This window comes from Phacochoerus africanus, chromosome 16 (genome assembly GCF_016906955.1).
Source record: "Phacochoerus africanus isolate WHEZ1 chromosome 16, ROS_Pafr_v1, whole genome shotgun sequence".
Taxonomy (NCBI): domain Eukaryota; kingdom Metazoa; phylum Chordata; class Mammalia; order Artiodactyla; family Suidae; genus Phacochoerus; species Phacochoerus africanus.
Genome location: NC_062559.1, coordinates 8,134,948 through 8,386,882, shown reverse-complemented (window position 1 = coordinate 8,386,882; position 251,935 = coordinate 8,134,948). Strand labels below are relative to the sequence as shown.

General features: G+C 43.7%; 6 protein-coding genes, 1 long non-coding RNA gene and 1 pseudogene across 15 annotated transcripts; 5 read left to right on the top strand and 3 right to left on the bottom strand.

The window, feature by feature from the left end:
* Window positions 1-8,898: 8,898 nt before the first annotated feature.
* AGK (acylglycerol kinase) lies at window positions 8,899-111,452 on the top strand. The gene is made up of 16 exons (XM_047763154.1): window positions 8,899-9,143; window positions 16,128-16,245; window positions 46,105-46,144; window positions 50,193-50,272; window positions 54,489-54,564; window positions 61,590-61,682; window positions 63,365-63,397; window positions 65,127-65,221; window positions 69,319-69,388; window positions 86,569-86,648; window positions 90,892-90,949; window positions 95,135-95,282; window positions 95,721-95,818; window positions 105,531-105,601; window positions 107,895-107,979; window positions 110,178-111,452. The coding sequence occupies exons 2-16, from the start codon at window positions 16,145-16,147 to the stop codon at window positions 110,313-110,315; spliced, it is 1,266 nt and encodes a 421-aa protein (XP_047619110.1). The 5' UTR covers window positions 8,899-9,143; window positions 16,128-16,144; the 3' UTR covers window positions 110,316-111,452.
* Window positions 111,453-113,641: 2,189 nt separating this feature from the next.
* On the bottom strand, window positions 113,642-170,668 carry DENND11 (DENN domain containing 11). The gene is made up of 9 exons (XM_047763180.1): window positions 170,364-170,668; window positions 145,581-145,680; window positions 143,563-143,721; window positions 128,980-129,133; window positions 123,095-123,233; window positions 121,970-122,101; window positions 121,686-121,836; window positions 121,178-121,246; window positions 113,642-119,260 (listed from the first exon to the last, which is right to left on the bottom strand). Exons 1-9 carry the CDS (start codon window positions 170,632-170,634, stop codon window positions 119,065-119,067), a joined length of 1,371 nt encoding a protein of 456 aa, XP_047619136.1. The 5' UTR covers window positions 170,635-170,668; the 3' UTR covers window positions 113,642-119,064.
* A 4,893-nt stretch (window positions 170,669-175,561) lies between these two features.
* LOC125117260 (uncharacterized) lies at window positions 175,562-208,617 on the bottom strand. Of its 4 annotated transcripts, none has more exons than XR_007132558.1 (4): window positions 208,435-208,617; window positions 202,029-202,343; window positions 183,196-183,355; window positions 175,562-177,517 (listed from the first exon to the last, which is right to left on the bottom strand). It is a non-coding gene; the product is annotated as an uncharacterized LOC125117260 (long non-coding RNA). The 4 variants fall into 4 exon arrangements; XR_007132560.1 differs by having other exon boundaries at window positions 202,029-202,111; XR_007132559.1 differs by lacking the exon at window positions 202,029-202,343 and adding an exon at window positions 198,479-198,624.
* Window positions 180,227-205,420, top strand: WEE2 (WEE2 oocyte meiosis inhibiting kinase). Its single transcript, XM_047763017.1, has 11 exons — window positions 180,227-180,694; window positions 186,462-186,655; window positions 188,693-188,744; window positions 191,154-191,326; window positions 193,037-193,158; window positions 197,746-197,892; window positions 198,541-198,648; window positions 198,760-198,845; window positions 199,852-200,022; window positions 202,037-202,179; window positions 204,435-205,420. The coding sequence occupies exons 1-11, from the start codon at window positions 180,350-180,352 to the stop codon at window positions 204,589-204,591; spliced, it is 1,698 nt and encodes a 565-aa protein (XP_047618973.1). The 5' UTR covers window positions 180,227-180,349; the 3' UTR covers window positions 204,592-205,420.
* SSBP1 (single stranded DNA binding protein 1) lies at window positions 208,601-225,322 on the top strand. Of its 6 annotated transcripts, none has more exons than XM_047763015.1 (8): window positions 208,635-208,848; window positions 209,330-209,393; window positions 211,269-211,329; window positions 212,005-212,145; window positions 212,322-212,409; window positions 214,873-214,961; window positions 217,916-217,989; window positions 225,120-225,322. In XM_047763015.1, the coding sequence occupies exons 2-7, from the start codon at window positions 209,370-209,372 to the stop codon at window positions 217,957-217,959; spliced, it is 447 nt and encodes a 148-aa protein (XP_047618971.1). In that variant the 5' UTR covers window positions 208,635-208,848; window positions 209,330-209,369; the 3' UTR covers window positions 217,960-217,989; window positions 225,120-225,322. The 6 variants fall into 6 exon arrangements, with proteins under 6 accessions (XP_047618967.1, XP_047618966.1, XP_047618965.1 ...); XM_047763012.1 differs by having other exon boundaries at window positions 225,012-225,322; XM_047763011.1 differs by lacking the exon at window positions 225,120-225,322 and having other exon boundaries at window positions 208,601-208,905; window positions 217,916-218,063.
* On the bottom strand, window positions 214,236-214,511 carry LOC125117258 (small ubiquitin-related modifier 2-like; annotated as a pseudogene).
* Window positions 225,323-234,244: 8,922 nt separating the features above from the next.
* On the top strand, window positions 234,245-235,255 carry TAS2R3 (taste 2 receptor member 3). Its single transcript, XM_047763033.1, has one exon. The coding sequence runs from the start codon at window positions 234,305-234,307 to the stop codon at window positions 235,253-235,255; it is 951 nt and encodes a 316-aa protein (XP_047618989.1). The 5' UTR covers window positions 234,245-234,304.
* A 5,713-nt stretch (window positions 235,256-240,968) lies between these two features.
* On the top strand, window positions 240,969-241,859 carry TAS2R4 (taste 2 receptor member 4). The gene has a single exon (XM_047763841.1). It carries the CDS (start codon window positions 240,969-240,971, stop codon window positions 241,857-241,859), a length of 891 nt encoding a protein of 296 aa, XP_047619797.1.
* The last annotated feature ends 10,076 nt before the right edge of the window (window positions 241,860-251,935 follow it).

Sequence of the window (251,935 nt, the reverse complement as noted above, 5' to 3'; positions counted from 1 at the left end):
TCTTACCATGTAACCCAGCAAAGTGCTTACCCAAAGAAGTAGAAAACTTATGTCCCCCACAAAAATCTACACGTGGATGTGCATAGCAGCTTTATTCGTAATTGCCACAGCTTGGAAGCAGCCAAATGACCTTTAATAGGTGAAAGGATAGGTAAACTGGGGGACATCCAGGCAATAGAATATTAGTCAGTGCTAAAAAGAAATGAGCTCTCGAGCCATAAAAAGACAAGGAGGAGGCGTTTACATTGTGGCACAGCAGAAACGAATCTGACTAGTGACGGTGAGGTCACAGGTTCGATCCCTGGCCTCGATCAGTGGGTTAAGGATCCAGCAATGCCCTGAGCTGTGGTTTATGTCACAGACATGGCTTGGATCCCATGTTGCTGTGGCCATGGTGTAGGCCAGCAGCTGTAGCTCTGATTTGACCCTTACCCTGGCATAGCCTGGGAACCTCCATATGCTGCAGGTGCAGCCTTCAGAAAAGCACACACACACACACAGATATGGAGGAAACTTTACTGCATATTACAAAGTGGAAGAAACCAGTCTGAAAAGGCTACATAATATATGATTTGAATTATGTGATACCCTGGGAAAGGCAAAATTATGGAGACAGTAAAAAGATCAGTGGTTGCTGGGGTGAGAGACGGGAGTAAGATAAATAGGAAAAGCACAGAGGACATGTAGCACAGGCATGGAAACTACTCCGTACAATATTATAATATTATAATGATGGGTGTACGTCATGATACTTTTGTCTAAGCCCATAGAATGTGTAAACCCTAAGGTAAATTATGGACTTCGGGTGATTATGATGTGTCCATGTAGACTGATCTTTGGTTTGAAAAAAAGAAAAAAGGACCATTCAGGTGAGTGATGTAATGGGGTAGGCTATGGAAGTGTATGGGAAATCCCGATAGTTTTTCTCAAGTTTGTTATAAACCTAAAAGTGCTCTAAAAAATAAAATCTTTAAAAGAAAACCTAGGAATTCTCACTCTAGTGTAATGGGATCAGCAGTGCCTCAGCAACGCCAGAACGCAGGTTCAACCCCCTGCATGGCACAGTGGGTTAAAGGATCCAGCATTGCTGCAGCTGTGCTGTAGGTCACAACTGCAGCTCAGACTTGATCCCTGGTCTGGGAACTCCATATCCTGGGGGCGGGGAGCCAAAAAAGGAAAAATAAATAAAACCTACTTAAAATTGATTATAGATAGAATTTACCTCTTCTTGGTCCAGATTACTTAGCAATTGGGTTATTCTGGGAGGCTGGATTTTGCAAAACAGTATCAGAAACTTTGCTCAGTGCCATTAATGTGAATCCAGTCTTTGTCCCTTTTTACTCCTATATTAAACAGGCAATTGGAACGTGCCAGCTGGGGCCCAGATGCCCTCAGGAGGAGGAGGTGGTAAAGGATGACAAGGAGGCATATGAACAAAAGAAGTCGCGTTCAGAAGGCGGGGCCCACATAGATCGTGGGTGAGAACGGGCGTTGCAGAGGGAGGGTTCTTGTACAATCCCCTGTTAAAGCGTGAAGATATGCTCTCTCGCAGGAACCTGCTGCTTTCTTGAAAGGCCTCATTTACATGTTGCCAATCTGTTAGTAGTGGATGCGATGGATATTAAAGGTCACAGCCAGGAAGAGATTTTAAGCCCAAATACCACAAGAACTCATTTCACATATATTTTTTTTTTCTTAGTGGAAACAAAGTAGTTTAAAGAAGAGTCTGTGTGCATAACATAAGTAAATAAACCAAAATGAATGTTAAAAGAACTTGCACATAATTTCCCACGATAGAAGTTCTGATGGAGGAACATCTATTCCCACAAGCAGCCTTTGTCTGAGATGCATCCTGTAAGGGTACTCATGGTGATACCGAGTGTTACAGTGATTTTTCTGAACCTTCTGACTCTATGTGAATGTTAAATACTCCTTAAGTTCCTGGTGATCCATGAGTGATCGTGGCACTCCTGACTTCCCCTTCCCTACTTCTAAACCGAGGTTGTTTCCCTTCAACATTTTTTCCCCTGCTTTTTAGGGCTACACCTGCGGCATATGGAAGTTCCCAGGCTAGGGATTCAATCAGAGCTACAGCTGCAGGCCTACAGCATAGCCACAGCCACAGCCACCTGGGATCCGAGCCGCATCCACAACCTACACCACAGCTGACAGCAATGCAGATACCTGACCTACTGAGCAAGGCCAGGCATCGAACCTGCATCCTCATCGCTGCTAGTCAGATTTGTTTCCACTGTGCCACAACAGGAATTCCCCCCCTCAACATTCTTAATAACAGATTTTTGAGCCAAGAGGAAGTCACCTCAGGATTGATTCTGAACCCATAGGAAGCTGTGGGGCTTTGGGGTGGTCTGTCATCCTGTTGGGAAAATACTACAGATGTTGAGATGTTGGTAAGACTTTTCTAATTCTAGGGGTCATTAGATACCCACTATCACATTCCTCCAATGCCCTCAAGGGAACACGATTTCATTTGATAGGCAACCACTTTCAACCTGTAGCATATTTCAATATGTAGCAAGTACCACGTGTGGCAGCATGTTAAATGTGAGGGAGACATAAATCCCTATCTTTGACAGGGCAGAAGGTTCTCCAAAGATCCAAGGCAAGAGTTGGAGACCAAGGGAAATTCCAGATGGTTATTTTCTGTCCTTTGGGAACCTCAGTCTCAACAGTTAACAATGGTGAACAGAGAACATGGGAAAGGCAAAGCAAGAGCCATGCCCTTGTCTCTGGCTGTGCATGTCTTGATCTCGCTTTGGCCTTATCTAAGGATGCCTATACCATTGAACCTCAGGGATGGTGCTGGAGGGGCTGCTCCAGGCATCTAAGGGCCATGGTGTTAGACTTGAGTCTCCTCTGAAATTCGAGATGCTTATTATGGACCAACAGAGGAAGCTTTCCAGGACTCTCCCTGACTAAGAGAGAAGACCAGACTTGACCAACAGAAGGTCTTGGGGCTGCCTCAACCAGAGTTTCAGAGTCTGCTGGGCTGTGGGAAACCATTCCAGGCTGGCTAGCAGTTGAGCCTGATTATTTGGGGATCTGATTACATCCTAGTAAAGTAGGATTTGGAAGAGAGTAGAGTTGGTCTCCAAAGACTCCAATCTATATACCTACCTGCAGGAGTGCTTCCTGAGATTCCTTCACTGTCACTAATGTCCCCATTCCTCCTCTAAAAATATAGGATTAATGGCTGAATTGGGTGACGCAGACTCAAAGGATTACCATTGTTGGAGAAAGGGGTAGATCAACAAGGGTGTAGCCATTAAGAAAGGCTGCAGGGGAGTTCCCGTCATGGCTCAGTGGTTGATGAATCTGACTAGGGACCATGAGGTTTTGGGTTCGATCCCTGCCCTTGCTCAGTGGGTTGAGGAGCCGTTGTTGCTGTGAGCTATGGTATAGGTCGCAGACGTGGCTTGGATCTGGTGTTGCTGTGGCTGTGGTGTAGGCTAGCAGCTGCAACTCCAATTGGACCCCTAGCCTGGGAACCTCCATATGCTGCAGGTGCAGCTCTAGAAAAGACAAAAAAAAAAAAAAAAAGGCTGCAGAAAGAATGTGACCTGGATGGGCAGAGAAGGAGTGGGGTTACTATAAATTTGCACTGGGGATGGGTGAGTGTTTGCATAAATGGCCTTATACAAACAAAATGGCAGAAAAATAATTCAGTTTTAATATTGATTCACTGAAAGTACTGAAATACCAACATGTCCCAGGTTGGATTCTCCAGGAAACAAATCATAAGATAGTGTGTATTTGTTTCCTATTGCTGCTGTAACAAATTACCACCAGCGTAGCAGCTTAAACAACACACATTTATTGACCTACAGTTCTAAATATCTGGAGCCTAAAGTGGGTCTGTAGGATTGTGTGATTTCTGGCTCTAAAGGAGAATTGATTTTCTTAGTTTTTCCAGATTCTAGAGGCTGCCTGCATTCCTTGGCTTGTGGCCCTTTCTTCCACCTTCAAAGCCAGCTTTGCAACATCTTTGCTCCCTCCGATCTCCAGTCACCTCCTCATAAAGACCCTTGGGATTACACTGGACCCATTGGGACAAAGCAGGATACTCTTTCTATCTCAGATTCTTAACTTGGACACACATCAAAGCATTTATATGTTCTGGGGATGGTTGTGGATCTCCTTGTGTGCGTGGGGGGGGTCATTATTCTGTCTAGTACACAGTGTTCAGTGTTCAGAACCAACAATGGCAAAAAGGGAGAGAAGGAAGAAGAATGGAGAGAGGGAGAAGCTGAGCTGTGATGCAGCCTGAGAGTGTCAGCTGACCCCAGGAGGAGCTCTGGGGCTAGAATAACCAGTCAGAGGTATCTTATTTGGGACCGAAGTGACCAAGCTTTTGTTCTTTCTCCTAGATCAAGTCATTAGATCTGGGCCACCCCCAGAAGGGCATGACACCAGTTAAGCTGACTCACTGTACACAGGCTGTTCTGCAGGGGCTGACAGCTGAAGATTGTCTATATACCGTGCTCCCAGCAGCTGGGACAGCAGGTCTTTCCTTGAAGGTCCATCCACGTGGTGCATCAACATGGCCACCACTCACCCCTGGTCTTGATGCCTGAAAAGAGCCTTTGGGAGATGTTTTAGCTTCATGTGTGGCCTTACAAGCTGCGTGTTTAAGATGTGGCTGCCACTATACTCCCCCAGGGGATGGGGGTGGGGTGGGTGGGGTTTAACTTCTGTAAAGCATGAATAATCCCTAACTTTTTAATTTATAACTGATAGAATGTGTTCCAAAATGACAGAATTGCAGTTTCCTCGGTCCCTGCGCTGCTGTAAGTGTTTTACAAATTTATTGAAGCAACAGTACATTTTCAGAGCGAGAGAGTACACGGGCACATGCTTGCAGGTGTGCCAGTAAAAAGAGGGCCCACATCACTTAACAGTTTTTGGTTTTTTGTTTTGTTTTGTTTTGTTTTGTTTTGGGTCATTTTAGGGCCTCACCTGTGGCATATGTAGGTTCCCAGGCTAGGGGTCTAATTGGAGCTTTTTCTGCCGGCCTATACCACAGCCACAGCAACGTCAGATCCAAGCCGTCTCTGCAACCTACACCACAGCTCATGGCAACACAGGATCCTTAACCCACTGAGCAAGGCCAGGGATCGAACCTGCAACCTCGTGGTTCCTACTCGGATTTATTTCCACTGCGACATGACAGGAACTCCTACAGTTGTTTTATATCCCCATTCTGCGGACCTAAGTAGGTACCTATTTCTCCAGTCCCAGACTTCTATGCCCTGCATGAGGGCTAAGTACTATTTGATTTCTGTATGGGGTATATTTGACATTCTGGTTTGTTTGGGGGCAGGATACCTTATTTGCATGGAGGACAGGTTATATAGAGTTGGGTTGAAGAATGGACTACATTCCTTCCCTAGCAGGGAGTGAGCAGCCCAGGTTGCTCAAGGTGGGGGAAAAGGCATTACCACGAGACATGGCTAGAGGCTTTTAGGTTTAATCTCCTCGAAGGGGACTTGAAGCCTATCACATAACTCTGTCCCTCTAGAAAGGCTACAAAGGGGCAATCATTGGATTAACCAAAGTAGCCAAAAAGGGGCAGTTGCCAAAGCACAAATATTCATAGTATAAATTCCATGACTTGAAACATAAATAGGATGCCTCAATAATGCTTTAGAATTTCAGTTAACCGGTACAACCACTATGGAGAACAGTATGGAGGTACCTTAGAAATCTATACATAGAACTAGCATAGGAGTTCCCGTCATGGCGCAGTGGTTAACGAATCCGACTAGGAACGATGAGATTGCGGGTTCGGTCCCTGCCCTTGCTCAGTGGGTTAACGATCCGGCGTTGCCGTGAGCTGTGGTGTAGGTTGCAGATGCGGCTCGGATCCCATGTAGCTGTGGCTCTGATGTAGGCCGGTGGCTACAGTTCCGATTCGACCCCTAGCCTGGGAACCTCCATATGCCGCGGGAGTGGCCCAAGAAATAGCAAAAAGACAAAAAAAAAAAAAAAAGAACTAGCATATAAACCAGCAATCCCACTCTTGGGCATATAGCCAAACAAAACTTTCCTTGAAAAAGACACATGCACCCACATGTTCATTGCAGCACTATTCAAAATAGCCAAGACATGGAAACAACCCAAATGTCCATCAACAGATAATTGGATTAGGAAGATGTGGTTTATATACACAATGGAATACTACTCAACCATAAAAAGAACAAAATAATGCCATTTGCAGCAACATGGATGGAACTAGAGACTCTCATACCAAGTGAAGTAAGTCAGAAGGAGAAAAACAAATACCATGTGATATCACTTATATCTGGAATCTAATATAACGCACAAATGAACCTTTGCACAGAAAAGAAAATCATGGACTTGGAGAATGGACTTATAGTTGCCAAGGGGGGCGGGGAGAGGGGGATGGATGGGGAGCTTGCGGTTGTTAGATGCAGACGATTGCCTTTAGACTGGATTAGCAATGAGATCCTGCTCTGTAGCACTGGGAACTATGTCTGGTCACTTGTAATGGAGCATGATAACGTGAGAGAAAAAGAACGTTTACATGTATGTATAACTGGGTCACCATGCTGTATAGTAGAGAAAATATATATATTGGGGAAGTAAAAAAAATAAAAATAAAATGTCAGTAAATACATGTGTTATATGATGGGTACAGTTAATTCCTCAGAGATATGAATTTACAAATCACTGCCATTTTTTTTTTTTTTTGGCTGCTCTGGCAGGTGGAAGTTCACGGGGCCAGAGACCAAATCCGAGCCATAGAGGTGACCCAAGCTGCTGCAGTGACAATGCCGGATCTTAACCCGCTGCACCACAAGAGAACTCCCGAATCACTCCCATTTTTGATGCAGATATTTTCCCATTTGCAGGTGAACTGTCTGAGCCTTTGACCTACTGTTTCTGTTTATACAAACCTGCAATTTAAGGAGAGAACACAAAGATCTCTCTCAGAGACATATTGCACCCCGCACCACTGCTACACTCCTCTCCTTTACAAACGTAATTCTAAGGCTTTATTTTGCCAAAAATAAAAAATCTCTTGTTTTCTCTGGTCTGATACTCCAGATAGAAACCTGGGAGATGTTTCTAGATTCCTCTGCTGGGAGCACAACAGCCTGACACCAGCATCCCCATCCACTGCCACACTGGTCAGAATCAATTAAAACTTTCATATAAAAGAAACAAAGACCATTAACAAATATTCCCTGATGGCTTTGGGAATACTCCTCAGTCAGGCCTGGGTTAGCTGGCTGTGAGTCACAGGCCCCTCCATGTCCCCTTGTCCCCTTGTCCCTGGAGGGGCTGCCTCCTCCAGGGATGCTCTTTTCTCCCTGGTGGCAGAGGCCTGCCATCCTTCTTCATGGGCATTCTAGGCAAGGCCTTGTGATGCCTTACCTTTTTCACAGTGTGTAGCTCCAACTCCAATAAAAGCAGATGTTTCTTTTCCTACAGCTCAACTCCATTCAGATGATAACCCTCTGGTGAGACCCTCCCATCCTCTCCCCTGGGCTTCGGGCAGAGTCACTTGCTGTGACCTCGGTTTTGAACAGGGGAGCTGAGACTTCACCCAAACCCTAGTTCTTCGCCATTAGCCTCTGTGAGTTAAGGTCCCTATCTCTTTTATGAAGAATCTGTGTTCAGTGACCCCTGGGTGTCATTTTCTGATTGGAAAATGCATTTATGCTGAGCTTTTCTCACTTTGGGGAATCACTGTTTTGCGGAAGCCCTAAGGCTTAGCCTGCCCTTTGGACCACGCAGGATCAAGTCTCAGATTTTTCTAGCCCGCAGGCCAACAGTTCAGCAACTCATTTTCAAATACAAATGTTTTAGCTAGTTGGAAAAGGAGAGTTGGAAATAACTGTCTCTCATACCGAAAATATCTCAATATTTTATAAATAGAAGAGTTTTTTTTTTTTTTTTATGATTATGCAGTCCTCTAATTTACAGGTGGAAGGGCTAGGAAGTGCACCTTGGCCCAGTGAGGATTAGAATCTGGTCCAGTACAGTTTACTGCACCATAATCTCATTGCTGATTCTCATTTCTCTCAAAACATTCATCTAGGGAGCGGTAGGAAAGATACATGTCCATGCTTAGTAATGGGGAAACGAGATGGCAAGCTCCATGAGGGCAGAGACTGGTGGGGTGCTGTACATGAGAGCATCCTCTATGCCAAGCGCATGTGCCATACTTGGCAAATGTGGGTTGATCCAATGATAGTTGGAAGAAGGAAAGAAAGAAACCTTGATTGACTGGGGTGGTCCCCACACCCCATATCGAGGGTGGGGAGACCTTTGGAAGGAGGACAGAGAATTAGAACTGCCCTCTGGTGGTCAGCAGGGGCCCTGGCTTCTCAGCAGCCCTCTTCCTCTCCAGAATCTATTCATCACTCCGTGGCCAGGGGTATTTAAAATGCAAAGCAGATCACGTCATTCCCTTGACTGAATCCCGTCAAAGCCTTCCCATCCCGTTTCATACACTGTCGGAACTCATCGCCATGGCCCGTCGTGCCCTTTTCTCGGGCTTCAACTCCTTAGTTCTCGCTGCTTCACCCTCACTGACAGCCGCCGTGGTAAATAAACTTCCTCAGGCTTTACAGCTTTTGCACTGGCGGTTTCTCCCCTCAGGCTCTCTGTATCTTTGCTTGATCTGCTCCTTCGCGTCTCCTATTAATCGCCCCTTTATCAGAGGAGCCTAACATAGGCTGCTTAGCTTAAAATAATAGTTCTCCCCCACCCCACTCTCTATCACCTGTTTTCGTTTTCATCGTGGTAGATGTTACCTAAAATTGCCCTGTTCATTTAGTTATGTTCCGATTTAGTGGCTGGTCCTAAAAAAGCGTTCGCCTTGGTAGGCTTTCCCTAAAATATTGTTGAGCGACGCAGGGATGAAGAAGGATGATGGGAGAAATAACTGAGCGATGGAAAACTGAAGGCAGCCCCCAGGCGGCCGCCCTTGCAGACCGCACCCTCCCTGCACGCTAAGAACCACGCCGGAACCCGTGGGCGGCAGCAGCGGTTTCCCTTCAAGAGCCGGGACTCTTGAGCGAGCACACAGGAAAGGCCGGGCTGCGAGCGGGACCCGCCGTGGTGAGTGCCGCGCTCCCGCGGCGGGGAACCGGGTACGGGGCGCGGAGGGCTGGCCAGGACGGACGCGGAGGGCCCCGGGGCGTGGGGCGGGGGCGCCGGGACCCGGCCTCGCGGGCGGCGCTCGCGACCCAGGTGCGGGCGGAGGGCGAAGGCCGGGCGGAGCGGCGGCTCCCTGCGGATGGCGGGTTCCCGACGCCACGGCGGGAAGCAGCTGTCCTGGGTTCTGGTCTTTGGGTTCTGGCCGCTAACCTGTGTGACACCTCACTCGCTTTTAGGGGGAGGGCGGGAGGCGATTCAGCTAACTCATTGGCAGAATAGGGCGAATCGTTTCAGATCGATTGATGGATTGGTTCATTCATTCCAAGTGCTTTACTAGGTTCTGTTTGCTAGAGATGCGTAGACAAAACCTGCCCATTCAGGGGGTTCAGAGTCTAGTGAGAAAAGCCCCACCTTACGGCGAGGAGACGCGAGTACAGCCAGAATTTGGAAAAAAAAAAATGCATTTCGTACGAGAGATGTTAACTTGAACATAGAAAATTTAAATTTTTATTGAGATTAGAGAATAACAATTCTGTTGGGTTCTTAGAGGGCATGTCCAGTAGTAGCTAATGCATAGTGTGATGACAGTTTATATATGGAAAAATTTAAAAAGAGCATCCAGCCTCCTTACAAATGTGAACTTTACAGCCAAATGCGTTGACCGGAGCAGGTGGTATATCGTCATTTTTACTAACAAGGAAGGTGATTCACAGCTCCATCAGATGTGATCTGTACCGCCAAATAAGTGAATCAGAGCAGGTATATCCTCATTTTACTAATGAGAAAATAGAGACAGGTTAAATGACTTACCCAGGCTCTCACTGCCGTTAAGTGAAAGAACTAGCACTAGAATCTAGGCCTCACATCCCTGGGACCAATGCTTTGTCCACTATGCTAGGGGGCCTGCATGTTTCCACGTGAGTTTTATAATACACAGAGGTGCTCATTTGTGACAAAAAGAGAGTCCCCGTGGGTCGTGGACTGTTACTGACATTTAGATTGTTCTCTAACTTCTGCCCTTGCCTTGGGTATTTTATCTGTTCTCCAACTTGACCTTCACATTGCTGACTCTCACATCACTGTCATTTTTATTTTTTGGTTTTGGTGGGTTTTAGTTTGTTTAATGTCTGGTGGCTCAAAACAGTATTTTAATTTCCTTTCCATCTAGGTCTTTGTCCTGGGATTTGGCTATTGAGAGGTGGAGGGACGCATTTTTCTTGCATGATGGGCCTGGAACAAGTGTAGGAAAATAAATGGCTGTGGGCCTGTGGGGTGTTAGGAAGATAATTTGGCTTTGCCAGCTGGGATTTAATTTCCCCACGAACAAACAGGATATCAGGCAAAAAGAAGGAGAGCAAAGGTCAGAAGAACATGGAGAAGATGGTGATGGATGCCAGGGTCCCCTGAGCATTGATTTCAGCAGAGGCATGTGATGGTCCATGATCTCTGGACCATGTATATAGCAGATTTGGTGTGGAGGTCATTTTAAATGTATGATGCTACCATCACACCAGGTTTATGTGTTGTCACTGGTTGACCTGAGTGGTGCTGCCTTGCCAGTGTGAGATGGGGCCCATCCAGGGATGGCATTGTGCCCCAGAAAGGGAGATGACAGTTAAGTCCTTGAGCTTAAGGTATTTCAAAGAGTGATTCTCTATCAAGTGGATGAGGTAGAAGGAGCCCACCTGGATTTCTGTTTGTTCATTCGTTTCAACAGAGATTAGGGGAGCAGGTGTTGTTTATTTTCTGTGCGAGGTGAAAGAACTCTTAAAGTGGGGGTGTTTGTCCAAAGGGTCTGACAGGATGGGTGGGTGCAGGTCAGTGCCTGTGGCCAGAAATCCAAAGAATCTGTAGTAGCTCAGACTCAGGCCTTTTTCAGAAATAGGCCAGGAGAGGAGTTCAGCTCTGATCATCGCAAAGCTAGCTGGCACCTAGTAGTCAGCAGAGAAGTTTCCTTGACTGCATTGAGTTGCAGGAGCCAGCATGCCGGGCAGCCCCAGGGCCTCAGCCCCACAGCCAGCCCAAATCTATATGCAGACAATTTCTCCCAGCTTTAAACTGTTAAGTCCAGGCATCCATTGATCATTTCCACATGGCTGCTCCACCTCACGCAACGCCTTTCTTCACGAACCTACACTCCAAACCTAATGACTGAAATCATGATTCAATAAGTTGCCCGACTACAAACCTGTCTTGGTTCTTCTTTCCCCTCCTGCAATCAATTGATCACCAAGGGCTGCCGAAGTCTGTTTTCTAAAGGTCTCCCAAGTCATCCTCTCTCTCTCCTTTGCGCCTTCCTTTGTTTATGTGCCTGGAGATTCTGGTAATCATTTCCAATCAGCTCTCTGTAGCTTTAAGCTCAGCTTCTTCCAGCCCAGTTTGCATTCTGCTGCTACAAAGTTGATCTTTCTACAGTTCACATGGGATCCTATCATGCACTTGCTTAAATCCCTTCAAAGTTTTTCATCATCTTCAGCATGGATCAGGTCCCTCCTGATCTTTTCCAAACCTCCACTGCCTTTCCCATCCTTTATCTCCAAACCACAGTTTGTCACAGAGTGGTGCTGGCCTCCATTAGAGGCATGGGAATGCTCGATAACAGGGAAGATGACAGCCCAACTGGAACAAGTCAGACTCTCAGGGGCTAAGGCCCAAGAATCTGCATTTAAACAATTTCTTTGCATTTTAACAAGTTTTACAGTAGCGTTTGAGAGGCCTTGTTCTAGATGCTCTTCTGAATTTACGCTGGTCTGTATCTGTCTCTGATGCGTTTGCCTGGACATGCCTGCCTTTGATGCCTTTGTACACATCTTTAGCTTCTCATGTGCTGCCTCCCCCTCATTCTTCAGGGCCTGTGTAAATGTCGTGCCTTCTGGAAGGATTTCCCGTGTCACCACCGTCGACATTAGGTCATTCTTTTGGCTTCTCACAGAGCCGTGACTTAGCCCTCAGCATTCTTCCCACTGTATTACACTCATAAATTGTGTAATTGTATTGTACTTGTGGCTTTAATAGTTGGGAGCACTTGAGAATGGAAAGTTGTGCTTCTCTGCCTCACACCCAGCCCCGAGCCTAGCGTGCAGGTGTTTATTAGAGACCTGCTGAATGAACGAGTGCTTTAGGGCCACATGGAGAGGCATCTAATGAGCGCACGTGCCTTTTCGGTTCCTCGAGGCACCATCTTGGACTGTGGCTCCGTGGCACTGGCTTCGTTGTTGCTGTTTGATAAAAGTGTTTCTGGCCCCAAGAGGTGTTTTAACCAATGGTGGTGTTAAAGAAAAAAAAATTATGTAGTGATGCTTGTCAAAGAATGGTAGGGCAGACCTCATTCAAGGGTGGGAGGGATGTCTTCTCGGTGGATGTGGAGAGCACTGCAGCAGTGGTCTTGGAATAGAGGAAGGAAATTGGACTCAACTCTGATTCCAGCAAGGACAGGTGGGGGTTTATAGCCAAGGAGCAGGGTGAGTGTCAGTGGATGGAAAATTACTAAAAGGAAACCTCAGGGAGCAGGGGGATTCTTGTTAGGCTGACTCAGTAGAATTCTTGCTGAAGGCAGACCCAGGTGATAAGCTATCCAGGGTGGTCAGATACCAAGGATGGGGGTTTTCACTCAACCAGCTTCGTAGGATTCTTGCTCAAACTGGATTCTGCAAGAAAGAGAAGCCCAAGATAGAGCCTAGCCCAGCAGAGCTCAGAGGAGCTTGATTAAAGTTAGGTCAAGAAGAAAGTCTTTCTGGTTAAAGGGACTAATAAAAGAACTGGAATATTCAGCAAAAGCAGCCTTTTCTTTTTCTTGGTCTGTGTACCTCATGCACACATAGGCATAAAAGTTTTCTGTTTAAATATTTGTCTGTTTAGAAAATATATTTATTAATAGCAAATTGAGATCATACATTGCAATTTAAAACATGAAATAAATGTCACCTGCTATCCTACAACCAAGAGGAAACTAAGTTTTTGTGTCTTTTTTTTTTTTTTTGCTTTTTAGGGCTGCACCTGTGGCATATGAAAGTTTCCATGCTAGGGGTCTAATCGGAGTTGTAGCTGCTGGCCAACACCACAGCTCATGGCAATGCCCGATCCTTAACCCACTGAGCAAAGCCAGGGATTGAACCTGACTGGTTGGGATCATTACCGCAGAGCCAGGATGGACCTCCCTTGTATGTTTATTTCTATTGCTAATTTTTCATTATATTCATGTTTGAACATAATTGTTAAATTCCAATTACAGAAGGCTTTTTAATCCTGATAATTTTATTTAGCTTTTTTTTTTTTTTTTAGTTTTTTTTCCATGTCAGCAAGAATTCTTAGTGAAAAAATATTTAATGTAGTTGGGGAAATTTTTTTTCCTTGACTCTCTTAGGGTCCCTGGCTGGGCCTGGAAATTAAACTGACAAAGACCACTTAATAGGAGGGAAGCATGAAAAAAGAAGTTTTACGGAGTTCCCGTTGTGGCTTAGAAATAACAAACTGGTATCCAAGAGCACGCAGATTGGATCCCTGCCCTTGCTCAGTGGGATAAGGCGCTGGCATTGCTGCAAGCTGTGATGTAGGTCATAGACACGGCTTGGATCTGGCAGTGCTGTGGCTGTGGTGTAGACTGGCAGCTGCAGCTCTGATTCGACCCCTGGTCTGGGAACTTCCATATGCTGTGGGTGCAGTCCTAAAAAGACTGAATAACTAAATGAATTAATTAAATAAAAATGTTTTACATGACATGGGAGCCTTCATAAAGAAATGAAGATCCAAGGAAACAGACCCAAACATTTTGTGCTGGGTCTGATGGCGCGTGGACAGCCATGGGAGACTGACAGGGTAAAGAGGCGGGAACGGTAGTCAGTCAGTGTGTTGCCGGAGTTCGCCGCTCTCTTTCTGCCGGTACCGAATTTAAACGCAGAGACAGAGTTTTGGGTAAAGGAGGAAAAAAATAGCCTTACTGCTTTGCCAGGCAAAGGAGGATCACAGCAGGCTAATGCCTTAAAGACTGTGCCTTCCCTTAGAATTTCTAGGAGTTTTATAGTAAAAAGGAGAAAAACAGGTGTTCAGCTAGGAATCAGGATTGGGACAAACACGCATTCTTCTTTCTTTGGAGGGAATCTTAGTCGTCAAAGCTGGAGTCAGGAGATGTTCATGCTGGTGGTCTTCTGGGTTATTGCCTCGAGTAACAGTACTTGCGAAAAGGGCATATTGATCAGAGATTAGAACAAACTAGGAAAGTTCCTGAAAAACATCATCTGGTAATAATCTTAAACCCACAGGCAATTACGCTCAGGGTGCTCAGTCTTTAGCTTATGGGTGCAATTAAGTCAGGGAGAAAGACAAGAAAAGACTCTAAACTGTTCAGTTTTAAAGTATTCATTTCTAGGAGTTCCCATCCTGGTGAAGTGGAAACTAATCTGACTAGGAACCACGAAGTTGTAGGTTTGATCCCTGGCCTCGCTCAGTGGGTTAAGGATCTGGCGTTGCCGTGAGCTGTGGTGTAGGTGACAGATGCAGCTCAGATCTAGCATTGCTGTGGCTGTGATGTAGGCCAGCAGCTACTGCTCTGATTAGACCCCTGGCCTGGGACTTTACACATGCTGTGGGTGCGGCCCTAAAAAGCCAAAAATAAATAAATAAATGAAGTATTCATTTCTAAAAGAAGCGCAAGGAATATAACTTTTCTCTTAGGTGTATAGGATGCCTATATTATTATGTGTGTTGCTTGAGAGGGAACCAAGATCCTGCCCCAAGGCTATACTGTTGTTGCTTGACTGTTCTCCCTTCCCTGAGCAGCAACTGTCTGAACCTGTCCCTAGGAACTCAGGTCATGGTGCCAGAATGAAGCCCATTTCCTAAGAACAAGAAATGGGGGACACAGAAAGGCTCATGCCCAGGAGCCCCACAGGGCCATCCCTGGAGGCTCGGGTCGGTGTGAGGATTCTTCTTGGCATCTCTTGGGCTTTGGAGACACATCAACCCTTCCCTTTGGTTTCAGGGCAGGCGCCTCTCACTGGAGGGTTTTATGATCTGACGCAGGGAAGTCGGGCAAGATGGGAAAATGGTCACAGGCACCTTCCTGCTTCTGCCATGTGCCCCAAACTCCCACCACTTAAAATATCTACTCTGCCAGGGTGCCTCCTTGTGGGGTAGCATGTCCTGAGCCCCATCACATTCAGCACGTGGCCATCAGGTGCTCCATCTTAGTTTAAACACAGGGATACGAGAATGACCAGAGTAAAATCCTCACCCTCGTGGAGTTTACATGCCCGTGGAATAAATTAAACCAATTAGCACAGAAAGATCATCAAATGATGAGTGCCGTGAAGAAAAGAAACAGAATGAGTATATATGGCCACTTTGTCTTTGAGTAAAATGCTGCCCTTTACCTCCCTTTCAGGAGTGTGTGATGTCCGTCTCATTCTGTCATCCGTGAATGTGACCATTTAAACATTTTGGTAATTTTACAGGTGAATAGTGATAGTGCTTTGTAATTTGCATGTCTTTGATTACTCAGGAAGTTGCGCATTTTGACAGAGCTGTGTGCATTTCCTCTTGGTTGAGTTTTCTGTGAATGTTCTCTTCTATTGCGGACCCAGTGTTTTCTTCGATGTTGAATAACCCCTGTAACTTGATTGCTAATTGGATGGTCTGCCCTTTATACAACGGATGAGCAGGGATTCTTAAGTAGTAGTGTGGTGACTGTAAGAAGCAAGAAAAGACAGGACGCCTAGAATCCTCTTCCTCCCCACTGCCTTCCTTCTAATAAACGAGGAAAAAGTGATGAGAGAAGAAAAAGTGTCGTTCAGGTGGAAAAAAGTGAAGAAAGAAAGAAAAGGGAGGTTGGCGGGTGAGAAGAGGAAGATGGTGTGACCAGCAGGAAGGGGGCGAGGAAGGAAAGCGTGCGGAGAGGATGGAAAACCGGAAGACGGGGTCACAGTGCGTGTTCGTGAGGCCCGTGGATGTGATACTTGTCTTTTCTGCCTCTCCTTACCCAGAAACGCCCTGAGAGAAGATGACTGTGTTCTTTAAAACACTTCGGAATCACTGGAAGAAAACGACAGCTGGGGTCTGCCTGCTGACGTGGGGAGGCCATTGGCTCTACGGGAAACACTGGTAACAGGCTGGCAGCCCCTATCCCCACCCCCTTCACATCCGCGACAAAGGAGCCCAGAAGGGCCCCAGGTCAAAATCTCCTTCAGCTGGGCTTGGCTCTGTGAAAGTGGGTGGTATAAACACAAAGTACATGTTCAAACGTCAAAGACAAAGGCTTCTTGTTGTAACTGGTTCTGAAAGACTGGAGCTGTTAACCCAGCAACGTCCATGGGCAGAGACGACCGCAGTGGGTTCCCAATGCGAGAAACGGAGGCTCATCTAGAGAGAGACCAGTGACTCCTAAGTTAATAGCAGGGGTTGTTGCAGTTCACATTGTGGTTCAGCGGGTTAAGAACTCGGCTAGCAAAAAAAAAAAAAAAAAAGAGTTCCCGTCGTGGCGCAGTGGTTAACGAATCCAACTAGGAACCATGAGGTTGCGGATTCGGTCCCTGCCCTTGCTCAGTGGGTTAACGATCCGGCGTTGCCGTGAGCTGTGGTGTAGGTTGCAGACGCGGCTCGGATCCCGCGTTGCTGTGGCTCTGGCATAGGCCGGTGGCTACAGCTCTGATTGGACCCCTAGCCTGGGAACCTCCATATGCCGCGAGAGCAGCCCACGAAATAGCAAAAAGACCAAAAAAAAAGAAAAAGAACTCAACTAGTATCCATGAGGATGTGGGTTTGATCCCTGGCCTCTCTCAGTGGGTTAAGGATCTGGCATTGCCATGAGCTGCAGTGTAGGTGCGGCTTGGATCTGGTGTGGTTGTGGCTGTGGCCGGCAGCTGCAGCTCCAATTCATTCCCCTAGCCAGAGAACTTCCATATGCCGCGGGTGCAACCCTTAAAAGCCAAAAAAAAAAAAAAAAAAGTAGAGGGATTGGAACTCACAGGTCTCCCTGGGATTTCAATCCTTCCCTTTCTCAAGGCTCTGGATCTTTAATAGTGCCCATTGCTGGACTCTGAATCTGCTGCCTCCAACCCTTGTGACTTTCCTCATCCCCCACCCCCCAGACCTCCCCTGCTCTGCCTAGGGTAATTTAAATGAGACACAGGCATTCAACCCTTTGGTTTGAATAAGGAGTTCCAGGGAGTCATGGGTTTTATTAGCCTTCAGATCTCGGGGGAGAAGAAAGCGCCAGGGCTCATCTCTGGTTTAACATGGTAATAGGATTTATTTATTTATTTGCTTTTTATTTTGTTTTATTTTATTTTATTTTTTGCTGCAACCTACACCACAGCTCACAGCAACGCCGGATCCTTAACCCACTGAATGAGGCCAGGGATCGAACCCGAGTCCTTATGGATACTAGTTGTGTTCGTTACTGCTGAGCCACAACGGGAACTCCAGGTAATAGGATTTAAATAAACAGCTTTTGTATAAAAAATAGATGATCAAATGGCAGTCTTTGGGGGATTGAGAGCTATATCTCTCTTTTTTTTGGCCGCCCCAGGACGTAAGGAGTTCTTGGGCTAGGGAGCAGATCCAGGCCATAGTTGTGACCTGTGCAGTACCTGTGGCAACGATCCTTTTAACCCACAGTGCTGGGCCGGAGATTGAACCTGCATCCGGTTGCTGTAGAGATGCTACCCTTTGTGTTGTGCACAGCGGGAACTCCAAGGGCTACATCTTTAAAAAATTTTTTTTAAAGTTTTATTGAAGTATAGCTGATTTACAAGGTTATGAAAATTTCTGTACAACAAAACGATTCAATTTTACATATGCACATATCCATCCTCTCTCAGGTTCTTCTCCCACATAGACTATCACAGAACATAGGGTAGAGTTCTCTATGCTATACCCCAGGTCCCTGCTGGCCAGTCATTCCGCAGTGTGCATATGACAATCCCAAACGCCCAGTCCCTGCCCCCCAACCCCCACCCCCACCTGTCCACTTTGGTAACCATAAAATTTTTCAGTCTGCCAGTCTGTTTCTGTACTGCAAATTCATTTGTATCCTTTTTTGTAGATTCCACATGTAAGTGATATCATATGCTGTTTGTCTTTCGCTCTCTGACCGACTTCACTTAGTATGATAGTTTCTTGCTGCAAATGGCATTATTTCATTCTTTTTATGTCTGAGTAATATTCCATTTGTGTGTGTGTATAAATCTTTATATATCTATCTATCTCACATCTTTATCCATTCCTCTGTCAAGGGACACTCTGATTGCTTACATGTTTTGGTCGTTGTAAATAGCGCTGCAGTTAACATTGGGGTGCATGTATCTTTTCCAATTATGGTTTTCTCCAGATAGATGCCTAGGAGTGGGATTGCTGGATTGTATGGTAATTCTATTTTTAGTTTTCTGAGGTACCACCGTACTATTTTCCATAGTGATTGCACCAATTTACATTGCCACCAACAGTGTAAGAGGGTTCTCCTCCAAGGGCTGCATCTTAAGTATGTAAGATATTTCAACTTTGTCTGAAATCCAGGTGTCCTAAATGACTGCTTGGTAAAGGGAAAACAACAGGCTTTCTGATGGAAGTCTCTGCATTGGAAAGGAGATTCACAGACACTTTTGTCAATGTTCTCAATTCAGCACCGTCAGATCATTTATGATGAGCATGTTGTCTGTTTTTGTTTGTTTTTTTGGCCAGAAATGGAACATTCCTCTCCTTTCTAAGTATTTTCAAGGCTAAGCCCTTGAATCCATTAGCTAGCATGTAAAGAACAAAACTAAGAATCTTAAGATTTTAATGTATAAAAAAGAGAAGGGCAGAGGAAACGTTTTAACAAATTGCATACGGAGCATATAAGGTGTGGCTTTTCCTCCCTTTTCTAACTACATTTTAGCACCTGAAGAGAGGCTCCTTATACCTCCTGCCAAGGTCAGAACTAGGATTTCCCTTGCAAGTGCACCCATCCAGGCAACAGCTAGTTCAGTGCAGGAGAACCTCCCACCCACTGAGAATTACTGCTCTCTCCACTGTTGGGTGAAAATTTGAGGAAATAACTGTGTCTCCTATTCAGGATGTCTTTAAGGTATCCTAATAATTCCTTGCCAGTGTAGTCTTAAGACTTTAAAAAAGGCCCATTAAGTCTCCAGCCTGTCAGAGGAGGCCTCATTCTCAGTTTGGATCTGAAACAGCTTGAACTAGAAGTAGAGCAGGAGCCTGGAGGCATCATTTTGCTCTGTCTCTGCCCTTAACATTCAAGGCTACGGCTCCAAATGCCACCACCTGCCCCCCCCCCCGCCCCGCCCCCTCCCCGCCCTGCCTCATTTCCTTTCTTAAGCATCTCTCGTGCATGCTGTGGTGCTATTTAACTGCCTCCCACACCTTTTTAAAAATTGTGATTAAAAAAAAACACTGATAGAAATTTGACCACCTTACCAATTTTTTATTGTACACTCAGTTGTGTCAGTATATTCATATTGTTGTACACAGGTCTCTAGAACTCTTTCATTTTGCAAAACCAAAACGCTGTACCCTTTGAACTCACCTCCCCATTTCCTCCTCCTTCCAGCCGCTGGCAACCACCATTCTGCTTTCTGTTTCTGCACTTTTGTCTGCTTTAGGTACGTCATATGAGTGGAGTCACACAGTAGTTGTCTTTTGTGACTGACTTATTTCACTTAGCATAATGTCTTTAGGATTCATTGATGTTGTAGCAGATGGCACGAATTCCTTTTTTAAGGCTAAATAATAGTCTGTTGTATACATATACCACATTTAAAAAAATCCATTCATCTGTTTTTTGGCTTTTTGTTTTTTAATGGCCACACCTGTGGCATATGGAAGTTCCCAGTCCAGGGATCAAATCTGAGACACTGCTGCAACCTATGTGCCACAGCTGCAGAAATGGTGGATCCTTAACTCACTGTGCCAGGCCAGGGATGGAATCCATGCCTCCACTGTGACCTGAGCCCCTGAGGTCAGATACTTAACCCACCATACCATGGCAGGAACTATTCTTTATCCATTTATCTGTTGATGGTCATTTGGGTTGCTTTCACCTCTTGGCTGTTAGGAATAATGCCACTACATTGAACTTGGATGTATAGATATGGCTTTGACATCCTGTTTTCAATTCTTCTGTGTATAAACCCAGAAGTGGGATTTCTGGGTCATGTGATATTTAGCTTTTTTAGGAACCTCTGTGGAGCTGTTTTCTAGAGTGGCTGCACCATTTTATAGTCCTACCAACTATACCATGGTTCCAGTTTCTCCACATCCTTATCAATGCTTGTTATTTTCTGTCTTTTGTTTTGTTTTTGATACTGGCCATCCTAATGGGTATGACATGGCATTTTGTGGTTTTGATTTGCACTTCTCTAATAATTAGTGATGTTGAGCATTTTTACATATGTTTTTGGCCATTTGTTTATCTTCTTTGGAGAAATGTATCTTCAAGTCCTTTGCCCATTAAAAAAAATCAAGTTATTTGGTTTTTTGTTCTTGAATTGTAGGAGTTCTTTAACCCTTTATGAAATACATGATTTGCAAATGTTATCTTCTAGTCCACAGATTGCCTTTTCACTCTGTTGATTGTGTCCTTTGCGCAGAAGTTTTTAAGCTTGATATGATTCCATTTGTCTATTTTTGCTTTTGGTGTCATATCTAAGAAATTGTTGCCAGATTCAGTGTCATAAAGCTTTCCCCCTATGTTGTCTTCTAAGAGTTTCATAGTTTGAGGTCTTAGGTTTAGGTCTTTAATCCATTAAGAGTTCTTTCTCCAATGTGTTGTCTCGGTGCCCTTGTCAAACATCATTTGATCATATATGTGAGAATTTATTTGGGGGCTTTCCATTCCATTCCATTGATCTGTATTTCTGTCTTTTATGCCAGGACCATACTGTTTTAATTACTGTAGCTTTGTACTATATTTGAAATTAATGTTAGGCCTCTCTCTTCTTCCTTTTTAGGATTCTTTTGGCTATTCAGGGTCCCTTGAGATTCCATATGAATTTTAGCATGGCTTTTTCCTGTTTCCTTAAAAAAAAAATCCCAAGAATTTTATTAGGGATTACATTGAATCTATAGCTCACTTTGGGTAATATGGACATTTTAACAATATTAAGTCTTCTGATGCATGAACATGGAATGTCTTTCCATTTATCTGTGTCTAATTTCTTTCAGCAATGTTTTATCGTTTTTAGTGTGTAAGTCTTTCACTTCCTTTAAGTTTATCTTTAAATATTTTATTCTTTCTGATGCTATTGTAAATGAGATTTTTTTAACTTCCTTTTTGACTTGTTCATTGTTACTGTATAAAAACACAACTGATTTTTGTGTTCTGATTTTGTATTCTACAACTTTACTGAATTTATTTTTTTGTCTGTGCAGTCTTTAGCATTTTCTACATGTAAGATCATGTCATCTCCAAACATAATTTTATGCTGTCATTTCCAATTTGGGTGTTTTATTTATTTTTCTTATCTAATTGCTCTGGCTAAGATTTCTAGTACTACATTCAGTAGAAGTGGCAAGAGTTGGCGTCCTTGCCTTGTTCCTTATACTGGAGGGAGTTTTCAGTCTTTCACTACTGCATATGATATCAGCTGTGAGCTTTTCATATACGGTTTTTATTATGTTGAAGTAGTTTCCTTTTATTGTCTTTTTTTAAAAAAAAATCTATATATCCTCAAATTTTAACATGTAACACTCCTCATGTTATTTTTTAGTCTAATCCAGTTTTTCCCCTGAGAAAATCTTACCCTGTAGCTCTCTTGAATAGAAGTTGCCCTTTCCTTCAAATGGGTTGTGAGGTGGGGTTGGCATTTTCCTAGCCCCTCGCTACCTATTCCAAACCATTACTCTTTCATCTTATAAAAATCTCTTCTCCTTTGAGGCTCATAATATCTAGCTATATTGAAAACTGTAAACCTCCCAGCTTTCTGGGATCTCATCTACATTAGACTTAGACTTTGGTGCCTGTCCTTTTTTCCTTTAAGTCTTGTCATCTTCCTCAGTGTCCTGATTGTTCATGTGAATGACCCATGTAACCCCATCTTGTCTTTCCTTTCCCTGCCTTCATCTATTCCTGGGACTTTGATAATTTGCCTTCTTTCAACTGCACCCACGCTCATTGATTGAATGTTAAACCTTATCATCCCACTTGTCCCTGTTCCACTTTTGAAATATGGAATGCCAGAGTCTGAGTCTCTCATTTCAGCCTTCTATTATTCCCATTTTCTTCCTTTCCTCCTGTTTTTCAGTGTTATCAAGACTTCTTGTCTCTTGGGTTCTCCATTTTCTTCCCAATCCATTACTCTTCCCTGACTTCTTCTCTTTCTTCCTCTCCTATATGCCTTGACCCAGCACATCACACAACTCCTCAACATTGTTTTTCTTTTTTCTTTCTTTTTTTTTTTTCTTTTATAGCCACTGTCATGGCATATGGAAATTCCCAGGCTAGGGGTCGAATTGGAGCTACAGCTGCCAGCCTACACCGCAGCCACAGCAATGCAGGATCTGAGCTGTGTCTACAACCTACACCACAGCTCGTGGCCACGCTGGATCCTTAACCCACTGAGTGGGGCTAGGGATTGAACCCACATCCTCATGGATACTAGTCAGAATCGTTTCCACTGCACCGCAAAGGGAACTCCAACACTGTTTTTCATATCCTCCCTGGCACTTTCACTCTCGGATTTGCTTCTCCTTTGCTGAGTTAAACTTTTTGAATAGGTCTTTTTTTCAGCTTCCCTACATCCTACCCATGCTGCATCCTGTCTGGTCCTCATTAGAATTAGTCTTACCAGGTTTATTCCCCATCCTTTTGGACTTCTCAGCTTTAGGCACAGTTGACTCTCCTTGAAACATTTTTTTTTCCCCTTGGCTTCTGACTGCCAAATTCCTATTTCCCCTCCTAATCCTCTGGCTATTCCTTCTTACCTTTCACTTGTCCTTCCTACTGAGGTGTTAGAGAAGCAGTTCTCTAGGCCTTTGCCCTAGACGTTCACCTAATATCCTTTCTGTGTATGATCTCATCTATACGCAGTGGCTTCGTTGTCAGCCATGGGTAGACAACCCCCAGGTTCATATTTCCATAAAGACCTCTTCTGAGCTCCAGACCTGTAAATACATTCACCTGCTTACTTGTCTTGGATGCGTCACAGCTGCCTCAAACTCAGCAAACTAAAAATAAAATCAAAAGCTTTCCCGTCAGAGTTCACGTGTGGCACAGCAGGTTAAGGATCCAGTGTTGCCATGGCAGCAGCTTGAGTCACCGCTGTGGCATAGGTTCAGTCCCTGGCTCGGGAACTTCCACAGGTGCGGCCAAAAAATAAAAAAAGAAAGCGTTCCTCTCCTGTCAAAGCTGTTCCTTCTCAATAATTTGTACCATCCACCAACCATCTAATTTTCCAAACTAAAAATTCGAACATCCTCCTCCATTCGTCCTTATTTCCCACATTCAGGTTGTACATTAAGCAGTTTGGCTTCTTTTAAAATCGCTGATTTTGTTCGATTTCTTTTGTCCTTCCTCCCTGTTGCTACCTTCGTCCTTAGTACCATCATCTCTGGCCTCGATTCTTACTAAATGCCTCCTGCCTGTTCTCCTTGCCTGTTTCTAATCTCTTTTGCACAGTACTGCCAGAGCAGTCTTATTAAAAATGCAGATTGATAGTGCTTTTAGACTCAAGTCCAAAACTCTTACCAGCTCTCCGTGACTTGGCCCCATCTGTATACGTCTCTAGCCCTGCCACACACCACACTTCAGGTCTTCTGAAGTGACACGTCCTTTCCGTTTCAGAATTCCCTGGAGGGCCTTCACACATGCTCCCTCCTGGAACACTTTTCCCTTCTCTTCTCCAGCCAACTACCATTTCTCTGGGTTCCAAATGTGACTTCTTCCCTGTCTCCACCAGTTCGGGTTAGGCCGACTTCCTACATGTTCTCCATAGTACTGTGGAATTCTACTGTAGTTTTTTGTTCACTTTGTTTCTTCTGTTATAAGCAGAGGCCCTGATTGTCTTTCTCAATATTGTCTCAATATTGTCCTAAAAAGTGCTTGAGGAAGTTGCCGTTGTGGTCTAGTGGAAATGAACCCAACTAGTATCCATGAAGATGCGGGTTCGACCCCTGGCCTCGCTCCGTGGGTTAGGGATCCGGCATTGCCTCGAGCTGTGGTGTAGTTCACAGATGTGGCTCAGATCCCGTGGACTGTGGCTTGGTGTAGGCCAGCAGCCGTAGCTCTGATTTGACCTCTAGCCTGGGAACCTCCATATGCTGCGGGTGCGACCCTAATAAGCAAAAAAAAAAAAAAAAAAGGACTTGACGTATTTTTTATTTATGGAACAAGGAATAAGTAAGAGAATGAAGGGCTGTGAGCTCAGAGGGCAAAATCTCAGCCCCGTTGACTGACCACTTCCAAATTCTCAAACCCAGGCTGTTGACTCCGCCTGAAGAAAATGATACACTAAAGCCATAGTCAGGTTACTGTTTCACTGGGAAATATTCATAATTTCTTCAGTTTCCTGCTTCACCTTCTCCCTCCTCATGCTTAGACAACCTTCATTCCTGCTTCCTACTTGAAAGAGGAAATAACCAGGCAGCTACCCGCCGCACGCACGTTGCTATTCTCTTTGTCTAACTGGACGAAATTGCCGTCCTCTTGCCCACAGCCAGCCCTCCATCCCGGATCCGCATCTCCGTCTTCCCCCTTTCGTTGGTTATCCTTTTCCTCACTGGTATCTTGAATCTCATCCTTCCAGCTTCTCTCCCCCTCTTTGGCAAACTCTCCCTGGCTTAGACACATGGCCTCAGCTCCGTATTCTCCTTTAGTCATTCTCCTCCATTTACACGGTTCGTGAAAGCGTCCCTCACACTTGCAGCCTCTACCTTCACTTGAGAATAAGCTCCGTGAAATGTGGTTTGTGTCCCATCACTCGAGTGACCCTGTTCTCGACAAGGTCATTCGCAGCCTCTTATTTGTTACATGGGGTGGATACTTCCCAGTCCATATCGGCCGCCTTTGATTCTCTTTGACCCTATCCTCCTCAGTAAACTTTAGGGTGTCTTTTTGCTCTGCTTGTCCCTTCAATATTTGTGTCGCCTAGGTTCTGCCCTCACTCCATAGACTTATTAGGTGATCATAACCACGCGAGTTTTCAGGTATGATATTTAGATTTTGGTGTCATAGTATGTTTTTAGCCCTTGTCTTGCTTCTCTTAAAATCCTAGGCGAATAGTGTCCCTGGGGTTGTACAGTGCAGTCAGCCCGCAGCATATTCTTTCTAAAAGAGGACTCTGATGATGTCACCTTCTGCTGACAGCCTGTCCATGGCCCTCCAGTGCCTAGAGAAAAAAGACCCAATTCCTTAGCATGGCATCAAAGGCCCTTTATGATACTGCCCTGTCTTCCTCTCCAGGCCTTTTCTGATTCCTTTTCTTTCTTTTTTTTTTTTTAATTTTTTTTGTCTCTCTAGAGCTGCACCTGCAGCATATGGGGGCTCCCAGGCTAGGGGTCCAACTGGAGCTGTAGCCACCAGCCTACATACACCACAGCCACAGCAATATGGGATCCGAGCCGCATCTGTGACCTACCCCACAGCTCACGGCAACACCGGACCTTAACCCACTAAGCAGGGCCAGGGATTGAACCCGCGTCCTCATGGATGCAAGTCGGGTTCTTTAGCCACTGAGCCACAATGGGAACTCCTCCTGATTCCTTTTCATTCTCCCTCCAGAACCCCTCCACTCAGCCTCTGTGTTCCCAAAGTCTTTAGAAAAAGACTCTGTTTCCCTTTGTACCTCTCTCCTCCTTTTGTTGTTTCCCCTTCCTGGAATACTGTTGATCTCCTTCACCTGGCCAGCAGCTCAAAGAATGTGTCACAAAACTATGTTGAGCATTATGAGACTAAGTGGAAAGAAAAACGTGTTCAATAATTACTCTGTACCTGGTGCTGGGCTAGTCAGTTCCACGTACATGTGTGGTTTCATTTAATCCCCAGACAGACCCGTGAGAGAGGTAATATTATTTCCATATACAGAGAAGGAAATTGAGGCTCAGAGAAAGTGGTTACTTGTCTCAAGTCAAATATCCGCTTGTTGGTAACATTGGGATTTGGACCAGGTTGACCATGTTGTAAATCCCAGGTGCTTGCTTTGCTGCCGACCGACCACTTTGAAGAGCAGTGCTCACGTTGGTACATAAATTCTGCTGCATTTATTAAGTGACATTACCTTTTAAATGCCCTTCATGTAGCTTTATTGGAATTGTCCTATTACGTTCTCATTTCACTTTTACCTGCTCAGATGGAATAAAGCCCCGGTATTAAATAGGCAGAACACGTTTATTAGCATTTAGTAGAGCGGAGTGGTGGACACTGAACACACTGCCCAGGGGCCTGGCCCTCATGTCAGAACCTCCTGGGCGGCCTTGGTTGTTCCTCCGTGTTCTCAGTGGTCCTCTGTGCACCTTTGTTCAAATTCTGGCCTGACTCCCCTTCTCTTCTCCCTTTTACTTGCTGTTCTGTTCTTTCCCTTTGCTCTGCCTTTTGCTTTTTCTCCTTTTTTTTTTTTTTAAGCTTCCCTGCCTGTTTGTAAAATATGGATGAATCCATTTATTTTGTCTACATTCTATGAATGTTTTCAAATGTACAGCAAACTCAAAAGACTTTTACAATAAATACCTGCCTACCTACTTCGTGGAGTCTAGATTTTACTATATTTGCTTTATCACATATCTATCCATCTGGCCATCCTTCTCTCAGTCTTGCTTTTGATGCATTTCCAAGGAATTTGTGGACATGAGTCGATGTACTTCCACCCAGATACTTGCAGATGCATATCAGTAATTAGAACTCAATATTTGCTGAGGGTGTTTTTTCCTTTCCTATGAAATTAACATACTGTGAAATATACACATCGTCAGTGTGCTTTCACTGAGCTTTGTCGGATGCATACGCCTGCACAACCCAGACTCTTGGTGAGATCCTGTGAGTGCTGCCATCCCTCCAGATGTTTCCCTCACAATCAATCCCTGTCCCCCACACCCTGAGGCAACCATTGTTCTCATTTTTTACCCCACCAGAGAGAGTCACTTTTTTTCACTTCCAGAAATTTATGTAAATAGAATCATATACTATACACTGTACTCGTTTTTGTAAAGCTTCTTTCTCTTAGTAGAACGGTTTGAGATTCACCCCTATTGTTGTATTTATCTGTAGTTCATTCCTTTTTATTGCTGAGTAGTATTTTAGAAGATAAGCATAAAATAATTATTTTATACTTACAGAATTTTAAGTTCCTTGTTCTTGATTTCTGCGACTAGTGAACATAGTATTTTACGTTTCTCATTTTTTAAAAAAGCACGTTGTGTTATATGTGTTTGACTTTCTCTTTCCTTTGAAAAGCAAATCGTGTCTCCTGATCTAGGATTCACATGCCAGTAATAATAATAATTCACATGCCAGTAATTCACATGCTGTATTTCAGTGTTGACGTTAAGACTTTATTAACGACCATGCTTTCATCCAGTAAATATTAATTTGCTTTGAAGGAAAAATAGATGAGCTTTTTGGCAACAGACTTGGAAAAAATTGCATATGTTTCTTTATTTTTATCTGTCCCATTTTGAGTTGCTATCTTTAACTTATCTTTTGACACAGGTCTTCTTTATTTGCAGGCATTATTTCACTGCGACTGTATTTATAAATTTCCTTCTCCTTTGGGAATTCTTCTCCTTTTTTCCCTCCCTTCCCCTCAGTGTCAAGGGAACAAACCTGTGATATTTTTCTCTGCATAATTTCCCCCCAGCAGGTTGCAGTGGTTGACAAGAGCAGCAGGGGTTGCTCTCAGTGCTTGGTAAGAGCAATTGAAGAGGAGGAAATGACCCTCTTTGCAGCAAGTAAAGAGAAGTTAAGTATTGCTCATTCCTCTTCAACTGCTCTTCCCAAGCTTTCTGGGTTCCCTGGGGGGGGTCTTGTTCCAGGTCGTTCAGTTCATCATGTAGGCACTTACCTGCAATGGTCTCTCTCTCTGTCTCTCTCATTCTGAGCCCTTTCAGCGGCAAAGAGCCTGCCGATAGAAAGCAGCGTAAGAAAGGAGGCAGACAGAACGGACCCTTCTGACAGTGTGACCTTGGGCTCTCCAAGGCTCAGTCAGGTTCATCTGTAAAGTGGGGATAGTATCGGTAGCTCACTGGATCATTGAAGGATGGAGTTCACCAGAAAGCTCTCAGCATCACACTTGGTTGATACCAGGGTTTAATACATGCTAGTAATCATGAATAAATTTGATAAAATAGGTACTCAGTTACTTTGGGAGTTCAAATGAATTACTGCTGGTAACTGGGCAGTGAGAGACAAGGATCTGCCAGATGGTGTAAGGAGATCTCAGCCTTTTGTTTATTGCACCTCCCATGTGTAACAAGACAGCTTGGAAAAGAGGAATTTTAAGAGTGACAGAACAGAACCGCAAAAGAGGCAGGGCATAGGTAGTTAAAAGCAGCAAGCCATGTCTGAATGCTTGTCCGTCTGATCTGAGCTCAGGCTGTTCCTTTCGCCACTGAGGACTTTGTCCTTTCTCCTCCTGGCTCTGAGCTTTGTCCCTGTGATTTTGGCTGGGGAGCCTTGCCACAGCTTCTCAGCTCACCCTCCTGGCTCATCAGTTGACAACAGCTCTGCTCTTGCTTAGTTCTGGCTCCTGGTTTTCCGCTTAGTCCTTTGGCTCAGTGCTTCTGGCAGCAATTCTGCCACCCACCTTGGACTGTGACCCAGGACTGCCTCCTGTTCATTTCTGTGGAGCATCTAGCCTCTCAGCTAGAATTCCTGGTATCCTCTCAGAGAGTTTTGCATCTTGCAAACACCATACATCCCTCAATGCGAAACGTGCAAAGTGAATGTGTAGCCATGGTACTGGGCCATGTGTCCCTAGGTTTTTATTAAAACTGGAGTTTTAGGAGTTCCCTCATGGCTCGGAGGGTTAGGGATCCACTGCTGTGGCTCTGGTCATTGCTGTGGCGTGGGTTCGACCCTTGGCCCAGGAACTTCCATGTGCCTTGCATGTGGCCAAAAAAAAAAAAAAAGACTGGAGTTTTTCTCATCTGAACTTAGAACATTCATCTTAATTATTATACATTAATCTTGATTACTATACTGTAAGCATTGATGGGAGCCCACCTTTCGAGTTCTGTGGTCAAAACAATTGCTTAGAAGTAAACACGAATGGTTACGAGTTGGCCCGAGGGGTGTGTTCAGTGTCATTCAGTTTTATTGAGAATTTAGTTGTACTAAGGATGCTAATCACTAACAATCAGTGCTCGGCCTGTGTCAGATAGAAGTTAAGCACTCTACATTTATTAACTCATCTGGCTGACAACGTTATGAGATGCTTGTTAGTCTCATAGTAGTGTGAGATTAACAGCCCCATGCAGATAAAGAAGCTGAGGGACAGCAAGACTTAAGTAATTTGCCCAGGGTCACACAGCTGGTCAGGGTCAGGGCCACGATTCAACACTGGGTGCCCATGGGAAGCTCTTGGAGCAGCTCCTGTGTCTTAGGTCCCAGGAGAGAGATGAGGAACTATAAACAGAGGTCGTCTTATGCCTTGAAGCCATCAGAGTGTAAGATGGATGACAGACTGTCGGCACTTGGGTCCGGGTTCGAGCCTTGCCTTTGCCACTTGCTGCCCCGGGACTTGGGGCAGGTTCTTCAAGCTAAACTTTACTTTTCCTCATCTGCACCCCATCTCACACCATTACTGGGACTCTTACAGTGAGATCATCGCTGTTCGTGGCACACGTTAAAAAGAGCTGCTCTTTCCATTATGGATGCGTAAGGGACTCCATGCTGTGTCCCATTTGCCTGGCAAAGTAACGCTACAAAAGAAAGAATTACCTCAACATTTTTTTAATCATGGAAATTTTGAATGTAAATTCGAATAGTGTAATGAAACCGCATGTTTCATCACCCAGCTTCAACAAAAACCAGCATTTGAAATAATCTCATTTATCTTTATTTTTTTTTCTTTTTGGAATGTCTTCAAGCAAACCCCAGATGCATAAATACTTCAGTACCTTATCTTTAATAATTAAGGAATTTTTAAAAACCACAATGCTATTAACATGAACCTAACAAAATTGAAAGTCTTTCGTGTCATCTAACACTCAGTCTGTGTTTACATTTTGCTTACTGACCCCAAATTCTGTTTTGTTTTTTGGGTTTTTTTGTTTGTCTTTTTTAGGGCTGCACCCGTGGCATCTGGAAGTTCCCAAGCTAGGGGTCTAATCCTAGCTACAGCTACTGGCCTACACCACAGCTGCAGCAACTTGGGATCCGAGCCACATCTATAATCTACACCACAACTCATGGCAATGCCGGATCCTTAACCCACTGAGCAAGGCCAGGGATTGAACCCACAACCTCAGGGTTTCTAGTCGGATTTGTTTCCGCTACATCATGACGGGAACACCCCCAAATTCTGTTTTATAGTTTTGTTCAAATCAGTATCACATTGCATGTGATGTCTGTCTCTTAAGCTCAGTAAACTCTAACCCCATCCTCCTTTTATAGTTATTTATTTTAGAAACTCGGCATGTCTGCATTTGCCCTGTAGAATTTTTCATTACTCCAGATTTGGCGGTTAACTTGTATGGTTCATTGCTGTGCAGAGCTGTGTCAGAGCCTAGGGCCAAAAGAAAAATCAGTAATACTGCATCTGTTTTTATTTAAAACTCTGATCTTGTGTTCACCGTGGGTCTTTTGCTTTCATTTTGATTTTTTAAAATACAGTATTAGAATGTCTATTTCAGGTCTTTCCTTGTGTTTTGTGGTGCTCCCTTAAGCTTTGCACCTGAGGCAAGTGGTTCCTCATTCCCTTCTTCCTGGTCCCTGAGCCCTGAATCCTTGAGCTTGTTTCTCTGTCTCCTCTGTGTCTTGTAAACTGGCGATTCGATTTGGCTTCTAGAGCTTTGCTATTCAAAGCGTGAGCTTACTGCAAATGCTGGATCCCAGGCCCCAACCCAGACCAGCTGAGCCAGAATCTGCGTTTGAACCAGCTCCTTGGGGGATTTGTGTATACGTGAAAGTTTGAGGGGCCCTGCTCTGGAGGTATAATTCCGATCGGTTTTGTGCTGGGGACAAGAATACTCCATAGGCATGTTGGATTTCTCACTGCATCACGTCAGGAAATACGTGATGTCCCGTTGTCCTGCTTTGGGGGATATTAAGGTGGGTCAGTGTGTCTCATTGGGCTGTCACCTGGATTTTCTCAGAATCGGGCCTGGCAGGAAGAAAGTTCTGCATCAGAGACAGTGCGCAATTCCTCTTTTGCTTCCTCGTCATAACAAAGATGTCCTCTGAGGTGGGCCTTGAAGAGCAGATGGGACCGTGCCCTGGTGACATTCATGACGTGAACACAGGCAGCAGGTGGCGGTGCGCGGTGTGTTTTTGGAGACTGGCCAAGAATTTGACTTCACTGTGGAGTCGAAGCCTTTTTTTGAAAAGTCAAGGCGGGATGGGGGTTGGGGAGGCTTTGACTCTCCATGGGTGTCATATTTGGCGAGCAGTGAAGACTCTGAAGATACCGGAGGAGAGGTGGGTTTTGTGAACACAGTGGCGTTTAGGAAGTTCAATCTGGCTCCCTGTGCAAGAGATGATGGAGAGAGGAAGGCGTGAAGGCTGGGAGGGTGTTTCAGTCATTTATGTAGAAGGTAGGAAAGGCCAGAGCCAGAGTGGCGGCTTTAGGAGGGGGAAATAAAAGATTCGATGTGAAGCTGTGATAACGTGGCGCAGTGCCTGAGCCTGGGCGCTCTGGGCAGAGAGGCTTCTGCCTGGTTTGGGTTTTGCTATTACCTGGCTGTGTCGAGTTACCTGACTACCTTATCTTCTGAGCCTCCGTTTCCTTATTGGTGTAATGGTGACAGTGAAGTCTGTTTGGCAGGTTAGTTGTAGGGATTCAGTGAGATGGTGCATGGCAAGTGTCTGGTGCTGCGCCTGGCTTAGAGTTACCTTTCCATAAATGCTAGTTGTAGTTATTCCTAGGTGATCAGATGGGTGGTTGAAGGAGAGGAAGGTGGGAGAAGTCAAGTCTAGGACACTTGGTGAAACTGAAAGAGGCAAGTGGCCCGGGAGAACTGGCCTAAGGAGGAAGTATCGTGTTCCCTTTTAGAGGTGTTGAGTGTGAGACGCTGGCGGGAAGGTCCAAGGGGAAATGCATTTGATTCTTGGGGGATGTTATGCAGCAGCCACATTTGACGAGACCTCGCTGTTTCTCTGGAGACATATTATGGTTCCAGTCATGCTTTGTGCTTTATTTCTCAGTGTTTCTGGGGTTTCTGACAAAGCAGCTGCTTGCTTGGATATCTGTTCACATTAGCCTCTGATTTTGCAGCCTGTGGCCCAGAGCCTGTCTGGTTCAGCAGCAGTGGAAGGTAGCAAGGCTCTTCCCCTCATGGCTTTTCCTCGTTCCAGATTTTGCTGTAATTTGAGGAAAGCAGTTTGGCTATTTAGCCATTTCAAGGCTCCTCTCTCTCCCTTCCTGTTTCTTCCTTTGAGCACAAGCTGATGCTGAAATTTGGGGTATTAATAGTGCTATTTAAAGAAGTTCATTTTTGGGCAATTAAATAACATGCCTGTCCGCCCCAACTTAATGGGGAATAGCGGAACCATTTATTTTTTAAGTGCAGTGAAATTTATTTTCCCTTTACTTTTAACTCCTTGTCGTATTCTTTAGAAAACAGATTTCTTCTTAAAAAAAAAACAAACTGTATTGTTTATTTTGCTTCTTTTCTGTGTGCTGGTGGGAGGTGGAGTGCGATCAGGGGATCTGAGATGGAAGGGCAAAGGTATATTTAAGTTATATTTTGTTCTGTTGATTGTACAAAACTTTTAAGGATATGTAGGGTTTTAGCTGCTCGAGGCACTCCAGTGAGAATAATCCTCGCTGATGCTAAAGTTAACCCCTCGCTAGGTAGTCCCTGACATCTCAAATATTGCATATCTTGAAACGGCGCAAATGCTGACAGTAGTAGCACTAATTTATGTGTTTATAGGTCAGACGTTGGAGAGTTTGTGTTAAGCTCAGCAGGTTAAGAACTCGACATAGTATCCGTGAAGATGTGGGTTCACTCAGTGGGTTAAGGATCCGATGTTGCTGCAAGCTGCGGCATAGGCTGTGGATGTGGCTCAGCTCCGGTGGTGCTGTGGCGTAGGCCAACAGCTCTGATTCGATCCCTAGCCTGGAAAATTCCATATGCCACAGGTGTGGCCCTTTTAGGAAAAAAATAAATAAATAAGAGGAGCTCCCATTGTGGCTAGGAACCCTAGGAACCCTGCTAGTATCCATGAGGACATGGGTTCCATCCCTGGCCTTGCTCGCTGGGTTCAGAATCTGGCATTGCTGTGAGCTATGGGTAGGTCGCAGACGTTCTCAGAGCTTGGGTTGCTGTGGCCGTAGCACAGGCTGGCGGCTACAGCTCCGATTAGACTCCTAGCCTGGAACTTCCATTTGCCGTGGGTGTGGGCCCCCCCCCCCAAAAAAAAAATATTTACTCCACTCTGCCCTGAATCCTGGAGCCCAAAATAAATCACCGCTTTCTGCATGTGATTCACACAGAACACACTGGGCCGGAGGAAGAAAGAAAAGGACTCTCTCTTTCCTTTGCTTGCTTTCTTCTTGAATACCTGTCATCATCTCTATGTGATCTGTTTTCTGCCTTTTCTTTTTCTGCATGAGTAGGTGCAAGCACCTTGTATATAATTAACGCTCAAATATACTTGTTTGTAATTGTATGTATACATGTATAGTGGTTGATAGAACACAAAGAACTAGTATTTTGGTTGCCTAGTAACACTGATGTTACACAGCGTGTGAAGAAAAGTATGTGACATAGAATGGTTAAATGGTAATGCTGGGTAAAGATGAGTGGCTGGAAAAAGGAGCAGAACGTCAGAGAAGTAAATGAACCATAAGAGAATGTCGGAATACTTGGGAGAATTCGGCAGGGGTATAGAAACCACTGAAAAAGTGGCTAGTGGTAGCCATGCAAAAGCAATGCCCTTTAGTGGCAGCCAAGGTCTGCCCTTGAACATAACCTCACAGCCAGCACTTGAACTTCACAGCCAGCCGGAGTGGGTCCGCGGCCCTCAGCTCCTGGGCATGTTCGGATGGTGGAGTAGGAACCGAAATTGGTATTTTACGGACAGCCAAGGCTCGAAGGAGAGGGTGAAAAGGGAATGATTTCATGTTCTAAGAGGAGGAAAGGAAAAGGCTGTAGTCTTCTTCCACTTGCATTTTTCTTGGTCGATAGAACGAGAGAATAATCTGCAGAACCCGTTTCCATCCCTCTGGTCGATGAAAAGTTTTCCAGAACAGATACCCACCCTCATGATTTGTTGATGATGAGAGGAGCCGGGAATGCTGTTTTTCAGTAAGTCCTTTCTTATCCTGAATTGGAGAGGGAAAAGTTTTATGGAGAAAGCCCCGAAGAATTAGACGGTACTTGAAGAATTTTAAGTGGTGGCTTGTTCCACTTAAGGTCACCTAAGTATAGACTAAAATAGCTGGGAATGGATCAGTTTGGAGGAAGGGGGTTTTGGGATTTCTGTATTTCAGAGAAAGAATAAGCATTCAACTAGGGCTTCGTGCAGCCATCAGGCATTATAGTAGCTGGCGTTACAGTTAGACATTATATAGTGGGCCTTTCCCATTGAGGGCAGAGATGGGGTCTTTGGCTAATAAGTGCTCTTGAATGAATGAGTAAAGAGTAGGGTTAGATTTCGTTGCGCTTTTGCTGGAACCTACTCGCAGGAGATAAAGTAATGAATGTAGTGATAAATCTTGAGGTGGCACAGTGGAGGAGTATGTCCCTGTGTTTGATTAAACAGGGGGCAGAGCATTGCTGACCCCTTCTGTGTCTTGTGGGGATGCCTGTAGAGAACAGAGTAGAAGCAGAGTCTCGAGAGAAACAAGGCCATGTGGAGAATGAGAAGGCTTAAAGTTCTAGTGCTAAGTCTTTAGGTGACTTCTGTCTAAGAGTGGACAAGTCCCCAGGCTGGACATTTCTCAGACTAGACCAAACGGTTATTTTCTAGGAGCTCCAAGGGGATGGCCCTATTAGGAGTCCCTGCTTAAGTGAATGTACCAGAATCATCTGGGCTTTAGAACTATGTATGCTGTGTGTGTGTGTGTGTGTGTGTGAGAAAGAGAGAGACAGAGACAGAGACAGACTCTGGCCCAGTGAGAATCACGGCTGTAGTGACCTTTGTTATTAGTGGGATGTCATGTCATTTGATTGATGGGGATCAGGCTATGTTGAGGGAGGTTGAAAAACACTGGACTAGATCAACATGAAAAATGTAAATTGTCAAGAAATGGAACTTGGGGTTGAATGCCTTTAATAAAGGCATTTTATTTATTTATTAAAATACCTTTAAAGCTATAGGGCATTAACATTTTGACAAAGAAATAAGTATAGTAAAAACGGGAGTCATAGACCTGAAAAATCGGTGTACATGTTCAGGAAGCCAGGGTTAAATAGTGGGTAAATTACTATCTCTGGGATAAATCACATGTCATGTTTTAAATGAGGTGAAACATATTTTGGCAAAAGCCCCCTGGGAGGACTGATTTGATTGAGACAAGATACTGCACCCCCTTTTGCGGTGGCTCATTCCTCAGAGAAGCTGCTTTCTCTAGATTTTTAATTTCAGTGCTAGCTTACTCATGCTTGCTAACTACAGACTTGACTGACTCCCCCCACCCCCAACCCCTTCTTTTCTGTTTTGGCAAATAGAGTCTTGGGAAAATGCTTTGGGCTTGCTTTATATTATTATTAAAAATGTTGATGGTGTCTTTTTTTTTTTGTCTTTTTGCTATTTCTTTGGGCCGCTCCCGCGGCATATGGAGGTTCCCAGGCTAGGGGTTGAATCGGAGCTGTAGCCACCGGCCTACGCCAGAGCCACAGCAACGCGGGATCCGAGCCGCGTCTGCAACCTACACCACAGCTCACGGCAACGCCGGATCGTTAACCCACTGAGCAAGGGCAGGGACCGAACCCGCAACCTCATGGTTCCTAGTCAGATTCGTTAACCACTGCGCCACGACGGGAACTCCCTGGTGTCTTATATTTAAGTCTTTAAGCCCTTTTGAGTTTATTTTCGTGCATGGTGTGAGGGTGTGTTCTAGTTTCATTGATTTACATGCAGCTGTCCAGGTTTTCCAGCAATGCTTGCTGAAAAGACTGTCTTTTTCCCATTTTATGTTCTTGCCTCCTTTGTCAAAGATTAATTGACCATAGGTGTCTGGGCTTATTTCTGGGTTCTCTATTCTGTTCCATTGGTCTGTCTGTTTTGGTATCAGTACTACGCTGTCTTGATGACTGTGACTTTGTAATATTGCCTGAAGTCTGGGAGAGTTATGACTCATGCTTGGTTTTTGTTCTTCAGCATTGCTTTGGCATTTCTGGGAAAAGAAAATCATGGACTTGGAGAATAGACTTGTGGTTGCCAAGGGGGAGGGAGTGGGGTGGTTGGGGAGCTTGGGATTAATAGATACAAACTGTTGCCTTTGGAATGGATTAACCATGAGATCCTGCTGTGTAGCACTGGGAACTATGTCTAGTCACTTATGATGGAGCATGATAATGTGTGAAAATAGAATGTGTAGATGTATGTGTAACTGGGTCACCATGCTGTACAGTAGAAAAAATTGTATTGGGGAAATAACTTAAAAAAGTAATAATTAAAAAAAATGTTGAAGCACTGGGAGTTCCCATTGTGGTGCAGTGGAAACGAATCTGACTAGGAACCATGAGGTTGTGGGTTTGATCCCTGGCCTCGCTCAGTGGGTTAAGGATCTGGCGTTGCCGTGAGCTGTGGTGTAGGTCACAGACGTGGCTCGATCCCACATTGCTGTGGCTCTGGTGTAGGCCAGCGGCAACAGCTCCGATTAGACCCCTAGCTTGGGAACCTCCATATGCCATGGGTGTGGCCCTCAAAAGACAAAAAAAGACAAAATAAATAAATAAATAAAAATGTGTTAAAAAAAAATGTTGGGAGTTCCCATTGTGATGCAGCAAAAACAAATCTGACTAGTATCCATGAGGTTGCAAGTTTGATCCCTGGCCTTCCTCAGTGGGTCAGGACTTTGGCATTGGCATGAGCTGTGGTATAGGTTGCAGACGTGGCTTGGATCTGGCGTTGCTGTGGCTGTGGTGTAGGCCAGCAGCTGTAGTTCCAATTTGATCCCTAGCCTGGGAACCTCCATATGCTGTGGGTGGGGCCCTAAAAAGCAAAAAAAAAAAAAAAAAAGTTAATCTTTGCGTTGTTAAATATACTACCAAGTAAAGAAATCTATCCAGAAGGATATTCCACTCCTGGGTATATATCTAAAAAAAACCCCAAAACACTCATTTGAAAATAAACATGTGCCCCAGTGTTCATAGCAGCATTTTTTACAACTGCCAAGGTACGGAAGTAACCTAAGTGTCAGTCACCAGATGACTGGATAAAGAAGATGGTTGCTTATGTACATCACACACACACACACACACACACACACACACACACACACGCACGCACGCACAGTGGAATACTGCTCAGCCACAACAAAGAAGGAAATTTTGCCATTTGTAGCAACATGCATGGACTTGGAGGGCGTTATGCTAAGTGAAAGTCAGAGGAGGACAAATAATGTATGCTGTCGCTCATATGTGGAATCTAAAACATATAACAAAGCAATGAATAAAACAACAAAAAAAAAGCAGACTCACCAGTACAGAGAGCAAACCAGTGGAGGGAGGCAAGGGAGGAGGGGCAATTTAGGAGTAGGGGAAAAAAGGGTTATTATGGGATTATAGGAAATCATGTGTGTGAAGCTTTTGAAAATGAAAAGCACTGTAGGATTTAAAGAATCTTTCAATCAATTGAAAAAAAAAACCTTCAAAAAAAAATCACTACTGGTTTCACTGTTCTCTGGGTGTTTCTAACCAACATGCCACCTGCTTTCTTCTACTGAAATGAACCTTCTTTCAGGCCCCAAGGAACAAACATTCTTGTTTAAAGGACTGTTGTGCTTCCTGCTTGGCCATGTGCCTTTCTCTTGGTCAGAGACAGTCAGCCTTTTCCCATGTATGAGAGAGGCTCACTGAAGTCGTCTCCAGCTTGGGTGGGGAATTGGGGGTGGGCTGGGGGGGGTGGAAAGGGATCTGTAGCTTGAGAAAGCCCTCCCCTTGTGCATGCAAGACAATTTCGTCTGTAAGGTTCGTTTTCATCTCCAGTCCATCCCTGCTGACAACCAGTGGGTGCCACCATAGCAATGTGATGATTAATTACTCTAGGAAGCTTCGATAAGTTGGGGCGGTTTTTATAAATATCTAAACTTGAAATCAGCACTGTATAAAGCAAAAACTGTTTGCATGCACGGAGGGAAAAGCTAGTCGTAAAAATTGCTGTACAATTTGCCTCTAGACTATAGTGGGAAAGGTCTTTTTTGGGAAACAGGATGGATCAATGTGATTTTTCTCTCCGTGTAGAGTTGTGATTGAAATAACAACTTATCTTATTTTGCAGTCCCAAAGTAATAAATAAAACATTTATGGCTCAGAGTAAATTGAGAGCACCCCATTTCCTGTGGTAGCAGGCGTGTTCATATTCTTTTAAAGCCTCAGGCAGAGTGACATCAGCAGGTTTTTTTTTTTTTTCCATTTTCTAATCCAGAAGCTTCTAATTTCTTTCTGTCAAAGAGCCTGCATTTTAGTACTGAGCAGATCTTCAGGGACCCTTTTTGATATGACTACATTTTGTAGCACCTCTTATAAATTGTGTTAAACTTCAGTTCTCTCCAGAGACAGCACACTCTAGTGGAAAGAGCATGGGCTTGGAATTTATATACAGTACTGCCCCCCTCACGCCCCTCCACCCCCTGCCATAACAGGCTCTCTGGGACACTTGCAGATTCTTGACCCATTAGCAGTCTGGAATTTCTCTGACACTAAACTCAGCTGCTGAAGCAGTTGTGCTTCTTGGTGTACCTCACTTAGCCTTTTTAAAGGGTACTAGCTCCCCTCCCTTCTCCCCAGCACCACCCCCCACACACACACCCACCCATCCTTGAGTCTTTTTTTTTTTTTTTTTTAGGGCTACACCCAAGGCATATGGACGTTTCCAGGCCGGGGGGCGAATCAGAGCTACCGTTGCCAGCCTGTGCCACAGCCACAGCAACACTGACCCGAGCCACATCTGCAACCTACACTGCAGCTCATGGTAACATCAGATCCCCCACCCACTGAGAGAGGCCAGGGATCGAACAGGCGTCCTCATGGGTACTTGTCGGGTTTGTTACAGCTGAGCCACAGTGGGGACTCGCAGGGTCTTCTTGCTCTAGTAAAGCTCCTGACTGTTGAAGTTGTCCCCGCCTCCTGCTCTGCACACCGTGAGTCTTCCTCTTGCCCTTTGCCGGTCATGACACTGAAGAACCATCCCAGCTGATGTCTTGGTTCATGAATACCAGACATTCCCACAAAGAATGACCTTCAGTTTATCCTGCAGGACGCAAAGTCCCCCTGTCTGAGCGCAGTGAGTCAATCTCTCCTGTTCAAACATTTGCCACTTATTTATTCAACAGTTATTACTTGAGTATCTTTTATCCACAAGCGTCTGAGTTAGGGAAGAGAAAACGGTGAATTATCCATGACTTCCAAACAGTTACAATCAGGGAAGAAAGATCAGACAGTCAGCTTTGTGGGGGGTGGTGTCTGGCCTTCTGCTTTTTTTAAAGGGAGATGGGACAAAGCGACCACATCCTTGGAGGGAGAAGGGGTTTGTCGTGTCCTTTAGGGACAGTAGAACATGGCCGTTTGTCAAGGGTAGAGGCAGCGCGGGCGTGATGGGAGACGAGGAGGGCGCTCAGCCTTCCTCCTCCCTCCTCCACGTCTCTCCTGTGGCTTTCAGATAAGGCGCGGTCTGTCTTCCCCTGCGGTCCTTTGGCCCTCTCTGTCGAGGGTCTGGAGTGCTCAGGGTATCTCTTCCTGCTGCGTTTGCCTTCACAGAAGTCACACAGATGGTGGTACCCCTCTCGGTCCTCCTGTTACCATGTCCGTCTTTAGTCACGATCTCCCTCTGCCTGGAGGAAGTTCCCTGGTGGCTCAGTGGGTTAAGGATCCCGTGTTGTCACTCCAGAGTTGCAGGTTTGACCCTTGGCTGAGGAACTTGCACATGCTGTTGGTGTGGCCAAAAGATAAAAGAAAACCTCACTGCCTGGCATTCCAGCTGTGCATTTCCAACTATTTCCGGGATCCTTCCCCTGGGCTCTCACCACTGTTTCAAGATCGACCATTGACAACTCAGCTCAGCTTCCTCCCTGCTCAGCCTGCCCATCCTCCTGCTTCCATCTCTGTGAATGTCATACCTTTGCTGAAGGGTCAGGGCAGAGATGTGGGCACCGTCTCCGATACTTCCCTTCCCTTTAATTCCCACAAGCCAGCCCTTAAGGTGACATCCTGAATATCTCCTGGACCTGTCTCCTCCATCCCCACCGCCTCGGTCTTGGTTCTGGTCCTCATCATTGCTGACCCGCGTTCCTGAGTTCAGTCTTACCTGGGATCCTGGCCTTCTTCACACTGCAGCCAGAATGGTCCTTCTATAGTGGAAATCTGGTCACATCCGTTCTCCTCTGAAAATCCTTTAATGGCTTCTTACACTCCTTAGGATAAAAATCCAAATTCCTTAAAAAGGTCGGAAGGCTCTTGGTGGGCTGGCCTGTGCCTCCTCCTCCCTGGCACCTGCCTGCAGCTGTCCTGGACTGTTTTCAGCTCCCCACCTTGGTCGTAACCTAGCACCTGCAGGCTTTCCTCCTGCTCATTCCTTTGCCTGCGTTCTCCTCCCCCTTTTTGCCTGACTACCTTTCTTTCTCTCTCTCCTAGATCTCAGCTTAAGAGTCACTTCCTGTAAAAAGTCCTCTCTAACTCCCTCAAGATGAGCTGAGATACCCCTGCTCCTCCCCAGCACCTGCCTGCAGCTGTCCTGGACTGCAGGGCAAAACTAGGTCTGCCCTTTTGAGGGAGTACCTGAAAGTCAAATCACCGGATGATGGATTGGCTTTCTTCCCTTCTATGCTGCGTGTGGACGGGGGAATGATGGGGGTGTTGGGCTTATTCATCAGTATATCCCAGACGCCCAGCACAGTGCCTGGTGTCTTATTTATTAAGAAACATATCTTTTATGATGTCATTGATATTTACTAAGACCTATTCTTTTTTTTACATGATTTTAATTTTTTCCATTATAGCTGGCTTACAGTGTTCTGTCACTTTTCTACTGTACAGCAAGGTGACCCAGTCACACATACATGTATACATCCTTTTCCTCACATTATCCTCCGTCATGCTCCATCATCAGTGAGTACAGATAATTCCCAGTGCTATACAGCAGCATCTCATTGCTTATCCACTCCAAAGGCAATAGTTTGCATCTGTAAACCCCAGATTCCCAGTCCATCCCGCTCCCTTCCCCTCCCCACTAAGACCTATTCTTGGCCCTTGGATCCTAAACTTCTTCAGGTCTGGACCAACTCTTATTCATGGTACTGTACCAGGCACTTTGTGTTAAATAAATTTGTCTCACCATTTCCTTCTGTGGACTTCATTATACCTGAACTTATAAAAAACATTATATGAATGTAAATTTTAAAAGTTATATTGATGAGACTAGGAAATAATATGACAAATTGAATAAATGTGCTCTAAACTATGCAGCCGAAGGAGTATTACCTATTCAGTATTGTGTGAAATTAAGAAGAAAAAGCATCAAAGCATTTACTGTCAGGGTAGGTTGGCATGGATTTGAAACCCAGCTCCAGTGACACTGTGCTCTTGGGCAAGTCAGTTTCTTTTTCTGAGCCTCAACTTCCACATCTGTAAAATGAGACTATAACATCTGCCTTGCAAGGTTGTTATGAAGACTAAAGTTTTATGAAAACAACTGCTGTAGTATCTGGCACATGGTAGTTGCTCTATGAATTTTAAGTTATTTTCTTTTTTATTCCAGCAATGCTGCCATTACAGAAAACGCTTCTGAATATTTCTTTTCTGAAATAGTTTTCAGAGCTTGCTATAGCCCATTAGAATATGTCAATGGGAGAAATATTTTTTTTCTGTGAGGATATGTTTGATTTTCAGAAGGTTTTTGGTTCAGAGAGCGTGATCAAAGTGGTTAATACCATTTTTGATATTTAGAAGAAACTAAGTGCGATTATAATGAGGATTTCTTTTGTAGTTTCTAAAGTGGTACACGGTCTGGCTTTCTCACAGGTAACACTGACAACGCACATATTCTATGTGGCACGTTAAAAATCCGGGGAATTAACTATCAAAAAACTTTTGATTTTTGCATAGCACACTGATAAGTCAAGCGGTGTTATTAGTAAGCTTGAGAGAGCTGAGATCTTTTAACATACCTCATCACAAGTTAACCATCAAAATTTTACTTCTAGCAAAAAAAGAATCCAGGCAAAAATGACCCAAGGTGGGAGTTCCTGTCATGCCACAGCGGAAACGCATCTGGCTAGGAACCATGAGGTTGTGGGTTTGATCCCTCTCCTCACTCAATGGGTTAAGGATCTGGCATTGCTGTGAGCTGTGCAGTAGGTCACAGACGTGGCTCTGATCCCGAGTTGCTGTGGCTCTGGCGTAGGCGGGCAGCAACAGCTCTGATTAGTCCCCTAGCCTGCGAACCTAGGGGTGTGGCCGTAAAAATACAAAAAGCAAAAAAAAAAAAAAAGACCCAATGCGCCAACCACAGTCTTTTGCACATCTGGAGTCTTCTCTTTTCAGCTAGGTCCACAGTCCGCAGACATCGGCGTGGCTGAAATGCAGTAAGGAACCTGGTGTCCCCTAATGAGCTAGAGGGGCCTGTCCCTGGTAGAAGGGTTGACTGGGGAAATGGATAAGGACGTGGAGATAGGCACTCAGCTTTTATAGCTTATGTCTGTACAGGATAATCCATAAGATGTCTTCATAGGATAAGAGATCAGAGGTACAGGTCATGCCGTCTGCTAGGAAAAAAACCACGGAGGCCAGTGGTTGGAGGAACACAGTCCCATGAATTGACAGTGGTGCCCCCTGGGCATTGTAGAAACTGGATGAGCCCAGACTGGGAATCCGGTGGCAATGCTCAGGTGACTCCCAGGAACCTAGTTTTATTTTGGGACCCAGGGGTTAATGAAGGCTCAGCATTTTACCTGTTACTGCATAGAAGGTCATGAGTGTGGGGGGTCTAGTCAACTATAAAGGGTTATGGACATGTGAATTATTTTACCCTCTTTTCCTAGTTTGTACCCTGAATTTACTTCATCTTGTGTGCTCATGCGTGTGTGTGTGTGTGTTGTTAGAGTAATTCACGGAGAGCAGTTGTTGGAGAGGCCTGAGCAGAGACTTTGTGACTTAGGTCAGGGAGGGAAGGGGAGCTGGTAGGACTCCCTTTGGTCACAGGGAGTACCTAGCAGTGGCTCTTAAGCAAGGAGACTGAGCCTGGCAGTAAAGGCACCTTGTGGGATCATCCCCCTAAAACCTTTGTTCTAGAACAGCAGGCACTTTGGAGGCACCAGTGGGTGTCATTATCATTTGAATGGAACATTGCTGCTCTTCTTAGGTTCCTAACTAACACAGATACACTTAGATGACACAGATACCCTTAGATGACACTTTCTTATGGAAGCTGACTGCTCCATGAAATCTGGGGGTTGTCCTCCAGCCTGGCGATGGAGGGGAAATCCATAGTCTCTGACTGTAACTGTGGCAAAAAGCAAAAGGTTGTTTAATTTTATTTATTTATTTTTTATTTTATGGTCACACCTGTGACATAGGGAAGTTCCTGGGCCAGGGATCGAATCTGAGCCACAGCTTCAATCAGCGCCATAGCTGTGGCAACGCCAGATACTTTAACCCACTTAGTGGGGCCAGGGATAGAACCCTCGCCTTCACAGTGACCCAAGCTGCTGCAGTTGGATTCTTAACCCACTGCGCCACAGCAGAAACTCCAAAAATTGTTTAATATTTTTAGTTCAAACTTAAATATCAAAATTAGATTTGAATTACTGTAAAAATGCGAACTTCAAGGTCACTGATGTTAAAAGTCTAGACAGAAAATTTAAGTGAAATGACCCTTTCCTTCTTTTAGTTCTTTCCTGCAAATTGTTTGTTGGTCATGTTTTCTGGGTATTAGTTTTCTTAACTGTTGTTAACCAGGTTGAAGTTACTACGTGAGCAGAGCCAGCAACACGCATTAGAATTGACTTTTGGCCTTCCCATTGTGGCTTAGCGGAAACGAATCTGACTAGTAACCATGAGGATGCAGGTTCGATCCCCGGCCTTGCTCAGTGGGTTAAGGATCCAGCATTGCTGTGAGCTGTGGTGTAGGTCGCAGACACGGCTTGGATCTGGCATTTGCTGTGGCTGTGGTGTAGGCTAGTGGCCCCAGCTCTGATTCAACCCCTAGCCTGGGAACCTCCATATGCCGTGGGTGCAGCCCTAAAAAAAGACCAAAAAAAAAAAAAAAAAGGAACTGACTTTTACAAGGAGAAGATTTTGGAACCCAGTAGGCAGTGAGCCATTTAAATTGCTCTTAAGGGATAAGTGACACGAACACATTTTAGAAAGCTTTATGCTAAATAGATGAACATATTCCGATAGAACATTTTCATTTTTGCAAGCCAAAATTTTGCTTCATGCCAAAATTTTCCATTTATGATATAATTGAGTATCTGGCTGTGATATATAAAAAAATAACACATTTAGATAAAACACTAGCTGAAGCAACTACACATCATATTTATTTCTGGCAAATGACCTGAGTAATTTCTACTGGGTAAGAAAAATGCAGGCTATGTACATTAGTTTTCTACTGCTGCCTTAGCAAATTGCCACAGACTTAATGGTTTAACACAACACAAGTGTATTACCCTAGAGTTCTTTGGGTTGGAGGTCCAACTCAGGTTCACTGGGCTAAAGTCAAGGTGTTGGCAAGGACAGTGCTCCTAGAGGCTCTAGGGAGAACCCCTGTCCTTGGCTTAACAGTTTCTAGGGGGTACTCACCTTCCTGGACTTACGGCCTCCTTCCATCTCCAAAGCCAGCAAGGTTGCATCTTTCTGACTATCCTTCCATGGTCATATTTGCTGCTGGAGTTTCTCTCCAATTTTTTTTTTGTCTTTTGTCTTTTTAGGGCCACACTCACGGCATATGGAGGTTCACAGGTTAGGGGTCAAATCAGAGCTGTAGCTGCCACCCTACACAAGAGCCACAGCAACATCAGATCCGAGCCATGTCTGTGATCCACACCACAGCTCCCGACAATGCTAGACCCTTAACCACTGAGCGAGGCCAGGGATTGAACTGGCAACCTCATGGTTCCTAGTTGGACTCATTTCCACTGTGCCTTGACAGGAACTCCTCTCTGCAATTTTTTTTTTCTTTTTTTCTTTTTTTTTTTTTTTTTGGTCTGTACTTGTGGGATGCAGAAATTACAAGGCCAGGGATGGAACCTGCACTATAGCAGTGACAATGCTGGATCCTTAACCCACTGAGCCACCAGAGAACACCACTCTTCTCTGCTTTGAAGGACCCTTGTGATTCGATTGGGCCTACCTGCCTAATTCAGGATTCTCTCTCCATCTCTACATCCTAAACTTAATCACATCTGGAAAATCCCCTTTGCCACCATATAAGGTAACATCCTCAGGCCCTAGGGATTAGGATGCGGACACTTGACATCTGAGAGGGAAGGGGGTATTATTCTGCTCTCATAATGTGGAAACACAGGATTTTATTCAGAGAAAGTATCTTTCAACTGTGCCCATGATTTGTTACAGGCCTTTAAGGAACTTTCACTTGGGTGTTTTATAGGGAAAAGTTATACGTATTTTTAAAAATGACAGTTATTTGTTTGGATTTTAATCTGCTTATTCAAGCTAATGCTCCTTCTCTTTTGTTTACCTTGATAGTGATAACCTGCTAAGGAGAGCAGCCTGTCAAGAAGCTCAGGTAATGCCATTTAACATGAAACAATTAAAAACCCGTCTTATCTCCACCGTGCAGAAAACTCAGCCTGTTCCAGGGGGCTCATGCGGCACCGTGCATCAGTGCAGTTTGTCTGTTTGCTCCCCCATTATCATGGGCTGGGTCAGGCTGCGAGCCAACTCTGAGCAGGACTTGAGGAAGTTGACCATCTGGTGAAGAGCAGTTCTAATACCCACCCCCTCAGACTGGTTTACGTCTGGCCTGGTCCTGAGAACACAGAGCTGGGCCAGCTGAGCCCTGGGAATTTGTTCACCTCTGCCGTAGCCCTAATCTGAAAAACCCCGAGATATCAGTTCCGAACAGGTGTTGGCTCTCAAGTCCAATCTCCTTAAAACTGTTGGTTCGTATTTTTAAAGCCTGTCTCTTTCACGCAACGGATTCGTACCCTCTGCATTGTTATCCCAGTCCCGTGACTTTGCACTTAAATGTTCATCTGTCTGGTCGGTTTGGTTCCAGATGAATTGTAAATCCTTTCAAGTTTACGACCACAATTTTGTTCTTCCCTCCCCTCCACATGTGTACATTATACCTTGCAGATGAATTTGCATGCCTGAGTTGCCTTTTGGTTGTATGTCATTTAAGCTCATGATGTCGTAAGTACCAAAAAAACCCCCATGAAGTAAAAACTGACAAAGGCAGGATGTATCTAGGAGAGGTGAGGAGCCAACCCCATGTTTGCTTCTGAAATGTTTTCATGCCTGACGATGACAGTAGATAGTATGAATAAATTCCCCTCTTTGGTGATTCTCAGTATTCGATCCGTGTTTTAAGAAATGGATTCCTTTTTTTTTTTTTAAATCTCGTATGGCTCTAAGTTTTTTTGGAAGTCAATTGAAATACGCTTTAATATTAAATTGGAGGTAATCCATTAGCAACTGGAAAATCCCGTCCCTCTTGCTCTTGAAGGGAGAGTGGTCATGGGGTTCTCCCTTTCTTTCTTTCATTGTTTTTTTTTTTTTTTAGGCGCTACAGCTGCTGGCCTACGCCACAGCAATGCAGGATCTGAGTTGCGTCTGCAACCTACACCACAGCTCATGGCAATGCCAGATCCTTAACCCACTGAGTGAGGCCAGGGATAGAACTCAAAACCTCATGGTTACTGGTTAGGGACCCGGCGTTGCCATGAGCTGTGGTGTAGGTCGCAGACGTGGCTCGGATCCCACGTTGCTGTGGCTCTGGCATAGGCCCGTGGCTACGGCACCAATTAGACCCCTAGCCTGGGAACCTCCCTATGCGATGAGAGCGGCCCTAAAAAAAGCAAAAAGACAAAAAAAAAACCCAACAAAAAAACAACCCTCATGGTTGCTAATCAGATTCCCTTCCGCTGCACCACGACGGGAACTTCTGGGTTCTCCCTTTCTTGTGCAACATAAATGCCTCCACCTCTGAGTTCCATCTCCTGTTACTTTATCAAGGACCCTGCTCCTTTAGTTATTTCCTCCCTTGCATTTATTTACCTCTTCCCACTGTTGTTCTTTTTTGTTGTTTGTTTTTTGGCCTAGGCTTGCAAGGGCCAGATGTGGGATCTCAGTTCCCAGACCAGAGATTGAACCTGGGCCGCAGTGGTGAAAGTGCTGAGTCTTAACCACCGGGGAACTCCCCCTCTTCCCATTGTTCTGATGCTCCACTTCCCCCATTTAGCTCCTTCCTGTCTGGAAAAAGGAAGTGAATTCATCCTTATAGCTTCCTCCCTCTAGTTACTTTTCTTGTGTGTATCCTTCCTCTCTCAGTCTAAATTCTTTTTTATTTTTATCTTTCTTAGGGCCCCACCCACAGCATATGGTGGTTCCCAGGCTAGGGGTAGAATAAGAGATGTAGCTGCTGGACTACACCACAGCCACAGCAATGTGGGATCCGAGCCATGTTTGTGACCTACACCACAGCTCAGGGCAACACCAGGTTCTTAACCCACAGAGAGAGGCCAGGGATCGAACCCGAGTCCTCATGGATACTAGTCAGGTTCATTACCGCTGAGCCATGATGGGAACTCCCCAGTCTAAATTCTTGAACGAATGTAATTTATTTTTTTTAATCTCACATAAATTCACCTCGTTGTCATCTCTTAGAAACGCCTTAACCTATGGAAAAACCTGAGACCTGAGTTGCAAGTGGGTAGGAATTCTAACAACTAAAAATTCAGGACCAGGAGGAATAATCTGGAACCATAGATCTGGAATCTGGCAGGTTAATTAAATCATTTCTGTTCAAATTTCAGAAATAGTATGGATAGAAAAAGAACAAATTACAATATTTAGAGATTTGGCAGCAAAATGTTAAGGTCTCACTCAGTAAGAGTGAAAACAGAGTAGAAATTATAATGTGCCAGAAGCTTTTTGCAAAGAAATAGTATGTCTTCCTGAAGTATGTAGAAATAGAAGTTTATTTTTTTATTTTATTTTGTAATTTATTATGTATTTATTTATTTTTGCTTTTTAGGGCCGCATCCATGGCATATGGAAGTTCCCAGGCTAGGGCTCAAATCAGAGCTACAGCTGCTGGCCTGCGCCACAGCCGCAGCAACACAGGATCCGAGCCACATCTGTGACCTACACCACAGCTCAAGGCAACACCAGATCCCTAACCCACTAAGTGAAGCCAAGGATTGAACCTGCATCCTCATGGATGCTAGTTGGATTCATTTCTGCTCCGCCATGATGGTTCTGAAGTTTGTTTTTTTAAAACAGGAAATAGACAATGGTGAGAAAGGCTCTCCAGTGGGCTGTCAGGAGGTGATTAAGTTGGAGTCAGTTACTTAATAAAAATCTTGGTATACATTTCATTTTGCTGCCATCTTTACTTTGTACTTCCGTGCTTGAATTCTGCCTCCTTGGCCCAGACCTGCTCTCTACCATCTAACCCTCAGAACTTTGCCCTCTTTGGGGCTTTCCTGTCCTATGCTTTTTGAGCATCTTCTCCAATCCAGATGGAGCAGCAGTGACTGCCATTAGTTCCACTCTGACTCTTCACACCTAGTCCTCTGTGCTTCTTAACTCTGCCTCATCCTTCGCCTGCTCTTTAGAGCTGATGCAGCAGAAGTGTGGGTTTGGAGTTAGCTAGCTATGCATTCTAGGCTTGTAATTTAGTAACTCTTTTTGACTTTGACTTAGTCTGCATCTTGGCTTTCTCATCTGTAAAATGGGAATATTTAATACCTCCCTGGGTTCTGAGAACTAAGAATATATGAAAGTGGAAAGTACTAGGTGCCTAGTACATATGAATTACATTTCCTGTACCAGTTGAGGCTATTTAGTTATCATACAAGGTTGCAAAGAAGGATGCAAATTACGTTTGGGTTTTTATGTGTATAAAGATATGAAGATTAATTGGTAACCCAAAGATTCTTCATGGAGAAGCTTTAGTAATACGTTAAAGGAGAAAAAAAGATTATATTCTGAAAACTAAAAGCAAACTTCCCTTTTGACAGACTATGGCCTCATTGGTCATAAGAGACCTAGCTGGAGTTCCCATTGTGGCTCAGTGGTTAACGAATCCGACCAGGAACCATGAGGTTGCGGATTCGATCCCTGGTCTTCCTCAGTGGGTTAAGGACCCGGCGTTGCCATGAACTGTGGTGTAGGTTGCAGATGGGGCTCGTCCTGTGTTGCTGTGGCTGTGGTGTAGGCCGGCGGCTACAGCTCCAATTCAACCCCTAGCCTGGGAACCTCCATATGCCGCGGGAGCGGCCCAAGAAATAGCAAAAAGGCAAAGAGGCAAAAAAAAAAAAAAAAGAGTCTAGCCATATCTTAGAGAGCAAAGCTGCTTACCATTGCTCTGAATGAAGCAGGGTGCTTTATTACAATATGAAACTCAGCTTATTTTCTTTAAATAATGGTGTACTTTTATTATTGCTTATGGTGGTGTTGTCAATATAAAACCATGAAAGAGTGTTTGTTTCTCCAGTGTAAACACCCTGTCTTCTGGAGATAAATTATTTTGCAGTGAAAGAATATATGTGCCCACTGACTGAATGAAGGGATATTTACTGAATTTTTTCATTTTTTTCCCCTTTTAGGTGTTTGGCAATCAACTCATTCCTCCCAATGCACAAGTGAAGAAGGCAACCGTCTTTCTCAACCCCGCTGCTTGCAAAGGGTAGTTCAGCTTGTGATTTGTTACATATTCAGTTTTTCTAAGGGGAAAAGAGTCACAGACCAGCAGGTAGCTGGTTGGATTGCGTGGGGTTGGAAGACCTGGGTTCACTACTCTTGTAGCAATAAGCTTCCGTTGTAATGTAGAAATCACAGTTACTGAGATATCACTGCAAAGCTACCTGATGCTTAGCAAACTTGTCTCAGTGATGTTTAATAATTATTCCAGAATTAACACGCTCAAATCAGTCTTATCTGCTTGGCGGTAGCCCCCTTGGGAGCAACTTCTGCGGCTGCAATGTAATGATGCAGGCTTTGGTGTCACAGGTTGTTCCGAGATGGCCGAGAGCACTATCGCCTTGTGCGGTCAGAAGCCTTGTTTCCACGTAGTGAATGTTGACCTTGGTCTTGGAGGTTGATTGGGAAGACCACTGAGGAAATGGCCCACAGGGGCAGGGGCCTAGAGACAGGATGCCTACTTAGGGCCCTTGCTGTGTCCCAGGGTGGTCTGTAACCTGGTGTGGCTGGCCTGGAGGGGTCTTGTGAGTCAATTGTAAGAATTAAGATGTCAAGACTAGTTGGGAACGTAGTGAATAGTCATGTATTTATCATCATCATCATCATCATCATCATTATTGCTTTTTTGGGCCACAGCTGTGGCATGTGGAAGCTCCCCGGCTAGGGGTCAAATCAGAGCTACAGCTACAGGCCTACACCACAGCAGTGCGGGATCCACTCTGCGTCTGTGACCTGTATCACAGCTCATAGCAACGCTTGATCCTTAACCCACTAAGTGAGGCCAGGGATTGAACCCACATCCTCATGGATACTAATTGGGCTCATTTCCACTGCACCACAATGGGAACTCCAGTAGTCATGCATTCATTCATTTATTGTAACAAATGTACCAGACTGATGCCCGATATTGAAAGCAGAGGAGGCTGTGTGTGTGTGTGTGAGTGTGTGAGGGGAGTAGGGGAGTATGTGAGAACTCTGTTGTCCACTCATTTTACTGGGAAGCTAAAAACTGCTCCAGAAAAATAAAGTCCATTAACTTTTAAAAAGTACTGTAAGTGGAAAAAAATTTTTTATGTTGCTGGTTAGGTGCAACTCTTATTCAGTTGGAAAGGTAAATAAAAAGATTTTTGATGGCTTTTAGAAGAAATCGCTTAAAATTTTAAATTGGAGTTCCTGTCATGGCATAGTGGAAATGAATCCGACTAGGAACCATGAGGTTGCGGGTTCAATCCCTGGCTTCACTCAGTGGGTTAAGGATCTGGTGTTGCCATGAGCTGTGGTGTAGGTTGCAGACGCGGCTCGGATCCCGAATTGCTGTGGCTATGGCGTAAGCCGGCAGCTGTAGTTCCAATTGGACCCCTAGCCTGGGAACCTCCATATGCCTTAAGTGCGATTCGTTTTGTCTTGATTGAGGATCAGAAAGTTAATAAGTGTTTATTATATTGGATTTTAGAAGATCAAAGTCAGATGACAGACAATAAGAACAACAACAAGGATAGTTGGGAGCAGCTTCTGGGGTAAAATTAGTACTGTCTGGAGAGAAACACAGGGGCTTTAAAGTAAGTTCCTCCAGTCATTTCTGGGGAGGTAGTGGGTGGGGCTTCACAGATATGAGGACTGGTCATGACGTTTCAAATTTTCTTTTTTGGCTCCCCTGCGGCCTATGGAGTTCCTGGGCTAGGGATCAGATCCAAGCCACAGTTTCAACCCACCTCTCCGCTGCAAGCAATGCTGGATCTTTAACCCACTGGGCTGGGCTGGGGATTGAACCTGGCTTTTGCAGAGGTTGGGCTGAGGATTGCCTCCTGGCTTTTGCAGAGGTGCTGCCGATCCCATTGTGCCACAGCAGAAACTCTGCCTTATTTCTTTTCACTTCAGCAGTTTAAGATATTTATCTGCAGATTGTCTAACCTGACCCCATACTGTCCCTAACTGAATCTTTTTTGCCCACCTTTGTTGGAGCCACTTCCCACCTCCATAAACATACCAATCGTTAGGCCTATGATCATTCTTGTCTAAAGCCAACTCTAAACAAAAATACCAACAAGGGAATGGGTTCAAACACGACACAATCAAAATACCCAAGATAATTGGCGTCACTGGTGGCCTGTGACAGAAGCCAACAGGAAACTGTGGGTTTCAGAGTTTGAAGGACCAGGCCTATGTACTCCTTTCTGCTCTGTGATACTGTGAGTGGGGCTTAACTTCTTAAATCCTCCCGTTTACTTGTCTGTAAAATGGGAAGAGTGATAGCACAGACCTTATAAAAATTACCATCTACTCCTTTAGGATTAACTGAGATTGTGCCTGTAAAGTGTTTGGCATTCTTTCTATTTCATAGTTAGCACTCAATAAAAGACATAGAAGCTGCCGCTATCTTTATTACTGTCCTGGAGGCTCAGTTTAAACCCTTCTCCACTGGGCTCTCCCATCCTTGTACCCCTCCTTCCACCTGCCTTAATGTCACTGTTCTAGGTCCTGTTCCTATAGAGACCTAGTAAGTTAGTAACGTGCACGTTCTGATAAAACAGCTGGCAATTTAAGCTGTAATCAGTCATTTTGAGTTCCTACTTCTAAGAGAGATTTGCATTTTTTAAAAAAACGAATAAACTATTTTTTAGAGCAGTTTCAGGTCCTGTAAACATGTTTACATGTAAACGTATTTGCATTTCAACAAGAACCTGCCTTTATCTACCAGCGCGAAGAAGGCAAGTTTTTCTTTCTACGGTCACTGGTCACGGTCTCCTTTCACAAGGTGAATCCCTGCGTGCTTCTAGGAAGCAGCCATTCTGAAACTCCCCAGCATCTTTTTTTTTCTTTTTTTCTAAGCTTTCACTGTTGAATTGCACTATTTTTGTCATCTTGGCCCTGCCCTGACACTTTATTTATAATTTATTATGTAGCTATTTCATTATGTAGTGCTGGTTTAAAACTACATCAGAGCTTTAGGAAATAAGAGAACTGCGTTTAGCGTTAATAAATAATACATGAAGGAGTAATTATTTTGTGTGTGTGTGTGAACCTGGAAATTGCTGTAAGTATAGAAAGCCTTTATTTAGCTCTGGCGCTATCTCACCCTTAATTATATAATAAATAATACATTTCTTACTGGTAACACTTGTTTTTCAATCTTTTACATGGAACATTAGAAGGAAAAAAAATGTCATCACTTCCATTTTAGAGATTTTTCTATGCCTGTGGCTTCACATAAAGATGTGAATAAATACCCAACTGTTCAAATCTTTTTTTTTTAAATTGAAGTATAATTGATTTATAATATTGTGTTAGTTGCAGGTATACAGCAAAGTGATTCAGTTATATATTTTTATATAATATATATACCAATATAGACACCATTATAAAGACACCAAAAAAAAAAAAAAAAAGAAAGCTCCTAAGAGAGATGTATCAAGTGCTAGGGCTACGCACAGAGAGGCATGACTTGGAGGTTTGGACAAGCAGCCAGTTATCCCATTGTCAGATTAGGTAATTTCGAACGTTTTCCTTTGGCAGCAGAAATTCTGCCTTCATGGAAAAGAATTTTGCTCTTTCTCTTGGGATTTCACTGCAGGGATAAAACTCAAGAAATGGGGATACCTTTAGTATTTGAAATTGTTAAAAACGATGTATCTCTCCTCCAAAGGTTTTGCCCACTGAGTTAGAATTAAGCAATATTCTGTTTGGTTTGGTCTGTTCTCTCCGGCCCCATGGAAAATGTTAAGAGTAAGTACATTCGCCGTCCACCACTGGAGTATAAACAGGTCCCCTGAAGACTTAGGACATTATACTTAGGCTACAGGTGTTTTTGTCTGGCTTGTGGTGCTTCCCCAGCTCCTCTGTCTGTCTAGCCCACAGTAGACGCTCAGTAAAGGCCTGTTGAATGAATCAGAACTTGTTGCCTGAGTGGAGCCATATCTAGAGCACAGTCTTCTTCTAGAGGAAGTAGATTGTGAACTGTAAGCATCCCCAGTGAACAACAGCTTGTGTACTAGACAAAGTACAAACTCCTGGAGGCCCCACAGTGAAAGAGCCCATGCTTCTACGCAGAGAAACTCAGGACTCATCCTTAGCCTCCTCCGTGCACTAGAACAAATACAGGAAAAACACTATCCTTGTCCTATTTTAGAGAATATGGTTGGGCTTTTTCTTTTTCCTCTCGACAACTTGTGTTAAAATATTTGTATTTTTCCCTCTGTCTACAGCAAAGCCAGGACTCTATTTGAAAAAAATGCTGCCCCGATTTTACACTTATCTGGCATGGATGTGACTGTTGTTAAGGTGAGAGCTGCTCTAGAATGTTGATTTTATCCAAGCTACCCCTCCTTATAATATACTCCTCTTTTTTTTTTTTATTACCCAGTGAATTTATTACATTTATAGTTGCACAATGATCATCACAGTCCAATTTTACAGGATTTCCATCCCACAACCCCAACACATCCCCCTATCCCCCAAACTGTCTTCTTTGGAAACCATAAGTTTTTCAAAGTCTGTGAGTCAGTATCTGTTCTGCAAAGAGGTTCATTCTGTCCTTTTTTCAGATTCCACATTATCAGTGAAAGCATTTGATGTTGGTGTCTCATTGTATGGCTGCCTTCACTTAGCATGATAATTTCTAGGTCCATCCATGTTGCTAAAAATGCTGGTATTTCGTTCCTTTTAATGTCTGAGTAATACTCCATTGTGTATATGTACCACATCTTCTTGATCCACTCCTCTGTTGATGGACATTTAGGTCGTTTCCATGTCTTGGCTATTGCAAATAGTGCTGCAGTGAACATTGGAGTACATGTGTCTTTGCGAGTCGTGGTTTTCTCTGGATAGATGCCCAGGAGTGGGATGGCCAGATCAAATGGTAGTTCTATTTTTAGTTTTCTGAGGAATCTCCATACTGTTTTCCACAGTGGTTGCACCAATTTACAATCCCACCAACAGTGTACAAGGGTTCCTTTTTCCCTACGCCCTTTCCAGTGCTTATTATTTGTAGACTTTTGGATGTTGGCCATTCTGGCTGGTGTAAGGTGGTACCTCATAGTGGTTTTGATTTGCATTTCTCTAATAATGAGTGATGTTGAACATCTTTTCATGTGTGTCTCGGCCATCTGTATGTCATCTTTGGAGAATTGTCTGTTTAGATCTTCTGCCCATTTTTTGATGGGGTTGTTTGTAGCTGCAGAAGGTGTTTGTAAATTTTGGAGATGAATCCCTTGTCAGTTGATTCATTTGCAAAGATTTTCTCCCATTCTGTGGGTTGTCTTTTTGTGTTGTTTAGGGTTTCCTTTGCTGAGCAGAAACTTTGAAGTTTGATTAGGTCCCATTTGTTTATTTTTGTTTTTACTGTCATTACTCTAAGAGGTGGATCTGAGAAGATGTTACTGTCGTTTATGTCAGAGAGTGTTTGCTCTATGTTTTCCTCTAAGAGTTTTATAGTGTCCGGTCTTATATCTAGGTCTTTAATCCATTTTGAGTTTGTTTTTGTGTATATAATATATCCTTCTTGACTTAGCAGAAATCACTTATTACATAAGAAGACAAAAGCAGAGAAATCAATATTGTATTGTCACACTGGTATTTGATAAAATAATTTTGGGGGAAGTTCTCGTGGTGCACTGGAAACAAACCCAACTAGTAACCATGATGTTGCGGGTTCAATCTCTGGCCTCGTTCAGTGGGTGGGGTAGGGATCCCGTATTGCAGTGAGCTGTGGTGTCGGTGGCAGGTGTGGCTGGGATCCAGTGTTGCTGTGGCTGTGGCATAGGCCAGCAACTGTAGCTGATTCAACCCCTAGCCTGGGAACTTCCATATGCTGTGGGTGTGGCCCTAAAAAAGCAATAAATAAATGAATAAATAAAGTAATTTTTCCCCAAGCATTGTCATCTTCTCATTTTAAGAATCGGATTAGATGGCGGCATGAACTTGGTTCCTTTCATCTGAAAGAGACAAGATGGGGAACTATTTTCTCTCAGAAGATCAAAGTTGTTACAGAATTCTTACAGTAAGAATTCTCTTCCTAACTATAAAAAAAACTAAACGTTTGAGTAGTTCATTTAATCCCCTGGCAGTTCCACTGACAGGTAAACATTTTCTTTCTGGCGAGGAGTTACCTCCGGTGAGGAATTTTAAGTGATTAAGCGTTAGAATTTTCAAGATTTGGGTCAGAAGAAAAGGGGGGTAAAAATAAGTAAGAAGAAATTGCGCTATTTGAGAAGATGTCTCAGGTCTACATTTTGTTGACTTTTAAGCAAAGTGTGTGGTGTGTACATGGGCGTGTATATTTGGTGAAAATCACCATTACCATATGTGTAAGTCTACAGTTTACCTATTTTTAATATTACACACTTTCATTAAATCATAGAGATTGAACGGTCATTTAGCCCAGCTTAATCATGCAGTGTCTGAGACATGGTCTTCCAGTTGTCTGCCTCCAGGGATGGGAGAAAGGGAAAGAAAACTAACATTGGTTTCAGATCTATGATGCATATTGCAGATACTACATAGGAGAAATCTTAGAATGGGCACTTAAGATCAATATTTTTTGTTCCTAAAATGTTTGGTTGCACTCACATGGAGAACCATCTGGACCTGGAGCTTTCTCTGATGGGAAATTTTTTTGTACATTAGATTTCTTTAGTGGCTATAGAAGTACTTAAGTTCTATTTCTTGAATTAATTTCAGTGAGGTAAATTTTTTAAAGGAATTTGTGCATTTTTTTCTAAGTTTTCATATTAATAGGTATTGAGTTGTCCTTAATATCATCTTTTTAACTTAAATTTCTGTAACATCTGCAATATCTCATTTTCATGCCCAATAGTCTTTTATTGTTGGTTTGTGCTATATTTTCCCCCCTCTCAGTCTTGTGAGAAGGGCATCAATTTAATTAATCCTTGCCAAGAACCATTTTTTGGCTTATTGATCCTTTCATTTATTTGCTTCATTAATTTCCAGTCTGTCTTTATTGTTTCCTTCATTCTACTTTCCCTGGACTTTTTTTTTTCTTTTTTTTTTTGCTGTTCTTTTCTGACATTTTAACTTGGATGTTTATTTCATTAATTTTTACCCTTCTTTCTGTGTATGCTTTGAAAGCTATAAACTTCATTCTACTGCTTCAGCTGCATTCTAGAAGTTTTGATATATAATATTTTCATTATCAGTCATTTCTAAATATTTTTCAATTTTCATCACAATTTTGTTTGACCTATGAGTTATTTAGGCATGTTTTAAAATTTTCAACTCTGAAGCTTTTCCATGTCTTTATGATGTCTGATTTAATTGTGTTAAGGTCAAAGAACATAGTCTATATAACTCCATTATTTTAAAGTTTATTGAGACTTGTTTTATGGCCTACCATGTGGTTTGTTTTCATAAATGTTTTATGTGTGCCTAAAAGGAATATATATCAGTTATTGGGTACAATGTTCTGCATATGTTCATTAAGTCAAATCTGTTAATTATTTGGCTGAGATCTTATATGTCCTTACTGATTTTTTTTTCTTCTGGTTTAATTATAAATTATTCAGAAAGAGGTGTGGATTTGCCTGTTTCTCTATGCAGTTTTATCCGCTTTTGCTTTTTTGTATTTTGAGGCTATATCAGTAGATGCATTCACATTTCAAATTATTTCATTTTTCTCACATTCTGACCCCTGTCATAGAGTGACTCTCTTTAGCACTCAAAATGCCTTTTACAGTAGTCTATTTTATTTAGTATTAGTAACTATACCAGCTTACTTTGGTTAGTTTTTGCTTGGTGTGTTTTTTACATATCTTTACTTCAGCCTTTTTTTATCCTTATATGTTAATGCACCATTGGTAAAGGCATGATAAAAAGATATTTAAAAGATCCAGTTTTTGAGGGTTTTTTTTTTGTCTTTTGACTAGACCATATCCATTAATATTTATTATAATTGTTGTTACGTTTAGATGTATTTCTATACCAGTTATCTATTGCTCCATAGCAAACTGCCTTGACAGTGGTTTTTCTGCTTAGGATTCTGTTGATCAGCAATCTGTGTTCAAAAGTGTTCTTGTGCAGGTCTCACCTGGGCTTCTCAGTGGCATGTCTTTTCATGGCTTGATAGCTTATTTATTTCCACTTGTCACAGAATAATATTCCACTGAGTGTGTTCAACAGTTTGTTTATCCATTTGCCTATTGAAGGACATCTTGATTATTTGCAGTTTTGTGATTATAAAGCGGCTGTAAACATTTGTGTGCGGGTTTTTGTTTAGATAGGATTTTTCAGTTCATTTGGGTAAATACCTAGGAGTGCAGTAGCTGTTTTATCTGATAAGAGTTTGCTTAGCTTTGTAAGAAACTGCCAAACTGCTCTCCAAAAGTGGCTGGACTGTTTTGTATTCCCACTAACAAAGAAGGACATTTTCTGTTGTTCCGCTTTCTGTCAGCACTTGGTGTTCACGAGGTTTTGGGTTTTAGCCATTCTCGTACCGTGTATATCAGTTTCTCATTGTCTTAATTTGCAGTTCCCCAATAACATATAATGTTGAGCATTTTTTCATTTGTTTTCCATCTATATCGTCTTATGTGAGGTGTCTGTTCAGTTCTTTGCTATTTTCATTGAGTTGTTTCTTGTTTGTTTCCTTAGTGTCAATTTTAGAGTCCTTTGTGTATACAGGTTCTTTATCAGATAAGTTTTTTTGCAAATGTTTTATATTATCTTTTAAAGCTGTCTTTTCAATCTCTTAGTAGTATTTTCACAAAGAAGTTTTTAATTTTAAGAAAGTTCAGCATAGCAGTTTTTTCTTTTGTGCGTCTTGCTTTTGGTGATTTGCCTAATGGAAATTCATTACCAAACCCAGGATCACCTAGATCCCCTGCTGTGTTCCTTTTTAAAAGTTTTATAGTTTTCTTTTTTTTTATTTGACATTTAGGTCTCTGATCCATTTTGAGTTAATTTTTGAAATGTGTAAAGTTCAGTTTTTCTGCATCATTAGGTCACTCTTTATCCTTCCTCTTTGTTGCATTTGGAATTTTCCTCTTGAGATTAGAGCCCCAAATGCATCATCATTCTTAATGTAATCTCTTAAATTATGGTCTGTTAATTTTGATTCTTTCATTCATGTACTTACTGATATTTATTAATTTTTCTTGCAAATATTTATTGAGTGCCTACTACAAGGTAAGCTCTATTCTAGGTATCAGGGATACAGACTGAATAAAACAAATTTCCCTCCAACTGTCCTCAAAGAGCTTCCATTCAGAGTATGAAAGGAAGGGATGCAGAGAAGAATCATGCACAAATAAACATACTTTGTCAGACACTGATGAGTGCCAGGAAGAAAATCCAGGCAGGGAACAGAGACCAAGAGTCATAAGGGTGTTAGTTTAGTTCAGGAGGCCAAGGAAGGCCAGGCTGAGAAGCTGACCTTTGAAAAAGACGTGGAGGAAGCGAGGGATTCATGCACATGAGCAAGGGAAAGAATCCAAGCTGAGCATACTACACATTCAGTGGCTCTGGCAAGAAGTGCCCTTGGGTGTTTGAGGAAGAGTTAGGAGCCCAGTGTGGTTGGAGGAGAAGCAGTCAGAGGGGACAGGGAGAGAGCGTGATGCTGGCGAAGTCAGGAGGGGCAAGATTGTCAGGTTTGTATCATTTACGTATTCAGTCAATTACCTTTCCTCTTCCATTGTGGATAAAGTGTTGTGCAGGAAAAGACTGAGTGGAGAGCCCTATAGAAATGTCACCAGAAATCTACCTACAGTTTGGTGTCAGTCCACTGAGCCTCTCACTTTGAGCACAGACATTCGGCTGGTAATCAGATCACCCAGTTGTATTCTAGCTTATTGTTCCCACCTATCTCCACCTTGTCCCCAAGGATACTATCATGTTGAAGAAGTCTGGATTCCCTGATCTTCTGACATAGTAATCTGTCAACAATGAGGATAGTCTGAAATGCCACATTCTTAGCAAACCCGTGCTGATTCCCAATGATCACCTATTTTGGGGGTGTTTATAAGCCACCCTTTTAATCAGGATAGATGTACATTCTTTTTTTTAAAAATGAAATATGTTCAGATTGATTGAGCTCCATTGCCAGAGGCTAGTCATTTAATCAACTATGCATATGTAATGAAACTAACCTAAAAACCCAAAGGACAGGGTTTGGAGACCTTCAGGGCTGGTGAACATGTGACAGTTTGGGGAGAGGTGATACACAGTACCTTGCCCCATGTATCTCTTCATCTGGCTATTCCTCTGAACCCTTTATAATAAACTGGTAAGTGTGAAAAAAAAAAAAAAGGAAATATATGCAAACATATAACTACAAGGTCATTCATTTCCCTTTTCAGGATAAAAGTAGAACTATTCATCCTAAGATTAGATCATATTAGTGTAGGAACTTATATTTTCCTCTGTGTTAACTGTGACTTTGCGGTCCGTGTGCTTTAGCCAATCTGAAATCCACATCTTTAATTTTTTTCCTATTAGGGTGTCTCATACAGTGTTAGCAGGAGAGAGTGTTTCCTTATTTTAGCATTACTTATATTACATCTGTTAAAACTCAATGTTTGGCTTTAAAGGCGAGGCTTAGATGGTTCATTTAAGTCTATGTGTGCATCTGAGATAAGGTGTTCTCTCTAAAAATAGTGAGGCTTCAGTACTGTTGGTGACTGCTTTGAATCGTACCTGTGTTTCTTTATGTAGAGTCGCAGCGAATCCGTGATAGCCTTTTACTTAGGCAGTATCAATTAAGAACGGTTACCTTACACGTTGCTTTTCATACTGATTTCCCACCGTATTAGGAGGAAGCTCTTATCCCCTCCCCCAGGACACATAGTTTCAATGATGAGGAAATTAAGATCCTGAGAGTTTGAGGCCACTCAGCTGAAGAGTAGAAGAGTTGGGGTTTAATCTGGGTCTCTTGGGCTCTCAAATCTGTGCTCTTTTCATTACATCGGCCTCTTCTTATTTGCATATACGCTTGACTTCCTGCTTTCAGGTGAAAGTCACTGGGTAAATGATGTAATAGAATCTGCACTGGACTGGAAATGCGTCCTCTGACTAGCTAACTGCGTAACTGAGACAAATCACTGGGTTTGAGTTTTACTTTTAAAATAAGGAGCTGGCTAGATGGTTTCTGAGGTCTCTTCCAGCTCTAAAAATATAAAACTCTAAAAACCATGCAAAGTTGCTCTGATAGCTACTTAGTGTTTCATGTATATCAATTATTGTAGAATTTAAGAAAAGATTCAATGTAAAACTTAAAAAAAGTTATCCCATGCTTTTAGCCCTTTGGTTTTGTGGCTCTAGCGTTGATACATTTACCAAAGCCTTCCTTTATATTGCAGACAGACTATGAGGGCCAAGCCAAGAAACTCCTGGAACTGTTGGAAAACACAGATGTGATCATCGTTGCTGGAGGAGATGGGACATTGCAAGAGGTATGGCCCCTTTTCTGTTCGAAACCATTGTGGAGGTGAGGAAAACAGAAAGTAGGTCTTCGAGCGGTAGTATAAAGTGGTTATAATTTAGGGAAATTATTTCTTTGTAAGCCATTCTTCTTAGGATTGTTTCTGTCTGAAATAAGTAGAGCATTACATTTTTTTCATGAATGTTTATTTCATTGCTTTGTATAAGTTCTGTACCCAGCACATAGAAGGGTTTTTATTTTCTCAAATTTAAGTTTGATAACATTGAATAAAACAGGATGCAAAATGGTGCTGGGTACGATAAGATAAGCTTTTGGTATTTTGAAGACTCTTATGAAGTAGCCCCGTTTGTTATGGAATCATAGTTTCAATTACGGGAAGGTTTCTCATAAACTAATATAATGATTGCCTTTTTAAAAAAGGCATCTGTCCGTTCTCACATCATTTCCATTCCCTGTAATGTTATCTCCTAATGGAATCTTTAGAGGCGGGGTCTGCATGTTGCAACGTATGCATTGCCTTTGTTCTATGGTTCCATTTCCCTAAAGCTTACTTCGGTCCAATAAGGACAGTAAGTATATTGCTGTGGAAGAGCTCTTTCCCAGGGCAATAGACTAGAACATTCATTATCTACTGGAAACCCCTGAAGAGCCCAGTGCCGGTGCCCCTCCCTCCCCCGAAACTCAGTCACTGCATCCTGGGTGCCTCGTTTCCCATTGCCTTTCGCCTCTACTTGGTTTCGTCTGTGTTCAGGGATTGGGAGCTAACAGCAGGCAGGGCACCTTCTTGTGTTTGACTTAGCGGTGATGTGAGCCTTAGTAAGCTTCTTTTAAAAATACTCTGCTAATGATCTTGTAATTGTTTTTATGACTTTTTAATGAAGTGTGAAGAATATGGATAACCTGCCAACTAAGAATGAAATGGACCTCATGATAGCCCCATTTCATCCTAAAACTCAGTGAGCCAGGAGAAGGGAGAAGATTGGCAGCAGCCTTGACTTTACAAAACGTTTTTGAGAAAGCTACCAAATTGTGTACCTGGTATAATCTAGTCATAAAAATATACTCTGCTTCAAAAAAAAAAAAAGAACTGGCGGGACATATAACAAAATATAAACAAGCAATTAATTATGGTTATCTTGCATGCTGGGTGTGTGAGAAAGTGTTTCTTCTTCAGCTATTTGTCACAGTTTTTGTAAGATGTATATTAGAGTTTAAAAATAAAATATGTTCAAATTCAAATTAAAGATGTCTTTGTGTAGGGAGAATATAATCCCCCTTGTCTTTATATTCATCAATAGGAAACATTTATTGGGAGCAGGCTCGCCTCTGAGTGTGGCAAAGTGCTGATTTGTCCCTGTATTTTAGCAGACGAGGAGCTTTCGTATAATTGATGTGTACATCACATTTATACCCAACTTAGAGAACTTAAAACATAATTTTGCTTGTACAAATTGGAGGCTCTATAATTATTTCATCTTGGCTTTATAGTACTATCAATCCTAGGTCATGAATAAAATCTAATGTAACTGATCTTATTGGAGAATATTCTGTTTTAAGAGCGTGTACTTCTTTTGACATAGATTCCAGGAAGAAAACAGGAACAAGTTTGTGGTCCATGAAAATTGAATCCAATTCTTTTATGATAAAGGAAATACAAGTTGTTTATAATAATTTTTTTTTAAACATTTGTAGGTTATTACTGGAGTTCTTCGAAGAGCGGATGAGGTGAGCTTTAAAATAAGAGTAATTGCCTTTTGGTTTTTACTTTTCTGTTCTTTTTATCTCTTTTTTTATTTCTTTCTGTTACTCTTTCTGCCCATTTTATATTTTAAGGTGGATGCAAGTTGTACTTCCTCAGATTTTAGAAAATAAAGTACTTCTGCCTGTGTCATAGAGCACTTTTATTAACCCATGGTAGACATTTCTGTTTTGGGAATCCAGAGTTATCCAGTGGCCTTTACCAAGAGTTGTTATTTTTTTATTTTTTAATGTTATTTGTTTTTTTGGGCTGTGCCCTTGGCATGCGGAATTCCTGGGCCAGGTATTGAACCCCTGCCACAGCAGTGACCCAAGCCACAGCAGTGACGACACCCGATCCTTAACTGTGAGGCCACTAGGGAACTCCAAGCTTTGTTTAAAATATAAAATGTCCCTATAGAATCTTTTCTTCAAAGGACTCCTTCATTAATAAATTGGGGTGTATTCCTATATTGGGAGCCATATAGCAATTTAAGGGAATGAATTAGGTTTACAGATATCTACATGGTAAATCTAAAAAATATTCAGTAAGAAAGGTTGCCAAGTATATTATGCATTTCTATAAAGTTTTAAAGTTCGGAAAACAAAGATACTGTTAATGGATGCCTAGTCCACGTAGTAAGAGGATAATAATGTGGATGAAAAGGAATCACAGAAACCTCAGGACAATGGTTTCCCCCAGGAAGGGAGAGAGGGGAATAGGAGAAGGGACTTCAGCAGTATCTGCATCATTTTCTTTCTTTTTTTTTTCTGTCTTTTGTCTTTTTAGGACCCCACTCGCAGCACATGGAGGTTCCCAGCCAAGGGGTCGAATCGGAGCTGCAGCTGCCTGCCTACACCACAGCCGCAGCAATGCGGGAACCGAGCCATGCCTGCCACCTATACCACAGCTCATGGCAATGCCAGATCCTTAACCCACTGAGTGATGCCATGGATCGAACCCGAAACCTCATGGTTCCTAGTCGGGTTATTGAGCCATGACGGGAACTCCTCATTTTATTTCTTAAAATGTCTGAAGTGAATATAGTAAAATGTGAGATTTGTTAAATCTGAGTTTGGGTACATGTGTATCTGTGAGGTTATTTTGTCCACTTTTCTACAATAATTTAAAGTATTTTATAAATAACAAGAAAGGAGGTCTTTTCCAGTCCCTTTGCTAATAGTAGACTGAGCGGAATAGTCTTTAGGAACTGTACGGCATCTGTTTATTTGTGGCATTTCTTTAAATCACCTGCCATGCCATCCTTCTGCTACTTGATCTTGCCTATTCTCTTAGCCTTGTTTATACTTGAGATAGTTTATAAAGCACTTTGACCTGTCCTTAGTCACTCTACAAATGTTAGACATTTTTAGTTGAATTTTATCTGCAACTTTGTCAAATAATGTGGCATTCTGTGTCAACCGTGCATTTATCTAATAGCTAACGCTCATTTTCTTAACCAGATTTATTTCAACCAGTTACTGTTAATGCTCAAGTATTTCTTCCAGATTTGAAGTTATGTGGTTTCTGTGAACTGCCTTGCTCTAGAAACTGCTCACTTAGTGTTCCCTGATTGCTGGTCCAGGGCTATGGGAAGGGAAGGAGGCTAGGGAGGCAGACCCAGGGCCACTTCCTTTCTCGTGGCGGACACATCTGTTCAGCCTGATCTTCTGATCATAACAATAAAACTTTCCTCTTGTTTTTTTTTCCCCCCAGGCAACCTTCAGTAAGATTCCCATTGGATTTATCCCACTGGGCCAGACCAGTACTTTGAGTCAGACACTCTTTGCCGAAAGTGGAAACAAAGTCCAGTAGGTTATCAATGTAGGATGGTGGCATTTATGGGTGAGCGAGCCTGGGAATGGAAAATTCTCGTGTGATGTAATTATGTTTTGAGTTTTGATAACCTGAAACTTCAAATCATGAAGAGATCAGAGTTCAAGCTTTTGGTTTCCCTGTTAGGATGTGGGACTGTGGTTTTTTTTTTTTTAGGCCTGCAAGTGTGGAAGTTCCCAGGCTAGGGGTCGAATTGGAGCTGTAGCTGCCGGCCTACACCACAGCCATAGCAGTTCAGGATCCGAGCCACTTCTGTGGCCTATACCACAGCTCATGGCAAACGCCAGATCCTTAACCCACTGAGCGAAGCCAGGGATTGAACCCACGTCCTCATGGATACCAGTCAGGTTCACTTCCACTGAGCCACAGTGGGAACTTCCTGGTGATCTATTATTAAGTCCTCGTGTCAGGTATGGAGAGGAATACTGATGTTCTTTTGTCACTTATGAAGATAGCATCACCGATCCAAACTGTGCTTTCAGTTGTAAGATTCTCTGGTGAAGACAGATTTACAGTGATTATCTGTTTGCTTTAAGCATGCATGATGACAAATAGCAAGTCTCCTGTGAAGATTGAGCACCAGGAGCCTTAGCTTCCTTACCTTGATAGTATAAGGAGCTACGACAACCAAATATCCTTTGGGGAATGCCTAAAGTGGAAAGCAGTATGGATAAAGTAGACAGAGGAAGTAGTGTAGCCGTGACATTTAAAGTATATTGCTGTGAGTCTAACAGTGTCTTCAGGAGTTGGGAAAATTGTTATTACTGTTCTTTTCTCTCAAAAGCATTATGTAAACAAAGATCTAATCTTTCAAGAAGATAGGAATCTTGGAGTTCCTGCTGTAGCGCAAGGGGATAGGTAGCGTCTCTGGAGCACTGGGATGCAGGTTTGTTGCTGCAGCTACTGCATAGGTTGCAGCTGTGGCTTAGATCTGATCCCTGGCCCCGGGATCTCCATATGGTGGTGGCCAAAAAAAAACAGATAGGAATGTTGAATTTCAGTCCTGGCTTTGACAGTGATTGATGATACAATCTTGGGCAAAGCATTTTCAGGCTGTCACTGTCAGTTGCCTGATCTTTAATGTAAGCTTTGTGACACTTTAGGGGAAGGAAATAAATACTGTTTGCTGAACGAATTAATGGAACTCTTCTCAAGATGTTTCTGGTTATAACCTTCTAGAGTCCATGACAATACTCAAGTGATATTCTTTTTTGGATATTTTTTGCTGTTTGGGATTTTTATTTTAAATTGAGGTGTAATTGACATACAACATGATACTAGTTTCAAGTCTACAACACAAGGATTGATATTTGAGTATATTATGAAACAATCATGACAGTAAGTATAGTTAACATCTGTAACACAGTTACAGATTTTTTCCCTTGTGATGAGAACTCTTAAAACTTTCAGACACGCAATATGGTATTATTAACTTTAGTCACCATACTGTACATTATATCCCTGTGACTTATTTATTTTATAACTTTTGACTGCCTTCACCCATTTTACACACCTTCCACACCCCACCTCTAACAACCACCAATCTGTTTTTTCTATCATCTATGAACTTGATTTTTTTGAGATTCCATAAAAAAGTGAAATCATATGGTATTTGTCTTTTTCTGTCTGACTTTTTCTCACTTAGCAAAATGCCCTCCAGTTCCATCTGTGTTGTCCCAAATGGTAAGAGTTCATTTTTTTCACTGGTGAATAATATTCCATTGTGTTTATATGTGTGTTTGCACATATGTATCACATATATAATCACATTTTATTTATGCATTCATTCATCAGTGGACACTTAGATTCTTTCCATATCTTGGCTATTGTCAATAATGCTGCAACGAACATGGTGCCCATACCTTTCAAATTAGGGCGTTCATTTGCTTTGGATAAATACACAGAAGTGAAATTGCTGTGTCTTATGGCAGCTCTATTTTTAATTCTGTTTTCCTTAGTGGCTGTGCCAGTTTACATTCCCACCAACGGGGCATATTCCCTTTTACCACATCCTTTAGGACATGCATTATTTCTTATCTTTCCAATCATAGGCATTCCAACAGGTATGAGGTGACAGCTCATTGTGATTTCGATTTGCATTTCCCTGGTAGTTATTTGGGCATCTTTTCATGTACCTATTAGCCATCTGTTTGTCTTCTTCAGAAAAATGTCTATTTGATCATCTGGCCATTTGGATTTTTTTTTTTTCCGATTGAGTTGTATGTGCTCTTACATATTTTGGATACAAACGCCTTATCGAATACATGATTTGCAAATATTTTCTCCATTCAGTAGGTTGCCTTTTCATTTTGCTGATGGTTTCCTTTGCTGTACAGAAGCTTTTTGGTATAAGGCAGCCTCTCTTATCTTTGCTTTTGTTGCTTTTGGTGTCAGATTCAAAAAATTATGGCTGAGATGTATGTTAAGAAGTTCATCCTCTGTTTTCATCTAGAAGTTTTGTGGCTTCAGGTGCTATTACATTCAAGTCTTAATCCATTTTGAGTTCATCTTTGTGTATGAAGTTTCGAATTTCTGAGAGGCAATAGTTGTGACTAACAATGAATTACTCAAACATTTTTTCTCATCTGAGACAAATCCTATTGGGTTTGGGTCTTCATTACTTTAGATAGCTAGTCTTTCCCTCACAGCAGTGTAGTTTCTTTGAACTGCTTGCCAACGTTATCAAATATGTCAGTGATGCAGAGATGGGCTACATTCCCTGGAGAGCCCCCAGAGAGGCCAGCATATGCATTGTGTGGCCACCTTCAAGTCTTTGACAGCCTTCCATCTGGGGGGGAGCTGATTTTCCCGGGAGTTAAACTAAATGTTGTTGCTGCTTCTATTTATAATGTAAAGATTTATAAAACTTAATTTATAAGCATGCCCCAGGGATCTTAGGTAATTAAGTCAGTCTGCCCTGGGTTTAGAACTTTGTAGACCTCTTCTTAACACGGCAGATGCCTGAGGCCATTTAGAAGAACAAGGCTTTGCTTTTTTCATTGCTGTCAAGATATGTTGTACCATAATTACTACAGAAGAAAAAGGAATTTTGAATTTGGAATGTTGCAGATAAATGATCCTGCAAGATAGCCATTCTGTGCTTACTGTGTTGCTTTATTTAGAACTTTCAATTGTTGCTGGAGAATGATAAGTTTAAGGTTGCATTTTAGCTGTCTTCAGCCAAGCAATTTTGAAAAAAAAATTAATATAAAAAGGTATTTTCAGCTGGAGGATTTTTTTTTAAGGTCGGTGTCTCAAATGCACTTCTTAATCCTCTTAATGTGCTAGGTACTACTCAGAGCAGGTACAATACTTTAGGATTCTTTCTAATAGTTTCTTTCAAAATTAATATATTCATATCAAATCAATCTAAACTGGTGATCATGCTTCTTACTTTTTCCTAAATTGAATCTCATTTTCTAAACTGCTGCCTACTTCCCAAATAGCATCTGTATTGGAGAGAAAAATGGGATAAAGATATGTTGATAGAGAAATAATGAGAAAGTAAAATAGAGGGAACCCAGAGTGTGGTACTGTGGTACTGTGTATATTTCGGCAATTTATTATATTTTGCTAAAGTAACTCCAACAAATCCTACCCTTTAGTTATTCTTCAGGTTATTAGAGTTAAGAGGAATAATGGTTTTTTTAAGTACTTGATTGTCTTACAGTGAATGGAAGGTGTTATATTTTTATTTATTGAAGTATCATATTTTCCAGTGATGAGTCAGACACAGTGTAGGGACTCAATGAATGTGAAATAAATAAATGATCAGCGCCTTCTATAAACTTCTTTTTGCCTTCTCTGTGAGTCTGAATCAGAGCCTTCCCCCATATTTGCATCAGTAATTCTTTTATATTTCTTTGTTTTGTTTTTTGGCATATTTTGAAGGAAAATGTCTTTTTCCTGACCCACCCAGCTAATAGTACTCTCTTCAGGAGTGTGTGTGTGTGTGTGTGTGTGTGTGTGTGTAGGAGGTGGGGGAGGTGTTGCTGTGTGTGTGTGTGTAGGAGGCGGGGGAGGTGTTGCTTGTTTTTGACAGCATGATCATTTTCTTCTTGTTATCTTATAGACATATTATAGATGCTACACTTGCCATTGTGAAAGGAGAGACAGTTCCACTGGATGTCTTACAGATCAAGGTGAGTTTGAAAAAATTAACAATTTTTATGGTAATTAAAAAATTAACACATATTTTAAAAATGTAGTAGTTCACATGAGATTATAATGAAAACTAGAGTCCCTCTTCTTACCTTTCCTATCTGAAGTGTAACTTCTCAGAGAAAAACAATTTTACCTGTTGATTCTAGTTGTTAATCACTACGTAGTAGCTTATGATGCTACTTTTAAAAATTGTGGTAAAACAACCCTGTAAAACATAAAATTTACCATCATTAACTGTTTTTAGGTATATAATTTAGTAGCGTTAAGTATATGATACTATTGTAGAAGTGTTAGACCTTAATCTCTTGGTCTCTTTGTTAGGTGTAACAAGTCCTCTCTATTGACTCTCAGCATGGTTGTATTAAGATTTTTCGTTCCTCTATTGATTACCTTTGGACCACAAGTAATTTTTCTGTGTCATATGGTTGTTTTGACTATGAAAAGAGCTAATAAATAGAAAGCAATATATTTGAGATGACAGCACCTCGTTTCGTCTTGACCGTTTGTATAGTGGCTACCTCTTTATCTCATGCTATGCCAAAGGCAAAACCTTTCTCACATTCCATCTGTCCTTTGGAGGGCCTTCTCTTTGGAATTTAGGTTACTTGGTTGTCTTGCAATCTCAGCTCTCTGATGAGCTTAAGAAAAATTATGATTTTGTAGATTATCTGGCTTTTTCTCATTTTGAGGGTGGGGATAATGTTCTTCGTTGCTCCCTACGTTCTAGAGAGGAGCAGAACTTCCCATTTTTCTTTTGGGTTGTCTAAAATTTTCTTACTGATTTGTAGATGAACTTAAGAATTATTTTAGAAATGTATTTGCTGTCTCTGCCCACTGGAGGGCCTTAGAAGGAGTGATATCCAACAGCAGTGAGCATACCTTGCACCCAGATTTTGGCCTCTAAATAACATTCCCTAATAGAACTTACCAGGACTGTGTGAAGAGATGGCTTTGAGGGGCAGAGCAAGGAGAAGGCAAAGAGCTACTCAAAAACTGACTAAGGCAACAGAAACAGATATAGGAGCCAGCCTGATGGTGTCCTACTGGCCAATTTTGGGACAGTTTGAACATCAAAAAGAATGATGCTAATGGATGATAATCCATTAAATTAAAATGATGAATCTGTGAAGCTACAGTTATATTACAGAAGAATTGCCCAGCTTGTAAATGTATAAGGTATGACAGAGTTAGAGAGTTACCATTTGGCAGTCGCTAATGAAATGATTAATTCAAGCAGGGATCATTAGTGGATGGTAAACCCATTGGATGGTTGTTTAGAAACAGAAATCCACACAGTCTCAAATTATTGCAGATTAGTTAATAATTACAAAAGGGAAGATATACTTTATCGTAGAGAAATCTAGCACACACCACCTTAACCACGCAGCCAAACAGCATCATCACAGACATCATCTGCCTTCTGAAGTGATACATTGAGAAGGATACAACATTGACTATGTAGTTTCCTACCCCAAACAATCTTTTTTTTTTTTTTTAAATCTTCTATTAAAGTATGGTTGATTTACAATGTTCCTTTAATTTCTCCTCTAGAGCAAAGTGACCCAGCCACACATACACATACATTCTTTTTTTCTTCTCTTCACACTATCTTCCATCATGTTCTAACTCAAGAGACTGGACCCACTTCCCTGTTCTGTATAGTCTATAGTATGACCCCATTACTTATCCCTTCTAAATGTAATAGTTTGCATCTACCGACCCCAAACTCCCCATCCATCCCCTTCTCTCCAGCCTCCCTTCTGACAAACACAAGTCTGTTCTCCATGTCCATGATCTGTTTCTGTTTTGTAAATAGGATCATTTGGGCCATATTTTAGATTCCACATATAAGTGATGTCATATGGTATCTGTCTTCTCTTTCTGACTTTCTTCAGTGAGCATGAGAATCTCTAGTTCCATCCATGTTGCTTCAAATGGCATTATTTTGTCCTTTTTATGGCTGAATAGTATTCCATTGTATGTAGGTGCCACATCTTCTTAATCCATTCATCTGTCAGTGCACATCTGGATCATTTTCATGTCCTGGCTATTGTGAACAGTGCTGCAATGAGCATAGGGGTGCATGCATCTTTTTGAATGAAAGTTTTGTCCGGATGTATACTTAGGAATGGGATTGCTGGATCATATATTACTTCTATATTTAGTTTTCTGAGTTATTTCCATACTGTTTTCCGTGGTAGTTGTACAAATTTACATTCCCACCAGCAGTGAAGGAGGGTTCCCTTTTCTCCACATCCTCTTCAGCATTTGTTCTTTGTTGACTTGTTAACCGTAGCCATTCTAACTGGTGTGAGGTGATACCTCATTGTAGTTTTGATTTGCATTTCTCTAATAATTAGTGATGTTGAGCATTTTTTCATGTGCCTGCTTACCATCTGTATGTCTTCTTTTGGAGAACTGTCTATTTAGGTCTTCTGCCCATTTTTCAATTGGGTTTTTTGTTTTTTTGTTGTTGAGTTGTATGAGTTGTATGTATATTTTGGAGATTAAGCCCTTGTCAGTTGCATTATTTGCAAAGATTTTCTCCCATTCTGTGAGTTGTCATTTAGTTTTTTTTTTTAACAGTTTCCTTTGCTGTGCAAAAGCTTTTGAATTTAATTAGGTCCCATTGGTTTATTTTTGTCTTGTCTTTATTTTGGGAGGTGGATCAAACAAGATGTTGCTATGATTTAGGTTAAAGATCATCTCCCTATGTTTTCCTCTAAGGGTTCTATAGTATCTGGTCTTATATTTATGTCTCTAATCCTTTTTGAATTTATTTTTGTGTATGGTGTTAAGAATGTGTTCATTTCATTCTTTTATATGTAACTGTCCACTTTCCCAGTGCAGCTTATTAAAGAGACTATCTTTCTTCCATTGCGTGTTCTTGCATCCTTTGTCATAGATTAGTTGACCATAGTTGCTTGGATTTATTTCTGGGCCTTCTGTCTCATTCTATTAATCTATATTTCTGTTTTTGTGCCAGTACTATATTGTTTTGATGACTGTAGCTTTGTAGTATAGTATAGTCTGAAGTCACGGAGCCTGATTCCTCCAGTTCTGTTTTTCTTTTCAATATTGCTTTTGCTATTTGGGGTCTTTTGTGTTTCCATACAAATTTTAAAATATTTTGCTCTAGTTCTGTGAAGAATGTCATTGGTAATTTGATAGGGATTGCATTGAACCTGTGATTGCTTTAGGTAGTATAGTCATTTTGACAATATTGATTCTTCCAATCCAAGAGCATGGTATATCTTTCCATCTATTTATGTGATCTTTGATTTCTTTTTTCACAGCATCTTGTAGTTTTCAGATTACAGGTCTTTTGTCTAGGTAGGTTTATTCCTAGGTATTTTATTCTTTTTGATGTGATGGTAAATGGGATTGTTTCCCTGATTTCTCATTCTGATATTTCCTTGTTAGTATATAGAAATGCAGTTGACTTCTGTATATTAATTTTGTATCCTGAAACTTTACCAAGTTCAAGGATGAGCTCTAACAGTTTTCTGGTAGTATCTGTAGGATTTTCTAGGTGTACTATCATGTCATCTGCAAACAGTGATAGTTTTATGTCTTATTTTCCAATTTGGATTCCTTTTATTTTATTTCTTTTTCTGCTGTAATTGCCATGGCTAGGACTTCTAAAACTATGTTGAATAACAGTGGTAAAGTGGACATCCTTTGAGTTCCCATCGTGGCTCAGTGGTTAACGAATCCGACTAGGAACCATGAGGTTGTGGGTTCGATCCCTAGCCTTGCTCAGTGGGTTAAGGATCCAGCATTGCCGTGAGCTATGGTGTAGGTTGCAGATGTGGCTCAGATCTTGCATTGCTGTGGCTCTGGCGTAGGCTGGTGGCTGTAGCTCCGATTAGACCCCTAGCCTGGGAACCTCCATATGCTGCAGGAGTGGCCCTAGAAAAGACAAAAGGACAAAAAAAAAATTGATATCTTTGTCTTGTTCCTCATCTTAGTGGAAATGCTTTGAGTTTTTCACTATTGACAATGATGTTAGCTGTGGGTTTGTCATATATAGCTTTTATTATGTTGAGGTAGTTCCCCTCTATGCCCACTCTCTGGAGAATTTTTATCAGAAGTGGGTGTTAAATTTTGTCAAAAGCTTTTTCTGCATCTATTGAGATGATCATATGGTTTTTATTTTTCAGGGTTTTTTTTTTTTTCTGTATTTTTCTCTTTAGGGCCTCACCTGCGGTACATGGAAATTCCTGGGCTTACGGTCAAATCGGAGCTGCAGCTGCCAGCCTGTACCACAGCCTCAGCAACACAGGATCCGAGCCATATCTGTGACCTACACCACAGCTCACAGTAATGCTGGATCCTTAATCCACTGACCAAGGCCAGGGATCGAACCTGCATCTTCATGGACACTAGTCGTGATCCTAACCCACTGAGCCATGACAGGGACTCCATTTTATTTTTCCATTTGTCTATGTGGTCTATCACACTGATTGGTTTGTGGATATTAAAGAATCCTTGCATCCCTGGGATAAATCACACTTGATCATGGTGTATGATCCTTTTAATATATATTTGGATTTGGTTTGCTCATATTTTGTTGAGCATTTTTGCATCTATGTTCATTACTGATAATGGCCTATAATTTTCTTTTTTTTTTGGTATCAGGGTGGTTTCATTGAATGAGCTTGAGAGTGTTTCTTCCTCTGCAAGTTTTTGGAAGACTTTCAGTAGAGCAAGTGTTAACTCTTCTCTGAATGTTTGCTAGAATTCTCCCGTGAAGACCTCAGGTCCTGGACTCTTGTTTTTTGAAAGTTTTTAAATCACATTTTCAATTTCAGTGCTTGTGATTGCTCTATTCACATTTTCTGTTTCTTCCTGGTTCTGAATTGGTAGGTTGTACCTTTGTAAGAATCTGTCAATTTCTTCTAGGTTGCAGTTGCTCATAGGAGTCTCTCTCTCTCTCTCTTTTTTTTTTTTTTTTTTTTGTCTTTTTGCTATTTCTTTGGGCCGCTCCCGCGGCACATGGAGGTTCCCAGGCAGGTGGTCGAATCGGAGCTGTAGCTGCAGGCCTATGCCGGAGCCACAGCAACTCGGGATCCGAGCCGAGTCTGCAACCTACACCACAGCTCACGGCAACGCTGGATCCCACTGAGCAAGGCCAGGGACCAAACCCGCCACCTCATGGTTCCTAGTCGGATTTGTTAACCACTGCGCCACGACGGGAACTCCAACTCATAGGAGTCTCATGATTCTTTGTATTTCTGTGGTGTCATTTCTAATTTTATTGCTTTGAACCCTCTCCCTTTTTTTCTTGATGAGTCTGGCTAAAGGTTTAACACTTTAGGTGATCTTTTCAAAGAACCAACTTTTGGTTCTATAGATATCAGTTATTAATCTTCTATATTGTTTTGTTGGTCTCTCTGTCATTAATTTCTGCTCTGATCTTTATGATTTCTTTCCTTCTACCAATTTTTGGCTTTGTTCTTCTAGATGTTTTAGGTGTAAGATTAGGTTCTTTGTCTGTTCTTCTCTAGATGTTTTAAGTGTCAGGTTATGTTGTTTCTTTGAGTTTTTTCTTCTTTCCCAAGATAAGATTGTATTGCTCTAACTTCTCTCTCAGAACTGCTTTTGCTGTGTCCCATAGGTTTTGGATTGTTGTATCTTCATTATCATTTGTCTCTAAGTATCTTTTGATTTCCTCTTTGATTTCTTCAATGATCCATTGGTTGTTTAGAACCATTTTGTTTGGCTTCCAGGAGTTTGTGTTTTTTGCTGTTTTGTTTTTTTTTTTCCTTCTTGTGGTTGATTTCTAATCTCATAGCATTGTGGTTCGAGAAAAATGCTTGAAATAATTTCAATTTTTTTAAATTGTCAAGGCTTGATCTCTGGCCCAAGATGTGATCTGTCCTCGAGAGTATTCCATGCGCACTTGAGAAGAATGTATATTCTGCTGCTTTGGGGTAGAATGTTCTATAGATATCAGTTAATTCTATCAGGTCTTGTATGTCATTTAAGGCCTGTGTTTCTTTGTTGATTTTCTGTCTGGATGATCTGTCCGCTGATGTAAGTGGGGTATTAAAGTCCCCCACAATTATTGTGTTGCTGTCAGTTTCTCCTTTTATCACTGTTAGCAGATGCCTTTTGCATTCTGGTGCTCCTGTGTTGGGTGCGTATATAGTCACAGTTGTTATCTCTTCTTCTTGGATTGATCCTTTGATCATTATGTAATGTCCTTCTTTGTCTCTTGTGATCTTCTTTATTTTCAAATCTATTTTTCTAATATGAGTATTGCTACTCCCACCTTTCTGTGATTTCTGTTTGCATGTAATACTTTCTTCCATCCCCTCACTTTAAGTCTGTATGTGTCCTTAGATCTAAAGTGGTCTCTTATAAACAGCATATATGTGGGTCTTATTTTTGTATTCACTCAGCCACTCTGTGTCTTTTAGTTGGAGCATTTAATCCATTTACATTCAATATAATTGTGACTATGTGTGTACTTATTCCCAATTTCTTAATTTTGGGGGGTTATTATATTGGGTCTTTTTTCTTCCCTTCCTCTTTGTTGTCTTCTCTTGTGATTTGCTGACCTTCTTTAGGTATATCTGGATTGCTTTTTCTTTTTTATGTGTGTGTCCATTGTGGTTCCCATTATATTTTGATATAACCATCTACAGATTTTAGAATTGTGTGTAGAATTGTTTCTCCTTGCTGGTTTCTTAATTTCAAGTGTATTTTCAGTGTTCTGCTTTTCTCCTCTCCTCTTCTCATGCTTGCTAGTTTTTGTTGTTGTTGTCATTTGCCTTTTTTGTAGGTCCACACCTGTGACATATGGAAGCTCCCAGGCTAGGGGTTGAATTGGAGCTGCAGCTGCTGGCCTATGCCACAGCCACAGCAACACAGGATCTGAGTCGTATCTGTGACCTACAGCACAGCTTAGGGCAATGCCAGATCTTTAACCCACTGAGTGAGGCCAGGGTTCAAACCCACATCCTCATGGGTACTAGTTGGGTTTGTTACCACTGAGCCATAATGGGAACTCTTATGCTTGCTAGTTTTGATATCATATTTGTCAATAAGTTATTTCCTACTTTTATATTATCTTTGCCTTTACCAGTGAGTTTTTTTTTGTTGTTGTTGTTGTTTTTTGGTTTTTTTTTTTTTGTAATAGTCTTGTTTTTAATTGTGGTTTTTCCTTTTCTGGTTAGAGAAGTTCCTTTAGTAGTTGTAGATCTGGTTTGGGGGTGCTGAATTCTCTTAGTTTTTGCTTGTCTGAAAAGCTTTTGATCTCTCCATCAAATCTGAACAACAGCTTTGCTGGGTAGAATGTTCTTGGTTCTAGGTTACTCCTCTTCATCACCTCAAATACAACTTGCCACTCCCTTCTGGCTTGTAGAGTTTCTGCTGAAAAGTCAGCTGTTATCCTTATAGGATTTCCTTTGTGTGTTATTTGTTATTTCCCTTGTGGCTTTTAATATTTTTCCTTTGTATTTCATTTTTGTCAGTTTAATTGGTATGTGTCTCACTGGGTTCTCTTTGGGTTTATCCTGTATGGGATTCTCAGTGCTTCCTCAACTTGAGTGAGTGTTTTCTCTTCCATATTAGGGAAGTTTTTTGGCTATAATCTCTTACAATATTTTCCGCAGCCCTTTCTTCTTCTGGAACCCCTAAGGTGTGAATGTTGGTATGATTACTGTTGTCCCAGAAATCTCTTAGTCCCTCTTCCATTCTTCTCATTCTTTTTTCTTTATATTTTTTCCTGTGGCAGTGATTTCCACCATTCTGTCTTCCATCTCACTTATTCGTTCTTTTGCCTTCATTATTCTACTATTGTTTCCTTCTAGTGTATTTTTCATTTCAGATATTGTGCTATTCATCTTGCTCTTTAAATCCTCTAGCTCTTTGTTAAACATTTCTTTTAACTTCTTGAGCTGTGTCTTCATTCTTTTTCCAATATTTGGGTTGTCTCTACTATCATCACTCTGAATTCTTTCAGGTAGATTTCCTTCTCCTCATCATTTAGTTGTTTTTGTGTGTTTTTGTCTTGTTGCTTTGTGAGAAAGCTACTTCTTTGTTGTCTCATAATGTCTGCCTTTCTGTTTATTATCTCCTTAACAGCAGGTATGAAGATGCAGCAGCAGGTGCCCAGTCCTGGAGTTCTCAAGGGTGGTAGAGGTTCACATGTACCCAGAGCACGTGTTGGGAGCACTAGTATCACACTACCTCTGTTGGAGCTGGGTGGCTGCTAGGGATGGAGTCTGTGAGGCAATGGTGGCAGTGATTCACAGTTCACAGGATTGCTTTTGTAGCATGCACATGCAGCAGTGGCTCCTGTGACTCCTCCTACTGCCAGGTAGCTCTCAGGACTATTTCCTTTAGTTCCTCATGTTAGCAGCTGCTCCTGCAGTCCCTCCCTTCGCCAGGGAGGCTCTTGGGACTGCTTTCTGTAATCGTAGGGGCAGAAAGTGTTCTGCAGTCACTCCCCTTGTTTGGCCACTCTAGGGCTCTCTCTCTGTGGCCCCAAGGGTGGTTCTGCTCCCTAACTATTGCTAAAAGGCGCTCTCTGTGGCTGCAGGACTTGGACTTCTGGCAGTCCCTCCCCTGCTTGACTTCTGGCAGGAGTGCTCTCTGTAGGTGCTGCAGATCAGAATGTGGACCAGTGGGCCTCTCATGGCTCCTTTGGCATGGAAAAAATGCCACTGGTTCCAGCCCCTGTGGAGTTGCTGGCAGGAGCCGTGGAGCTTGTGCTTTTCTCCGGCTGGGCAGTTGGCGGCTCCCACAGGGAACATACACTGGCAACCCTCTCACGTCTCTTTTTGTGCAGAATGGGTGCCATTGGTGCAGGCCCCTGCACAGCCACTGGCAGGATCCATAGAGCTTGCGTTATTCCTCTGGGCAGTTACTCCACCTGCTCTGAGTTCTCTGTAGCCCTCAAAATGGAGCTGCTCTCCAGCTGCTGCTGGGTGGCTCCCAGAGCTGAAGCAGACGGTGTCCTGCAGCCTGAGAGCATGCAGGGAACCCTAAATGTTAATCTTAATCTAACCGAATCTAATAATGAGAAAACAATCAATGCTAAATCGAGGAACGTTCTAAAAACAACCATTGATTTGGCCTCCTCAAAATGTCATTGTCATGAAATCTAAAAGAAGGTAGAGAATCTGTTCAAGATTAAGGGAAACTGAAGAAATATAATATTAAATCCAGTATGAGATCCTGGATTGGAAAAATGAAATATAGTGACAACCACAACAGATATCAGAGATATTTTAATATGGATGATATATTAGATGTTACATGCCAATCTTAGATTTCTTGAGAGTGACCATGGTGTTGTGGGTATGTCCTGTATGTCTTTGTTCTTAGGAGTAAAAGGTCATGAAGTGCAATTTATTTGCAAATGATTTAACAATGCTACAAACTACACACACACAGATAAAGCTAATATGAGGAAATGTTGGCATGGCGAATCTGGGGGAGAGGTATAAATGACATTCATTGCACATATAAAATGATATTTTGTTTGATAATCATACCAAAAATAGATTTTGAAGGGAAGAAGACCCAATAGCCTTTCCTGATTCTTGATCAGAATGCTCTCTCTTCTATAATGGGAAAAGAGGAGTTCCCTGGTGGCTCACTAGGTTAAGGATCCAGTGTTGTCACTGCTGTGGCTCAGCTTCAATCCCTGGCCCCGGACCTTCTGCATACTGCAGGTATTGCCAAAAAAACCCAAAGAAGACAAAAACAACAAAACAAAACAACAGAGAAAAGATATTCTCAGTTGATAGTGGTTAAGTAGGGATTCCTCCTTCATCTAAATTTCTTTATTTCTCCTTGGAAAAGGCAGTTTCCTAAGGAGGCTGAGCCATAAGGTCATATAATTTTATACACAGTGAAACCTGCGTTTTTTACTCAGATTTGGCCTTAAGATGTGCCAGCCACATTCAGGTTGTCCTCCAAGGCCATGCACATCTTGTATTCATGCAGGTTTCTGAGTATCTGTGAAAGAAGTATCCATGCGGTGTCACGATTCTAAACTTCCATCCTGAAAAGCCACTCTTGTTTATATAGCATTTGCTATGTGCATGTTTATGGTTGGTGAACCCACGCGCTTGCAGCCCATTTCCCTTTTATTTGTTTTTGTTCTTTATGCTGGGAGATCTAGACTCTCTCCCTTGACCTCGCTGGCCAGGATAAAAGTGATTTAAGTTGCAGTCGATTCCTTAGCACATAATAAAGCTAAATCGTTCTCACAAAATGTGCTGAGGGAAATGTTAGGCTAGGAAAGATGCCACAGATCAGCATCCATGAAGATATTGTTTTAAAATGTTATTACCAAAGGAGGGAATCAGGATGGATCTCTTAATACCTGAATGATTTACTGCTTCTTATTTATGCGTGAGAAGTGAGGCATTCTAGAGTATTTAGGACTTAACTGGAAATTCTTGACTGTGCCTGTATTTAAATGTCTCTTGTCTCCTTTATCTTTTTCTTTCAAATACACTGGCTTTGTGAATTGATGAAACCAGTATCAAATTTACCACATTACTCTGTATATTGATAACACAGACCAGGAAGCAGAAAACTTTTAAAATCAATTCCTAGAAAACATAGTACAATAGCTTCTACTGTGGTTCTGAAGCAACCCGCCAGGCTGACTTTGTCTTCTCTTTTTCCTTTGTTTCTGGAAATTGCAATTATGGAAAAGCAATTAAACATATAACTGAAGAGTCTCCAAAGATAAAAGAAATAGTGCTTGGAAGCTATAATAATGCTCTATATTTACATTATCCAATGTGAGTTCACATATTCTTAGACCCTCTTACCCAGTGAGAGAGGCAAGATATGTATTAATATCTTCATTTGACAGATTTTATTAAAAAGTATCATCTGGTCACAGGACTGGTCGTGCTGGAGACAGACATGGACTCCATATTTTCTGTTTTAGGATCCATGGCTTTTTCCTTCACTGCTTTGTTCAGGTGGGATCACTCTTGGCCTGTCCCCTGATTTTTAAAGGGCAGTTTTTCCATAGAGTCGTCTATAATGCCTTGAACTTGACTTTAAAGTAACTGCTGTAAGGATTTGTGAAATTCTTTCTAGTTCTTTCAGCTGGATTCAGACCCTGCCTATGAAGGAGCCAATGCGGAGAATAGGGGAGGTGGTAAGAAGGGCAGAGGGAGAGGGAGAAGTTCACACATCACTCCTGGCTGCTGCACGGCTTTCTTCTGTGAAAGCAAGCCCCCATGCTGCTCGTTCTCTTATGATGGTTCTTAGTGCTGCTTTAGAGCTCCTCCTGCCTTGTTTCTTTCTCTTCAGTTAGAATCCCTAATATTCCTAGATTAGACACCTGTCTATCTGGTTGACAGTTTTCTTTTCACTTTTCCTTATGTTTGATTCGAACCAGCTGACCCAGTTATTTTCCTCTGCAAACCATGAGGTCATTTCTCTGCACAGATTTACTCCTTTCCAGGGGCACCTCTGACGTGGAGCAGCTCATCTCCTTTGCTGCCAAGACCTGGCTGTGTGCCTGTCTTTCTGTGTCTGTGTTTGTCTCCTGGCCTCTCCATCTCTATCACCCAGACCATCACTGGGCTAAGATACAGTGGTGCTTTTTCTGTTGGCTTCTGCTCTTTCTGACCTTGCGTATTTCTCCTGTGCTTGTATGAGCGCCAGCCGGGACCAGTCTCTTCGCTGCTGACCTCGGGCATCTTCTGAAGCCTAAGGGCTTCGTGCCTATCTGCCTTCTAGACTCTTCACACTCTTCCCTCACCTCCTTTCCTACTGTCAAGAGCCATTCCCAGCCCTTGCGAGACCACAGCCCCCAATTCAGTGGAACCTGAAGGTTACACAGCTTCTCAGTTAATCTTAACAGAAGATTCCTAAACTTGGAGTTCCCGTCGTGGCGCAGTGGTTAACGAGTCCGACTAGGAACCATGAGGTTGTGGGGTCGATCCCTGGCCTTGCTCAGTGGGTTAGGGATCCGGCATGCCGTGAGCTGTGGTGTAGGTCGCAGATGCAGCTCAGATCCCGCGTTGCTGTGGCTCTGGCTTAGGCCAGTGGCTACAGCTCTGATTCGACCCCTAGCCTGGGAACCTCCATATACCACTGGTGCAGCCCTACAAAAGACAAAAAGACCGAAAAAAAAAAAAAAAAGAATATTGCTAAAATTCTTCCCACCACATGAAGAAAGAGAAAATTGTCTCAGAGCACCCATCACGAAGTCTCGAGTACTTAGCTCAGCCATTCCTGCCTGTTCTACATGCTTCAGAACAGCATGTCCCCTGGGAATGTTACTTATGCAAAGTGTCTTCCCAGAAGAGGGCTGCACAGTTAACAGCTCAGGAAAACCGTATATAGTATTTCTCCTTTTGGAAATTTATAACGTACGTTAACATGTTAAAGACTCTAAGAAGAACTGCAGTAAACATAGCTTGTTTCAAACTAAATAAGTTTGCTATTTCCCCACTTATTTCAACATGGAATCTTCTATCATCATCATCGTTACTATATGTAACACTTAAGATCTTAAGAAACATCTGGGAACTGTTCCCATAGATACAGCCAATTATTCACATATGTTGTTTCTCACCCTTAGGCCAGAATGCAGCTTCCTGCCTCATTTCTTTTCTTTCTCTCTACTCTTCCCTTCAACCTCCCCAATCGAGGTCCTTTATTCTTTTTTTTTTTTTTTTCTTTTTTGGGAGGACTGGGGAAATCACTATGGTATACACTTACTATTGTAATAGAATGTTCTTCCTCAGGGGACTGGCCTCTCTCTCCTGCATCCCCCCCTCTAATTAGCACACATCTTCCCTAGCCTGATACAGAACAATTCAGCCTTGTTCATTCTCCTTCAGTATAAAATAGTGTTTGGCTCACTGTTGGGAACCTCCTAGGTAGATCTCCAAAAATTTTAATATAAATAAATTGTAATTATTTATAATGAATAAATGAGGAGTTCCCATCGTGGTACAGTGGAAACGAATCTGACTAGGAACCATGAGGTTGCAGGTTCGATCCCTGGCCTCTCTCAGTGGGTCAAGGATCCGGCATTGACATGAGCTGTGGTGTAGGTCACAGACATGGCTCGGATCTGGCATGGCTGTGGTTGTGGTGTAGGCCAGCAGCTGTAGCTCTGATTAGACCCCTAGCCTGGGAACCACTATATACCACAGGTGCAGCCCTAAAAATAAATAAATAAATTTAGGATTTATATGGATATATATTTTGTACACACACACATACACTTTCGGGGAATTAAAATATATAGATTTCATTTTAAAAAAATTCCTCGCATCCCCTACTTCCTGCCTCTGCCAATCACCATTTTTATTTTCTGAATTTTTTTGAGCTTGTTTTTTTTTTGTTTTGTTTTTGTTAGATTCCACATATAAGGGAGAGAATAGTAGTATTTGTCTGTCTCTGACTTATTTCACTTAGTACAATGCCCTCAAGGTCCATTCATGTTGTCCCAAATGGCAAGATTTCATTCTTTTTTATTGCTAAATAATATTCCTCCGTGCGCGTGTATGCAAATGGGTATACACACCACAATATTTTTATCCATTCTTCTGTCCGTGGACACTTAGGTTGTTGCCATATCTTGGCTGTTGTAAATAATCCTGCAGTAAACATGGGGGTGCCTATACCTTTTGAGTTAGTGTTTTTGTTTTCTTTGGCTAAATACCTAGGAGAGGAATTGCTAGGTCATATGGTAGTTCTATTTTAAATTTTTTGAGGAACCTCTATATTGTCTTCTATAGTGACTACACCAACAGTTTGTGAGAGTTCTGTTTTCTCTGCATCCTCACCAACACTTTTTAAAAAATCTTTTTGATAGTAGCCATTCTAGCAGTTGTCAGGTGATATCTCATTGTGATTGTGTTTGCATTTCCCTAATGGTTCGTGATGTTGAGCATCTTTTCACTTACCTATTGGCCATCTGTTTGTCTTCTTTGGAAAAATGTTTATCCTGATCATCTCATTTTTCAAGTGGATTTTTTTTTTCTATTGAGTTGTACGAGTTCTTTATATATTTTGGATATTAAGCCCTTAGCAGATACATGATTTCCAAATACTTTTTCCTATTCTCTAGGTTGTCTTTTCATTTTGTTGATGGTTCCTTTGTTGTACAGAAGCTTTTTAGTGTGAGGTAGCCCCACTTAATTATTTTTGCTCTTGTTGCTTTTGCTTTTGGCGTCAGATTCAAAAATCATCACCAAAGGCCTATGTGAAGAGGCTAACACCCTATGTTTTGTTCTAGGAGCTTTATTGTTTCAGGTCTTATATTCAAGTCATTAATCCATTTTAAGTTAATCTTTGTATATGGTGTAAGACTGGTCCATTTTCATTATTTTGCATGAGACTGTCCAGTTTTCCTAGCATCATTCATTGAAGAAATTTTCCCCACTGTATGTTCTTGGCTCCTTTGTCATAAATTAATTGACCTTATATGTGTGGGTTTATATCTGGGCTCTCTATTCTGTTCCATTGATTTATGTGTCTGTTTTTATGTCAGTACCATATAGTTTTAATTACTATAGCTTTGTAATATAGTTTGAAATTAGGGAGTGTGATGCTTCCAGCTTTGTTCTTCTTTCTCAGGAGTGGGGTTTTTTTTTTTTGTGGTTCCATACAGATTTAAGGATTATTTGCTCTATTTCTTTAAAAATTGCCATTGGAATTTTGGTAGGGATTGTACTGAGTCTGTAGATAGCTTTGGGTAGTATGGACATTTGAATATCATTACTTGTAATAATCCAGAAGCACAGAATATCTTCCTATGTATTTGTTTTGTTTTCACTTTCTTTCATTAGTAAATAAGCAGATTCCTAGTAAGGAGATTGAATCAATAATCAAAAATCTTTCAACAAACAAAAGTCCAGACAGTTTCACTGGTGAATGTTACCAAACGTACACACATACACACACACACACACACACACACACACACACACACACACACATGTATATACAGGTCTTTCACCTCCTTGGTTAAATTTATTCCTAGGTATTATTATTGATGTAATTATAGATGAGATTGTTTTATTTCTCTTTCTGATCATTTGGTGTAATATAAAATGTTACGGATTTTTGTCTGTTGATTTTGTATTCTGCAACATTAATGAATTTATTAGTTTTTTCATGTCATCTGTAAATAGTGATAGTTTTACTTCATTTTTTCTAATTTGTATGCCTTTTTTTCCCCTTTCCTCTCCTAATTCTCCTGGATAAGACATCCAACACTATGTTGAATGAAAGTGCTAAGAGTAGGCATCTTTGTCTTTCTTGTTCATGATCTTAGAGGAAAGGCTTTTAGCTTCTTACTGTTGAGTATGATATTACCTTGTTACATATGGCCTTTATTATGTTGGGGGAGGTTTCCTCTGTATTCATTCTGTTGAATTTTTACCATAAATCAATGTTGAATTTTGTCACATACCTTTTCTGCACCTAGTGAGATGGTCATATGACGTTTTACCTTATTCTTTAAAATTTGTAGTTTGTCTTGAAACTTGTATTATCCCTGACCATCCATCTCCTATGTTCCTCACTCATTGTACAGTTGTACCTGTTCTGTGTAACACTTGATAGATAACTCTATTCTTTGAACCTAGTGCATTGTATTGCTGTTGTCTGTATCTGTATACCCCCCCACCCCACTCCCATTATACCTTGAGCTCTTTGAGAACAGACATTTTTTATCGCTAGTTCCTGATATGTAATATATAACCATTAATGATTCATGAAAAAAAATGAATGGATGAATGATATGGTCAGGATGGCTCAAGCCCTGCTGTGGGCACTCAGGAGACAAATATATCCTTGCTGTGCCAGTTGTGAGTTATCTCACCATTACCTCTTTGCTCTACCATTTTCTCTCTAGTCCCTTTCCCTCTACTTAAGCAGGTGGAAAGAGCAGAAAAGCAAATCTGCTTCAACAGGTACACCCTCAAGGAGTGAGAGGCCCCTGTCTTTTACTTGTAAGCTGGCCCCTAAAGAACACTCGCTTATTTCAGTGCCGTGGCAATAGGAGTGAAAGTGGGATTGAAGTGGGACTGAGGGAAGCACCACTTCTCCTAAGAAGATTCTTTCTCCAGGCCAGCAACTTACAGTGCCACGGATTCTCCTCCAGTTCCTAATCTTTTGCTTCCATGATGCAATGATGGCATGGTGGAAACTGAGCTACTTCTGTGCCCGTTTAGCAAATTCTGTGATACTGTGTGTGTGTGTTTGTGTGTGTGTGTTTGGCAGCTCTCTTTAGAATGTGGGGATACCCTTGGGCTTTCGCTGCAATTCTGAGCCACAGGAAAAGTATCTCTCAGAATCCTGGCGTATGTATTTTCATATATAGTCCATCGTGGAGTATAAACTCTTAGACTGGCTCTATTGTGTGTGTTCCACATATTGCTAAATGCACTGGCTTATTAGAAACTTGCTAATAATGCAGTATTCAGTCATAAAGTATTGGACTAAATCTGAATCACTTTTTTGTTTGTTTGTTTGAAGAGCTACGTCTGCGGTATGTGGAAATTCCCAGGCTAGGGGTCAAATCAGAGCTGCAGCTGCCGGCCTATGCCATAGCCACAGTCACACAGGATCCAAGCCGCATCTATAACCTACACCACAGCTTGTCCCAACACCAGATCCTGAACTCACTAAGTGAGGACTGGGATCAAACCCGCATCCTAAGGATACTAGCAGGGCTCCTAACCTGCTGAACCACAGTGGAAACTCCGAATCACTTTTTACTCCAACTTGTTATGACAATTATCTGGCTGTATTTTCAGATACTCGGGTGAAACGTTCTGGAGTACCTCCCAGGATTCCCATCTTCCTTGACAGCTCTTGGCTTTCCAAAGAGAATGCAGGCTTAAATTATCTTTGCCTTGGACATTCTGGTCCAAGAATCAGTGTAGTGATTATAGTCTGAAGTATGATCATACGTTTTCTTGCCAGCAGACTCATGAGGGCTAATGCATACAAATGTGTTTCATTTTACAGTATGGTTTATTCAGGTACTTTTACTGAGCACTCACAGAGTCAATTTCTTAGATTTTTGAACCTAGCTTTTAGAATTTTGGTTTGATGAAAAGTGGGCCATGGACATTTGCTATTTACTTATGTGTAGAGAGTTCCAAGGTATTATCATCGTTAATTTAATGTATTTAACTTGCAGGGTGAAAAGGAACAGCCTGTGTTTGCACTGACTGGCCTCCGATGGGGATCTTTCCGAGATGCTGGTGTCACAGTTAGCAGGTAAAAAGTCGCTAATGTGTGGTGATTTTGTTTTTCATTTTTTTATTTATTTAATTTGTCTTTTTGCCTTTTCAGGGCTGCACTGCGGCATATGGAAGTTCCCAGGCTCAGGGTCAAATCAGAGCTATAGCTGCCGGCCTACACCACAGCCACAGCAATGCCAGATCCGAGCCTCATCTGCGAACTACCCCACAGCTCACGGCAATGTTGGATCCTTAATCCACTGAGCGAGGCCAGGGATCGAACCTGTGGCCTCATGGATACTAGTCAGATTCGTTTCTACTGAGCCATGGCAGGAACGTCTTGTAGTGATTTTAAAACATCTTATTCTGTCCCTGCCTGAGGTTTTAGCGTATAGTGATCTAGCGATAGATGTGATGGGCCTGGAGACTGAATTATGTATGAATCCTAGAGGGACACCTTCTGTGCAGAAAGCCTGGAGAAGGTCCCACGTGCCTCCGCACCAGCCTGACGTGAACCAAAGCCGAGCAGAGTGCATCTCTCTTTCGAGACATCCCTACTGAGCGCGGGTCAGGCCAGGCCGGCCTGAAGGGTGCTGGATGACCTCTGCTCCCGGGCCTGCATTGCTGGGTACCACGCGAAGGGCCCCGCTGGGGCCAGAGCCTCGTGGGGCTTTGGCAGCCCTGGTCAGAAGACTCCCCAGAGCGAGAGGTGCTGCTTCTGAAGGCCTAGCAGATTGACAGGCCCAGACCGCCTGTTTCAGAGGAAGAAAGGCAAGTTCCTGGCTAGGCCTGGGGAGGTGATTGGAGGGCAGCTGCTGCTTTTCTTGAGAAGGGCCTTATTTTTGGAGAACTCATTGTGTGGGATGCAACTACGGGCTCTGGAGGAGGGTGTGTATCCTGCAGCGTGTAAGGAGGAGAGGCCGGCAGGCGAGGGCTTCCCGAGGTGGGGCCCAGGCAGGTTTGCTTCCTGTCTGGCGGGCGTGGTCTTTTCTTTCCCTTTCCTTGTAAACAGGCTTACAGTCTTCGTCTTGTTTCAGTGAATTACGGTTGATCTCACACCCAGCTTTTATCCAGAAACCCCTCTTTCGCTCTGTAGGCCTTCCTGCCGCATTGTCTGTACAGAAACTTATCTGACTTGCGGCACTTGGTGATTCCTGCTCGTGAAGTGCCTGCCAGTGGACTGCAAAAGGAGAGGGCTACCGAATCACAGCCCACGTTGCATCCTTTTCTGTCTCACAGCTTTTATTTGCAAGTGAGCCGTGATGATCTTGACTCCACACGTCATCTTGTGTCTGCTCTGTCATCTCAGACACCAGCAATTTCCTAGAAGATGCTTCATTTTCCCTCAGAAAGTCTGAAGAGAGCAGAGTGCCTTCTCAGTGTGTCGAGCACGAGCAGAGGGCACCCCGTCCAGGAATCTCACACGCACCCATATCCCGACTGATTTCTGAACCATAATACTTATTTTTAGTTTATTTTGTCTATTTATTTTATTTTTTAATTTTATATATACACAATGGAATGCTACTCAGCCATAAAAAAGAAGGAAGTAATGTCATTTGTAGCAACATGGATGCAACTAGAGACTCTTGTACTGAGTGAAGTAAGTCAGGAAGAGAAAGACAAATACCATATGATGTCACTTATATCTGGAATCTAATATATGGCACAAATGAACCATAACTTTTATTTTTTATTTTTTATTTTTATTTTTTTGTCTTTTTGTTGTTGTTGTTGCTATTTCTTGGGCCGCTCCCGAGGCATATGGAGGTTCCCAGGCTAGGGGTTGAATCGGAGCTGCAGCCACCGGCCTACGCCAGAGCCATGGCAACGTGGGATCTGAGCCGCGTCTGCAACCCACACCACAGCTCACGGCAATGCTGGATCGTCAACCCACTGAGCAAGGGCAGGGACCGAACCCGCAACCTCATGGTTCCTAGTCGGATTCGTTAACCACTGCGCCACGACGGGAACTCCTGAACCATAACTTTTAAAAGTCTGGCTGTGGTTATCTGATACCTGGACTAGGACTGTCCATGGCGTTGCTCTGTGTGTTGTGGAAGAAACAATTGGGAAGCAAGAAACCACTTCTTAGCCGGCCTTAGGAAGACTGCCAGTGCAGTGTCAGAACTTGCCCTTGATGGAGATGAAGGAAACTGCGGGCAGTTTCTCTCTAAGCCGCCTTGGCAGCAATGTGTTTCTGTCCGGCTACCTGGGAAAAGAAGCACAGCATTAAGTGAGCTTTGAAACAATACAGCGAGGGAGTTCTCGTTTGGGCTTAGCGGTTAATGAAATTGACTCGTATCCATGAGGACGGGGGTTTGATCCTTGGCCCTGCTCAGTGGGTTAAGATTCTAGCATTGGGAGTTCCCGTCGTGGTACAGTGGTTCATGAATCCGACTAGGAACCATGAAGTTTGGGTTCGGTCCCTGCCCTTGCTCAGTGGGTTAATGATCCGGCGTTGCCGTGAGCTGTGGTGTAGGTTGCAGACGCGGCTCGGATCCCGCGTTGCTGTGTCTCTGGCCTAGGCCGGCGGCTACAGCTCCGATTGGACCCCTAGCCTGGGAACCTCCATATGCCGTGGGAGCGGCCCAAAGAAATAGCAAAAAGACAAAAAAATAAATAAATAAATAAATAAAGATTCTAGCATTGCCATGAGCTGTGGTGTAGGTCACAGATGCAGCTTAGCTTCTGTGTTGCTGTGGCTGTGGTGCAGGCTGGCAGCTACAGCTCCAGTTTGACCCCTAGCCTGGGAATTTCCATATGCCACAGGCATGGCCCTAAAAAGATGAAAACAAACAAACAATAGAGCAAAAACCAACAACAATCAGCTGATGACAGCTCTCGTTAATAGCACCACAGTACTCAGCTGAGTGGTAGTTAGCGTGGTTCTGCATTGCTCGCTGGCTACCTGAACTCCTTCCTCTGGCATCAGGGCCCAGCTTAATCTGGTACCACCTCTCATTGCTTAGGTGTGTGTGGCTTTGCTTGTAAGCTTTTCCTCTGGCCTCGGGTCTCAGTGTTTTCTGTACATTGGCCACTCCTCCTGCCTGGAGTGATTTCCTTTCCTCTCTCGTGGGTCTAAACCCAACTCCTGTTTCTGGGTTTCATGGCCTTATTTTGTTCCTGTGTCATTCGTTATGTGAGCGCGGTTGCTCCAATGATTTTAGGCCCTTAATGATTTCTTGTTCCTTCTTGACTCTCTTTGCCAATTAATAGTGATCAGTTTAAACCATGTCATATAGATATATAGTATTTGTGGTTTTCTGTTGCTTTGGGGGGGTTTTTACTAAAGCCCTCAAAGGCAAGACTTTTATCTCTTTATATTGCTTCCATTTCCTTCATATATAAGTGCTAAATAAATGCATATTGGAGCGGAAACAAATCTGACTAGGAACCATGAGGTTGCAGGTTCAATCTGCAGGTTTATCTGGCCTCACTCAGTGGGTTGGGGATCTGGCGTTGCTGAGGCTCTGGTGTAGGCCAACGGCTACAGCGCCAATGTGACCCCTAGCCTGGGAACCTCCATATGCTGCGGGTGTGGCCCTAAAAAGCAAAATAAATGAATAAATAAATAAGTGAATAAATGCGTATTGATCCGAATCAAATCGGGAGCAGTTAAGATGGGCTGGTAGGTGACAGAGATCCAGTTTAAGGGAGAAATCTACTTTCGGGCACTTTTCTCATTGCAACTAGACACCTTTTTCTCTTGGGTAGCTTTTCCGTATTTAGCAAAATGAAGTAGACCTTCTCTCCCAGATTTCCCTCTCGCCGAGTTCTGCCTAACATGAGTAATGTGGAATTGTGCTGATGTACAGATTTTAATGGCATGTTTGCGTGCGAGAGAGAACATGATGTACAAGATGCAGTCATTTAGCTCCTGAGTGATGCGTCGGCAGCCCGCGTCGGCATCTCATTGTGGCTTTATCACTCTCTACTCACTCAGAATATACACTCAACTATCTTGTAGGGTGGAAAGTATATATTACAGTGATACCTGTGAATTAGAGATTCAGGGAGACTCTGATTGTATATCCTTTGTAAATCGCCAGACTCTATCTGCTGTAGAACTAATTATGTACCGTTTGACGTGGTGTTCAAATGCTGATGAACAACTTACCGTAACACTTTTTTATCCTAAACCACCGTCTCCAAGCCTCCAGAGCAGACACTCATGGTAGCAGTGCAATTCTAACGTATTATCCATCATGAATGGTATCTAGCACACTGATAACTCTTTTAATATTCTAATTAGATTTTTTTATCTCCTCCTTCCTCAGGTACTGGTATCTCGGGCCTCTAAAAACCAAGGCAGCCCACTTTTTCAGCACTCTTGAGGTAAATGCAGTTTACAGTGTAGAAATTGCCCTCTGTTATTTGCTATTCCTCTGCGCTGCGCGTATTTGGAATTTTGAAAACATTTCTTGCTGCAGATGTGTAGGGTGCGCCACTACTCAACCAGGGCACATTCACTGATCTGCAAGTGCAGGACGCATCCTGTTCTGATGCTTGTCATCTGCCAACTCCTCTTCCCCATTATCAAGCCCAAATTTCGTTTCTTTTGACTATTTCTCTTCCTGTTGCCAATTCATTCACTCTTACCAGACAAACCTTGAACACAATGACTTGTATTGCCTTTATTATTTGCAGGTGTGTCTGTATTAGTATCTGGAAGTGAAGATGTGTATATGAGTGTGTCTAATCGCGTAGGCTTGTGTAAACAATAGCAGGTTTTAAAGCCTGCTTTATGCTTCACACTGCTTTTTCAGCATAGCCCAGTGTGGGTCGCGGTTGCTGTATTGGACAGTGCAGATATAGAGAAAGTTTCATTAATCAGGGAACGTTCTATCAGGCAGTGGTGCAATCGACTGTGCGGTGAAAAATACTGACACGGAGAAAAGCTCAACAGTGTACATTACTGAACATGCTACTAGAAAAGTTATGCTCCTCTGTGTGCCGCACACCAAATATAGCCTTTATGCAAGTCAGAGTGGTATATTTACCACTCGGCTGGCCAGTCTGAAAACTGGCAGTTGAAGTTTGAATGCGGTGAAAGTTTGGTTCTAAAGTTAATATTCAGAGTGTCAAGTGTTTTCCCAGTTATAAAGGTAATAGACACCTATCGCAAAACATTTGGAAAACATAGCTCCCTTTACCTTCTAAATAAATTCCAGTTGGATAACGAATCCGTTCAAGTACGAAGGGTAGCAGTGTGCATGATTATTAAAATGAACTTGGGTGGGAGGCACGGACTTTCTGTATACCTGAGGCACGTTGCGTTAGTGAAATGCAGTAGCATTGCTCGAGGGGGTAATTCCACTGGCAGAGTAGTAAGTTCATTTAGGAAGAAATAGAGTATGTATTTGAGCTGTAGAATCTGGGAGAATTTCAACTGTTTTCATCACTGATTCAGCAGACAGTTATTGCATATCTGTTGTGTGGCAAGCCTTGCTGTATATTTGGAATACAAAGTCACATGAGAGGGGTTTCCTGCCCTTAAGAAGTGGGCATATGCTGTAAGTCAAGTTCAAGTCAATCAGCGGTGTGGCGAGTGCTCTGATAGAAATACGGAAGCAATGAGGTGGAAGCGGAGAGGAAGGGCATTTACCTGGGACGAAGGTCAGGAAAATCAGCTCGGGGAAGGTGACACTTCTGCTAAATTTTGAAACATGTACAGTCCTGGGTAAAGGGCATTCTGGGTGGAGGGACCACCCAGAATGGGCGACGTCACTGTGGTGCAACATGGTCTTTAATTATGGCCCACATGGTAGCATGGCGGGAACGGGAGTGTGCGGTCAGAGCCACTTATGGCCAGTTTCGATGTGGGATCGGACTTTTATCATCAAAGCACAGGGGAGTTATTGAGTCGTAAGCAGGGGAATGACACGAGCAGATTTGCACTCTAGGAAAATTGTTTGGCAACAGTATGGACAAGAGAATGCACACAAACAGGCAAAGGCAACAGACAGAAGATGGTTCATGTCATTCAGGTGAGAAGTGACAGCGCAGACAGGGCGGTTGCAGTGAGTACCGACAACGGGACGGCTTAAAGCGGTACCAGCCTCCAAAGTTAGAAGGAGCGTGTAGGAGATCCAGATTTCTACCTTAAGGGGCTAGAGTTTGGTAATGCTGACAATATGAAAGTAGGATCTAGTTTGGGAGGAAGGGTGAAATTTTGAGTTTGGTACATTTTAACATACTAGTGGCACAGACGAGTGGCGCTACGGTCATGACTTAGGTCTGGACTTCAGCCGAGCTCTGGACTAAAGAAATAGATTTAAATGTCATAAGTGTATGAGTGGCACTGAGCTATGGGCTCGATGAAGGTACTATTGAGAATAGATGCCCAAGAATATCCATCATTTCAAGAGCCAGCAAATGATAACTTGGTATGGCTAAGAGAATCTAGGAGAAAGGGGGTGACGCTGGTGGTATTGGGGGGGGTGGTTTGGGGAATTGTGAAGAAAGATGAAAATAGGGAGGTTTAGAATGGTTAGCGAGTGGCGTAGAAGACCTTAGACCAGTAATTTGTTGTGACCTGGAGATGCCGTGTGGGTTTGTTTTCCCTGTGTCAGCACTCAGCAGGAGCACTGGCTTTCCCCCTCTGATGATATTGAGCCATGATGTAGAGGTGCAGACACCCAGCAACAAGACTGATGCAGAAGTGGGGCTTTTCAGGGCACACATGTAGAAGAATGAAGACACAAAAGGGCCAGAAGCGACAGGAAAGGAGATCGATATAATGTAATCCACTGATAATTTGGTGGCACTGAGGACAAACGGAGTGGCCAGGGCCTGGGATTCTCAATGTGACCGAGAACTTGGTGTAGTAAGGGCCTTCAGGGACCCCCAAATCACACCCCTCTCTTCCTCCTCTGAGTTTGAACCAAGTTACGGAAACAAACGCAGGAGCAAGACAGATGGCAGTCAGCACACCAGCTTTATAAATGTCAGCAGGAGCGAAGGACCCAGCTTAGACACGTGGTCACCATCTGATTTCCTCACACTCCATATTGAATTTATCCACTTCTAACATCTTCTTCAGCCAGAGACTCTAAGTAAGCTCACTGCATGAGGAGGCTGTGGACGTGTGAGTCTACAGGACAGATCTGCTTGCAGGGAGAGAGGGGAAGGGCTTGGGTCTTCCTGGCCTTGGGGAGGAGTAAGAGACGGAGTGAGAGAGGTTGGAATGTTTTGTTTTTTTGTTTTTTTGTTTTTTTTTTTTTCCTTTTCTAGGGCTGCACCCACAGCATATGGAGGTTCCCAGGCTAGGGGTCCAATCAGAGCTGTAGCCACTGGTCTACACCTAGAGCCACAGCAACGTGGGATCCTGAGCTGTGTCTGCAAACTACACCCCAGCTCACGGCAATGCCAGATCCTTAACCCACTGAGCGAGGCCAGGGATCGAACCTGCAACCTCATGGTTCCTAGTCGGATTCGTTAACCACTGTGCCATAACAGGAACTCCTGGAATTTTTATTCTTTTGTAATTCACTACGTGGCAACTTGAGAACTAGGGGATCGTTCACCCTAAGAGCCACTGGGCACAAAAGAATCAAGCAGAAGTCTGTGGGAGGTGATGAGCTAGTAGGCTGTCCACACCTTAGATTTCTGAGACAGAGTAGTTCCAGGTAGCAGTAAGGACCAGGACGTGGCCATGGAAATGGGTGGCTGTCCGGGGCTGAGAGGCTAGGGTGTTGTTTTAATCATCCCTGTCGACACTGATGGGACCCAGGATGGCCCTGGACTCGGGTGCCAGGAAGCCAAGGACAAATCTAGCGTGCGAGGATGTTGATCTCTGCAGCAGGCATGGGAAGCCTTGGGTTGGATTTCCAGGCTGCACTAAGTCCATCTGGGCTCTGAGTGGGCTGTGATTCCAGAAATGAGGACAGTATATGCTGCAGCTGGGTTTCATCAATTTCATGTTGGCTTCACCATGTCTAAACCAAAGCTGAATTTATTACGGAGTGAGTCTACACTCACTCCTACGAAGATCGCTTGGTTGTGGTTCCACTTTGATCTCCCTGCTCTAGGTGAGCGAGAGCAGTAGAGGCTACGGTCACTGGGTTCATGGTCTCAAGATGGGCCTTTAATAGAAAAGAAAATCTGAGGAGTTCCCGTTCCTGTGCAGTGGAAATGAATCCAACTAGTAACCATGAGGTTGTGGGTTCGATCCCTGGCCTCACTCAGTGGGTTAAGAATCCGATGTTGCCATGAGCTGTGGTATAGGTTACAGAGGTGGCTCAGATCTGGCGTGGCGGTGGCTGTGGTGTAGGCCGGCACCTGTAGCTTCAATTCAGTCCCTAGCCTGGGAACCTCCATATGCTGCAGGTGCAGCTCTAAAAAGCAAAAAAAAAATTAAAAAATTAAAACAAGAAAAGAAAATTGAGAATTCCAATTCCAAATCTCATCCAGTGAGGGGAAATTACTGGGTAGCTTTCTAGCAGATATGGATAAAAGTAGAGAGAAGCTCCTTTGGGGTTGTGTTGCAGGATAAAAGTTTTTCTCTCTTCATTTTGAAAGGAGTGGCCTCAGACTCATCAAGCCTCTATCTCGTACACGGGACCTGCAGAGAGACCTCCCAGTGGGGCAGAAGAGACCCCTCCACGGCCCTCTTTGTACAGGAGGATATTACGAAGGCTCGCGTCCTACTGGGCACAGCCACAGGACGGTGAGCTGCGTGGGGACTGAAGACTGGAAAGCCCTGGTCAGTTCAGGACTGCCTAAGGCAGCCCCACATCGGAGTTAGACCCTCCTAGAGCAGGAGAAGCCTTTCCAGGCTCACTGGATTCAGTCTTCAGTGTGCACAGCACAGAGCCCAGTCAGCACCAACAATGTCGTGTGTCACTTGTGACTCACAGGGGCTCCCTCTTTCTGTCACTGACCTTTATGCTATTGTGGCGGCTTCTGTAGGGATATCTCAGGCATAGAGATTTGATTTTGAGCCTGGCTCTCTGTTCTGTGCCTAAGAAGTATGAGATAAAGAAAATGAAGGTGGGGAATCAGCAGACAGGCCTGGGAAGCCAAGCTGAGCAGCTGGCAGCTGGCCGTTGGCGGTAGTGCTGAAATGTTCATAGAAGAAACTGACCTGTATCCAATACATTCGCAGCCCTTTCCCCAGAGGTGAGCTCAGAGGTCTGGAAAGAAGTGCAGCTGTCCACCCTTGAACTGTCCATCACGACCCGGAACAGTCAGCTTGACCTGACAGTAAGTGTGCTTTTAAAATTAAAAAAAAAAAAAAAAATTAGAAAAGCATTTGGTTTCTGGGAAAAGTGACAAAGGCTACTCGCTCTTCTGCTAACGTGGTGTCTTTATTTTTACCCTGTGGGGGCAGAGAGGAAAGGACGGGGAGTAAGAGGATGTGGTGTTTCTTTGAGGATTAATAGCAACGATGTAGAGTGAAGTGGCTTAGAAACTCAGGGGCCCTGGGCTGGACGTTGCGTAATGACAGTCACCAAGCTTTCTGCCTTTGGAGAACTGAGGGCAAAAGGCCTTAAGAAATGCAGTTAGCCTATTCCCGTTTGTCACAGGAATATAAAATTAAAATTACTTCTGTGACTGTATGATACCTGTAGATTTAGGTCTCCAGGAGAAAAAAGGTATGTACACCCAAACATCTATATTTACATATTATTTTGAGTCCAGTCTATTGATAGGCACTGCCTAGTATGGAGGCTCTAGCCACATCCAGCTATTTAAATGTAAATAGAAATAAAATTCAAAACTGATTTCTTCTGCCACATTTCAAGTGTTCAATAGCCATAAGTGGCTAGTAGTTACCATCTTGGAAAGCACAAATATAAAACATTTCCGGGAGTTCCCGTCGTGGCGCAGTGGTTAACGAATCCGACTAGGAACCATGAGGTTGCGGGTTCGGTCCCTGGCCTTGCTCAGTGGGTTAACGATCCGGCATTGCCGTGAGCTGTGGTGTAGGTTGCAGACGCGGCTCAGATCCCGCGTTGCTGTGGCTCTGGCGTAGGCCGGTGGCTACAGCTCCGATTAGACCCCGAGTCTGGGAACCTCCATATGCCGCAGGAGCGGCCCAAGAAATAGCAACAACAACAACAAAAAGACAGAAAAAAAAAAACATTTCCATTAGTGCAGAAAGTTTTACAGGATGGTACTGTATAGACAATATGCTAATTTTTTTTTGAAATACAGTAGAGATTGGCAGACTGATCTGCTACCTGTTTTAGTATACCCTGCAAGCTCAAAATTGATTTTTATTTTTTAAATGGTTGGAAGAAAGTCCAAAGAAGAATTTTATTTTGTGATATGTGAAGAGTGGATGAAATTCAAGTTGCAGCATCCACCGATGACGTTTTATTGGAACATAGCCGTATTCATCCACATGCATGTTGTCTTTGACCACTTTTGTGCCTCAGTGGCAGAGCTCAGTAGTGCAGCAGACACTGAATGGCCCCAAAGCCTAAAACATTTGCCATCTGGCCATTCGCTGTAAGGGTTTACCCTTGGTCTAGAGAAAACCTTAGTAGTTGCTCTTAACAAGAATGCCAATAGAAACGTTATCCCTGCTGGTGTTGCTGTGAGCGGTGGTGTAGGTCGCAGATGAGGCTCGGATCCCCACGTTGCTTTGGCTGTGGCTTTAGGCCGGCAGCTGCAGCTCTGATTTGACCCCTTGCCTGGGAACTTCCATATGCTGCAGGTGTGCCCTGAAAAAAAAGGGTAATAGACTTGTGGTTTAGCATTGCAGCTTCTTTTTATTGTTGCCAAGTTAATTGAGCTTCTTGAAATTATTTTCCTGTTAAGATAACATACTTATACCAGGTGTAATTTGTGTCTACCTTTTACATTGTATTGAGCTCAGGTTCTCTAGGATGACCTGTTCAGTGTCTGTTCGTAAGCAGTGTAGTTAACTCTATATTGGTATTTGAACTCATCAAAGTAAAATTCATTATTTTAAAAAAAATTATCCTTAACCATAGACCAATAAACTACGTTCAGCTTTTATGTAAATTAAAGTAGTATGTTCAGAATTGACCTGGCCAGTCTGAAAATTGGCACCTGCCATTGCATGTATGGCTGCAATAGGAAGAATGAGGGAGAAAATGTAGTGAGACATTTGACTCCAATATTACTATTCAGAGTGTTGGGTTGCTTTCAAATTATAAGCATGATGCATGTCCTTTATATAACAGTTGGATAACACAGCTCTTTTCACCTTCTAAATTAATTCCGGTTGGAATAAAAGGTTCCGTGTAAGAAAATAATGCTGTTACAGCACTAGAGCGAACCTTAAGTGATTATCAGTATAAGCTTGGGGAGGACAAGGCCTTTCAACATCATATTGCTGCATTTGTCTACTTAGAATAAAAAGGAAACTGTAAGCAATTTTTTAATGAAAAATTGGGAAACCTTTTAGGATGTGATAGACCAGGAGTTAAAATCTTCCTTTATAATAAATTCCTAGGATTGTCAATAAGAAACAGGCAAAGGACAAATATAAACAGGCAAAGGGCAAAAAGAGAAATTCACAAAAGACATAAATATGAAAAAAAAAATAGCTTATATTTACTGCCTGCTAAGCGCTGTCCTAAGGATTCTACGTAGTATCAGCTCATGTACTCCTCGTGACTACACTGTCAGGTAGATGTAACTTCTCGCTGCATTTCGTAGGTAAGGAAACAGAAGGAGTGCTCAGTATCAAAGAAGTACAGATGAAAGCAGCGCATAGTGAATTGTCCTAGGTGAAAACAGATGCTGGGGTTCAGGGTTGGTGTGGGTGGGGAAATGAGGGGAAAAGACGTTAGAACATCCTTTCTCCGTGGCATTTTAGCATCTCCATGAGGCATTTGAAATATAAGCATGCCTTTGGCCCTTTTAAGCATATTTCCAGAAATTTATCCTATAGAAATAATCAGATGAATACATAAAGAGTCCCTTACTTCTTACACAATGGAATTCTGAAAATGTGGGTGAAAGGAATGTATTAAGTTTAAAAAAAAAAAAAGATTCCATTAAAAAGAGGAGTTTTAAAAAGAAAGATAAAATTTCTAATTACACATTTCCTTTATACCCAGTGTCTGATGATATGTATTTCCAACGTTTTGTTCATGTTCTTTCACCTTGTTCTTTGCACTGATGATTGAATACCAATGAATGGATTGAGTTCAGTGAGTCTGTGATTGTGGCTCTCGATTAGCCACATTCGCAGTGATGAGAGCTTTTTATCTTTGTGCCCGTTATAAAAGTATATGATCCTGTGCTGCTTATCACTAGCAGCAGCAATTCATTTTCTTTCTTTCCAAGCCTCTTTGTAAAAATAAAAGCAAATGCAATAAAATATTCAAAGACAATGAAGCTGCCGTGTAACAGCTCAAAATGTTCATTTATCATTTTAAAAAAAGGTCCATTCAGAGTCTGAAAGAGGCTTTCAGGGTGTGGAATGTGTGGAAATTAGGATCTCTTGTAGAGCTATGTTCACTGTATTTATAATAGCAAAAAACATGAACCAAACAGATCAAGCAGCTGATTAAATACATTTTGGTTACGTGTATTTAAAATGTGTTCTCTGTATTTGTATGAAAAGCCAGGTTAAAATGATCTGCATCAAATGATTCCACATTTATTTTAAAAAGGAATACTCCCACCCTATAATTAAGTTTTGTGAATGATGGAGGTAAGGCTCCAATTTTAATTCTTTCCATATAGAAAGAGTTGTCCATGCACCATTTATTGACATGCCCAAGAGTTCCTGTCATGGCTCAGTGGAAATAAACCTGACTAGTATCCATGAGGATGTAGGTTCGATCCTTGGCATCACTTAATGGGTTAAGGATCTGGTGTTGCTATGGGCTGTGGTGTAGGTCACTGACGTGGCTTGGATCCCGTGTTGCTGTGGCTGTGGTGTAGGCCAGTGGCAACTACCGTTCCAATTCGATCCCTAGCCTGGGAACTTCCATATGCCATGGGTGCGGCCCTAAAAAACCAAAATTAAAAAAAAAAATAAAGAAATGGCCATCTCCCCATCCCACTGAATTGTAGTAAATCTCTGTCATGCATCAAGTATCTGTATACTAGGTGTTTCTAGTCTATTCTTTTGCTCTATTTTTCCCTGCTTATACAAGTACTATGCTTCTCTTAATTATTACAATTGTATAATATACCCTTCTGTGTTTTTCTTAAAGAATCTGTTGGCTATTTTGGCTCTGTGATTCTGTAAATTCTTTGGAATGTTTTTATTAAGTTACACACAAGAATCTATTAGAATATTAATCAGGATTACATTGAACCTGTAGATCAGTTTGAGGAGAGATGACATTTCTGCTATATTGACTCATATGAACACAGTGTATCTCCTCATTAATTCAGGTTTTTAATGTCTTTCAGTGGAGTTTCATAATTTTCTCTGGAACATTTTGTCCTTTGCTGAGTAGATTCCTGGTTATCTTAATTTTTGATACTATTGTAAATTGCATCTCTTAAAACGTCATTGTTTTTTTATTTTTTTGGTCTTTTGTCTTTTTAGGGCCGCACAGTGGCATATGGAAGTTCCCAGGCTAGGGGTCGAGTTGGAGCTATTGATGCCAGCCTACACCACAACCACAGCAACACGGGATCCGAGCCATGTCTGCGACCTACACCCCAGCTCACGGCAACGCCGGATCCTTAACCCACTGAACTAGGCCAGGGATCAAACCCACAACCTCATGGTTCCTAGTCAGTCAGATTTGTTTCCACTGTGCCAAGATGGGAACTCCAAAATGTCCTTTTTAACTATCTGATTTAGTAGATGGACACATCATTGATTTTTTTATATTGATGCTGCATCAGAAACCTAACTAAATTCTTATTATGTTGTTTATCATAATTCTTATTATCTCGTTGGATCCCTTTGGATTTGTGATATTCAGTCTTATCAACTGCAAATAGTGCAGTTGATATGATTTTTTTTTCCTTTCAAATTCTTAACCTTCTAATCTTTTGTCTTATCACATTGGCTAGGATCTCAGAACAGTGTTGAACGGAAGTCCTGATGGCAGAGTCCCTGGCTTATTCCTGACTTAGAAACACTTCATTCTTGAATTGGATGGGTTTTTTGGTAGATACCTTTTATCAGATGAAGGAAGTTCCCTTCCATTCCTATCCTAGTTCTGCTGAGAGTTTTTATCACGAGTATATATTTAGTGTTGTCAAGGGCCTTTCCAGCAACGATGGAGGTAAGGTTTTTCTCATTCAATCTGTCATTGTAGTAGGTACACTGACCTTTACCCTTGTTCTCTTTACAAAAGTCAAACCCTAGACCTCTCTGTCTGTCTGCTTATCCCCCTCGATGTCTAATAGACATTTCGGTCTTGGCGTGTCCAAAACTGAGCCCCTGATCTTCCCTGCCACCCCTTGAAAGCTGCCTCATCCTCAGTGTTCCTCCACTGTGGCTCATTGTAACTCCGTTCTTTTCATTGTTCAGGGCAAACATCTTGGAGCCTTTTTTTTTTTTTTTAGGGCCACACCCACAGCATATGGAAATTCCCAGGCAAGGGGTTGAATTGGAGCTACAGCCGCCAAGCTTCGCCAGATCTGAGGCACATCTGCAACCTACACCACAGCTCACGGCAACACCAGATCCTTAACCTACTGAGTGAGGCCAGGGATTGAATCCACATCCTAATGGATTCATTTGGATTCATTTCTGCTGAGCCACGACGGGAACTCCTTGGAGCCACTCTTGACGACTCTTTCTCCTCACATGTCATCTCTGAGGAAGCCCTGGTGGCTTCACTTTGTAAATACTGGGAGCACTTGACCATCTCCACTGCTGTCTGATCCCAGCCACCATTGTCTTTTAGCCGGATGTTGTAATAGGCTCCTAAGGGTCTCCCTGCCCTCTTCCCTTTTCATTCTCCTCCAGAGAGACCCTAATAAAACAAAGCCCTATCACGTTTCTCTGCTTAGAACCTTCCTGTGGCTCCTTGATTCACACAGCCTAACAGCCGGCTTCCTTGTAAGGGCTGGACAAGTCCCTACTGCCCTGGCACCCCCTTCTCTGATGTCACCTCCTCCCGTCCCCTTTCCTCACTCTGCTCCAGCCATCCTGGCCTCCGTGCTGTCCTTTCCCATGTCAGGCCTGCTCCCACCCGCAGCCCATAGCCAGGCAGTGCCCTCTGAGTAGACGGCTCTACCTTCCGCCGGTGGTTCTCAAAGTGTGGTCCTTCGAGGAGCAGCAGCAGCAGCAGCAGCAGCAGCACCACCACCACCACCACCACCACTTGGGCACTTGGTAGAAATGAAAATTCTTGGGACTCAGCCCCGATCTATTGAACTGTAAGCTCTGAGAATGGGGCCAGAGGCTGAGCTTTAACAGGCCCTCCCAGCGATCGTTGCTCAAGTTTGCCCTGGAATTCCATATTACTAATTCCCTCACCTTCAGGTGTCTGCCCAGAGGGCACCCTGTCAATGAGGCCCACGTGGACCCCTCTTTAAAAATGCCACCACTGTCACCTGCTGTGCCTTGTGCTAGTTCCTTCATCTCATTTTCATAATCAACTCTAATAATACTACTAAACTCTAGAATTCCCTGTTTGTTAACACACTCTACATCTTACTCTTATTATATAGATACCCCTGAACCTATTTCAGCTTATCTACACTGTATGGTTATGGGTGTGTGTGTGTTTGATCCCTTCCAGTCTCTTCAGTAGAATGTGAGTTCTTTGTAGGCATACATTTTTGGGTTTTGTGGTCCATTGACACAACCCTAGCACGTAGAAAAGTTGAGGGTATGTAGGTGACAGTAAGTCGTTTAATAAAAGCCAAACTTTTTTTTTTTCATTTTTTTTATTACTCAAATGAATTTATCACATCTGTAGTTGTATAACGATCATAACAATCTGATTTCACAGGATTTCCATCCCACAGCCCAAGCACATCCCCCCACCCCCCAAACTGTCTTCTCTGGAGACCGTAAGTTTTTCAATGTCTGTGAGTCAGCATCTGTTCTGCAAAGAAGTTCCATCTGTCCTTTTTTCAGATTCTACATGTGAGTGAAAGCATTTGATGTTGGTGTCTCATTGTATGGCTGACTTTACTCAGCATGATAGTTTCTAGGTCCATCCATGTTGCTAAAAATGCTGGTATTTCATTCTTTCTGATGGCTGAGTAATATTCTGTTGTCTATATGTACCACATCTTCTGGATCCACTCCTCTGTCAATGGACATTTAGGTTGTTTCCATGTCTTGGCTATTGTAAATAGTGCTGCAATGAACATCGGAGTACATGTGTCTCTGCGAGTTGTGGTTTTCTCTGGATAGATGCCCAGGAGTGGGATTGCTGGATCAAATGTTGGTTCTATGTTTAGTTTTCTGGGGAATCTCCATACTGCTTTCCACAGTGGTTGCACCAACTTACAATCCCACCAACAGTGTACTAGGGTTCCTTTTTCTCCACACCCTCTCCAGCACTTATTATTTGTAGACTTTGGATGATGGCCATTCTGGCTGGTGTAAGGTGGTACCTCATAGTGGTTTTGATTTGCATTTCTCTAATAATGAGTTATGCTGAACATCTTTTCATGTGTTTCTTGGCCATCTGTATGTCATCTTTGGAGAATTGTCTGTTTAGATCTTCCGCCCCTTTTTTGATGGGGTTGTTTGTTTTTTTGGTATGGAGCTGCAAAAGTTGTTTATAAATTTTGGAGATGAATCCCTTGTCAGTCGATTCATTTGCAAAGATTTTCTCCCATTCTGTGGGTTGTCTTTTTGTGTTGTTTAGGGTTTCCTTTGCTGTGCAGAAACTTTGAAGTTTGATTAGGTCCCATTTCTTTATTTTTGTTTTTATTGTCAATACTCTGAGAGGTGGATCTGAGAAGATGTTGCTGTTGTTTATGTCAGAGAGTGTTTGGCCTATGTTTTCCTCTAGGAGTTTGATAGTGTCTGGTCTTCTATCTAGGTCTTTAATCCATTTGGAGTTTATTTTTGTGTATGGTGTTAGGGAGTGTTCTAATTTCATTCTTTTCCATGTGGCTGTCCAGTTTTCCCAGCACCACTTATTGAACAAGCTGTCCTTTCTCCATTGTATAGTCTTGCTTCCTTTGTCATAGATTAGTTGGATGTAAGTGCATGGATTTAATTCTGGGCTTTCTATCCTGTTCCACTGATCTATATGTCTGTCTTTGTGCCAGTACCATGCAGTTTTGACGACTGTTGCTTTGTAGTATAGTCTGAAGTCCGGGAGCCTGATTCCTCCAGCTCCATTTTTCTTTTTCAGGATGTCTTTGGCTATTCTGGGTCTTTTGTACTTCCAAACAAACTTTAAAATATTTTGTTCAAGTTCTGTGAAAAATGTCCTTGGTAATTTGATAGGGATTGCATTGAATCTGTAGATTGCCTTGGGTAGTATAGTCATTTTGATAATATTAACTCTTCCAATCCACGAGCATGGTATATCTTTCCATCTATTTGTGTCATCTTTGATTTCTTTCATCAGTGGCTTGTAGTTTTCAGAGTACAGGTCTTTTGTTTCTTTAGGTAGGCTTACTCCTAGGTATTTTATTCTTTTGGATGCGATGGTAAACGGGATTGCTTCCCTAATTTCCTTTTCTGCTTTTTCATTGTTAGTATATAGAAACGCTATTGATTTCTGTGTATTGATTTTGTATCCTGCAACTTTGCCAAATTCGTGGATAAGCTCTAACAGTTTTCTGGTAGAGTCTTTAGGATTCTCTAGGTATAGTATCATGTCATCTGCAAATAGCGATAGTTTTACTTCTTCCTTTCCAATTTGGATTCCTTTTATTTCTTTTACTTTTTAAAAAAAAAAAAATTATTTTTTGTCTTTCTTTTTAGGGCCGCATCTGCGGCATATGGAAGTTTCCAGGTTAGGGGTCTAGTCAGAGCTGTAGCCACTGGCCTACACCACAGCCATAGCAACGTGGGATCTCAGATGCATCTGCGACTAACACCTCAGCTCACGGCAACGCCGGATCCTTAACCCACCTAGTGAGGCCAGGGATCGAACCTGGGTCTTCATGGATACCAGTCAGGTTTGTTAACCACTGAGCCACAACGGGAAGTCCAATACAAGCTGAACTTAGAGCAGAGTTTTGTTTGTAATTCGTAGTTGAGATGTAAAGCTGTGCTTTCGTAGTGCCCTTTCATCTTAGGCAAAAGCCGTCAGCTCTCAGATGCCTGGGGATGATGCTGGGGCTACAGATTTTGAACCTGTCTGGAAAGAAACAAACCTCTATTTGAAGCAGACACAGACGTGTTGGGGTCAATTTGCAGAGAGCCAGCTTTGTCTTGCTGGCCACTGACTGGTAGTAAATGGGGCCGGTGGTGGGTGCAGGGTGGCAAAAGAACCAAGTCTGTTTTTATAGCCACTTCCTTGTAGCTCAGTTCTTCCAGATCATTCCATGGCTGGGACTGGAAAGTTGTAAACGCTGCCCTGGCATAAATGGACTGCAGCTCTCTCCTCCGGTCACCTACCAGGTTTGCATGTGGAGCACTGAAACCAACACAGACACTGGGGGGCTCCACCCCCAGCAGCTGACCCCACAGGCGATACAGGTGTACAGAGAGGATGGAGGCTTGCTGGGATAGAGGGGCTGAAAGTGTGGCCCCTCTAAAGGGAGGGGACTGCAGAGATTATAAAGCTGTGACTATTAGAATGACAGAACTTGACAATTCTCCAAACCTGAGCTTTTACCCAGCTTTCATATACAGTTAAAACAACCAAGCAAACAGGCAGTGGAGTGGAATATTATGGTATATAAATTGTGCCTCAATGAAGGTCTTACTATAAAAACAGAAAAGACTGAAAATACATTCAGGGTTAAGTCAGTGAAAGTCAAGTCCCCTCTATAACACACAGATCCGACTACGAACCACCAAGGCTATAGGAGGGCAGCAGGCTGCTGTAGCCAGAATTTGGAGCACTAACGTCAGTCCTCCTGACCTTTTTAGAGCAAAGAAGACTTTATGAACATCTGCATGGAACCCAACACCATCAGCAAAGGAGACTTCATAACGCTAGGGTAAGTGGACGGGGGTTTGCAGGCAGGGAGGCACAGACTTCACCAATCGGAGTGCCCCTGAGGCTGAAGACAGATCCAGCGGTCTGGCCTGGGACCCAGAGCGTGCCGTGTTCATTTGGGATGACGAGCACAGCGTCCCTCTCCCACGCTGGCCTTCCCCGTTCAGTGTAGCCGGATCAGGGAACGGGAGCAACCCTTGTCTTTGGACTGAAGTGACAGATTCCAGTGCAGCACAGTATAGGGCCCGGGATTGTGGCTTCAGGGTCAGAACTACTGGATGCAAACCTTGCTTTTTGCCATTTACTGGCCTTGTGACTTGGACAAATCCTTTGCGTTCTCTGAATCCTTTGCCCTGTGTACAGAATGGGATGATTGATAGAATCACCTCTATCTCAGGACTGTTTCTGAGCCTCAGCTGAGGGACTGTGGGGCAACAGCCTTTTTCCGTGTGAAGCACTTGACAGCATCCATTAGGATTCATGTCCGCCCACCTCGCCTCTTCCCCAGGCGTGAATGAGAAGCCTGAAAAGTGTTGAGCACCTTGGACACTTTCCAGGCTTTTTTCCCTTTTCCACTACAGAATACCCTTCCAAGTCCTGTCTGATTTGTTCAGCCGTACCTCTGCCAGAGTTTTATTGGTTAAGAATGCTCTCAGCCCTCCATCAGCCCTCAAAGCTTCGGAGGAGGCTGCGTGTTGCCATGCCAACTGGGAATCTGCGCAGCCGTCCCTTTTCTGAGCTTTGTCTCAGAGCGCCCTCTGGCGCCCATCTAAGAATTTGGCACTTCTGCTGCAGCCGCCGGGTCTCCATGGATACCTCATTCTCTGCACCGGCACCCGCGCAGCACAATGTCCTTCAGCAGTTGGCGGTGTTCTCGCCTTCGCGATGCTGAGTGGCTGCTTCTGCAGCCGTTGATTTACTTGCTGTATCTACAGTAACAGGAAGAGGAGAAAAGCCTTTCTTTTCCTAGAAAGGGTCCGCAAGCCACACACTCTTAATTGAGAGTCTGGCCAATGGGACCAGCTATATTTGAATCTCCTCCATAATACGGACATCCCCAAACAGGAAAAACCGATTGTGTTGCTGAAATCCGGTGACGTCATGACGTCCTTCAGCGTTGCTGTCCTCCTCCTCCGCAGCAGCAGCACCGTGATTTCCTTTTGGTCACCACGGGAAGTGAAATCAAGGCATGTCCGTTTCCTCTGGGTAACTGATTAGAACATTGCAAAGCAGCTTTAGAAAACTCGTGAAGTTTCATAGACGAAAGAAGTACTATTGTCAAGAATGGACTAATTTTCTTGGATTAGCTTTTTTATCCCTTTTCCACTGACCACGACTTAGCCGCGAAGGTGATAGATGCATGAGATGGAGCGTGTGTGCATGAACAGTCTGATAGTTTTACTCCAAAGCCATTTAGTCAAGGTAAAGATGCAGACCATATCAATGTGGAGAATCCTTGTATTTTGGCCTCGCCCAGGTGTGAGGAAGTTCCCCAAACAAGGACGGAACCTGTGCTGCAGCAGTGAACATGCTGGATCCTTAACCACCAGGCCACCAGGGAACTCCTCATTCTGGTTTTTAATTTCGGGATTTTCAAATAGCGCAGGAATTAGGTACACATGGAATTATTTAAAAAGACCAATTCTGGAGTTCTCTGGTGACCTAATGGTTGGTTAAGGATTTGGTGTTGTCGCTACTGTGGCTCAGGTTCAGTCCCTGGCCCAGAACTTTGGCATACCATGGGCACAGCCAAAAAATTAAAATTTAAAATTAAAAAGAATGTAAAATAAAAAGAATAGTTCAGAAAAAAAAAATCAGTCTTCATGCGCAGTTCTCTACAAAAATAAAAAAACTTCTCAATCTAGGAGTTCCAGTCATGGCACAGCAGAAACGAATCTGACTAGGAACCATGAGGTTTCGGGTTCCATCCCTGGCCTCGCTCAGTGGGTTAAGGATCCAGCGTTGCTGTGAGCTGTGGTGTAGATCGCAGACACGGCTCAGATCTGGCGTTGCTGTGGCTGTGGTGTAGGCCAGCAGCTGTAGCTCCAATTCGACCCTAGCCTGGGAACCTCTATATGCCGTGGGTGTGGCCCTAAAAAGCAAAAAACAAAACAAAAAACCCTCAATATAGAATATATCATGTTGCTAAGCAAGAATTGTTGTGGAGAAATTTATTTACAGAACCCCGAGGTTCAGGAGATCCTGAATCTCAAGAGGCAGAACTTGCTGTGTTCTTGCAATGGAACGCAGTTGCTGGCACTGGTTTCCAAGCTTGCTTTCTCCTGTACCAACAGAAGCAAGAAGGTGAGGGACCCCAGGCTGCGTGCTGAGGGCACCGAGTGTCTCCCGGCCAGTCGCTGCGCTCTGCTCCTTCCTGAGGTGAGAGGGTCAGCCGTCCCACGGCTTGTGCTGCTTTCCCCGTCTGTCTGCCTTTCTGCTTCTCCCCATCCTTCCTCTCCAGTGACGCACCCTTTGTGAGGTGCCTCGCACGTGCCAAGTGATGGGCCAGGCTCTGGTTTACATTAAAGGAGATTCCCTTAGATTTAGAGCCGGGCTCCTGAAGACCTCAGTGTCGTCCAGCCAAGGGCCTGTGAAGTGACCCTTAGGTCTCCCGAATGTTGATTGTCTGAATGTAAATTCTGCAAGTGGTTACTGCAACAACACCGAGAACGCTCCAGTTAGGCGATGTTAATAGTGGGGTCTAGCTTCACATTTTTCATAAAGGACCTGGAAGCAGTTTTCAGGATGGCATTAAATTCTTCTGTACTGTGAAAGGCCAAACTTAGTAACCTGTAAGTGGAAAAAAAGTTACTACAGGTGGCCTCTGAAGACTTGTACCTTTTCTGCCACGGTATTCAACAAGGATCATGGGTAAAACAGAAGGTGTCCCCACAGTGGGTGGCACCATAGTTTCAACACAGCAAGTGTTGAATTAAATGCACGAATTACAGAGGGTTTCACAGACTTATATTTTAAAAATTGATTTTATTGAAGTGTAATTGATTTAGTGTTTTCATTTCTGCTGTACAGCAGTGATTCAGTTATACATGTATATGTATATATATGTATTATATATATGTATTATATATTCTTTTTCATATTCTTTTCTATTACAGTTTATCATGGGATATTAAATATAATTCCCTATGCTATACAGAAGGACCTTGAGGTTTATTCAATTTATAGTAGTTTGCATCTGCTAATCCCAAACACCCAGTCCATCCCTCCCCCCCCCATCCCTTTCCCTTTCGGCAACAAGTCTGTTTTCTATGTCTGTGAATCTGCTTCTGTTATGTAGATACCATGATTTGTGTTACATTTTAGATTCTACATATAAGTGATATCATATGGTATTTGTCTTTCTTATTTCACTTAGTAGGAAAATCTTTAGTTCCTTCCAGGTTGGTGCAAATGATGTTTCATTCATTTTTATGGCTGAATAGTATTCCATTGTACATTTGTACCACGTCTTCTTAATCCATTTATCTGTTGGTGGACATTAGGGTTGATTCCATGTCTTTCCTATTGTAAACAGCATTGCCATGAACACTGGGGTGCACATATCTTTTTAGATTATAGTTTTGTCCATATATATGTGCCCAGTAGTGTGATTGCTGGATCATATAGTAACCCTTATTTTTAGTTGAGGAAACTCCATGCTGTTTTCCATAGTGGCAACACCAGTTTATATTCCCATCAACAGTGTAGGAGGGTTCCCTTTTCTCCATACCCTCTCCAGTATTTATTATTTGTAGACTTTTTGATGATGGCCATTCTGACTGGTGTGAGGTGGTACCTCATTGTAGTTTTGATTTGCATTTCGCTGATAATTAGCAATGTTGAGCATCTTTTCATGTGCCTGTTGGCCATCTCTATGTCTTCTTTGAAGAACTGTCTATTTAGGTCTTCTACCCACTTTTTGATTGGATTGTTTTTTTGTTATTGAGTTATATGAGCTGTTTGAACATTTTGGAAATTAAGCCCTTGTCAGGTCATTTGCAAATATTTTCTTCCAGTCCATAGGGTGTCTTTTCATTTATGGTTTTCTTTGCTGTGCAAAGCTGTGCATTTGATTATGTCCCATTTGTTTACTTTTGCTCTTATTTCTGTAGCCTTGGGAGGATGACATAGGAAAATATTGGTACAATTTATGTTTACCATCTAATATTAATGTTGTTACACCTTAGGTATAAAGCTAAGCAAGTCCTAAAGAAGGACTATGAAAATAATCAATTGGATAGCATGGCTTTCTTGCTTTTCATTTGAGAAAGATTAGGGCTGAGAAGGACATACGTGTATGTTCTATGGAATTTCTTAGAAGTGTGACAGGACCTATTTAAGTGTCACAAGTCCCAAAATCCTCTGGGAGGAGGTAGAGGCCCGTGAAACCTTTTTCATGAGCAGTGTCATTGGGCTGTTTCCAGAACCAGCATCGTGTCGACACAGGCACTGAAATATTCCTTTAAAAGCCCATTTTGCTGAAGCCCCCGAGTCTGACGCTTTCCACAGTATCCTGCTGGAGTGATGACGGGGTGCCAGCCGACACGGGCAGGTCCTCAACAGTCTCTTCTCCCCAGGGAACAGGGGGCTTTTTCAGCATCGACAGTGAGGAGTACGAAGCGATGCCCGTGGAGGTGAAGCTGCTCCCCAGGAAGCTGCGGTTCTTCTGTGACCCGCGGAGGAGGGCAGAGATGCTGCAGAGCTCGGCCGAGTGAGCGGGTGGGCGACTGCGCTTTAGCCCACCCTGGGACCAAACGGGAGCAGAGCCTCCCACCCCCGTCTCCGCCGCCTTGTCAGAGGATCCCAAGGACCCGTCCGCGGCAAGTACCCCCTGCCCTTCTCTCTCTGTGCGTTGCAGCTTCGCAGCCAGCTTCCCGGTCGCGCGGGCTTTGACTGGTGCCCCCCGTCGGGCGGGCGCCGAGACATCCCCACCCTCCGTGGATGGAAAAGGGCCGGACCTTGTTCTCTCCCCACCGCGGACGGCAGGCTCCTAGGCTGTGTCCTCTCCTGTCTGTGGCCGTCCCGCCTTCCCGCCGCCGCCTTGTCCTGTTTCCAGGCTCCTCCATGGGTGCTGCTGCTCCATGAGCTCCGGTTCTCATTTAGCGGGTTCCAATTCTCTCCTCGGTCTAAGAAACATATGTGGGGTGTCCGTCTTCAGCCGTGGCTGATACTGTAAAATATTAGGGTTCCCCCCCCCCAAAGTCGTGCTTCTGAAGTGTTGGTTTGCATGAGAACCACCTGGGGCACTTGTCGAAGATTTACTTAATTGGGGCTCACCCCAAACCTAGTCACTCAATCTGAGGATGGAGCCCCGGTATCTGCCTTTTTAAAAAGGCAGCCACCCTCCCCGGGTGGTTCTGGTACAGGAAGTCCTGAGGCCGCAAGCGACACACAGTCCTGCCAAGCAGTGGTCCACGCGGTCTTCCGCTCATCTGCTTCCTCAGAGCGCTTTGAAAAACCTTGTAGCCCCTCCCACGCTAACGTCCCCAATTTCTCATGGGAAGTTTGAGTTGCCAAAGTATATACTTTCTGGTGTCATGTAAATATTGATATTTTAAAATAAAACTGTTACATCACTCTTTTAAACATATTCAGTATAATTGAAATACATAGCAATTTGACATTCATCATCCATTTACAAAAAATAAATTGTTTAGTAGTTGGAAATATCCATTTTCCTCATATGCCTATTTCCTACCGCTTTCAGCAAAGTATGCTATCATGTTTTTATGCTGGAAAGTTTTTTCACTCAACCTATTTTCTTGCCAACAAAAGCTATAAATTGAAATGACTTTTTTTAGTTCAAGTGTTAACTCAGTACAGAATAAATGTTATCAATTATTGAAATACAACTGATTATAAATTTTTGATAATTAAGAATTAACATTAGAATGCTCTTTATCCTCATGAGTTCATTTATCCAAAAGCACATGTTACTTACAGCTGAGACAAGGCTCAACATTATAGATGTTTAAAATTCTGTTCTAACAATGCCATGCAGTTCTTTGAATTCTGTTTGAGTCACGTCGAAAAATCACAGTGATGTAGCAACTTCACAGCTGGATTCGATCCCTCCGTTAGTTCACTGAAAGTAGAGAACTAGAAGCCATCTGCCTCCCTAGGGACTTGTCAGCCAGGCATTGTAATTGGTGCCCCGAGGTGGTTCTACTCTAGAGGGAAGCACACCACGGTAAGGGGGGTGAGACGTGAGGCTTTCTCTTTGTGCGGAGGAAGGAAAATTGCACAAAGGGGAAGAGGGGCGGGAGAACGGGCAGGCTCATGCTCAGGCAGGTCGGTTTTAGGACCACACACGTACCCGCACCCACGAACCCTTTGGAGAGTGAGGACCAATGCTTGAAGGGGTACAAGGCAGCTATGAAAAGCCCGTAACATAATGCTTACCTGTTTGCCTCTGTGTTCTTCAGAGTGGAGTTAAAAGCTGTGCTTTTGCAAAACAAATAACAAAACAAAGCAAAAAGGAGGCAGGTCCAGGAGTTCCTGTTGTGGCTCAGTGGTAACGAGCCTGACTAGTATCCATGAGGATGCAGGTTTGATCCCTGGCCTCGCTCCGTGGGTTAAGGATCGGATGTTGCTGTGAGCTGTGGTATAGGTTGCAGACGTGGCTTGGATCCTGCATTGCTGTGGCTGGCAGCTGCAGCTCTGATTCAACCCCTAGTCTGGGAACCTCCACATGCCACAGGTGCAGCCCCAAAAAGCAAAAAAAAAAAAAAAAAAAAAAAAGCAGGCAGATCCAAACATTGCAGTATAAAGCGCCCCCTCTCCATGCAGCCCGTGGCAGAGCTAGGGGATGCTATGGTGTAAGAAGGTACAGTTGCTACCTGAGCCAGAGAATCCAACGTGTATCTGTTTATTTAGTGATTCTACTTCCACAGAAGTAATGGAACAGAGGACTGGGGAGCAAATGTCCCAGATTCCTTTTTTTATTCATGTCTAAATATACACACGCGCTAGTTCAGATGTTTCCTTGCTTCAGACCCTTGCCCCCAGCATGGTTGCTTCATCATCTCCTGCCTTCTCTCCCCTGTCCTTCCACCCAAGGCCCACATAAAGGCCGTTCACCGCAGCTTCGGGGTGCCCTCGTCTGCCAGACCTGGGAAGCTGCGGGTCTGAGGGGAAGCCGAGGAACCCTCCCGCGCCCCGTGTAGCACACACCTTTTATCACATTAATTTCACTCAAAAGCCAAGAGTTTTTCTATTAAAAACAGATGGTTGCTAGTAAGTAGAGTTGAGCATGAAGCCTCTGGCTTAACCACAAGGTTGTCATTGCCACGCGCCGGATGGGGTCTGGCCTCACAGCCCCGGGACGCGGGCACCATGTAGTCCCTTGGAAAGCAGGGACCTGGCTTGGAACACAGAACTAACAATGTCAGAATTTTATCCTGTGCTGCCTTAAGTAACTCCCCATAAGGTTAAAAACAAAACATGGACCTGTGTGTCTCCGTACGTAATGTTTTAAAGTAAACTTGAGGAGTTCCCATTGTGGTGCAGTGGAAACGAGTAAAACTAGTATCAATGAGGACGCGGCTTCAATCCCTGGCCTCGCTCAGTGCATTAAAGGATCCAGTGTTGCCGTGAACCGTGGTGTAGGTCGTCGACGCTGCTTGGATCTGGCATGGCTGTGGCTGTGGTGCAGACCGGCAGCTGCAGCTCCAACTTGCCCCCTAGCCTGGGAACTTCCACATGCTGTGGGTGCAGCCCTAAAAAAGAAAAAAAAAGTCAACTTTCATAGGAAGACGATGTGAGAGAAACAGGCTTTGGTCCTCTGTGGAACCCTTCTGCAAAAGTCACCAGAGTCTGGGCTTTGCTGCACGGTGCAGTGATTCCCGCAGTTTGCATGACCTGGAGAATATCTGGCCAGCCCACCGCCTCCAGGAGGACAGGCACAGCCCCAGGCTTCTTCCATCCTCGTGGAAGTGAGGGCGGCGCTCAGGGTGGGCTCTGCTCACGCCCCAGGCCGGGGCTCCTTCCAAACCACAAACCACATCTCTTGCTTGAAGTGAAGGACCGCAGTACTACGTGGTCATGTTAAAATGTGCATTTTAATTGTAAAAACTGTCTTCTGTAAATATAGTTATAGCAATGTCTCTGCATACAACTCAGTTCAGATATATACAGATATGATATACACAGGTGTTATTTGTACCACAAAACAAAATCAGTTCAAGAAACATTTCCTCTTTAGGATTAACCCCACTTTCTTAGACCCTTTAAAGTGACCACCGTTAGAGAGAATGACACTCAGACGCAGTATATTCACTGTCTTATGAATACTATGAGGTAAAGAATTGAAACAAAAATAGATTCCATTTCTCTTATTGCTATAACTCTTACACTGGGGTATTAATCAAAATAGGGGTTTGACCTCTAAGACAACAGGGACGCTATGCTGATCTAACTTGGAAAAAATGAGAACTTTTCCCAAGGCTTACAATTCTTTTTAAGAAAAAGGTTTATTTCTCTATTTTAAAAAATTTAGCCAACTAGCTCGAGGTCCATAAAGGAAGTTAGTTTCGTTTTTCTCTATTCTTACCTCTCAAATCTCCTGCTCCATTTGTTCAAAAGCACAGAATCTACAGTTTTCCTTACGGGTCTTCGAGGGCTGGGCTGAAACTCCTTTCCTGTCGATGCCTTCAACATTTTCTTCGACTCTTCTCTTTGACTTGGCCAAAGGAAGGCGTTTTCACTCCACTTTTAGTCACACACGTTAGCAGCTAATCTGGTGACCGTGTGCGGAGTTTTCGTTCCGTGGATCGTCTCTGGCTAGTTCCTAGCACCCTACACCCCACATCCCTGCATCCCCAACTGTCCTTAGCTAGCAAAGTCAGTGTACCCTTGGTCTAGAGAGGCATTCGACAGCAAACAGAGGTAATTCATACCTTTCCTGTTATGGCAATTAAATAAAGGTTCCGAGTTGAGATCCCATTACCTCTAAAAGCCCATACTGTGCAGAGCTTCTGGAATAAGTGCTCACCAGATGAAAGCAGGGTTTGACCTCTCCATCATCATTTCTCTAAAGAGTCCTAGGAAATTCTATTTCCTTTCTAAATGGGCCGTTTCGTTCAACTGCCCCTGCATTCCACCTCCAGATGTGAGTTAAAGTGCCGGCTGGAAAACTACCTCTGACTCAACTCCCTCCAGTTAAGAGGCCTGATCTCAGCGTGATCACACTCGCCCCCTTGTGTCACGAGAGTCTTCCTTAAGGTTGGTGGTGACTGGACGTCACCTGCCCCGGGACTGTCAGCCTTCTCTCCTGCAGAGGCTGTCAGGCTGCACAAGACAGTCCTCGTTCACGCCCTGAAACATTTAAACAACACACCTCTCCTGGCATCTCAGTTGCTTCCAAATTACAACACTGCCCGTTTTTTCTAGGATGGCAGTTTTGAAATTTCCTTCCATTTCTGCATTTCCACACTCGATTCATCACAGAATAATATTGATACAAAAATAAACTTCCATCTTTTTTATAAGAAAAAAATGCTAATTTAATTCACAGTTAACCTTTTACCCCCAACCCTCCAGGAGCTCCTGGGAACAGAGGGATACTCATAATAGGAGTGGAATATGAAAAAAATCCATGACATGGGAGTAGGAGGAGCCCTGAGCTCCTCCTCTTCCCCCACCTGAATCATGAAGGGCTTTTCCTGATATGAGAGGGAGCGGCTTACCTGCTCAGGTAAGCCCGCGGGTCTGCAGGATCCCCAACCCGGGGCACCAAGCGGAATAGCAGCGCAGGGGCGAGACCCGAAGACTGGCCCTCTCACACACTCTGAGCACCTGACGGGGGGCCGAAAGCCCGTGTGAGCCACACTGGTCCCCTACCTTCCTTGCCTGTTTGAGAACCGTCATCACACTCAGACAAGTTCACTGTCAAGCTGAACTTGTCTTCTTTTCTTCAGCCACACCCTCCTCCTCCTTTACCTGTCCTGGGGCTGGAGAATGCCCCGCAACCCCTGGGCTCTGCCAGTCCACTCAAAACCAAACCAAGCCAAACCCGTCCCCAGGTCCCCGCCTCTTGGTGGAGGAGGGCTGTACGGCCCTTAAAAAAGGTTCATCCATCACCACCCTTGACAAGGTTCCCCAAAGGCCTCCGTTTAAAGTGAATAATCACATCTTCTTGTGTTGGAAGGGTTTTCAGTGTATCAAGACAAAGAGCAAGTGCATCCTCATAACCACCAGAATGCAAAGCAGGGATTCCGCTCTGGTTTCATTTATCTTTAGCTGCTGGCTACACCACCATAGGTCGTTATAGTGATAAATGAATCTTCATATGTGATATTTAGAATTATCTGGACCCTGTCCTATGTTTAAATTTCCCATCTTGATTTTTCACGTGGGACAAAACAAGGTAAGTTATAGATGCAAATTCCTAAATTATTTCTATCAATATATCAATGAATTCAGCTTCCCTCCCCAGCCAAATGGAAGCAGCAATGCGTGATGGATGACAGATACAGAAGGCAAATGTCTTCTAGCTAATTCACAGCCCTCCCGACTTCCTGCGGGCTGCACAGGGCTCCAGGTGAGACCCTTACACTGGAAGGGCCTAAGGAGTGCTCCATGCTTACCAAAAGCCAAAGCTAATTCTGGTATAAGGCGAGTCCTACCACTTCTGACCCACTCTGAAGCGTCCTCATCCAGAGGACAACTGGGCATTGTCCCCAAGGCTGAACAGTACCGTCTGCCAGGCCTGCAAGAGTGAAAAATCCATTTTACCAGAACTTTGTCCTATTTCGCTAGACATCCACAAACCCCGGGCCTGGATTCTAGGCCCCTCAAGGACTCTGCCACCTAGACTGTCTTCTGACTTGAGTCAGTGTCTCAGGTCACTTGGGGGGGGGGGGGGGAGGAGGCCACCATCTGTCCATGTACCCACGTCCAAGGTCCCCAACCCTGCATCCAAAGGTCACTGTAATAATCCTCCCTGTCACCACAGAGGACAGGAAGGACGTCCACCAACAGCTTCCCATCAAAAGCAGGTGGTTTCTTGGAAATTATTTCCACCGTGACACAAAAGCAGGCCCCGTGTGCTTCCGGGTCCTGCTGTCACTGTGCAGGGAGTCCTGCCCAGTACACCACACATGACTTCCCCGTGCCGAGACCAGGCAGCAAGGGGTGCCGGGTGGTGCTGCTTACGTGAGAGGCTGGGGGTGGCGATGCAGAAGGAAGGCTTAAAAGACGACCTCGGAAGCAACCTTGGCGGGGGCGGACAGACAGTGATGACGGTAACTACAGGGCAACTGGGCACTGCCCAGCCAAAGAGGTGGTGCCGCACCAGACTCCCGGCCCCACCAGGAGGTGGGCAGTGCAGGAAAGGACACATTCCTTGGGTTTTCTCTTCAAAGGATTCCAGGGAGGAAGGGGGCAGGTCTCTGGGGTCGGTGGCACATGACCTCGGACACTCCCTCGGGGCCCCTTCCCCTGCCCTCTGCATGAGCGGTGGGGGGACACGTGGAGAAGCCAGACGCTCTGCTGCCTGGAACAGCACGGAGTTAACAGGAGTGCAACCCTGGGCCCACCACGGAAAGGGAAGCACAGCCACCTCCTGTCTTTACATCAGCACGGGTGAGCTGGGAGGCCTCACAGCACAGAAGGAGACGTGCTGGCTCGCGAAGGCCTCTGGAGCAGAAAGCGCCTCTCCCAGCAAATTCACCAGGTCACAGAAAGAGGGTCCGCCTGGGTCCTCCACGAGACTCTGACCTTGGAGTCACCCCCACGCCTACTTCTGACCCCCTCAGCCTCAACTCAGAAAGCCTTGAACCTTCGGATACCACTAAGAGTAACCATTAGCTAACCCAAGTCAGAAAAGCTACTCCTTTTCCAGGGCAAAAGGAGACATTGCTCTTCAAGGAAAAAGGCAGTAAAGCTTCGGCTTCTCCACACAGATGCCTTCTTTCTTTTGTAAACATACACATTGCTGAAATGATGGCTAAACCCACAGAGGAGGAAAATGCACCGTACAGTTTACACTTCAATGCCCAAACTTACTTATATATTTACATAAAAGGGGCTACCTTGATTGATCAGTGCCAGTTTGCATTTCCACATGTGAATTTCTTTAGTCTTGAATTTCCTATCGAGGAGCTACAGTGAATAAATATATTTCTGAATAAAGCAATAAGCCCTAGAAAGCGAGTCTTGAGATAAGACATGTGATCCATCCATCTGCAAGTTCTTTCTCTCCACTGTGTCCATCAGCCTGGCTCAACTTGGTCCCGGACGTGGATATGCTGTTGGCTATTCCAAAAACAGAGCCAGGAAGGAGGGGTGAAGGGGAAGAAATTACGTGTCACCAACAACCCAGTGTCACATGTCCAAAATCACAGGTGGCCCCAGAGACCTCACCTCTAGACACAGGCGCTGGCTTCTCTGACAGCCGCCGTCTCGCTGAAGCTGGCACCTACCAAACACCGCCAACAAAGAACAGGCAGGGATCAGTGGAGCCGCCCCCGGCCGAAGCATGCCAGAGGGGAGCAGATAAACGCATCACTGACACTTGGGGTGTCGGACCACTCTCCCAGCTGAAGGCACTGTCCCATCTGCTGACAGATCTGTAACATTTCTGGTCCCCACTACCTAGCTCAAGGAATGCCGCTTCCTCTTGAGAGAAGTTCATTGGTGAGGGCTCACAACTGGGAGGGGGCCTTGCTAACATCTGCCCGAAGGCATCTGCCAGCCCCGCCCGAGAGCAGGGGATTCGGAGAACGAGGAAAATGACGTGGAGCGGCCGCCACCACTGTTAACGTCCTCTGAGGGGGTTTCAAGGCTTCCTTCTACACCTGCTTTCTCGGCTGACGGATGAGCAACCTCTCCCTGCCACCTGTCCTTAGAGAGACTCATGCTCGGTGACAGAAACATCCCTTGTCCGTCTTTGAAGTCTCTCTACGTGAACAGAGAAAACACAGGTTTCCTCTCAAAAACAGAAAAAGGGATCTGATCCCAAGACTGGACTCCCAGAACCGGGTAAAAACCTTGACGGACCCTCTGGTCCAGCTTCTGCTTGGGGCGGATGGACGTCCAGGGCTGCAAAGGACAGACAGGCGTCTCGTGCTGGAAACATCAAGGGACAGGAACCAGATGGGCCTTCTCAACAGTCCACCCGAGGGCCTCCGGAGCCCGGCCGCCTCCTGGTGATACTCAGCCTTGGCCACACCTCCTCCAGGCGCCCCCCACCCCCCGACCCTGACCCCAGGAGAGGAGGAGAGAAGCTGCTTTGACCATTCCGAAGACCAAGAACGGTGGCGGCTCTGCAAGGGGTCGATTCCAACGACCTACAAATCGAGGTGCTCATATTCCCTCTAGGGAGGAAGGGGAGAAAGGAGATGCACACATGACCTCTGTTGGAAGGATAAACAATATTCCTTTGCGTCAACTTCATAAAAGGCCGTCTGGGGCCTGGGTGACACAGGACACATGGCCGCCCCACAGGACAGCCGCTCATCCTTCCTATGGGCAACAGGGGTTGTCAATGACCAACATGACGTCGATGCCATAGGCCTCCAGCAGGTCCAGGAGAAAGCTCCGGTCTCCTTGGGGGTCCAGACCCATGACCCGGGCGTGCTCCGCCGTCAGGGTTTTGTCTTGACTGGCGGACACCTCCAACAAAGTCTGAAATATCCGGTTGTTTTGCTCTAGGAAAAACCTGCAATCACAAGACAAGACATGGGAGTGGGTGGGGGCCAGAAGAGACACAAAAGCTCACTAAATAGGCCACATGCGGGAACCAGAACGCCACTGTTGGGTTTGGTGGACTTTTACATGGCCTCACAAGTCAGGCATCTCTTTTAAAAGGAGAAACCAGGACACAAGGTAAAGGGTTGTTCAAGTGCCGCTAAGGTCAGCAAAGAACTCACATTAACCACGGCATGATTAGCAAAATCTCCGAGCAAGTGATGGCCTGACGGCCACACATTTATTTTCCTGTTAAGGAGGAGGTTCCTAGCGGCTTCAACACAGGTTTAAGCAGAGGCCCCCATATACTGTGTTCTTCTCTTTCTGCTTAGTCATAAAGGGAAGAGAAGGATAAACATTAAAAGCAAAACAGACAGACAAACAAAGATGGATAATGCAGTTCTGAGGTCAAGACTTGAAGTGAAAAACTGAAATCTACTTTCAAGCCCCGGGCTGGGTAATTAGAGCCAGCAGCAGCAGGGGAGCCTTCCTAGAGGCTGAGCAGGGCTCCGAAAGGGCTCTCCAGGCCCTGGGCCATCCACACAGCCAAGGAGGTGCTCGGGGGCAGGCCCGAGGTGGTGTGAAGCCAGCCTCAACAGAGGGGGCAGTGGAGGAGAAAGGCAAGCCAGGCTGGAGGAAGCGAGTCACCATGCACGTGTATCTGGGCTCCGCTGAGTAGTGTTTTGGCTTTAACTATGCACAGAGCATGATCTGAATGTCACTAACTTACCATACTCTGTGTGTCTATGAACCGTATTCAGAAAAGGCATCAGCTGTGTTCCACAGAGCAAGGGGCCTGGTGCCCAGAGCCACTCTGGGCACTCGGGAATCTCAGATTCAAGAGCACGTGTCCGACCTCGATGAGACCGCTGGCTCTCTGCTCCGCGCAGAGCTGCTTTGACATCTTGCCAGCATGCATGCACTAGAAAGTCCATTTGCTTAGGCTCCAAGTACTTTACTGAATTCTCAAGGCCAATATCAAAGCCAGAAACAGTTCTCCAGCCCCGCCCAGGACGTGAGGCCGGAAGAACAAACAGGAAACCGGCAGAACTGTTTCCGGTTCAGTTACAGTCCCGTTCTTATCACCGAGCACCACTTCCCACGGCTGCTTATGACAGAAATCAGCCAATGCTGTAGAGGATAAAGGCCGAGGCTCCCACAACAAATTTGGGGGAAAGAAGTTTCCTTAGATTCGGAGTTAGGTTTTCTGATGATCCCGTGCCACGCAGTACAAGGAACTTCTCTGTTCAATGGACTCTGGGGTGAGTAGATGCAAACTACTGCATGTGGAGTGGAGAAGCAATGAGATCCTGCTATACAGCACAGGGAACTGTGTCCAGTCACTTGGGACGGAGCAGGATGGACGATAATGCGAGAAAAAGAATGTGTATATGTAAGTGTGTGTGTGTGTGTATATATATACACACACACACACACACACACACACGACTGCATCACTTTGCTGTGCAGCAGAAATTGACAGAATGTTGTAAATCAACTATAATAGAAAAAAATTAAAATATTTTTAAAAATTAAAAAAAAAAAAAAAAAGAAGCAGCAGTGGATGAGAAGCCCCTGAATCCTGAGGGCCAGTCAGAGCTCCCGTGCAGTGGCTGTCTGGATGTAAATGCCCAACAGAAGGGCATCTGCTGGATCTCCCATTTTTTCTTAATAATCCTCCTGGAATTTAACTCTTCCCTTCCCCCCAAAGGCATTTCAGGGCTCAGGGTGACTCCGTGAGGGGCCTGGCTCGAAGTGCCCTTGGCAGCAATAAAGGACATCCTCGGGCTGTAGCAGCTGACATGGGAGGGATCCAGGCCTAGAGCCATCCTGAGGGATCCCGGGAGTCGGGGCCGGGGGCCCACCGCTGCTGCCCAGGCTGACTTACAGCACGAAGAGGTCCTCTTCGCATGGGTTATAATCCTCTTCCACCTCCTGGGAATAGAGCAGCATCTGCCTGGAGGGAGGGGATGACTGTCAGCCTCTGGCGCGGCAACCAGGACCCCGGCCACAGGTCAGGCATGTGCAGGGGCCACTGCGTCCCAGGAAGGAGTCTGACCCACAACAGCACCCCCGCCACTCCCCCTGGCTTCCGACCCCCATCCAAAGGGGAGGACAGAAGGGGCAGGAAAGGGACAAACAGGGCTTGGAGTCCCAGGCAAGTGACGACCTTTCCTGATTGTCATAAAATAGGAGGTGACGCTACCATTCATTTCACTGACACGCTTTAGAGATTCCAGAGGCCCCTCGAAAGGCGGCACCCCACGCCTGTGTGCTGCCCGCCCGCCTGCCCCCCAACCGCAGGGCCGCCCTTCCTTCCCAGGTCCTAGCAGACACATGCCCAGAGGGACAGGGCAGCAGGATGACCCACACGGGCAGCCCGGCCCCGGCTCTACCTCTGCTCGTTGAGCCGCCGGTACTTCTCGCGGTCGGCGCTGTTGATCTTCAGCAGCGGCTGCAGGTGGTCGTGGTGTGTCTTCACGTTCTGGTTGTCCACGTAGACGTCGTACAGCTCCCGCTTCTCCTCGAAAATCTTCTCGGTGGTGCCTGTGAGAGCTGGGGTTCAGGAGGCGGGACCCCGGAGGGCACCAGCCCCGACAGGTGGGGGGGCTCCTGGCAGGGCTGGCCGAGGTGCTCGGGGCAGGGACGGGCGGCAGGATGCGGGGGGGCCCGTACTCACAGGCCACATAGGACACCTCCACCTCCAGGCTCTCGATGTCAGCCACGTTCACATAGAAGAAGGGCTTGGACTCAGGAACGGTGCCCCCGATGCCAGGCAGAGAGACGTTGGCCAGGCAGCAGCAGCAGTACACTACAGGGACAGCAGAGGTGAGAGATGCCCAGGCCCCTTCAGGCCTCCCTCCCTCCTGGCCTGCTGGCCCCCTTCTCTGAGCTGTCAGCCTCCACCGACACTGTGCAAGGCTGGGCTCTGTGCTCTCCTGGTACCTGCGTAGCCAGGTGGGCCCAGCACTCGGAGGACATGGGGCACGAGCCTTTCAGGTCGCATGGCAGGACCCGGTTTCCTCAAGGTCACCCACCAAGGTGCTCAAATCCAGCAGACACATTGCAATCTTTGTCTCACGAAGACTTGCTTAGGATTTGGCACTGCTGACCTTCCCCCTTCTCAAAGTGGCCTACTCTGACCCTGCATCTGCTGGTCCCCTCCCTTCTTCCAACTGTGCCCCTCGGCCTCCTCTGTCGGCTCCCCTCCTGGGCCCAGGTCTTAAATGCTGGCAGGTCCCTCCTCACTCACGCTCTTCCCCGGTGATGCACAGCCTCTGTGCCACCCCTCAGCCCTGTCCCCCCAGGTCCTGACCCAATTATACCAGGGCCTAGGGGACATCGCCGGAAGACCTCACAGAAGCCCATGCCCACCATGTGCAGGTCAGCTTTGTCACAACACCCCAAGCCCCTGCATCTCCTCGGTCCCCCCCCGGTGGCGCCCCGTCACTGTCATCTTAGACTCTTCTTCCGTTACCTCATCGACATCAGAACACCAGGAACAATCAGAACCAGAACAATCAGAACCCAAGCCCGTCAGACACCAGACTTTGTCAAGCTTCTCTCAAACAGATCCAGAATCCATCTTCTCTACTTTAATCCAGACCCTTCGCTTTCACCAGATTCCCGATTTGTCTCCTGATCCACCTCCTGTGTCACCAGATTCCACCTGCTACATTGCAAATCCAGCCATGTCACTTCTAGGCTTGAAACCTGTGAGCCCCCTGACATGGCTCAGTCTCTTCTGACCTTGGGCAACAGTGGAGAAACTTGGACGGAGTCCCTGACTTTGGCTTCTAGTTACCTCTGTAGCAAACGACGCCCACAGGAGGGGGAGAGAATATCAAAATGCGCTTTCGAAGTAGGGCAAACTTCCAAAGGATGAGGATCTGTTCGCCAAAGAACTTGATAAACTGAGACATGCAGCCAGCTGGGTGTGTGATCTGAAAAAATTAAAGGGGGGTGAAGGGAAAGGGGAGGATAGCTTGTTAGAAACGTCGCCAAAAGCCAAAATATTCAATACAGGTGTGTGCCAATGACTCCCCCCCCCCCAAAAAAAAACCCAAGGTACAACCAAACAGATACAATGGGGGATGGTTACTGCCACATGCAATGACATTTTCTGAGAGTTCCTGTTGTGGCTCAGCAGAAATGAGACTAGTATCCATAAGGATGTGGGTTCAATCCTTGGCCTTGCTCAGTGGGTTAAGGATCTGGCATTGCCATGAGTTGTGATGTGGGTGGCAGATATGGCTCAGATCCAACATTGCTGGGGCTGTGGTGCAGGCTGACAGCTGTAGCTCTGATTTGACCCCTAGCCTGGAAACTTCCATTTGCCATGAGTGCAGCCCTAAAAAGCAGAAAAGGGAGGGGGGCATTTTTCCACTTTGAAAGTCTCATCTTTAAACTAGAAATCTCGAAGTCAACAGCTCCCCTGATACACGGAAGTTTAGGGATCACTAATGACTTTCCCCAGGGAAGGGTTACAGAGGAAGTGAAGCTGGATGTCACTTTTGAGAGTCTGAGGTGACAGACACCTCAATGAATGCTCAGCTCCAAACATGACTGAGGAGGAAAAGGATGCCCCAGTGGTCCCAGGGGAGACCCCAAACACAGGGCGATGCGCTGGCACAATGATCCATTGCACCCCGTCTGCCCCTCCCTCCCCCCACCCACCCAGGGCTGGCCCCTCCCTGGGGCCGCCTCCCAGGAGCCCCCAGCTGAGGCCGATCGGGGGTCAGACGTGGGAGCTCTGACCCAGGAAGACCAGAGGCCAGGCCAGCTCTGCCACTTACTAACAGGGAGGGGGAGGAGCCCGCATTTCCGGATCCCTTTCCTCATCTGTGAAATAAGATCCCCGTGTAACCCAGACGGCGGCGGGAAGGACCATTTGAGAGCAACAGCGTGGAACGCTTAGCCTGTGGGAAAGGCCGCGGGAGCAGCCCCACGACCGTCGCTGACAAGAGCGGAGGCGTCAAGCCTGGTGCCTGCTGAGTCGCTTCACTCTGTGGTCACTTGTGTGAAGGGACCCTGCTCGTCTCCCACCCGGACAGGTGCGGACACCAAGGCGGCGGCCTGGCTGTGAGCCCCGGCAGCCCTCAGGGGGACCCACGGCCAAGCCGCGGGGCGGCCACAGCGCTCTCCGCAGCCCGTGCCCCGGGCGCCCAGGAGCGGCGCCCCCTCCGCCACATCACCCCGCACGGGTGCCGTCCCAGGTCCCCCGCGGAAGGGCTGACCCCGCTGAGGGGTCTCGCCTGCCCTCTGCCTGCTCCCCTGCCACCGCGTCCCCATCTGCGGGAGGAGAGGCTCCCTCCCGTCGTGATCGCTCCTGAAACCCTCGCATCCTCCGGTGTCCTGCCTTCTCTGGACTGTTTGGGCTCAGCCTCCGCTGGGCTCCACCTGCCACCCAGACACGACAGAGGCGAAGCCGCCTGGGTCCTTCTCAGCCCCTGCTCTGCTTATCTTCAGGCTCTGAATGTGTGCTGCTACTGCTTGGAGGCCGGGCAGCATTTTGTCCGAATGTGTCCCGGGCCCCAGAATCCGAGAAAACATGATCAACCCTTAATTCTGATCAGACTTACTCATTTACAGACATGTATGCGTTCTTGCAAGAAATATTTCTCACATGCTCACTATGTGCCAAGCCCTGTGTTAAGCAGTCTAGTTTCAACAATAACTAAAAAGGCCAGGCCCTGCCCTGGCAGAGTTTATGGGGGACCAGGAGAAGCAGGTACACAGGCTCTTAAACCCCAGCCTGATAAGAGGCTCAATGGGGGAAGGACAGAGGGCTGCAGGAGGATGTGCAAAGGCCCAGAGGCAGGAGAACAAACCTCTGCCTGGGATCCCAAAACAGCTCCGGCGCTGGGCCCCTCCTCCAAGCTCCTGTAGTTTTAATACTGTCACTTTTCCCTCCTTGTTACTTCAGCCCGTGGGACAAATGGCAAGCAGCTTCTAAGCCCCTGGTGACCTTCCCCTATTGGTATTTATGGCCTTATGCGATCTCTTATTCCAACTGAGTACCTCACTTTTAACCATCCAAAGATGACAACATTGCAGGATTGGCACTGCCACTTAGGTACAAAGGATTATGACTTCTCTTTTGCTAACAGACTTTTTCACTTGTTGGCTTTTTTTTTTTTTTTTTGTCATTTTAGGGCTGCATCCACAGCACATGGAGGTTCCAGGCTAGGGGTCGAATCGGAGCTGCAGCTGTCAGCCTAGGCCACAGCCACAGCAATGCCAGATCTGAGCCGCATCTGCGACCTACACCACAGCTCACAGCAACGCCAGATCCTTAACCCACTGAGCGAGGCCAGGGATCAGACCTGCATCCTCATGGGTACTAGTTGGATTTATTTCTGCTGAGCCACAACGGGAAGTCTCACTTGTTGGCCCTGGTATCTGCAGCAGTCCATCACGCTGGAGAGACCGCTGAGGGCGGGCAGGCAGCAAGGTGCTTAGTCCAGCAGCTCAGTCTCAAGGTGCTCAGTCCTCCAACAATTATGTGAGCCAGACATGGGTGTTTCCCCGTCAAGCCTTCAGATTAGGTCCCAACCCTGGCTGATACCCTGACTGCAGTCTCAGGAGAGACCATGAGGCAGAGTACCTGCTAAGCTATACCTGGATCCCCCACTCACAGAAGCTATAACAAATAAATACTGTTGCCTTTTTTATTTTATTTTTTTATTTTTTTTTTTTTTTGGCCATGCCTATAAGCATGTGGAAGTTCCTGGGCCAGGGATCAAACCTGTGCCACCACAGTGGCCAGAGCCACTGCAGTGACAAGGCTGCATCTTTAACATACTGTACCACAGAGGAATTTCAAATATGTACTCTTTTAAAACCATTAATTTGGGGGCAATTTGTGATGCAGTGACAGATAACCATTAGCAGGTGGTAGCCACTGTCTGTTATGACCAGTGTTCAGGTTATCTTGTTCCTTTTCTGTGCTTTTGGTTTTTCAGTTCCTGTATTACTATTCCCTGTGTTGAATGAGTTTGAAACATCTGCCATAGTTTGGGTTTTCCTAACAAGATCCTAATTGGTACTTATTCTGGTTCAAATTCCATGGCCTAGTATTTAAGATTCTCTACACTCTGATTCTGATCTATTTTTCCAACCCTTTCTCTCCTAGCAGGCTGACATGAAACTCAATCCCGGTCAAACTACTCTGCTCACATCCCATGAACTTGCCCTGGGCCTCCTCAGGCCCACGTGTCCACAAAGGCAACAGAAAGGGATAAGGGATGAGCCCTGGCCTTGGCACTAGGCCTGTGGTGACATCCTGGCTCTGTCTCCTACTAGCTGTAAGGCCTTTAAGCAAGTCACTGAAACTTTATAAACCTCAGCTGGTTTATTTGTAAAATAAGGAATTTAGGAGTTCCCTGGTGGTACACTGGGTTAAGGATCTGGCATTGTCACTGCAGTGGTGGCCAGGATCACTGCTATGGCACAGGTGTGATCCCTGGTCTGGGAATTTCCATGTATTGCAGATGTGGCCAAAAACCAAAAGCAAAACCAAAAAGAAGTAAGACAGGGAATTAAAAAAAAAAAATCTCTAAAGAAAATGCCTAATGCCAGCAGGATGCCGAACTCACAGAAGGTGCTGACAGAGCGATGGAACACAGTCCCCACCGGTGCTCCTGCCTCCCCTCGGCCCGGAGTGAGCATCCCTCACTCCCTCCCCAGCTGAATGCTCCAGGGACCAACTCCTCTCCCAAGGAACCTTCCCAGAATCCTCTCCTAAACCCACGGCATAATTTCTCCACTGGGGTGCCTGAAGTTTCCACGGAAGTATCTTGGGACCACCTATAGGGGAGGGGACAGGGGAAGGAGGAAGAGCGGGGTGGAGGAGGAAAAGGGGGGGAAAGGAGGAGGGGGACTCATCTTTGCACCCTAACATGAATACTTACTGATATTCATTTACATAAGTATAATGATAAATACATTTATCATTAACAAAACACTCAAAACACTTGGATGAGTGCTTTGTTAATGATAAATATACTCTAGTACAATGTGCTTCAGAAAAAATATACAATGAAGTAATATCAAATATATAGTAACTGGGAGTTCCCATCATGGCACAGTGGAAAGAATCCGACTAGGAACCATGAGGTTGCAGGTTTGATCCCTGGCCTGGATCAGTGGGTTGGGGATCCAGCATTGCCGTGAGCTGCGGTATAGGTCGCAGACACAGCTCAGATCCCGCACTGCTGTGGCTGTGGTGTAGGCCGGCGGCTACAGCTCCTACTGGACCCCCAGCCTGGGAACCTGCACATACCATGGGTGCGGCCCTAATAAGATAAAAAGACAAAAGACTCTCTCTCTATATATATATATGATATATGTATGTATGCATGTGTATGTATGTATGTATGTATATGTATGTACGTATATGTATGTGTATATATATGTATGTGTATATGTATGTATGTATGTATGTGTGTGTATGTATGTATGTATGTATATGTGTGTGTGTGTGTGTTGTGTGTATATATATATATATATATATATATATATATATATCTATATATAGTAACTGGAATTCCAGCTGTGACTCAGCAGTTAACAAACCCCACTAGTATCCATGAGGACGTAGGTTTGATCCCTGGCCCTGCTCAGTGGGTTAAGGGTCTAGAATAGCCATGAGCTGTGGTATAGGTCACAGATGTGGCTCAAATCTGGTGTTGCTGTGGCTGTGGCATCGGCTGGCAGCTGCAGCTCTGATTCGACCCCTAGCCTGGGAACTTCCACATGTTGCAGGTATAACCCTAAAAAGCAAAAGAAAAAAAAATTTTTTTTTGTCTTTTTTTGTTGTTGTTATTGTTGTTGTTGTTGTTGTTGCTATTTCTTGGGCCGCTCCCACGGCATATGGAGGTTCCCAGGCTAGGGGTCCAATCGGAGCTGTAGCCACCGGCCTACGCCAGAGCCACAGCAACGCGGGATCCGAGCCACGTCTGCAACCTACACCACAGCTCATGGCAATGCTGGATCGTTAACCCACTGAGCAAGGTCAGGGACCGAACCCGCAACCTCATGGTTCCTAGTTGGATTCGTTAACCACTGCGCCACGACGGGAACTCTTTTTTTTTTTTTTTTTGTCTAAAAAAATTTTTTTTAAATATATTGTAACTAAGAAACATCTTAACCATTCAAACTCTTCAGCTTTACTTCAAATGTCTGGCTTTTTTATCTGAAGCCTTCACCAAAATGAAATCCACTTTGTCCCCACTAGGAGTCCACCACACCTGGCCTATCGGGACAGCTTTGCACCGTGATTATAGATGGTAACTACAAAGTGTATTGTTTAGGATAACTTGCCTTGGGAGTTCCCTTTGTGGCTCAGTGGGTTAAGGATCCAGCGTTGCCGTGAGCTGTGATGCAGGTCACAGATGTGGCTCAGATCCCGCGCTGCTGTGGCTGTGGTGTAGGCCAGCAGCTGCAGCTCCGATTCCACCCCTAGCCTGCCAACTTCCATATGCTGCAGATGTGGCCCTAAATAGACAACAACAAAGATAACTTGCCTTAAGTTTGAAAAGAACCTAAATGCTTAGGTTACAATCCTGTTGGATCAACAGACTTTGGGGCATGAGCCCAAGACATAATTTCCTTATTCATGAAAACAATGATTCATAGCTGTTGCTCCAGACGCACATCTGGGACTGTGTGAGACCCTGGCGGACCTACCTTCATCTCAGGGTACATGTATCGGTGGATGGAAGGCAGCCAGTAGACGGGGGGCAAGCTGCCCCCTCTCCCGGGGCCAGCGTGGAGCACCCCTTTCTTGTCCTCGTAGAAGGCAGCCAGATGAGAATAATGTCCTGGCATCTCCAGCTGGTGTCTGCAGGGCACACACACAGTGAGAAAGCTCCAGCCACAGCCCTGCCACTCACTACCCAGGCCCCAGGGCAGGGACACTTGGGGCACAGGCCCTGATAAATGAAAGACCCCCTCCTTTTTGAGATGGCGTAAGATGCCTCCTTGGGTGTTGCAGAGACTCCTCAGGAAAACCTCAAATGTAGGGCCTGAAACGCCCCAACAGGGCCGTGGACACATACTTCTCGTGGGAAACAGGAACAGTTAACAGACTATAACTAATATCTATTGTTCTCTAGTGAAGGATGCTTCCCAGAGAGCGGCTGTTGGCGGCGAGAAGCGGTGACTTGGAAGAGCACACATTCCCTGCTTAAAGCTACTCTTTGTTTAGAAAGCATGCCTGCTTTCTTGCTTTGCTCTTACAAAAGAACGAGAAGCAATGTACCCCCTCAGTATCTCAAGTAAGGGAAAACGCTTACATGGGGATGTTGCTGAGGGCTCAATCTCTGCACCAAGGAGCGAAGTATTAAAAGGCTCAGCTCCTCTCTGCCCCCAGCCCCACCCTGCTCGGGTGGCAGAGACTTGGCTGTGGGTAGTCCCGTCAACGGATCCCCAAACCAAGAAAGCAGCACAAAGGCCCTGGACCATTTGGACAATGACGAATCCTGCCTTCAATCCGGACACAGGAGGACTGTGGGTACCACTTGGCACTCTGTTTACCGGGAGTGTAATGGGTTGAATTTAAAATGATGTCATTAGGGTGCGCCCTAAATCCAGGACGACTGAGGTCCTGATAAAAGTGGAAATGTGGACCCACAGACACAGGCTAACACCATGTGAGAGTGAAGGCAGCAGAGATCAGAGATACTTCCACAAGCCAAGAACGGCAAAGATCGCCAGAAGCAAGGAACAGCGTTTCTCTCAGAGCCCTGCTTACACCTTGGTTTTAGACTTCTAGACTCCAGAATTGTGAAGCCATACATTTACCTTGTTCTCAGTCACCTGATTTTTGGTACGTTGTTGCAACAGCCCTAAGAAACTAAAATAAGAAGAAACAAAAGGCACTAAACCCGGAGCTCCCCTTGAGGCCCAGCAGAAATGAATCTGACTAGTATCCATGAGGATATGGGTTTGATCCCTGGCCCCACTCAGTGTATTAAGGATCTGGCATTGCTGTGGCTGTGGTGTAGGCTGGCAGCTGCAGCTCTGATTTGACCCCTGGCCTGGGAACTTCCCAGGTGACCCTAAAGAGCAAAAAAAAAAAAAAAAGGACTAAAACCTTTTTAACCCATTTAAATTTTCTTAGAACCTTACAATTCCCATCATGTTGCAATGAACAAGACTCAAAATACAGCTTTGATGAGCAAGGTGAGACATCCCTAATTACAGATCAAGGATGACTGAAAGGAAATGCCCCCAACCTGTCACTGCCCGCTTCCTTTAATCGCTGACACAACCCACTCAAGTTCAAGGTTTCTACAGGCCAACTGGTATCAGCTGTTCTCCAACCATCTCCACTCAAAGTGAGGTTCAGCTTCCAGGGTCAAGGCTACAGCTGCCACGTTGTCTGAGATCTCAGTCAAGTTACCCAACTTTTCAAAATCTGCTGTTCCTTCTTTCCTTAAAACACAGATACTAGGAACACCGCAACGCTATTTTGGGGTATAAATGGAGTTAAGAGGAAAAAGTGCCCTGCAAAGTTTGAAACTCATTTAAGTCCCTCACAACAGCCTGGGTTCCTTCCTTCCTGGTCCAGCATGAGGAGTCTAGCCAGGCACATGGGGAGGATGAACTGGAGAAGATTCAGGGCAAGCCCTGGAAGAGAACTTCAGACAAAGTTACATTTTTCTTTTTTCTTTTTCGGGCCACACCTTCACCATATGGGAGTTCCTGGGCCAGGGGCAGCTGCAGGCCTATGCCACAACCACGTCAGATCTCAGCTGTATCTGCAAACTACACCACAGCTTGGGGCAATGCAGGATCCTTGACCCACGGAGCAAGGGCAGGGATCAAACCTGAACCCTCATGAACAGTACTAGTCAGGTTCTTAACCTGCTGAGCCACAGGAGAACTCCCCAAATTTATACTTTAAAAAGAAAAAAAAAATCATCAAGTACACCCCAAAATGATTACTAAAATGTATCTCCCTCTGAGTGACAGTTCTCCAATGTAGGGGTTCCAACATATTGTTTCAAGCTTTGCACAAGGAGACAGTCGTGTGATGGAATGATGAATGACTCCAGCTGTGCGATTATAATCATGCCTCCTTTCACTCTTACACATACTCGCATACTAGATGGGAAAACCATGGGGGCTAAGTTGTGTCTGACTCATCTAAGATGGCAGACTTCACTCTTCAGGGATGTGTCAAAGGGATAAAAGGTTGATAACTACCAAATAACACAATCGAGACAATTAAGTTCAAAAGTGTTTTTTGGTTTTTTTTTCTTTTTAAGGCCACACCTGAGACATACGGAAGGTGCCAGGCTAGGCGGAGAAATGGAGCTACAGCTGCCAGCCTACGCGACAGCCACAGCCACGCAGGATCCATGCCACATCTGAGACCTACACCACAGCTCACAACAATGCCGGATCCTCAACCCACTGAGTGAGGCCAGGGATCCAGCATGCATCCTCATGGATACTCGTCAGGTTTGCCACCACTGAGCCACAATGGAAACTCCCCAAAAATGTTTTTATTAGGACCTAATTTCCTTTAAAAGAACAGTAGGAATCATTTTATTCTACTTTTAAAATTTATTTTTAATTTTTAAAGGATCCATTCAAGTAGAGGCTATTACAATCATCAATATATATCCTATATATCCTAATATAGGAGCACCCAGATACCTACAACAAATACTAACAGACATAAAAGGAGAAATTGATGCGAATACAATCATAGTAGGAGACTTTAACACCCCACTCACATCAGTGGACAGATCCTCTAGACAGAAAAATCAATAAGGCACAGAGATCCTAAAGGACACAATAGAAAAATTAGACTTAATTGACATTTTCAGGACACTACAGCCATAAAAATCAAATATACATTCTTTTCAAGTGCACGTGGAACATTCTCAAGGACTGACCACATACCGGGGCACAAAATTAGCCTCAACAAATTTAAGAGTATAGAAATTATTTCGAGTATCTTCTCTGACCACAATGGCATGAAACTAGAAATCAGCCACAGGAAAAGAAATGAGAAAAAAAAAAACTGACTACATAGAGACTAAACAACATGCTACTAAAAAACCAATAGATCAACAAGGAAATCAAAAGGGAAATTAAAAAATAGCTAGAGACAAATGATAATGAAGATACAACCACTCAAAATCTATGGGATGCCACAAAAGCAGTGCTCAGAGGGAGATTCATAACAATACAAGCCTTCCTCAAAAAAGAAGAAAAATCTCAAATTGACTACTTAACTCATCACCTAAATGAATTAGAAAAAGAACAAGCGAAACCTAAAGTCAGCAGAAGGAAGGAAATCCTAAAGATCAAAGAGGAAATCAATAAAATAGCAATTCAAAAAACAACAGGAAAAAAAATCATTAAAACCAAGAGCTGGTTCTTTGAAAGTGTAGACAAAATTGACAAACCTCTGGCCAGACTCACCAAGAAGAGGAGAAAAAACTCAAACAAAATAAGAAATGAAAAAGGAGAAAGAAATCACAATGGAAACTGCAGAAATACAAACAAAACAAAACAAAACAAAACATAAGAGAATCCTATGAACAACTGTATGCCAACGAATTTGACAACCTAGAAGAAATGGACAACTTTCTAGAGACTTAGAGCCTGCCAAAAATGAATCAAGAAGAAAAAGATCAACTGAACAGACCGATCACTAGAAATGAAATGGAATATGTATGTCATAAACACTCCCTACAAATAAAAGTCCAGGACCAGATGGCTTCACAGGTGAAGTCTACCAAACATACAAAGAGGAACTTATACCCATCCTCCTTAAACTTCTCCAAAAGGCTGAAGAAGGAACACTCCCAAAGACATTCTATGATGCCACCATCACCCTAATACCAAAACCAGACAAAGATACTACCAAAAAGAAAACTACAGGCCAATACATCTGATGAATATAGATGTAAAAATCCTCAACAAAATTTTAGCCAGCTGAATCCAACAACATATAAAAGAGATCATACCCCACGACCAAGTGGGATTCATCCCAGGTTCACAAGGATGGTTCAATATTTGCAAATCAATCAACATCATACATCACATTAACTTTTAAAAGTCAAAAACCACATGATTATCTTGATAGATGCAGAAAAAGCATTTGACAAAGTCCAACATCCATTGATGATAAAAACTCTTACCAAAGTGGGTACAGAGGGAACATATCTTAATATAATAAAAGCCATTTTTGACAAACCACAGCAAATATAAAACTCAATGGAGAAAAGCTGAAAGCCTCCCCACTAAAATCTGGAATGAGACACGAATGCCCACTCTCACCACTGTTATTCAACATAGTACTGGAAGTCCTAGCCACAGCAATCAGACAAACAAAAGAAATAAAAGGCATCCAAATAAGAAGAGAAGAGATAAAACTTTCACTGTATGCAGATGACATGATACTATATATAGAAAGCCCTAAGGACTCAAGCCAAACACTACTCGAACTGATCAACAAATTCAGCAAAGTAGCAGGATATAAGATTAATCTTCAGAAATCAGTCTCATTTCTGTATACTAACAATGAAATATTAGAAAAGGAATACAAAAATACAATACCATTTAAAGCTGCACCCCCAAAAAATCAAATACCTGGGAATATACCTGACCGAGGAGGTAAAGGGCTTTTATGCTGAGAACTATAAAACAGTAATCAAGGAAATTAAAGAAGATGTAAAGAAATGGAGAGATATTCCATGCTCCCGGGCTGGAAAAATTAATATTGTAAAAATGGCCATACTACCCAAAGCAATCTACAGAGTCACTGCAATCTGTATCAATTTACCCATGACAGTTTTCACAGAACTAGAACAAACAATCCAAAAATTTATATGGAACCACAAAAGACCCAGAACTGCCAAAGCAATCCTGAGGAACAAAAACCAAACAGGAGGCATAACTCTCCCAGACTTCAGGTAATATTACAGAGCCACAGTCATCAAGACAGTGTGGTACTTGTACCAAAACAGACATACAGACCAATGGAACAGAATAGAGAACCCAGAAATAAGCCCAGACACCTACGGTCAATTAATCTTTGACAAAGGAGGCAAGAATATAAAATAGGGAAAAGACACTCTTTTCAGTAAGTGTTGCTGGGAAAACTGGACAGCCGCATGTAAATCAGTGAAACTACAACACACCCTCACACCAGGCACAAAAATAAACTCAAAATGGCTTAAAGACTTAAATATAAGACAAGACACAATAAAACTTCTAGAAGAGAACAGAGGCAAAACATTCTCTGACATCAACCTTACAAATGTTTCCTCAGGTCACTTTCCCAAGGCAACAGAAATAAAAGCCAAAATAAACCAACGGGACCTAATCAAATTGACAAGTTTTTGCACAGTAAAGGAAACCATTAAAAAAACACAAAAAGACAACTTCACAATGGGAGAAAATAGTTTCAAACGATGCAACTGACAAGGGCTTCATCTCTAAAATATGGAAACAATTTCTACAACTCAAGAGCAAAAAAGCCAACAACCCAATTGAAAAATGGGCAAAGGACCTGAATGGACATTTCTCCAAAGAAGATATACAAGTGGCCAACAAGCACGTGAAAAAATGCCATTTGTAGCAACATGGATGGAACTAGAGACTCTCATCCTAAGTGAAGTCAGAAAGAGAAAGACAAATACCATATGATTTCACTTATATCTGGAATCTAATATATGGCACAAATGAACCTTTCCATAGAAAAGAAAATCATGGACTTGGAGAAAAGACTTGTGGTTGCCAAGGGGGAGGGGGAGGGAGTGGGGTGGACTGGGAATTTGGGGTTCATAGATGCCAACTATTGCCTTTGGAATGGACAAGCAATGGGATCCTGCTGTATAGCACTGGAAACTACGTCTGGTCACTTGTGATGGAGCATGATGATGTGAGAAAAAAGAATGTATACATTTATGTGTGACTGGGTCACCCCGCTGTGCAGTAGAAAACTGACAGAACACTGTAAACCAGCTATAATGGAAAAAAATAAAAATATCACAAAAAATATATTATTAGAGAAAAAAATACTTTATTGATGTATAGTTGATTTCACTTTATTGTATCTTTTTTTTGTCTTTTGTCTTTTTTTGTTGTTGTTGTTGCTATTTCTTGGGCCGCTCCCGCGGCATATGGAGGTTCCCAGGCTAGGGGTCAAATCGGAGCTGTAGCCACCGGCCTATGCCAGAGCCACAGCAACTCGGGATCCGAGCCGCGTCTGCAACCTACACCACAGCTCACGGCAACGCCGGATCGTTAACCCACTGAGCAAGGGCAGGGACCGAACCCGCAACCTCATGGTTCCTAGTCAGATTCGTTAACCACTGCGCCACGACGGGAACTCCCTATTGTATCTTTAATGCTATATTTTGGCTATATTTTCTAGGTTTACCATTTGCTACTCAATTAGTTGTCTTACCTACAATACGCTATATTTGCACTAAGATTCTAAAGAAAAGCTCACTACTAAGTTAGGGGCTCTTACACACAAGAAGCTAGTGTCAGGATCCTGTTCTCTGATGGCCTAAGATACCACTGCCTGATGGACCAGAACGAGGCAATAATATGGAACACAAATATGAATCAGCAGTTCCTGGATAAATGTTAAACACACGTTTCATGAAAGCCTCAAAATTTAAACACCACATAGATTTTGAAATAAACAACATTGATTATCAAACCGTAACACTGAGATAAAGCAAGACGTACTGAAATTAGGCTGAGGGTGTCGGAAGATAAGCTGGGCCTCCAAGATGATTCAGAAGGAGACCTTCCGGGTGATCTTACCTACAAGGATGCACAGGGTAAGAAACGCCACCAAGCATCTATGGAAGCTGCCCAAGAGATATGACACTGTAAAAACGAGAAAGTGACTGGCATGTACGTGATATTGATCTGAAGGAACAGGCCTTGGACCAGATCAAGGATTCCCCTGAAGGACCAGAGACATGGGGGTGCTCCTTAAGCCCAGAGCCCCTCCACCGATACAAACAGTAAGCTATGTGACCATGGAGACACCCAACTCTGCCTTCCCCTACTGCACCCGGCATGAATGCACCCAACGTAAGCACTGGAGACACCTCTGTACTGCAATGACACTTCACTCTCCTGTGAATCAGTCTGTCTCATGGCCTTGCAAGTACCAAAAAATGGGCATTCATACTTAATGCTAATGTAGATCCAGCATGACACCACTTTTCTGAAGGGTCACCTCAAGTTTGTAGCCAACTGTACACTGCATGTCACCTCCAACCCAATGACTCCATATCTAGGAATGAGGCCTAAAGATCTAGACATGGATATGAACAATCATTTGCCCGCAAGGACACTCATATTTACAGCAGTGAAAAATCAGAGACAACCTAAAAGCCCAATACTAGTGAAACAGTTAAAGAAACCATGACATGTACATATATCAAAATGCCGTGAAGCCACTCAAATGTGGAAAACTATCATTCATGGTTTATTGCAAGGTTAACGTACCTTTCAGTTCGAAAACTTAGATAATGAATAACGTCAGTATTCTTTTTTTTTAAATTAATGTGAATGTACACATTTATACATGGAAAAAAGACAGAAGGAAGTAGTTCCTGCTGTGGCGCAGCGGAAATGAATCCGACCAGTATCCATGAGGATGCGGGTTTGATTCCTGGCCTTGGTCAGTGGGTTAAGGATCCAGCATTGCCGTGAGCTGTGGTGTAGGTTGTAGATGTGGCTCAGATCCCGCGTTGCTGTGGCCAGCAGCTGCAGCTCCAATTCAACCCCTAGCCTGAGAACTTCCATATGCTGCAGGTGCGGCCCTAAAAAGCAAAAAAAAAAAAAAAAAAACACAAAAAAACAAAAAACACCAGGAGGATATAAATGCTAACAGCAGATTTGTCTGGTTGGTAGGATCATGTTTTTTTCCTTTGAGCTTCTGCCTATTTTTCAGTTTTCTGCAATAACTCCAAGTTCATTTTATATCCAGTCTTTTTAAACTTTTTAATATGGAAATTTTCAAACATACACAAAGAGTAGGAAGAGAACAACAGACCCCCTTATCCACCACTTAGTGTCAACAACGATCAATATTTTATCAGTATGGTAACATCTGTAACCCGTTCTGCCCAAACATTACTCTTTTTCCTGAAAAGTTTTAAAGTAAATCCTTTATAAAATTTTACTCGTAAATACTTCATTATGCACCTCTAATAAAGTCTATTTAAAAATAATACAACCACAATGCCATTATCTCACCTAACAAAATCAATGATGATGCCTTATCATGACTAATACCCAGTTCACATTCAAATTATACCACATGTCCCCCAAATGTCATTTTTTTACAGTTGGTTGTTTGAGTCATGATCTCAGAAAGGTCAAAAATGTGGTCATGTATTATTAAGTCCCTTTTATTCTACACATTGCCTCTTGTTTTTTCTAATTAATTTTAAAAATGATAAAGCAGTTCTCCAATATCTTCTGATTAATAAGAAATAAGACATGGAGAAGACTCTCTCACTAGAGACACTGAAGCCAAGAGTTGTGCATGAAATCCTAACAAATACGGTTAGGATATTATAAGTAAGCATACACATAAAACATGGATTCAGTGGTTTCAAAAATCAAGTTCAGTTAATTTACCTAAAAGTCTTGGCTGCAGTCAAGTAATTATCCCTGCCCAGACCTGGGCCTGCCTCCCCATGCTTCTTTCTGTTCCTCATAGTCTGTCATGCAAGTCCTTCTCTCGTGTTAGCCCGAGCCCTCTTTAATCACCACGCTGGGTCACCTTTCCAGCTATAGACTCGAAATCTAGAAGCCATAAAAAATTATTGAATTCAAGAAGAAAAACACCTGTCTGACAAAAAGTAATGCTGAAAGACAAGTGACAAAGAGGAAAAATATGTTCTACTTATGTCACAAAGAACAAATCTCCCTGCTTTTTTCTCCTTTTTCAGCCATACCCACGGCATGTAGAAGTTCTCAGCTCAGGGATCAAATCCGAGCCGTAGCTGTGACCTATGCCAAAACTGTGGCAATGCCACATCCTTAACCCACGGCACTGGGCATCGAACCTATGTCTCAGCAGCGACCTGAGCCACTGCACAGACAACATCAGATTCTTAACCCATGGCACTACAAGGGAATTCCTAAGTCTCCCTATTATACAGAGAACTCCTAGAGAAAAGGCCAATGATCAAAAAAATAGCATAGCAAAGGCTAGGAACAGTTCTCAGAAGAGGAAACATAAATGACTCAAACATACCAAAAGATGCTCATCCTCATGCCTAAGAAAAATGCAAATGAAATCCTACTTATCTACTATGTTTTATCTACTGCAATGCTCAAAAATCCAAAAGTTCTTTTTTGGGGTGGCAATGCTGTGAGTAAAGAGCCTTCTCTTACTTCGCTGTTGATTATGCAAAACGGTACCATCTCTACGTAAAGCAATTTGATGGTATCTATTAAAATTACAAATACTTATGCTTTTGAACCACCAATTTCATTTCTTAGGAGATGGGAGAATATGAAACAGAAAGACTTGGGCCCCAGAATGACCCAGTGGAACAAAGCCACTTGGCATGCTGGATTACTTCTCTCCTTCTAGAACTGTCATGCTAGAAAGCTATACTTCTACCTCGTCGGAGTCACTGTATTTTGGGTCTCTTTGTTACAGAAACTTAGCCTGCACTTGAGCTAAAGCAAAAAATTATACCTATATATGAGTTTTCAGAGCATCAAAAATACTGTATTAGCTCAGCAGCTGGCAAGAGAAAGGGGGGAGAAAATAAGTATTGCAGACTAACAAGCTGGTACCCCTCGTTATACTACAGAGAAAATAATAATAATAATAATAAAATCTGCCTGAACTTCAATAACCTGGAAGACAGGCCCTGTGTCATCTGACCCTGCAACTTTTTTTTTTTGTCTTTTTAGGGCCACACCCGAAGCATATGGAGGTTCCCAGGCTAGGGGTCTAATCAGAGCTGTAGCTGCCAGCCTGCCACAGCAATGCGGGATCAGAGCCATGTCTGCGACCTACACCACAGCTCACGGCAATGCTGGATCCTTAACCCACGGAGCAAGGCCAGGGATCAAACCCACAACCTCATAGTTCCTAGTTGGATTCGTTTCCACTGCACCATGATGAGAACTCCTGACCTTGAAACTTTTTTTTTTTTTGTCTTTTTGCTATTTCTTTGGGCTGCTCCCGCGGCATATGGAGGTTCCCAGGCTAGGGGTCGAATCGGAGCTGTAGCCCCTGGCCTACGCCAGAGCCACAGCAACGCGGGATCCGAGCCGAGTCTGCAACCTACACCACAGCTCACGGCAACGTCGGATCGGATCGTTAACCCACTGAGCAAGGGCAGGGACCGAACCCGCAACCTCATGGTTCCTAGTCAGATTCGTTAACCACTGCGCCACGACGGAACTCCTGACCTTGAAACTTTAAAGGAAGCAATAAGAAACAGAGTGTTGATAGCTCCTTGATGTTTTTAATGAGCTACTACAAGAGGAAGATGAAAATAGGCAAGAACTGGCCAGTTTGCCAGCAGCAATGAAAGGAAATACAGTGTAAGGGTGCGTATGAATTGAGCCTCCAATCAATTGCCCCTCCTATGGGGTTAAGAAAAGCTAACTGCTTCTGCACCCTAAAAGCAGTAGGTAAGAATTTCTCTCAAAGCCTCTATGAAACTCTCCAGTTACCTATTCTTGACCAGACATGGAAATCAGCCCATTTATAAAGATGAGATTTAGGGTTCAGCCTCAAGGTAGCCACCATCAAAATGAGGGAAAGATGGAGAGGCCAAGAACAGAGACCAGTAACGAGTCTATAGTCCACTGACTTAAAAACGAAGACCCAGAAGAGATCTCCGGCTGTGAACAGTTTTCCCTAGAAATGACTGTAAGTGCAAAGACCAGACGCCTACTTAGTGTTTGAGGGATCCAGCCTGTGACGTCTCAGCCCTTCAAGAAGTCACTAGAGCCCCCAACCCTCACCAGCAGGAAACATGCCCTAGTAGTGGTGAGCAACTTTGAACAGGTAAGGACATCTTGGAACACAAAAATCACTCTGAGGATATGGAAGAATGATAAGAGAAGCAGCGGAGGCCCTAAGTGACTGTGGGAACATCAGGCTACCCACCCTGACTGCAGGCCTCCTTCTAAACCATTACGTGGAAAAGAAGCTTCTGCCTTATTTGAGCCATTGCGTTTTGGGGCTTCTGTACCACCATTTAGCCCAGGACTCTAATTTAATACCTCCTTCTAATTTTTGGCTTTTGAGCCATGAAAGTGTATTACCTCCTTGGGAAATAAATTTTTCAAAAGGAGTTACTCATTTTTTAAAAGTGTCAAGATCCCAATCAAAATGTTCTTTATGTTAAACACAGTATTTATGCCTTCTGAGACACAAAACTAAGGAAATATTTCAAATTCAGAAAAATATTTTTCACAGCTCCAAAATGTAGAGAGCAGTAAAAAAAAAAAAAAATCAGAAACATGCTAACTGCTCCACCAAAGGGAATAATCAAGTAAACCCATGGTACAGCTGTAGCACTACAGAGCTATTAAAATCATCATCAAAATGAAAAATATGGGGGATGATGGGCAGAAAACATATGCATAGCGGGTGTTCCCAAAGAAAAAGGCAAAATGGGATGGGAAAGTTGAGTATCTCATTGTTAGAAGGAAAAGTCCTTGAAATTAAAAATAAAAGTCTTATCTACAGATCAAAAGGGACAAACTAGGGAAAAAACCAACCAACCAAACAAAAAAAAACACCATTCAGAAATATCACAGATAGGAGTTCCTGTCATGGCATAGCAGAAACGAATCCGACTAGGAACCATGAGGTTGCAGGTTCGATCCCTGGCCTCACTCAGTAGGTTAAGGACCCGGCATTGCTCTGAGCTGTGGTGTAGGTTGCAGACACAGCTCAGATCCCGCATTGCTCTGTCTGTGGTGTAGGCCGGTGGCTACAGCTCCGATTGGACCCCTAGCCTGGGAACCTCCATGTGCTGAGGGAGCGGCCCTAAAAAAAGGACAAAAGACAAAAAAAAATTTTTTTTTTAAATTTTTTTAAAGAAACATTACAGATAAAAGAGTCTATAGGGGGGTCCAAACAAAAGAGACTTCTCTGAAAGAACCGCTATCAGAGGACAGCAGAGCACGAGTTCCCGTCATGGCTCAGCAGTAACGACTAGTATCCATGAGGACGCAGGTTCGATCCATGGCCTCACTCAATGGGTTAAGGATCTGGTGTTGCCGTGGGCCATGGTGTAGTTTGCAGACGCAGCTTGGATCTGACATTGCTGTGGCTGTGGTGTAGGCCAGAGGCTACAGCTGTGACTCGACCCCTAGCCTGGGAACCTCCACATGCTGTGGGTGCGGCCCTTAAAAAAAAAAAAAAAGAGAGAGACAACAACAAAAAAACAACAGAGCAATATTTATAGCATCCTGAGAGGAAGCAAAGATTTAAGACCCCTTAAGCATCTTACAGAAATGACTTAAGATTGAAGACCCCTTAAGGGTCTGATACCCAGCCCCGAGAGAAAAGGTAAAAGACCAATACGATGAAGCATGCGGGATTTCAGAAGGCAGCACCATGAGCCTTTCATTTAAAAAAGTGCTTGACAGCAAAATCTAAGCAACCAAGAAATAAACCAGGAACCCAGGGATGCAGCAAGCCACAGCTAAGGCCTGGATGTGGTTGTAAACAATTAACTGAGACCTCAGAAGAGTGGAAATTATGATCACAGAACTAACTGTAATAAATCCCACAATACATGCAAGTTCAGAAATAAAGCCGGGGAGGCCGTTCTGGGAAGACGTGCAAGACGAGTGAAACACAACCTACAAACACTGACGACACTAACCAGAGATTTGTGCCCTTTCCCACACATGCGTTACTTCTCAGCAAGCATGACACCATGTCGTGCTTGTCATAGTCTTTTTTTCTGAACCTTGGAGGACTATTCAAGAAATAATAGATCTTCCTGTGAAAAAAGATTCACTTAACATCTGACAATGCCTTCAGTTTCACTTACTCTTTTCCTCTAATATACACAAACAAAATTGAACATATTCCAAACCAGCCTAGTTGATAAAATTAAATCTTCATAAAATACGAATCCTATTTTTGTTACAGCTATGTCGATTTTACAATCACTGAATAGTGACAATGGATATCCCCCTGAGTGTTAAGATTTGGGAGTCTTGTGAAAATTCATTTATACTTGCACATACTTTTTTTTTTGTCTTTTTGCATTAAGGGCCGCTCCCTCAGCATATGGACGTTCCCAGGCTAAGGGTCTAATCGGAAGTGAAGCCGCTGGTCTATACCAGGGCCACAGCAACTCGGGATCCGAACCGCGTCTGCGACCTACACCACAGCTCACGGCAACCCCGGATCGTTAACCCACTGAGCAAGGGCAGGGACCGAACCCGCAACCTCATGGTTCCTAGTCGGATTCGTTAACCACTGTGCCACGATGGGAACTCCTTGTTTTGTTTTGTTTTGTTTTCTCTTTTCGTTTTTAAATAATAAGCATTTTTGCCACAAATGAGAAATTTTATATCCTTTCAAAGGTGATGATCAAGAAAGACTGTTGTATTGAAAACTAAAATGATAAAACTTTTTAAAGTACAGGATATAAAAATATGTTTACAACATAGTGCCAAGTATGTAAATATATTTTTTCAAGTACACACATGTGTACCAGAAGGGATGCAAATGTGCTAACATTTTAACAGCGCTTCAGGGATTACGGATGAATTACTCCCTCAAAACCTGAAAGAAAATTAGATTCTTCACATGATGAAAAAACACGAATAGCTTTGCTGCTTCTGTTAAAAATTCCCTTCCTATTATCCCCAATCTTAATAATTGCCCAAGTAACAAATGATTAGGTGTTAAAAAAAAAAAAAAAAAACACGTTCAGAGTCTACTTGTCTGGGGCAATGAAGTTAACGACTGTGGTTTAGGGTAAGCAAAGATCACGTACATGTCAATGACGTAATTCAATAAAATTGATGACAATATTAATATCAACTGAAAGCAAAATCGACCCCACCTTTCATTTGAGGATGAAGCATCATTATGCAGGATGTTGGCTGCAACACAAAGACCACCATCTGAGGTGTGAAATGTGGCCACAGACGTTCTTAGAGAGGCATCTGAGGTTCGGCCCATGACCTCTCCCCCAGGGGCCCCTCACACCACATGGGCCGGCCGAGCCGCCTCCTCCCAGCCCTGGTGTGTGAGCCACCTACCGAACTTGATTCTCCAGGAAGTGCATGTACCGGTAAAGCAGGGTGTAAGATGGGGACAGGATGCCCACTGACTTCATGCGGGCGCCGCGCTCCAGCTCGCTCTCCACGGGCATGTTGGCGAAGCAGGCCAGGCCGAAGAAGGGCCCCTTCCGGAAATAGCTAGAACAGACATGTAGTGAGGCCCAAAGTCAGAGAGAGAAATCTTATTTTTTCCTGAGACACAGTCTCCAGGGCTCAACGTGAGGCTGCTCAGGCTGAAAAAACCTGTTCTAGAATCTCAGGGAACAGCTGGCCCAAGCCACTCAACCTTGCAGGAGAGACAACCAAGCCTTAAAGAGACGATGGAACCTGCCAAGGTCATCCCTCTGGAGCCAGGACTTGATCTCTGCAAAGCCTGCTGCTCATCTGCCCACGACCATGGACACAGCCCTTCTCTCCTGCATGACAACTGACTTGGTGGGGCGACCTCTTTTATTAGCATAAACCGTGTTGATTCCTTGCTCACTTACCAAGTCCCTATTTTTTTTTTTTTTTTCATGGCTACACCTGAGGCATATGGAAGTTCCCAGGCCAAGGACTGAATGAGAGCCACAGCTGCAGCAATGCCAGCTCAACCTATGTCACTGGGCAGGGGACTGAACCTGTGCCTCTGAAGCGACCGGATTCTTAACACACTGCGCCACAGCAGGAACTCCCTCTGATATTTTTAATGGAACACTGGGAGTTCCCGTTGTGGTTCAACAGTAATGAAACCAACTAGTATCCATGAGGATGAGGATTCTACCTGGTCCTGTTCAGTGGGTTAAGGATCTGGTGTTAACGTGAGCTGTGACTGCCACAGATGTGACTCAGATCCGGCATTGCTGTGGCTGTGCTGCAGGCTGGCAGCTACAGCTCCAATTTGGCCCCTAGCCTGGGAACTTCCATATGCTGAGGGTGCAGCCCTTAAAAAAAAAAAAAAAACCCTAAGAACATTTGACCAAAACTCTCACTTTATTTCCTTCCCCTTTCGCACACTCATGTCCGTCATGGTTTCAGCCCAAAGAGAAATGAAAGCTAGTCCATTACCCCTATGTTCTATTTTCTCCTCACAAGAATCTTAATTACACCGGACCACAAACCGGCCCTACTTAGAGCTGGAGTTGCAAGTACTAGCACATCAGTGTCTTAACCCAAATGGAACCCAAACTCTATTCTTTTATTAAAGTCAAACCTCAGGCAAGGTTTAGGAAAGGAGAGAACCCTACGGCAGGAGTTCTTAACATTTTCAGGTCATGAAATCCACTGGGAACCTAATGAAAACTTTAGAAGTTCTTTTTTTTTTTTTTTTTCCTTTTAAGGGCTACAGCTGTGGCATATGGAAGTTCCCAGGCTAAGGGTCTAATTGGAGCTAGCCACTGGTCTGCACCACAGCCAAAGCAACATGGGATCTGAGCCACACCTGCAACCTACACCACAGCTCACGGCAATACCAGACCCCTGACCCACTGACTGAGGCCTGGGATCGAACCCGCAACCTCATGGTTCCTAGTTGGATTCCTAGTTTCCACTGCATGAAGGTAACTCCCAGCTTTGGAACTTCTTGCTAGAAAGAAGCATAAACCGGTACATATATTTTCAGGGCATTTACACACACCTGCTGAAGAGCCCCTGCCGAGAACCCTTATTCTCTGCAGAAAGCATGAGGGGAGAGGAAATGGTACAGATAAGACTTGTATTCAGAAGTACTTACATGAAGAGTTTCCACTGTGGCTCAGTGGTAATGAACCCGACTAATATCCATGAGGACGCGGGTTTGATCCCTGGCCTTACTCAATGGGTTAAGGATCCAGCATTGCCGTGAGCTGTGGTGTAGGTCAAGACGCATCCCGGATCTGACATTGCTGTGGCTGTGGCGCAGGCTGGCAGCTATGGCTCCAATTTGACCCCTTGCCTGGGAACTTCCCATATGCCGTAGGTAAAGCCCCCCTACCCAAAAAAAGGCAAAAATAAATAAATAAATAAATAAAAGTACTTACATGAAATCAGATTGAACTTTATGGGACCCACTGGCCATGGACTTGAACTCAACACCTTCAAGGTCAATATCTTGAGGTAAGCACCATTCTACCATGTTTCCTGCAGGGCATTAAAGAAACAAAATCATTCAAAGGGCTTAGGGCAGGGCTGGGCTTCCCAGTCAATGCACTGCTAACTCGACCCCCAGGATCTTCAAGCGGCTCATCCCATCATCAGCCACGTGCTGGCAGAGCTCCTGAGCCATCCCGAAGGCCAGGGGATGGGCCACGAAGACACCCCAAGCTCTGCCTTCAAATGAATGGAGCTCTCCTTCTGAGTGACCTGCTGGCTTTGGGTCTGCCATTCCATTTGGCCACCCCCAAATCTCCTTTCTTCTAAGTGCATGTTTTCATCTTCCGCCCCACCCAACTTGACCCCTTGAAGATGGATCTTACTTCCATCTTGCTTTTCCACGGCCACTAATGACTTTCATAAACCCCATACTCTTTTTAATTTGCATTTTCATCGATCTCTGGGTGGCATTTGATAATTCCTCAAAAATTTGTCCCCTTTTTCCTTGACTCCCATGAGAGAGTACAGTACTATTTTGGGTCTTTTCCTTCTTCTCTGATCACTGTAGCCCTGCTTTTGTCCCCAGCTCTTTCCCCTCTCCTCCCAAATGAAGCCCTTCTCCAAGGTCCAGACGCCAGTTCTTTGCTTCCAGAATTTAAGGGCTCATACACTCATCATTAATTAGTGAGTTTCTACTGAGCTAGATGTTACAGCTACAAAGTCAAATAAGACAGAGTCCCCGACCTCTCAAACAGGTTACATTTTGGGGAGACACACACACAAAAAAGGATAAACAAAGAAACCAGGGATTACAGTTCTGGGGGGTAAATCCAATGACAGAGGATAATGTGGGATTTTTAGAACACGGCAAGGACAAGCATCCATGAGATTGAGGGAATCAGAGAATTTCACTATAGCAGTTTTCCCTAGAGGATGGAGAGAACACTATAAAAATATGTCCTATTTTTTTCTTGCACATTCAAAACTTTTCCAAATAAAAATACTAAGGCACATGTGAGATTTCACTTTAGAACACACTCATCGACAACTCAAATCGTAATTTCCTAGGCATTAGAAATACTGCCAATAATCCCAGACAATAGTCTTTCAGATAACTGTTTGGGGCATCAGACGATCACACGTCCAGTCTACCTTCACACGATGCAGACTCCGAACATGGCAGCCATTAGAGGGGATCAGCCTATATTTTATACAACAGCAGAAGACACTTACCAGTGGTTCATTTTCAAGAGAGGAATCATGAATCGGAACAACTAATCAATGAGCTAAAAACTTTTGAAATGCATGGGGAGTTCCTCATGTGGCTCAGTGGGTTGAGAACCTGACTAGTATCCATGAGGATGCAGGTTCAATCCCTGGCCCCACTCATTGCCATGAGTTGCAGAGGTGGCTTGGGTCCCACGTTGCTGTGGCTGTGGTGTAGGCTGGCAGCTGCAGCTCTGATTGGACCCCTAGCCTGGGAACTTCCACATGCCTTGGGTGCAGCCCTAAAAAAGCAATAATAATAATAATAACAACAACAATAAGCATGAAAAAAAAAGCTTTAAGATTTCGTAAAACAGAAAGGCTAAGACAGCGCTGTATTTGTCAGAGTTAAAGACAAGAAAAAAACATGCCGCACTCTGAACGGGGGCGGGGGGTGATCGTGGGGATAAAGGCAAGGTTTTGAACACCAAGTTCCCCTACATTCCCGTCTTCCCATTTAACACTCACTGCTACTGTCTGCTTGGTCTAGGGGCTTTCACCCTGTGTTGTGCATCAGGATACACAGGCAACTTAAGGTGTTGGAACCCACCCCAAATCTACAGGATCATGAGCTACGCCGTGTGGGTGCTTTTGCTGATGAGCCTGCTGTGTACACGGTCCTAACCTTTCATGATGGCAACAGCTAAAGCCTAGGAAAGGGACAGACTCAGAAAGAGCTGTGAGGACCCTCAGGTAGATTCTGTCCTCTCACCTGCTTCTTCTAGTATCTGCTGCCTTGTCCCCCTGCCCCCCACCACTCCATATGGGGTTCATCCCACTCTTAACTTAGTTCTGCCCCAGCCTGTCCATGACTACGCAATGACTTGCTAAATCTTTAAGATACCTAAACTTTGTGCTGAAGGATATGTTTTAAAACGTGCACCAGGGAGAAGGATCAAGATGACGGAGGAGTAAGACATGGCACTTACCTTCTCTCAGACACACATAAAAAAAAAAAAAAAAAAACCATCTACATGTATAGCAATTCACACTGAACACCTACGGAATGCCGGCAAGACCTTAAACTTCCCTCGAAGGGCAACAAATCCTCTACACAACTGGGTAGAACAAAAGCAAAAGAGAGAGAGAAAAGGAATCAGGATGGGACTAGCACATCTGAGAGGGAGCTGGTAAAGAGGAAAGGAACCCACACCCTGGGAAGCCACCTAACTGATGGGAGCTAGGCTGAGATGGAGGGACCACCAGGTTGGGGAGAAAAGCTCAGCAGCTGGACTGAGGAGGGCAAATCAGAGAGAGCCACACAGGTCATCTGCACCACTAGCCCAGACACCACAGCCTGAGATGCTTGGGCGGGGACCGGGCACTGAGACTCGGGCTTTGGAGGTCAGTTCCAGGGAGAGGACTGGGGCTCACTGGGTGGAGACAGCCTGAGGGGCTAGGGAGCGGTGTGCTACAGGCAGGGGAACATAATGCCACAGCTGAGAGGGACCCAGAAGGAGGTCTGGGCACCATTGCTGGGGAGGGCAAGAGGAAGAGGGGCAGACGGCCACAGAAATAGAAATCCCTTTCCCTGTGTGGGGACTCTCAGAGGGTGGGGTACCTCTGGCGCAGGCTGCAGGTGGCAAGGAGCCACTTGTGCTGGCTATAGGTGACAGGGCGCCTCTAGTGTGGGCTAAGGGCAGCAGGGGTCTAAGTGCCACACATCACCTCTTGTGTGATCTATAGGTGGCAGCGGCAAACCACAGCAGTCATCTCAGAAAACCAGAGGTGCACCTGGCCTGCCACCACCAGGGGCCTGTGAACAGGCACCACCTGTGGCCCTGGGCACCTCAGAGGTCAGCAAAGAAGAGGGCACTTCAATCGAGCACCACCCATTGTTGCTCTCACTCCCCTGGGAACACACCTGACCTGCTGCTGCCACAGCCAAATGTTCTAGAAGCCGTCTACACCTGCTTGATCACTGTCACTTCCCAGGGCCCTGCAACTAGGAGCAGCCTGTGCCACCTTCCCGTGGGTCCTTGACAGTGGCAAGGGCCCAGCAACCAGGCACTGGTTACCAGCCCTCCCCATTGCCTCCATCTCCCTGGAATCATGGAGATGTTCACGCAGAACATAAACATAAAAAGGAAGCACCCTAAACATTAAAAGGAAGCGCTCACAAAATACACAGGGGCACTCACACATATAAATAGCCCTCCAAGACTACAGTAGTTGTTTCGCCTAAACTCACAGAATAAAAAAATATATATATAAGCAAAATGAAGAAGTTCAGGAACCATTCCCAGGTAAAAGAACAGGAGAATTCACCTGAAGGAGCAAATAATGAAACAGACCTCTGCAGTCTAACAGACACCAAGTCAAAAAGGAGATAGTAAAAATACTGAAGGAATGAAGAGCAAATATGAAGGAATTAAGAGATGGTAAAAATACTGAAGGAATGAAGAGCAAATATGAAGGAATTAAGAGCAGATATAAACATTAATGCAGATTATTTTAGAAAGGAACTAGAAACTATAAGCAGGAGCCAAGAAAAATTAGAAAATTCATTTGCAGAGATGCAAGCTGAGTTAAAGTCACTGAAGAGCAGATGGATAATGCAGAGGAACGGATTAGTGACTTGGAAAATAGAATAATGGAAATCAACCAATTGGAACAGCAGACAGAAAACCAAGTGCAAAAACATGAAAGCAATATAAGAGATCTATGGGATAATATAAAAAAGGGCCAATCTACACATAACAGGGATTCCAGAAGGAGAAGAAAAAGAAAGGGGGTTGAAAATATATTTGAAGAAGTTATGGCTGAAAATTTTCCAAATCTAAAGGAAGCAGATATCGAGATACAGGAAGCAGAGAGGGCCCCAAACAAGTTGAACCCAAACAGGCCCACACCAAGACGTATTATAATAAAAATGGCAAAAGTTAAAGAGGATTCTAAAGGCAGCAAGAGAAAAACAAAGAGTTAATTATAAGTGAACTACCGTAAGGCTATCTGCTGATTTCTCTACAGAAACACTACAGCCTGGAAGAGAGTGGCAAGATACATTCAAAGTTCTAAAAGGGAAAAATGTGCAGCCTAGAAGACTCTATCCAGGAAGAATATCATTTAAAATAGAAGGAGTTCCCACTGTGGCTCAACAGAAAGAATCTGACTAGCATCCATGAGGACGCAGGTTCAACTCCTGGCCTCGCTCAGTGGGTTAAGGATCTGGTGTTACCGTGAGCTGTGGTGTAGGTCGCAGACGCAGCTCGCTTGGATCCCACATTGCTATGGCTGTGGGCTGTGGCACAGGCCAGCGGCTACAGCTCAATTCAACCCCTAGACTGGGAATCTCCATGTGCCATGGGTGCAGCCCTAAAATGACAAAAAATAAATTAAATAAAATAGGAGAATAAAGATTTTCTCCAGCAACCAAAAACTAAAGTACAGCAATACTATACCCATTCTAAAAGAATTGCTGAAAGGGTTCCTCTATAAAAGAAGTAAGAAGGAAAAGGATGGAGGATATCACAACTGGAAAGCAATCACTTAAATAAGCCAGTATACTGATCTAAAAGGGAAAAAAACTATTCTAAAAGCAACATTAAACACAAGGAATGGCAAAAGACAAACAAGAAGATGTTTTAAAAGGACATCAAAATCATAAAATTTGGGGAAGGAAAGTAAGAAAATCTAGACTCTTTTTTTTTTAGAATGTGTTTGAGCCTAGACAACTATCAGGCTAAAGCTAGCAGATACAAGAAGGGGTCAACATACTTAAAAAATAGAGCAACCACGAATCAAAACCAAACATTACATCCACAAAAACTAAAAAGAAGAGGACACAAGCATAAAATAACAGGAAATCATACAACCAAAAAAAGGAAGAAAAGAGATACATAGAATCAACTGGAAAACAAGGTTTAAAATGGCAATAAATACATATCTATCAATAATTACCTTAAATGTCAATGGACTGAATGCTCCAATCAAAAGACAGAGTGGCAGATTAGATAAAAAAAGCAAGAGCCTACAATATGCTGCCTACAAGAGACTCACTTTAGAGCAAAGGACACATATAAATTGAAAGTGAGGGGATGGAAAAAGATATTTCATATGAATGGAAAAAACAGGAAAGCAGGAGTGGCAATACTTGTATCAGACAAACAGACTTTAAAATGAAGGCCATAAAGAAAGACAAAGAAGGACACTATTTAATGATAAAAGGATCCATTTAAGAAGAGGATATTACTATATAATATGTGTATATATATATACATATTATATGCCCCTAATATAAGAGCACCCAGATACTTACAACAAATACTAACAGACATAAAAGGAGAAATTGATGGGAATACAATAATAGTAGGAGACTTTAACACCCCACTCACATCAATGGACAGATCCTCTAGACAGAAAAACCAGTAAGGCAACAGAGATCCAAAAGGACACAATGGAAAAGTTAGAATTCATTGACATTTTCAGGACATTACATCAAAAAAAATCAGAATATACATTCAAGTGCACATGGAATATTCTCAAGGACTGATTATATACTGGGGCACAAAATTAACCTCAACATATTTAAGAGTACATAAATTATTTCGGAGTTCCTGTTGTGGCTCAATGGTTAACAAATCCAGCTAGGAACCATGAGGTTGCAGGTTTGATCCCTGGCCTCGCTCAGTGGATTAAGGATCTGGTGTTGCCGTGAGCTGTGATGTAGGTTGCTCGGATCCCACGTTGCTGTGGCTCTGGTGTAGGCCACTGGCTACATCTCTGATTGGACCCCTACCCTAGCCTGGGAACCTCCACATGCCACAGGAGCGGCCCTAGAAATGGTAAAAAGACAAAAAAAAAAAAAAATTCAACTATCTTCTCTGACCACACAGTGGCATGAAACTAGAAATCAACCACAGGAAAAGAAATGAAGAAAAACTGACTACATGGAGACTAAACAACATGCTACTAAAAAACCAATGGATCAATGAGGAAATCAAAAGGGAAATTAAAAAACAGCTAGAGACAAATGATAATGAAGACACAACCATTCAAAATTTATGGGATGTGGCAAAAGCAGTGCTTAGAAGGCAGTTCATAGCAATATAGGCCTCAAAAAAGAAGAAAAATCTCAAACACCACTTATGAGAATTAGAAACTTAACCCACTGCTTAAAAGAATTAGAACAAACAAAACCTAAAGTCAGCAGAAGGAAGGAAATGATAAAGGTCAGAGAGGAAATCAATAAAATAGAGATTCAAAAAACAATATAAAAAATTAATAAAACCAAGAGCTGGTTCTTTGAAAGTGTAAACAAAATTAACAAACCTCTGGCGAGACTCACCAAGAAAAGAAAAAACTCATATCAACAAAATAAGAAACGAAAAAGGAGAAATCTCAATGGATACTGCAAAAATACAAAAAAACTATAAGAGAATATTATGAACAATTATACGCCAACAAATCTGACAACCTAGCCAACAAATGCGACAACCTAGAAGAAATGGACAACTTTCTGGAGACTTACAACCAGCTAAAGCTGAATCAAGAAGAAATAGATCAACTCAACAGACCAATCACTAGAAATGAAATTGAATATGTAATAAAAACACTTCCTATAAACAAAAGTTCAGGACCAGATGGCTTCTCAGGTGAATTCTGCCAAACATACAAAGTACTTATTCCCATCCTGCTTAAACTTTTCCAAAAGATTGAAGAAGGAACACTCCCAAAGATATTCTACGAAGCCACCATCACCCAAATACCAAAACCAGACAAAGATACTACCAAGAAAGAAAATTATAGGGCAGTATCTTTGATGAATATAGATGCAAGAATTCTTAACAGAATTTTATCCAACAGAATACAACAACATATAAAAAGATCATACACCACAACCAAGTGAGATTCACCCCAAGTTTACAAGGATGGTTCAACATATGCAAATCAATCAACATCATATGCCACATTAACTTTTTTTTTTTAAAAGGTCAGACTCTCCTTTATTCCCAGCTTCTATTTTTATTTCCTGTGCCTTGTTCATGGTTTTTGCTGCTTTTTTGGTTTGTTTTTTTGTCTTTTTAGGGCTGCCCCTGCGGCATGTGGAGGTTCCCAGGCTAGGGGTCATATTGGAGCTGCAGAGGCACAAGGCAGGAATTCTTGACCTACTGAGCGAGGCCAGGGGTCGAACCCGCAACCTTATGGATACTAGTCAGGTTTGTTACCGCTGAGCCACAATGGGAACTCCCACATTAACTTTTAAAAGAAAAGTAAAAAACCACATGATCATCTCGATAGATGCATAAAAAAGCTTTGACAAAATCCAACATCCACTCATGATAAAACTCTTACCAGTGTGGGTACACAGGGAGCATAAACTTAACACAATCGAAGCCATTCATGACAAACCCACAGCCAATGTAATACTCAACAGAGAAAAGCTGAAAGCCTTCCTGCTAAAATCTGAAGACAAGGATGCCCAACTTCACCACTTTTATTCAACATAGCATTGAAGTCCTAGCCATAGCAAGCAGACAAAAGAAATAAAAGGTATCCAAATTGGAAAAGAGGTAAAACTGTCACTCTACGCAGATGACATGACTCTGTATACAGAAAACCCCAAGGACTCCACACAGACTATTTGAACTGATCAATGAATTCAGCAAAGCAGCAGGATATGAGATTAACATTCAGAAATCGGTTGCATTTCTGTATACTAACAATGAAACAGTAGACAGGAATACAAAAACACAACAATTTTTAAAAGGGCACACCCCAAAATTAAATACCTAGGAATAAACCTGACTAACAAGGTGAAAGACTTATATGCTGAGAACTTTAAAGCATTAATCAAGGAAATTAAAGAGGATTCAAAGAAATGGAAAGCTATTCTATGCTCCTGGAATGAAAGAATTTATATCATTAAAATGGCCCTACTACCCAAAGCAATCTATAGATTCAGTGTAATCCCTATCAAATTACCCATGACGTTTTTCACAAACTAGAACAATCCAAAAATTTATATGGAACCATAAAAGACCCAGAACTGCCAAAGCCATCCTGAGGAAAAAGAACCAAGCAGGAGGCCTAATTCTCCCAGACTTCAGACAATACTACAAAGCTATAGTAATCAAGACATGTGGTACTGGTACCAAAATAGACATACAGACCAATGGAACAGAATAGAGAACCCAGACATAAACCCAGACACCTGTGGTCAATTAATCTTTTACAAAGGCGGCAAGAATAAAAAATGAGAAAAAAATCTCTTTGGCAGGTAGTGCTGGGAAAACTGGGCAGCTGCATATAAATCAATAAAACTGGAACACACTCTCACACTATGCACAGAAATAAACTCAAAATGGCTTAAACACTTAGACATGAGATAAGACACCATCAAACTCCTAGAAGAGAACAGAGGCAAAACATTCTCTGACATCAACCATACAAATGTTTTCTTAGGTCACTCTCCCAAGGCAACAGAAATAAAAACAAAAATAAACCAATGGGACCTAATCAAACTGATAAGCTTTTGCACAGCAAAGGAAACCACTTTTAAAAAAGCACAAAAAGACAGCCTATGCAGGGGAGAAAATAGTTTCAAATGATGCAACTGACAAAAGCTTAATCTCTAAAATATACAAACAACTTGTACAATTCAACAGCAAAACAACAACAACAACAAAAAAAACAATGGAAAAATGGGGGAGTTGCCGTCATGGCGCAGTGGTTAATGAATCCGACTAGGAACCATGAGGTTGCGGGTTCGGTCCCTGCCCTTGCTCAGTGGGTTGATGACCCGGCGTTGCCGTGAGCTGTGGTGTAGGTTGCAGACGCGGCTCAGATCCTGCGTTGCTGTGGCTCTGGCGTAAGCTGGCGGCCACAGCTCCAATTAGACCCCTAGCCTGGGAACCTCCATATGCCACAGGAGTGGCCCAAGAAATAGCAAAAAAACAAAAAAGAAAAAAAAAGAAAAAAAAAAAGAAAAATGGGTAGAAGACCTGAATAGGTCGCTTTTCCAAAGAAGATATACACATGGCCAACAGGCACACGAAAAAATGCTCAACATAACTAATTATTAGAGAAATGCAAATAAAAACTACTATGACATACCACCTCACACCTGTCAGAATGGCCATCATTAACAAGTCAACAAATAACAAATGCTGGAGAGGGTGTGGAGAAAAAGGTACCATCCTACACTGTTGGCGGGAATGTAAATTGGTACAACTGCTATGGAAAACAGCATGGAGGTATCCCAGAAAGCTAAATATAGAGCTACCAGATGACCCAAAATCCTATTCCTGGGCATATATCCAGACAAAGCTTTCATTGAAAAAGATACATGCACCCATATGTTCATTGCAGCACTATGCACAATATATGAGGAGACATGGAAACAACCTAAATGTCCATCGACAGATAAATGGATTAAGAAAATGTAGTAGGAAGTTCCCAATGTGGCTCAGTGGTAATGAGCCCAACTAGCATCCATGAGGATGTGGGTTCGATCCCTGGCCTCGCTCAGTGGGTTAAGGATCTGGTATTGTTGTGAGCTGTGTTGCAGGTCACAGGTGTGGCTCGGATCTCGAGTTGTTGTGACTGTGGTGTAGGCTGGCAGCTGCAACTCCAATTCGACCCCTAGACTGGGAACTTCTATATGCTGCAGAGGGCCACCCCCCAAAAAAAGAAAGAAAGAGATATGAGATACATATACAATGGAATATTACTCAGCCATAAAAAAGAACAAAATAATGCCATTTGCAGCAACATGCATGGAACTAGAGACTCTCATACTGAAAGAAGTCAGTCAGAAAGAGAAAGACAAATCTGGAATCTAATATATGGCACAAATGAACCTTTCTATAGAAAAGAAACAAACCCATGGACTTGGAGAACAGACTTGTGATTGCTGAGGTGGGGGGGGGGGGGAGTGGGATCAACTGGGAGTTTGGGGCTAGTATATTCAAACTATTGCATTTGGAGTGGTTAAGCAATGAGATCCTGCTGTGTAGCTCAGGGAACCGTATCTAGTCACTTGTGATGGAACATGATGGAAGACAATGTGAGAAAAATAACGTATGTGTGTGTATAAGACTGGGTCACCTTCCTGTACAGCAGAAATTGACAAAACATTGTAAATCAACTATAAGTCAAAAAATAAAAATCTTACCAAAAAAATTAAAATATCCCAGTGGGGGAGGAAGTGCACCAATGATAACCATGCAGCACGATGTTTTCCCTGTATGAACACACCTGTTTAGCAGAACCCTGGTTAAGAAGCAGGACATTACCATGAAGCCTTTCTTGTGTCCCATCAGAGTCACTAACTCTCTCTCAAGGGTAACTATTATTCTGACTTCTAACACCATAAATCAGCTTTGCTGTTTTTGAAATTTATATTAATGCAATAATAGTTTGTATTCTTTTGTGACTTTTTTTTTGGGGGGGGAGGTGCTGCATCCTTGGCATTCAGAAGTTCCTGGGCCAGGGACTGATCCTGTGCCACAGCTGTGACCTGAGCCACAGGAGTAACAATACCAGATCCTTAACCTGCTGTGCCACCAAGGGAACTCCTGTCTCATTTGCTCAGTATTTTTCCCAAGACTTGTCAACAGGAGTTCCTGCTGTGGCACAGTGGGTTAATGATCCTGTAGGTTTCATTCCCAGCCCAGCACAGTGGGTGACCATTGCTGCAGTTGAAGCTGTGGCTCAGATTTGATCCCTGGCCCAGGAACTTCCAGACGGCACAGGTGCAACCAAAAAAGTAAAAAAAGATTTATCAATGGTGATGCCTGCAGCAATAATTTATTTATTATTTCCATCCTATGCATGCACTGCAGCTTACTTATCTCCTTAGCTGCTGATGCACATTTAGCTTACCTCCTATTTGAAGCTAATACAAACAGCAACTGCTGGAAACAATCATGTACTTGTCATCTGGTGACGACACGTGTGGTGGCTTTGTAATGCATGACCTCGCTGCATTATGTATATGTTTCCAGTTGAGACAGGGAAAGTGAAGCAGTGCCCGTACTACGTTTATGTCCAAAGGTCAGGAGGGAGCATCAGGTAGCTCATGAGCATTGCTGCTTATCTTGAGGCTTATCACACTGGGCTAGGGGTAGAGGGTAGCAGCCAGGCTTACCGATGCTGGACCCACCCTCCCGGGTTCCTCTTCCAGCATCTCTGACTCCCATCCCAATGAATGATACCCAATGAAGGGTATCGGCTTTGTCAGGTCAGGACAGCACATCATTAGAACTGGAGGCGGACTGACCTGGGTTCCTGCCCTCCTTCATGAGTTCCAGATTGATCTTCTTCCCAACTTTCCTCTCTTCTTTGTAATTGCCCACTCGAGAGACTCAAAGCTCCACCATTAGACACAAAAACAATAGCTGTACACAGACTAACCAGCTCCAGCAACTGCACATAAGTCCCTGCAATAAATCCTCCTGGTGGTTCTGTTTCATGGCTCAAAGTTAGATTTTGACTGACATGCACACATTTTTGTGGATGACACATTCCTACAAGTGGAACTGCTGTAAAAATGTTTGTGTCGCTGCAAACTAAGGAAATGTCAGTGATTCCCACAGCACTATCTCCCAAAGCTTAGGTGAACAGGGCTTCTGCAAAGAACAAAATTTTTTTTAAAAAAGGAGTTTGGGCCCATCTTTCTTTGGGTTAAACAAAGACAGGTGCATTCCTTTACCGTAGAACTTCTCAGAGCCTTTAATGTCACTCAGCGTTATGAATCTCTCTGAAATCAACATCATGCTTAATGTTTCCCATGTTATTTGGTCAATAAATCTATTTTTAAGGGGCATTTTTTAAAAAAAGAAATGCTTGAATAAAAGGGCGTGAAGGTTGACCCTCAATACATACATTCTTCCTTGCTGATAGGGAATAGAACCCCCTTTTCTTTTCTTTTTTCTTTTTAGGACCGCACCTGCAGCACATGGAAGATCCCAGGCTAGGGGTCAAATCAGAGCTACAGCTACCGGCCTACACCATGGCCACAGCAACATGGGATCCAAGCTGCCATCTGTGACCTACACCACAGCTCACAGCAACACCGGATCCTTAACCCACTGAGCGGGCCAAGGGATTGAACCCGCGCCCTCATGGATACTAATTGGATTCATTTCCACTACGACACAACAGGAACTCCTAGAACCACCTATTCTTTGCTTGGCATGTGGTCTTCTCAAGGCCGACTATATTTCTCTGAGCTTTCTTGCAAACAGGTATGGCTACACAAGTAAATTCTGGCCAGTGGGATTCAGAAATGAGGTGTGTCTTTCCCAAATGCGCCTCAAAGGGAAGGAACGTGCTGCCCTTTCTTCCATCCTATTGCTTGACACATGAATGTAGTGGCAGGTTGCCTGGCATGGGGATGTGGTGACAGGCCATCTTTGTTTATATTAGCAGTTCTACACTTTTTAAAAAGTAAAGCATAGCTGATTTACAATGTTGTACCAACTTTGGCTGTACAGCAAAGCAACTTCTTTATATTAGCTTCAGTCATGGTCTATCTATCCCAGGAGATGGGTGATGGGATAGAGTTCCCTGTGCTGTACAGCAGGACCTCACTGCTAATCCATTCCAAATGTAATCGTTTGCATCAACTAATCCCAAACTCCCAGTCCATCCCACTCCCTCCTGTCCCCGGCAACCACAAGTCTGCTCTCCATGCCCATGATCTGTTTCTGTTTTATAGCTGGGTTCACTTATGCCATATTTTAGATTCCACACATAAGTGATATCATATGGTATTTTTCTTTCTCTTCCTGACTTTCTTCACTTAGTATGCTAATCTCCAGTTGTACCCATGTTGCTACAGATGGCATTATTTCATTATTTTTTATGGCCACACAATATTCCATTGTAGAAATGCAGCACAGCTTCTTCCTCTGTTCCTTTGTTTATGGACATTTAGGTTGTTTCCGTGTCTTGGCTATCATGGGTGGCAGGCCATCCTGAATCATACAGGTGTGGGCATCAGCCCACATTCCACGGAGGGGATGTTGGAGTGAGAGCCAGCAGGGGTCCAGTGCCCATGGATCTGAGCTAGCATTCCAGTCCTGGGCTGGCTATCTCCTGCCTATTACATGAAAATGAAATAAAACTCCTATCTTGATTAAGTCACTGTTCATTTGGGTCTCTGGTATTCATGGCCAAACATATGTCTTTTTTTTTTTTTTTTGGTCTTTTTGCCATTTCTTGGGCCGCTCCCACGGCATATGGAGGTTCCCAGGCTAGGGGTTGAATCGGAGCTGGAGCTGCCAGCCTACGCCAGAGCCACAGCAACGCGGGATCCCAGCCACGTCTGCAACCTACACCACAGCTCACGGCAACGCCGGATCGTTAACCCACTGAGCAAGGGCAGGGACTGAACCCGCAACCTCATGGTTCCTAGTCGGATTCGTTAACCACTGCGCCACGACGGGAACTCCATATGTCTTACTTAATACAGCTGACCTGAGAATAAAGGCCCCAATTCCTCAGCCTGGTTCTCAAAGTCTTCCTTCTTGTTCTTTTGTGCCTGATCAATCCTCACCGTACAGAAACTGAAGGAATGGAACGAAGTGAGTGACCTCCTGTTCGTCACATCCTTCCCTTCTAGGCAAATGCAAACCCCTCTGGGTTGGGAAGAAAGGTCCATCGGGGTCAGGCTGGCAAACCATGGGATGGAGTGTGGGCTCCGAAATACCACTAGGGGAACAGTTTTTCATCCTCAAGGAAGACCATTTTTGCTGACACACTCCTTGAATCAAAGTAGATAAAGCTACTATGGCCCTCATCCCAGACTAATATAATCATCATCTTAGATGTCTCTGTCCCCAGGAGACTGAACTTCTTAAAGGCAGGAACTCTGCTTATTTCTCTCTTTCTGTTTTTGTTTTTTAGGGCCACACCCGTGGCATATGGAGGTTCCCAGGCGAGGGGTCGAGTTGAAGCTACAGCTGCCGGCCTACACCGCAGACACAGCAACGCCGGATCTGAGCCTCCTCTGCCATCTACACCACAGCTCACGGAGATGCCGGATCGCCGACTCACTGAGTGAGGCCAGGGATCAAACCTGAATTGTCACGGATACTAGTCGGATTCGTTTCTGCTGGGCCACAACAGGAACTCCACCTCTGCTTGTTTATCTTTACATCCCAACATAGCACAGTGTTTAGCACAAGACAGGATGGACATTAAAAAAACAAAAGAGAAACCCAGCTTTCCTGAGGACAGGCATGGTTTTAAAAAGCTAGTGGTAATGATAGTGCGGTTACGTAAAAACGTCCTTTTTCTAAGGAGGTTTATCCTCAAGGACTAAGGAGTGAAATCATGTCTGCACTTTCAAATGGCTGGCAAGAAAAAGTTTACTACCTGTATTTAGTCAGTTCTGATACAATGCTTGCTGAATTTGTGTAAACACAATTGATATATCTGGAAAAATGTATGCATAGGGAATTTCATATCTGCTTATGCAAGAGAGTCAATGCAATCTCAATCAAAATCCCCATAAGCTATTTGTGGATATTGACAAGTTACTTTTTTTTTTTTGGCTATTTTAGGGCTGTGTATGGAGGTTCCCTGGCTAGGGGTTGAATTGGAGCTGTAGCCGTGGGCCTACGCCACAGCAATCAATGCAGGATCTGAACCACGTCTGCAACCTACACCACAGCTCACGGCAATACCGGATCCTTAACCCACTGAGGCCAGGGATTGAACCCGCATCCTCATGGCTCCTTGTTGGGTACGTTAACTGCTGAGCCATGAAGTGAACTCCTGAAAAGTTTACTTCTAAAGTGTACGTGGAAAGGCAAAGACTGAAATTAGCCAACCCAAAACTGAAGAGGACTAAGACTACCTGATTTTAAGACTCACTATAAAGCTACAGGAATCAACACTGGGTTATTGGCAAAAGAACAGACCAATAGATCAATGGAACAGAACAGAGAGCCCAGAAATAGAGCCACACAAATACAGTCAACTCATCTGCCCAAGAAGCCAAGGTAATACAATGGGAAGAGAGAGAGGCTTTCCAACAGGTAGTAGTAGAACAAACGGATGTCCACAGGCCAAAAAAAAAAAAAAAAAATCTAGACACAGAACTTATACTTGTCGCAAAAACTAACTCAATATGAAGAGTATACCTAAATGTAAAATGCAAAAAATTATAAAATTTCTAGAAGATAACAAAGGGGAAAATCTAGGTGACCCTGGATTTAGTAATAAGTTTTCAGATACATCAAAAGCGTGATTCATGAAGAAAAAACTGGTAAGCTGTACTGTATTAAAATTAAAAATTTCTGATCTTTGAAAGATACTCTTAAGATTATAAAAAGACAAGCTAATAACAGGGTGAAAATACCTGCAAAAACACACCTGATAAAGTCTTATAACCAAAATACACAAAGAACTTAAGCTTAAACTCAACACGAAGAAGGCAAACATCCCAATTTTACAAATGAACAAAAGGTCTGAACAGACATCTCACCCAAGATGACAAATGCACATATGAAAACACACCCAACAGCCTATGTGCTTGAGGAACTGCAAATGAAAACGACATCCTGCTGCACACATATTAGAATGGGCAAAACCCAAAACACCGAAAACATCAAATGCTGCTGCTGCTGTGGACCAACAGGAACCTTCATCCATTGCTGGGGGGAGGGCAACATGGTACAGACACTTTGGAAGACAGCTGATGGTTTCTTACAAACTAAACATATTCTTACCATACAATCCTTCCTGATTATCCAAAGGATTGAAAAGTCCACACAAAGCCTGCACATTCATGTTTACAGCAGATTTATTTATAATTGCCAAAAACTGGAAGCAACCAAGATGTCCTTCAAAAAAGTGAATGGATTAAAAAAAAACAAAACAAAACTGTGGGATATCCATATAACAAACACTACTCAGCAATAAAAAGAAAGAAGCCACTAAAGCACAAAACAAAAAACAACAACAACAAGAAAAAGGAGGGAACTTAAATGCATACTGCCAAGTGAAAGAAGCCCATCTGAAAAAGCCGTGCTCTGTATAATTCCAACTATGTGACATTTTGGAAAGGAAAAATTATAGATAGTTAAAAAAAAAATCAGAAAAGCAGGATAAGTGGGGCATAAAGGCTTTTTAGGGCAGTGAAACTACTGTGTATGATATGATTATTGTAGATACATAACATTATGCATTTTTTGGAGTTCCCATTGTGGCTCAGTGGTAATGAACCTGATTAGTGTCCATGAGGACGTGGGTTCAATCCCTGGCCCCACTCAGTGGGTTAAGGATCCGGTGTTGCAGGGAAAGACTTGGCTTAGATCTCGCACTGCTGTGGCACAGGCTGGCAGCTATACCTCTGATTCGACCCCTAGCCTGTGAACTTCCATATACCCCATGGATGTGGCCCTAAAAAGAAAAGAAAAAAGAAAAAAAAATTACGCATTTTTCAAAATCCGCAGAATGAATGAACACCACAAAGAGTGAATCCTAATATAAACTCTGAACTTCAGGTAATAATAATGTGTAAATATCCGTTCATCAGTTGTAACAAATATATCACACTAAGGCGAGACGTCAATAATAGAGGTAATTGGGGGCGGGGAGTATAGAAAAACTGTACTTCCTGCTCAGTTTTCCTGTAATCCTTAAATTGCTAAAACAAATAAATTTATCAATTAAAAAAATCTAAAAGAAGAATTAAGCTGGGGTAGTAATGACATTGTGGTTATACAAGAAAATGGCCTTACTCTTAGGAAATTTTTACTGAAAGGTTTAGAAATGAAATGTCATGATGTCTGTGACTTACTTTGAAATAGTTCAGCCAAAAGAAAAAAAAAAAGGGGGGTAAATCTATACACAGTTCCGCTGGCTGAATTTGTTCCAAAGCAATTCATATATTCAGAATGAAGTTTCCTCAAAAAACGAGAGCTGCCATATGATCTAGCAATCCCACTCCTGGGTGTATTATCTGGACAAAACTGTAAGTCAAAAGATACATGCACCCCTATGTTCACAGCAGCACTGTTCACAAGAGCCAACACATGGGAACAACCTAACTATCCATCAAGTGATGAATGGATTAAGAAGATGTGGTACATATGTACAATGGAATGCTACTCAGCCGTAACAAACAACAAAATAATGCCATTTGCAGCAACATGCATGGAACCAGAGACTCTCATACTAAGTAAGCCAGAAAGAGAAAGACAAAAACCACATGATATCACTTATATGTGGAATCTAAAATATGCCATAGGAGTTTCCTTGCGGTGCAGCAGATTAGGGATCCAACAATGTCAATGCAGCAGCTCAGGTCCCTGCTGTGGCGTGGGGTTTTAGTCCCTGGTGTGGGAAGTTCCATATGCCGAAGTGCAACCACAAAAAAAAAAAAAAAATGCACGAATGAACTTACCTATGAGGAGTTCCTGTTGTGGCTCAGCAGAAACGAATCTGACTAGTATCCATGAGGATGCAGGCTTGATCCCAGGCCTCGCTCAGTAGGTTCAGGATCGGCATTGCCATGAGCTGTGGTGGTAGGTCGCAGATGTGGCTTGGACCTGGTGTTGCTGTGGCTGTGGTGTAGGCCAGCAGTTGCAGCTCCGATTCAACCCCTAGCCTAGGAATTTCCATAGACCATGAGTGTGGCCCTAAAAGACAAAAAAACCCAACCAACTAAACAAAAAAAATACAGCAGGGTACTTTAAAGAAGACCTGCTGTTCGCATAGGAAGGTGGGAGTTGGGAGGGTTGAGCTGTGAGTTATTGTGAAGCAGTGGAAGAGGACTTTGTGGAACTGGATGGAAAGTGTTCTAACACAGGAGCGTGGCTTGGGACTCACAGGGAACCAAGGTAGGAGGCCAGTGTTTGGGTGGCGTGAGTTTTGTGTATTTCTACAGCTGGGTGTAGTTTTCGGGATCTAAGTTGTAAACCTTGAGATCAAAATCAGAAATTCCCTACGATCAGGGTTTGTTGGTTTGTTTTTTAAATTGAGGTCTAGTTGATTTAGTGCTGTGTTCATTTCCGCTGTACAGCAAAGTGATTCAATTATACATATCAATACATTCTCTTTTATATTCTTGTCCATGATAGAGCACCTGCAGCCAGTCACTCAATAAATATTGGTGCAACATAACTTAGCAGCACGGGGCCAGAGCCCAGGCTCCTGCCAAGGACGGGGTTGGCAGCTCAGTTACCCAGAGAAGCTGGAGGGCGGTGCTGAGCCTGGCTATAGACGCTGAGGTGGTCTGAACCTGTGGGCCGGCACCTCCCAGAGCTGATGCTTCCGAAGCTCCTGTGCCAGGTGAGATACACTCTGTCCACTCTACGTACAGGGCTGCCTCTGGTCCCATCTCCGGTGCAATGTGAAATGACCACACCTCCAAGCACACTTGGGTTTCATCAACCACTGTTTCTCTAGGGAGAGTATGCATCAGCTGCCGCTGAGGCTGCCTGTTAGGAAACTGGTCTCAGAATACTGAAAGAGGAGAAAGCAATGATGTTGAACCCAAACAATCTCTTGCTAAGGGGAAATGTGTGACTTTCCTTCCTCCTTCTCTCCTTCCTTGTTGGGCGGTTCCCCAGCAAGAATTTCCTCTTGAGGTCTGGATTTCGCAAGGCCCTAGTACAGCATCTCTGAGCTCAAGAGTGGAGCTTTGCACCAGATCTCCCCTCTCCAGCATGGGCCTTGATTTAGCACTCTTTCCCTCAGCTTCTGCCCATCAGCATGGCCTAATTCTAATCAAGAAGTCAAAGGGGGTCCGATCTCAGGAATACGGGCAAGAATCCGGGGGTACTGTGGTCTCCGCTTCCGGAGGAGGCCACAAAGCCCAGAGATGGAAGAAACTTCAAAAAGGTTGCCTGGTTCAGACTCGAAGACCAGGAAAGCGAACAGCCCTTCTCACTTGAATTTGGTCTTTTTTTCTTTTTTCTTTTTACCGCCGCACCTACAGCATATGGAAGTTCCCAGGCTAGAGGGCAAATTGGAGCTGCACCTGCCAACCTACACCACAGCCCATGGCAATGCCAGATCCTTAACCCACTGAGCAAGGCCAGGGATTGAACCCGTGTCCTCATGGATACTAGTCAGATTCTTAGCCCGCTGAGCCACCATGGGAACTCCCTGGTCTCAGATAGTTTTAAATGGTCCTAAGGCCACTGAGGATGAGAGTATATCCAAAGAAAAGGAAGACAGAGTCAGTGGGAAGAAACCCGAGGTAGGGAGATATTCATCCTGGTGATTTCAAGTCAGCCATATGCCCATCGGTGGCTGAATTCCAATACATTAATTTTACATGGGAAAAAACTTTCCATTTCACAGGCCCGTATCACTTTACACCAGGCAGTGGTGTGGGAAGAAGCACAGGCACAGGCGGCAGGCAGAGCAGGCTTGCCTCTGGGCTCCGTCCCTCTCTGCTCGGGTCCCCTGTTTTTTTGCATCGTTACAGCAAAGACTATTGAAAGGACAACACAGCTCCTGGTCCAGAGTGGGCCCTCGGTAAGTGACAGGTGTTATGAGTCCCACTCCTCCTCTACTCCCCATTGACCTTCCAAGAGAAGACATGGAAGTCACGGCTGGTGACCACCTTCGCCCTGAAAACTGTGGGCAGTGAGTCACCAACGGCCTGTGGAAAAGTTTGCTGGAGTTCCTATTGTGGCTCAGTGGTAACGAACCCGACTTGTGTCCATGAGGATGTGGGTTCGATCCCTGGCTTGCTCAGTGGGTTAAGGATCCAGCATTGCCGTGAGCTGTGGTGTGGATCGGACGCCGATCGGATCCCCTGTGGCTGTGGCTGTGGTGTAGGCTGGCAGCTGTGGCTCCCATTCGATCCCTAGCCTGGGAACATCCATATGCCACACCTGTGACCCTAAAAAGCAAAAAAAAAAAAAAAAAGGCTTGCCAACATGGGAGTTAATGAGACAAACCACAGCTGTATTCCACTGACATCTGATAGAAAAGTAGAGAGGGCGGGCGTGGCGGGTGAATTAGTCCACGAGACTTTCTTGCCTTGGCTGGCAGAACCGGCCCTCTCTTGGCCTCTTTGAGCTGGCCATTGGTAGGACTGCTCTCTACATCTCAAGATGAAGCTCCAACTTTTCCACTCTCATTCTGCTGTGTCACTTTCCTGCCAGTGGCTGGAGCTGTTTGTTATTTGCACAAGTCAGATGACCTGGGCAGCCCTCCAAGCGATGCCTCAGACACCACACCTGGCCCTATCTCGCTGGGCCGCCGTGTCTCCATTGTTCAAAAGAAAAGGCTTGTATTTCGTTGACCACATGGAGAAATGTGTGGAGGTTAAAGTTAGTGGCTTCGAGTGATTTTAAATAGGACACTCATTTGACATGAACACAGGACCATTTAGCTGCACCAAATTAAATGGGGGTTTCGAGGCACTGGCCAGAGGTTGAGGAACAGGTAATGCATTTCTTGCCAGGAAGAACAATGGGAAAAGCCACATGATTTTCCTCAGCAGATTTTCCTGCCCTCAGCCATCTCAACACACACACACACGTCGGAATTTCCCCCCTGGACACCTACGAAATAACTCTGGGGAAAATGGAGCTGTTGAAAGTGAATCTCTTTTAAAGCAACAGTCCAATGAGGCAGAATTGCAGGCATCATACATTGCAGGTCCAAAGCTCTACCGGCCCCAGACCCCTGCACCAGTCCTCTGTCACATAGCAAGACAGCGGTGTCACCTTCAGAGAGGGCAGTGCGGGGGTGGGGAGGGGGCAGGCTGATTTCCAAGGGTGAAAACACCTTTTCCCTTAGGAAGCCGAGAGACGAAAAGAAATTTTACTAGAAACCCAAAGAACAGAATCAAAAGGAAAACTCAGAGCTCTGAATGATGGGTTGAACACAATGAAAAAGCAATATTTCGGCTGCCAACCTCTCCCGCTGGCTCGCACAGTCAGCATCTGGGCCTGGTTTCAATAGCAGCTTTGTCGCCCAGATGGCCAGCACCACCACCATCCCAGGGACTCCCTGCTCCAGATAAAGACTGAGTGTGTCAGTGAGTGAGCGAAAGAGAGAAAAGAGAGTGTGTGTCTCTGTGTGTGTGAGAAAGCCCCACCTCACTTGACCCTGAAGCCACTGGTCCTCACTTCATCTGTAGATCCAACAACCATAATTTTCAAACCGCGAGTCCAATGAAAATAACATTCTTTATGTCCCTACCCTCTGATTATTCCTGCGGTTGCCCAACCCAAAGCTTGTAACCAAAGGTATAGAAGAATTACTCTTATTCCCATACACTAGTCTGAAAATCACTGAGCATGTGTGCCTATTTATAATAGCCAAGACATGGAAGCAACCTCAATGTCCATTGACAGAGAAATAGATCAAGAAGATGTAGTACATGTATACAATGGAATATTACTCAGCCATAAAAAAGGGAAAGAATGGCATTTGCAGTTAATATGGATGGACTTAGAGATTATCATACTAAGTGTAGTCAAAGACAAATCTATATCACATATCATAAGTAGATCTAATAAAAATGATACAAAAGAACTTATTTATAGAACAGAAACTCACAGATTTCAAAATCAAACTTATGGTTTGATAGGTCTATAGGGGAAACCGTGGGGCAGAGGGGCAAATTAAGAGGGTTGGAATAACATATACACACTACTGTATAACACATAATTACAAGGACAGCACAGGGAAATGTACTCAATAGTTTGTAATAACCTTTATGGAAAAGGAATCTGAAAAGGATTTACTGCTCCCTCACATCCCCTCTCACACCCACTTTCAGCACACAGATCACTCACACCCTGACAGATGAACCATAGCTGTGACGTTCGCTCCTCCCCTCGCCCCTCTTGTACAGGTGCACGCATGCACACACTGATTAGATCCATGCCCACGGTCACCTGTACCAGGTGGGAAGATGAATGATGCCCATGGCCTGGGCGGTAAGTGCCTGGTGGGCTTAGGGAGAAGAAGGGAGCACCCAGGAAAGCATGGAGAACACAGCTAGGAGAGACATGGGGAGCAGACAGGCAGTCACAGAAACTCCAGACAAGTCCCTGGAAGAACGTCTGTGATTTTGGTAAAGAAGCCAGTATTCACTTTACTACTTTGGGGATCAGAGGCCAAGGCAGGCAAAAGTCTTGGTGACCCAAGATTAAACAGTAACACACGGCAGACCTGCCCCGGTAGCAGAGTGGGGAGGCTGCAGAACTAAAACCCAGAGATTTAAGTCTGGCCCCACTGAGCATAGGAAGGCCCACTTCTCACCTCTCCAGACCCTGATTTTCTCAACCCTCAAACAAGGGACACGCCTCGAGCTCTCTGAGGCCCTTATTCTAGCGTCAGCCTTTGAGGGAACCCCAGCAGCATGCATGCATTCGTTCCATCTTCTACTTTTAGAAGATGCGCCATATAAATTTTACTTGATATAGGTACTATCAGAATTCTTTTTACAGGAAGTAAAGTGCCATTTGGGATGGGGAAGATGACCAAGGAGAGATAAGTTATGGGCAGCAAACAGCAGCTTTGCAAAAACCAAAAACAAGACCATTAACCAAAGTTGAAAACACTCACCCTGCATGCCCCCCCGCCCCCCCACTCCCTCCTTCCCCCTCCTCTCCACTCCCTGCACAGAGAATGATACAAAGGGTTCAGGCAGTGTAGTATACTGGAAACCAGACTCAGAAGCAAGCAGTTACCAGCTAGTTAATATTTTCAAATTCCTTAATCATCCTTGGTCTGTTTGTTCACATATAAAGTGAGTATACACGACCGTCACAGTAGAATGGAGATGAGAATTAAATGAAACACCATTATAGTAAAATGCCTGCACAGAGTAAGGGTCCAGGTGTCAGATAAATCCCATCTTTCTGCACTAATCTTAATCTGAAAACCATTACAAATACACTTCTCAGGGACACACAAACACTCCATAAACACAAACTCACAAAACCACGCTTGCCAGCTCTGACAAGGCAGGCGGAGGGTCCTGGCTCTGCAGTGCTTTTCGCTTGTGTTAACTCTGTCTGTGGTTAGCGTAGGGTTTTTGCTTCTCCTCTCTAGCCTCTACTGCCAGGGCAATCACTGCGAGATCAGTAGCACGCCCTCTCCATTTCTTCTAATTACCCTTAACCGCTTCCCAGAACGAATTTCGAGCTCATGTCTATTTGCTGCAGGTGAAGGGGTAGGGCATAGGACTGTTAATTAGTTACAGTGTAGTATGTTTTTGTCTAACAATACAGGTTACTTTGGTCAAAAAAAGAACAGTAGTTTTTCTGTCTGGGAGTCCCAACCACATGCTAGTCAACCAGCCTATGTGATGAGCATTAAAAAAAGAAAGAAATAGAAACATATGCTCCATGCAAAAGGAGTTAGCACTATTTCATAAAACTCGTGTCTCACTTCTGAATGTGAGGGAACTGGTTGGGATGTAAAATTAATTTCATACGGTGGGTGACTGTCAAAAAAGTTTGAAAGCCATTGAGAGGAGGCCAAGGAACACAGAGGAGTCAAAAAGGCCTCGTCTCCCCACAGGTGACCCTTTTTCTTCCTGTGTCTTTAAAGCTCTGCCTGGGCACCTCTCTTCTGCCATCCCCAAATTCTCACCCTTGTCCCTCCCAGTCCATCGAATCCTATCAAGTTTTTCAGAATGGCTTCTACCAGGACAGAACTCCAGAAAGATGCTCCACATTCCAGCAGCTCCACGGGTGCTTAGGACAGAAAGACACACCTGGGTTTTCTTGAGCCCTAGAACCAAGACTACAGCGTTTCTCCCTCCCAGACTGAGAGGAGGGCCCTTTCCTGACCACCTGAGGCTTTCTGAGGGAGGAGACATTTGCTCATTTGCTTCGGATCCCCCAAGAAGTCTCTCGCCAGTAAAATAAATGCAGGTTTCCTTACTGGGCGGTTAGGCTAAAGACGATGTGAGCTAACTCTTTAATTCTCCAACCAAACCAGAAAGAGCCTACCTGAGAGACTTCTCTTTTAATGGGTCTCCAGCTTAATCCCTCTGTGCCACTCCTTAATGCTCCACGCGTTAATCCCTCAAAATAACGCTGTCAGAGAGCGTGAACTTGGCCGCTCCTCAAGCTACCCTGCAGGGAGGGGTGGGGAGCGAGGGTGGGAAGCCGAGAACCTGGAAGCTTAGGACGTTCCGTTTCAGAAGGAATTCACCTGGGGGGGCGTTCGCCTAAGAGGCGAAATCTTTGAACAGAGCCAGAAAAGAAAACAAAGCCAGCCTGCCTGTGGCCACCAACAGGATCCTCTATGACTGGAGAAGTGCAAACACGACTGTGGGGACGGGGGCGCGGAGGGGGTGTTTGCTGCGAGGCAGCGGGACTTCAAGGAGTCGAGTCGGGGGCGCAGGAACAAAGCCCCGCGCCCCGACCTCGCGGGGGCACCCCGCTTGCCCCGGGAAGCCCCGCGGGAGGGGAGGGGTGCAGGTGTGAGGGTGCGCGCGCAGCGAGCCCCTCCCCCTCTACCCCCAAGCCCGGTGTGGGGGGCGACCCTCTCCCCGCCCCCCCCCGTCCCGGAGAAGCTCTCACCCGAGCGGGGGTCGAAGGTGACCACGAACACGGCCACCACCTGGTCCTCCTCCACGTCGCCCAGCACTAGGCGCCCGGGCTGCAGCAGCACCTCGGAGGGACCCAGCTCCTCCGGCTCCCGCCTCCTCGGCGGCTCCGCGGCCACCCGGCCGCCCCCGCCGCCGCCGCCCCAGCCCCGGCCTCCAGCCTGCGGGTCCGGGGCCAGCGGCGGGGAGACGGCGGGGCCCTCGGCCCAGCGCAGCAGCGGCGCCGCGTCGCCCCGCTCCACCATGGCGAGGAGGCGAGGAGGAGCCGCGGGCGGCGAGGGGCGGGCGCAGGGGCGGGCTGCGGGAACTCCCCTCGCCGGGCGGCCGGGCGGCCGGGCCTCGCCGCCGCCGCCGCCGCCGCCGCCGCCGGGGCCGCACCTGCCTCGGGCCGCCCCGCCCCTCGCCCGCCCACCCGGCGCCGCTTTCCGATCCCGCGGGAGAAGGCGTCCTCCCCCTCAGGCTTCGCGCACCTGGGTGCCTGGTTTGAGATTTCACCGATGCCTGTGTGTGTCGGGTATAGGAAAAGTGCGGTGACATGGACTCGAGCCCCTTGGACCTGGCTACCTGTGCCTTCTCACCTAGGATTCCGTGGGATGACTGTGCCTCCGTGATTTGTTATACGCCACCTTTATTTTGAAAGTCCCCTGGTCATATGGACCGTGATGGATTTGTGTTACATAACCCTGGCTGTGTGGCCAGAGCTACCGCCGTGTTGGCAGTGAGGCAGAAGAGGGGAGCCTCGGCTGCCTGCCGGCTGCGTTGTTTGCGATTGAGATGTGGCACGATCTCCTGAAGCTGTGGGCTTTGGTATCCGGCCTGGAGTAGATGGGTGTGTACCACCCAGTCGGTGTGCCCTTGAATGATCTGGATAATGCCTGGCCCTGCCCTTCCTGGACTCTCCCTGGAGCTCCCCATCCATTTCAGTGACTATACAGAGAGGTCGTGGACGGTCACCTAGTTGCCCTTGGAGGGGTGGGGGAGAAGTTGAAGTAAATGTAGCCATGATGAAAGCAGTCCCTATTCTTTGGGGTAAAACATAGGTTCTTTATTGTTATCGCATAGATTTTTAGGGTTTTTTGATCTGGAAGTAACAGCCTTGGGAAAAGGGGTTAAATCATATTAGCACTGCATGTCTGGCACATAGATATGATGCTTCATTAACCAACACCCCCAACACTTGGTGTATAAACCCACTGGGTCCTTCTGTGAGCAGAGAAACCCCAGGCCTTCCCCAACCTTGGAGGAACTGGGTGTTGGAATAAGTCTCTCTCCTCTCCTAATTCTTTTTCATTATTTTAATGGCTATTCCTGTTTCTTTTTCCCACCCCCCCGCCATTACTTAACCACCAGATTCGCCCCAAGGGATGAGGTATTTAAAATGCTATTTCTAAATATAAAATAGAGGTTCACAGAAAATTTTTAATCCCTTTCCAAAGCCATCAGCTTTAGTCTGACTTTCCCTTTCCCCCTAAGGGACTTCCTTTTCCTGATCTTTGGTGGGAACCCCCTCCTAATCCCCTAGTTCAATATCCTCAAACTGTATATCAGGAATTAAACTCATAATCTCTATCTCACTAGATTTTCTATATAAACAGAAGATCAAAATGTCCAAACCTAAACCTAGCTTCTTTTCCAATCTTCATTTAAGCATGTGTTCTGGCTCACCAGCCATCACGTCAATCTTCAGACCCTAGAGCCTTGCATAACGGGTGTTCAACACCCACTGCGCCACAGCGGGAACTCCTCTCTTTATTCTTTTTTAAAAAATATTCAGCTGTTTCTCCGAAACTATTTTTCCATGTGAAATTTAAAATCATTTTATCCAGTAGCCCAAAAAATGTGAGATTCTTTTTTTCATTTCAAACTGCATGAGAATAACAGTCGACCTCTAAACAGGTGTGAAACCACTTCTCCAGGGGTTATTTTCAGCTGTAAATACTACAGTACTACACCATGTGTGGCTGGTTGAAAGCACAAATGTAGAACCAGGAGTTCCCGCCCTGGCACAGTGGAAACGAATCTGACTAGGAACCATGAGGTTGCAGGTTTGATCCCTGGCCTCACTCAGTGGGTTAAGGATCCGGTGTTGCCATGAGCTTTGGCGTAGGTCGCAGATGTGGCTCAGATCTGGCGTTGCTGTGGTTCTGGCCTAGGCCAGCAGCAACAGCTCTGATTAGACCCTTAGCCTGGGAACTTCCACATGCCGCGGGTGCGGCCCTGGGAAAAAAAGAAAAAAAAAAAAAAAAAAGGACAAAAAACCCCCACCAAAAACAAATGTAGAACCATGGATAGATACTTCAGCTCTGGAGAACAGACTGAGTTACATGCGGATTTTCGACTTCCTAGAGGATGGTACCCCAACTCCCGCATTGTTCAAGGGTCGTCTATACATATTTACTGGAGAAGGATCAGCGTCTTTATATAACTAAGCCATTTTATTCTGTCAGGAACAGACTTCCATCCACACAAGGAACAGATTACCCTTGCCTCCAGGATCAGTGTGCATAAAAAATTGACCAGGGCAAATACTAGTGGTCCAGACAGGAGTCCAGATTGTTGGACAAGCTGGGGTGTGATGGGGTGAGACTAAGAATGTGAATGGAGAAGAACAAAACATATTCCCACCTCATGTGTCCCATGAACTTGAGCCCTACAGTCAATACTAAGGACCCAAAGCCCAGGGCAGCCAGAGGTATCCTGGGGCATTTGATCTGTTCCAGGCTCCTGACTTTGTCATATTTTATTCGTTAGACCACACAGCTATGATGTCAACCCTCATGTTTCCCTTATCTGCTCTCCACTCATCTGTGCTGCAGACACACAGCAAATCACACACTACAGAGGCTGAACTCAGGTTGAGCCAGAAATGGTATAGGGATTAATAAGATAGGATATATATTCAAAGTTACCAAGTTATTTAAAGCCAACACATCCCTTCCTTTTAGGCCTCTGAAATTTGCAATGGAGTTGAAAATTAAACATGTGAAACCTCATAAAAGGTATCTGTCCTGCAGTCCATCCTGAGGGCACACAGGAGGCATAGTGTGTGCCTTGATTCACAGCACCTACTGTGTGCCAAGCCCTGTTCCAGATAATGGAAAAAGAGCATCAAGCATGACTTAAGTTTCTATCCTCCTGGAATTGAGATTCTACTGGGGGTAAAAAAAAAAAAAAAAAAAAAAAAAGGAGGAGTTCCTGCCATGGCCCAGTGGAAACGAATCCAACTAGGATCCATGAGGACTCAGGTTCGATCCCTGGCATCGCTCAGTGGGCCAAGGATCCAGCGTTACCATGAACTGTGGTGTATGTAGGTCACAGATATGGCTCGGATCTGGTGTTGCTGTGGCTGTGGTGTAGGCCGGCAGCTCTGATTCGACCCCTAGCCTGGGAATTTCCAGATGGCACAGGTGAGGCCCTAAAAAGCACCCCCCCAAAAAACAAGAGATTCTACTGGGGGTGAAATGGGAGAGAAAATTTTTTAAATGAACCATTGAATCTATAAATGTATGACATAGTGCTAACGGCTGTGGAGAAACTTGAAATAGGGTAAGGGACCACAGAATGGGTGTCGGAGAAGACCTCTCTGATAAGTGACCTCTAAGCAGATGCCTAGAGGAAGCGATGGGGTGAGTGAGATGCGTGCAAAAGATTTTGGTGTCTGAAGGAACAGTGAGGAGACTTGGGCAGAACGTGGGGGGAGGGACAGCAGGTGTCAGACAGGTTGTGGGGTGGGTCCTCGGGCCCTCGGGCCTCCGTAGAGGAGCTGGGGCGTCTTCTGAGTGAAATGGGAGGCATGGAGTTTCCAAGTGCGGGATCCTTGGATCCCTTTGGCTGCTGGGTGGAGAATAGACAGCAGCGAGGCCAGGGGGAAGGCAAGGGAAGCCAGACGGAGGAGGCTGACAGAACTGAAGGAAGGGCTTGTAGACTGGATGCACCGAGCAGGGAAAGGGAGCAGTCAAGGGTCACGCCCAGATGGCTGGCTGTCCCATTCTCCGGGAGAGAGACGGAAACACTGCTGGAGGAGCAGGTTTGGTAGGAAAGATCAGGAGTCTGGTTTCAGACCCGGTGAGCCTGAGACGTCTGTTAGGCAACCAGACGGAGAGACTAGGCAGCTGTGAGTCTGAAGTTCAAGAGCGATGTTTGTCATGCAGATACACACTCAAAGGTCACCAGCTCACAGACAGGGTTTAAAGCCACAGGCTGATGACATTCCAAGGAAATGAGTGTCCATAAAGCCTAGTTTGGGGGAACTGAGCTCAGGGACCTCCAGAGTTCAGAGGTTAGGAAATGAAGAAGAGTGAGCAAAGTGATTCAAGCACTTTCTGGATAGATATATGTGTACGTGTGTGTGTGTGTGTGTATTTAGGTATGTATATGTATACATAGTTACCTGACACAAAACTTTAGGTGTTATGTATGTGTGTGTATGTATATATGTGTGTACATATATGTATACACATTTACCTGATACAAAACTTTAGGTGTTACGTATGTGTGTATATGTTTATGTATGTATATGCATGTGTACATATGTTTGCATATGTATGTATATATATTTACTTGGTAACAAAACTTCAGGTGTTATTTTGAACATTTTAATAAGTAGCTATCTGTGGCAAAGAGCAAATAATCAAATAACCCAACTGCATGCAGGACATTAAATGAGCAGCATTTTCCTCCTCCTCCAACCCCCCAACCCCGCACCCTCTTCTGAGAGATGACCATTCTGACAGTTTCTGTCTTTGGAGTTTCCGGTGGTAACCTTCTGTGGAAGAGCTTTAATTCCTAATCACACTCCAAAAAAAATTACTACAAGTTTGCTTTGCCTCATTTGATGAAGGCAAAACTTCAGTGTGGGGGTCTTTATTTATTTCATTTTTTTAAGGGCTTCACCTGTGGCATATGGAAGTTCCCAGGCTAGGGGTCGAATCAGAGCTACAGCTGCCAGCCTATACCACAGCCATAGCAACATGGGATCCTTATACCACTGAGCAAGGCCGGGGATCGAACCTGCATCCTCATGGATACTGAGTATTGGGATGTCAGGTTAGAACTCCGTCCCTAAGAAGAACACTGTCTTGTGAGTGGACAGTAGCATGTCTCTATTATAAGAGCTTCTTTAATGAATATTCTCTAGTTCTAACAAGCGGGAAATTTTGGCAAGAGAAGCAATTCATTAGAATCTGATTTATTGATTACATAGATTTATAGCAGATTTCAAATTAGTAGCTTAATCTAAGGATTTTCCCCAATGGCACCAAAGTATTCATGGGGGAAAGGACATATCATCGGTGACCTGCTCTAAAATATTCCAGCAGCCGCCTCCAACAAAGCTGCAGATATGAATGAAACAAGACTGCAAAACTGCTCCCAATTTTCAAGGCTAGGTTCCTGGTACATCGGGACTCATTACACTATATTTTCTCTTGGTGTCGGAACATTTCCACAAGAAAAAGCAAAACGAGGAGATCCCGCTGTGGTTAAGAATCTGACTACAGCATCTTGACTCACCGCGGAGGTGTGGGTTTGATTCCCTGGCCTACTGTGCAATGGGTTAAACGATCCTGTGTTGCCGAAGTTGTGGCTCAAACTGAATCCCGGGCTCCGGGAACTTCCATATGCTGTGGGTGTGGCCTTAAAAAAATAAATAAAAGAAAAAGCAAAATGACAAGAAGAAAAGTATTCACGATAGACTCGTAGGCTTTCAAATGACCTCCAGCTTTATTCTACCTGGTCCATGATCTTTCCTTGGACTCTTCCGCTGGGACTGCTACTCACTTACAGGTGTGAAAGCACACTGAAATGAGAAACAGGGTAGCCAAAGATCAAGTGCTGTTCGGGATTCTTGTAAATGATTGACGTGATTCTCACTAGATTCACCACTGACAGGTGCGGCTTCTGTGTGCTCTCTCTTGGTGGTGGGACGAGACCAAGAGAAGGTCCCTCTCTCTCCTGGCACCACAGTGTGCTGACAGCTGTCCTCATGGAAAGAAAGCTGCTGGGAGTCAGGAGCACTTGAGACCCCTGCTGGGATGGGTCCACGCCCAGGGCGGCCACACCCATCTGCACCTGCTCCCAGTCCAGGCTGCTGAAGGACCCGTTCGGGAAGCTGACCCATGCACGTCAGCGGTGAACATGTTCTGCTTTTCTCTAAGATGTTGCAAACCTTCCCCCGAGGGGTTGACGCAACGCTTCTGGTTGTGATGCGAGATTGGGCAAGATAAGGGCCAGGAAGCGGGAGGGACCTTAGAGGTAGCACTGCCTGGTCCCCAGTGAGCTGGAGATGTTCCTTCGTATGTCGACGAGGCCCATGGGCCCTTGTCCGAGGACCCTGACTGATGTCCTGGTGCCCGCATGCTCTACACGCACATCCTGGGCACGTGCCAACTTCCCTTCTCCATCACCCTCACGTTCCCTCGCGTTCTCCCCAGTCTTCAGAGCCCAGGCCCAACAGCCTGAGGCCCAGAGAGTTGCCTTCGGCCTCTGCCAGCTTCAAGCCTCCACTTCCCTTCCTGGAGTCTGCCAGCTTCCCAGAAAGCCTGGCAGTAAAAAAGTCCATTTCTTATGGGAAACCGGACCTCCTGAGGGTTCCCAATAGGGTGGTCCCATCAAATATACCATAATCCAACACTGGTATTTTTTTCAGTCTAGAATGACTCGATCGTAATTCAGTCTTCAATAAATACTATGTAGAACTTCACTTTGGTTTGTTCAAGCATTTTTAATGTTTTTTTCCCTCCTGACTGAGGAGACAATCAGACTAGCAGGTCCCTCCTAGGAACAACAGAGTCTCAAACAAATACCTCATTTTCCACAGCCTTAACTTTTACTTCTGCAAAGAAACAGTCTACCTCGGAGGTAAATACAGGTTTCTACCTCTTGCAAACTCAATTTGAATTAGCTGGATTTTCCTGCTCCTGTCCTTCCCACCTGTGTTTCAAGGCCTCAGAACTGCGCTTTGGTCACCATGGAGCTCTGATTCTGGAAGCTTTCTCATCACTCGGCAGTGTCTGCAGAAAGAGAACTTCCCTAAGCACACAGCGTGGGGAACTCAGGTCTGAGATGCAAAGCCGACTTTCCTCCTTGGGCATCTTCCTCCCGGGCACCTGACTTTCCTGTTGCAGAAATCTATGTTGCAATAAAAAAAACATCCAAAATTTTAAAAAGTCAAATACAGAGTATTTGTAAGCAAAACTGAGCAATATGAATTTTATTTCCCCAGCCCATTCAAAAACAATTTGTGGAACACTTACAAGGTGTCCCACACTAAGGGGAAAATTCCCCCCCCCCTTTACCACTATTGCCACAGATTACCTGGGGTCCCCTTTTGACATTTCATCTCAACTCTGAGGTCAAGCTTTTCACCTGGCATGGATGCCTGTGGTATCAACATACGCCAAAGCAAGGATGGTGTCTTTCACAATGTGAAGAGGCCCAGAAAAGAGTAAAGCATGACGCCCAAAAGAGTGGGGCTGGGGACCAAAGGCCAGGCATCCCCTTGGGCCATCGAGGTCAGCAGCTACCCAGTTCTCATCATTCTGTTTTCCAAACGGGGCGTCTCCTTTTTGTACTTGTTACTAGAGATTTCACACTCGGAAGCCTGAACCACGATCATCTGCCGACAACACACGGCAGGCGAATGGTGCAAGTTTCTGATAGAATTACTGCTGATAACATACGACCTAAGTCATCCCGATGGCCCAGCTGCCGCCCTGGGCAAACAGTGTGCGGTCATAAATCACAGGTAACTGATCACAGGCAGGCGGTGTTGGGGAAAAGCAACCTGGTCTGTCTGGGTAACACCCAACACACCAGCCCCCGTCCTCGGCCTGCAGGCCTGTGACACAGTCCGAGTGTTTGGGGTTAGTCCCACGCTGCCTGAGAACAGAGCCAGTTTCCAGTGGGCCTGGAGAGGCGAGAATGCCTAGCCATGGCCCTGGAGAGGGGAAAACTGATCAACTCCAAGACTGAGGTGAAAGAATTAGGTCACACGGCCTGCTGACTTGTAAATAAGAAACACATTCCAAAGCCCAGAGTCTCTCAATAGGAATGCCTTTTTTTCTTTTTCTTTCTGTCTTTTCAGGGCCGCTCCCGTGGCATATGGAGGTTCCCAGGCTAGGGGCGAATCAGAGCTGTAGCAGCCGGCCTACACCACAGCCACAGCAACACCGGATCCTTAACCCACTGAGCGAGGCCAGGGATCAAGCCCGTAACCTCATGGTTCCTAGTCAGATTTGTTTCCCCTGCACCCCGACAGGAACTCCAAAATAGGAATTTCTTTACTGGCCTCCTTTCCCTGTTGACTCTACTTCCCTTGGCCCCCGTGGGATGCCGAACCTCCGACAGAGGTGAGCAGTGAGCTACTGCGTGCTATGCGCAATACTGTAGCCCCTGCTGAGGGACTGGGGCAGTTTAGGAGGGACTGGGAAGGTCAGAGGGAGGACTGGGTGTGCGCGCCAAAGAGCTGGAGCGTAGGAAGGCGTTTAGCTGCGAGAACACGTTCACATATCCCCAGTTAAGAGTTTTCACTGGGAGTCACCACCTCACGCCTTCGGGCTGGAGATGGGAAAGGAGTGAGTGAGGCAGGAGACGGGGCGGAGGGGTTGGGGAAGAGAGAGAAGGTGGAAGACGGGTGACAGGCAGTCTTGACCCGAAGACCATCAAGAGAAGGGACCCAACGTTTGTTTCAGCCAACACTGAGCTCGTCCTCAGCGCCTCTCTCTCTTCGGGTCCACGGCTGTTGTGCAAATAACTCCTCCTGTTCGGTGCCTCCAGCATCTTGTCTCCCCCGAGGACACGGAGAGGCTTGTCTCTATCATTTCCCTTTGCCATGGACTGCCTTTCCTATGGTTTCTCCTACAAAGTATTGGTGACTATTTTTTTTTTTTTGTCTTTTTAGGGCCGCACCCTCGGCACATGGAGATTCCCAGGCTAGGGGTCGAATTGGAACTGTAGCTGCCAGCCTACACCACAGCCACAGCCACGCCAGATCCTTAACTCACTGAGCAAGGCCAGGGATCGAACCTGAGTCCTCGTGGGTGCTAGTCAGGTTCGTTTCCACCTGAGCCATGACAGGAACTCCAACTTTTTTTTTTTTCTTCAGAGTTTTTTACCCTCCCCATGGGTGTTACCTGAGAAAGAAACTGAATAGTGTGTGATAAAGATATCTAAACAGTAAGAAAACATTTTACAAAATAAGCCATTTGGGGGCCAAAGAAATTGCCATTTTCAAGTGATACATATCTGTTTCTATGTGTGGCTGATCTTTCTACTGCTCCCTTTTTAATGTAAAAATGTATCAGATGCCCCAAAAGCTTTAATTCCTAACACCTAGTGGGTGCAGGGCATGGAGGTGCCTGAGTGAGGGCAGGTGTGTTCGGCAAAGATCTCAGGTGTGTCTCTTAGGAAAACGAACTCCAGCCAAGATATGTTAGCGGCTGTTCAAGGAGCATCATGACATCCAGGTGATGCTGGATTCTAATGACCTGCTGTCAGCCATTGGCTGGGTGGGAAGTAGGGGAGAGGCCAGTATTTCTAAAAAAAGAGGAGAGGTGAAAAAGAATGAAAATCATTCCTTTGCAATAAGGAGCCTGTTCCCAACGGGCCGATGTATATTCTTTAAGCCACGCTAAATCAAATAACGCAACGGTCGCACATGGGTTCAGGGAGTCTGCGGGATATCCAGAAGAATTCTAGACATAAATTGGATATAATTGCTCAAGGAGTTTGGAGCTTTCTTTAATCAGAATGGAAATAAGGATAAGCTGAGATCTTACAGGCAGGTGGTACTTAAGTGAGGAAAACCAGAGGTGTGTCTCCACGTTAGTTGGCAGAAGGAAAGCCAGGCTAAAACTGGGGAACTTGTCAGCTTACGTCCTTTGCTCTTCCTTATTTCTGCAGCTCTGTAGGGTCCCCTTCTGCTGGGCCTTCTTGCCTCTGTTGTAAAGCTCTTTGGCTGAGATGGGTGACAATGGTGACAACAAAGAACTGAAGCAGAAATTAAACTTTTCCTATTCTGAAGAAGAGCAGGAGGACGAAGGGCAGAAGGAGGCACAGGAGAGCAAAAAGGTGCAGTACCACACGCCAGAGAGGTGTGGACATCAGGACTCCGAGGCCAAGTTCACACCTCCCAGGACTCCCCTCAATCACGTCTGTGAGCTCAGCACCCCTCAGGTAAAAGACAGAGCGAGTCCGGATCAGGGTTTGAGGACTCCAGTGTCACGCCCCCACACCCGGCCTGAAACACCGGCCCCGCCAGACAAGAGCAAGCCGCCACCACGCTGTGAGAGCCCCTTCACTCCCAGAGTAAGTGCCTGGTGGGGCAAGAGGGAGCCAGGATGCTGAGCCCCCTGATCCTTCAGTTCAGCTGATGGAGATGAGGAGGTAGTCGTTTTTGAGAGGGTGGTAGATGTGCTTCCCAGGCTGTGGGTATCTCCAGCTACACAGTTACTGGGGAAAATGAGGAGCGTAAAGTTACCAGAAAACAGAAGCAAGAGTCTTGCTGGCTCTCGTTTCAAAACCATTGGTGGGAAATTCCTGTTGTGGCTGAGTGGTAACGAGCCCCACCAGGATCCATCAGGATGCGCATTCGATCCCTCGACTCACTCAGTGGGTTGTGGATCCTGTGTTGCTGTGGCTGCGGTATAGGCTGGCAGCTCGCAGCTCTGATTCGACCCCTAGCCTGGGGACTTCCATATGTGGCTGGTGTGGCTCTAAAAGCCAAAAAACAAAAAAAAAAGCCATTGTGGAGGCCACAGATAAATCTTGGGTGGGGAAAAAGTTCCTAATTAAAGACCATTGGACCTGGAAAAAAAAAATACTGAGCCCTACAGCCTGACCTGTGTCCTCTTTCTCTGAGAAAACCAAGGTTTTAGGAGAGAAGCTGGCTTGTAGCTTAGCCAGTGGCAGAGAGAGGACAGCAAGCACGATGTTCGGTACTTAGTCTATTGTTCTTTCCATGCCCTCAACTGGCTCTATTTCTTTGATTATTTACTAATATTTCCTAATATAAGAATGTTCACATTCACTGTCTGAACCTAACTCTCTTTGCTGCTGCTCCCTCCAGAAGGAAGTCCTCCCCCTTTTCGGTCTAGTGAGGTGCCGGCTCTTCTAGGTGAGCAAAGAGGTAATTTGCTGAGGCTGCTTTATGAGCTGAGGATGGCAAATGGGCAAAGCTCCCAAGTAAGCATCTTCCCCCATTCTTGCTTCGACTGGTCTCCTATTAAATTACGTTATTACAGCACAGTGGGGGCAGGGATACCTGAGAGACTGGCGCCATGGTGCATGAGCCTTTAGGCCTGGAATTAGCTTGGCTTCCTGCTGGCTCAGCTTGAGGTATTTAAAACATCATCATAACAGCTGTGCTTCTGATGGCAGCGCAGCCACTGTCAGCAGGTCTCTTTTGTACCTGCTGCGTACCGGTACAGCGCCTACCAGGAAATACTAAGCTTCTTATCTGAATTATAGACACGCTACCTTAATGCCCAACTCACATGCCCATCTGTGGGTGTTTCAAGGGTCCCAATAACCAATCATCCCTTTATTTTTCTGAGGACCCACTGTGGGCTGGGAGCATAAGGCAGTCTCTGGGAGGGGCGATGTGTCTCAGATACTAGGTGATACAGGTGCTTCAAAGGTGGTCAGAGGTCTCTGGTCAGACTACTTCTCAGTGGGTTGATCAGGAAAGAAATGAAGGTAAAGGAGGCATATGAAAGGCAATGAAAGCTGGTTGGGTTTTAATATATGGAAATGAGGGGCAGAGTGGGCTGAGAATGTGGTTCTGGGTGAGGGCATACAGGCAACGAAATATGACACAGCATATATATTTCATCCACTCATTGGAAACGGAACACTGTGATATGCTAGCAGACCTTCTGCTGGCAAACCATTTACTGCCTCCCAAAGTGCCAACACAATAAGTAAAGACAAACAGCAACAGTAAATAAAGGTCAGGCCAGGTATGCAAGAACAGCGGTAGAGCATGATGAGAAGTAATGGGGAATTAAGTGTCAAGCTATCCAGGAAACCTCTGCAAAGAAAGTAACGCTGGAGAGTAGTTTTACAGGATAAGTGGGAGTTTGCTGGGAAAAGAAGGGCACAAGAACTCAGAGCCAAGGGAAAAGCATCTCTCAGGGTATGGAGGGGAAGGGTCACACAACACCTGGAAAACTGTGTTATTCAGAGCAGCAGGGGGTCTGTGTTGAGAGAGCAGGTCCTGGGGCTAGAGAAGGTGGGCAGGGGCAAGACTGTATCCTGTAGGTGTTGAGAGAGCCATTCAATGGTTTTTCCTTTTCCTTTTTCTTTTTTTTTTTTTAGGGCTGCACCCTTGGCATGTGGAAGTTCCGGGCTAGGGGTCCAATCAGAGCTACAGCCAGCTACCGGCCTACACCATAGCCACAGTAACACAGGATCCGAGCCACGTCTGCAACCTACACCACGGTTCGTGGAAACACTAGATCCTTTACCCACTGAGCGAGGCCAGGGATCGAACCCACATCATCATGGATCCTAGTCAGATTTGTTTCCACTGAGCCACAATGGGAAGTCCCCCATTAAATGGTTTTGATCAGGGGCATTTTTCAAAAATCAGGACCTTTACATGAAGGGTAGAATGGAATGGGAGAGACCATGGGGGCAGGGCAGTATTCACAATAGATCTGTTGACAAAAGAGAGGGGCCTGAACTAGAACAGTGGTGGACAGTGATAAGGTGAGAGAGGTTCAGGAACTGTAACTGACTGGATGGAAGGGTTGAAGGAAAAGGAGGGATCTAGGGTGGGGCTTCCTGATTGTTTGAAGAAATAGTACCTTGGATCCAGGTAGCTGCCACTGCGGGAGGCACAGGTTTGTAGAAAGAGATGTGGTATAAATCCTTGGATACATGGTTCAGCGATGCTGGAGAGCGGCATTTGGATATCATCAGTGCTTGAGAAGTGGGTGAAGTTGATGTGTCTCAAGTTCAGGTAGCCTGCGTGCCAGAGTAAGGAGGGAAATGGTCCAGGTTAGGAATCCTTGAAGTTTCAAGATCTGAGGGCAGAGCTTGGGCGGGGAACTGGAAACGCAACTAGGAAGAAACACACTTGATGAAGGACATAGTTTGGATCAGGATCAGAGGAGAGGGGCCAGGGGCATGAGAATTTGTGGTGTTATGCTAACACCCGGGATGCAGAGGAAAGGAGGACTGGCTTAGCTCAGCCTTGCCCATGGGACGGGATGAGAAATCATGCGAAATGACTTCAGGTCACCATAAGGACATCCTAGAAGAATGATCTAGAGATGGAAGAACTTCCTTCGCAGGTAGGAAGGTCCTTGCGGCTGAATGCATTGAACCAATCAATGCTGAATACACTGATGAGCACTTGGTAGGAACGCTGCAGCAGGGACTCAAGCATTAGTACCAACTGGGTCTGTAAAACCTTTCCCAGACCCTATGATGCTGTGTCTTAGTGGGAGGTTGCTGCTTCCTCCTTTCACCATGTTTGGAAGTCAGGGAGCTATTTTCCCAAGTTTCTGTTCTTAATTTTAATCATCTGTAATAGAGCTATTACTTACAGAATTAGCTATACTCTCTGGAACACACTTAAATGCTCAACCTGGTCATCTTTCCAGAAATTTTCAATAGCCTTTACTTCCAGGCAGAACTCCCTTTCATAAATCTAGTTGCAAATGATGTTCTTTTAGATTTCAAAAGGATTACTCATAATTCTATCATTCCAGCAAATAAAGTCCATATTAATGTAATTAATCTTTCCCTATATTTTAAAATCTTATCACTTATTTCCAGAATCTTATTCTTATTTCCAGACTAGGAACTCTGACACTGTCTGCCCTATGAATACTTGTCCTTCCTTTTATCCAAAAATTTTCTAGGCCCCTTGTATTGTCCTTGAACTGCAGCAGCTGAAGCTATCTGCAGTGGTCTAGGTGTGGATGATCCACTTTGATATGTGACAGGTGTATTTTACTTTCCATGTGATAATCAGCATCACAAGAAACTGTTTCAGAAAATGATTTACTCGGAGTTTGCATCGTGGCTCAGTGGAAACAAATCTGACTAGCATCTATGAGGATGCAGGTTCGATCCCTGGCCTCGATCACTGGGTTAAGGATCCAGTGTTTCTGTGAGCTGTGGTGTAGGCTGCGGACGCAGCTCGGATTCTGTGATGCTCCAATTCGACCCCTAGCCTGGGAACCTCCATATGCTGTGGGTATGGCCCTAAAAAAAAAAAGACAAAAAAAATGATTTTCTAGGATTCTAAATTCATTTCCTGAATCATATTGACAACTGTGAAATATTATATAGTACAGTTTTATTTCCTCTGAACCAATTCTCAACCCTTATAATCAACTAACGGGAAAACTGAGTTTGTCAGTTGATGGCTTTGTCTGATGATAGCCCCAGGGTTGTTCGCCCTACGAACAATAAGACATATGCAAAACTCTTGCCTGTGCCAATGACATAATTTTCTTCATTTAAAAAAAGTGTTAGGTTGCTATGGGAATTGTATAGCTTCCTTCATTTCTGCTTCTCTCAATCATGCAGTGAGTATTTAGAATAAGTTCAGTATTTATTCTTTGTAGCCTCACATTCTTTAACTACATTTTTATGTAGTAAATCCTGCAGTGATCCAGCTTCTGCTTCCACACTTAAAAGTCATGGGCAGAGGGAGTCCCTTGGTGGCACAGCAGGTTAAGGATCCAGGATTGTTACTGCTGTGGCTTGGGTTGCTGCTGTGGTGTGGGTTTGATCCCCAGCCGGGGAACTTCCACATGCCTTGGGTGTGGCCAAAAAGAAGAAAAAAAAAAAGTCATGGGCAGACACTAACAAAACAGAGTTCTTTTAGAAAGAACCTCCCAGTACAGTGACCCTATTATGAGGTTATTTCATGACCCCAGGTCCACTATTGTACACTAGATCCCTAACGCAGCTATTTTGCTGGCCCCTGCCCCTTAGGTCATAATGGCATTCTGCTGTCTCATCAGAATTCTCTGATTTCTCCCCTGAGTTGTGTGATTTAGTGCTGCTTCGGCCTTAGGCCTATGTTCTCTTACTATACCCCACTTGGAGTGGTAAGTCCTGCACATTTTCCTACTGGTACGCTAGTTTTAGCCACTGCAAAGCCTTTCCACTTAAGGGCTTAAGGTATTTCTTTTCATTCTCTTTACCCCACTTCATGGAGCTCGTCTCAACTGGGGCTACATTGTCAATGGAATTGGAAACTTCTTCCATGTTTAGACAGTTTATGAAATCTTCCTTTACAAAGTGTGTATTTTGAAGCATGGAAGAAATAGTGACTACATATTCTTTAAAGCTGGAATTCACTTTGGCATCCTTCAGCATCAAATCCGGCATCTGCTACTTGGTCAGCACCAAGTGCTGGATGAATAATTGAGGGGAAATTAAAGTCTGAGAACATAAGGACTAGGACTTCTAGAGTCATTTTCCGTTGTCTAACCTTAAGCGTTGTCTTTAAAAGGATTGGTGGTTTCATAGTGGGTGGTTTCATAGCTGGCTATCAGAATGGCCCAGGGGAAGGGGGTGGAGCTTAACAAAAGTACAGATTCCTGGGTTGATACCTGAACATCAAAACATGTAGAGGTAGGAGTTCCCATCATGGCGCAGTGGAAATGAATCTGACTAGGAACCATAAGGTTGTGGGTTCGATCCCTGGCCTTGCTCAGTGTGTTGAGGATCCAGCGTTGCCGTGAGCTGTGGTGTAGGTCGCAGACACAGGTTGGATCTGCTGTGGCTGTGGCATAGGCTGGTGGCAACAGCTCTGATTAAACCCTTAGCCTGGGAACCTCCATATGCCTCGGGTGTGGCCCTAAAAAGAAAAAAAGACAAAAAACAAACCAAAACAAACAAACCATCTGGAGGTAGACTGGGACTGTAGTTTTTTCATAAGCGGACCAGTTACGGTGCAACTCATTTGAACAGAATCATAAAACCTCTAAGGCCCCTTTCAGCAATAACATTCTTTGGCTCAAGTATTAACTAGCTAACTAATACAGAGGCTTTAAAAAAAAATACAAACTAACCTTATCCTGACCTACCTTTTGTTCTCCTCATTCAGGGCCATTTGAGCCAGTCAGTGATTTCAACAGGGAAGCTCCCTTCCCGAGGATCTAAGCACTTGAGACTCACGCCTGGTCCCCTCACTGATGAGACGACCTCTCTGGCTCTGGTCAATATTAATCCCTTCACCCCAGAGTCCTACAGAAGACAGTTCCTTAAATCCAATGGCAAGAGGAAAACTCGAGGCGATCTGTAAGTGCCCTGCTGCCCATGACTTTTGAGAAGTGATCTTACTACGGTCGAGTGCAGAAGAGAGCGTGGAAGATTAGGAAAGAGGGCTCTGTGCATGAACTGACATGCTGTTTACACAGTCCCTCCTTCCGAAACATGAGCGTTGCCTTTAACCTGCTTGGTCACAGAGATGCCCACATCTGTTCATTCTAAAGTGTACAGTAAAATGCCTGTCCTACAAAAGAACAGGGCAGAGTAAGCAATACATGGGACTTCCACGAGGAAGTGAAATAGGCTATGGAAGTGAATTCAAGGTAACTGCTCGCTCCCGTTTCCATGAGGCTAGCAGCAGGGAAAGGTAGGGTTCACATTTCAGGGCGTGTGCTGCTGTTTTGAGGCTAGTTGTATGGTGCTAAGAGCTACAGAGCAAGGATTTGAACTTCTCTGCAGGTGATGGAAGGTTGGCTGAAGACAAACAGTGTTGCCTTTGGAGGTGCTAATAAACAACGCCAATGGAGCTATTCCACAAAGGTCACTGGATGGCAGAAATCACCTAAACAAGGAGTTTGTAGATTACTCAGAGATTTTTCTTTACTGTAGCTTTAACACTGCCTTTTTCTTTCTTTTTTTTTTTTTTTTAATAGTATGGAAGAAACTTGAAACAAGGTGGTCATTTAGGCTCATAGGTACTTGGCAAAATAAATGCACAGCTAACAATCTAAAAGCTTGCAGAGCACTTAAAGTGTTGTGTTCTTTTGGAATCGATGACTACGTGTTAGCCTTGTGGGCAGAATAGGTTTTCTCAACACTATTTCCCAGATCTTAAGTGAACAACTGCAGCACAAGGACACTGCTTTACTGTTGATGCTGAGTATTCCACTGATTTTAGCTCTTTAGGATTCTTTGGAAACCATTCGAATGAGGGGCCTCACCTCCCGCTGAGGCTAGCAGGAAGAGACTGCTGATTTGAATTCCTGGCCCTGAAAGTGATGACACTTTAGTAAAATCACTTAATGATTCTGAGAGGGTATCTTTTTCTTCCTTTGTGTGTGGTTATTTTGTAACGTATGAGAATGTAGTATTAAATTGAAGTCACAGTGTCCCTCATCAATATATTTGTGCAAGTATGACATCCTCCACTTGCATTTTTTTTTAATTTTTATTTTTTTAGGGCCATACCTGCGGCATATGAAGTTCCCAGGCTAGGGGTCCAATCGGGGCTGTAGCTGCCAGCCTGGTCTATGCCACAGCCACAGCAATGAGGGATCCAAATCGAGTCTGCAACCCCCACCACTGCTCACACAGGATCCTTAACCCACTGAGGGAGTCCAGGGATTGAACCCCCATCCTCCTGGATACTAGTCAGGTTCATTACTGCTGACGTACAACAGGAATTCCCCTCCACTTGCATTTCTGCCTATACTTCTCCAGAAGAAAATCTAGGTGCCTGATCTAGAGACTAAAATCTTGCTTAAAGATCAAAAATGCATCTGTTTCTGCCAAAGAGGATGGCTGTCAGAGCCTTGGGCTTAATGAAAAGTCCCTGAAAACCTCTTAGCCAAGGATGGAGCATGCTCTGCTATACTTGCAGTTGGCCTTTGAACTTCAGACAGGCCAGATTCTGGGGGAGGCAGGGATTGGTGGGGAGTGTTGTAAAGATGCTGGTGAAGAGTCCTAATAGCTTCATGTATGTTCCATGGGTACTCACTGCCTCCACATCTCAGCATGCATATCTTGTTCTCTGTGCCGAAAACCCACATTCTTTGCCTTAGCTGGTTCCTACTCATTTTTGGCATCTTTACTTACATAGCTTCTTTTTTCTGGGAAAGGCTTTTATGCAGGAAATAATTAATTGGGGGCTGTCTATGGTATCCTGTGATATCTTGTTTTGTTTTGTCCTGTCCTAGGATCTTGTATTGAAAACTTCTGTTTAGCCCTGTCCCTATAAATACAGATTGAAAAGGGAGGTAATCGTCTTACTTACAAGTCCCCCAACCTAGCATCATACCAGGCTCAGTAAGTGCTACTCATTCATTGATACCACTTTTTCTTTTCAAGGGAGGAAGCTGGTCCGGAAGAAGGCAAAGTAGAAAAAGGGCTGCCTGCCAAGGTGAGCACAGCTCTAGTCCAGCTGTCATAACATGGCTGTTTCATCCTCATGCCTCCTTCTCTCCCTCCTTCCTCCCTTCCCTCCTCCCCAACCTTCTACACACTCGTAATAAATACGTCTGCAGCTGAGTTTATCTGGACCCTCATCAGGGTCTCTATTCTTAGCTGGTTGTTACTTGACCAGACAGTGTCTAATACTTATATTGCTGAATCATTACACTGGAATATTCTTACATTAAAGGCTACCGCTTCTGCCCTTCATCTCGGGAGAATTCTGTACTCCCAACAGTACAGATGAGAAGGGAAAATCAAGATATTTAAGGTCCCAAAATGAAAAGGAAACAGAGAAAAGTGGCACAAAGCCGGGGGTTTATATGTAAAATTTTAGCTCTTCAACGTGTATTTATTATGTTTTAGAATGTTCACAATCTTTGATCTAGTATCCTTCATTTGATAATCTAAGAAAATGTCGCAAATATTACCACCAGAGATGTTTGTTGCAGCACTAACTATAATTGCAAAAAAAAAGAGAGGGAGTATTAAATGACTAAATGTCCAGTAATAGAAGAATGACAAGGAGATTATAATGTGAGGTCAGTGGACTATTACATTGGCATTAAGATATTTGAATATAGGCATGTTTTCTAATGTTCAGGGTACACGTGGGAGGTGGGGTGATGTGGATGGTAAGATAACGGGTGAGATGGTAAGAGAACTACCAGAGCCTTTAGGCCTCTGATCAGAAGTATAGATTCCTCAATGGGGAATGATGAGGTTTGTCTGATTCTATAGCATCATTTTGCAAAGGTAATCTTATTCTTAGAGGAGATGGAGAGAGGGCTGGTAGCTCTAGAAAATCCAGACATGGAGGAAACAGAGCTTGAGACTGGCTAAGGGCAAGGAAAATTTATATATATACATAAACTTTTATTTATATATATAAACTTATTTATATATAAATGTATGTTTTAATTTATATATTTATAATTTATATAATTATTTTATATAATTATAAATTTATATATAAACTTTATATATAAATTTTACTTATATATAAATATATATTTTTATTTATATAAATGCATATACATATAGATACATTTATATATAATTTTTATATATTATATAAATTATATACATAAATTTTTATATAAATTTTATTTATATATATAATTTTTTTTTTTTTTAGGGCCATAAGTGCGGCATATGGACGTTCCCAGGCTAGGGGTTCAAATCAGAGCAATAGCTGCTGGCCTGTACCACAGCCACAGCAACACCAGATCTGAGCCACGTCTGCGACCTACACCACAGCTCACAGCAACGCTGGATCCTTAACCCACTGAGCAAGTCCAAGGACTGAACCTGCGTCCTCATGGATATCAGTTGAGTTTGTTTCCGCTGAGCCAGAATGGGAACTCCATTGCAAGGAAAGTTATAGATCTTGTTGATGAGGCTGACTGGAATTGGATGTGGAAAATGAAAAGCTAGTACGAGTAGAGGTTTTTTAAAACACAAAAGTTAGGTGGAAAAAATTCTTACTAATGGGGAAACGATGATCTCATGGAGACAAATCAGCTTGGATTAAGAGCCAGATAAATCCATGGAGATTTTTGTTATCATAAGTACTATTTACTGAGAACTTAATATACGTATTATTATATCATTGCCCACATATATATTATTATATATTACATATATATGTAATGTATATGATTCTCATGTAATATTTGAAAGGACCCTGAGGCATAGTTGGTGTGATGCTTATCCTGCAAATGAGAAAACGGACTTAGGAGTGGAATGATTTGCTGGTTATTTATCAGCAGAGCAATGAGCGATGTTTCTGGTTGGCCAGTAGGGGGAGTGGTTGCTTTACCTGAGCACACATTCTGAAATCCTCAATGTGACAATTTTATTCTCCAGACTAAGGTTTTTTGGGAAGCAAACTGAACACCGTATGTTTATTTAATCTGAGATGAAACTATTAGCAGCCAGAATGTGAGACAAGTAGACACAAGTCAAAGAGAGGTGTTCTGTTTGTTTTCTAACATTCTTCTCCAAGAGCCCACCTACTCCCTTGGCTGAGAACAACAGCTCTCCGGCTGTGAGTGAGGTGTCCCCTCCAGGAACACAGAGGGAAGCAGAGTACACCCAGACAGGGGGGATAATATAGAAAAAGATGTAATGAAATAGAAAAGGGAAATGTCTACAGAGTTCATGGAAGGTTACAAAGGGCACGGAGAAGGTTCCCAGCAGTTGGGTACCATGAATATCGGCACAGACAGAATCCGATGGACTTGCCTCAAAAGCCTTTTTGAAAACTTACAGAAATGTAGGACTATGATATGCCTTAAGTTTGTTGTTCACCATATATTATAAAGAATTATTCTAACTTTTTACTAAAATATTTCAGAGATGTGTTCTACGAGAAACCAACATGGCTTGTCGCTATGAAAAAGAATTCTTGGAGGTAGAAAAAATCGGGGTTGGGGAATTTGGGACAGTCTACAAGTGCATTAAGAGGCTGGATGGATGTGTTTATGCGATAAAACGCTCCACAAAACCTGTGTCAGGATTGTCAGATGAGTGAGTACCTTTAAAATATACTAGAAGTATAAACTCGAATTTGTCAAAGTATTTTGAGTAATAGTGCTGATGTCATTAAAAACATACTACTTGGTACTTTTTTTTTTTTAATTACAGCCTCCATTGTATGTTGTCTCACATTCATAACCTTATAGAATTTTCCAGATCAGAGATCAATTATTTCCTGAAATGTACCATGAGCATTTGGAATTACGTCATGTTTCTGTTTTTGTAGTTCTTATGACTTTCACTATTGGTCTTGTTGCATTTTTTTTAATGAATAGATTTATGAAATGATCTTCTGGTGCTTGTTTAGTTCATCAGAAGTATGGCCAATTAGGGAGTTACTGTTAACTCATTGTTTATCTCTACTTTGTAGTAATAATGACTTTAATAATCTAGTTTCAAAGACATCAAGCAAGGAAAGATTAACAGTAATTTAAAATCTCATTCTCAGAACTAAATGTTCAAAAGCTCTTTTTGCAAGGAAAACAAACACTTTCAGCCAACACTTCTGTAAGAATCTGGGTATATAACACTAAAATACTGAATCTGAAATGTGACTTTGGAATTCTTCATTTTGATATTGAAATTGATCAAGCACTACATTTTGTTTTTTTGCATTGGATTTCTTATTCCATAATGCATCTCTTTTGTCTATGCCTGTGACTGTATCACACTGGCTGAGTTAAATATTGACTCTACTATCTAGCCTTCATAAGGAAGGTAGAGGGCCCTTCACAATATCCACAATCAAGTCCACTTCTCATTAAAACCATCAAGGTTTTTAGATTGTGATACAGTGAATATAAGAACCAAAGCTGGTCTGCTGCTGAGGTAGTAACCACTTAAGACTTCCCTACATATGCCATGTTCAGTGAGGACACTGTGAACTTTGGTCCAGGACAACCAAGGTTCTGGTCTTAAATCTTCTATCACCAGCTTGACTTTGGACCAGTCACTTAATTTTCTAAGGCTTTCATCCTTGCCACCATATCATACCGAGGAGTTATAAAGGTTAAATGAAATATCATATGGTATTTGTCTTTCTCTTTCTGACTTCAGTTAGTATGAGAGTCTCCAGTTCCACCCATCTTGCTGCAAATAGCATTATTTTGTTCCTTTTTATGGCTGAGTAGTATTCCATTGTGTATTTATACCACATCTTAATCCATTCATCTGTTGATGGATATTTGGGTTGTTTCTATGTCTAAATACCATATGATATCACTTATATCTGGAATCTAATCAATGGCACAATGAACCTTTCTATAGAAAAGAAACTCATGGACTTGGAGACAGATTTGTGGTTGCCAAGGGGGAGGAAGTGGGAAGGACTCGGAGTTTGGGGTTAGTAGATACAAACTACTGCATTTGGAGTGGATAGGCAATGAGATTCTGCTATATAGCACAGGGAACTATGTCTAGTCACTTGTGATGGAACATGATGGAGGATAGTGTGAGAAACGTGTGTGTGTGTGTGAGAGAGAGAGACTGGGTCACTTTGTACAGCACAAATTGACAGAACACTGTAAACCAACTATAATAGAAAAAACAAAAATCTTTTAAAAAAGATTAAATGAGATAAAACAGTAAGCAAACCAAGCACTCCAATGTTCTTCCATTATTAATAATGCCTCGTATCTTGTCTTGTGAAGACACACCTATATCACCTTGATTTCCTTTTCTCGACGCTTTTCTGTCTCTTAGGAACCTGGCTATGCATGAAGTTTATGCTCACTCGGTGCTTGGGCACCACCCCCATGTGGTCCGCTACTACTCTTCGTGGGCGGAAGATGACCACATGATCATTCAGAATGAATACTGCAATGGTGAGTATGTGGGCTAGTATCTTCTAAGTCTGGAAAAAAATCCTTGCCTCCTCCTTGTACTTAATGGCAGGTAGAGCAGAGCCACACCTAAGTCTGTGCTACTGTTTTGCTTGGAGGCAGAGAGCTGGGGAAAATGAGTTGAGCTGAAAAGGAGTTTCAGGTGTATTCTATTCTCTATTTCTTTCAAAGCTGAGGTGCATGGAGGTCTCATCATGGTCCAGTGGAAACGAATCTGACTAGGAACCATGAGGTTGTGGGTTCGATCCCTGGCCTTGATCAGTGGGTTGAGGATCCAGTGTTTCTGTGAGCTGTGGTGTGTGGCTCACAGACGTGGCTTGGATCTGGCATGGCTGTGGCTGTGGCATAGGCCACAGCTGTAGCTCTGATTAGATCCCCTAGCCTGGAACCTCCATATGCCACCAGTGTGGCCCTAAAAAGCAAAAATAAATAAATAAATAAAAAAAGCTGAGATGCAGCTGGTACATGGAAGCTATCCAATCCTTCACGCTTGATAATACTGAGGAAACTTTCATCCTAGTGGTTTGAGCAGTACATCATCCGTGTACCATTTACTAGGTATTCTGAAAGGCGTAAGTCAGTCACAGTCCCTACCATTTTGGGGGAGGGGTGGTAAGCTTACGCAGCCAACTTTTGATTAACTTTCCAGTGGATGCCTGAGTTTAGGGATTGTTCATGCTTCTTTTTCTTACTTTTGAGCTTCTAGTGTTCCCATCAGAGTAAGGGCACAGGGTGGGTGCTGAAATGGAAACGTAGTGACCTCAGATACATGAACCTGGGTCCTTCAGGACTGTACATATATGGTAACCAGTGTAACTTTTGTTCTGGGCTATTTAAATCATGAGTGGTCCCTTGGATTAACGTATTTCTAATCCATGACTAATATTTCTAATCTAGAGGGCGACTTAACAGTCGTTCTGTATTGTTGTTGGAAATGTTTTTCGTCAAAAGGTTCGGTGGTAGGGAAGTGCTACAAAATTGAATGGAGGCTTTCCATCATTTTAGGATGTGTCCGTATTTTACAGTCCATGTTTTAGTCACAGTCATATTGGCTAATGGCATCCCACCTGACATACATACCCCGCCCTGAGTTTCTTTAATGCTGAGTTGGTCTTCAGGTAAGTTTAGAAATCACCGGGTAGCCCTGAGTAGGAATGTCCAGCCTGGCTTTTGAGGACAGTGATCAGTGAGAAAGTTCCATCACTGTGTACTTTATTCCTTAAACAAGTAGGTATGTAAATAACATTACAAAAGGCTAGAAACACAGACAATGGTACACATACCCTAGAATATAATGATTTGGCATGTCCTTTATTGTTTCTTTGTAGCCTGCTTTTCTCATAGCCTTACCTGTGAACTTGATGAAGTTTTTCCTTTAATAAGCTCACCCCAAATCTCTTTTTCTAAAAGTTTCTTTGGGATTAAAAAAATGGACCCTTTCCTTATACTTGTGATTGAGAGGTTGAGACTTTTTTGTTGTTGTTGTTGTTGTTGTTGCTATTTCTTGGGCCGCTCCCGTGGCATATGGAGGTTCCCAGGCTTGGGTTGAATCAGAGCCGTAGCCACCGGCCTACGCCAGAGCCACAGCAACGCGGGATCCGAGCCGCGTCTGCAACCTACACCACAGCTCACGGCAACGCCGGATCGTTAACCCACTGAGCAAGGGCGGGGACCGAACCCGCAACCTCATGGTTCCTAGTCGGATTCGTTAACCACTGCGCCACGACGGGAACTCCGAGAGGTTGAGACTTTTTAATCTTACCCTCTTCTTAATTTTCTCTCATCATAAATTCAGATTCCCCATTCTTTTTTCTTCCCTCTCTACAAAGATTGATTTTTATTATCATGACATTTAGCTACTAACAAAGGTAGTATCAAATTAAGAATCAATCAAGCCAAAAAACAAAAACAACTAACTTTAAACCTGCAGGCAATGTAAATTTTAATTGGGGCCATGGGAAAGTTTCAAATTTTCAAAAAGGATAAGATGAAGTGACTGTTCTATTACAAATCATCGAACTCTTTTCAGTGTTGGAATACCTTGTATGGGCTGTGTTAAGCTCTAGGGTGAGAAATAGCACAGAGCGAGATAAGGTAGGTCGGTCATTATCTTCAAGGAGCTTTATTCCATTTGCTCTCTTACAGTGAACACACAAGAGACCAGCTGTTGCAAAGCCGGATGGCACAACCATGGATAAAAGGTGTTCAGAGCTTTGAGTTGTGAGCAAGAGGCAGCCCAGCATGGTGGGATGAGCCTGGGTGTTAGGCAGGCAGACGTGGGTTCAAAACTCAGCTCTGCCACCTACTAGTTATAGGATCACTGGGATGTCACTTATTCTCACTGAGTAAAAAGACAGTAATATTAAGGGAGTAGTTTTGGGAATCAGCAATAAGGTTATTAGCAATAACCTATGTCAATTGCTAGCAGGAAGTCAAGTCCCAATGCATGGTAAGAACCTGGTAATACTTGTTATTAGCATGGCCTGAGAAAAAAATCTCATAAAGGAGGCAAGACCTGAAGGAGACCTTGCAGAAGGATTCACAGAGTTTAGGGAGGTCGAGGGAAGACCTCCAGTAAGGGGAATAGCATGCAGGCTACAAGCATGGTGCTGGGTCTGGGTCTGGTCTAGCGGATGGCAAGGAGACTAACTGGACTTGGGTGACCCCTACGGGAGCAGAGCCGATCAGCAGGGTGAAGTGTGGGAAGGCTGTAGTGGGTCTTCAAGACTGGGCAGAGAGTTTGGATCAGACGGGACAGATTAGGGGGATTCTCTGTGAACGGCTCATGGAAAATAAACCATGCTCTTCTACCTTGTTTGTAGTTAATGAATAATCCATGGGGACACTCTGCCCAGTGGCCCCAAGTAGAGGATAACAGGCCCAAAGTAAGGGAGCAGAGGAGCCAGGGCTCCTTGCGTCTGCCTGCACCCTCTCCCTCATCTCTTCATCCTCGAGCTGTTTCCCCACACCTGCCTCACCCTCTACCCCCAGCCTCTCAGAGCAGTGAGGCTGGGACATGTACACTTGCAGTTTTAACTTCGATTATAAATTAGGATGTTTAGACACCTTAGCTTGTAACTGTTAGAGACTTGAAGTCACCTGGTTCCCCCTCTGAGCAAATATGACTGTCCTGATACATACTTGAAGGGCAGAGCTATGGTGCCTGCTCCTCTGCCACCCTAGCCACGGTCCCCAACAAGTCACCTCTGGGTCAGCCTCAGAAATGGGAAGGTTTTCCAGTAGTAGCCTGACTCTGTAACAACCAGGACTTCATTTTTCATAAGTGCAATGCAGTCTTTACTTACGCTTCCTTTCTAGCTAATGTCATCTACATACGTAATTCTTCCCTAAGAAGATTCCCAGGAGAAAAAAAAAAGCCAACAACTGCCACAACAACCCTTTACTTTAGCCCTTTCTGTGTTTCTGAAAGGGGCTGAATTCTCCTTTATGAACTGAATTTAAAAGGGCAGCTCAACCCGTAAATTAAGTTTTACATTGCATACTGTTTTTCCTTTTAGGGCCGCACTTGCGGCATATGGAAGTACTCCGCCTAGGGGTCAAATCTGAGTCACAGCTGCTGGCCTACCCCACAGCCACAGCCACAACACGCCACATCCAAGACTCATCTGCCACCTACACCACAGCTCATGGTAATGCCGAATGTCCAACCCACTGAGCGAGGCCAGCGATCCAACCTGCGTCCTCACGGACACTAGTGGGGTTCGTTTCTGCTGTGCCACCACAGGAACTCCCTACACCGCACACTTTTAGGTATACATTTCCTTAAAAGTACAGTTACCGTCTCAGATCCTACTGTTCTGATACATACCTGAGGGTGGAGCTATGGGCTTTACAACTGACAGGGAGACCCCAGACTCCTCACGTGACTCAAGAGGCTGCCAACAAACGCTAATTAATGAAACAAAGGGCGCAGAAGCATTCTAACACCTGAGGATGGGGCATTTAAGATCAGGTAGTCAGACGCACTCAGGCCTTACTGTTACTATTATTATTTTATTGCCAACAATGGTAAATAGTCAATGTACAAATACTGTGGCTCAAATAGGGTTTAGGTGTTTACTGAGGTTTTGTATTTTCCTTGGGTCAATAATCATGTTATTTCATGATAAATATTTTAATGGAATTAAACTTGGAATCGATGACATTAAAATTGCTACTGGCCTGTAATTACTAGCTTGACACTACCATGGAATGACTCATCAACATCACAGTAGCTCTACGACTAGGGCTGATTGGCCCTCTGGTTAATGACTAGGTAAAACTTTAGTTGGGGGCATAGTCAAGGCAATAGGGCCAGTGCTGACTACCTAGGATATGGCATTTTCTCTTCCTCTTTAAAGGCCCTTACTTCTTCTTTCCAGTATGTCTGTGGCACACACAGAGGGCAGATATTATGTTTCACACTGACACACTGACATTGAACGAATTGAGACTTGTTGGGCCCAGTTTTATTTATGAGGAATTGCTGACTGTTTACTATGCTTTCATTTATAAGATTCATATCTTTCCTCTCATTCTGTGGGGCTCCGCTCTGTTGTTCTTTCCTAGGTGGGAGCTTGCAGGCTGCTATATCTGAAAATGCAAAGGCTGGCAATCATTTCCAAGAGCCGAAACTCAAGGACATCCTTCTACAGACTTCCCTGGGGCTTAAGTACATCCACAACTATGGCATGGTGCATATGGACATCAAACCTAGTCAGTACAGCTCTCCTCGGCTCCTCCGGCTGTATTTCGTTCTTTTCCCATTGCTGTCAGAATCTATGCCTGTGTGTCTATCAAGTGTCAAAGGTGCTCTTTGCTGGAAGAATCCCTTTCATCAATTCCCCTTCTCCCCTCCACTGCCCAAATTTCAGTTCAACAGCTTTAACCATTTAGACCCAGGGCCTAAGGGACAGGGAGAGAAAAGGTTCCCAGAGAGTGAAGCCCAAGTATGAAAATTAAGTACTTAATTTACTGCATAGACAAGTGACAGCATATGGTTTACAACTATGGTCTTTCTCGCTCAGCCATAATCAAAGTGAGCAGAAATGAATGGTTGAGGTGCTTATTTATGTGAAACACGAGAAACTGTTGTGACTCTTTTGTGTTTTTGATTATTTCTTTGTTGGGAGGCCACCTGCCTCTTCAGGTGATGGGGCATGTTTTGTGGTCTCAGTTTCATGTAAGTAGGTGCTAATCACTCAGGGGTCCAGAAGTCGTGTGAGATTCCATGCGAGAAAAGAAACCTTGGTAGTTTTGTCACATGCACACAGAAAAAGAGGGGGACAGACCTGTCACTTACAGAAAAGAATCTCTGCAGCAAAAAAATTTAGGAATCATTACTTGCAACCATTCTCTTCCCAGGTAACATCTTCATCTGTCATAAGATACAGAGTGACTCTCCTGTTGTCCCGGAAGAGGCTGAAAATGAAGCCGACTGGTTCCTCTCTGCCAATGTGACGTATAAAATTGGTTAGTCTGCCCTGTAACCAGACTATTATCTCATAAAATGTATGCCGATAACTCCATTTATTCCAGTTTTAAGAAAGACATGCTTTTAAAGAACTTGGTTTCTTTCTTTAGGGGACTTGGGTCATGTGACATCAATCAGCGAACCCCAAGTGGAAGAGGGAGACAGTCGCTTCCTGGCAAAGGAGATTCTGCAAGAGGTATATAGCTCAGCCAAGTGGAGGCGATTTTATAATCCATCAAATCTCCTGACTCTCAAATGAAGGTTGACAATGCAAGAAATGAAAAGTATATATTTATAATTTAAATTTACACTATCCCTTTTCTATCCAGACTCGAGACCAAAGATAGGAGAAAAAGTTCTCCAAAAAAGCACAGGGAAAGCTGGCTTAATCATGGATTAATCAGTATTTGTACTGGGTTTTGGGTTTTTTTGTCTGTCTTTTCTAGGGCCACACCCACAGCATGTGGAGGTTCCCAGGCTAGGGGTCTAATCAGAGCTGTAGCCACCGGCCTACACCACAGCCACAGCAAGGCCAGATCCGAGCCGCATCTGCAACCTACACCACAGCTCATGGCAATGCTGGATCCTTAACGCACTGAGTGAGGCCAGGGATCGAACCCTGGCCAGATTTGTTAACCACTGAGCCATGATGGGAACTCCATGTACTGGGTTTTTGGTTTTATTTTGGGTTTTTGGCCTTTTTTGGTAAAGGCACTTTACTGTTTCTAGCATCTCTTAGAATTCCTACACTTAAGGATTTCCTGGTAGAAAGGAATCCTTTATTGGTCCAACCCATCTTTATCATGTTTACCATCCTTTTGATGGAGCTACCAGCTCTGGTCACTGAAATGCCCTTTAGTTATTCCCACCTCCTGAGACGTCTGTGGAGTCTGATCTAGGAAGGATTTAACTTTCCACAGGATGAGGATCAGGAAAAAAAAAGGAGACTTTTCTGTCTCTGATCAGCCAATCTATGCTTCAAGCCTCGTTGAGCCTGAGAGAGTAGTAAGATTCTTCCTCAGTCTCCCCGGGGCATGACAGTGTAAATCTGAGATTTACGCTCTGCCTTCTCTAGAAAGAGACCCCAACCACAGCAGACATGACCTTGCTTGTTGTGTCTAAGCTCGTATGTACTCAATTACCAGCTACATTTTAGTCTAGACTCACTTCACTAAAGGGCTTTCCTGTCTTCTGTTTTGAAGAATTACCAGCACCTTCCCAAAGCGGACATATTTGCCTTGGGACTGACCATCGCCGTGGCTGCGGGAGCAGAGGCGTTACCCACCAATGGCACCTCCTGGCATCACATCCGTGAGGGGCAACTTCCGAACATTCCTCAGGACCTCTCCAAAGAATTTCACAGTCTACTCAAGGTGGTATCTCTTATGAAATGAAGAGAAGAGGAAATGTCTGGTTTTTTGTTTTTTGTTTTTTTTTTAATGTAACATTACAGTTTTAAAATGCTGTTACATCTTTTTTTTTTTTTATTTGCCCTTCCTAACAACCCTGTGAGGTGGTCAGCTGAGGAAACCAGTGCTTGGAGCAGTTCCTTGACTTGTATTACATTTTTTTTTTTTTTTTTTGGTTTCTTTGCCATTTCTTGGGCTGCTCCTGCAGCATATGGAGGTTCCCAGGCTAGGGGTCTAATCGGAGCTGTAGCTGCCGGCCTACACCAGAGTCACAGCAATGCAGGATCTGAGCCGTGTCTGCAACCTACACCACAGCTCACGGCAATGCCGGATCGTTAACCTACTGAGCAAGGGCAGGGATCGAACCCTCAACCTCATGGTTCTGGGTCAGATTCGTTAACCACTGCACCATGACAGGAACTCCCGTATTTAATTTTTGATAGGTGACTAATTCCAAAGTCAAACCTGCTCTTTATAATGTTAGTTCAGGGCTTTAACTATTGTCAATGGTAACTGAGATATTACTCAAAAAATTGAATTTTGAGTGTATAGAGGAAATGTAAGCTATGTCATTGATGGATAACTTGACAATACTACCAGTCATTTGAGCTACTGGAAGAAAGGCATAGTGTTAGAGTTCCCATCGTGGCTCAGTGGAAATGAATCTGACTAGTAACCACAAGGCTGCAAGTTCGATCCCTGGCCTCACTCAGTGCCGTGAGCTGTGGCGTAGGTTGCAGACATGGCTTGGATCTGATGTGGCTGTGGCTGTGGCATAGGCTGGCAGCTATGGTTTCGATTCGACCTGTTGCCTGGGTACAGCCCTAAAAAGGCAAAACAACAACAACAACAAAAAAGGGCATAGTGTTAATTTAGGAATCTATACCTTACTTGTACCTACTAAGACAAGGAAAGGAAGATACTTTGTTGAAACAAAGACGTAAAAAAGTTACATACACTGTGGAGAAGCTTAGACTTTTACTAGGAAAACAAAAACTTCATGGCTCAAGGAACAGAATTGGTTAGAATCCCTAAAATAGCCTTAGAAATATCTACTCTCATATGGAGGTAACTTTGAGGTCAACAGTCTACCTGAGAAGGTCAAGTGCAGTTCCCAACGTGTCCTTCTTCCTCCCTTCGGCTTTCCCTTGCTCACCGTGGGCTCTGAGTCTCAGTCTAATCACCTGTTTCTATGTGTAAATTGCTCTTGGATGCAGTTGCTACTTACTGGGTACCTCAGGGCTGGCCCTGTACTAGGGAATACATGGAAGTTAATCCATTTAACTCCTACAACAGTCCAGAAGGAGACTATCCCTATCCCACGTATACGTATCAGGAAATGGAAACAGTTTCAGCAAAGGTGAATGACTTGCTCAAGGCTACATCCTAAGTGGTGGGGCTGGCTCTGGACGTTGGTCCCAAGTGGCAGGGCCAGTGTTGGCTTATTTGACACTGCTAATGGCTGTGTCTAACTTGGTACTTTTACCATATTCCAGTCATTTTAGGTTATAGACCTCCTCTACCTGAAGATACGTGCCATAGGAATGCCGTCTTGGTGGGATACCCTTAACTGATTTTAAGTGAAAAATGAGCATGTTGAGGGTGGAAAGAGCTGAACAAGGAGTTGGATGCCCAGGGTTTTCGTCTTGGTCCTGTCAACCTGGCAAGCCACTTTTTAACTCGGGACCTCAGTTTCTTACTGTTTAAAATGAAGGCATTGACAAGTTCATCATTCAGCCAGATCTAAATTATGATACTTAATGACAAGCCAAAGGAATGGAGGTGATAGATGCTACCAGAGAGGAATGATTTCCCCTCCCAGGTGGAGCTAAGTTTTCATTTATGTCTTCCCTTGCACAAAGGAGAAGCAGAGTTTCACAAACTCCACCACAGGCAGCTGGGTTGGAGTTGGCCTGGGTAGGGAGCTTTTCCCAGCAGTGAAGCTTCTGTTTCCTTCCTTCTGGTCCTACCTCATCAGGACATGATCGACCCTGATCCAGTGGCGAGACCTTCTGCGGCAGCTCTGACCAGAAGTCGAGTTCTTTGTCCCTCCCTGGGGAGAACAGAAGAGCTTCAGCAGCAACTGAACTTGGAAAAGTTCAAGACAGCCACACTGGAAAGGTAGCTTTCGGAGTTTAGAAAGTAATCTACTAGTGTACTTCTCACAATGGCATGACTAGTCTGGAGTATCTTCTCTAAGCAGTGAAGTGGAATCCAGCATTCTCACAAAGAGGCTAGCAGCACGGGGCCTTCTGTAACAAGGGGTTGGGGGCTCTGTGCCTAGACTGCATGGGAGAGAAAATTCCAGTTAATGCCAGTGAATACAAGGAAATGCAACTGGTAAAGACAACTAGCAGGATTCTGAGTGACAACAGCTACTCAAGTACCTGGTGGATGATCACTAATAGTAAGATAACCACAGTCAAGGTGGGACGAGACCCAAGAGAAATCCATTAAATCTCAGGGCAGGCAGATTTCCTGTCTGAGTGCATGTTTAGAGAAAGAGGAATTTTTCCAAGTCGAAGGAAGCAGTCCTATTTATTCATGTAAGCTTGTATTGATGTGTGTATTTATTAATCTCTTTTTTCATTTAACAAATGGAAATTAATTAGATAGGGTGGGTTTGTTATTCTATTCTATTTCTTTCTTTCTTTCTTTCTTTCTTTTTTTTTGTCTTCTCTAAGGCTGCTCCTGCAGCAAATGGAGTTCCCAGGCTCAGGGTCTAATTGAAGCTGTAGCCACCGGCCCGTACCAGAGCCACAGCAACTTGGGATCTGAGCTGCGTCTGCAACCTACACCACAGCTCATGGCAACGCCGGATCCTTAACCCACTGACTGAAGCCAGGAATCGAACCCGCAACCTCATGGTTCCTAGTCAGATTTGTTAACCACTGCGCTACGACGGGAACTCCAAGGGCTTGTTAGTCTAAAAGTCAGGTAGTAATGTTTAAGCAGGGTTCTGAAGGCATTTTCAAGTAATTATTACTACACCATGCACTGTTGTTAATATAAAAGGAGATGAAAAATATTCCTTGTCTAGAAGTTCCTGTTGTGGCTTAGTGGTAACGAATCTGACTAGTATCCATGAGGATGCACGTTCGATCCCTGGCCCTGCTCAGTGGGTTAACGATCCGGCATTGCCATGAGCTGTGGTGTATGCTGCAGATGTGGCTTGGATCCTGTGTTACTCGGTTCTCGGCTGTGGTGTTGACCAGCAGCTGTAGCACTGATTTGACCCCTAGCCTGGGAACTTTTATATGCCTCGGGTATGGTCCTAAGAAGCAAAACAAAAAGAAGAAAAGAAAAAAAAAATGGTCTTTGTCTAAAACAAGCTTAGAAGTCCATCTTCTTTTGGATGTGCAATCCATCTTAGCATGATTGGTTTGTAAAGACCCCCAAATGAATGAAGTAATCCTTTGTAAAGAGTAACTTACTATTTTTCTGCCCTAGTTTTGCTAACAAATAAAATACAAATACTTATTTATATGTTGTCCTAAGACTGTAAGTATTCCCTAAGATGTGGTGCGTACACTCTGTGAAGCCAGCCACTCAGTACAGGGTGCTTGTCATGAGCCACCACCAGTAGTGGTGGGACAGACGCCTTCCTGAAACTGTCTAGACCAGGGCTGGCAAGCTTTTCTGTAAAGAACAAAACAGTATTTTGCCCTTTGTGGGCCATATGACTCAGCTCTCCCGCAGTGATGCGAAAGCAGCCACAGATGATAGATAAATTAATGAGAATGGCTCAGAACCAATAGGACTTTATTTATGAGAACAGGTGGCAAGCCAGATTTGGGCTATGTTTTGTGGACCCTTGTGGCTTTCATATATAACCTGTAGTGTTGTTCCCTTATTTTTCTTTAATTTTAAAGACCATTTATGCCCCAAATCAGTAGGATTCAGGAAACTAAACCTACCCTGTGCTGTGGCACATGTGTGCCAGCCATTTTTTAAAAGATAATGGGAGCTAATTTTCTATTCTGTGTATAGCTCAGGCTTGTTTCTAGAAATACTGAAATAAAAAGAAAAATTGGTTGGTTTTTATTTTATTTTTCTTGCTTTTTAGGGTCGTACTTGTGGCATATGTAAGTTCCTGGGCCACAGGTCGAACTGGAGCCACAGCTGCTGGCCTACACCGAAGCCACAGCCACACCGGTTCCCAGCCACATCTGTGACCTACACCATAGCTCACAGCAATGCTGGGTTCTTAACCCACTGAGCGAGGCCAGGGATCAAACCTACATCTTCATAGATACTAGTCGGGTTCATTTCCATGGAGCCACAAGGGGAAACTCCAAATCGATGTGAGTTTTGATCACAAACATTATCTCTAGTGTAGGACTAAGTGACCTTTGTTTTTCTTCTTTCATTGCCAGGGAGCTGAAAGAAGTCCAGCGGGCCCAGTCCTCCAAGGAGGGCCAGAGTAGCCCTGGGGTCACTGGGACCCACACAGGATCAAGAAGCACCAGACGCCTGGTGGGAGGGAAGAGTGCCAAGTCTTCAAGCTTCACCTGGGGGCAGTCTTCCCCATAGGAACTCCTTCTGCCACCCCAACTCGCCTTTCATCCCAACCTAGATACTGACCTTGTAAACCTTTCTCTTGTAAAGGGAGAGACTAACCAACTTGAGTGCCCAAAGATTTCAAAAGCCATTCCTAAGTTAGCACTTACAGCCAACATCTGACAGCTACTGAGGATGATTCCTAGCAGCAATGGTCACAGGTACTATAATTGGCAACCACTTCTCTTCTCTCTCGTTACATTCCTAACATGACCCATCAACAGTTTGTTCACTTCTCATATCTGCTGATGCACAAGGGGAAGGCCCGGGCATGGAAGCAGCCCCCAGTGTAGCTCGTGGACTAGGAGGAGGTTGCCGGCCTATGTACCAAGGATCCCAGGGACTCAATTCAATTCAATTTTGTTTTGAGTTGAGGCGACAGCTTGCCAGAAGATGTGCCTGGATTTTGAGTGTTTCCTGGGTTATATGATTTTATTCCTTAAAGATTTCTCAGCCACTTGGAGCAAGTAGTTTTCTCGCTGTACTCTCTGAATGGAGATCACCCCTTTCTCTGATACAGTATTTATCAAGTAAATGTCTTCATTATGTGAGGTGGGTAGAAATACGACGACATAACTTGACATTTCTGAACCATTAAGGAACAAAAACACTGGGTAGAGTTTGAGGGCAATGTGATGGGGTTTGCTCTCCCTCAGTCTGTTTGCCCCGAGCCTCTTGTAACTATAAGGATTTTTTATTTTCTGGGCGTCACCAATTTCACCTTGATTTTATCAGAAATTGGCTTTTCTTCCCATGATTTTTACCGTATTTTATCCAAATCCTTTACTCCGTACATATTTTGAAAGGAACAGAATGTCTGTAAATAAAGGTTTTTATCTTGTCCAAAGCCAAATAGAAACAAAGCCTTCTTATTTGTAAATATGCACCTAACAAAGGATGAGAAATTGATGTTGGAAACCATTTCATGAGTAGATAGGAGAGAGAATTCAGTAGGCTGGTACTAATAGGTCTTGGCTTTAAGGCCCAGCTCCATGGCCCTAAAAGCTAATAATGGCCAGGCTATGATATAAAATGTTGGTCATAAAGGCTTTTGAGAACTTCTAGTTGTGTCATACGAATGATGTGAACCTCTGAAGGGCTTGTAAGCTTTTTTGCTGCCTTATATTCTTTCCTCTTAATTTTAAAAAGCAAATTGAGCTTTTAAAATTGAATAAGCTATCATACCATTTTTTTGTTTAGGAGCGGCAATTTCTTCCCTGCAATAAGTGGGGCTACAGTGCTCTACATTGCCCATGGGAATTTAAAAAAAAACTAGTCTTGATTCAGGTTTTCAAACTGAGTTAATTTATCTCTTTGTTCCATGAACACCTGCTGTGTCCCTTGCTGGTATATTATTAAGAGTATGCAACGCACAGACCAGAATACTTGTCTTCTCAGGCGCTGACAGCTACTTCTTAGGGTCCATGACCCCTTCTCGTCTGTGTTCCACAAAGCCTCCCCCAGCACCTGAATGGACCTGGTGCCAGTGGTTTCTCTCCCTTTCCCTTTGCTGGGCTCTCCACAGCAGGGAGTCACCAAAAGGCCAGGCAGCTGCACAGACACTGAGTGTGACAGGGACTGGGTCTTCACCAGGCTCGGGATTTAATCCCTTCCATTTCAGTTGGAAGTTTACCCCTTGCCTCAGCAAAAAGCTCCATCCTCAGTCATGAAGTTCTATTTCTGCACTGAGATCACATGATAACTCAGGATCTAACTATTAAATATCAAACTATTAAGTACCAACATCATTAAGCTGACAATCTTAAGAGCCATTGAATACAAATATTTCACGAGATAAATATGTTGCATTTCTATAGACATACCTTAAACATGAACACTGATATTAAAGTGCCAACAGATAATCTTGAGTTAAAAAAAATTTTTTTTCTTTTTAGGGCTACAACTGCAGTGTATGGAGATTCCCAGGCTAGATTTCAATCAGAGCTACAGCTGCTGGCCTACACCACAGCCACAGCAATGCAGGATCTGAGCTGCGTCTGCAACCTACACCACAGCTCAGGACAACGCCAGATCCTTAACCCAGGATCGAACCTGCAACCTCATGGCTCTTGGTCAGATTTGTTTCTGCCGCACCACGATGGGAACTCCGAATTAAAGAAATCTTAATCTTATACTACTGTGCTTTCCTAAATTCTAATGTCTCGACCAATTTGTAGAAGCTGCCTAAGGCTGCAGAAAGATGAACACTAAAAGATGAACGTCAGCATTTCAGCTTGAACATTTTTTATATCTGTATGAATCATAATGTCAAATTTTGAACTGCATAAAAATCATCAGGTTGACTTTTCAAATTTAACAACAAAAAATAGCCATAATAACTATGCTAACATTGCTTTTGAAGCAATCAGTTTTAGGTAATACGTGCCGTAATTTTCCAACAGTTATTATGAGGCTTGAGGAAAAAATGATTTAAAAGCTGAGCAAAAAGTTCATTAAAATGTCTTAAAAATGTTCTTTTACAGCATCTCAATTGTACAAAGCTTCCCATCTGTGAAAAAGCATTGCCAGCCCTGGTTTCTACTACTTGATGCCTATAGCTGAGACTTTCTTTTAATTTAGGGGGGTAAAAAGGTAAGGCCAAAGATAAACTTATGGCCTTGGGGGTATACGACAGACATAATTCTTTTTTAGCGAGATGTGCAAAGGATGAAAGCCCTGAATTGTTCCACTATTGCAGAGGTAATGGTAGCTGATTAAAGCCACAATGCTCTCAGCTCTTCCCAGAATTGGGAAGGGCTTTTCTGGATCCCTGGATGGACTACTCGAAGTTTATGTTAAAGTATGTATGCAGGCATATGCACACCATGAAGAGGTTTCAGGGATTCCTTACCAAAATGCAAATCGTAGATTTTTGAAATGGATGTATTTAATACAAAAATACACTTCAGCTACTTACTCTTTTGAATCCTTGATTTTTTTTTTTCTACTTTCAAGCCTATTTGAGTATCCTTCTGGGTTCTACTTCTTTGTTCTAGTCTATGGCCTGGGCATTTCTAAGGCCTGTTCTTGCTTTTAAGCATAATCGCTAATTTAATATTCACAAGGACTCTGTTTTCTAAGAGTTCACAATTGACTAATGAGGAAGAGGAGGTACCTTCCTGAGCATTTAAATTCCAATACAAGATAGAACGAGTGTGTAAAGTGAAATGTGGAGAACAAAGGAAGGACATGAGTAGAGAATTTTGAAAATATGGGGGAAAGGACATTTCTGATGCTGAAGACAGTAAGAGCAAAACAATGCTGAAGTACTGGGCACAATGGGAAAGAGGATCCACTTGATAACAGAGGAGAATGTTTTAACTCTGCTCTCCCATGACATTTTAATATGCTTTTCTTTGTCAAAGAAAACAGCACTTGCAACTTTTTCCAGCCAACAGTCTGAGAACGTGTATTAGTAATTCCTGTTTGAGGGAGAATTCAGATTAGCCTAGATACATAACAACATGTTTATACGGGTGCTGTTTTTCTTCACGCCCTAAGATCCTTTCTGGCTCAGCTAACTATAAAAATTTTGATATTTTATTCACGGATTTTTTTTTGCCTTAATTCTGACTTAAAATATTGCATTCATGTTTTTGGTTCCCAATTTTTTAGTAACTTAAATTTTGCGCTTTCCTTACTCCTCTTCCTGTTTTTCGTTTTGCTTTGTTTCTTCTTGCTTTTGGAAGCCTGAACTTTTCTAGTTTTCCCCAGAGGCTATTCGTTTCATCCACCTTTTGGAGACCCTGGCCGGGATGGGAACTTCTTCAAATAGTAATTACAAATCATTACAAACTAGAAATCAGGTTAACTCACCACTTGGGGGCGGTGAGCCATTCGCTCCCGTCCTGAAGGAAGATCCCGGAACTATGGCGTTAAGGGGGTGTGTTTCCCGCGGCGCAGGCCGGCCGCCTGCCGGCTGCGTTTCTAGGACGCACGCCGCGGACTTTACGCTTTCTCGCGAGCCCTGAGCCCCGGCTCCACCCGGAAGTGATTCCGTGATTTGAGGCTGCCGGGGCGAGGGTTTTAAGGGACGTGGGCAGTGCGTGCGGAACGCGCGGGTCCTGTTAGCTGTGCAGACGGCCCTGCGTGGCTTTGGAGGTAGTGCTGTGTCGGTGACCCGCTCTTTTCACTGACGAGGAGACCTCTGCGGTGTCGTTCCGCCTCCCGGCCCTTTATCTTGTTCGTCGGGAGCGTCACCTTTGAGAAAGGGCGTCTTCAACGTCAGGGGTGAGGCGGGGAAGCCCCGGGATCTCCTTGTCGTTTTCCATAACGGGGACGGAAGCGGTAATTTTTGCAGCAACTCTTTTCAAATTTAAGTCTCCTAGTCCCCAAATTTAACTTTCTAGTATTTATTGAGTCCTTAGGAACTGTCTTAGGAGTATTAGAACAGTGAATAAGTCAGAAATCCTTGCCTGACGGGAACTTGCATTTTAATAAAATTTGAAAAGACCGTGGAATGGAAATGGGGATAAAATCAGAAATTTTGGTATGGGTTGGAGGAAGAGGAAATTAAGGGGTATCAAAAAGCCGAACAGGTCTTTTGGAGAGGGGGAGGGACTCTTCGTCACATGTGCAAGGACGTTGATGTGTGAATGGTTTTTGAGTGAATTGCATAAAAGTTATGAATGCAGTTAGGAACTTAGGACTTACTGAATTTGTGGTCTTGATATAGGATTTTTTTTTTTTTATCTCTTTTTTTTTCCTTCAGGAAAAGACTAAAGATTAGATTGTAAGAGAAGAAAATAGCCATGTTTCGAAGACCTGTGTTTCAGGTAAATCACTTTCCCTATTAGTGTTGAGATGTCTTATTAGCTATAGCGATCAAATTTCTTTAGGCTTTTGCCAGCAGAGGCAAAAGACCTTTGAGCCTACCCATCATATGTGCACTTATTTGTCATAGAGCACTGGGGACAGATTTTGCCTGTATAAATAAAGCAAAAGAAAACATTTTTAGTTTATATACATATATAGTGGGAGTCATTACTTTTTAAAACATGTGTTACTTGCATATAGATCAGTTAAATAGCATTTTAAGTCTTTATTGATTTAAACATGTTAAGAATCGTTGTTGAAACATTTTTAAAAATAAGGCATCTGGTTTCTTTTCTGACCACCTGTCTTCTATGTTGTCAGTCTTGAGTCAGCCTAGACACCTTTTATCTCACTTAGCACAGTTGGGTACCAAGTTCTATAGAGTTTCCTTTGTAACACCTCTTTCTCACTCCACATCCTGTTAAGACTAATGAAGAATCAATTCCTCTAGGAAACATCTTCTCATTTCCCCTACTCTACTGTAGAATTGACCCCGTATTCTTGGATTCCTACTTATAACTTATATGTATTTTTTTTTCTTTTTTTTTTTAGGGCCACACCTGTGTCGTATGTAGGTTCCCAGGCTAGGGGTGAAACCGGTGCTGCAGCCTTTTGCCTGTGCCACAGCCACAGCAACGTGGGATCCGAGCTGTGTCTGCACCCTACACCACAGCTCATGGGCACCATGAACTGTGAATGAGGCCAGGAATTAAACCTGTGTCCTCAGGGATACCAGTCAGATTTTTTGCTGTTGAGCCACAACGGGAACTCCAACTTACATGTACTTTTAAACTCCGTATTTTTTAATGTGTTGAAATGTGAAACATGGAAAAGTTACCCCGATCTTCATATACAATACTGCTGTATTGAGATATTTTTAAAGCCAGATAGAAAAGAGTTAAAAGTTTAATATAAAAAAACTCCCAGTTAAAGAATTCTTTTTCTATGTCTGTTTCTCCAGTAGTAGGTCTTGATTTTTGTGTGTCCCAAATGAGACAGTTATTATTTATGAGACATTATTATTCCATAAAACTTGTGAGTTCTGGCATATCTGAGCACTCAGATTAGTACATTTCTAGAATCATGACACATGTACTAGTTAGTTAGCTATTTGTCCAGGGAGTTCCCATTAGCTGTGCCACAGCGGGAACTCCCTGGACAGTCATAACTTTGTACTTTATCAAAGAACTATATTAGTTTATCCTGGATTTTTTTCTTTGGTCTATCAGAAGCATGAATTTTTCCTGAAGTTCCCATCATGTCTCAGCGGTAACAGACCTAACTTGTATCCATGAGGACACGGGTTCGATCCCTGGCCTCACTCAGTGGGTTGAGGATCTGGTGTTGCCGTGAGCTATGGTGTAGGTTGCAGACGCAGCTTGGATCCTGCATTGCTATGGCTGTGGTGTAGGCTGGAGCTGCAACTCTGATTCATCCCCTATCTCAGAACTTCCATATGCTGCGGGTGCAGCCCCCCACCCCCCAAAAAAAGAAGCAGCAGCATGAATTTTTCCAATATATGTTTGATTTTACCTTTTGGTGCTTCCAGAAGCACCATGATCAGGAAGACTTTCACAGAAGAAACAGGAGAGCTCTGTGAATGAACTCGTGTGTGTGTGTGCTGTCTCATACCTCCTTTGTACGTGGGCTTCTGCAGCAGGCTGCCCTTAAGTACTTGTGTAGTCCTTGTGCACAGTGTGATGGCGCCCCTCATAGCCTGGGCGTGTACTCCCTTGGTGCTGCTCACTGGATGGGGACCAGATGTGAACAGGTCTTCTGTTTGCATTTGCCTTTCCCTCAAATTAAAGCCATTTTACTCTTTTGTTCCATTTTAGGTACTTCATCAGTTTGTAAGACATGAATCTGAAGTAGCTAGCAGTTTGGTTCTTGAAAGATGTAAGTAGTAGCTGATTTCCAAATTTAAAGTGGTTATTGATAGCAGTGCGCTAATACTCGCAAATATGTTGCAGAAGAGAGAGGTACACTCTTTAGGTTATAACCTGTCACCATGCTTTTGGCTCGTATTTGCCCCTCTGATCTTGACCTTGTCCCATGAGGCTGTGGGGACCTGGTTTAAATTGGGCCCTTCTTCTCTCAGTTTTCACTCACTCTTGTCACTTTGCTGCCAGAGAATGTCCTTAAGTCCTATCTGATTATCTAAGTCTTTCAAGAGTATATGCTACTCGGCTCAAGTAGTGAATGTTATGAAAACTGCTATGTCACAGAAATAGTCCCTTGTATTTATAAAGATCTTCAGATTTCAGATTTGTTCTTTTAACCATGCAGACAGTGTAAAAAAAATTTTTTTGTTTAAGGTATTTTAAAGAAGGATTTATGATAAAGAGCTTAATGTTTATTTTGTGAGGCTCCTTCCTCTATGACTATGTCTTCCTTTCTTGCCAACCCTCTTTTGCCCTCCTAATCTCCTTTATTCGTCTCTTCAACTTATTTTCTGACCTTCTAGAACTTGGGATTTGCTTAATGCTGAGATTGAAGGCGAGGTAGTGTTTGTAGCTGTTCCTCTGCTGCACGTTTCTTGCAATCTCATTCTATCTACACATTGCATTTCAGCTCTGAATCGTGTGCAGTTACTTGGTCGAGTAGGTCAGGACCCTGTCATGAGGCAGGTGGAAGGAAAAAACCCAGTCACAATATTCTCTCTAGCAACGAATGAGATGTGGCGGTCAGGGGAAAATGAAGCGTACCAAATGGGTGAGTATAGAAGACTGGCGTTTTAATTTTATTGGCAACAGTTGTCTAAGTAGAGATAAGCTGCTTTGAAAAAGGATCTCCTCTAATTCTGCTCTCTTCTCAGAAATTGTGGCATTGATTTTGCTGGCCACATTGTCCTTGCATTTGTAACCATGTTTCCTGTTCTTGTGATTTAGGTGATGTCAGCCAAAAGACTACATGGCACAGAATTTCGGTATTCCGACCAGGCCTCCGAGATGTGGCATATCAGTATGTGAAAAAAGGGTAAGTTGAGGAAGGAAGGATCTTACAGATCGAGTGGTTTCCAAAACTGGTAATGGGTGTTCTCATGGACTGTAGCTCCTTTATTTATATAGTAACACTAATTCTATTACTTCAAGAGCTATTTGTTCAGTGCTTCATACTCTGCACAGTGCATCGCCTCATGTGACTAATTTAAAGGTTTTAACATGGTTTAACCTTTCTAGAACTTATAATTTAGGGCAAAGAATGTGTGTACTTAAATAGAGCCAGTGAGCTAAGAGAAACAGCAAAGGGTGCTGAGTGCCGTGTGAGCAAGTGCAGCCGTGCTTTTAGGGCTTTCTGCGCCACCGGAGCCAGGGACCCCGACCTCGGGTCTTTTGCCTCTTGGCATCCGCATGATGTCCTGGCAGAGGGTCTGGACCGTCTGAGGTCTGACAGTGATGAATTATGGTAATAGTCACAGCAGTTATTCCGTATTTAATAATTCTGTTTAGGCCTAGTAGTTTCTTTTTGGAACGCTTGGATTGATTGTTTATTAAAAGTATCTTTTTTCCGAACCTGCAGAAGGACAAAAGGGTGTGTTTAACAGCAGCTGTATTTACTGTTAGTGTATTTAGACATGTTCTTGTTTTGTAGAAATAAAACATTTCATGAAAAATAATTCGAGCATAACTAAAATTTCTGTTCCTTTTCAGTAACTGCATATCTTTTCTTGTGTACCTCCATGTTTATAGGAATATGTGCATATCACTCGTATAAACACATAGAGGAAATTTCAAGGAAAATGTCTGTATGCAAGTTCACCTGCTGATTAATAAATCCATGTATGTGTTGCCTTTGTCACCCAGGCATTTTGCCGGTTTTATCTACTTTCTGTAGCGTACGTTTTTGGTACACTATGAGCACTGGTGCCGTTGTCACTTTCTACCTTCAGAGTCGTGGTTGTCTTCCAGTTCAGCCTTCTAGATGGTGCAGAAATAGTCTTAGTAATTAACTGAATGAAGTACTAAGCTGAAAACTTGCATTTTGAATTTTGATAATCTAAGTCCTTTGAGATTAAGTTGATGAACCTCACTATGGAAAATGATCGAAAAAAAAGTGAAAATCACCAAATCTGTTAGAGAATCCAAAATCAAACGTGAAGGACAGTAACTCATGGGCAATCAATCACAGAGATTCAAAGGATACCACTAGTTCAGTTTGCTCTTCATTTTCTTGGTCTTAAGGTTACGTTGTAAAAAATTTTTTTACCTAAGATTTTTTCTTTTAACAAGAAGTTTATTTCAACAAGAAGTTTACTTGAAGGGAAAACAATCTAGGATTCATTTCTTTTAGAGTAAGTTATCCCTACATAAAAACAGATTGCTCCGCATGTAACAGCTACATATTAAAAAGTTATAACATTTCCCTTGGTTTTTATAGTGATAAATGAAAAACATTGAAATTCTCCAGTAGAACAAGATATGTTAGGATTTTTATGTTCTTTTTTTTGTTAAAGCAAAGTAACTTACTGGGATGTCAAGATAAGAACTGATTGAGCAGGCCGCTAATGGACAAAAGGGGTGTTTTCACAGAACCAGTATTTTTCCCCATCCTGTCTCCATTTGATGTCAATCGAAACTTGCCATTGACCATTTAGTTTAAAAAAAAAAAAAAGGCAATATGCTTCTGCACATACGCCAGTTACTTTATGTGCAGTAAAGGAATGGGAAAGGGGAAATGAAAGGATAGAGAAAACTATACGGTAGTAGTCAGGATGTGGTGGAACCAAGTTGTGGCTTTCTAATTGAGAATGTCTTCTTGGTCTGGAGGAATAGAACTCGGGAGTGAAGTGGCACATCCCCCTTTTAGTAGACACTCGGCTGCGGGAACACACCCGTTGTGTCTTCACCCTCCATTTCCAGCTCTGCAGCTGTGTCTGTCTCATTGATTGGCTGCTTGTCGAATGGGAATCTCATCTGCCTCATTGACAAATCCTGTCATTCACAATAGGCTTTCATTAGTTTACTATGTGGAGTATGCCTCGCAAACTGCACCACAGAGCCGTCCCGCCCCGCCACCTTCCAATTGACGTGATCCTTGTTCTCAGTCTCCACCCCTTCCTTGGGCTTTTTGTCAACCATGACGCCGCTGGTGTCTCCTCAGCTGCTGCTTCACAAAAGAGGTCCCAGGTCTGCACCAAACAAGCCTGGCTTAAGATTTTTGAACCATGGATTGTTTGTTCTGGTTTGGTTTTTAACTTCCATAGAGACCACAGTCAGCTCAAGGACAGAAACATTCCCTTTTTTTCCTAGGTGTGTCAAGGCCGTGTGTACATTCTCTGTTAGTATTCTTAGGTCCGAACTTTGAGATGTGGCAGCAAAAGTGAGGTTATGTATGACCATCTATTTCATCCTTAGTGTTTACTCGTTATCCCCTCTGACCTGCCTCTCTTGTAAAGCCTATTGGAATCTCAGACTGAAAACTACATTTTATTTCTCTCAGGTCTCGAGTTTACGTGGAAGGGAAAGTAGACTATGGCGAATACACGGATAAAAATAACGTGAGACGACAAGCAACCACAATTATAGCTGGTAAGACTCTCAGGAGAACAGCCTTTTCTTTTTTTTTCTGCTTTCTATCTTAAAAGCTTGGCTGTGAGTACTGATGCTGATGAGAATGTCAGGCACCTTACCAGGAGTCCCCAGCACGGTTTGTGGGCTTGCTACAAATTTCTACATTTCTCTCTTCCTTTGGAAAATTATACCTGTACTCACAGTTTTGCTTCCCCCCAAAATTTTAGAGTTTCCAGTTGGTCTAACTAAGCAGGTACTTATTATTTGGACTTAGAAAACCTTTAATCTAGTGTCTTTGGAGGACATGACCTAAACAAGTCAGAGTTTTACTAATGTGAGTGGTGTGAAACATTTATTCAGATTTATTCGGAACCTATTTGGTCCTTAACATGATTTAATTTTAAGTTTTTATTATCCTTGTCCAACAGAGTACAGGGAGCTTAAAGGAAGTTAAGAAGGTGTTCTCTAGAGCAGAGTTTTCAAACTCCTCTGACAATTCTGTAAGGATTTTGAAAACAATATATCCCTTTGGACATGTTTAAGTTGACATTAAAATTTTTTTGATATAAAATTGTTATTTTTAAAGATATTAATGGATGTAAATACTATAGCAATTTGATATCCATCATCAAAAAAAAAAATACAAATTTCACCATTTGGAAATTTTACATTGTTCCCTTTACTCTGAACATGCTTTTCAATTACATTTTTTCTTCAAAAGTGTATCTTAATATATAACCAGGAATCTTTTGCTATTCATTCTATTATGTGTAACAAAAGTGCTAACATAAACAGAAATTTTAAAATATTTTTTAAAATTCAGTGACAGTAACTCTTAGGTTTCTTCTTGATTGTGTTATCATTACAGTTGTTTTTAGAACATAATAGACTAAAACAACCTTAATATATACATATAAAAACTAAAAGTGTATTGAAAATGCATCTTTTAATGAGATAGATCATACGTTTTGACCTTTTGGATGAGTAACTAAATAAGATGATTGTTAAGCATTCATTCTCTTCTCTAGTCTTTTCTGGGTATGAACACTGAGAAGCCTTGTTTTGATAAATAACTACTTGTTATTGTAGTAGTATCTCAGTATTTATGAACTTCTGATATTTGGCAAAACTAGATGTCATTGAAAAATTAATTTTTTAACTATGGAAAATGTCAAACACACACAAAAGGAGAGAGAAGAATAAAAAAGAAAAACTCTATCATGCAGCTTCAACATTTATCAACAGGTGGCCAGTATTATTTCAGCCATGCCTTAGCTCACCTTTCCTCCACCTGGACTATTTTGAAGTGAACTTGAGGCATTATGTCATCTCTAAATATTTCAGTAGGTGTCCCTAAGAGATAAGAATTCTTTTTAAAAACTTAACTGTAGTGTTATCATCACACCTAATATTAAGAAGTTGCTGTTAATTTTTTTTTTTTTAACCAGCGGTCACAGTATCGAAATTTCCTTGATTGCTTCATAAATACCAGTCCATACATTATATTACATGATATATATATATATATATATTTTTTAAGCCTCCTTCTTTTTTCAAACAACAGAAATGATTTTTCTCACAGTTCTGGAGGCTAAAAATCTGACAACTTAAGTCTCTTAATCATCAGATTTTCCTTTTATCTTTCTCTTTTCACTTGCTCCAGGGTTCATGTCTCAACTACTGTGCCATATTGATACCTTATAGTCTGTTGTAAATAATAATCACACATTTCCTTTCTTTCTGTGAAAGTGTATTGACCTTGAAAACCAACACGGATATCTTCTTCCCCTCATTATTAAACTTGAAATGAGTTTCTTTCTGACCATTTTGCTTTCGTAGTTCTCCAGTGTCTTGACTATAAATCACTTCCTGCTTGCTCTGTTCTTCCTTGGGTCATGTCTCCAGAGGTATCTACCTACTGAAAGAATTTTTCCCAGATCTATATATGGTATAGAACTATACCTGTGATTTCAGCAGTGGAAGACCCAGCTTTCTAATGAAATCTGTTGATCATGTGTTTATGAAGCATTTAACACTTTCATATTCCACTATAGAGCTAATGGGTGGGCCAACTTTGGGTTGTGCAGATTGTTATAAACCAGACCAAATAGAAACATTTCAAATTATCTGCCTTTTTTTTTTTTTTTTTTCTTGTCACTAGTACTCCCTAGCATGGATGATTAAGCAGTTAAAATAGGTTTATGGCTAATAGTAAAACTAAACAGATCTCTAGTAACATTAGATTGGAAGGAAATAGAGTTTAGTTTGGCAGATCTGTTTTGTAGGCTGCACTTTTTGCTCCTAGGGATCAGTGTGTGTGACCTAGAAACAACCACCAGTGGGGGGCACTCGTGCCTTTTTCCACAGTGATGGCCGTTCTCATCATCTCTTCTGAAGTAAACATTCTGTGCCAAACTACTCTAGTTAGAAGACTGTAGTGATGAATACATACTCAGTTAATATGCGGTAACCATTTTTTCAACAATTCTATAGATCTTTCAGCATTATATAGGAAATACTACTTCTTTTCTTTGCTTGTTCTAACTCTTTCTGGACAACATATTAAGATCAGTGTCTGATGTTTTTGGATAAAAATGTTCTCTCTGTAATGATTGACTAGTAAGAATTTTCCCAAGAAGAAAATTGTAAAACTCACTGTTTTAAAATTTAAAAATATAATGTGTGTTCTGTGTGAGTATTCAGACTTAAAAACATAAATAAATTTTTAAGTCTGAAATGTCCCACTTCTCACCACGTCTGAATTGTTGATAAACAGTCAAAGCCCAACTGTTAGCTCCATTATGCCTGTTGTATATATTATTTCTCAAGAACATAGTGTTTTGAGAATTTGTCTAAAATCTTTTCTGTGAACGTTACCACATACACATAAAAATATGTACGTGGTGGAGGGAGGGTGATTGAAATGAGGAAAGAGTTGTGAGAATAATCTTTATGCTTTGGCTTCTTTACAGATAACATTATATTTCTGAGTGACCAGGTGAAAGAGAAGGCATAGAACGGACGGTTCTTCTTTGGCCATCGTTTGGTACAGTCTCATTTCCAAATCATGATAGTCTTTATAGTTTCTAAGGACAAGAATTAAAATACTCTTTTATGTAAGATGAGTGATAATATTTTTCCTGACTGTCGCTGCCGCTCCTTTTTTTGTGTCATGAACCTTGGTAACTCCTACTGTTACGGTATTCACTGCTTGTTTGTTCTTTAAGGGATGGTTTCTGCGTACAGGTGTACAAAGTGGTGAACTTTCAGGTTCATCTGTGTTGTGGCAAAAGGATGCATTTCCTTTGGGAAGACCCATGTTTTCTTGTGAACACTTTATGTTATAGTATTGATTCAGACATTCAGTGTTTATTATTGAGTATTACTGAGCTTTGCTGTTTGTCAGGTTGTAAGTACTGATTTCCTTATCTGTTTGGTTTATAGATTAGACTAGACTAGATCTGTTTAGTTTATGGACTAGATTGCCTAGTCTTTATTGCCTGAAGACTAGGCAGTCTCCTTCGTGCAGTGCATCTTGATCAGTGTTTGTCATCAGTGTTTGGCACGGCGTAGGCACTACGTGTTGACACATGAATGATCCCGGTGGGATAGTAAGCCTTACCCCTAACCGAAGGGGCTTGCTGAACAGTGGTTAGTATCTAACCTAAATAGCTTCACGACTGGCCTACCTGCTTCACATACTTTGTTTTTGGACAGTTTTCCTAGTATCATTTATGAATAGTTTACCAGCGCTAAAGACCTAATGTATAACCAGGGGTGAAATAGTTCATCTCCAAGTGATGACACAAGAGCTCTGGTTTTAGTAGTTGCCTTTTATTTTTCTCTCTGATCTCTTGATGTACATGTTGTGTACAAGTGTATACACACAATTATCTTTATTACAAGATTCTGAAAATTGCAGAGTACTAATACTTTATTAATAAAGATTACATAAAATACACTCAGGGGCTTTTTTTGTTTTGTTTTGTTTTTTGTTTTTTTGTTTTTTTGTTTTTGCTTTTTAGGGCTGCATATGCAGCATATGGAGTTTCCCAGGCCTAGGGGTCAAATGAGATGCTGTAGCTGCTGACCTACACCACAGCCACAGAAACATGGGATCGGAGCCTCATCTGTAGACCTATACCACAGCTCACAGTGACACCGGATCCCCGACCCGCTGAGTGAGGCCAGGGATCAAACCCACATCCTCATGGATACTAGTCAGATTTTCCACAGCACCACAATGGGAACTCCTGTTAATGCTTTTCTTTTCAAAGTTGGTATCAGCCCCTGCCAGGTCTTTCTGCTAGTCTGCTGCAGTGTTTTAGAAGTTGGCTGCTGCTGAGCCGATTGTTTACTTGACACTCTAGAAGTCCGTACCCTGTCTGGGCCACCCAGCCTCCAGCTTTGCCTTGGACCGCCTGTCCTCTCCCCTCCGCCTGACAGAGTGGTGCTAAATGCAGCTCAGATGCTGTTGGACTTTAATAGGTTCTGAATTCACACCCTATATTATGGACCCTTGACTTTGTTTTAAGGTATTTTCTGCACACTTGAGTGGTTTTTTGGTATCATAATCCATTTTGGTTAAGGAAAGATGGAGTTCCTTAGCTTTATTCTTTTCTTGCCTAGGAACAGCAGGAAATTGATTGCCGTTTCAGCATATCAGCCATCTTTATTTAAGTTTTGAAATTTTAATTTTAATGAATTAGTTAATTTCTTCAGCCATCATCATTTCTTTCCTCTGCAGAGCTGCTTTTATACTCCTTCAAAGTTGTGAGAAGTTGTGCAGATTAGTATTCCTGTTTAAACGGGATGATGCATCTGTGCTTTGGGAAAGTGACAGGGCAAACAAAAATGGCCTGATGACCAACCAAGAGTGATTCCAAGCCCAGGGCACAGGGACACAAAGTGTGTCCTATGGGATCCTCATGAGCCGAGGGGCTCTTCTCCAGACTCCAGCTGGAGATCACTTGAAAGACTCTGAGGCTGGGGCAGCAGGGCTTTCAGAGTCGGGTGTTCAGTGAATGCGTGCGTGCGATTCTGCAGACCCTACCGCCCACAACCAAGCAGCCTGTGGGAGCATAAGCTGCCCTCCCCATGCAGGCAGCCCCAGCTACTGAGATACTTTCTACTGTTCTCAGGCTGATCTCAGTAGACAAATGGGATCTGACAGCAGTAACAGACCACAGGGGTCTTCTAACCCAAGTTTTGTGTCCTCGAGTTCCTTTTCTCATGCTCTCACAGTGTCAGGTAATGTACCTACAGAAAATTGCCCTGTGACTTTGATTTTGGGATATTGTGTTGAGTAGAAAGGTGAGTATGATACATGGAAGTATGGGAGCAAGAGTATCAAATAGCATGTCTGATATTACTCCATTTTTGAAAAAGAGGTAATTGACATAAGTATATACTTGAAAAGTCTGGAAGAAGAAATAATAGTATGTGTGATGATTTCTGGGGAAATTGTGTGATTTTCCTTATTTCTTTACACTTTTGTATATTCTGTTTTTTGTTAGCATTGAACATGTATTACTTTTATAATGAGAAAAAGTAAATAAAGCTGTTTACATTTTGGGGGGAACAAAAATCTTTCTAATATTTCCAAGGCAGGCTTGCTCTCCTCACTTACTTTGAGCTAGTATTGCTTCATAGACTGGAGGGGAACAAGATAATGTCATGTATTTTTTCCCATCATCTCATCATAGTATCTCGTGCTTAGATCCGTCATCTTTTCTCCCCCTTTTTCTTATGTTCTCTTCTTAATATACATGCACAACTCAGAACAGCTGACTTTCAAGACCAGCCCGCATGAGATCCACTGTTTGCTGCAAGTACGGTTCTCAGAGTCGTCGAGTTTTTTAGAAATTGCTGGATGATCTATTAGTCAAAACCACAAAAGACATGTTTCTGTGACTGTTTTGGGCATTACTTGTTGTTGCCAACTGAATTACAGCCTAACCTTTGCAGCTCATTTAGGGGAAATGAATGGTAGTTTCTCTTTGTCCCTGAAAGATAGCAGACAATTCTTAGAGGCAGGGTTGTCTCTTACTCAGACTACCCTTTTGCCCTTGTCCAGCTCAGCCTAGCAGTGACACTTTACAGCTTTGTAAATGTTTATTGTTCTCTGTTTTTTTTTTGGCAGTGCCTGCAGCATGTGGAAGTTCCGCAGGCCAGGGATCAAACCTGTGCCACAGCAGTGGCTTGAGCCACTTAACCCACTACGCCACAAGGGAGCTCCTAAATGTCGTTGTTCAGTTGGATTGCACTGAAACATTGACAGGAAAATGAGGGCGGAATCACTTTATGTATTTTGTTTTTAGGGTTTGCATTATATGCCCTGAAGATCGATGGGAGTAACTGCAAACAAATTAGTGTAGAAAATGAGAGGTAATCCCAAGGCTAGTGAGTTAGGGAGGAATATCTTACAAGGTCATATTAATGGCTGACATTTATTGTATGCTTACTACATATCAGTCCCTGAGCTAAGTGCATTTTCTCATTGTTTCACTCAACCGTTACCCTAAGAAGAAGGTAGTATTATCCCATTTTATAGGTTAAGACATCTGAAACCGAGAGGTTAAGAAACATGGCAAAAACATGCAGCTTTTAAGAGCCGCATGTGGGTACACAAAGGCTGCATTTTCCTTCCTGCTGCCTTCCCACTCCCATTGGCTCTGCATAACCAGAACCTCCACTCCTAACTTCTGACCAGTGCCCCATGCAGGGTTCATCCGAATCACCCCAGGAGTTCAATACATGATAGGTTTTGCTTTTGGGGAGAAGTATGAGTGAGGGAGAAATACTGCTACCTCTGTTCTTTCTGATTCTCTGTCTTAAGATCCTGCAGGAAAATAAGTCACCATTAATTTCCGTACCAGGCTATCTTTACATATTCCTCTTGCTTCTTTATCAAACACTGTCTCTTTACAGTTTGAAATAAGTTCAGAGTGTCTGTTCCTTTCATTGTTTCCTACAATAATTTCCTTCCTGCTAAGAGTTGAGATCGTCAGGAGGATTGTTCAAGGGTTCGTCAGGCTCATTTTTTAGAGTGAGACTTTTGGCAGCATCAGCAGCAGTGAAGTCCCCTCAGAACTGCTATGCTTGGCTTCTGTGCTAGTCCCACAGTCTGTGATAGGATATGTGTAGCTAGCTTGATTTTCAGCTGTCACAATTGTGAATCCACAATATTGATATTTTTCTTCCTTTTTTTTTTGGTTTGTCTTTTTAGGGTCATACCTGTGGCATATGGAAGTTCGGACCTATATCTGCCAGCCTACAGCATAGCTCATGACAACACCGGATCCTTAATCCACTGAGCAAGGCCAGGGATCAAACCCACATCCTCATGGATACTAGTTGGGTTTGTTTCTGCTGAGTGACGATGGGAACTCCTGATATTTTTCTTTTTATGTCATTACTTTTCATTCATTAGCTCTGTGCTGTGCTTTGGACCTCGGTGTCCTGTTTGTCCAGAAGGTGTACCTATTAACTTTTAGCTTTTCTGCTGTGCTTGTTGTTTGAAAAAAGGGTGGTCTCTCATAAGAGTTCACTTAAGGCTGTGCAGTCAGAAAGCCTACATTCGAATTCCCCACTTTACTCACCAGCTGGGTGACCTCTGGTGAGTTTCTTAACTTTGGCTACCTTGGGTTTTTGTTGTTTTGTTTTTCTCTGAATAAACCGGGGATAACAGTAGTCCTGCTTTTATAGGCCTGCTGTGAAGAATATGGTAAAAAATACGTGTAACTTACTTACAAGCACATGGTCACCGAATCAAGTGCTCCATACATGCTGTTGTTACTGTTGCAGTTATTTTAAACGAGGTTATGTTTTATTGGTTTGTTGTTAATTTCTTATGGCTATTTACAATTAATCTGTACCTTTTAAAACTCAGAAGTCACTCAGAGAAGGTGGGCACCTTCTGTATGCCCTGCACCCAGACAGCCTGGATCTTGGGACGAATATGACAGGACTCCTGCACTGAGGGGACTCACAGTGTAGGCTGGTGGGGGTTGGGTGGGGAAGATAAAAGCAGGAGCTTGTGTGATGTGGTGTGAGGGACACTCGTAATGGTGGAAACAAATGGTGGGGAACAGAGGGAAGGAATAGTTAGGTTACTTTTCAGCACAGAAACAGCATGAGCAGAGGTCCAGAAACTTAAAAGTGTGTGAAACACTCAAAGATACAACATGAGAAGTGGTTTGAGGCTGGATCATAAAGGGCATTGAAAGCTTGCGGAGGACTTTGGCGGTGAGGAGCCATGGAAGGTTTTATAGCAGGGACATCTAGGAGTTCCTGTTGTGGCGCAGTGGAAACTGGTGTCCAGGAGGATGCGGATTCAATCCCTGGCCTTGCTCAGTGGGTTAAGGATCTGGCATTACTGTGAGCTGTGGTGTAGGTTGCAGATGTGGCTCGGATCCGGTGTTGCTGTGGCTGTGGTGTAGGCCAGCAGCCATAGCTCAGATTCGACCCCTAGCCTGGGTGTGGCCCTAAAAAGCAAAATAAAAAAATAAATAAAACAGGGACATCTCATCAGAATTGTGCTTTAGAAAAAGCAACGCAGTCTGGTGAAGGGTTAGAAGGAGGAAAGCCTAGAGGCAGTTGGGAAGCTACTAAAGAAGCCTGGAACGTTAGTAGAGTGGGGATGCGAGGTGACATGAGGGGGTTTTAGGATTCATGTTGACTCATTCGTTGTGTACTGACTCTGTGCCAGATCCTGGGCTAGGCTCTGGGTGGGAGATTCTGAGCACACGTAGCTCCTGCCCAGGCTCTAGTGGTGACAAACAGCTGTTAGTGGTAAGAGTAGAGGCAATGAGAAGGTAATTGAGAGCTCTGCTTGGGCAGCTGTGGAGATGGTGACGTTTTATTTCTGAGACTAAGAAACATGGGTGTGGAAGCAGATAAGCGAAGAGTGAAGATAATAAGTTTAGTTTGGGAAGTAGTTTTTTTTTTTGTCTTTTGTCTTTTTTTTTTTAGGGCTGCACCCACAGCCTGTGGAGGTTCCTAGGCCAGGGGTCTAATCGGAGCTGTTGCTGCCAGCCTCAGCCACAGCCACAGCCATGCCAGATCTCAGCTGCATCTATGATGTACACCACAGCTCATTGGCAACACTGGATCCTTAACCCACTGAGCGAGGTCAGGGATCGACCCTGCAACCTCACGTTTCCTAGTCAGATTTGTTTCTGCTGTGCCACGACGGGAACTCCTGGAAATAATTTAATTGTAGACTTTCTAGCTTATATTTGGGAGGGTGAAGGTTAATGAGTCTGGCATGCAGGAGAGAAGTTGAGGCAAGAGTGACTTATTTTTCTGCTGCCAGATACAAAGCAGATTTTTTGTGAGATAACTTTCGGATGTTGCCAGGATTCCAGCTTTCTGTTGTGGAAAACCGTCTTGCGGGAAAGATTTCCAGTTGCCTGCCTGTCTGGGATTTGTTTTAATCAGGTATGGCATACATGACAGACATGGAGACAGCTGTTTTTGAAAGAAGAGTTCATTACTTGGCGTTCTCAAGAGCAGTGTGTGCACACACCATGTAGGACTACATGGGGAAGCACCCGGGTAGGTCAGGAGGCAGAAGGAGGGGAAAGTGTGGGCAGAGCTTTTATCGGTGTTTCCATGGGGAAAGAGTGGGTGAGATAGGATAGAGGAAAGGTGAGCACGTTTGGGATTGGACAATTTCAGTACCTTTCTGCCGCCGGTGGGCAGTGGAGGTGGGCTCTAGGTGTCAGGACCTGGCCCTGAGGTGACTTCAAGGACTGCACTGCAGGAGCCTAATCAAAGGAGGCTAATGAGGAGGATGAACTCAGGATTCCTTGGTTTACCTGCCAAAGGCATGCTTATGGGCAAGTGCTTTGCTGTTTCTAGAAATTAAGATTTGGGGCAGGGAGGCATGGGACTGTCCCTTACAGAGTCTGCCAGCTCTCAAGATGTCAAAGCGTTGTAAGGTACAGAAAACAAGAAACGTGGTTTAATACGTGACCCCAAATCTCTTATTCCTTCTACACTTACAGAACACGTGCTTTGTTGGGGGTGACAGCTAAAATACTGCATTCCTCTTTTCCTTTGCAGTTAAGGACTACTAAGGGGGTATAAGCAGAAGTCATTTGCTGGTGTTTCTAGGAAGTTTCCTTAAATGAGCTCACTCTTTTGGGAGGCTCATCCTGTGTGCTTCTCCAGGCCCTCATCTGGCTTTTTCTTCTGTGGAATGTGGACATTATCACCGAATCTCAAAGTAGCCGTCTTGGACCCTGAGGTGATCTTCAGGATGGCAGACAGAAGAAGCTGGGATCTCTGATGACCATGGAGCCACCTTACCAGTCCTGGACAGTCTACTTCTGGACCTTTGGAGATACAAATAAATTTCTGCCTTGTTTAAGCCACTTATTTGTGCTTTGCAGTGAAACACAATCCGTACTTACTAAGGCACACGTTCTTACCTTTATCTCCATATACATGATCAACTCATGACTCTTACCTGTCTCTCGTATGACTTTCTGACTTAAGTAGAAATAAGATGTTTACCTCTGCTTTCTCAGTCCTTGAGGCTTTTAACTTAGGCCTCATTCTAAATTTGAGGAGGGGATTGGGACATAAGACATACACAGAACCTTAGCAATTAGCCTGAAAAAGAGCGAACGTGAACACACTCGCTCATCAAATACATGTTTAATTTTGCGCGAAGTTCCTAATGAGGACCCTTAGTTAACAATCCCTATTAAAGAAAGAAAGAAGTTAAGGACAGAAGGACCACCCTTATGCTTCCCCTGGCAGTGGAGCCGACTGGTTAACATGGAGTAAGATTTCCCACAGGAAAATTACTGGATCCTAACTATAACAGCATTTTTATTGCATCATTAGATATCTTAGTTTGGGCTGCGGTGACAAAACACCATTGGTGAGGTGACTTAACACATTTATTTTCTCACCATTCTGGAGGCTGGAAGTCCCAAGATCAGGGGACCAGCGTGGTTTCTTGTGAGGCCTGAGCTCTGGGCCTGTGGCCACCATCACATGGTGCTCACATGACTTCATTGTGAGTGCTGGCAGGGAGAGTGAGCTCTTGGTACTTCTTAAGTGTATCAGGGCACAGTTAGGGAAAGAAAAAGTATTAAGATTGGAAAAAAACTACAAATGCTGTGATTACTTAGAAAAAAAGAATATGGATGAGTAATTAAGAGTGGCTGGAAGTCAGATGAGTATATAGAAGTCAATTAACAACAGCAAAGAAAATGTAATTTCATCGTGGCTCAGCATCCATGAGGATGCGGGTTTGATCCCTGGCCTCTGTCAGTGAGTTAAGGGTCTGGCGTTGCCATGAGCTGTGGTGTAGGTCACAGATGAAGCTCGGATCCCGTGTTGCTGTGGCTCTGGGGTAGGCCAGTGGCTATAGCTCTGATTGGACCCCTAGCCTGGGAACCTCCAAATGCTGCAGTGTGGCTCTAAAAAGACCAAAAAAAAAAAAAAAAATTTAAAAAGACGCCATATACAAGAGCATTAGATGAAAAGTGTCGCAAAGTGTGTGGTCCCTGTGTAGGACATCATAAAATTTACTGCAGTACATTAAAAGAAGACCTAGACACTGCTTATTTATTAGAAGCAACAAAATGTAAAGATGTTAAACCTGATCAAAACAAAAATTCCCAGAAATGTTTTGAGGCAACTGGACAAGCTGTTTCTAAAGATCCAAGACCAGGCAACATGCTCCTGAAGAGGGAGAGAGAGGCACTTGCTCCACCAGTTGGCAGATAGTTTTGTTTTGTTTTGTTTTGTTTTTTAAGTGATAAATGAAGGATTCTGTGGATACAGAATATACAAATAGAACAGTGGTGTAGACTGCAGAACCCAGAAAGAGACCATGCATCTGTTTAAATAATACATGATGAAAGTGGCATTATAGATCACTGGGTAAAATACAGATGAGTTGATAAATGATGTTAGGAAAATTTGTCATCCATACAAAAAAAAAATGAAATTGAATCTCTATTCTTCATTGTTTAAAGAGTGAAAGGAAAAACTGAAGGAAATAAGGACAATGACTATAATTTGGGGTTAAGACCCTTCTTTTTAAAAACAAAAAACAAAAACTTGAACATAGAGTGATAAATTTAAGTGTTAAAAATAACCTTTGTTTTTTTAAACCAGAAGTCACCATAAAGAAAACAAAATGAAGTCATAACCTGGAAGAGAAGATATTTGAAACATAACTAAAATACAATCTAGAATATATAAAGACCTACACGACAAAAAATATGATGTAGAATATATGAAAACAAAGCAGTAAGAAAATGACAGCTTAGAAAAACGGTGAAAGACACAGAGGCATTCCAGAGAGAAGGAAATAATAAATAATGCATTCATTTATGAAAAATTAGTCAACCTCAATAATCAAGGAAATGCAAGCCAGAACCTGCAATGACCTTTCATCTTAAGACCTCCATGCCAGCAAATGCCAACACATTTTTTAGAACAAAGTGTGCGGGAGGATGCTGTAGACCAGTGGAAACTTATGCATTGGTCAGGGGAGTAGAAATTGCACCTCCTTTTGAGGGTTAATCTTGCCTTGAGAAACATTTAAACAGCTGGTAGTGTTGAAATTTCACCTAGTTGTTCCACCTTTCAAGTACTCTCTATTGGAAACTCTTGCCCATGTGGCCCAAGAAACAGGTCCAAAGATGTTTATAGCAACAGTGTACGTAATACTACAAAACTGGAAACAACCCCAAGGTTCATCCACAGAGAATAAATAAATGCTCACAGAGTAGATTATTTTACAGCTGGGTCAATGAATTACAGTTATCCTGTAACAAGAATAACTTTTATGAACATAATGTTGCATTAGTCTCAGGTTGCAGAGGATATATGTATAGCATATTATTTTTATAAAGGTTAAGGTCAAACAGAAATATACAATATTGTTATGGATAGGCACCTATGAGATATAACTATTCAAAAGGGGAAGGAATGATAAATACAAAATTCAAGATGAGTTACCATAGGAAGCTGGGGGAAGGCAGAAGGGGTAGGACAGACAACGAGCCACATGCATATGTGCCATGGTACCACTGGTGATGTTTTACTTCTTAAGGTGGGTGGTGGGTTCTTATTTCGTTTGCTTTATAACTTAGATATATGTTGCATGTATTTTTTACATGTATTAAATATTATATTGAATGAATTGAAGTTTCCGTAAAAATTTTTTAAGTATGAGTAGTCTATAGGGCAGTGACCCTACAATTGCTGACCATAACACTCCTGCATTTTACATGTTTATAGCCACTGTCTCATTTTATCACTCTAACAACTGTGTGAAGTAGGCAATATTTTTATGCCAATGTTATGGATGAGCAGATTGAGGGTTAGAGAGATTTACTTGCCTAAGATCTCATATCTAATGAGCAGTGGTGCTCAGATTCAAATCTGGACCTGATTCCAGAACACAGGTCCTTAAACCATTTATTCATATTGACTATCTGGTACCTTCTCCTTTCATTTTTTTAAACCTGAGGATCAGAAAGATCAAGAGGTTTGACTGAAGTTCACATTAGCTTAAAGCATTGCTAAAGCAAAGGGTGCCAGTAGTCTTGATTACTACCTTCCTGAGTTTTTCCAGTTTACCATGGTGGCGGAGTACATATTGATAAAATATGGTACGCAGATGTCAGAGGCAGGATTCTGTTCAGGGCAGAATATGGGGCCCAGAGTGTGCTCAGTGAAGGGCCTCTTGGTTTGAGGTGCATCCCATGATTTGAGAGTTTGTAGGGATCATCAGGAGCGAGAGCAGATCTTGTGATAGAAAAGAAAGGGCACCTAAGATGTTGTCCCTGACACGTACATGAATGCTCAAGACTCCATTTTTTCCTCTTGTATTTATTGAGGTGTCATCAATAGGTCATCTCTGAGGTCTCAAGGCAATGGATTCTGAAGCCAGACTTCCTGAATCAGAATCCCCACTGTGCTGCTTACTAGCTTTATGAGAGTCTCTGAGCTTTAGTTTCCTCCTCTTTAAAAATGGGGACAATGGTAGAATTCACCTTGCATGTTGAAAATTAAGTGACTAGGTCTAACTACTTTAAAACAATGCATAACATATAATTAAGCCCCAGGCATGTTTATTATTTTCTAGCTCAGAGAGTCCACGATATGTTAATGGATGAATCATCACCACCATCATGCCTTCTTTTTCTGTAGTGCATGGAATTCCCTTCTCTTTGCCTCACCTGCCAGGTGAATTCCCATTTATTTTAAAGAACGTATCTTGGGAGTTCCCATTGTGGCTCAGCAGTAACAAACCCTACTACTATCCCTGAAGATGTGGGTTTGATCCCTGGCCCTGCTCAGTGGGTCAGGGATCCAGCATCGTGAGCTGCGGTGTAGGTTGCAGACGTAGCTTGGATCTGGCATTGCTGTGGCTGTGGTGTAGGCTGGCAGCTGTGGCTCTGATTTGACCCCTAGCCTGGGAACGTCCATATGCTGTGGGTGCAGCCCTAAAGAGTATATATAGATCGATCGATCGATCTATCTATCTCTATCTATCTATCTATCTATCTATCTATCTATCTATCTATCTATCTCAAATGTTACCTCCTTTTTAAAGCCTGTGACTATTCCAGGCAGAATTTGGCCTCTTCTCTGTGCAAACATGTTTTGTCTTGGCCTTGTCTCTGTGTAGACATGTTTTGTATTTGTCTTTTATAGCATTGGCCACATCATTATGTAATTTTTTTTGTAGATGTGTTTCCCTTGCTTACTAGACCATAATTTCCTGCACCTATTATAGTGCCTGTCACATAGTACATGCTCAAGAAATGTTAGATGAAATAATGGCAGTACAGAAATAAGATTTAACTTGTAGAGCATTTATTTTTCCAATATTTCTCCTGAGATCCGACAATATTAAAAAATGAATCTAGGAGTGCCTGCTGTGGCACAGCAGGTTAAGGATTGAGCATTGTTTCTGTGGTGGCTCGGGTTTGATCCCTGGTGCGGCACGGTGGGTTAAGGATCTGGCATTGCTGCAGCTGTGGCATAAGTCACAGCTGCAGCTCAGATTAGATCCCCGGCCTGGGAACTGTCTAATGCAGTGAGTGTGGACAAAAAAAAAAAAAACCCTAAAATGAGCTAAAAACAAAAATCAGACTTCTTTTAGAAAATTTATTTATTCGATATGTTTTTAATGAAGTTCTACTATGCTCCAAGGACTGAGCTTAGGGCCTACGTGTTCAGTGAGTAAAACACCAAGAGGGGGCATTATTAATAATAACTTGGGGTAACAGGTGTATAACCATTATTGTCCTGAACACGCTGGGAAATATGATCACTCTTCTAGGAAATTCATACTGCAAAGAGGAGAACTGTCCAAAAATAACCCTAGGAGTTCAGCTGAGGTTGCCTAGACAACAAGTAATCAGTAAAAGGATTTCTTTCACCACTTCTTTCACTTCTGTGAAGTACTTAGGTGTTTCATATAAGCTCAGTTCCTCCAGAATCAGTGACTTTCTCCTTCTAACACTGGGAACTAGAATGTCTAAGGCCCCCCAGTGTTGGTTACATGGTCTTCGCAGACATTTCTTGTAATAGCTGGCTTCCCAAATTCAGATTTTATGGCATTAAGCAGACTTTATTTTCCTGCTGGCAAAGTTGCTTTCACACTTTCCTTATAGGAAGTGAGACCAATAGGACAAGGTAACGTCATTGGCGTACAGTGTACACTGTGAACCTAACAGTGCCCTGTTAGGTCCCTCTGTGTAGTCATAGGAGGGCAAGGAGATACGTTGCATTTCTCTTGTTGAGATACAACCTTTCTCTTACTCCAGTAAAGCCTGTTCCTAACTCAGACCATGTGATAGTATAAAATTTATCTTTAATCCTGTTGCATGATAGAGGGGTATTTAGAAGAGATTCCCAGTATACAGTAATATTAAGTTTATATTTTGTTGCAGTTGCACTGAGAAGCCAGTGAAGTGCTTTAAGTAGTGGAGTGAAATAGAAGAGAAGAAATGAATTAGGAGGCTATGGAGCAGTTCAGATGAGAGTGTGTGGTAGCTTGGACCAAGATGGAGGCAGTGGACATGGAAAACCATCCACGTTAGCCACATGTAGAATATATGTATGTATACAGGGTTTGAGGGGAAGCCTTCAGGATTCTGATGGGATGCTTACTCAGACTTATTACTTGCTGTCATACATTCTCTAGGTAAGGACCTTAAGGGACCTTGAAGGTTGCCCTCCACCTAATATATATATATATATATATATATATATATACACACACACACATATATTTTTTACTGATCTCTCAACCTTGAGGGCTGCCCTCCATGTATATGACATATATATATGCGCGCGCACACACACACACACACGTGTATTTTAACTGATCTCTCTGCTATATGTATTGGACTCTGCTGATTTCCTTCTGTGTATTTCAGATTAGTGAACTTTGGTTGGTATAAATGGATTTGTCTTGATGGCAGTCTGAGTATACTCCTAACGTTCATCAACACAGATGTCATGCAGATTAGTTACCCGAAGCAGGAATGATGCAGAGACCTGGACCATGATGTCTGAATCCCTGTGGAGAAAGTGTAAGCATAATGAGAGGGCAGCTGTTAGGAGAAGGCCCTGTTGGCCTGCTGACCCGTGTTTTGAAGTGTGTTCTCTCAGCTCACACTCTTCAGGGTCTCCCAGCTGAAAAATCTCAGCTACTGTCAGCAGGTCCCCTCCATGTTGGGCTCCGTCTCTGAGTGGCATTGTGGTATGGTACCCCATGTTCTTAGCCTTGGGGTGCTGCACTATCTGTTTATGGTTTCCCTATAAGTTGTTCATAACTTTGTAAATAATCCCTTTTGAAAACTCTCCTAGAATTACCCAGTTTGTGCCAGTTGTTTCTTGCCAAGGCCCTGACTCATATACTTACTTTGGTCCTTCACTCAAAAAAAGGATTGAGAGCAAGTTCATGAGCTCTCAGCAGTCTTTCTAGATACCTGCAGCCACGATGAAAGATCCAGATATCCAGTACAACAGCTCTAGTATTGATCCCTTCAACAAACCATGTCCAAAGCTACAGGCTTTGTAGAATTGGACTTAGAATATATGTATGGTTATTCAGTGGGCTATGGTCAACATACATTTTGGAAGCAGCCATTACTAATGCTATGGTATTAGTTATAGTGTGATAGGTTTAGTATTTATGTTAAGAAATGGGAATGGTTATAACTACAGGTTCATAATTCACATCACCAGTACCTCGTGGAATGAGAGCAGTGATGATGATGATATCCAACAAAGCCCTAGGGGAAGCTCAACTCTGGTCACCAGCTGGTGTGGTAAACATGAGAACACACTGTCCTGGGAAAGAATCATGAGAAAGAACACATGAGAAATATAAGAAAAATTACCGTTAACCCCAAATGGCTCAATAACAACTTAAAAAAGGTACAAGTTCTAATTTTGGAAGGGGTGAAAATAATAGGGCTTGTAAAAACATATGCTTAAATATGAAACGGTACGTGAAATGCATCTGCTGTGTTGTGCGTTCTAAACTTTTTCACCATAGGATAATTGGAATGCACGGGTAGAAGAATCTTATTAGTGTTATTTCTTCTTAGGAGGGGATGTAAGCGGTGTCATGATGACATACTGAAGCTGTAGAAGTGAGGCCATGAGAGAAAACTGGAAAGGGTTGGTGGTAGGTTGCAGAGTCAGCCCTACAACTGGTCTAAGGTTCTGTTACAACATTCCCAGGGACGGTCAGGAACTGGCCTTATTCTAATTCTATGGCATTTGGGCCAGGTTGCTAAAAAACTGAGGCTGAGTAAGGAGGACTGTGTTTATGCCTGAATGTCTCTGCAGTGCTCTGAAGCCATGGTGAATGCTATATAATGCCAAGACTGATGAGGTCCCCAGCTCAGATGAGTGGCCTCTTGGTCTGTATACCTCAGTCTGTTACTGGATAATATAGTTGGATTTGGGGGCATTGTTTCTTTCTTCCTGGTTTTTTTTGGTCTTTTTAGGGCCATACCTGCAGCATATTGAAATTCCCAGGCTATGGCTCCAATTGGAGATACAGCTCCTGGCCTACGCCACCGCCATAGCAACACAGGATCCAAGCCGTGTCTGCAACCTACCCCACAGCCCCCAGCAATGCAGGATCCTTAACCCACTGAGCGAGGCCAGGGGTCAAACCCACATCCTCATGGATACTAGTCAGGTTCGTTACCCCTGAGCCACAACGGGAAACCCTCGGCTTTGTTTCTTGATGGCAATGATTTCTTTCTCCACCATTCAGGTCAGTGTTTTCAAACAGTATTTACAACAACTCATTGGTAGTTTATAAAATCAAGTTTGTGATATGCGAGTAGCATTGAAAGAAATTGAATAGAAAATATCAGAGAGCCACACATGAAGAAAGGGGAAATATGGTTTTGAGAAACCTTTGTATTCCCAGTATAATATGTTTATACTGTATACATATATTTAGATTGTGACACACGCTTATATGACTGTATAAAAAGTATTACTGTCGGTTATGGTCACAATTTGTGAAGCACTGTTTTTGATGACTAAACCTTTGGTTGACAGATGGTGTCTGTGTGTCATTTCTGTCTGCATGAACCATTACTGACATATCAATACAGTGGTCATGCCTGCCGAAAGATAGCTTATATTCTCTGCTTCATTACTGCTATCATTTAAATATTCAGGTAGTTGAGAATTTCCCATTATAAGGCTCACGAGGGAAGAACTTGTAGCCCTCTCATGCAAGGGGCACACTCTGAGAGGGACACTTTTAAATTCTAATCCAGGGCCATTGGTACAAACTTTTTCTGTTTTATGAACTTAAACTTCCCTCCGAGATGACTTTCATAGTGGCTTGTAGTGGAATTCTGATATTTCCCCCTTTCTGTATGTGTCTGAGTCCTCCCTCCTGGGTAATAAGACTTCTCACTCGTCAGAGTGATTCTATGTGACCCTTCCAGTGTCGCCTTTTCACTCTGGGTGGCACGAAACCCAGCTGCCTTTGAAACTGAGTCCAATCCTCCATCTTCTTTGTGACTCAGACCTCTTCCTCCTCTGTGTGACACTGGACACTACTCTATTTGCATTTTAGCAAAGAGCCTCTGAGTTTAGGTCATAGAGGGAATGTGACAATCCGTGTCATCTCTGAAGAAGACAGACTAACCTGGAAGAGCCAGAGAGGGCTGGCTAAACTGTGCTCTACAGCAGAGACTAAATTGGGCAGAGACAAGAGACAGGCACGGGGAAGCAGAAGGTAGAGGTGATTCACAGAGAGAAAGTTCAAATCAACAACAGATTGTTCGTCCACAGAAAGATCAAAGATCAGGTCTGCCGAATAAGCTGACATGTCGGGATTCACCGAGTGGGGCTTTCTCGTTCTGACTGTCACTGAGTTCATTCTGGGAATGCTGGGGAATGGTTTCATAGGGTTGGTCAATGGCAGCAGCTGGTTCAAGAACAAGAGAATCTCTTTGTCTGACTTCATCATCACTAACTTGGCTCTTTCCAGGATTGTTCTGCTGTGCATTCTCTTGGTTGATGGTGTTTTAATGGTGTTCTCTCCCAAACTACATGATGAGGGGATAGTAATGCAAATTATTGATATTTTCTGGACATTTACAAACCATCTAAGCATTTGGCTTGCCACGTGTCTCAGTGTCTTCTACTGCTTGAAAGTTGCCAGTTTCTCCCATCCTACATTCCTCTGGCTCAAGTGGAGAGTTTCCAGGGTGGTTGTATGGATGCTGTTGAGTACCCTGCTCTTATCATGTGGCAGTGCCATCTCTGTGATCCGTGAATTTAAGATCTATTTTGCTCTCAGTGGAATCGATGGATCAGGCAACGTGACTGAGCTCGTTAGAAAGAAAAGAGATGAGTATAAACTCATCCATGTTCTTGGGACTCTGTGGAACCTCCCTCCCCTGATGGTGTCTCTAGCCTCCTACTTTCTGCTCATCCTCTCCCTGGGGAGGCACACGCGGCAGATGCAGCAAAACTCTACCGGTTCCGGAGACCCAAGTACTTTGGCCCACAGGAGGGCCATCAAAATCATCCTCTCCTTCCTCTTTCTCTTCCTACTTTACTTTCTTTCCTTTTCAATTCTGTCATCCAGTTATTTTCTGCCAGCAACTAAGATGATTATGAGGATTGCAGAAGTGATTACAATGCTATACCCTGCTGGCCACTCATATGTCCTCATTCTGGGAAACAACAAGCTGAAGCAGATGTTTGTGGAGATGCTCTGGTGTGAGCCTGGTCATCTGAAGCCTGGATCCAAGGGGCGCTTTTCTCCATAGAGCAGCACAGGGCACAGGAGAGAGCTTAGGGGTCCTTCAGTCTACCCCAAGGTTGCAGGGCTCTTCCTGTGCACCAGTTCTGCAGTGTCAGTAGGAGAAACAATACTGCTTCATCCTGTCCCACCCAGGGACCCTTCTCATGGCCTCTCTCTGTATGGTCCTTTTGGAGAGAATGAAATAGTCTTTGGAAAATGTCAGTATGGTAAAACAAGCACTGTACAAACATGGGGTTGTATTTTGATAACTACGAACTCAGCATAGTGAGCTGGTTGTTAGCTTTAATTTAAAGTTTATAGTGATAGCGATGCAGTGAACCAGAGGAAAAGAGCAAAAGCACCGCAGTCCCACAGACACAGGTTTACATTCTGGTTCTGTCCCTCTCCCAAGACTCTTTGGCCTTGGGTGCATTACTTTAATAGCCTGTTTGCTCCTCTGTTCCCCCCATTTAAAAGTGTAGATTGTGAAATCAACCTTAAGGGATTTTAGAGATCCCTGAGACAACGTATGCCATCATCTTAGCACATCGTGTTGTGGAAGCGTTCAGTCGGTGAACGTTATGGTCCCTGACAGTGAACTGTGCAGCAACAGCAAGTCCCACAAGATACCAGTTTCCTGTGTGATGACAAAAGCGGTGGAATGAAAATCAAGACCCTTGATGACAAGCTCCCAACCCAGTTAGGTGGTGAAGTCATTTTACTTCAGTTTCCATAGTCCTTTGCATTTCTCTCTCATTTTACTAAATTTTAAGTAATTTTTTAGATTGGGCAAAAAAGTCCAAGTAGTTTTTTTTTAAAAAAAGTTTTAATTAACCAAGATGTATATCTGCTTTTAGCATTTCAGAGTCTTATTTTTAAAATTCCTGTTTTTGTAAGTGTAGTCACTTTTGTTTTAATAAGAGTATGTAGGCATCGATTTCCTTCCTGTCACAGAGCAGTGCTGACAAGTCAGTGAGAATATTAGTGCTTGAGAGCCCACACTTGTAAACATACTTAGAACATATGGTAATTCTGAATCTGGATTTCCATCCCTAATGAGGCTCTCAAGTAGAAAGTTTTGTGGCTAAGAATGTAGATCAGATTGCTGGTAGGAAATAACTAGCTTCAAGGTGTGACCCCACCCCGATGAACTAGGTAGCCCCAGAGAAGTTTCTTAACCTGTATTGCATTTTCCTCATTTGTAAAATGGGAATAGTAATAGTATATCTTTTGTTTTTCTTACAGTGGCTTTTTTCCTTTTCTTTTTTTTTTCTTTTTATGGCCACACCTGTGGCACATGGAAGTTCCCAGGCTAGGAGTCGAATCGGAACCGCAGTTTCCAGCCTACGCTATAGCCACAGCAATGTAGGATCCGAGACACATCTGTGACCTATACCACAGCTCAGGGCAACACGGCAACGCCCGATCCTTGACCCACTGAGCGAGGCCAGGGATCGAACCTGCTTCCTCATGGATACTAGTTGAGTTCTTAACCTGCTGAGCCACAATGGGAGCTCTAGTAATAGTATATTGTCTATAGGGTTGTTGAAAGTAATTAATGCATGAAAAATGCTTGGAGTCTCACATGGGGTAAATGATCAATAGATACTGCTTTTACTATTATTGTTGTTGAGCGTTTTGTGAAAGGGGTTACATTTTGACATAGCATGAAGAATCACCACATTATTTGGCATTTGGTCTTACATAACCAAAAATTAAGTTTTGTATTGTTCTGTTTTCCATTTCCAGAGTGGATATACATAAGGTTCTGTATATCCATTTCCATAATTATAGGAACAAAATGTCTTTTGATTTGCATTGTTTGTTTTTGAATTGAAACTTGCCTTTGGGAACTGCTAGGAAAATTCCTAATTCTGACATAACATTCTCTTTCAAAAAATATGTTGAAAATTAAAAGGATGATTTAATATTTAGTAATAATTCATTAAAATAGAAGCATTCTGAAATGAGTGCTTCTGTAATTAATTAAAAAAGATCTGTCTTTCTTTTCAGCACAGGGAAGTTTAACTATGGAAATCCATGTTGTTTCAATTGACATCTGCTTTGTTTACTCTGAACCCTGCCCTTTTTATGCCCCAAGGCATATGGAGTTCTGGGCCAGGGATCAGATCTGAGCCTTAGTCACAACCTAAGCTGAAGCGTCCATAATGCTGGATCCTTAATCCACTGTGCTGGGCCAGGGATCAAACCTGCATCCCAGTGATCCCAAGACGCCTCCAATCCCATTGTGCCACAGCAGGAACTCCCTCTGAACCCTGCTCTTTAATTCATCCTCACCCAAGACTTAAGATTCTTAAATCTTGAACACTTGTTCCTACTTGCTCTCACTTTGATAACTTCTAGCTCTGAACCTTCTGTGGTTTTGTTTGTTTGTTTAGCTCTTACTTGAATTCCTGATTTTGGCTTCTGCCTCAGGTGTGAGAATGTTCCTCTCTTTTAATTGAATTTAGCATCTTACTAGAGATTTTGCCTTGGCTGTTGTTTGTCTCTTGGTGCCTCTGGCTAACTTCTGAAGGATTCCTCCCTTCTCTTTCTACCGTGGCCTGACAGATCCAGATGTAGTGTGGTGAACTTGGAAAGTGACCACGACTCTTTATTCTACTAGAGTTTGGAATGTGAGGGTGGCCGTGTGGAATTCCCTGATCGGGAGACCGCAGTGCTCTTCCAATTGGCTGAGTGCGGAATTTCCTCTCCTGGGAGTGATGAGGTCAGATTCCTCAGTGTGACATCCCCAACCCCTCCCCAGTTTCCTCTTTCAGAAAATTTGAAAGTGACTTCTAGAAAATCTGAGACTTGTTGGTTGACTGCAGCAGTATGTGGACTGCCCTTAGTTGAAGTTTAGGGTAGGAGTGGAGACATGGGTCTGAGTGGTGAGTGAGTGGCTGAGAACAGGAGTCTTTTTCCTGGAGGCACAGGGAGGGGCAGTTTAGCTCTTTGGGAGAGGGTATGGTTTTCAGAATCCACCAGGGAAAATCCTTACTCTGCCAGCTCCTCACAGAGGCCCAGGCTGTGAGGAAGAATTACCTATTAAGGCCTCGCTGCCGTTTTTTTGAGAATCCCTCCATGGGGCCATTTTGTTTGTTTTGTTTTGCTTTCAGTGGATTAACTTCAGTTGCTAAATCTCTTAAGATTATTAAATCTAGCTGTTTCATGAAGCCCAAAGCACCAGAGCAAGGCTTTCCCCCCACCCCCACCGTGACCAGGTTACTTGAGTCAGAGTATGGGGAAAAGGATCTCCCCTGCACTGGGAGTCCCATTTTATGCTAGAGCTTATTTCTGTGGCCATGTGTCTCCTCCAAGCACATCTATTCTTTGGCTGTATAGCAGGGGCTTTGACACATGAAGCAGTATGGCAGTAGCTCATGAGATCTTCCAAGTTTCCATCAGGGCCCCTAAACTACTTCTCATTTTTGGTATTCTCTGACCTCTTGGGCCAAGTCCATAGATCCTGATGCTTAATGAGATTGAACCATAGTTTGGGTCTGGAAAGATTATAAATGAAAAAAAAGCCACAAAAATTACATTCCAACATTTCTTAAACAATGTCCGTGCTTCCAGTGTTCTTTATCTTACAATATCCCTGCTATTTCCCAGGTGTTGATGAGCAGAGCTGTCTCAGGGATCCTAAAGCTGTGTTTGGGAGTTCCTTGATTTACATGCAGCTGTCCAGCTTTCCCATTGGAAATTTTGCCAGCTTTGCCGAGGGTTGATTGACCATAGGTGTGTGGGTTTATTTCTGGGCTCTCTATTCTGTTTCATTGATCCCTATGTCTATTTTGGTGTCAATACCATGTTATTTTGATTATTGCAGCTTTGTAGAATTGTGTGCTTATGCCTCCAGCTTTGGTATATGTATTTCTTTCCATTTTAAACCTTGTTTTCCAGTTGATTTTTTATTTCTTTGTTCTTCCTTCTTTTGTTTTTCCTTTTGTGATTTGATAGTTTCCCTTGTGTTATGCTTGAGTTCCTTTTGTTTTTTTGAGAATCCATTGTATGTTTTCAATTTGTAGCTATAAACCCTGGTTTTTAAATATGGAACATTTAAATCTTATGTCTTACTCCATGTATGATTATTCTATTTGAATGTGTATTTATATTTCAACTTAATTACTTAAATGTAGTAATCTATTCTATAGATAGTTAAGTGGAAATATTTGCTATGATATAATCTTTCATTGTTGTCTTGCTTGTTCATTCCATGTAATCTGTTTGATCTGGGCATATCTCTGTCAGTGCCATTAGCTTTGTACAGAAAACTAGGTTCTAGATCAGGGAGCTCCTCCAGGCTTGCCTTCCTGTCATCATTCCTGGTTTTTTGTTTTTTGGGGATTTTTTGGGTTTTTTTGTTTGTTTGTCTGTTTGTTTGTTTGTTTTGGCCCAGCCTGAGGCATGTGGCAGTTCCCCAGGCCAGGGATCAAACCCACACCACAGCAGCGACACAGACTGCTACAGCGGTGATGATGCTGGATCTTTAACCCGCTGCATCACAGGAGAACTCCCCTTTTACCTTTCTTTTGGAAAGGAATTTACCCTCCTCTTCTGGGCCTGGACCTGATAATCTCCGTATCTTAGTTCCTTCTTATCTAGTCATATTTGGATTTGGCAGTAGGGCTTTCTATGCATTACCTTGATATTGGTTTGGTAGCCTGTGTGTAGCTGCATCCAGGATTGCACCTTGGCCTCACCCAACTGCTGGTGTGGATAAGAGTTACTGTATTCTTGCACTCACTCATGGTCTTTGAGAATGTAATTTGCCGGGCATATTATTCCCTTTACTAAGAAACTACAGAGAAATTGGGCAATGAGATGTCTATCTTTTTGGCCCACAAAATATAACTGAAGCATTACTGTGTGTCTAGTACCAGAGTCCTTTGATTGACAATTACATGCCTGAGGGAAAATAGCCACATGTGATCTAAGCATAAACCAGATTTATAAAGGAGACATTTGAAATGACTGACATATCTTTTTGAAGCCAAAGTAGACCACGGAAAATGATTATGGCACAAATCTGTATAGGTAGCTGGGGAAGAAATGAAAAGTCAAGAAATCGTCATGAAAGGATGGAATTAGTTGAAAAAGGCTTTCTCCAGGAAGTGTAAGATTCTCAAACTTGATCTAGTAGATAACTGTCAATCACTGTAGATGCTAAGGAATGGGAAAGTGATGTTGGTATGGCCAGAATGACAGATGGGGAAGACGGTTGCAGCTTCAGCAGCTAAGAAGGGAGAGAGAAGGTCTGTGGGTGTGTGGGGGCCGGGGGGGGGGGGTGGCTAGGAGTGAGGCACGGGAATTCCCCCCATGTTCTCGGGCTGTGATGAAGAAAAGCTGCTTTCACTGTGAGACAGTGAAACAAACATGCCGGGCTGTAACTCTGTCACTTGGATTTTAGCATTGGATCTTATCTTGGATCTGGACCTAACTCCTCTCTAGCTTTCCTTCTCCTGGAGAATGGACTCCCAGGTTCCCCTGTTTTAATTAGGCATTTCTAAGGAAAACAGCATATGAATGAAAAAATAGTAATTCAATCCCTGGAAGATTTGCATCTCAGTAAAAGCAGCTGGCTCTTAGACCTCTAATGGCCTGTTTGCCACACTGGGGGAAATTTGAAAAGGCAGTATCCCTCCTGGCTTGGTACTGGTGCCTGTTTGTGCATTTCAGTGTTTCTCCTGCTCCCGGCATCAGCACCACAAGTGCTGAATCCTCAATGAGTGAAGATGCTTCGGATACTCTTTTTTTCTTCTGTTATTATCTCAGCAATTTTGACGTTTGTAGGACTCATTGTGAATCTGTTCATTGCAGTGGTCAATTATAAGACTTGGGTCAAGAGCCACAGAATCTCCTCTTCTGATAAAATCTTGTTCAGCTTGAGCATCACCAGATTTTTTATATTGGGACTGAATATGCTTTTATTCATCATTCCAAATACTATAAGGTCAGCCTATTTTTCCACGCTTTTTCTGACCTGTTGGATGTTTTTGGACTCGAACAGTCTTTGGTTTGTAACCTTGCTCAATGCCTTGTACTGTGTGAAGATTGCCAACTACCAACACTCCATGTTTCTCCTGCTAAAACGAAATCTTTCCCCCAAGATGCCCAGGCTGCTGCTGGTCTGTGTGCTGATTTCTGCCTTCACCACTCTCCTGTATGTGGTGCTCAGACAGGTAGCACCCCTACCTGAATCCGTGAGTGGAAGAAATGGCACAGCATTCGATATCAACGAGGGCATCTTGTCCTTGCTGACGCCTTTGGTCTTGAGCTCCCTTCTCCAGTTCATCCTCAATGTGACTGCTGCTTCCTTGGTAATCAACTCCTTGAGGAGGCACGTACAGAGGATGCACAGAAATGCCACTGTGCTTTGGAACCCCCAGACTGAAGCTCACGTGGGTGCTATGAAGCTGATGATCTATTTCCTCATACTCTACATTCCGTACTCAGTTGTTACCCTGCTCCATTATCTCCCTTCTTCTGTGGCAGTGGATTTGGGAGCCAAGTCCATTTATATTATTATTTCCACCTTTTACCCTCCAGGACATTCTGTTCTCATTCTTCTCACACATCCTAAACTGAAAACAAAAGCAAAGAAAATTCTTCGTTGCACTAAATAGTGGGTTTTCAGTAAGAAAATGGTGGCTGGGGTCACCTCAGGGGGGGCAAGGTTTCCTTTGCTGCCAGTTTTCCCAATGGTCTGAGGAATTCATTCTTGTAATTGTCTGACTTTCCAGGCCTTCGACTGTCTGTATGTTATGTATGTGTATTGGCTAATATTTTAAAATTAGGCGCTTTCTCTAAGGAACTTCTTTGAGGCCTTGCTTAGCATGTGTTTTACATGGGCATTGCGTTCCTGGGCCGTGGAAATCACCACCTTGGTCCACTGGCTTCTGAAGAATGGTGGGAAGTTCGCCCAAGTTAAGCAGGATGTTAAGAGTTCCCATCATTAGTTAAACTTTTGAAGTTTAGCTGAGGGGCCCTGAGAAAGGGCTCAGCCGTGACTGAATGGTCATTGGGGGCCCCTAGACTGGCTTTTAAAGCACAGCAAGAGGGTGCCAAGAGAAACGGAGGAAAGAAAAGTTTCAAAGAGAGAAGAGAGGAAAGAGAAATACCAAAGGAAGTACATGTCACTGTTGCGGATGCATAGAAACAGGGTCTTTGACTTGCTGACTGGCACGAATTGAGGGGTTACTGACAAGAAAGATTAGGACTGAATTTCTAGGCTTGCTCTGGAAAGAAAGGAAGGGCAGGGTTGATGGAAAGTGAATAGGATTAAAGAAGCCCAATCAAGGATGCTTTCAAGGATCTTCAAATCCAGGGAGCTAATCTAAGGTCAAAAGCAAGTGCCAAATAGTGAAGTCAACACACTCTGAGTGCCACTTTACAAAAGATTGTACCCCCTCCTGTGGTATGGAATGCAGTGGAAAGCTAAGAGGAGTCACTGGAGTGGTGGTGGGCGTGCATGACTTCTGGTGAATTTATGGCATTTCTGTGTGAATTTATGTACCGAGTTTTACGGGCACTGCACAGTTCTCCAGGAAAATGCTAGGTTGGTTGGTTTGTTTGGAATAGCAGGGCTGTGACTACAGAGGATTAGAAATCTGAAGATGGAGTATTGATATTTTGAAATGGGAATTGGGAAATAATAATTTATATAGTTTGGGGGGAGGTTAAGAATATGTAGTATTGGAGTTCCTGTCGTGGCGCAGTGGTTAACAAATCCAACTAGGAACCATGAGGTTGCGGGTTTGATCCCTGCCCTTGCTCAGTGGGTTAAGGATCCGGCGTTGCTGTGAGCTGTGGTGTAGGTTGCAGACGCAGCTCGGATCTTGCGTTGCTGTGGCTCTGGCGTAGGCCAGTGGCTACAGCTCCGATTCGACCCCTAGCCTGGGAACCTCCATATGCCACGGGAGCGGCCCAAGAAATGGCAAAAAGACAAAAAGACAAAAAAAAAAAAGAATATGTAGTATTTACACATCTCAAAATAAATAATCTTATTAAGATAGCATTCTCTTTATTCAAAAAGGAAAATCTCCAAATTTTACAAGTTACCCGATTTTCCCCATTCTGGTCACCAGAATATGACTCCAAGATTCAGTAAAGATTACCCAGACCAATATTTTATGCTACAAAACCTGAAGGTATTCATCATGTGTTAGCATCTAAAGATTAGGAGGTAAAAGGATTACTGAGATAATCAAATGTAGACCATGATGCAGGAACTGTAAATGAGTAGCAGAAACTCTAGTGGTCTCCCAGTATCTGTCTTCTTTCCCCCTCTTACATAGTTATGGAATATTTAGCTACCTAGAATTTTGGCAGCTTATTACACTTTACAGCTTTCTTTTATAAGTAGGTATTTTTGCCATGTGATAAAGTTCTGCCAATACAGTATGAGCAGAAGTGATGTGTATTTTTTATGGGTGGTGTCTCTAGAGCAAGTATATGCCTTCCCTTCCTCTTTTCCCTTTTCCTCTTCCTGTGGGCCAGAATGTCAATATAATGATTGGCCGTCTTGGACCAGCCAGATGAAGCGATTGCTGGGGGTCAGTGGAGCAGTTATTCATCTTAGAGTTGGCTGTATAGCTCCTGACATCGTGGAGCTGCCACACCAACTCTAGACCGCTTACCCCTTAACTCCAGGACTGTTCATGAAAAATAAACATCTCTGTTCTTTTAAACACTCTGGTGATTCTCTTTCCTTACTCAAATAACTTATACTTTACCTTAAATAGGTACCATAGTGTATATCTTTATAAAGAAGTAGTGTGTAGTTATTTATCATCTTATAATTAGAGAATATTTTTATATGACCTGAATATACTTATCATACTACTAAGTGAAATACGAATAAAAACTTGTATATGCAGTATATATAAATTTTTGTAAAAATATGTTTATGTAGAAAATCGAAAACAGTTATTTTGGGGCTGAAAGTTTTGAGTAATTGTTTCCCAGTTTTCCAAGTTTTCTATGATGAATGTAGTATCTCTTTTGTAATGAGAAAAAAACGTGCTTTAAAATATAAACAGTAAGTACCTGTTTGTCTATCTAAAGGGTCCCTCCGATGTCAAAATCCAATTTATTCTCACTAAGAAAGGCTAAGTGAAAAACCTTTCTTCTGGTTTATCTGAATGCTTTGTCTTGTATTGGCAAAGTTCTGCTAATTTCTTTCTTTTTTGCTTTTTAAGACCGTACCCACGGCATATGGAGGTTCTCCGGCTAGGGGTCAAATCAGAGGTACAGCTGCCTGCTTATGCCACAGCCACAGCAACGCAGGATCCGAGCCACGTCTGTGACCTACACCACAGCTCACATCAGTGCCAGATCCTCAACCCACTGAGTGAGGCCAGGGATGGAACCCGAAACCTCATGGTTCCCAGTGGGATTCGTTTCTGCTGTGCCACGATGGGAACTCCTAATTTATTTCTTGATTGTTTTACATTGTAGTTGTTTATTCCCATTGGGACTGGATGTACTCTTTTTATGTTAGAACTTGTATTAGGACAGTCTTGTTTAAAGAAAGTCTTAAGTCTTTGCTTAGACATTTGCTCAAAGTCCTTCTAGGGTACAGCTTTTAGCAATGCCGTGGGTCTGGCATTTTGCTGGTTCCAATATGTGCTGCCACTGAATACTTATTATTAATCAGGAATTTTAAAAAATTTGGAGTTTATTTCTTCAAAATACAGTAACTTGTAGGATCTCTGATATAAATACACAATATCCTGCATCTCACTAAATTCTCTGCCTGTTCAGAAAAGGGAGAGATGTTTAAAACTTTTTCTTGAGAAGAGTCACTTTCTGAAATGAAGAGCAGGCACCAGGGCAGTGTCTGTAGAACTTCCTGAAACATTCACTGAGGAGGCTATAAATGGGGGCATCGCTATTTAACTTTTAAGTGCTGCAAATTCAGTGTTGTCTGAGCTACATGTTCACATGTTATTGTATTGGTTCCTCATCACTTCTTTGGTAAAGTAGGTATTATTATACCCAGAATACAGATAAGAAAACCGAGGCACACAGATTAAGTAAATGGTTCATTATAGCAAAACTAGTAAGGGGGAGGTAGTGCTCCAATTCATCTTCTGATTCTAGAACCTACTTCTTTTCCCACTGTATCACAAGGTGGGCGGAAAGACAGGAACAGAGTGGTCATGCCCAATTATAAAGCTGTATTTTCTAGGACAAGAAAAAAGATATCCAAAATGATGTCTGAAGCAGGATGTGTCCAACCTGAAAATCTACCCTGGGCTGCTGAGATATGTATATATTTGTCTGTCTGTCTGTCTGTCTCTCTCTGTATATATATATCTATCTGTTGAGAGGTAGGGGAGGTATGAAAATCTTGAGGGTGCCTAGTTTCCTTCTGAAATAAATATCATGGGGTCCTGCAGATACTGGCTTCTTAGACCCTGAAATTTATGACATATATTTTTAAATCAATAAGCAGTAACATTAAAGAAGAAACTTTTAAAATTTCTTTTGAAGGCTTCTACTCGAGGAAGGAAAGGGCCAATAGAAGGATGGAGGGAAAGTAGATACAATTCATGTAAGAATGAAATGAAATTCTTGGCCAGTTCAAGAATATCATGTTTCTTTATGTTGTCTGAATTTCCCTTAAACATATGTGACTGGTTTTCCTTGTTACCAGCATTCTGTTGATGGGCCATTTTCAGTTTTTCCAGTTGTTAAAAAATAAACTCCAACAAAAAAAAGAGGGGATTAAGGGGAAGAAGACAGTAGTCTTTTAAAGTATGGTTGAACTTTACTTCTAAGGTAGTCTCAAATGCCAGTAAACTGAAGCTTACTGAAGGTGTTTAAAATAGGTTTTCCAGTTTTCCTTTTTATAAGTTAAAGCTGGAGATGGACCGTCTAGTCGAGCCTACTGCTTCTTAGGGAGGGCTGGAGGGGTTGGGAATTTCTTTCAGATATTTCATGTCCCTGCTCCCTTTCTTCCTGGGTGTGGGAGGAGCAAGTGGAAGTGGTAGTTTGACAGAACGCCCTAAGGATTTGGATCACTGGCTCGTGGCCAGTTTTATTCCATGAGGGGAGAAATGGTGAAGAGAAACTCCATGGATCTATGAGAATTTGCCTGGCATGGAAATTAGCAAGTAACGGCAGGCGTTATTGGAGGTTGGGGAGGGATAGAAGAGAGGTTGGAGGTTAAGGACAACAGCAGGGGAGGGGCGCAGACTGCACAGCATCCTCCCCAAATGGGTGGGGCGAGTGCCAGGTGAGTCTTCTGGGAGAGCATTAGTAGTAACATCATGTCAGAAGGGCCAGATTGGGAGTTCCTGCTCTGGCACAGTGGGCTAAGAATCCAACTGCACTGGCATGGGTCACCGCGGAGGTGCAGTTTGGATCCTTGGCTTGGCACAGTGGATTAAAGGTCTGACATTGCCATAGCTGTGGTGTAGGTTGCAGCTGTGGCTCAGATTCAGTCCCTGGCCTGGGAACTTGCAATATGCCCCGGGTACAGCCATAAGAAAACCAAACCAAAACAAAAGACAACAAAAAGCAGAACAACTGCATTGTTCTCTGGATTATGGCTATGGGGTATGTAGGGCCTGGGAAAAGGCTTAGCTAAGTACATCGTTAGGAAGGTACATGAGGCCCTGGGTAATGGTTCCATGTGGGTACAGCTGCTTGCAAATGAGGTACCTAACACACAGGTACTACTTCATTTGTTTGATCTTTCTGATGTATTTTAAATAAAGGAAAATTATTTGACTCAATTTTGCTGCTTCAGTAGTCAGGACAGTGATCTGAATTAGGCATCTCAAGAGAAGATATGATTAAATGTACTGATATTACTCAGAAAAATCTAACTCCTACCTCCCCCTCTATATCTTTGACTACTCTGTTTTTTGTTTGTTTTTGTCTTTTTGTCTTTTTCCAGGGCTGCACCCGCAGCATATGGAGATTCCTAGGCTAGGGGTCTAATCGGAGCTGTAGCTGCCAGCCTACACCACAGCTACAGCAACGCAGGATCAGAGCTGTGTCTGTGACCTACACTACAGCTCACGGCAACACCAGATCCTTAACCCACACTGAGCAAGGCCAGGGATCGAACCCGCAACCTCATGGTTCCTAGTCGGATTTGTTAACCACTGAGCCACGACAGGAGCTCCCTCTATCTGTTTTTAAAGGCCGGTAGTCATCAGTCTCCTAGCTTTCCTCTTGCTTTCTTGAGATTCTGGAATTGTTCAGAGCAGATTACCTTTCTTCAGAAGCACCAACTCATTCCATGTGTTTGCATACTGTGAATAAAGCAGACTTCGACTGCAGTCCTATTTGATTGAAAGAAGTGATTATGGAGAGAAATCACTAAGGAAGGAAAGAAAAAATTTGCTAATATCTAGGTACTGACCCAGTGAGTGAGAATTCCGCTTCTTCATTAGGTGGTGGTGAAGAAGCTGGAAAGACGAGTAATACATTTATAATTTTGTTCCTGTTATACACGCTTATTACTAAAATGCTTAATTTGCATAATTTCTGAATTTCTGGAGTCATACAGTACATGAAGAGAAGAATTAATTTGTTCAGATTAATAGCTGCTACAGAAGAGTTGCTTCTCTGCCTTCTGAAATAATTATCATGGGGTCCTGTAGATATGGGGAAGCACTGAAAAAGGCTGTGCACAGGGTACCAAACATTCCAGTCTCTGAGACAGGTCAGATGTAGCATAGGAAGCAGAGCTCTGCTTAGTCTGGCACCTTGGTGGGGGGAGAGCATTTGTTGGGTGAAAGGTGTCAGACCTAAGTCTTAGAAACCAGCCGCTTCAGTGCTGCTTCTTCCTTCCTTCCTCCTTTTATGCTTGGCTAGCCTCTGTCATCATCTCCAGCTCCTCCTCCTCTGATCCCACCACTGCCTCATCTCTCAGACTCTCATGGCTGCCTACACTTCTCTCTGTCCTATCAGAACAGTCATGAGGACCCAGACTTGTCGGAGAATTCTGTGGAAGGTACCCGCGACATGGGAGAAAGATCTGGTCAGCCCTGCTCTAGAGAATTATCCACAGTAAAATGAACTTACTATAAAAATGAGTGAAGTCACTTTTTCTTCTCAACTCTTTGTATTTTTTCTCTGATTTTTGAAATGAGAAACATGAAAAACAGAACAGAGACCAGAGCTCCTGCTCCCTAAGCAATGCAAAGTGCTTATTTTAATAAACTCCAGAAGTCAAAACTGAGTTTTCATGTTTTGCATGGAAAGTATCACATTTTTCTAAATTATTGCAGATAATCCAGTTTTCTCTGCCAGTGCACTATATTTCCCCGATAAAGTAGAAAATAGCTCTAATTTGAAAGTGTGTTAACAAAAGATGAACCTGTGCATTAATTGCTAGATATTTTTTAGACTAACATTTTCCTTATTAGAATTAACTAATTACCTCAACTCTGTGTGTTTTAGCCCTTTTTTTTTTTTTTGGTCTTTTCTAGAGCCACACCTGTGGCATGTGGAGGTTTCCAGGCTAGGGGTCGGGTCTAATTGGAGCTGTAGCTGCTGGCCTACACCGCAGCCACAGCAACTCCAGATCCGAGCCGCATCTATGACCTACATGACAGTTCAGGGCAACGCCAGATCTTTAACCCACTGAACGAGGCCAGGGATCGAACCCACAACCTCATGGTTCCTGGTCAGATTCGTTTCTGCTGTGCCACAATGGGAACTCCCTGTTTTAGCCTTCCTTAACACCACTTGTAATCTGTCAGGAAAACATCTTTATATTTCTGGTGATTTTTTTTTTTTCTTTGAGGCCAGGCTAAGCTTTCTGGATACATGTCAGTTGGCTGCCGTACTTTGCATGAGATGAGGTTCCACTGCCCAGAACCTTGAGGGCGGCAGGGCAGCAGTGAGGGAGAGAAGGGTAATTTTGTCTGCTTTCCAAACATCACCTTAGAAACCTTGCTCTTGGAGAGGTTCATGCTTTGTCCAGGTTCTCTGGCCAGTGGCAGTTGGGGCCTTCACCTCTGCCCCTCCGCAGCTGCAGCCAGAGTCCTCAGGCACCATGCGAGGGAGCTGGGTGGGGTGATGTGAAACTCCTGCGCCCTGGGCGGCAGGGGCTATGCGTTGCTGTGCTCCTGAGCCTGGTGCACCGCCTGGCCATGATGCGTGCTTGGTAAATCTAACCTAAAAGAATCGGAATCCAGTGCTATAATCCCTTGTATTATTAGTAGAGCAGCTGAAGCCCAGAGAGGGTGGAGCCTTGCCTGTAACTTCATGCAGTGCCTGAGGCAGCGCTGGGACCTGAGGCAGTACAGAACTCTTTCCAGTAGGTGCATGCTGCCTTCCTCGGAAGCCAGCCTGCCCTTGCTCCTTCTTTCCGATCCAGTTCCTCTTTCTCCTCATTCGCTTATGGTTGTGTCCAGCCTGGTTTGAACGCTCTCCCAGTTTTCTCTTTTCTGTGTAGCAAGGCAAATTCAGCAGCTTAAAAAGATGTACATTTGTTGTGGGTCAAGACTTCCAGCACATCCTGAGTGGCCCCTCTGAGCAGGGTCTCACAAGCTGCAATTAAGATGTTGGCTTGGGGGTTCCCGTCGTGGCGCAGTGGTTAACAAATCCAACTAGGAACCATGAGGTTGCGGGTTCGGTCCCTGCCCTTGCTCAGTGGGTTAACAATCCGGCATTGCCGTGAGCTGTGGTGTAGGTTGCAGACGCGGCTCGGATCCCGCGTTGCTGTGGCTCTGGTGTAGGCTGGTGGCTACAGCTCCAATTCAACCCCTAGCCTGGGAACCTCCATATGCCGCGGGAGCGGCCCAAGAAATAGCAACAACAACAACAATAACAACAACGACAAAAAAAAAAGACAAAAAAAAAAGATGTTGGCTGGGCTGTGTTCTTCCTGGGTGGAGCTCAGGGTGCTCTTCCAAGCTCACAGGTTGTCGGCCAGGGTTCAGTTTCTTGAATTTGTAGGACCTGGGTCCAGTTTCCTTGCTGGCTATCAGAGGGGGCGGGTGTCAATTTAAGCACCAGGAGGCCTCCTGCAGTTTCTTGCCCTCACCATGTGATGCTCAGCGAGGTAGCTGGATTCTTCAAGCCAGCAGGAGGCCCAGGCCCTCTTCCCAGAGTTAACTGATTAAATCAGACTCACACAGGATAATCTCCCTTTTGATTAACTCAAACTAGACTATTTGGGACTTTAATTACATCTGCAGAAGTGCTTCATCTTTGCCCCATGATGTAACCTAGTCACAGGAGTGGCATTGCACACCATTGACAGCCTTAGCCCTGCTCAAGGGGTATTCGGGGTGTGCACACTAGGGGGTGAGAATCGTCGGGGCCATCTTAGGGTTCAGCTCCCCACAAACACATTTGCACTTGATTGGTCCCAAGGAAGTTGGCATCTAGACAGTAACTAAGGCCCTTTCCTGTACTGAGAACTGTGCTGGTCCTTTTTCACCTCATTGAACTCATCTCCTTCCTCTAAGACTTTGATGTGAGAGATATGCCGGGTCAAGTGTGTGGGGATAACTGATCCTAAAGGGCAGGTGACCTCAAAATCTTGATAATGGCTCCTCTACCTGACCTCTTACATTTTTTAGTATTTGGCCCTTAAATATATTTTGGTTCTCTGTTTTCTTTCACCAAATTTCCCCTCCTTCTCTCTTTAATGATGAAATGCATTTTTTTTTTTTTTTGGTCTTTTGAGGGCTGCACCCTCAGCATGTGGAGGTTCCCTGGCTAGAGGTTAAATCGGAGCTGCAGCTGCTGGCCTACACCACAGCCACAGCAACACCGGATCCTCAACGCACTGAGTGAGGCCAGGGATCGAACCTGCAACTTCATGGTTTCCAGTCAGATTCGTTTCCACTGAACTACAATGGGAACTCCTGGAATGCATTTTTAATTTCTGAGTTTATTCAGCTTTCATGCTTATATGTTCAAAGTACTTTTTATGAAAAATAAAATTTATTTTGTATATTATGAACTCACATCTGTCACTGTATAGTACCTGAGATTGTTTTGATTTGCTCTTTCTTATAGAGGAATCTTATTTTATTATGTATTGGTATTTAGATGTTAGCCCATGGTCCCCAAGATGGTATTAGGAGGTGGGGCCTTTGGGAGATCATTAGGTCATGAGGGCACAGTCTTTGTGAATGAGATGAATGCCCCTTTAAAAAGAAGCCCAGGGAATTCCTGTGGTGGAGCAGTGGAAATGAACCAAACTAGTATCCATGAGCACACGGGTTCAACCCCTGGCCTCGCTCTGTGGGTTATGGATCCGACGTTGCCGTGAGCTGTGGTATAGGTTGCAGATGCAGCTTGGATCCCTCATTGCTGTGGCTGTGGTATAGGCCGGTGGCTACAGCTCTGATTAGACCCCTAGCCTGGGAACCTCCATATGCCACAAGTGCGGCCCTAGAAAAGACAAAAAAAAAAAAAATTACCACCCCCCCAAAAAAATGTTGTAATGAAGAACAGTGAGTAATGGGGTCGCTTGCTGTCCTACCAAATAATAAAACATTTTATAGATTGGTAATTAAAACAGTATTGTACAAATATCCCTCTTGGGGCAGGTCATGTTGCATTTTAGGGAAAGAATTTGAATTTATATTTCTACAGATAACCTGGGCATCTTAAAATTATTATAAGAAATATGAAACAGGAGTTCCTATTGTAGTTCACTGGGTTAAGAACCAACTAGTATCCATGAGGATGTGGGTTCCATCCCTGGCTTTGCTCGGTG

Excerpts from the sequence above, each read along its gene's own strand:
- AGK (XM_047763154.1), top strand. The coding sequence starts at position 16,145 with ATGACTGTGTTCTTTAAAACACTTCGGAATCACTGGAAGAAAACGACA. Across the intron at positions 16,246-46,104 it reads TGGCTCTACGGGAAACACTG|TGATAACCTGCTAAGGAGAG; the intron begins GTAACAGGCTGG and ends TTACCTTGATAG. Across the intron at positions 69,389-86,568 it reads TGGATGTCTTACAGATCAAG|GGTGAAAAGGAACAGCCTGT; the intron begins GTGAGTTTGAAA and ends TTTAACTTGCAG.
- DENND11 (XM_047763180.1), bottom strand. The coding sequence starts at position 170,634 with ATGGTGGAGCGGGGCGACGCGGCGCCGCTGCTGCGCTGGGCCGAGGGC. Across the intron at positions 143,722-145,580 it reads AAAGTTCAATCTGATTTCAT|CTATTTCCGGAAGGGGCCCT; the intron begins GTAAGTACTTTT and ends TGTCTGTTCTAG. Across the intron at positions 129,134-143,562 it reads TTCCTGGAGAATCAAGTTCG|ACACCAGCTGGAGATGCCAG; the intron begins GTAGGTGGCTCA and ends TGTGCCCTGCAG.
- WEE2 (XM_047763017.1), top strand. The coding sequence starts at position 180,350 with ATGGGTGACAATGGTGACAACAAAGAACTGAAGCAGAAATTAAACTTT. Across the intron at positions 188,745-191,153 it reads AAAAAGGGCTGCCTGCCAAG|AGATGTGTTCTACGAGAAAC; the intron begins GTGAGCACAGCT and ends AAAATATTTCAG. Across the intron at positions 202,180-204,434 it reads AAGACAGCCACACTGGAAAG|GGAGCTGAAAGAAGTCCAGC; the intron begins GTAGCTTTCGGA and ends TTTCATTGCCAG.
- SSBP1 (XM_047763010.1), top strand. The coding sequence starts at position 209,370 with ATGTTTCGAAGACCTGTGTTTCAG. Across the intron at positions 212,146-212,321 it reads AAATGAAGCGTACCAAATGG|GTGATGTCAGCCAAAAGACT; the intron begins GTGAGTATAGAA and ends CTTGTGATTTAG. Across the intron at positions 212,410-214,872 it reads TATCAGTATGTGAAAAAAGG|GTCTCGAGTTTACGTGGAAG; the intron begins GTAAGTTGAGGA and ends TATTTCTCTCAG.
- TAS2R3 (XM_047763033.1), top strand. The coding sequence starts at position 234,305 with ATGTCGGGATTCACCGAGTGGGGCTTTCTCGTTCTGACTGTCACTGAG.
- TAS2R4 (XM_047763841.1), top strand. The coding sequence starts at position 240,969 with ATGCTTCGGATACTCTTTTTTTCTTCTGTTATTATCTCAGCAATTTTG.